General features: G+C 46.9%; 28 protein-coding genes, 2 long non-coding RNA genes and 1 pseudogene across 40 annotated transcripts in view; 18 read left to right on the top strand and 13 right to left on the bottom strand.

The window, feature by feature from the left end:
- Positions 1 to 3,221, top strand: part of LOC120671601 (protein REVEILLE 6-like) — a 5,617-nt gene extending 2,396 nt beyond the window's left edge. Inside the window, exons 4-9 of the mRNA XM_039951981.1 lie at positions 1 to 100; positions 182 to 286; positions 1,095 to 1,204; positions 1,805 to 1,864; positions 2,596 to 2,696; positions 2,777 to 3,221. The exon at positions 1 to 100 is cut by the window's left edge and continues 59 nt beyond it. Of these exons, the coding sequence (XP_039807915.1) occupies positions 1 to 100; positions 182 to 286; positions 1,095 to 1,204; positions 1,805 to 1,864; positions 2,596 to 2,696; positions 2,777 to 2,792 (492 nt within the window). The 3' untranslated portion in view covers positions 2,793 to 3,221. The remainder of the gene's footprint in view (positions 101 to 181; positions 287 to 1,094; positions 1,205 to 1,804; positions 1,865 to 2,595; positions 2,697 to 2,776) is intronic.
- Positions 3,222 to 4,673: 1,452 nt separating this feature from the next.
- LOC120671600 (conserved oligomeric Golgi complex subunit 7-like) lies at positions 4,674 to 9,755 on the top strand. Its single transcript, XM_039951980.1, has 10 exons — positions 4,674 to 5,096; positions 5,913 to 6,002; positions 6,112 to 6,231; positions 6,306 to 6,407; positions 6,491 to 6,741; positions 6,905 to 7,050; positions 7,201 to 7,399; positions 7,555 to 8,209; positions 8,737 to 9,069; positions 9,306 to 9,755. Exons 1-10 carry the CDS (start codon positions 4,809 to 4,811, stop codon positions 9,582 to 9,584), a joined length of 2,463 nt encoding a protein of 820 aa, XP_039807914.1. The 5' UTR covers positions 4,674 to 4,808; the 3' UTR covers positions 9,585 to 9,755.
- An 801-nt stretch (positions 9,756 to 10,556) lies between these two features.
- LOC120671599 (probable CDP-diacylglycerol--inositol 3-phosphatidyltransferase 2) lies at positions 10,557 to 14,141 on the top strand. Its single transcript, XM_039951979.1, has 11 exons — positions 10,557 to 10,775; positions 11,235 to 11,371; positions 11,678 to 11,762; positions 11,866 to 11,915; positions 12,162 to 12,201; positions 12,277 to 12,321; positions 12,404 to 12,469; positions 12,711 to 12,825; positions 13,042 to 13,098; positions 13,187 to 13,285; positions 13,609 to 14,141. Exons 2-11 carry the CDS (start codon positions 11,335 to 11,337, stop codon positions 13,660 to 13,662), a joined length of 648 nt encoding a protein of 215 aa, XP_039807913.1. The 5' UTR covers positions 10,557 to 10,775; positions 11,235 to 11,334; the 3' UTR covers positions 13,663 to 14,141.
- Positions 14,142 to 14,786: 645 nt separating this feature from the next.
- LOC120671597 (ATP-dependent zinc metalloprotease FTSH 2, chloroplastic-like) lies at positions 14,787 to 19,310 on the top strand. Of its 2 annotated transcripts, XM_039951978.1 has the most exons (6): positions 14,911 to 15,072; positions 15,406 to 15,453; positions 15,738 to 16,880; positions 17,271 to 17,584; positions 18,301 to 18,541; positions 18,792 to 19,310. In XM_039951978.1, exons 3-6 carry the CDS (start codon positions 15,747 to 15,749, stop codon positions 19,134 to 19,136), a joined length of 2,034 nt encoding a protein of 677 aa, XP_039807912.1. In that variant the 5' UTR covers positions 14,911 to 15,072; positions 15,406 to 15,453; positions 15,738 to 15,746; the 3' UTR covers positions 19,137 to 19,310. The 2 variants fall into 2 exon arrangements, with proteins under 2 accessions (XP_039807911.1, XP_039807912.1); XM_039951977.1 differs by lacking the exon at positions 15,406 to 15,453 and having other exon boundaries at positions 14,787 to 15,072.
- Positions 19,311 to 20,837: 1,527 nt separating this feature from the next.
- LOC120671596 lies at positions 20,838 to 30,094 on the top strand. 7 transcript variants are annotated; one of them, XM_039951972.1, is made up of 18 exons: positions 20,851 to 21,747; positions 23,028 to 23,516; positions 23,666 to 23,794; positions 23,879 to 24,724; positions 24,866 to 25,834; positions 25,921 to 26,037; positions 26,211 to 26,393; positions 26,489 to 26,551; positions 26,657 to 26,728; positions 26,795 to 27,064; positions 27,430 to 27,549; positions 28,070 to 28,129; positions 28,237 to 28,277; positions 28,443 to 28,520; positions 28,608 to 28,692; positions 28,795 to 29,032; positions 29,115 to 29,340; positions 29,497 to 30,094. In XM_039951972.1, the coding sequence occupies exons 1-16, from the start codon at positions 20,887 to 20,889 to the stop codon at positions 28,921 to 28,923; spliced, it is 4,512 nt and encodes a 1,503-aa protein (XP_039807906.1). In that variant the 5' UTR covers positions 20,851 to 20,886; the 3' UTR covers positions 28,924 to 29,032; positions 29,115 to 29,340; positions 29,497 to 30,094. The 7 variants fall into 7 exon arrangements, with proteins under 7 accessions (XP_039807904.1, XP_039807907.1, XP_039807906.1 ...); XM_039951970.1 differs by having other exon boundaries at positions 20,838 to 21,747; positions 23,879 to 25,834; positions 29,497 to 30,093; XM_039951971.1 differs by having other exon boundaries at positions 23,879 to 25,834; positions 29,530 to 30,094.
- Positions 30,095 to 30,725: 631 nt separating this feature from the next.
- LOC120671381 (BTB/POZ and MATH domain-containing protein 1-like) lies at positions 30,726 to 32,200 on the top strand. The gene is made up of 2 exons (XM_039951682.1): positions 30,726 to 31,600; positions 31,713 to 32,200. Exons 1-2 carry the CDS (start codon positions 30,813 to 30,815, stop codon positions 32,023 to 32,025), a joined length of 1,101 nt encoding a protein of 366 aa, XP_039807616.1. The 5' UTR covers positions 30,726 to 30,812; the 3' UTR covers positions 32,026 to 32,200.
- Positions 32,201 to 39,777: 7,577 nt separating this feature from the next.
- On the top strand, positions 39,778 to 40,954 carry LOC120671595. The gene has a single exon (XM_039951968.1). It carries the CDS (start codon positions 39,847 to 39,849, stop codon positions 40,807 to 40,809), a length of 963 nt encoding a protein of 320 aa, XP_039807902.1. The 5' UTR covers positions 39,778 to 39,846; the 3' UTR covers positions 40,810 to 40,954.
- A 9,573-nt stretch (positions 40,955 to 50,527) lies between these two features.
- On the bottom strand, positions 50,528 to 52,077 carry LOC120671592 (translation initiation factor IF-2-like). Its single transcript, XM_039951965.1, has 2 exons — positions 51,751 to 52,077; positions 50,528 to 51,667 (listed from the first exon to the last, which is right to left on the bottom strand). Exons 1-2 carry the CDS (start codon positions 51,902 to 51,904, stop codon positions 50,955 to 50,957), a joined length of 867 nt encoding a protein of 288 aa, XP_039807899.1. The 5' UTR covers positions 51,905 to 52,077; the 3' UTR covers positions 50,528 to 50,954.
- Positions 52,078 to 53,340: 1,263 nt separating this feature from the next.
- Positions 53,341 to 61,337, top strand: LOC120671591 (annotated as a pseudogene).
- A 24,883-nt stretch (positions 61,338 to 86,220) lies between these two features.
- LOC120671586 (BTB/POZ and MATH domain-containing protein 1-like) lies at positions 86,221 to 88,100 on the top strand. 2 transcript variants are annotated; one of them, XM_039951957.1, is made up of 3 exons: positions 86,223 to 86,437; positions 86,538 to 86,603; positions 86,711 to 88,100. In XM_039951957.1, exon 3 carries the CDS (start codon positions 86,727 to 86,729, stop codon positions 87,819 to 87,821), a length of 1,095 nt encoding a protein of 364 aa, XP_039807891.1. In that variant the 5' UTR covers positions 86,223 to 86,437; positions 86,538 to 86,603; positions 86,711 to 86,726; the 3' UTR covers positions 87,822 to 88,100. The 2 variants fall into 2 exon arrangements, with proteins under 2 accessions (XP_039807890.1, XP_039807891.1); XM_039951956.1 differs by lacking the exon at positions 86,538 to 86,603 and having other exon boundaries at positions 86,221 to 86,437.
- Positions 88,101 to 89,387: 1,287 nt separating this feature from the next.
- LOC120668624 lies at positions 89,388 to 91,061 on the bottom strand. The gene is made up of 2 exons (XR_005672502.1): positions 90,414 to 91,061; positions 89,388 to 89,679 (listed from the first exon to the last, which is right to left on the bottom strand). It is a non-coding gene; the product is annotated as an uncharacterized LOC120668624 (long non-coding RNA).
- Positions 91,062 to 93,379: 2,318 nt separating this feature from the next.
- LOC120669454 (BTB/POZ and MATH domain-containing protein 1-like) lies at positions 93,380 to 107,600 on the top strand. Its single transcript, XM_039949201.1, has 2 exons — positions 93,380 to 93,511; positions 106,812 to 107,600. The coding sequence occupies exons 1-2, from the start codon at positions 93,380 to 93,382 to the stop codon at positions 107,598 to 107,600; spliced, it is 921 nt and encodes a 306-aa protein (XP_039805135.1).
- Positions 107,601 to 120,540: 12,940 nt separating this feature from the next.
- On the top strand, positions 120,541 to 122,658 carry LOC120671581 (BTB/POZ and MATH domain-containing protein 1-like). Its single transcript, XM_039951953.1, has one exon. The coding sequence runs from the start codon at positions 121,208 to 121,210 to the stop codon at positions 122,279 to 122,281; it is 1,074 nt and encodes a 357-aa protein (XP_039807887.1). The 5' UTR covers positions 120,541 to 121,207; the 3' UTR covers positions 122,282 to 122,658.
- A 1,452-nt stretch (positions 122,659 to 124,110) lies between these two features.
- LOC120671580 (phosphoglycerate kinase, cytosolic-like) lies at positions 124,111 to 127,289 on the top strand. The gene is made up of 7 exons (XM_039951952.1): positions 124,111 to 124,271; positions 124,376 to 124,582; positions 125,444 to 125,521; positions 125,630 to 125,890; positions 126,051 to 126,368; positions 126,655 to 126,813; positions 126,896 to 127,289. The coding sequence occupies exons 2-7, from the start codon at positions 124,388 to 124,390 to the stop codon at positions 127,088 to 127,090; spliced, it is 1,206 nt and encodes a 401-aa protein (XP_039807886.1). The 5' UTR covers positions 124,111 to 124,271; positions 124,376 to 124,387; the 3' UTR covers positions 127,091 to 127,289.
- Positions 127,290 to 128,997: 1,708 nt separating this feature from the next.
- On the bottom strand, positions 128,998 to 131,010 carry LOC120671582 (14 kDa zinc-binding protein-like). The gene is made up of 6 exons (XM_039951954.1): positions 130,916 to 131,010; positions 130,761 to 130,820; positions 129,897 to 129,983; positions 129,667 to 129,814; positions 129,465 to 129,582; positions 128,998 to 129,357 (listed from the first exon to the last, which is right to left on the bottom strand). The coding sequence occupies exons 1-6, from the start codon at positions 130,969 to 130,971 to the stop codon at positions 129,290 to 129,292; spliced, it is 537 nt and encodes a 178-aa protein (XP_039807888.1). The 5' UTR covers positions 130,972 to 131,010; the 3' UTR covers positions 128,998 to 129,289.
- Positions 131,011 to 131,595: 585 nt separating this feature from the next.
- On the bottom strand, positions 131,596 to 135,590 carry LOC120671579. Its single transcript, XR_005673676.1, has 4 exons — positions 135,268 to 135,590; positions 135,022 to 135,195; positions 132,195 to 134,891; positions 131,596 to 131,928 (listed from the first exon to the last, which is right to left on the bottom strand). It is a non-coding gene; the product is annotated as an uncharacterized LOC120671579 (long non-coding RNA).
- Positions 135,591 to 135,927: 337 nt separating this feature from the next.
- On the bottom strand, positions 135,928 to 137,811 carry LOC120670446 (MADS-box transcription factor 30-like). Its single transcript, XM_039950542.1, has 5 exons — positions 137,684 to 137,811; positions 137,356 to 137,577; positions 136,956 to 137,040; positions 136,684 to 136,851; positions 135,928 to 136,586 (listed from the first exon to the last, which is right to left on the bottom strand). The coding sequence occupies exons 2-5, from the start codon at positions 137,541 to 137,543 to the stop codon at positions 136,344 to 136,346; spliced, it is 684 nt and encodes a 227-aa protein (XP_039806476.1). The 5' UTR covers positions 137,544 to 137,577; positions 137,684 to 137,811; the 3' UTR covers positions 135,928 to 136,343.
- A 2,159-nt stretch (positions 137,812 to 139,970) lies between these two features.
- On the bottom strand, positions 139,971 to 144,414 carry LOC120671577 (nuclear transcription factor Y subunit C-4-like). The gene is made up of 2 exons (XM_039951949.1): positions 144,217 to 144,414; positions 139,971 to 141,076 (listed from the first exon to the last, which is right to left on the bottom strand). Exon 2 carries the CDS (start codon positions 141,033 to 141,035, stop codon positions 140,295 to 140,297), a length of 741 nt encoding a protein of 246 aa, XP_039807883.1. The 5' UTR covers positions 141,036 to 141,076; positions 144,217 to 144,414; the 3' UTR covers positions 139,971 to 140,294.
- Positions 144,415 to 145,793: 1,379 nt separating this feature from the next.
- LOC120669453 (putative receptor-like protein kinase At3g47110) lies at positions 145,794 to 149,295 on the bottom strand. Its single transcript, XM_039949200.1, has 2 exons — positions 146,547 to 149,295; positions 145,794 to 146,466 (listed from the first exon to the last, which is right to left on the bottom strand). Exons 1-2 carry the CDS (start codon positions 149,293 to 149,295, stop codon positions 146,075 to 146,077), a joined length of 3,141 nt encoding a protein of 1,046 aa, XP_039805134.1. The 3' UTR covers positions 145,794 to 146,074.
- An 11,447-nt stretch (positions 149,296 to 160,742) lies between these two features.
- Positions 160,743 to 161,755, bottom strand: LOC120671572. The gene has a single exon (XM_039951946.1). It carries the CDS (start codon positions 161,416 to 161,418, stop codon positions 161,056 to 161,058), a length of 363 nt encoding a protein of 120 aa, XP_039807880.1. The 5' UTR covers positions 161,419 to 161,755; the 3' UTR covers positions 160,743 to 161,055.
- An 8,264-nt stretch (positions 161,756 to 170,019) lies between these two features.
- On the bottom strand, positions 170,020 to 173,130 carry LOC120669452 (receptor-like protein EIX2; the record flags this gene model as incomplete). Its single annotated transcript, XM_039949199.1, has 2 exons — positions 170,020 to 170,470; positions 172,053 to 173,130. Coding segments are annotated over 2 exons (1,242 nt in total), but the record flags the coding sequence as incomplete, so codon positions are not given.
- Positions 172,991 to 176,216, bottom strand: LOC120671571 (LRR receptor kinase SERK2-like). The gene is made up of 7 exons (XM_039951945.1): positions 175,905 to 176,216; positions 174,316 to 174,433; positions 174,067 to 174,199; positions 173,689 to 173,760; positions 173,411 to 173,554; positions 173,256 to 173,327; positions 172,991 to 173,143 (listed from the first exon to the last, which is right to left on the bottom strand). Exons 1-7 carry the CDS (start codon positions 176,199 to 176,201, stop codon positions 173,131 to 173,133), a joined length of 849 nt encoding a protein of 282 aa, XP_039807879.1. The 5' UTR covers positions 176,202 to 176,216; the 3' UTR covers positions 172,991 to 173,130.
- A 6,097-nt stretch (positions 176,217 to 182,313) lies between these two features.
- On the bottom strand, positions 182,314 to 183,813 carry LOC120671570 (RING-H2 finger protein ATL74-like). The gene has a single exon (XM_039951944.1). It carries the CDS (start codon positions 183,084 to 183,086, stop codon positions 182,571 to 182,573), a length of 516 nt encoding a protein of 171 aa, XP_039807878.1. The 5' UTR covers positions 183,087 to 183,813; the 3' UTR covers positions 182,314 to 182,570.
- Positions 183,814 to 184,802: 989 nt separating this feature from the next.
- Positions 184,803 to 185,807, bottom strand: LOC120671569 (VQ motif-containing protein 22-like). The gene has a single exon (XM_039951943.1). The coding sequence runs from the start codon at positions 185,737 to 185,739 to the stop codon at positions 185,071 to 185,073; it is 669 nt and encodes a 222-aa protein (XP_039807877.1). The 5' UTR covers positions 185,740 to 185,807; the 3' UTR covers positions 184,803 to 185,070.
- A 5,708-nt stretch (positions 185,808 to 191,515) lies between these two features.
- Positions 191,516 to 194,500, top strand: LOC120671568 (thioredoxin O, mitochondrial). Of its 2 annotated transcripts, XM_039951940.1 has the most exons (7): positions 191,516 to 191,621; positions 191,719 to 191,784; positions 191,922 to 191,972; positions 192,073 to 192,152; positions 193,600 to 193,644; positions 193,779 to 193,873; positions 194,166 to 194,500. In XM_039951940.1, exons 2-7 carry the CDS (start codon positions 191,730 to 191,732, stop codon positions 194,173 to 194,175), a joined length of 336 nt encoding a protein of 111 aa, XP_039807874.1. In that variant the 5' UTR covers positions 191,516 to 191,621; positions 191,719 to 191,729; the 3' UTR covers positions 194,176 to 194,500. The 2 variants fall into 2 exon arrangements, with proteins under 2 accessions (XP_039807874.1, XP_039807875.1); XM_039951941.1 differs by lacking the exon at positions 194,166 to 194,500 and having other exon boundaries at positions 193,779 to 193,877.
- Positions 194,501 to 201,323: 6,823 nt separating this feature from the next.
- LOC120671565 (protein RGF1 INDUCIBLE TRANSCRIPTION FACTOR 1-like) lies at positions 201,324 to 205,230 on the top strand. Its single transcript, XM_039951938.1, has 4 exons — positions 201,324 to 201,682; positions 203,887 to 203,961; positions 204,098 to 204,238; positions 204,369 to 205,230. Exons 1-4 carry the CDS (start codon positions 201,512 to 201,514, stop codon positions 204,726 to 204,728), a joined length of 747 nt encoding a protein of 248 aa, XP_039807872.1. The 5' UTR covers positions 201,324 to 201,511; the 3' UTR covers positions 204,729 to 205,230.
- Positions 205,231 to 241,147: 35,917 nt separating this feature from the next.
- On the bottom strand, positions 241,148 to 245,230 carry LOC120671559 (aluminum-activated malate transporter 12-like). 2 transcript variants are annotated; one of them, XM_039951933.1, is made up of 9 exons: positions 245,155 to 245,230; positions 244,797 to 244,881; positions 244,290 to 244,389; positions 243,125 to 244,209; positions 242,883 to 243,023; positions 242,529 to 242,801; positions 242,315 to 242,439; positions 242,056 to 242,199; positions 241,148 to 241,928 (listed from the first exon to the last, which is right to left on the bottom strand). In XM_039951933.1, the coding sequence occupies exons 4-9, from the start codon at positions 243,402 to 243,404 to the stop codon at positions 241,632 to 241,634; spliced, it is 1,260 nt and encodes a 419-aa protein (XP_039807867.1). In that variant the 5' UTR covers positions 243,405 to 244,209; positions 244,290 to 244,389; positions 244,797 to 244,881; positions 245,155 to 245,230; the 3' UTR covers positions 241,148 to 241,631. The 2 variants fall into 2 exon arrangements, with proteins under 2 accessions (XP_039807867.1, XP_039807868.1); XM_039951934.1 differs by having other exon boundaries at positions 242,318 to 242,439; positions 245,155 to 245,229.
- Positions 245,231 to 249,846: 4,616 nt separating this feature from the next.
- LOC120669450 lies at positions 249,847 to 251,453 on the top strand. The gene is made up of 3 exons (XM_039949198.1): positions 249,847 to 249,981; positions 250,071 to 250,404; positions 250,504 to 251,453. The coding sequence occupies exons 1-3, from the start codon at positions 249,847 to 249,849 to the stop codon at positions 251,451 to 251,453; spliced, it is 1,419 nt and encodes a 472-aa protein (XP_039805132.1).
- Positions 251,454 to 251,617: 164 nt separating this feature from the next.
- Positions 251,618 to 252,568, top strand: LOC120671555. The gene is made up of 3 exons (XM_039951929.1): positions 251,618 to 251,728; positions 251,866 to 251,984; positions 252,061 to 252,568. Exons 1-3 carry the CDS (start codon positions 251,692 to 251,694, stop codon positions 252,496 to 252,498), a joined length of 594 nt encoding a protein of 197 aa, XP_039807863.1. The 5' UTR covers positions 251,618 to 251,691; the 3' UTR covers positions 252,499 to 252,568.
- A 1,194-nt stretch (positions 252,569 to 253,762) lies between these two features.
- Positions 253,763 to 260,566, top strand: LOC120671558 (cation-transporting ATPase HMA5-like). The gene is made up of 9 exons (XM_039951931.1): positions 253,763 to 254,150; positions 255,519 to 256,133; positions 256,728 to 257,157; positions 257,254 to 257,579; positions 258,221 to 258,279; positions 258,357 to 258,699; positions 258,891 to 259,091; positions 259,447 to 259,704; positions 259,814 to 260,566. The coding sequence occupies exons 1-9, from the start codon at positions 253,842 to 253,844 to the stop codon at positions 260,288 to 260,290; spliced, it is 3,018 nt and encodes a 1,005-aa protein (XP_039807865.1). The 5' UTR covers positions 253,763 to 253,841; the 3' UTR covers positions 260,291 to 260,566.
- A 5,281-nt stretch (positions 260,567 to 265,847) lies between these two features.
- LOC120671557 (probable allantoate deiminase) lies at positions 265,848 to 270,398 on the top strand. Its single transcript, XM_039951930.1, has 12 exons — positions 265,848 to 266,037; positions 266,149 to 266,234; positions 266,741 to 266,844; positions 266,927 to 267,011; positions 267,088 to 267,204; positions 268,081 to 268,190; positions 268,274 to 268,379; positions 268,456 to 268,542; positions 269,059 to 269,298; positions 269,390 to 269,515; positions 269,606 to 269,767; positions 269,866 to 270,398. Exons 1-12 carry the CDS (start codon positions 265,923 to 265,925, stop codon positions 270,040 to 270,042), a joined length of 1,515 nt encoding a protein of 504 aa, XP_039807864.1. The 5' UTR covers positions 265,848 to 265,922; the 3' UTR covers positions 270,043 to 270,398.
- The last annotated feature ends 6,501 nt before the right edge of the window (positions 270,399 to 276,899 follow it).

Below are 276,899 nucleotides of genomic sequence, written 5' to 3'. Positions count from 1 at the left end.
ATGGATACATCTTCTGCTGTTAGAGATGCAAATGCAAATTCAGCAATGCCTTCCTGGGACAATACTCCTGTTCAACCTTTCAGTGCAAGTCATGTGCATGGTCAGTTGTTTGTTGCAACCAGCATGAAAAGATTAATAACTTGCGGGGCAAATTATAACTTCTCACATATTTGTGGTCCAGGTGCCATTGCAACAAATAACTGCTCTAGTAGCATAGAGAGCCCATCCGGAACGTGGCCAACTTCTGAAGCAGTTGAGCAAGAAAATGTGGTCCCACCACTCCGTGGTGAGCACTCCCTTCTGCAGTATACACTCTGTGAATCTACCTTGGCTATGGTTTTGTTAATGACCTAGTGCATGTCGTGCTAGATAGCATACTGGATCATTTGGGTTTATATTCTGATCCTTTATGGTCATCAAGTTTATTCTTTTGGGTGAGGCTATGATGTTAGAGAGAAAAAACATGTTTTTTTAAAGATGAAATCCTGGGGATCTGAGTTTCCATTGTTTGTATTTTGTATACTAAAGCAGCTGAGAGCATATCCCTCACAAGCATATGTTTGTCTTGTGTCATCTCATGAGCAACTCAAGAAACATTTCCAATTTAATAACCTCATTCTTCTCAGAGGGCTAGGTAGCTTGACCTTTTGGTGTCATACATGCCAAACATAAAAATTCATCCTATTTGTTGTTTAGGATTTCTACTGGTAAAACCTTTTTAGCTTTTGACCATCAATGTATTAAGAAAAGTTGATACTCTGCAAAAATGCAAGATAGATGTTGCTAGATTCATCATGACGTAATAATTAAGTATCTTTATTTGAAATGCAATATTTTAAAATTGCTAGTCAAAGTGTCTCCTTATATCCATGTAGATATCGGTAAATATAATAATGTTTTGAATCAGGAGGATTGATCTCTTGATATCTTCTAGAGGGGACGTGTATTTGGTTCCAAGAAGTACTACGAAATCTGATTTTTTTATGTCTTAATTATACATTGCGTCTTTAAAGTAGATATGTTAGTGTGAATAAAATATATTTTTTCACTGTGAATATATCCTTACTTATGCTGCTCCCCTGTAACACATGCAGCCATGCCAGATTTCGCCCGAGTATACAGCTTCCTGGGAAGCATATTTGATCCAGATACCAGTGGGCATTTGCAGAGGTTAAAAGCGATGGATCCAATTGATGTTGAAACGGTATGTCTTTTATAAACTCTACTTGATGGACCATTTCTTCACTACCCTCAGAAATAATGTCACATAGTTTTATGTTTCAATGAAATTCCACTTAAGTTTTGTTATCCTGAAAACTATAGCAAACTCCAAGCCTTTTAATTTCAGAGGTTAGAAACATCATTTATTGCTAACATTTTTCATCTCCAGTTGTTTTTACAAGAAATTCAGATATGACCCCTCTGGTAAAATATACTTGGCTTTTGGACACGTGCAGCCTCCAATAGGCACCATTGACTACTATTTTTGTACTAGAAAGTATTTTCAGGACAAATCTACACATGCGATGTTTCATGTTTTTTAAACTAGATATTTTTGAAATCATTGATAGTAAAAAAATAAAATCTAAAGTTTGACCATATCTTGTCCAAAACATTAAGTATTTGTGACCCTAGGGAATATGGTTCTTAATTTTGAATTACTCTACATGCATTCTTCTTTTTCTTCCATTCATATTTGAGAATTCATGAAGCATTGATTGTCCTTAGGGTTATTAATATTTGCCAATGCCAATGTGTTTTGTGATTTTAACAATGAACTCTGGTTTTCAATTGATATATGCAGGTACTACTGCTTATGAGAAATCTATCAACAAACCTTACTAGTCCTGACTTTGAAGAACATGTAAGTTATTTTGTTTGTCTCTTCCTCTGATCTACCCACATTTCTCTCAAAACTTTTGTAGCTTCTGGTCGTGTAAGCATATTATGAACCACATCCCAATTTTGTATTATTATTAATACTAATAGGTTCACCATAATTCTTGCCATTACAATTACACTGATGAATGCAGTGTTTCAAAAATCAGTTTCATAGCTTGCCTTGCCAATACAACATCGTGCTATCTGCCCAGCGTGTAGGACTTGTTAAAACTTTGCTGGTGATAATATCGATCGTGTTCCAGCAATTTTTATCACTATTATACCCTGGAACTCCTTGAAATTCCAGCATTTGCTTCATAACAATTATATCTGACACTAGATGGGCTTTTCAGATAGTGACATCATAATAAAATATGATAACCTGTATCTTTTCAAGCACAAATATGTTGGTGACTAGTTTCACTATTATTTCCTTGAGCTGAGGCTTCAGCTTAAAATAGTATCTCTTACCTGGCATGAGCTGAAAGCTTTACAGTGATGAGTTATTCATTCAGTGGGGTTGTGATCATACTACCATCTATGGAACTTTTTTTTCTGTAGTAAATTCAAAACATTTTTGTTGCGGTTCCTGTATATATCTTTGAATGCATGGCTATGTGGATAAGGGGCATGTCCTCTGGTTTATGACTTTCTACGTTAGTATTTAATTAGTTCTGCTCTTTTCTCAAATCCTGATTGATTCTCCTATTGCAGCTGAAGTTGCTATCATCATGTAGTTATGGTAGTGAGGGCTACATTAAATCTGAAGGCATGGAAAATCTTGGATCTCCTCAGAGTTGCCATCTCCCATTCATGTAAACCGTCACCCTCCCTGTTCATGTGTGCTTATACCTGATGTGCTGCCATCTTGACTAGGCTAATTTACAATTGCCAGGGTAACAAGTGAATGAGAGAACACTGCCCATTGGTGGTCGAAGCTTCAGTTGTTTCCACGAGGCGTTCTTGTGTGCTCTCTGTGCTGGAGTTGTGGACGGCTGATCTAGCAGTTTATGAATGCTAGAGACAGGTTATGGCAGTGACATCTGTATATCTTCGAATAATATGGTCTAACCCTAGGCTAGTTTTGCTCTTCATGTTCATGTAGATAGCCAGTTTTGTGCGCTCATGCAATTTTTTTCCTGGGTGGGGCCTAGATCGGTATGTTTTTTGTTATACACACCTGTGTGTGCATGTATGTAAATGTGTGATCATGTAATGTTTGAGGTACTCCTGGGAGTCGTTGATCAAGACAAGACATAACATACCGAATAATCATGGTCGGTGATTACCCTCGTTGACTCTATAATGAAAAGTTTTCAACTGTGGACCTGTGTAAAACTGTCCTAAGTCTTGGGAAAGCTTGTGGATGGCGATATTGATATCTTTTTATTTCTCCAGAAATGGTACTAATTGGTTTATATTTGATGAGAAATGATTGTTAGAGAAACTCTTCTCGCAAGTCTTGAGAAAGCGCATCAGTTGCAACATTGATATCTTTATATTTGTTGAGAAATGGTACTAGTTGGTTAATTACGTACGTGGCCTTCTTTTCTAGTTGCTTCTTGGTTGTTAAGTTATAAACAGTCGCACGTTGCTGGCATCCAATTTTCACCAGATCGAGGGGGACTCTGAATCTGCGCTCATTTTGGCTTACGCTTTGAGCCAAATATCAAAGAGGAACATAGATGATAGATGTTTGATATTTATTACTAGGTTATACTACGAGGAAAGACACGTGACGAAATACGAGCTTCTTGATACAGCCTGGATGGAGGAGAAAGCACCCCGAACAGCCTCAATTTTTACCCAAAAACATCTTAGTGTTAAGTGGACAACATAAGTTGACACGTACTCAATTTAGGGGGTGTTTGGATGTGCTAAAAAACTTGTGCTCAAAGTTTAGCTCTAGATGTGCTAATAGGGCTAAACATGCTAATGAGAGCTAATCAAGGGCTAATGGATTCATCTGACTAATTAGCCATCATCTATGTAATAGATCAATAGTCCATATTTAGTGCTAATATTTGGCATGTAAATAAGTGGGCTAAAGTTTAATCCATTGGATCCAAACACCCTCCTACTTTATCATAAAAAGTTCAGAAACGTCTGAATTCTTCGTGTCTTGTAGGGACAAAAATCAACAAAAATCATATTTAGACTTTAGTATTACTTCCAAAGAAGTTATGATCGGGATTCAGGTCACGGGGGCGGAGCTACGTTTTACCCGGCGCCAAGCTCACGTGAGTTCTCCATTAGGTCGTCGTACTAGCGCTGGTTGCCTTGCCGCGGCGACTCCGATAGAACGGGCTGAATTCAATGGGGCCTCTGCAGTTGTGTTCGACTGCTGGGCCTTCCTTCAGTAGCTCTTCAGGCAGTTAAGTCAAGTTTCAGCCCACTCAAGTTGACACTCCTTCATTCAGCTCTTCTTCCTTTTCTCCCGACACTGCTCCTTCATCCTCCTCCCCAGTCCTGGGCCCTCTTGGTTTGAAGTACTAGTTAAGTAGCATAAAATTTTTTGACTAATAAATAGGGATACTAAATAAAAACAATTTATAAAACTAACTCCATAACCCTACGCTACTTCGCGAGACGAAACTGATCTTTGACCGCACAATTAGAGGATGGTTACTGTAGCATCACTGTAGCCAACCATCAATTAATTACTGTCATTAGATTCGTCGTGAAAAATTACACTCATCTGTGAAATTTTTTTTACAAATAAACTCTGTTTATATTCATGTGAGATTTTTTTCTCGCGAATTATGTGCGCTAACAGTGCTACACAACCCAAACAGTACCTGGACGCCAGCGGCTGGATCTAGTTGCTGAGCTCGAAGATCGAGGTGGGTTTCTCGCTGCGGGGGGAGGTAGGGCGTCGCCCTATTGCTGGCTCCGGCACGGCCGCGCGGTCCCGGTGTGCGTAGGAAATGGTGGTGGTGGACGCGTCGGAGTTCGGGGCGGAGGGGTTCGACCCGAAGCAGTGGATCAACGCGGCGCTGGACGCGCGGCACCCGTCGGAGCCGCTCGACCGCTTCCTCGCCGACGCCGAGGAGCGCCTGCGCGCCGCGGCCGACGACGCCGCGGCCGCGCTCGAGCGTGACAGCGGCGACGCCCTCCGCCGCGTCCCGCTCGCGTGCCGCGACGCGCTCCGCCTCCGCGACGACGCCGTCGCCCTGCGCGCGCACCTCGCCTCCGTTCTCCAATCCCTCAACCTGGTACGCGCTTCCGTCCCTCCGGCTCGCTCCTTACTGGACCTGGATCTCATTGGCATTCCCGTGCGAGTATAACGCGAAATCGAGACGGATGACCTGGAGATTTGGAATAGCTTACCGGCTTAGTTGCTTTGCAATAGTTCAACTGGATCTGGATCTCACATTCCTTGCAGTCATGCCATTTTTTTTTAATCTAGTCTTGTCACGTATATGACCTGCATACAATTATAACATACAAGTAGAAGTAGTGCCAAGTTCACAACTGAGGCATTAGTTTGATGATCATTTTGGTTTCATGGTTTGTTGTCTCATTTTGCTACTAGTTTCTAGTTAAAAATTGGTCTCAAAATGTGCTAGGGTTTTTGAAACCAAGCTATATTCTGACACAGTTCCATTAGCAGACATGTGTGATAAGATTAGTCTGGGTGTAGCCATTTTATGTACTTGCGACATTAAGTTTATACAAAAGTTAACATTCAAAGCAATTCAGACATTTAGTTCCATAAAACTTTCTATATTTTTCTCTAAAAAGTAGACAATAAGCCCTGGAGTTCCCATAATGTGACATACTTTGGATGATAAAGTCCTGTAGAACGTGATGCAAAATCCTAAAAATATTTCTCTTTTTTTTTTAAAATAACCTAAAAATATTTCTCACCCTTCAGTTGTGTGAGCACAGTAGACCAAACTAATCTCTCGGGTGGTTCCAGCCTCTCCTTCTGCCCCAGCTCGCTCCATCTTGTTACACTGTATTCAGTTCCAGCTACAATTTGCCTAGGTGGCAGCTAACAAAGTATTAATTGTTATATTTCCAACCAGGCTGAGGGCTCATCTGCTGAGTCAATAGCTGCACTAGCGCAAATTGATACTGTGAAACAACGCATGGAAGCAGCATATACAACATTGCAGGTAATGTCTATGTAGAGTTATAGAATGTGATACCTTACTGGAGTAATGTTTTACTAACATGTTCAATTCATGTTTATTATTTATAATTGACTGTTTGATGGAATGGCAGGATGCAGCTGGGTTAGCTCAGTTGAGCCAGAGTGTTGAGGATGTGTTTTCTAGTGGCAATCTTCCAAAGGCTGCAGAAACCCTGGCAACGATGAGACATTGCTTGTCAGCAGTTGGAGAGGTGTTTTACCCTCTGTAAAAAATCAAACTGCATACATAACCTGTTCCTTTTTCTTATAAAGAAGTTTCTTTCAGGTTGCAGAGTTCGCAAATGTGAGAAAACAGCTTGAAGTATTGGAAGAAAGGTTAGATGAAATGGTGCAGCCTCGTTTAGTGGATGCACTTTCTAATCGCAAGGTATCTTCCCCCACAAAACAGTAGTTTATATTTGTTACATGAAGCATCCCTATTTTACTTGAAAAGTGTGTTTTTTTCAAAAGGTTGATGCTGTGCAAGATCTTCGTGGTATACTGATACGTATCGAAAGGTTCAAGTCACTGGAGGCGCAGTACACTAAAATCCATGTTAAACCTCTAAAGAAACTTTGGGAAGATTTTGACCTAAAGCAAAGAGCCAGCAGATTAGACATGGAGAAGCTTGGTGGTGAAAGCATTAATGGTCTCTCATTCTCAAGCTGGCTGCCTAATTTCTATGATGAGACACTGCTTTACCTTGAACAAGAATGGAAGTGGTATGCTCATTGTGATCCTCTCCCCTCTGCTCTGAGTTAACATTCTTGTTCTAAATTGGTTAAGCAGAAGTCAGTTTTGGAAGCAAGTCTTTAAGTAATATATTTGGCATAAGCCCCATCAGAACTGCAATGTAACCTGTGGATGCTACACTAATGCTCACAGGTGCTTGACTGCTTTCCCTGAAGAATACAAATCACTAGTACCAAAAGTACTTGTTGAGACCATGAGTGAGTTGAATTCAAGCTTTGTTTCTCGTGTCAACATAGCAACTGGGGATGTTGTCCCTGAAACTAGATCTGTTTCCAAAGGTAATGCATAAACTGCTCACTAATTTCATAGTTCTATACCATGATGGTATCACTATATTTTTCTGCTTTGACAAGATTTTAGTTTTTTCTTGCATAATCATGCTTGGTTTTTTTCTCACAATGAATTACATTTTTCTTCTTTGTACTCAGGTATACTGGACGTTCTATCAGGTGACTTACCAAAAAGCACCAAGTTGCAGAATAAGCATCTTCAAGCACTAATTGAACTGCACAATATGACTGGCACTTTTGCTAGGAACATTCAGCACTTATTTTCAGAATCAGATCTTGCAGTTGTGCTGAATACTCTGAAAGCTATTTATTCCCCATATGAAACCTTTAAAGCGAGGTAAACACTTAAACAGATTTGGCCAATGCAAACAACAACAGCATCATGTTGCATCTTGTTACCAGCTGCATTTATGACATTTCTTTGACACAACTGATGTTATGTATTAGTGCTAAGCCTTTAGTGCTGCATGCTATTTTTCGGGTGTCATGTAGGTATGGGCAGATGGAGCGTGCTATTCTTTCTGCTGAGATGGCAAGTATTGACATCCGTGGGGCCGTCCCTCGTGGTGTTGGTGCACAGGGTATAGAGCTGAGTGAAGCTGTCCGCAGAATGGAGGAATCCATCCCGCAAATGATAGTACTTCTTGAAGCAGCTGTAGAGAGATGCATTAGTCTTACTGGTGGTTCAGAGGCAGATGAACTGGTAATTGCTCTTGATGACATCATGCTTCAATACATATCTAATCTACAAGAAACATTGAAATCCCTGAGGATAGTCTGTGGGCTGGAGAGTGACACCTTGAAGAAAGATTCAGGTTTAGAGAAAAGGGAAGCACACCGATTGGTAGATGTTTCTGAAGAGGAAGAATGGTCTATTGTCCAAGGTGCTTTGCAGATTCTTACAGTGGCTGATTGCCTGACTAGCAGAACCTCAGTATTTGAAGCTTCTTTAAGAGCCACACTTGCCAGGATTGGAACAAACTTTTCTCTTTCTGGCTTTGGTTCAAGCCTGGATAAATCACCCGTAGCAATTGCTGATGAGAATGCAGACTTGCCTCTTGGAGGGCGGGCTGCACTTGATATTGCAGCTATTCGCCTAAGTGATCTGCCAGAAAAGTCTAAGAAGCTCTTAACTGTGCTAGAGCAGGTAAGTGTTATTGTTCTGAATTTCCGCATTTATTGTTATAACACAGGAGTCGTCACTTGTGTTTCTTGACTGTAGTTGACTAGCTGAATATTGATTGAACTTGCATAGTGATGCATGATCTGCAATCATCACCTGGTAGAACTTGATAGATGAATCTTACTCAAGTTTTGATAACACCAAATCCTGAGCTATCTTATCTTTGGTGTACCGTGTAAGGTCCAGATTGCATCGTTTCTTATTTCCTGAGTCACCTTGACAGATTAGTTGTATTAGATGAAAATTATGCATTCTAGACAAATGACAGATTCGGTTGCTTTTCTATATAAGGAGTACACTTTAGGCTTCATCTAGAATATCTGCTTTCATTTTAACTTGAGTTCTAATCATTTTAACTTGCCTTTTCTGCCGGTATTACTAGTTATTTAACCCTGTCATATGTTAGAACCTACTCGTGCCCTGCAGATTTTCCCAACCAAGTTCATTTGCCCTGATGTTCTACTACTAACGATTTATTTATTTTTCTACAGTCAAAAGATACAAGGTTCCATGCTCTTCCTCTCACATCACAGAGAGTTGCGGCCTTCTCAGACACCGTAAATGAACTCGTCTATGATGTGCTCATATCTAAAGTTCGGCAACGTCTCAGTGACGTTGCTCGCCTCCCAATCTGGTCATCGGTGGAGGAGCAGGGTGGTCTTCCTCTTCCAAGCTTCAGTGCCTACCCACAAGCTTATGTGACCAGTGTTGGAGAGTATCTCCTCACTTTACCACAGCAGTTGGAGCCACTTGCAGAAGGTATCTCAGGCAACGAGGCTGGCAATGACGAAGCCCAGTTCTTTGCCACTGAGTGGATTTTTAAGGTAATATATGGGAAATATTTCTACTTATGTGCCTTTGAAACGCAAAAACCTACTATCCTTCAGTGCATATTTGGACATTATATAGGAAGAGTAAATTATCTTTGAATATACTGATCACAATGGAATAGAAGTTTACTTCATATCTTCCCCACATTTTATCGTAATTCATAACACAGTTCCTGTATTGATGTTTGAACGATCCAGTTTTGATTCTCATATGTGCTTACATGTATCAGGTTGCCGAGGGTGCCACTGCTTTGTTCATGGAGCAGCTGCGTGGAATCCACTACATCACCGATCGAGGCGCGCAGCAGCTCGCTGCGGACATTGAGTACCTGAACAACGTCCTCTCTGCGCTCTCGATGCCGATCCCTCCGTTCCTGTCCACCTTCCACTCCTGCGTCTCGACCCCGAGGGACCAGGTCCGTGGTCTCATAAAATCAGACGGCGGAAGCCAGCTCGACCTCCCTACTACCCATTTGGCGTGCAAGATCCGGCGGATCTCACTAGATTAGTGAAGCGAAATTGTCGTAGCCTCCCCCATTCCGCAAGTTTTATCTCACTTCTATCCTTTTGTTTTTGACCTTCTGTTGTGACATTGAGTTTTGACTTGTATACGATGTAACTGTACTGCTTGCATATAGTGGGAATAATCATATATAGAAGACTTCATTGCAAAGTTGAAAGAAAGAAAGAAAGAGGAGCTGCGTGTACGTAGGAAGAGGACACACAACTCAAATGCACATCTCATGAGATTAGCACGTAGGAAGATGCTGCATGCAGCATGCTTGTCATAAGAAATGCTTGTCTCTTAGCCTCTTGTCCTCAGGCAGAGTTACGTTTTCCTTTAAATTTTTATATAAGCTTCTGCGGCCATCTGAAAGTTCATATTGGGGGGAAAAAACTAAGTTTAGGTTCTTTATAATGACGATGACGATAGGTTGAATTAAACTTTTGGGTTCATTTTTTTTATCGGAGGGATGAATTAAAGGTTTTTGAATTAAAGGTTTTGGGCCCATTTAGTTCCCAAAAATTTTCGTGCGCTACAATAACTTCGAACATTTAACCACTAATTAGGAGTGTTAAATGTGAATAACTGTTAAAACTCATTCCACAACCCCGGGCAAAATCACGAGACGAATCTAATGAACCTAATTATGCAATGATTAGACAATGCCGTGCTACAGTAATCAATCTGTAATGATGGATTAATTAGGCTTAATAGATTCGTCTCGTGATTTTCCATCCATCTGTGTAATTAGATTTACAATTAGATCATATTTAGTCCTTCTAATTTTCGGTTGAAAATTACCACAGTATTTTTTCCCAAAAATTTTGGAAACTAAACGCGCCCTAAAAAAGCCCTCCTATCTTCCGGCCCCAACTGTTCTGTTCCTTATTCTTTTCCGGCCTTATTCTTTTGCCTATTTTTTTCCTCCGGCGCTTGCCTTCGACTTTTTCGGTTTTTCCCCTCCACTCTCTCGCCCTTTCTTTCCTAGCCGCGACCGCGAGCCGGCGACGCCAGAACGAGCGCTTTGCCAGGTCATCTTTCCTCGCCTCACTCTCCTCCCTCTGTTTAACATTTTCCCTTCTCCCGGACTCTCTCCTCCCTTGCTCTTCCTTCCCTGGCGGCGACGACTGGGCGAGCGGCGGCGCCATTTGTCGCGTCTTCGCCCAGCCCTTTGCCGGCGACGAGCACCCACCAGGTATGCCCGCCCCTTCTCTTTCCTTCTGCTGTGCGAAACGGAGCACCCCAAACCCTAACAAAACTATTTGTATTCGGATCTGAATCCAGTTACAATATATTACCTACTAACTTCGATTTCATTTCCAAGGTGTACATGTGTACACCCATGTCCTATGCTGGGTCCGCCCCTAGTTAAATATGCCCTTTAGAGTTCTAGCAAAGAAGCAAATGCTTTAATTATGCGCTGTCCAAACTTTACTCGCCACAGTATTTCAATCACTTTGCCTTCAAGTTTCATAATAATCTTTTCAGAACCAATATACTGTGTTTCCTCAGATCACCTGGGGCCACCATACTCATCTGTACTACTATTTGCAAATAATGAATTATTATTTTATTGCATATGAGGTACTATCGATTCCTTGTAAAAAAATATATTATTTGGATCAATATGTGTAATGATATACTTATCTTACAGGAACCCCAATAAGTTTACTGCTTCCATCAAGGGAGGACCTGCCTGTCTCCGAGAACTTAATTACTCCTGATCTTCTGTGGCACAAGCATCATCTGAGAAAATGCCATCAGTTTATCTTTACATCCCTAATATTATCGGTATTTTTCTGTTCCCAAACCCATCTTTTATTGATTTGTATTCTTTTTGTCTTATTTATATCCCAAAGTAACTGGATAATACCATTAATGGCTTGTGCAACTGGGAACATTGCCTATTTTCTGTCATTGATTTCATACTTCATTCTTGTTCTAGTATCTATATTAGAAGCACCATCTGTATCGTAGTTTTGTTCCACTTTGTTGCCCTAGAATAGCAACACAAAAGAAACCAGAAATTTAATAGTGTATATACTTCAACCAACAAGGCAATCTGTGACTTAAAATTAAGGAATTGTCATTGTACAGGGTATTTCAGGATCATCATAAATTTTATAGCTTTTGCTGTTTGCTATTCCAACAAGACACTCTTTGCTATCCTTTACTTCATCAGGTGAGTCTTTTAGATTTATATGCAGACCACTTGTGTTCAATATGCTATGCAAATGATTTATGTATAATTGTATATGGTTCTGACATCCTTGCAAACATCTCAGTTTTGTCCTAGATGGCGTGGATGGTTGGTTTGCTCGGAAGTTTAATCAAGGTAACAGTTCATATTCCCCTTGTTTTGAAATCATGTAGCTTGTCCATGTGTAAAGAAGGTTAATTTCTGACTTCTTTGCTACGATGAAATCTCATTGCACGGTATGCTTAAGAACTTTCAAATGGTTATTATGCTGAAACAGTGGTCTCAGCTAAAATCTCCTTATTCCTGTTATTTTTCCTGGTGTATAAGCTATCTGGTAAGTTATGAAATTATCTGATTAGTTTATCTCATTGTATGAATCAGCATCAACATTTGGAGCTGTGTTGGACATGGTTACAGATAGGTACTTCTTGAATAAATCTTTGAACTCTGGATATGCAGTGTGAATAGTTTCACAACTCACATTGCTCTTCTTCAGGGTTAGCACTGCTTGCTTGTTGGCCCTTCTCTCCCAATTTTACAGGTATTGAAAGCAGAATTGCTTGTATTGATTTGTCTTGAATATCAATACCGGTTAAACATTCTAATTGCTAACATTTTTACAGGCCTGGCTTAGTCTTCTTGATACTGCTTGGGTTGGATATCACAAGCCACTGGTTTCAAATGTACAGGTCAGTTTTCCCTACCATTTTGTTCAGTTCTTGCAAGTTTCCAGTTTGTCTTTCCAGTCAGCACCTAATCCTGTTCTTAAGGTAATCGAGGGAACATAATAAATTTGACTACCAATTGCATCTTCAATAATTGTCCAATGCTTTTATGATGCATGTGTTATGTGCTGCTCATTTGTTCCTGAGTTTCTTATGTTCAACTTTGTTAGTTGCTAACTATGTAATGACATATTTTCTGTACTAGTTCTTTCTTGTCAGGTAAGACTAGCCACAAGGATGTAAAGCACACAGGCAATTGGCTTCTGAAATTATATTACGGGTACAGGCCGTTCATGGCCTTCTGTTGTGTTTCTTGTGAGGTATGTGGTTTTTCATACATCACGCTATCTGCAAGGTCTATGATCTTGCTATGCAGTTTCAGTTCATGCAAATGTTGAGAACTTGACAGTTGAATGTTGTGTTGTGGACTTGGCAATATCTGTACAGTCAGCACATCCAGCAAGTTTATACACAGCTAACAAAATGATCTTAGTATGTTTCACCCTCTAACCTATTTCTTTTGCCTAATTTTACAGGTTTTGTATATTATCCTCTTTCTCTTTGCTGATGTGAAGTCGACAAGCTTGCTTAGTGTAAGATGGCATCATTTCTATATTTGCCCTTTTCAGTTGACATCTGAACCGTATAGCATATGACATTTCTGTATCAACATTTTAACAGGTATGCAGAGGTATCCTGAATCAAAGCCCCCTCATTGTCTTGGTGTTTGTTTCCACTTTAATTGGCTGGGCAGTGAAACAACTTACCAATATCATTCAGGTACTCACACTTGAATTTTCCTGCAATCCCTTACTATTTGCACATTTGCATTAGCTGGAAAAACTGTGGCATTACAAGACAAGAGATGTATAGATAGATAATAGGTGAAAAAAGGGGTACTGATGATTCAGTATTTGTACCTACAGTGTAGTCAGGTGTTCCATGACTAATCTTTGCCATACTGTCACATGTCGTCATTCCAAATTTTAGGTCTGTATGGCGCTAGAACGGTTGCATATTCTACCTAGTTATAAAGTGCGATTGGTTAGTGAATTCAATAAGAAGCTCAAAATTCTGACATCCATGAATTTTCCTGTGTACAGATGAAAACTGCTGCAGACGCATGTGTCGTGTATGATCTGAAGCGCAGCAAGTAAAGCATGAAGGCACCGGTTTTGTTCAGTTTGTGTTGATATTATCCAAGGAAAATTCCCGTGAGGCTTGTACACCATTTCATACATACAGTGGCTACTTCTTGTGTGCCTTGACATCTTTCTGACTATGCCTATCTGTTGGGAAGAGACGGCAACTTGCTGTGGGAAGAACATGAAGAAAACAGAGGAGACAAACGTTTTACGGAGAAAGTATAGGCTGTTAAGTTGTTTGTCAGTGTTTGTTCACTATATAGTTGGATGCAGAGCATGACCTTTGTTAGCTGGAGTGGCCTATGAGTATCTGAACCATGTTTACAAGCTGCATTTTTCAGAGTCCAGGAATATATGAAGTTTTAGAATTGCAAAATTTATGGTTATCTTGGTTAGCATGCACTATCAGATAGGCACCTGATTTTTTTTTGGTTATCTTGCCTGTATTCCTTACAATTATCAGATTTTTTTGGTTATCTTGCCTTGCATTCCTTACAAGTATTGTTTCGTCAAGTTTTGCTGATAAAAATTCGCTTTTTTATGTGATCTTCTTAAGTTCATTCCAAAGGGTAAAACATCTATGGGAAGTCACATGACTGAATCTGACTGAGATTGCGAATACGAGTTTGTGGCAACGTTGTTGATTCGAAGGAGAACTCCATTTCTACGGTGCAGCGAGGCTGAGGGCGGTAAAGAGAAGAAAAAAAAACATTCACCAATTGTGCCTTTCAAAAAGAAAAAAAAACATTCACCGACTGTGGGCGCGGTAAAAACAGCTCGCGGCCCATGAAGAATTTTACCCCGATGTTTAACACTTCAAACGATACATGCGAGTGGCAGTGCTGAAACACTGGTGGTTGCAATGTGAAACCGTGAATTCCCCTGGGCGGCCGTGCAAAGAAATGGACGGCTGGGTTACGAACAGCTAATGCTACTTCCAGCCATTGGCGTTTCTGGTTCCAACGTGAGTTGAGTTCAGCTGCCACGAGACCTAAATGACGCCCCAAAAAAGCCGAGATTTTTCACTTGGACCAGGAAGAATTGCTGATATTTCTTCACTCGCCTCCAGGAGCTAGGAGCCAGGACTGGGCGGCTGGGCTTCTTGGCTACTGCAAGTCTCCCTGCAACTCCGTCTATGTGGGCTCATCTCTTCCTTATCGACCGACGCTGTGGCCGCCGAGCCGCCCACGTCGCTCGTCCCCCAACCCCACCCCCGACCTCTCTCCTTCGGCGAGACAATCCCCACGCAACCGCGCACCGGGAGCCTGAACAAGCGGAGGGGGAGAAAAATCTGCACCCCGTACGCCTCGCCAGTGTGCTCGCCTACTTATACACTCCGCTCGCTCCCCCCATCCCCTAGTTCCTCGGCTTCCCCTCTCCCCCCCCCCTTCTCCAGGCCCCGGCTCCGGTCCACACACACAGGTGCGCGCGCGTCTTCGATTCCGCGATTCCGTGTGCGTTTGCGTGATTGATTCTAGCACCGGGTTGGAGTTCTCAAGCTGCTTTTATCTTGCTTGATTTTTGGGTTGGGAGCGTACTCTGGAGCATCTTTTTTTGGCTAGAGGGAGAACCGGAGAAGTAGGAGTGTCAGTCTGTCGTGCTAAACTAGGATCCACCTGTAGGATACGTTTTTTTTTTCAAAGCTTGTTCTGTTGAGTTAGCTTGTCGACTTTCAAGGAGAAGGCCTGACGGTTTACTGTATATGGATGATCATACTTTAGTAGGCTCTAGGCTGATGATTGTACCTGCTTGCAGACTTGCAGTTGAGCAAGGGACAGAATGGTTCGGGCACTTGTAGTTCATGTAATTACTAGTCGCTCTTGAATAGAAACTCCTTTTATGAATAATATTCCGTGTTTACTTACTCCGAAGCATTCTACATCCTGAGATCTTCCATATACCCGTTTGCAATTCCATTGGGACTTAAAAAATTGTACCCGTGATTGTTTCAGTCAAATTGAATTAGAACTGATGATATAGAACAGTAAACTAAGCTCCTGAACACCCAATCCCCCACCCCTTTTATTCTTTTACTTTGCAGCAACTGTTATTTTCTCTTGTTGACGTGGTGTCCGTCCATTTTTCAGTGAGCAAAGATGGTGCCACCATCTCTGAGCCTTGCTGCAAAGGCGGTGGTTCCCTTCTCAGTACTTGCTTCAAGCGGCGTTACGCAAAGGCCGGTGTCAGTGACTGCTTCCTTGGAGCACAAGACCAGTGATGGCAGAAGGAAGTTCCTTAAACTTGCGCTTGGGAACCTTGGAGTTGGGCTGCCCACCCTGTTGGGTGCTAAGAAAGCTCTCGCTGATGAGCAGGGTGTCTCTTCCTCAAGGATGTCTTACTCGAGGTTCCTTGAGTATCTTGACAAGGACAGAGTGAAGAAGGTTGATTTGTTTGAGAATGGGACAATTGCTATCGTGGAGGCCATCTCTCCTGAGCTCGGCAATCGTGTGCAGAGAGTCCGTGTGCAGCTTCCAGGTCTAAGCCAGGAGCTTCTTCAGAAGTTGAGGGAAAAGAACATTGATTTTGCCGCACACAGCAACCAGGAGGACTCTGGTTCCCTTCTGTTTAACCTTATTGGAAATTTGGCATTCCCCCTTATCCTCATTGGTGGTCTATTTTTGCTATCAAGAAGGGCACAAGGTGGCCTTGGCGGACCAAATGGTCCTGGCTTTCCCCTTGGTTTTGGTCAATCTAGGGCCAAGTTTCAGATGGAACCCAACACTGGTGTTACATTTGATGATGTTGCTGGCGTCGATGAAGCAAAGCAAGACTTCATGGAAGTGGTCGAGTTCTTGAAGAAGCCTGAAAGGTTCACTGCTGTTGGTGCTCGCATTCCTAAAGGTGTTCTTCTTGTTGGTCCACCTGGAACTGGTAAAACTTTGCTTGCCAAGGCAATTGCTGGAGAGGCTGGTGTGCCATTTTTCTCAATTTCGGGCTCTGAGTTTGTGGAGATGTTTGTTGGTGTTGGTGCTTCCCGAGTTCGTGATCTTTTCAAGAAGGCCAAGGAGAATGCTCCTTGCATAGTGTTTGTTGATGAAATTGATGCTGTTGGTAGGCAAAGAGGTACAGGTATTGGTGGCGGAAATGATGAAAGGGAGCAGACACTCAACCAACTGTTGACTGAGATGGATGGTTTTGAGGGAAACACTGGAATTATTGTTATTGCTGCCACTAACCGAGCTGACATCTTGGATTCTGCTTTACTTAGGCCTGGACGCTTTGACAGACAGGTTAGTTTTTTATTATCTGGAATTTTGGCTGTTAACATTTGTTTGGATTCTATCTGTCAAAACATTCCAGTCCTAACACAGTTAAGTGAGTGCTTGTTCCTGTTAAAGTCGTTATGTTTGATCATGATTTATTTTTCTATCTTAGTGAAGTTGTCAACTGCATGCTTGCAAAAATTAAGTCTAACCATTTTATAGCCAAAAGTTCAACACCCATATTGTTTCCTTCATAGATTATTAAGCTGATCACCTCCACCTAGTTCCTCTTAGGTTCGTCTAGTTTTTTTTCTTTTTACTAAGCTGATCGCCTGGTCCATTTAGTTCAGAGCTTGAGTCATCTTTCATTCACTACCTGAAAACTATCTAGATCTTAACTTGAAATTTGTTACCCAGGTGTCTGTCGATGTTCCCGATGTGCGTGGAAGGACAGAGATTTTGAAAGTGCACGGTGGCAACAAGAAGTTTGATCCTGATGTTTCTCTTGATGTCATAGCAATGAGAACACCTGGGTTCAGTGGAGCAGACTTGGCAAACCTTCTGAATGAAGCAGCCATACTGGCAGGCCGACGTGGGAAAACAGCAATTTCTTCAAAAGAGATTGACGATTCAATTGACAGAATAGTGGCTGGCATGGAAGGAACTGTGATGACAGATGGGAAGAGCAAAAGTCTTGTTGCTTACCATGAAGTTGGGCATGCGATTTGCGGGTAAGAGATGCCATTTTCTTTGAATTTTTCTCTTTGCGGATCTTTTCTCCTTTATCTTAAGCATTGGATCGGAATTGAGTTACTTTAGGTTGGTGGGTTTCTTAGATAACCTGTTGTGCATTTGAAATATCTCAATTACTCTAGGTACTCCCTCTATATTGTAAAGGAAGTCGTTTTGAGTTTGTCTTGAGTCAAACATTTTAAACTTTGACTATAAATAAATTCTTTTGGGTTGAGTTTGAAAATATGAAAGCAATGTAAGTAGATTCATCTTGAAATGTAGTTTCGTAAAAGTATATATTGAATATATTTTATATTTTTTTAGCAAAAAGATAATTGTCAAAGTTGTTTTTGGATACCGAGTCGATGTCCAAAACGTCTTCCTTTACAATATGGAGGGAGTATATATGTGTTCTAATGTGGTTTGTAAAGCTGGCTAGCTAAATTTCTTGTCTTAAATGATCTAGTAATTAGATGGACGACAGGGCAGTTATTTTGGTGTTGGAATAGAGTACAACTTCTACTTGTTATATAACTCATGGCATGTCCCTTTGGTGTATGTACTAAGTGGTTCCTTTTCTGTTTCTGTTTTTGTCCTCTGAGAAGCATATGGTAGGTTTGAGTTATTTGTGTGCCTTTTTTCTGTTATTTTTTTGGTAAACGTTCCATGTCAAATTTCTCTGAAATCTCATTCATTTATGAAAATCTCTTTGCAGAACTTTGACACCTGGCCATGATCCTGTCCAAAAGGTTACCTTAGTTCCAAGGGGTCAAGCTCGTGGTCTTACATGGTTTATCCCGATGGATGACTCAACGCTGATCTCCAGGCAGCAACTCTTTGCCAGAATTGTTGGTGGCCTTGGTGGTAGAGCTGCTGAGGAGGTCATATTTGGAGAGCCTGAGGTGACAACGGGAGCTGCTGGTGACTTGCAGCAAATTACCGGTTTAGCCAAACAGGTATGCTCCCTTTATATTGCACTATTGCAGCCTTAGCAACATAAACTGGAAATAGTAAGCAAGAACTTTGCAATTCCTTCTGAAACTTTTGTAGATTCTGACTGATATCTGCAAATGAATTATAAGAAAACCACACTGCAAATTCACATGCTAGGGCCTACTAAAATTGACAGAAAACTGTGGACCACTTGTCTCAACTATTGACTTAATCTTTGTTGGTGACTGTACTGAGATCATAATGTTTACGCAGATGGTCGTAACTTTCGGTATGTCAGAGATCGGCCCATGGTCTCTGATGGAGGGTGGAGCACAGAGTGGGGATGTCATCATGAGAATGATGGCAAGGAACTCCATGTCGGAGAAGCTCGCGGAGGACATCGATGCGGCTGTGAAGAGGTTTTCCGATGAGGCCTATGAGATCGCTTTGAGCCACATTAGGAACAACAGGGAGGCAATTGACAAGATCGTTGAGGTGCTCATTGAGAAGGAGACATTGAACGGAGATGAGTTCCGGGCAATTCTTTCCGAGTTTGTGGAGATCCCTGTCAAGAACCGGGTTCCTCCAGCCACACCGGCGGCAGCTCTCCCTGCCTAAATTCTTAGTTTTGCAGGGGAAATTTGTTGTTATAAGATGTTCATATTTTGGATTCTTGGTGTACACTAACTCTACTTCACCAGCCGGATTTTTGGTACACTACATGTAACTTACACATGGTGAATTATAGTAACTGTAATTAGCTTAAGGCTCCTGGCAACATTTTAAATTCTACTAGCTTCTAGTCGTGCGAAATCGCTTGCTAACTTGCTCGTTGAACGAGACAATTCCATGGTTCGTGCTACATGAACATGTGATAAAACTATGCTTGAACTAAGAACTAGCTTCATTTTATTGATGAAACAGACTCAGCATTGGATCCGCAAATTGCCACGTTTTTTTAACAACAATTCTACCTAGCAGACTTGCAACTGCGCTTACAATGATTGCATTGCTAAATTTGCATCTGGTTTCGGTCATCCTAACTCCTAAAGCCTCACCGGCTGAACCCAAAATTGAGGCTGCTTTCTTCACAAGTTTCTATGGAATGATGCTTTCCAACAACATGCTTAGATCATGTTATGAAACTGACCTCACCAATAGCTCATTCTGGACAAAAAAAGCCAAGAAAGGGGAATAAAGCACACAAGTAAAACTAAAACGGTCTCCAACGCATCACAATTCAAAAAGATGACAGTCCGGCCACACCTGTCAGGCCCTGTTTAGTTCCCAAAATTTTTTCCTACAGTACCCGTCACATCAAATCTTCGGACATATGCATGGAGCATTAAATACAGTTGAAAAAAATAAATAACTACACAGTTCAATTGGAAATGACAGATAAATTTTTTAAGCCTAATTAGTCCATAATTGGACATTAATTACCTAATAACAACAAATGTGCTACGGTACCCGAACCCAAAAAATTTCATGAACTAAACACAGCCTCCTTAGTGTCTTTAGTACAAAAAATTGTAAAAAGCACAGGTGCGCCAGACCCAGAAGTACAAAAATGAGGGACCTATATGTATATCGGAGCAATAATACGTACTCCGGTCAGGGTTAACCGAACCGTCGGTAACCGGTCCGGTTTGACCGGTTACCGGTCAAACCGGTCCGGACCGGTTCCGGTTCGGTCCGGTATGAAACCGGTCCAAATTCAAAATTTAAATTTAAATTCAAAAAAATAAAAAATTCCCAAAAAATTCCTAAAAATATTTCAAGGTGCAAAGAATCTAATGGTGTCAAATTTTCTCAAAAATTCGTTTATTTAGTATGGTTTGCGGAATTTATAAGTTAAATAAAAAAAATGTGCATACGAAAGTATACAAATACAATGTAAAAGTAGTATAAAAAAGAGTTGGAGGGTTCATTTAGGCTAAAATATGTTGTACAAACATTTATTTAGTATACTTTGTGGGCATTTGAATTTAAACAAAAAAAGAAAAAATTTGAATTTGACCGGTTACCAGTCAAACCGGCCGGTTATCATCCAAACCGACCGGTATACCGGCCAAACCGGCCGGTATACCGGTCTAACCGACCGGTATACCGGTAGGAACCGGTTGAACGGGAAAGTTTGAATTCAAATTTGAATTCCACCGGTTCCGACCAGTAACCGGTCAAACCGGACCGGTATACCGGAACCGGAGGCCGGCGGTTACCGGTCACCGGTCGGATACGTTAACCCTGACTCCGGTACAAATATCCCCTCCTCGTTCCAAGACCAGACCGGAAGTCCGGAACAAGGCTCCAGGCCCCACCACAGCGGCCACTCCTCCCCATTCCCGACCAACCAGGCCGCTCCACCATGGCGTCCGCCTCCGCCTCGCCGCGCACCACGCGGGAGCTCATGGACGCCCTCACCGCGCACCTCTCCCTATACCACGCCGCCGCGAACCCTAGCCCCGCCTCCTCCTCCACCTCCTCGTCGCCGCGCGCCGCGATCCTCCGGTGGCTCGCGTCCCTCTCCCCCGCCGCGCGCGCCGCGGCCGCCACCTCCCTCCTCGGCCCCGCCGCGGCCGCAGCGCTGCTCTCCATGCTCCGCCGCCTCCGCCTTCGGGGACACTCCTCCTTCTTCGTCCTCCACTCGTCCCCGTCCTCCTCCGCGCGCGGGGCCGAGGAGCCCACCGTCCTCTCGCGGCTCTCGCGCGGCCTCCTCGCCCGCGCCGCCGCAGGCTCCCGGGCGCACGCGCTCCTCTTCGCCAACCTCCTAATCTTCCCCTCCTCCCCCGCGACTTCGCGGTGCCCCGACGCGATCACCGTCGCCGAGGCATTCCTCGCCGACCTCGACGGCTTTGTCGCAGCCATGGACGAGATCTCCGGCGGGAGGTTCCTATGCTCCGGGGAAGGGGAGGTGGACCTGACCGCGCTCGCGTGCCAGGATTTCCCGGAGCTGCCCTGGCTGAATGCGAAGGGGTACTACGTGACCGAGGAGTTTGTGGCCAACAGGTTGGAGATCGCGCTGCGGATGTCTTGGGCGGCGGCAGGGGGAGGTGGAGTTGGAGGCAGGAAGGCGGCGAGAGTTGGGAAGGGTGTGAAGGAGAAGGCTGGGCTCGCTGCAAACGCGTTCTGGAGGGAGAAGGGATATGTCGATTGGTGGATGAGGCTGGAGCCTCGGATGAGAGCAAGGATCATGGGGGCATTCTTTGGAAAAGGTGCAGTGGCCCTGGTAATGTGCTTTCTACTCTGCATTTTTGAAGTAATTTACAGTCATGGATTTCAAATACCACGGGGTTGGATTTCTTAGTTGCATGCCTTGTTCGCATTAGTGAACTCCAGATTTTACAAACATTTCTGCAATTTCCTTAGAATTTTTTTGGGTATGATTTTAATTCAAGTGAAATCATGGTTTGAGATAAAATATCTTGGTTATTACATGAATCTATTGTCGAACAGTGTTGTCTAATAAAAGGTTATTTAGTTATGATGTGCTTGAGGTAAATAAATGCGATTTAAGTTTATTACGGGTGGTAGATTCCATACTGATGCATTTTGGGTATCTATTGTTGACTTGTTATTGTAAGAAACGTAAAGTGGAAAGGCCGTGGATGGTGATGGAAGAATGGAAATGGTGACAGAAATAACATGGCATACACTAATTTCTAGCCATCTCGTTTCTAAAATCAGTTGAGGGAAAACAAGCCAGCATGCTTAATCATGTAATAGGTCCTTTGAAAGGAAGTGGCAGCAAAAAATATGTGAATAGTATGACAGTACCTGGCTCATAAATATGATGAAAAATAGATTTCACATATATACATTTAATCGTCTTGTTTTAGAAATTGCAAACAGGAGTTAGTTATTCTGTTATGTTTGTGCTGAGCAAAAAGCCCTCTTTTGCTGAAATAGCCACACTAACATGATCCATCTATTTGGCAAAGTTATGTTGCTTTCTGAAATATGCATGCTTTATCTAACTGAATTCTCAGCACAGTCCTAAACGATTAATGAATCCAGGACATCTGTTATATAGTGGAACCAGCACTATCATGCTTTTTCTAAGAAGTTTTAAAAAAAACTGAAGACCACATTGGAAAGTGTTCTTCTCTCTGGCATGTGGTCCAATAAATTCAATTTTGTGGCACTGTGCATGTTTCACTAGTATTTTTGGGAGTGCTTTTATGTAACAGTCACTACAACATGTTTAGCACAAGTTGTCCAATTTTAGTATGATTTTTTTTGTGTGGTACTGGAAATTATCCTCTATTTAGTGTGAATGCCCTCAAATTCCTCGAAGTGAGTTATGTCTTTGTTGAATCTTGATGTGTTTTATGTTAGCCCAACCATGTTGATAAGGAGTAACAAAAGGACAGATCTTTGTCACCACATACAGGGTTGCTTTAATACTGTGATTGGGAGGAGAATCACTACTAAACTTGGTGTGCAATCGTCCTGAGCATGTTGCTATGCCTCGAGCACATCTAATATGGTAATAGTTCAAGTTTGCAGGCTAATGAGATGGTTGAAGGATCAGATATTGCTTGGGACAATTTCTCCTTCTGCTTAGGTGAATCAGGATCATTTGTGGCAGATAAATCTTGTGAATGCACACGACAGTCTTTCTTCAGAAAGAATCGGGATTGTTCCATTGACATTGCAAACATTATGTCTTGTAGCAAGAAGCCTATATTTGCTAAAGAGTTGAAAAGACTGAAACTAGTTGAGGAGATAGTGTGTTTGAAGAACAACATTACTTGCTGTGGTGGTGATGCAATCTTTTTCACTTCATTATCTTTGGCTCCTACTGCTGCTGGTGATATACTTATGAAATTACGAGGGCTCCTTATGGTGGTGTCAACAGAAATCATAAATCTTGAACTTATTGGGGATGGAGATCCAAAAAAGAAAGATGTTGAGAAGATCAGTGGTGGTTCTCGGAAAGGAAAGAAGAAGTCTAACAGCTCAAAAAAGCTAACTGCAGCTGCTAAACCATCCAAGGTATAGTTGTTTTGATGCTCTGCGAGTCTGCTTTGCTATAGTTATGTTTTTGACCGAATCTGATTGCTATAGTATTGCGATAGGCATAGGATATATGCTTCACTGAGTATATGAAGTTGTTACTATTTGACATAAAGACCTTTTTCCAGGATAACGGGTGCAGTAGTTCAGAAAGTCGCAATTGTAGGCCTTTACCCAGCCAGTGCCCTGCATCTGCTGGAGGCACTGCTGATGGATCTGAAGAAACTCCTTGCAAGGAAATTATACCCACAATGAAGGTTGTAAGCTTTATTTCACACAATCTTTTTTTGTTTGCTTGTTAATTAATTCATGACTTATGAGGGACATCCTCTGTATTTTAGGAGCAAACTGCTGGGTTGGATGACTGCAAGAATCATTGTAACAGAAAGAAGAACAAGCGTAAAGGGAAAACAAAACTATCAAATCTGATGAGACCTGAGAGCCCAAGATCTACGAAATTGAAAACAGTAGTTCCCCATATTGGCACAGATGCCACACATAAACCTGGTGAAGAAGTCAATGTCTCACCTCATCACCCATCTTATGTCCATCCTTCCAAGAGTGAGACCTCTGAAGCAGTTAGCTGTTCTGATGCTTCCATTTTATCTAATGGAACAAATGTAATAGCCAGCAGAAAGGCCATGAAACTTGAAAACCCTCCTAAAGTTAGCTCATCAGTTACTATAGAACATTTTCAAAGTGCCAATGAATATGATGACTTCAATATGGATGAACAGGCCTCATCGTATATCAGTCGAAGTGAATCAATGGCTCAGAAATCGTCATGTTTACCTTCAGGAATTAACGTCTCTTCCAATAATCTGCACGGAAGCTCTGTTGTCTCCTTGGTAAGATCTGCTTGGGAAAAAACTGGCTGTGAGGAGAAACATGTAGAACATAAATCTGTAGCAACAAAGGACAAGCTTTTACCTTCTGTTATTCCTGCCAACATGCTTCAAAGTACTATAAGTGACAATGGTGCGGTAATGAAAAATAGTGGCGGTGAATATTATGTATACAACAGGAACCTACTGGGAGGAACATCGTATGAATGGCCCAGTGTAACACCACCTCATTTTGTATCTCCTGAAATGCAACAGCGTCCAGCTGCAGCAGACAGGTTGCATCTTGATGGTTACAAATGGCCAACTCAATTCAACCAACCCTTTCTTTCTGCTAACCATCAGGTGAGGAATCCGCCAATCGATGCTGGATGCAATCAAATGTTACCTTCTCTAGCGGTGCCACTAAGTTTTGATTGGCCTCCTGTTTTTAGAGGTTATGGTAAAAATGCGGCTGTAAGTTATGATCCATTGTATACCCCACAAATGCAATCTTCTGCTTGGTCAGGGTTCCCTGCTCAACTAATGCAAAGAGGGGGTATTTGCAGTGACAGTGACGTTGGGGATGATAATGAAAGCTACTGGTTTTCTGAAGAAGAATCAGATAGCCGTGCACATTCCGGAAGAGATATAAACCAATACTTTGGTGGAGGTGTGATGTATTGGAGTCCTGCAGAACATGCAGGAACGGGCTTTTCCAGGCCACCATCTCTTAGTTCAGATGATAGCGCTTGGGCTTGGCATGAGGCTGATGTTATACGAGTCGTTGATGATGTGGCTAATGGGATTCCATCTACATACGCAAATGGTGTATCATCACCACCCTCCACTCCGTCCTGTTCTCAAAATGAATCTTTTGATCCTGCTGCTCCCTCAATAACAGGGAATGACATCAATAATGAAGCTCTGATCTCTCCATCTTCTATGCAAGAGAGTCCTGAAGATAAATCAACTTCAGTTGCAAAGAGTGTGTCTTGTGGCAGTGAAATAGTTAAGGGAGATACATTGCCATATTCTATGCTGCGGCCAATAGTTGTTCCTATATCACGAAGGTCATCAAGATCTGACATTAAGGCAGGTCATGATCACAGGAGCCCATGTGTACCATCAACAAGGAGGGACATACCTCTTCCAAGAAGACCTCCATCACCAGTAGTACTTAGTGTTCCTCGCGTGCCTCGGCCACCACCTCCTTCACCTGCTGGGGAGTCAAGAAAAAGAGGATTCCCGATTGTTAGATCTGGCAGCTCAAGTCCTCGTCATTGGGGGATGAGAGGTTTATTTTCTGAAGACAAAATATTTCATAGGGCTCAGTTTTGCTTGGATGGTCCTGAAGTTGTATGGCCTTCATGGGGAAACAAGGGAACTTCTTCTGGTACATTGGTGCAATCAATTGAGGATACTGTTTTGCAGGACCACCTTGTTAAGATTTCACAGCTATCTCGTGATCAACATGTAAGGATGTAAATTTCAATCTTCCCTCAGTAGCGAGAATGATCATTTATTCGTCTTTACTTTATTTCTAAAATAAAATTTTGCAGCCAGATGTGGCATTGCCTGTACAGCCACCAGATATGCTAAACGGCTCATCTCACAAGGCATCCCTCTCTTTGATGCACAATGCTCTACATGAAGAAATAGATCAATTCTGTAAGCAGGTATATCCCTTTTTCTTGTGCCTCTGGCATCAATATTCATCTTTGTGTGGTATTGGATCTTTATCTTACTCTGATGCCTAATGAATTGTATGTCATGACTCATGCCTATATTTGTGTCAGTAAAAGCTCCCCTTTTCTAAGCATGTATTGATTCCATTTGTAAAACCTGCAAGGTTGCTGCTGGTAATCTGGTGAGGAGGCCCTATATAAACTGGGCTGTCAAAAGGGTCACACGGTGCTTGCAGGTTCTGTGGCCTCGCTCCCGTACAAATCTATTTGGCTCAAATGCCACTGGTTTGGCTCTTCCAACTAGTGACGTTGATCTTGTAGTTTCTCTTCCCCCTGTCCGAAACCTGGTGAGATGCATGACTGTTAACAGTGTATAACAAGTTAGTTCAAGTGCATCTGTTCTCCATATTATTGTGGATAATAAAGTTATTGTTGCGTTCAGGAACCTATTAAAGAAGCTGGAATTTTGGAAGGCCGGAATGGCATCAAGGAAACATGTCTACAGGTACTTTATTTGGCTTACATATGAACACACAACAGACATGCTTGCATGCTAAGAGGACAGAGAAATTTCCTTTTCTTTTCACATGAACCATCCTTTTCCTTTCAGCATGCAGCAAGGTGTCTTACAAACCAAGACTGGGTTAGGAGTGATTCCCTTAAAACAGTCGAAAACACAGCTGTAAGTGGCTTTCTTTTGCTAGTTTCATTATCTACTTTACTTTCCTCATGCTTACATTATTTGCAGATACCTGTGATCATGCTCGTAGCAGATGTACCTTGTGACACAAATATGTTCAATGAGTATTCTTCAGTACTGGATAGCTCACAAGAATATTCAGTTAATGTGCTTGGAGAACAAGGGAGTCCTCCTCGGTCTGATACCTCTAGTTCAGAAGGCAGCAACATGCTAGTGTCCTCAAAATTGAATAAGGATGATGGTGATATTGTGCAGTCAATTCGTCTTGATATAAGTTTCAAATCGCCATCCCACACAGGACTGCAGACTACTGAGTTGGTAAATCAGAATACTATTGTCTGAATATTCAAAGAAAATATGAGTTCCTCTCTATTATTGTTAGTTCTAACTTTAAGTTTCGTTCAAATATTTTGTTTGGACCTGTTTGATTAGAGTCTGGTAGCTGTCTTGTATTCTAAGAGAAATTTAACTTGTAGCAAACATTATTAGAATCATGTTACTTTTGGAGTTATTTTTGCTTTACAACAGTTAGGTTTTACGTTTTTAGCAGTATGAATGAGCAGCCAGCCAGCTGCTTAGTAGTTGTGGAACTTTTTACATGTTTGCAAGATGGAATTACGAAGCAGTAAGCAGGATTCTCCTGCCTATTTGCTTACCTTCTTATTCATTTATTTATTCTACAGGTACGCCAGTTGACACAGCAATTTCCTGCAGTTGTACCTCTTGCATTGATTCTCAAGAAGTTTTTGGCTGACCGGAGTTTAGACCACCCTTATTCAGGTGGTCTAAGCTCTTACTGTTTGGTATGTAGCTTTTCCAAATAGCTCTGTATTTGCTTCATTGGAAATTTATGGCTATTACAGTATTGCGCTACACAGCTTTTTTTTGTATACATGAATGAGGCTTTATACTTATGCAGACCTATGTAGTCTTTCAAGGTGCTATAAAAATCAAAATTACAAGTTAACGACTAAATACCTTTATGTTTAGTAGATTAATCGTGTTTCTTTTTTTTTACCATGAGTTTATCGATGGTTGGGTTAATTTGTCCGAAACTCTGGATTAACCCTTTTCTAGAGATGATGTTCCAGTTGTACAGATATGAATATTTGTATTGTTTTTAACAGTGGAACACAAGCAGATCACAGTCCAGCAAATTTTTATTTGCTTATATCATTTGATCTTTGGATAGTTCAGTTCAAATTTACTAGCCTGTATTAATTTCCATGTTAGCATACTCTGTTGATCTATGGCATTTTACCTGATCTGTTTTTCCTCTTAACTCATTCGTAATAACGCTTCAATTTTAAATATTATTTGCAGGTGCTATTAATTGTTCGTTTTCTCCAGCATGAGCATCATCTTGGTCGGCCTATCAACCAAGTAAGTTGCGAATCTTGAGCACCCTAGGTGTTTTTGAGTTGCTGCTCTATCTGGGGTCTAGTATTTATATCCTTGTAATCATTTCCATTATGTGTATAATTTGGCAGAATCTGGGCAGCCTTTTGATGGATTTCTTGTACTTTTTTGGGTAAGAACATACCCCTGAACGTTTTGTTTTTAGCAATTATATGGGGCCCAACAATTGCATCAATGTGCCTGAAGCCCTGAATGTTAATAGGGCCTTGTGTATGTTTTCCCTTTCAGAACAGCTACTGTTGTGTATTTTGCATATAATTCGTACTCTTAATGCCAGGAACATATTTGATCCACGCCATATGCGTATTTCCATCCAAGGAAGTGGAATTTATTTGAATCGAGAAAGAGGGCACAGGTTAAGTTCAATGTTACTATTTTACATCGTCTGCTCCTGTCATCTACAATGTTAGTTTTCTGTTTGTAAATATACTTCATTTTGCAGCATTGATCCAATTCACATTGATGATCCACTTTGCCCTGCTAACAATGTGGGCAGGAATTGTTTCCGCATTCACCAATGTATTAAGGTTAGTTATAATTCTCCCTTATTTTATATTCAGACATAAACATATATATGGGTAGGAAACTGCAGGTTGAGAACTGACACCATTTTATCATTTATATGACAGGCTTTTGCAGATGCTTTTGCTGTCCTAGAGAACGAGCTACTGCAGTTCAGTTCAGAATGTAGCATGCCTGCATCATCATTCAATATACTAAAGAAAATAATCCCAAGTATTGATTCTGATGAGTTGTAGCTATAAAAAGAGGTAGGATTCCGCACACTACATTTGGTGTCAGGTTGGAATGACCTGTGCTGCCTTTAGACAAACTGATGGTGGTGATGGCTATGCAGCTGCTTAGAAGGTGAGTGTAGATGGACACTCTATTTCAATCTTAATCATTACCACATATTGACTGATGCACTTTGACATTAAACATGCTACAGCCTCGGTCTGATGAGTTTGCTACCCCCAAATGACGAAGTAGATCTGCAAGATGGTCATATCCAAGTGTGTGAGCACTGGTGTGTTCATGTAACGATGCAAGAAGCCTTGCTCCCTGATCAGACCTCTGATGGAGGTGGATTTGTGTACTCAAGAGCTCGGTGGTGCTGCATACATGGATGGCTGCTCTTGTACCTTTTCTGGAAGAGCTCATTCATGTAACGCTGGGTAAGTGCATATCTCATGCTCATCCATTGATGCTATGATTGTTAGATCATTTCACCTCTCGCCAATGGTATGTTGGTATCTGTTGCCAAGGTACACTATAAGGGATTTTGCCTTTGGGTGACAAACTAAAATTGGGAAACCTCATTTGCTCCCTAGGCCCTCGGTGGTGACAAAAGTATTTTGTAGCAGAAATGAACTCTTCAAAGTATGCCCCGCTGGCCAGACCTGTAAGGTGACAACACACAAAAGGAGCGGAGCAGACCTTTCTGAACATATAAACCTGAATATCACTGGAGATTGCTGGAGCACCGCTTCTACAACCATGTGAAGGCCACATGAACGCTCTGAAGTAAACGGAGCAGCATCAGGGAGGTGCTGGCACGTCTCCAGATTTGCCGTGCCGAGCATTGGTGACTGGGGACGAGATGCTTGTAGGCGGAGGGATGACGAGCTCAGTGCTTTCGATTGTCATGTATTGCTGGTTGCAGCTAGTCTATCTCATGCTTTTGCAACGGCCCAAAATGTGAGCAGTTGCTCCTGTATTGCTGTCCTGGCTTGTAACTGAAGCAAAACACAGTTTTGCTGCATTGTAATGTTTTTTCTAGGGTTAGTAGCAATCGAAAGATTGTAGGACGCGATACGGCTGTAGCGTTGCATCCAGTTCGCACATTGTAAAAACACTGAACGAATGTTGCGAACGTTGTGGAACAATTACAAGAACGAGGGTACATCCAGTCAACTTTTTCAAGAAAAAGAATCGTGGTCAGCTGTTAGATTGTAACGCTACTAGTGCACCTTTGAAATTTGAAACGGGAACGTTTTTTTTAGGGCAACGGGAAAGATTTTGAAGCGAGTGATGAATGAATGGCACCCCAGCCGCTTGAGCTCCGCTGATTAAGAGCAACGGCAATAATTTCGCCCGCTTGCTGGTGAAATAAAGGCCAGCGTGGCACGGCAGCAGTCTCCAGCGTTGTGTAGCAGCACATGCAACCAACCAGCGGAAGCGCAGCCGTGCATGCAGCGAATAGAACCCCACAGTTCGCCCGCTTCAAGCCGGCGTTTCACGAAACGCCCGCCTGTTACTCTCTCTTCTTTTCTCTCTCCACCAACAGGGATTCAGCTGGTTTGCAGCTCATCATAATACTTGCTCTAATTGTTGCGGTTAACGGGCGAGTGCTAACGAATGGTATTCCATCTCCGCCGCATTGACTGATCACCTCTATTGGCCCGTTCGTTTCCAAGTTCCGAGGTCGAATGCTCCGCGTGCCTCTCGTCTCTTCACCCGAGCAGTCGCCGGCGTTAAGTGGAGCACTGTATAAATGATGATCGAGGAGGAGAGCTCGATGCCACTCAAACCCAAACCCAAAGCAGGAGTAGCAAAGCCATCTACCTAGTCCGCCGCTTCCACCACCCTTGCCCAGGCGGCTAGACGAAACGAAACCACTCCCTTGAGTCCTGCAGCCTGCTTCGCCATGGAACATGACCGCACCAACCTCACCGAGGCTCTGCGCTCGGTGCGGCTCCTCAAGATCGATGGCTATTCCGCGACCGCGGCCATGCGCAGTTCGGAATGCGTCAAGTCCAGATGGAACGTCGGCGGCCACGAGTGGGAGGTCCATTTCTATCCTGCGGACTACAAATGTTACTTGACCTGGGTAAGTGCAAAGCTCATCCTTGTCAGTGAACCGGGCGTGGTGATGGCGAACCTAAGCTGCCGGCTTGTAGATCCAAGCCGGAATCGTGATCCTTCTGAAGAGAAGAGTGTGTGCTACGCATTCGGCAGGAACGGGGGAGGACGAACCTCACCTGAAGTTCTCCTGGTGAGGAGAGATGAGGTTCCGTCATCGGGTTATCTCGTGAATGATTCTCTGACCGTGCAATGCACCCTCACCGTGCTCAAGGAACTGGCTACTGTAGTCATCCCGACTGTTACGGAGGCGCCCTTGCCAACCTCCGATTTGCACCGGCACCTTGCGGAGCTCTTGCAGAGCCGGAGGGGAGCAGACGTCACGTTTGTGCTTGACTCCGGCGAGCGCTTTCCTGCCCACAAGAACATCCTTTCTGCAAGGTCGCCTGTCTTCATGGCCGAGTTCTTCGGTCACATGAACGAGAGGAGATCCCAGTCTGTTCGGATCCAGGACATGGAGGCTGCCGTCTTCAAGGCCATGCTCCACTTCATCTACACCGACATGGTTCCGGAGCTTGACGAGGAGCCTGCGGTGGCGGCTATGGCTCAGCGCCTACTCGCAGCAGCTGACAGGTACGCGCGGTTTTACTTTCCAGGACTGGTTATCCCCAATTTCGTTTTAGACTGCAAGTCTGCAAGACTGCAACACCGCGTACGAAATCTAACTCCGAGCAAATTTTGACAGGTACGGGCTCGACAGGCTGAAGCTCATCTGCGAGGGCAAGATCTCCGGCGGCATCGACGTCGACACGGCGGCGACGACGCTGGCTCTGGCGGAGCTGCACAACTGCTCGTTGCTCAAGGCCAAGTGCATCGACTTCATCACCAGGTCGCCGGAAACTTTCGATGCGGTCTTGGTGACGGACGGGTACAGGCATCTAGTGGAGAGTGTTAGACTTAAAATCGGATCATTAGGAGCAGATCGAGGGGTTACTGTGTTTTCTTTGGATGAAGGAGTTGCCGGACACCGCTGGTTCCTCGATGAGGGTCGGTGCTAGGGCAGCGACGCGCAGTGCAGAGATGATGTGGTGACGGTGTCGGCGTGGTGCAGTGTTGGCGGTGTTGTAGTCGACCGCGAGCCAGTTGCGACGACAGCACGGCGCCGGTGGTGCTTCCCGTCGCTGACAACCCCCCTCTCTAGATCGGGTTAGGGTTTGGATAGTGGGAACTGTAGTGGCGGCGAACCCTATGACCTGAGCCTCTAATCCCCACCTTCACTTTATAGGGCTGCGCGACGGGGGCCCACCAGCCTTATCTTGGGCTGGCGTCCCCGATCAGGACGCGAGTCAAGGTTGGCCCGGTCGTTGGACTGGCCCGGTGGAGATCAATACTAACATTCTCCCCTTTGATCTCATCTTTGTACTTTAAAATTTCTCAATTTAAACTTAACTCTTTACTTTCTCTTTAGTTGCTTTGCTATTGGCCTCATCTCATTGCAGATCATTATGATGGTTATTAGTTACCATCAGACTTAACAGCCATAATGTACCTTTTTTTATTGAAATAAGATTTTGTTATCGCCATAAATTAACAGGTTAATTAATGGGCCGCGAGTGAGTTTGGCTTAATGAAGAAATTAAAGGAGGCTTACGAATCGGCTCCTGCGTGAGCGTTTGGGCCATGTGAGCCATGTATCTTTAGATTTAGTTGCATGGAATTAGTCGCGTAGAGATGGCACTCTGCTCCTTTTTTATCTAGTAGATCTAATCTGTTATGGTTAGTTTTTATACTTAAGAATTGGCGTAATATCTGCTAGTTTAGGACTTGCAAACGGGTTGGACGATTCGACGACGTATTAGATGCTTTGCCTTGATCTTAATAGGGATTGATCCGGGAATCGGCTTTTGTTTGTTCTTAGGCCTCTTTTCTGGTCAAGGTTCGGTTATCTTTTACGCTCGTTAGGCCTAACTACGTGTAGGATGTTCCGATCTAGCAGTGAAGCTTTTACCGACGTGGATTAGATTAGCTAGATTTAATTGAAGTAGTTTTTGCAGTTATTTGCTTTATCCATTACCATCTGGATATGCAGATCCAATCTGAAACCGGGATTCGATCGGCTCTTTAAAGCCGATGCAAGAGTTGTCCCGGGGAGCCGACCACGGCTCGGACTAATGTTTACACGTGTCTGTGTTTGTAGGCAAATCGTCAAAGACACGTTCGCACCCTCCTGATTGGGTATAGATCAGTTGGCACGCCCTGCATCTCCGGAAGCGACGGCGTGTGCCAGGATCTGGGCCGTTGACCGAGGGACCGGTGACAGCCAGCGCCCCGACAGCCTCCCGGCTCCTCGTGTTGCCTGCCACTCGGTGGGTTTTGACCGACAATAGATTTTAACCTTTCTTTGGACCCTTTAGTAATCCAGAAATCATAGGCCTCCCATAAAACCCATGTCGACTTGGGCGGTAGACCTTTAGTAAGCGGATCCGCAAGCACTTGCTTGATACTTTGGTGCTCAATGATTTCATATGATTCTGGATTTTCTCCTTTGCAACATATAACTCATTGTCAATGTGTTTGGCAGCACACTTGACATGTTGCCATAGGAGTGAAAACATTCGAATAGTATATTGCTGTTGTCTACCATTATCAATTCCGGGTATAGGTTTCCTCAACCATTTTGTCTATTCTGCAGCCTCATATCATGCTAAACTTTGGGTACACGACCCACGATATCACAACTATTTTGCTTTTGGAGTTTTTTCACAATAAACCTCCAAGCGCGAGTGTTAGCTACTACTGTGGGCTTCACTAAACAGTTCGCCAAAACTTAATTCTTTTTACTCATAACTTTTTGAGAGTACATGTTCCTTTCTTACTTAGTATGAGGCTGACAATATTTTGCAAAATTGCGAAACATTCTATAACTCCATTCCAGTGATCTATTGCTGGACTGGACTTCTGCCAAAATGTCCCGGATATTTGCGCTATGTCAGGATAAATTCTTTTGAGCACTAATTTTGCTTCCAACAGCTGAAGCACATGGAACCTTTTCTTTTGATCGATCATATAACGGTTCCTGGAATCCTGAAAATTCTAAAAATATTACCCTTGACAATAGGACAGGCGTAGGCTTACTCGCATGCATACTATATATCTTTAGAACTCTTTCCTAAGTATGCTCTCTGCGATAGTCCTGATACCCCCTTTTCTTTTATCCCGATGAATTTTCTTTCATAGAGCGAATGACTCTTCACCAAGATTATTCTTATCAAAACTAGAGGTCATAATAACCTTCTTTGAACTTTGTGGGAAAAGGAATTTCCCAACTTTGAACTTTGTATATTTGCAATTTGTCATCTTGAGCTTTACTTAAAACCCAAAACTTTCTTTGTTCTCATAAAACTTTAGATACCACTATTCTGTGATATGATTTCATCAGATAGTATCCCTATGTTCTTTCTTTCCACGACAAAAACTATTTGGTTATGTCATGTATATATACTTTTTTGTACAAATCTTCGTTAGGTATGACCAATGTCATTTTATGATTCTAAAAGAATCCTTTCATGAGACTCCATAAAAATGTCTCATTATAACTTATTCTTTTCTTTGCATAAATCTTTTGGCCACAAGTTGTGCTTACCGACTTTCCATGTTCTCTCTGGAGTCACATTTAATTTTGTAGACCCATTATAGCCTACTGTCTTGGCTCCGTTAGGAACTTATTCTAAGTTCCAAATACAAATTTAAACCTTCTAGGCCTCATGATATCTTCCATGACTTCTTGCCACTTTAATAAATGAGACACTCAATTTCTGTCATTCATACAACGTCAAAACATATGTTGAGACAATTGTAGTGCTTGAATTATAGGAGTGAACATACCATCCCACTTCTCTTCAAGCCTTACTTCTCGACATACTTTACTCCCCCGGATTATCCCATCTATTACAAAGATGGAATAGACACCTCAAGCTTTTGTTTGGGTTTGTTCTTCACAAGCCTCATAGGGTGCTTTAAGCACCACCTTTTCTTTCAGTTGCTTTGAGGCTCAACTTTTTTTTTGTTCTATTTGGAGCTGAAAAACTCCAGGAATTAACTTTGAGGGTATGATTGGGTATCATCGTTATGACCGTTGTACACCTTTTTCAGTCATCTTCACTTTAATAGATCATCCTTGCTTTGAGGAATTAACTTTGAGGGGAAATTCTTTCAAAATCTTTCTTATCTTTCTAATCTTTCTCCCCCTCGAAATATGGCAGAAACTTTGTTGCCATAATTTCGAAACTATTTTCAACACTTGTGAATGAGGAGCCTTTCATTACTTGAACTTTATTCATATGACCAAGTCATACAAAATAATGGGAGTACATTTCCTTATTCCTTTTCAAGAGCTCCTCAGAGTTCTTGATTTGTTGCACTTTAAAGAACTCATCAAGTTCTTCATTTTGCTATACTTTTACAAGCCATGCTTGCAATCTTGGTTCGCATATAACTTTCTTTTTGTCCTTCGATTCTTTTCAAGTCACTATCCAACATGCCACTATAGTAGTGCATGAGAATTGCTGGAATAACTTTAAAAGCTCCCCAAGACTTCTTTACTTTTATGTGATACTCAAGTAGCACATGAGCCATCACAACTTTTCCTGTCAAGCAGGATATAAGTGACACAGGTGCCAAAAACTTTTCCGACAGGCGGTATAAAACATCAAAGGCATTTGCAACGCATGTTTAATTCAATGTTGGTCAAATTAAACGTGCGTCAAACTCATTTCAACCATTATCTTTACTGTTGAAGGACAAGATAATACTTTATAGTGATAAAATTTCAGTCAAAATGACTAAAACATGCGCATATACTTTTTTTTCTGATTAAACCTTCCCGTTGGTTCCAATTTAATCAGAAAATCTAACGACCGTAAAACTTTAGTGAGAGAAACCAAAAACTTCTCGAAAACTGTTGCATCTCTTTCCATATCAACTAAAAGTCAAAATGGAACCAGCACTTTTCTTTCTTAACCTCAACTATACAGCTGAGTAACCTCAAAACTTTATCTGTGGCATTGATCGGAATCAACTTTTGTCTATTAATTTCTCTCTACTTGGGAAGAATTGTATGTCTTAATTTAACGTTGGTCAAAATTAAAACATACAACTTTACTTTTAATTCTATATCACCGTTGGGCAGAAATAGAACACATCACTAGAATAAAAATTTATAATATTGCCATCATAAACTTTGGTCAGAAAATGACAGCTTCATAATAAACTTTAAATTTCTTTTCTTTTAAGAGCAAACTAATGCTCAGCTTGACACTTACAATGGCAAAATGGTGCCAAAACATCCTTTCTTTGACATACAACAGCGGAAGTTTTTCTTAACCTTAAACTTAAAGGCACCTTTTTCCCACAGGGAAAAACTCATCTGAGTCTATCTTTCTTTATTGCAGCGGAGAACTTTTCTTTCTTTCACAAGCTTTTCTCTGTCTTTCTCTATTCTTTGAATAATTGATCACTTTGATAAAAAATGTCAGAGAATTAACATTGAACTTAAAATCACAATGAAATTATAATATTGTTATCATCAACATTGGTCAGAAAATAATAATATCATAATTAACTTTAAACTAATATCTTTCTTGTCCTCTATTTAAATTGTCCCGTTGGTTCTAATTTAAATAGAGGATGAAACTTTTATTTTGCAGCGAAAACTTGTAAAACATACTAATATTCAGAAGCAATATCATTGTAAAACTTTACTGTTCTCCAAAACAAATTATCCCGTTGGTTCAAATTTGAATAGAGATAAAAAAACTAGTCATATTCATTTGAAGAAATGCTTCTGAAAAAGAGAAACTATAATTCAAAACTTCACTGTGCATGTGGCCGGCTCAGCAGCATAGCAGCGGCCCAAAGAAAAAAAAAATCATCGTTTCGGCCCAGCCCAGCGGCACTCGGCGCTCAGCACCCTCCTGGGCCGGCGGCCCAGCTTCAACGCATTACGCTTATGGCCCAGTGAGCCCCCTTGGGCCTTAAGCCCAAATCGACCCAGCTCAGCTGGGTCCGAGTGCCCCTGGCCATCGGATGAATCCGACGGTCATCCGTTATTTCCGCTGGAACAAAAAAACCACGGCGTCGGCCGGCTCTCCCAAACCCTAGGCTCCCCCGTTTTCCTCAAGCCCGACCAGCGGCGCCGCCGGCGACGCTACTGCCGCCGCGCCGTTCGGTCTGGGTGGAGGCACCATGGCCGTGCTATGGTCGCGCGGCCCCGAGCCCAGTCTTTCTCTCCTCCGCTTCTTTCTCTTGCTTTTGTGCCAAGCCGCGGCGGCCATGGAAGCCGGAGGGTCGCGGCGCCGCCGCGGCTCCGCCCCTTTTTCCGCCGGCGCCGGTGAGGAGCGGCACAGCCGGCACGTGGCCGCGGTCCTCCCCTTCTCCTCTCTTTTCTCTGTGCAACGCGCAACGGCAGCTAGCCATGGCGGCCGGAGGAAGGCCGCGGCGCCCCACCGGTCCCCTCGCCGGTGTGCGCGCTCGCCTGTGCGTGGTCGCGCCACCGTCGAGCGGCCTCGCAGTGGTGCTCTAGAGCCCGTGCGCACGCGCGGCGTCAATCGGAGGCGGCGGAGCGCCGGCGAGCCGGCGAACTGCGGCCCGATCTGTTCATCCCTCGCAGCGTCGTGGACGGCCGGCGGTGGTGCGCGCAGGTAGGAAGCCTGCCACGTCTCTTTCTTGCTAGGGTTAGGGTCTCTTTCTCTCGATCCGATTTGGATCGAATCCATTCTTTCTTTTCCTCTTTTGATCCGAGATCGAAATTTCTTTCTTTTCTTTTCCCCCAATCTAGATCTACTCGCTAGAGTGGCTCTTGATACCATTGTTAGACTTAAAATCGGATCACTAGGAGCAGATCGAGGGGTTACTGTGTTTTCTCTGGATGAAGGAGTTGCCGGACACCGCTGGTTCCTCGATGAGGGTCTGCGCTAGGGCAGCGACGCGCAGTGCAGAGATGACGTGGAGGCGGTGTCGGCGTGGTGCAGTGTTGGCAGCGTTGTAGTCGACGGCGAGCCAGTTGCGGCGACGGTGCGGCGCCGGGTGGCGGTGTCGGCGTGGTGCAGTGTTGGCGGCGTTGTAGTCGACGGCGAGCCAATTGCGGCGACGGTGCGGCGCCGGTGGCGCTTCCCGTCGCTGACAGCCCCCTCTCTAGATCGGGTTAGGGTTTGGATAGTAGGAACTGTAGCGGCGGCGAACCCCATGACCTGAGCCTCTAATCCCCACCTCCATTTTATAGGGCTGCGCGACGGGGGCCCACCTGCCTCATCTTGGGCTGGGCGTCCCCGATCAGAACACGAGTCAAGGTTGGCCCGGTCGTTGGATTGGCCCGGTGGAGATCAATACTAACAGAGAGGTGCCCCTTGGTGCTGACCGAGCTCGTCAGAGCTGCGCATGGGAGGAGGAACTGATGAGGTTGGATACTTGGATCGATGGATCCCTGCAATGGTAGCCCAAGATTTACTTGGTGCATTATCTGCCTAGTACTATCAATTAGTTGCTTTTATATTATGATTCCCTAAGATGAGTGCGCCCATCTATCTATATTATGATGAACTAGTGCTTGCATTTGATTCCTCATTTTATATAAGTTTGCTTGAATTCTAGTAGCGCAAGATGTGGTGCTTGCATTTGATTTCTCATTTTGTTCTTGCATGAGGTGCAACTTGCTGCTTGCATTGCCGTCCTTATGTGGTGCAGTGTGCCCAATGCCATACTGTGTCTGTGTCGGTTAACTTTATCGACCGACCGTTGCTCATGCATGGGAACCTCTTATGAACTCACTACAGGATGCTCCTTGTTTGCCGTGTGCCTGATAGAAAGCACACGGTAAAGAGCCGGATTCCGGTAGTTCGGACTGTAAGATTATTAGGTAGTCGAGCAAGCAAAGGAGATAGCAGGGTGCTGCCGTAATCCTAACTAAATCAGTACCAATACCTATATACTAATGCTCCAAGTTTTGAGACAATTATAGATGCTATGGTACTACTGTTTATTGGTTCAATGCTAAACTATTCATGACCCACCGAGCCGTATTCTAAACCTAACCATGATGGGTTAAATTATCAGTTCCTCTCACTTGGTAGTTAATAGTACAAACAAAATGCTCTAGACCAGATTTTTAGTGTGTATTAGTAGATAGATGAATCTCCTATACACTAGAAGACTTGCTTATTGCTTGAGTGCATTAAATCAAGATTTACTCCTAGATAATGTTGACATCATCTTTGTTGGTGGTATAAATATAAATTGTTAGTGTTAATTGTATTAGGAAACTGTCGGGGATAAAAACTTCCATATATTTACCATCTCAAGCAAAATCCTTTCCGTTCCGCTTACCCCTTGTCTGATATTTTATCCATTTTATTAGATGTTCATATTGGATCTGAACGTGCATCACGTTATTACTTACCTTCTATAGAACCTTCTCTCTCTGAACTCATCTCTAAAAATAGAGGAAAAACTCAGCTTATATGAGTATATGACAAAACATTTCTTATCAGAATTTTGTCGATGGAGTGTGAGTGGCTCCTTGTTCATTGTGAAGTAGTAGTGGTCTACACGTAAGAAGCGTGTCCACTCGACTCAAGTTCACGCGCTCCCAAGACTGATTTCGTGGACTGTGGTGACCGGAGCGCCAGTGCGCCCATCAAAATTTTGATGGAGAGTGACCTCTGGACTTTACGCTCCTGCGGGGAACTTCGGCGAAATTGTGAGGCTGATCCGGGGCATGGCACTGCGGTTTCTTTTGTGTATAAATCACCCTCGTACCCGGAGGGAATGACTTGCCACTGAGCAGATCGAAAGCAGAAGCAACGAGCTCGCCAGAGTTGGCTGCAATGGCTAAGAGCCACCGCCGGCTGTTCCCCATGCTCCTGTTGCTCTGCATCTCGATCTCGTCCATTGTTGTGCCTAGCGTCGCCTCTTCGTCCCTCCTCTCCTTCGACGTCCACTTCTCACGGTGGGGCTACGACCCACAGGAAGTACTCTTCCACCAGACCAGCCCAAGAAACCTCAGCTCCCATGGAGCCCGCGAACGCGACGTGTACACAGGCCACCAGGAGAAGGTGGTGCTCCGCCGCAATAAGAAGAAGAACTTCGTGCCCAGCACCTGCGACTGCTCGAGGATCGACGGGCTCATGTACGCGCGGCCGGCGCTGCTCCGGGGCCCGGCCACCGGCGAGGTCGCCAGCTTCAAGATGACGCTGTGCGTCAGGATCAACCGTGGTGAGGCAGGTAGCTCCAATGGCGTCCGCACCGGTCTGTTCCTGTTCCTGGTGCCCTACCCCTGGAATCGCGATGACACGAGGAAGATAGAGGTTGGGCTCGACAGCAACTGCCCGGCGATGATGGACGGACCCAGCCTCGGCAGTGACCCGGTCGTGTGCGCCCACGTCCACTACGACAGCGAGGAGGAGCTGCTCAAGGCCAACATCCGGGTCGGCGACCGGTCCTGCCTGTGCGTGAGGAAAATTGACCGGGGACGCATGCCCAGGGAGGCGGCCGTCGGGTTCGCCTCGACGATCGCCGGCGACCCGATCAAGCTGGAAAACGTTCTCACCTGGGCGTTCCACTCCACGCTGGAACCGAAGAAGAAGCAGGATCCCCCGCGGTTGCCGCCTGGTGCGGCGACCGGTGCTGACGGGAGCTCCTCGGGGGAGCAGCAGGTCCGCTTGGATCCCTGGAATCGCAACGCCGAGCTGAATTTCCGGTACCGGCGGAATTGGCAGCAGAATTGGCAACTGACGTGCAGCATCAGCGTGTCTCTGAGCTATGGAAACGCCAATGAAGGCATGGACTAGATTGAATTCAGACCAAACTCTATTTTGTGTAATATATGGCTATATTTTGCCTTCGGGTTCGGGCGTTCGATCCCCTTCCTAGCTAGTAGTTGTTATCTATGTCTATATCTAATTTATGAACTTATTCTTGTCGTGACTCTGTTTATTTTCCATTATAATCAACTTATCAGTGAAAATAAACAATAATTCCACTAAACGCACCTCTTATTTTCGGTTGTGATAAGCCGTTTCAGATATTCGAACTAGGAGATGCGAAAAACGATAAGCGAGTAAATCTCTGCTTATAGTTTATAATGTAAACATAGCCGAGAGAAAGCGGATATAAACAGAACCTTCTAATTTCTCAGTTTAATCTGAAGCCCCAATTTGGTAATAATCTCAATTTAGAATGCCACCAAAACGCCGCCAAAGACGCTTGTATGTTTCATAGGATTAGCTTGTCAGCATGCCCGCACGTGCACCGTGCTCCGTTTGGCCGTGGCCACTATCAGGGCACGGCGTCAGAGTATATTAAGGATATCTTCATATTAGGTAGATTAGTAATAATATCTGCATGGCATGCGCGTGCTATATATTTATATGATAATATTAAACTTGTTAATATAATAGAATAATCTATTAACTATAGTAAAATACAAAAATCAATATCCTTAGATTTAAAGAAAACGGCAATGTGCATAGATTTGTATCTATATCTAAAGATTAATATTGTATCCGTATCCTACTATATTTGTAGGAGAGGCTCATTACCCTTCAAATCATGCACCTCTATATATTCTACCTCAACACTCAGGCTAATACAACTATCTTTTATACACCAATTCTATTATTGTACAACATGGTATCCTAGTATGCGAGGGAACTTCGCATATATACTTGTAGGATCATAACATATTTTGTAGAAAACTATGGTTAATATAATAGATTTACGTAATACCATCAAGTTTTTGTTCATTCACTTCATCAATAGGTTGTACCGTGATTGTGTGAGACATTGATTGTTCATGTTTCGATTGAGATTCCGATTGATTTATTGTTCAGGTTCCGATTAGAATTCGGATTGATTGTCAGGACTCCAATTAGGATTCTAATTGACGGACCAAGGAAATATTGTTTGTTTTACAAATAGTAGAGATACAGATACAGATACAGATTTATGGGCGAATGATAATAAAAAACCGTTGTGGAAATAACTTTTACCCTAAAAACATATTTTAGTTTTTCACGAATACATATGTCGCTCTAATAACTCCAAAAATAGTCAGAAGCTAACTTATGAAATTATGAAACTAACTAATGGAATCACATTAATAGGAGCTCTCGAAGGTGAGATACTCAATAAACATGTAGATTATGTCTGACGATGTTACAAATAGGTTTGATCCCTAGTTTCATGATTAAGTAAAATCTATGAACTCCATTGATGAAAACTACATTGGAAATATAATGTATTATAATTAACATTGGCATTTCCTTCAACAAGATTTAAAAAAAAATCAAAAGCAAAGTGAAACGATCACATGAGCATTTTCTACCGTGCCAAATTTTGTGCTAATTATGAACAGCTTACTTCTTGAGTTGGCAGTAAAAAACCTTGTTTCTGTTGTAAAGGAAAAGTGAAAGAGAGAATAGAATGAATGATTGATTCTTTGATTGATGGTTTAGACCACTCATTTTATATGTACAAGAGGGGAAAAGATGTCTTCTCCCGAAGAGACATGCCCCTTCGGGAGTGACCCTTTCATATGCTTAGTGACATCCTAATGATGTCATTAATCTAATTAATAAAGTAATTACAGAATTGATCACTAATCTATTTGCTTCATAACACTCCCCCTTGATCAATTTTTCCTTCTTATTGTCTTGTAATCAATTTGATTTTCTTGTGGTTTGTAATCAATCGAAAAACTCCTTGAAAAACCCTATGGGAAAAATCAGGAGATGTATGTATATGTCATGGGAAAAACTCTTTAAACCCTTTTGGGAAAATAGGAAAAAATATTGATCTGACATATATTTGTTGATATTCCATTAAAAATCTTTTAAAACCCAGTGGAAAAAAATATAAGGAGAAAATGATATGGAATATCATTGATTGCAAACTTATATGAGAAAAACCTTGTAAGGAAAACTCATAAATAAATTTGAATGTATTATGATCTGTGGATCATATCTGAACTAATTCTCCACCAAAACCCGTTGGAAAAATATGAGGAGAAATTATATTTTGAATATCTTCTTAAAAACTTCTAATGAGAAAATAGAAGATATGATATATCTAATATGTCTCGAATACCCCTTTAAAAACTCCGGTGGGAAAAATTGGAGATATGACATAAAATATTGCCTCATTAAAAACCTATATATGAGAAAAACGTTAATAGGAAAACTCATTTAGGAAAAGAGTACAATTATATAATCTGATGATTATGATGGGTTGAATTGGTTATAATTCAAAGAGAATCTCCCCCTGAGTCTTGCAAATCTCATGATTTGGTTTGCAAGGTTTCTATTTCCCCATAAAATAGTTAGGAGCAATCTATTTTGTGATATTGCCCTTTATATAGCTTGCATTCTTTTTATTCAAATGCAAGGCGAATTATCTTCATAGACAATTATTAGTTTCATGATTGAACCATTGCCACATTAATGTTGTATGTGGTTGATCATTCTGTGAAGCCATATGTATTCACGTGAAGCTTCATATAATGTAATTATTTCAGAATGATTTGTGGATATAACTACAAGAGTCAGTTTTGATGACTTTCAAGATGTAGTTGTTCCACCGTGTAAAATTGCAAACCTGTTCAAGGTCTAGTATTATGGGGATCAGACATCTAGCCATTGTCAGTGTAACCAACTTTGGTCTTGTCTTGGCTAAAGCCAACATCAATTGTGCCTTGGAAATATCTGAAGATATTCTTAATTCACGTCCAATGGCATTTCGTTGGAGCTATGCTATGTCTGAGCTAGTAAATTTACAAGCTTAATTATCATTTATAGATAATATTCAATGATTCGATGAATCTTAAATTAATCATTCGTAGAAGTCATATATTAATGTGATGCTTCATAATGATAAGCCAAAGTTTCATTATTAGAATCTATTTTGATGATTCATATGAAATTTTAGTATCCGGGTATCAGTTTATATTCTGGCAAAATAGGGATTAGTTAGCCAGCATCTCGATATCCCACTTTTCATGTGTTCTGATTTGATATAGATTTGATTGTGTGTTCTGGATAATATGCTCTTTAATTTGATAATTTGAGCAAATAATCATGCTTAGCATGATTTCTTGTGGATAACAATACATACGGGACCATCTAGTTGATGCATCAATAAGTATCATAAAGTACTAATTTGGTCCGACTAATGGATGAATGGACCACAAATATCTCCTTGAATGCGTTCAAGTAACTGTAGTGGTTTAGCCTTGATCTTAAGATAAGAGGTTGTTAAGATTAATTTTCCCATGGCACATGCGGTGCACACAAAATTTGAAGATTTTGGGAAAACTTAAATTATTTATATGGTGACCAATTGAATTGCCGGTAATTTTGAAATCATCCATATCCTAGGATGACTAAGGCGATGATGCCATATTTTGAGGATATCAAGATTCTAAAAATTATCTTGTACGCAACATTTCTACGGGTTTGATGTATGTGTAATACGATCCCATTGATGTTGAAGGAATTCTTTCAAGCATTTGCTTGATATATCCGTAATTTTTATGATGAATTGATATTCATTATTGTTGTCATTATATGTTTCCACATGAAAACCATTGTAACAGATATATTTTTGTAACTCAATAGGGTAAAAGTTGAATCGGGATATAGGAGTGTATCCTCAATTGCTAATTGGGTACCCATAGGGAAAATTAATGTGCCTCGACCAAAAATCAATTGATCACAATATCGCAGTATACGATTTGTGTGAAATTTCCTTTACTCCTTGTGAGAGTTTGGAAGTATTTAATTTCCCTAAGTATGAGTGTTAGTGGTACCATGTTGTGACAGAACGGTCTAAATTAAACCGGCTTAAGTGTGCTAACTATCATCTTAAGTGTTAATCAAGTCACCGCGTACTTAAAACGGTGTAATCCGGTAGCCTGTTGGGATTAAGGATCGAAAACACCGGAAGTCTCACCCGAAGGCGAGCACAGATGATTACAAGTAAATAGAAGTTTTTAAAATTTAATTTACAAAACAGAACTTAACAAAATGAGTTTATGTAAAATATCAGAGTTCAAAATACAGCGGAATTAAATGGAAGTTTGATTTAAAAACCATGATACTACGAAGACGTGATGATGTCACATCGAGCCCACCAGTGTGGATCCTGGTTAGCTCCAACCAGCAACAAATACCTGAAAATAGGGTAACAACAAACCCTGAGTATATTGATACTCAGCAATACTTACCCGACTAGTGGAATATACTTAGCCGACTCCTAAACATGCAAGGCTCTTTGGCTCTGTAGTTCTTTTGCTGGAAAGCCGCTAGTATTGGGTCCTTACTTTCAATATTTTAGCTCCCTTTAGTTTAATAAGTAACACTAGATTTGCCGGAATAGCTAGGACACACATGGTTGATCAACTTATCTTATCAGATAAACCACAGTCATATCCCATATGCTCATCATTCCATTCTCGTTCATTCTTTTACTACGATGTGACAAAGTGATCAAGGTTCTCATATCCGCGAGTCACGGCGAATCGAACCGATTTAACCTTGCAAGGTGGACCTAACTCACACGACAAGTGCAACCCCGTCGAGTCGCACCGAGCAACCGTTCCCATAATTACCTCGAAGTCTGACTCGCGGCCGCAAACACTTGGATGATGAGTCCCACACATGCGAACACCTTGTGAACCTGTAGACGACTACATCATCCGCCCCTCACCCCTACGCCAGAGTAGCGGGTAGAGTCAGATTTCGTTGCAATTAGGTAATTAGCTTACCGGTTTCGACTACCTCCTACTTCCGGCATGTGGTTAGTACTATTCAAACTCGATCAACACTGCCAACAACGGTACGGTCCTCAAGCAACACAGGCGGAGGCTTATTTTCCATCCAATCCCTATCCATAACCAACTTCATCTCCGCTCGGTCTCAATTTCCTTCCTTTTCCTCATTAACCACTTTCAATCCACTTTGTCGTAAGTAACAAGAACCTACAACTCACGAGTGACAGAAATCACTCGACTTCTACCGAATTCTAATTAAGCCTGACAATACAAACGACCTGCACACTAGTAGAGTAACTGAGGGGACCTATGGATCATGCATCTTGGGTTCCAATCAACTCCTTGCAACGTAAATGCACAATAAATATATATATATATATATATATATATATATATATATATATATATATATATATATAATATTGAATACTAAAATTAAGGTTATGCTCCGGGGCTTGTCTGAGGGTAACACTAAGTTAGTGTTAATGCTATCAAGGCCTTGGGCCCTTCCGATCTTGGGCCGGGTCTTCGGTTGCTTCAGCGGGTCCTTCCATCTTCTGGCGATATCCGTCGAACACCGTCTTGTGGGTTGACTCCACACCACGTGCTTCACGTTCACACGTGTACATCTAGTGTACATAAATGAGGTGCAATAATACATATGTAAAAATGCACGGATGATGCAACAAAAGGTGCAGCAATACATGCACAAAATTATTATTGCCTAAACATGAACAACTATATAAGTGGAGGTTAATTAAACTCTGCACGAATCTAAACAAAATTAGCTATAAAAACATTTTGGCTAGCATAATTAAAACTATATAGTAAAAATTGTTAAACAACATATTTTATAGTTCTAACCTACGGAGCATGAAAATACAAGACTAACAAATCTAGTTTTTACATTTTTATCGGGCGACTCTGAACCCCAAATCTGGAGTATCTGGATGAATTCTCGAAGTATCCGGACTCCCAAGTCCGGAATATCCAGATAAATGGCCGGACTATCCGGACCCCTACCGGTCAGACCAGTATCTGCGACCGGTCAGACCGGTCCTACCCGACCTGGCCACATTACCGGTCAGACCGGTCCATTCGACCGGTCAGACCGGTCCTACCAAAACTAATCTCCAGCTAAGTCATAGAACACTGGTATAGCTCTCTAATTTAATTTAACATGACTCTCCTTAATTGTAAACTATCCTTTAACTTCTAAATATACTAACACATAGATAAACCAACTAACACCTCAAACCATGTTTTCTAGACATGAAACTTTTACGGTAGACTACACATGCCTAGATCAAACTACTGCCTAAATTTCAAAATTTTCAAACTAATAGATTGCCACAAACAATTTAAATAAGCCTAAACCTCATTTAATTTCTAACATGGGTCAAAAAGGGCATTTCGCAAGAATAAATATTTTTCCCTTGCACATACAAATGCAACCAATCTAACAAAATTAATTTTGTATTTTTAAGATTTTTCTTAATTTGTTAGGCAACCTACAAATTTCGCTAAACGAATAAAAGGTCTCCACCGGTCAGACCAGTTATAACAACCGGTTAGACCGGTCTCACCTAGGGCCATGGCCGGCGGCAGTTTGAGGCCGAAATCCGGCGAGCGAGTAATCAAGTTTCTGGGTATCATGAAGATTAGGTTGTGTCTCCAAATATGTCATTGGATTGAAATTCCATAACCATGTATTCAGTGCTCAATAGGTAGTTCCATGTAATGGGATCTCCCCATTATCATGTTCTGTAGAACATCTTTGCTGTGTTTCGTAGGAACATCTTGGGCGCAACTGATATTTGTAGGTTGATTGTTGAAGTGAGCTTCAAACTTGTCCCCTTAAACTTGTTTTCCAACGGATTTCAGATATAAATTAACCAAATATTTGGCATTGTTGCATTTTTGGTGATTGTGACAATCACATCTTTGACAAACTTGAAAGTTGTCATATAGAATATTTTCTAAAGAATGCTTTTGCCTTTGTTAGGAATCTTGTTTTGTGATGTTCCTTAGTTTTCCCTTGAAATTCATTCAGAATTTCATGCCATCAAAATTTTATTTTGATATTCTGATTATTATAGTGATTTTCTGCTTGGAGTAGGTCAAGTATGAGATCAGAATATTTGGCGTAGTTGTACCAACGGTATTGCTATTGCAATAACCTACTTGAAAAAGGGAAAATATAGATAATGACATTTCGATCATTTTTGCATCATCTATAATGATCACAAAGCTGAAACTTGCAACAAATCTTTGATACTGCAGAATTGGATTCTGCGATAGATTTGAAATTCATAGGACAAAATAGCGATTACTCACGCTATGCTTCTGGCAAAATGATTGCCCTATGTTTATTTTGAGGGCAACTCAAAATTTACGTGGATCCTTTGCCAATATCTTGAGATATACGTGAATATGACGTCTCAAGAAGTAATGTATTATATTTGGTTGTATCTAAAAAATGGGCTTGTGGATTCGGTTCATTGATGTCATCAATAAAACTTTTTGTTGTTAGCATTATTCTGATATTCGTAACCCAAGTCAGATAGTTGTGACTATCTTCCGTAGTTTCAGTGAAATTCTTATTAAATAGATGAGCCATTTTGATACATGAGAAATCATGTTTGAATTAATTTACTGAGGTAAATTAAATAATATATGTGTAAAATTTGTGCAAAATAAAGAAATCAAGATGATTCTTGAATCATAATTTAAGGTATATTTATTGGGAAAATTGGTTGTGTAGCATTGAAAGATGACGATTTCCGTAAAATACCACTAAAATCATTCCATCCCGTGAAATACCATCGAAACATGCAGAGTTACCTTGAACTAGCATTCTGTCACGTTTTCCGTCGTGCTCGCCGTCAGCTCCGCTTGCCCGTTCGTGCGGCTGGCTTCTGCCTCCAGCTCGCCGCTTCGTGCTCACCTGCATCGTCGCGCTCCCCCGCCCGGCCGCTCAGCTGCGGCCTCGCCGTGCGCTTGCCGTTAGCCCGCCTCCTGGTCGGCGAAGACGACGGCGTCACGGCGGCGGTAGCCCTCCTCGTGCTAGCGTGTGCACGACTACTTCCATCGCTTGCCGTCAGCTCGCACCGGCGCTCGCATCGCCTCTGCTCAACTAGCGTGTATCAAATCACCCCCTGTGCTCGACTCGCTGGACTCGACTTGCCGGAGCTCGATTAGTTCGAACAGGACATCGATTCGACCGTGCAGGACCTCGAATCACCGGACCTCGAGGTCACGACGGCTCGGCGTGGCCGGGAGCAGAGCTCGCCAGCGCGGCCGGGGCGGCGGAGCTTCCTCGCGCCTCCGCCAACAGAGCTTCCCCGCGCGGGGTCGGGGTGGCGGACCTCGCGGCTCTTGCCCGCAGCGCCGGCCGCGGAGCACCCGCACGCTGCCCAAGATGGAGCATGCACCTCCCGCCCGTGCTGGAACGCTCGCACGCTGCCACCGACGGAGCTCGCGGGTCACAGCTCCCCTGCTTGCGTCGCCGACGTGCCCGCCTGCCCCCGTGCCGGTGCTCGCTGGGGTTGGCCGCGCCCGCCCCCTGCGTCACGGCTCACCAGGGCAGGCCACCCCCACGCTTGCCGCTCCAGCGCCAGCCTACCTCACCGCCCTTGGCCTAGCCATCTCCCGCGTCGCTGCCAGCCACCCCGCGCTCGCCACCTCCTGCGCCGGGGCCGGCTGCCCCGTACCCACTTTCTCCTGTGCTCGGGCCATCGGGCACCGGGGCCTGGCCACGCCATGGGCCCGCCAGATCCTGCGCCAAGGCCGGCCACCGCTGCATCCGACTGCCCCCGCGCTCGGCCTCGCCGAGGCTGGCGGCCCCCGCGCCGGGACTCGCCGATGCCGGCCACGGCCGCGCCCTACTGCCCCCCGCCGGGACTCGCCGAGGCTGGCGGCCGTCGCGCCCTTTAGCCCCCGTGCCCGGGCTCGTCGAGATGGGTGGTCCTCGCGCTCGGGCTCACCGAGGCCAGCCGCGGCCGCGCCCTACTGCCCTCGCGCCGGGGCTCTCCGAGGCCGGTGGCCGCAGCGTCTTTGCCCGCTAGCCCCGCGCCGGTGCTCGCCGCCCCTGTGCCGTCGTGGGGGAAGCCAGGGAGGAGAAGGGAGGAGCTGGAGGCGGCAGCGGCGGCTCGGGCGTCGCCTTCTTGCCCTGCTGCTGAGAGAGGAGGAAGGGAGGGGATGATGGGGGGCAGCGAGGAGGAAGAAGGAGCTCGCGACGGACGAGTTAGCGGAACACGCGACGGAATGGTAGTTCGGGGTAACGTGGACTCTTTCGATGCTATTTTACGGAACAGAGGTTTTTTAATGGTATTTTGCGGAAACGACGATCTTTTGATGTTCTGAGACCAATTTTCCCATATTTATTCCGTAGTGCAACTATATTTATAATATTTCTGCGGGAATAAATGACTTGATAGTCATATTTATACAAATTTAATTTGTATAGAATATTCTGGATATACACATTATAGGTAATCATCATGAGATGTAGACCTTTAGTAATGGGCAAGTAACTTGATGCCTAAAAGCATGGTCTCAGGGCAAATAAATTCTTAAAGAATTTATCGCAGCCAATGCCTAGGTCTCAATTACCTTGTGTTTTTCCAAAAATTTATTTTTATATACCTTAATTTTAATTTTACATTATTCTACTTGATGTAGAATATAAATCAAGTGCTATATTTATAATGATACAAATAAAATAAATTGCACATGAAAAATATTATTCTAAAATAATATTTGCATAACCAATGTGAAATTTGTGGATCAATAACATACAATTACTGCGGTAATCGTAGCATCCATATTACATAGGTGCTAATTTCTAAAGTTGATAGTCTAGATAGCAATTTACAGTAATTATGCAAATTCAGAATAGTATGAGGACCAAAATAGAACAATCAAAGGCTTCAAATATAAACATGTAGTATAGAATATACGAAAGCATGTAAATATATGTAAATTCGGGGGTCTATTTGTGAAATTGCGGGGTGCTCGGCTTTGGTTTGGCCTGTTGGCCTGTGGTTCGGCCCAGCCTGTTGGCGTGGCCTGTGAATGACCAGCCTGGAAGGGGCGCCGGCCTGCAGGCCGGTTGGCGGCCTGTCTCGGCCTGCCTGGCCTGATTCGGCCCGAGTGAAAGGGGGGCCATCAGTGAGCGCATGCGCCACCGCACCCCTTGGCCCCAATCTCGGCCTGCCTGGCCTGATTCGGCCCGAGTGAAAGGGGGCCATCAGTGGGCGCATGCGCCACCGCACCCCTTGGCCCCAACCGCCGCCACGCCCGAGCGGCGCCATGGCCTTGCGCCGCTGCCGGCCCCTTGGTGGGGCGCCGCCGCCTGCCGGCTTCGCCGGTGTGCACCGCCGCCGGTGGGGTGTGCCGCCGGATCCGCCTCAGAGCGTCCCCGTCCGCGGCTGAGGGCCGGCCGCCGCCCTTGCCGTGCGCCGTCGGTCCGCCCGCGATGTGCGCGCCGGCGTTGCCGGCCGAGCGGGTGCCGACCGCTGATGGTGGGGTTGCGGGTGCAGGCGCCGTTTGCCCGATGGGCCGCCGCTGCCTGCGCGCCGGAGGGCGCCGCGGACGAGGGCCGCCGCCTAACGCTGCAGCGCTGCGGCCGAGCGTCGCCGCCGCCATTGTTGGGCGCCGCCGCCGCCCCTGGATGCCGCCGGCCCTTGTGCCGCCCGCTGTCTTCGCCGGAGGGCGCGGCCGTCGCGGGGGCCGTGCGCCACTGGAGGGCGTCGCGCCGAACGCCGCCGATGCCGGAGGGCCGGCCGCGCCCAGCGCCCCTAGCGCCGCTGGCGCCATGGCCAGTGTTGAAGAGGCGACCGCGACCATCGTGGAAACGACGGCCATGGCGGTGATGGCGTCTGGCGAGGCATCGACCATGAAAAGCGACGAGAAATCCGTCCTCCAGTGCGAAGAATCGAAGGTTTGTCAAGTTCATTCTTACCTGTCGATTCAGGCGTCGTTTCTATTCTTGTCCATGGATGGGGACCGTGAATTCTCCAGTGATGTGTTCTTGGCGAGTTCCTGTTTGATTCTCGGCGAGATTTGAACGGCAAGAATTGAAGTCCTGATCCCGTCGAGTTCTCTGTCGGCCTCATCTTCTTGCGCTCTGTGGAGAAAGCGTGACTGATAACGTGTTGTAAAGGAAATGAGAAAGAGATAATAGAATAAATGATCGATTCTTTGATTGATGGTTTTCACCACTTTTTTTATATGTACAAGAGGAGAAAATGTGTGTTTTTTTTTTCAAATGGACATGCTTCTTCGGGAGTGATCCTTTCATGTGCTTAGTGACATTCTAATGATGTCATTAATTTAATTAATAAAATTATTACAGAATTGATCACTAATCTATTTGCTTCATAACAATTTCTTGGGGCGACTCTTTTCTACGGAGCCAAGATCTTCTGCTAACTACTACACCCTCTGTCCCACAAAAAGTGTAGTTTTAGAAAATTTCAAACACATTACCCATTCAAAAAAAATGACTTGTTGCCCCTAATTACTTCTACCAATTATGACTGAAAATCGTGTTATTTATTTGATTTTCTGGATCCTCAATGAATGCATATGCATTGGAACTAGAAAAATAATATCTACTAAATATTTGATTGGCTCTATGAGTTTTTCTATACAATACTTTCTTGGTACTTGTTATTACTTTAATTAAATAGATCTCATTAGAGCAAGTATTATGGAGGGTAAAGAGCTGACTGAGAATCTACGTGGACAAAAAAAAAAGAAAAGGGGGCGGACGTCTCACTATCCACCCACTGCAGCCGGCTGAGAGATCTTTTGCCCACTGTGATTGGGTGAGCCAGCAGGACCCACTACAATTATTGCCTGCATCCTAGCCGGCCGAGCCAGCGGGACCCACTACAATTATTGCCTGCATCCTAGCCGGCCATCGGCGTACCCATAAACCATGCTCTTACAAGCTAAAACTATATTTTTTGGGATAAAATTTAAATGTTAAAACTACATTTTTTTTACGAAGGGAGTATGCAACAAGGAACAATTCGAGTCTCACCAAAAAAAAATCATACTGAGCATCTCGATGCCAAATTGCTGTATGTAGCATATTATGGGTACATTAATTAGCATATTATTAGGTAGCATAAAACACATACTCCCTTCATACTCGAAAAGAATGTCGTTTTGGATAAGATTTGGGTCAAACATTGGAAATATAAATTATGAATAACTTTCAAGTCGTTGAGATTCAAAATACAAAAACTATATGAATAGATTTGTTTTGAAAAATACTTTCAAAAAAGTATAAATATATATTTTTGCGATAAATATTTTTATAAAAATAAGAAGTCAAAGTTAAATTTTAGAGAATGTGTCGCTGTCCAAAACAATGTATCGAGGGAATACTACGGGAAGTGGGGAAGTGGCGTTTTTTTAAGGCGAAGAACCAAACGCCGCGTAGCCGCGTTGGGAATCAGACGAATCAGGATCGTCGAAGATCGCAGAGCACAAGTGCTAACTCTGACGGTCAATCATCGGCCGAGCAGTCGTCGGTTTCAACTCTGAAGAGGCGCCGCAGCCCATGTATAAATTGCACAGTACTCTTTCATCGTTTCACCATCGCTCTCAGCCTCCCACCGTCTCACACTGTAGTATCTCCCTCGTCCCCTCCTGCCCTTCTACTACTAAGCGAGATGCCTTCTGCAGCGGAGACCCTCACTGAGCTTGTTCACTCGTCGAAACAGATCAAGATCCAAGGGTTTTCTGCGACAGCTGCCATGGCCGGACACGAGGTCCTCACGTCCGTGAGATGGAAGTTCGGCGGATATGATTGGGAGGTTCAAGTGCTTCAAACAAGAACTGTGGTAGTGTTGCGATTAATCTCCTCTTCTGTAGTGAAGTGCGCCCGGCCAGCGGTGTCAATGCCATCTTCAGCTGTCGGTTAATAGATCCTAGCGGGATGATCAAGCCATCGTCAGGGATTTCCTGGACAGGAAAGTTTAGGCGTTCAGGGATTCTTGCTATCTAGGAGCCCTCATGACCACTACCGGACTCGCGTATTTTGCCGAGTGTCACAGACACTCGGCAAAGGCCGAAAAACACTCGGCAACTTCTTTGCCGAGTGTAGCACTCGGCGAAGCGCACACGATCTTTCTTCTACCGATGAAGCCGGATTTGCCGAGTGTCTTTTCTCGGGCACTCGGCAAACCTTTGCCGTGTGCCAAGCCGCACTCGGTAAAAAAAAAAGTTGAAACGGAACGGACAACAGCAAACTGGCGAACGGAACAGGCGAACGGGACGAACGGGACGGCCAAACGGGACGGGGTCGAAAACTTTGCCGAGTGCCAACGCGTGGCACTCGGCAAAGATTCAAACTTCTCCGAGTGCCAAGCTGGCAGCACTCGGCGAAGTTTCGAGCTTTGCCGAGTGCTGCCAGGTCGGCACTCGGCGAAGTTTGGATATATGCCGAGTGCCACGCGTTCGGCACTTGGCAAAGTTTCAGACTTCGCCGAGTGTCAAAGTAATTGCACTTGTCGAATCCTTTTTCCAGGAAATAGAAAAATGGTTGCTTTGCCGAGTGTCAGGGTAATAACACTCGGCAAAGCTTGCTGTTTTTTTATTTTTTTCTGTTTTTTATGTAATAACCACATCCATCAGAAATAAAGCATATATACATTCCAAACATTTAATATAGCATATATACGGCACATCCATCACAAATATCGCATAATAGCACAAATATCTCACGATACATAGCACGAATATCACAAATAACACAAGTCCAATATCGATGCCATAAGTGTAACGTTCAACAAGCACAAGTCCAACAAATTAAACAAGCACAAGTCTAACAAGTACAAGTCTGTAGAACAAATACCATAAACTACTCTAAATCAGCTCGGTGGCCACTGTGACGCCGCCGGTGCCGGTGAATGCTCGTCCGGAGGCTCATTTGACCCCCCCCCAATCGATTGATTCTGCAAAAAATAAATAAAGGATTACATCTTGAGAAAATTGTAAGAGTTCATGTCCCTCTTCATAGTATGACATTCCTAAACTCAATTTGAAAAGAGAAAATATTAAATGAATAGCCGCTTTTCAACTTTCATATCTTTGACTTAGCTCATGTATATATCAGCTGTGATACCTTCTAATCATTCTTATTAAAGCATATGTCATTAATCAACCAACCACTAAGTGAGTCTAGATGTTCTTTCGGATATAGCACATGATATATTGACATAAAGTATCTCAAAATTTGAATATATATGTGCAAGCAAAGTAAATCTATATATCATACTCACAGGAGTGCCTGTAGCGCCAGATGGAGGAAAGATCGAAGGAAGGCCTAGCGGTGGCAGCGGTGGTGGAGGCCAGGGCATCGTTGGCGGCGGTTTATAGTTGATTGCGCCAAGGCCTTGGAGATATGAGAACATGGTCTGCATCTGTTGTTGCGCGGCCTCTCGCTCAGCAAGAAGCGCCTGCTCCATCCTCTGTCGTTCCTACATCCGCTCTTCCTGCCACCTGCGCTCTTGCTCCTACCTTAGCATCCGCTCCTCCTCCAGCCTCGCCTCGATCTCCTCCCGCCTCTTCGTCTCTTCGTCCATCCGGGCCTATAAGATTTCACCCAAATGTTACAATACGAACAAAAGATAACTAAAAGCAACGAACGACAAACGGAGCAGAAATAACCTGGATTGCATGCACGCTAGCCACTGAAGTCTCAGGCCGTGGGCATACTGGCTGTGTCGACAAGGCTGTTGGCGATCCAGTAACGGCTGTGCTTCTTCCCTCCTCCTGCCCTCATGATGGCTTCTCCAGAAAGGGGCTGGGTGGCCGGATCCCATGTGTCCCCATGGAGTGCCTTTCCCATCTCCGTGTACTCAGTGATACGCGTGTGGACGCTCGGGTTGCTGTATGCCTCGGGTGGATCCGCCGGGTTGTAGGAGACGTCGGACGTCACCCTGCCCTTGTGCGCCATACAGTATGCCTGGAAGTCATTGCATTCCTGATCTTCATGTGACTCCGACTGCAAGCAAAGCGAAAGAATACAATGATTAGTGAGAATGCAAAATTTAGAGTTTGAAAGTACCAAAAAGTGTAATGACTTACCCAAACATCCCTGTACTCGGGAAGGCCTCGGCTGTCTTGATGGTGTGGCGCACCTTGCATCAACAAGCGGCACTCCCGGCATAAGTTGTGCCGCTGAATCCACTCCTCGCTAAGCCACTTGTCCACCATCATTTCCCAGCACATGCCCTTGCCGGCGCACCAGTTCGGAGGCACCTACACGTAATGGAAGCAAAGTGGATGACATTTCCGAAAATGAAATTCAAAAGAAATGAGTAGTGATTTCATCATTTAACCTCAAGTATTGTTCCCGTGTGAGGAACATATTTCTTGCTACGTCCTTGCCTACCTTTCTTTTTTCCACATCGGCGCAGTAGGTAAATACGGCCTGAATACGCGCCTCGTAGTGCATGTCCTTCACTAGTTTGCGACATGCTGTGTCAGTCACCTGAGCCGCTATGGCCTCATATACTGGCTCGCACATGTAGAAATCCTGCATATAGACTCGATAATTGCAGTCAATATTCAAAGAGTTTCAAATATATGGTAACTATTCACCAATATAGTGCGACGACTTACCCAGAATTCTCCCACCACCCGTCTCGCCTTGTTGCCGAACGACCTCCCTTCCCGATCTTCTGCATCTGGGACGGCGATGTAGTGGTCCCACGTGTATGCTGGCTCTAGGATCCCGGCATGCATCACCAGCCCAGGGAAGAGCTCCCTGCATAGGGTTCCCAGGATGCCGTTGGGCTTCCTTTTGTGGGCACCCGCCTGCACGCGCATCCAATACCTGTAAAAGTGTATAACATAAAGTATTAGTGTCTTGTCATTTTGAACATATGAATTGAAAAATAAATGACATTGTGCATAACATAAAGTATTACCTGTCCGGTACCGGTTGAATCATCGGGCGTCTCGCAAGAGGTATCGGCCGCTGCGGCAGTTGCGACGGTCCTCGCAACCATACCGCCCTCGTATCTCCTGCTGCCTCCTCCTCCTCCTCCTGTCTCGGCTCCTCTTGCTCCTCCTGCTCCTGCTCCTGCTCCTCCTCCTCGTCCTCCTCCGCCGCCGCCGTCGTCGTCAAATCTGGAGGTGTCCTCTCCCTCCTGCTCCTTCTCATCCTCCCCTGGCCTCCACCACCTGTCTTACCTCCTCTCGTTCTCCCTGGCCCTCGTCCCCAACGCCTCCTGGACCCCTCTGAGGCATTGGACCCCCCTGCTGCACTGGACCCCTCAGGAGCCTCTTGCTCTCCACCACTACTCTTGTACAAGGCGCTCAGGAAACCAATTTTGCCCCCGCCTGGCATTTCGAATCAATAACCTGCAATGAATAATTGTAAACGAATCAGCAAAAATGAACAATATGTACTTAACAAATTATGCAAAATAAACAATAAATATATCTACAAATATGCAAAATCAGTTCATAGAATTAAACAATTCGGTTCATAGCAAATTAAGCAAAATAAAATAATATATATACATAGAATTAAATAATTCAGTTCATACATGTACTAGAAATAGTCATCATGATTGAGATTAGCTGGATCATAATCCTCATCATCACTATTAGGCTCCTCGACGTAATCAGCATTATTCGGAGGAGGAATGCCATCTTCATTGTCTCTGCCCAAACGCAGCCGCTTGAGTAATTCTAAGTCATGAGCATTTTCAACCTCGTCTCCAACTTCCTCGTCAGCAATCCTTTCATTGTCCACTTTCATTCCCATCACGTCACTTAAGTCTATCTCGAAACTCCCTTCTAGTCTTTCTTCTTGAAAGAACTCTCTGCCATTGTTGTAGTCTTCATTGTTTGGGACAGGAAGTTTGCCGTGTGGCGATACCTTATACACAACATCCCAACCCTGAAGACGTTTGTCGGTTTGGCATGGATATGAGAGATAATAAACTTGTGTGGCATGTTGAGCCACAATGTAGACATCGTCGCCTGGTAACTTTGAATCCAGACTAATTTCGACTAGGCCAACATTTGGGGTCCGTCTGGTTAATGTAGGATCAAACCAATGTCATTTGAAAATAACGGGAGTCGGTGGTACGGAACCTTGAAACTTGAGTTCGTATATTTCTTCAAGTCTTCCATAATACTCAACCCCATCTTGGCCTGGCGTAAAGACTCCAGTATTAGTGGTTTTTCGATTGGGCCGACTTTGCTTGTATCCTGTTGTGTGAAAGCGATATCCATTCACGTCATAAACATTAAATGACTTAACCCTATAGCTAAATCCATCAGCCACTTGTCTCAACTCGGCAATCATGGACGAATCGGTTTGCCCCTGAAAGCGAAAGGGACAAAGTTCGTCATATTGTTCGAAACGTTAAATGACTTGAACCTATAGCTACAGCAAAGATCCTGTGAATCGGAGTTTACCTTTTGTTGCAACCAATAAATGAAATCGGGCTGAGAATTTCCAGCGCCATTTTTAAGAAGAGACTCCGATTCGTTCTGGGTCGGAGACCTTGAGCGACACCAGAATTGATGAAGAAATTGCCTGTGTGAAATATGATCAAGGGGTTGGATGCTACTTAGTGCAAACGCAAGAAGATGTTAAATGAGATGCTGAATCGTGGAACATCGTGAACATGTTAAATGAGAACTTACCCTATGTACGGCTCCACCTCAGAAAGGTTGGTCAACAAATAAAGCATGATACGGCGCCACTCTTCATGGTTCAGGGTCTTGTACCTCGCATCACTTGCACTTCCAAGTTGCCCTCGGAAAATGCTGAGACTCGATTCATTATCGCCAGTATTGTAACGAGGAGGTGGATTATGCACGCTGGAAAGCTTCTTACCATAGTATTTAGTCGTGAAGTTTGACACCTCCTCCAAAATATATGCCTCAGCAATCGAAGCCTCAATTTTGCATTTATTCTTACATTTCGTTCGAAGAACCTTCTGGCATCTTTCAACTGGATAGCACCAACGGAGCTGCACAGTCCCTCCCATTCTTGCCTCATAAGGCAGATGCAGAAGCAAATGCTGCATTGGATTGAAGAAGGCTGGTGGAAAGATCTTCTCCAACTTACAGAGCAACACGGGAGCCATTTTTTCCATGTACGCAATAACAGCCCGAGATAACTCCTTAGCAAAAAGCTGACGGAAAAAAATTGCTCAACTCTGCTAGCACGAGCCATACATTATTAGGTAAGTAGCCTCGAACCATCACCGGAAGAAGCCGCTCAATCCATATATGGTAGTCATGACTCTTTAGCCCGTTGATTCGCATAGTAGTCAAGTTCACACCCCTCCTAAGATCCATCGGGAAATTGTAACTTTTGGATCCACTATAGTGCTTCTTTCTTCTGGGCCCTCGTGAGGACGAAGTCGGCCTGTGTCTTCTTCCATTTCCTCCCGGGTCCAGGAGTCCTCATTTCGTATCTTGGTCTATCGCACAACATTGTCAGATCCACTCTTGCCTTTACATTGTCCTTCGTCTTATCAGAATTGTCCATGACTGTTCCAAAAAATGCCTCCCCCAATTCTTTTCAGTATGCATCACATCAATGTTGTGTGGAAGCAGAATATCATCAATATAAGAGAGCCTCCACAGCCCAGACTTCTGAGTCCAAGCATGTTCCTCACCGTACCCAACAAAATCACCGCCATCGTTGACTTGGAGAGCGTCTATCTGAGCATGAATCGCAGCACCCGTCATTAAAAACCATTTTGTCCATCCAGTACTTTGTCCCGTTTCAGGACCAAGATGTTCAAATTTCCCTTTCAATTGTTTGAAAATGTCTCAAATTGGACTAAATAACATAAATATCATTTTTCCATTCATTATACTTCATTTATACTATATTTTGCAGTTCAAAATTGTATTATTCCCAAAATATCCTTTTAACCAAATAAATTAACTAAATATAGTAAACATAACGAAAAATATACCAAATTCTAATATGCAGTGTTTTGTATAGTATAGTAGCTAAGAAAAAAGTTTGGATTGCATTGGAGAAATTTTTTGTTATTTCGCCGAGAGCTAAAGTCGGCACTTGGCAAAAAGTTTCAATTCCGAGTGCCAGACCTATTGCACTAGGCATTCACAGAGCTTTGCCGAGTGCCGGACAGCTGGCACTCGGCACAGAAAGTTTTGCCGAGTGTCCCCAGCCTGGCACTCGGCAAATCATAACGGTAACGGTCTTCGTACAGTGTAACGTTCGTGGCAACAGGATGGCAACGGGGTAACGGTCGTGTGCGGCGCACGTGATTGTCTTTGCCAAGTGCACACTGTGAGCCACTCGGCAAAGAATAAAGGCGGCCCCGTTGTAACGGGCGTGTGGGGGCTTGTGTGGCGCACGTGACACTTGTTGCCGAGTGCTGCCCACGCAGCACTCGGCAAAGGTGCGTTCGCCGAGTGTCTTGAGTTAGGCACTCGGCAAAGATTTCTTCCGCCGAGTGTTGTCTGTTTGCTGAGTGTTTTTTCGTAGGCACTCGGCAAATAGTAATTTTGCCGAGTGCTCGATATTGTGCACTCGGCAAAGCCTTCGGCACTCAACATACGTCGGGTTTCCGGTAGAGGACAAGATATAACCTGCAAACATCAGTTTACCTCCAAGATGATGCGTTCACCGTGGAGTGTACGCTCAAGGTGCTCAGAGAACTCCGTGACAAAGCAACCTCCCATCGCCCGGCCGATCATCTACTACCGTCCTCCGGTCTGAACCATCACCTCGGCGAGCTCCTGCAGAAGGGCACGGGAGCCGACGTCACGCTCGCCTTGTCGACCGGCGAGTCCTTCAAAGCGCACAAGGGCTACTCGCTTCGAGATCCCCGGTCTTCGCGGCGGAGTTCTTCGGCCACATGAAGGAGACGCGGTCGCCGATCGTCGAGATCCAGGACATGGACGCGGCGGTGCTGGGAGCCATGCTCCGCTTCATCTACACCGACTCGGCGCCGGAGCTCGACCGGCCGGAGGATGGGGCGGCCGTCGCGCAGCACCTCCTCGTCGCCGCGGACAGGTACGGGATCGACAGGCTCAAGCTGTTCTGCGAGGACAGGCTCTACGATGGCGTCAACGTCGAGACCGCGGCGGCGACGCTGGCCTTGGCGGAGCAGCACGGGTGCTCGCATTCGCATCTCAAGGCCAAGTGCGTCGAGCTCATCGCTGCGAACCTTGAGGCCGCCATGGCAACCGAGGGGTACAGCCATCTCATGGCGAGCTGCCCGTCGGTTATGAACGACCTCCTCAAGGCTGTGCACGGAAGGAAGAACTGATGATGAAGAGTTAAGCACACAATGTTTCAAGGATCCATCATCTATGAGAGTAACACTCGGTTAAGTTAAGTGGCAACTTATTATCTGCTTTACATTATATAGAAAAAATCCTGCTTTACTGCGTCTATGTATGAGCAACTTACTTACTGCGTGCATTTAGCACGTGCTAGAGTTATATATATGGATGGTGTGATGGAACTCGTCTGTAATTTTCTCTTATCCAAAGTCTGAACATATGAGTGTTCATCCATATTATTAAGCGAGCCATTTTGACTATGATTTTTTTTATCTGAAAACTTGTCTTTGCAAGCATTTCATTAGAGCGGAATAGCCAAAATCGTCCCTCAACTATCACTCGTGACTCAGTTTCGTCCCTCAATTATAAAATGTCCACTTTGATCCTTGAACTATGCAAAGCAGTTTCGTCCCTCAACTATAAAAACATCCACTTTGATCCCTGAACTATGCAAAGCGGGTTAATTTCATCCATCTGTTGATGTGGCGTGCCACCGTGGACTGCCAAGTCAGCACCGAGTCAGCATATAATGAGAAATACCATTTGTACCCTCCATAGAACCAGTTAAACTCAGATTGGGAGATGTGACGGTGGCTGCGATCTGACTGGGAGCGCTTGGGTTTGGAGTATGGCTCGATGGCGTGTGTTCAGCACATGGACTAGGGGCAATTTGGACATTTCAATGTGAGTTGCAACCCTAATCTGACGGGGTGCTGGCTTGTGGTCCACAGTGGCACGCCACATCACCAGATCGATGAAATTGACCCGGTTTGCATAGTTCAGGGACCAAAATGGATGTTTTAATGGTTCAGGGACGAAATTGAGCCGTGAGCGGTAGTTGTGGACGATTTTGACTACTGCCTTTTTGACTCTGGTATTTGAATTCTTCAGAGATTGTCTGCTAGTGATAGATATTATTCCTGAATCCTGAGAGAGGTGATTGGAGCAGTGGGCCCGGTCGGATGTTGACGGATGCTGAGTGAGCAGTGGTGTTTTACAATCATTAAAAATTATGCTTTATTTTGGATTGATATTTCGGCCCCTATTCATTCCAACCGAGTTGCAGATAAACATCACACTAGCTGTTGGAGGAGTATGGCCGTGGAAGCATCAGATCAGTATGACCACGCGTATTATGTTCAGTTGTTCAAATACTAGTTCCTACGAATAACACAAAAGTGCTTCCAGTAATATTATTTTATATCATTAGACGTGGTATAGGATCGGAGACGACTGGTTTTGTATACGTAAGTGCATATCCAGCATACTACCTATTTCATCTACTAAAAAAATATTATTTTTAAAAATTTATGTATTCCAGCAGACTACCATCTCAATTCTCATCTCTAATACCTAATTTTTTTTATAGTTGCTGAAACAGCCCCCTACCCTATATAGGGGAGGATACTGTAACGAACATGGCCTCATTTAGACAATTTCGAGTGATTTTGGTGATCATATGACAACACAATCAACGGAACTAATGTGTTTGTCAAGTGTATCTGATCAGGTCCCTAGAATGAAGTAAAAAACCTAGCAAAGCAAAACACAAAGAAAGAACTCAAAGAAACGCTGAATTGGACGAGTTCTGCAAAACTCAATGGGGTCGGATTATCCGAATCAGCCAGGTTGTGTCGTGGGATTTCTAAGGTACCCACTGCCGGGTGGCGGAGCGCACCCGCCTATTCCCAGAGAGGGAGTACTCGGGGAGGTACTAGGCGATTGGGCTGATCTAGCTCTGAGGCGTGCACACAAGAACACACGATCTAAAGTGGTTCGGGCCGCCGGAGCGTAATACCCTACGTCCACTGGGAGAAAGTTTTGATCTCTGTTGTGTATGAATCTATCCTCTGCCGGGCCTTGGCTCCTACCCAGCCTGAGTCTTCCTTCTAGCGGGCGTCCCCTTTTTATAGACCAAGGGGACGGATACATAGGACGTTGGGGCCCCGACAGGTGGGCCCAACGTGACTGCGCAGCATACTACGCAGAGTATTCAGATGGGTACAGTGGTTACGGATCTTTCCTCCGATACGCTCTGCTAGTGCTACAGTGGTCTTCTCTTGTCCCGTCACCAAGGTGTCCGTTGGGGGAGCGTAGCTTGCGGCGTAGCCTGTGGAGGCTATTATGTAGGCGTCATAATGGGTGAAGCCGAGCCGTCGTATCCATCTGTTATGGCAGACTTGGCAGGCGCGGCGTGGGCGGCGCCTGCGGCTCCACTATCTTGGTAACACGCGATCAATAGTGCCTCCTGGTCAAAGAATCGCCTTGGCTTCCACCGCATCAATGCGGGTGTCCACCTTCCACAATAAATGCAGTGGTGGGTGTTGCTTAGTATGGAGACCAAGCGGGCTTGAAATGTCGTGCTTGTAGACACGTGTCGCTCCGGACCACCCCGAGGCAGGGCGTCGACTTCTTCCCTTAGCGAGTGGTCTGGTTACCATACAAGGGGTCCGGGACCCTATGAGGGGTCCGGGACTTCCGCGGGGGTCCGGACCCCTCGGGAGGTCCGGAGCCTCGGCTGTTCGGGCTGCCCGCCTCTTCCGGGACACGCGTCGTTCCCGGACCTTTCCCAGTCGTGAGGCAGGTCCGGAACCGTCGCCGAGAGATCAGGACTCCGGACCACTAGGGTCCGGCTGCTTGGACGTAGTCAAGGATAACTACAAAGCTCTTGCCTAGATACAGCAAGAAGGGGTACCCCAGTCCTGGGGTACCGACAGTGGCCCCCGGGCCTACCTCGGGAGAGGTACGAACCCGCGGGTGGGGCCACTATCGTGATGTGTTTCTTCGTAACCTGATTACATTGGTGTGCTCATACAAAGAGCGGGTGCTCCGGACCCCTGAGGCCGGTACACCGGTTGCCAGGTTCAGGCTCTAGAGTGCTCTTCGCAGGGCGATGAAGGTGTAGGCTTAGGGTACGGAACCAAGCTAAGCGGCTACACAGACCTCGGACCGCTCAGGAAGCAACACCACCTCCTGGACCTGGCTCTTGTCGACCGTGGCGAGCGGTCTCCGCCGGAGCGGGCCACCGGAGTGGACTTGAGGCGACCGTGGCGAGCGGTCTCCGCCGGAGCGGGCCACCGGAGTGGACTTGGATTATTGCTGACGAACCAAAGGAAAATGTCACCGGACCTCACAGTAAGGTGCAAGAAACCAAGCCTTATACTAGAAGGGAGCCTGGGACCTCTAAAGACAGCAGTCTCGGATACTAGAGTACTTGTAACAAGGTAGTGAAGTACGTAAGCTTAGGGTACATTACCAGGCTAAGCTACGCGGAGCTCCTCTACCCCAGGATACGAGTACCACTTCTCCAGAGCAGGTCCTTAGGGGTCCGGACTGCCTTCCAGCTAGAAGGGGCGTCCTCACCTGACTTCAAGCCGGCAACTTAATTTGGATCGCCAACAAAAGAAAAGACTCTGTTTGGGGGGAAGAGACGGTTAACCAAGAAATAGCCAATCAGAACGAATGAATGTAATTAGAGTGGTGGCGAGACAAGACTAAGAAAATAACTCTCCTTTATTAGTGTGGTTATCACGGTATACATCATAGGTCGGGATTACGAGGTCGGACCTCCACCGCTCCGGACCGCTTTTTGCCTGTTTGTGTGATAGGGCCAGAGGACGGGTTTACAAGGTCAGACCTTGACCGCTCTGGGCACACACATAGGCGCCACGTTATTACAAAGGAGGACTCTCTTAATATTTTCTTAGGAGTAACCTACGGCTGCATGCTATACAGCGTGTTCTTCTTCGGTTGGAAGTGGTACGGCCACTCCTAAATTCTTCATAGTCGTCGGAGGCGACGGCGCCCTAGATGTGCCTGAATTGCATCATCCAGTATCACCTCGGGAGCTCGGGGGGCCACTCCTTGCCTAAGAGCTGTCATATGCTTAGGTAGCATGAGACAAATTCTTTGGCTTTGAGTGGGAGAGGCCCCCCTACCGCCGTCGTCGTCTGCCGATGGAAACCAGACGCCCTTGCGCAGCAGATGGACCGGACGTGGAGCGCGGAGAGGTGCGGTCGTTCACCGGCTTGTCCTTGGTGCTAGCGCCAGGGGTCCCCGCGCCTGGCGGCGGGGCCTTGTCTGCAGCAGCACCGAGCTACGCTGAGGTGGATCTCCGGTGCTGGTGACGGCAGGACGACACGGCCAACTTCCTCCGGGATAGCCGTCGGCTCCGGGCTCCATGTTGAGAGGAAGCCTTGAGCCGACGTCATGCCGCCGGAGGGGAAGGATGGCCGTTGCTTGAGAGAAAACCTTGAGCCGACACCGGGATGGCGCGGGGCGGCATGCGACAGGCGTCGCCCCCGCGCACCACCGTGCCGGCTCTGAGGCGTCGCAGTGGCGACGCACAGCAGGCGCAGCTGCCGTGCACCGTCGCACCGAGGGCGCTGGTGCCCCAGTGCCACAGCATGCGGCGTGGGTGACGCCCTGCCTTCCTTCATCTTCTCGTTCATTGTTGCAGAGGATGAACACGGCCCCAGAAGCCTGAAGATCCAGCCAGCGCCTGATTCCTCCCCACGGACGGCGCCAAATGTCGTGGGATTTCTAGGGTACCCACTGCCGGGTGGCGGAGCGCACCCGCCTATTCCCAGAGAGGGAGTACTCGGGGAGGTACTAGGCGATTGGGCTGATCTAGCTCTGAGGCGTGCACACAAGAACACACGATCTAAAGTGGTTCGGGCCGCCGGAGCGTAATACCCTACGTCCACTGGGAGAAGTTTTGATCTCTATTGTGTATGAATCTATCCTCTGCCGGGCCTTGGCTCCTACCCAGCCTGAGTCTTCCTTCTAGCGGGTGCCCCCTTTTATAGACCAAGGGGGCGGATACATAGGATGTTGGGGCCCGACAGGTGGGCCCAACGTGACTGCGCAGCATACTACGCAGAGTATTCAGATGGGTACAGTGGTTACGGATCTTTCCTCCGATACGCTCTGCTAGTGCTACAGTGGTCTTCTCTTGTCCCGTCACCAAGGTGTCCGTTGGGGGAGCGTAGCTTGCGGCGTAGCCTGTGGAGGCTATTATGTAGGCGTCATAATGGGTGAAGCCGAGCCGTCGTATCCATCTGTTATGGCAGACTTGGCAGGCGCGGCGTGGGCGGCGCCTGCGGCTCCACTATCTTGGTAACACGCGATCAATAGTGCCTCCTTGTCAAAGAATCGCCTTGGCTTCCACCGCATCAATGCGGGTGTCCACCTTCCACAATAAATGCAGTGGTGGGTGTGGCTTAGTATGGAGACCAAGCGGGCTTGAAATGTCGTGCTTGTAGACATGTGTCGCTCCGGACCACCCCGAGGCAGGGCGTCGACTTCTTCCCTTAGCGAGTGGTCTGGTTACCATACAAGGGGTCCGGGACCCTATGAGGGGTCTGGGACTTCCGCGGGGGTCCGGACCCCTCGGGAGGTCCGGAGCCCCGGCTGTTCGGGCTACCCGCCTCTTCCGGGACACGCGTCGTTCCCGGACCTTTCCCAGTCGTGAGGCAGGTCCGGAACCGTCGCCGAGAGATCAGGACTCCGGCCACAAGGGTCCGGCTGCTTGGACGTAGTCAAGGATAACTACAAGGCTCTTGCCTAGATACAGCAAGAAGGGGTACCCCAGTCCTGGGGTACCGACAGGTTGGATAAACACACCAAAGAAGCCGGATGATCCGACGCCATAAAAGAAGGGTCGGACAAACCCTCGGATGATGTACCAGAGAGCATTACAAGGCGTATCAGAAAAAGTCTTCAAGATCGGATGATTCGACGCGTGACCCTTGAAGCATCGGAGTAATGGTCGGATAAATGATCAGAGAAGGTATTTGGAGCTCAGGGTTTGCCCTGTTACACCGGATGATCCGACGCCTTGTTACAAAAAGGTCGGAAAAAGGCATCGGACAAATGACGTCAGCGGACAAATGACGTCAGCAGTTGGTTTGAAAGTTAACGGCTACCAGGGGAATCTCAGTGGGGTCGGATGATCCGACGCCCTCCACAGAGCCACGTCGGATTATCCGACGTCCACGCAGAAAAAGCTGTAACGGCTCAAAACGGCTAGTTCGTTTTGGTGGCATATATATATGGGTTCCCCCGCTCATTTGAAACTTGCTGGAGTTCAGAGTGATCCTAGACACATTGAAGAACACCTCCAAGCCAACCCAAGTGCTTAGTGATAAAATTCTTTAGGTTTAGCACATTCTTGTAAGTGAGAGTGCTAGGATAGCTCATGTTTGAGTGTGATAGCAAGGTTGTGTGTCTTGTGTGCTGTACTTGAGAGCAGCTCAAGATAGTACTCGGTGAGCCGGCCATCTTTGGAGTCTTGGTGACTCGCCGGCACATCTTCGACCCTCCGGCTTGGTGTGGAGCGGCGACGACAAGCTTTGTGCGGGGGACATGGAGATCCCCTTTTTTGGTGGAGAAGCTCCTTAGTGGAAACCGGGATCAAGGTGACCGTGGGCTTGGTGTCCTCGGAAGAGACTTGATTGCCGAGAAGCAATACTCTTTGTGAGTGCTTCAACAACGTGGATGTAGGTGTGCCTTTGTGGCTAACCGAACCACGGGATAAATCCTCGTGTCACAAGAGTTTGCTTTCTCTCATCCCTCTTTAAGCTTCCGCATTTACTTATTGCAATCCTTGTGTGCCTTTACTTTCTAGAGTACAATCTTGATATGATTGGCTATATGTTGCATAACTCTTTTGGAATGAGGATTTTCACACTAGAAGAACACTAGTTGCACATTTAGGTAGTATGTCTTAGTTTAATTTATGTGCAAATAGTTGGAGCTTGAGGTTAAGGTTTTTAGTTTGCCTAATTCACCCCTCCCCCTCTTAGGCTACGAGCACCCGATTACCTTTCAATTGGTATCAGAGCCGGGACTCACACCTCTCACAAAGAAAACCAATTCCATTGGCAATTTGTGTTACCAGCTCATAGAATCGGTATTAGGCTTCACCACCTTGTGAGTTAGATTGCTCAGGAAGGCATGGGTTTCTTAGGACCTCCTCCACGGTCAAGATTAATTTTCTCGACCGGTCCGGTCAAACCGCCGGCCTCCGGTAGCGGTTTACCGGACCGATTTGACCAGAAACTGGTGGAAACCGGTTGAATTCAAATCCGAATTCAAAAACGCCCGTACAACCGGTTCCGACTGGTTTACCGGTTCGGTCTGACCGGTAACCGGTGTTTTAACAATAAATTCCGACGGTTTAAAAGTGGTTCCCCGGTGTAAAATTAAAGGAAATTTTGGCATGACCTATGGACATATTAATGTAAATGACCACACCAAAGCAACAATTTATAATCATGCATACAAATACAATAGTAATAAGCGTGCATACAAATACCGAGTCATAAGCGTGTATACACTTATACATATCAATAAAAGTTCAACGTAGGAATGAGAAGACCCCCATTTGGGACGCGGTTTGGTATTCGGCGGTGGACATCACAGCGATAATTCGCACTCTAAGCAGCTCAGCCTTGTAGTGTTGCCAAATTTGGCCCGTCCACGACGATGTTGTCTCCCATTCCTAAACTAACATAGTGTAAAAATAAGGGTCTTCCCATTCGTACACCCATCTCGTCGGTGGCTGCATGCTGATGTCAGGTATGGGGTAGTGAAAAGACTGCGAGGAATCGCTGTAGGAGGAAGAAGAGTATTGAGGAGTGTCGTAGTCTGTCGGTCCAACCGTTCCCCTCTGCGATTGCGGTGCTCCATGGTCGGTGTTCTGAGTAGCATGTGTGAACAGAGTCTCCCCTGCAATCAACCATATATCATAATTAGTACTCATAGTCAGAAACATGTGTGCATATGTAGGTGCAATGTATACCTGTGAAACGAACACCACGAGCACCACTATCATCACCATCATCGGCCGAGCTGCTATTCTTGGACTCCTGATACGGTGGACTACGCTCACCTTCACCATCATCAGTCTCGGTGTCGCTGCTCACTTGTTTTGCTGTTGCTTGGTCTTTTCCTTTTTGACGCTTCGAGTCACCCTTCGTAGGCCCCTGTCGGGTACCACGATTAGGGACACCCTAATTGGAGTACTAAGATCACTCTGGAAAATGCAAAACACATGTTGGACAACTGAGCCCACTAAGGCCCACGGCCTGCCTCCCATCCGGAAGAAAGGAAAGGACTCAAAGAAGCCCAGCGTGCGGCCCATCCGCATCTCCGCCTCGCTCGAGGGTAGCGAATCTACCCTCGAGCGGGTAAGCCATCTCCGCCTCGCTCGAGGGTCCCCGTCGAGACCCCTCGACTACGCTCCGCATCTCCGCCTCGCTCGAGGGTAGCGAACGCTCCGCATCTCCGCCTCGCTCGAGGGTAGCGAATCTACCCTCGAGCGGGTAAGCCATCTCCACCTCGCTCGAGGCCACCCCTCGGCGCAAAGGACAAACAGCCCTGCCGCCCAACCGCTCACCGTACGAAGACATTAAAGGCCAGCCACTCCGCCACGGCGCCCAGGACAGGCCGCGTCAGGCCGCCACTCCCACAGTGGATGTGACCGGGGTCCCATCCGCTGACTCCAATCACCGCTCCGCCATCCTGGATGCTGTAGCAGCACTGTTGGACCTGCGACGCGAGACAAGACAGGCTCTGCACTGCTCCCGTTACTATTCTGCCGACACCGACCATCCGGACTCGCCTCCCACTGGGGAAGGGGTCCGGCGATGTCACGTGTCCTTCCGAGAGGGGCGCTCAGCACGCACGGACGGAGTGCGGACCTCCCCCCTTGAGGAGTCCGGGACCTCCACGCGTCCCCCGGGCCTCCTAGGGTGCACGCCCGTACTCCGACCAGGGGGTCCAGGGCCGCCGAGCGCCCCACTGCCACTGGTGCATGCAGGACCCTAGTCTGCAGGGCCCACCGAACGCCACCGCGCCGTATATAGAAGACCATACATCAGCGACGACCACGCCGCCTGCAGGGACAATGCAGGACGACCGGCGCGATCTTCGCAGGACCAAGGACGATATGCAAGACGACTGCAACGCACGCCGCCTTCGCACAGTGTACTTCCTACAGTGTTCGATCACTGTACCCCGCGATTCGGGGGAATACGATGACTTCCACGCCCCACTCATGTGCACCGCCCCTCCTTGTAACTATAAAAGGAGGAGGCGGGCTTCCTTTGGCGGGGTCTGATCCCTCTCCCTCTAGGGCTCTCTGGTTTTCCTCTGGCTGGCTGGTTGACGCTCAGGCTCTCTCTCTCGGAGGACGCTCAGAGGCTCCTAGACGAGATCCATCATCACCCATGCTTCGGCATCCCTATCGCCACGTTCAACCCCTCTTCTAGTAGAGACTTGGGAGCCTCTCTCCCTCTCTCGCCTCGCTTGTATCCCCTACTACGAGCACATCGGGTGCGAGATAATATAGTGCACTCGCACACCCCCTTTGCTGGACGTACGGCCCCATGGCCGGAACCAGGATAAACCGTGTGTTACTGTGATTGCCTCTTGCATCATCATCTGGGACGAGAAAACATGCAGTATTTACTAGTTGGGATCCAGGCCCCCGGGTCGGAACACCAACAGCCCCTTCTGGAGCTTCCTCTTCCCTAGGTGAGTGTCACCCACATTTTTATGTGCCCAATCGCTGATGGAATCTTCCCCCGTAGCCTCACGTAGATCTGAGAGGTTTATTTGATCTCTGACAATATGGGACGGGAGAGAGACGTCGCCGTCATCATCATCCTCGTCCAGAACTAGAGCCCGGTTAGATCTACCATATTCCATCCATTCTCGCACCGGATTATTCTCATCATAGAAAGAAAGATGGGCCAGCTGGTCAATGAAATCACCTTCTTCACGCCTCGGTGGGCGGAGACCTCCTCAAGTCAGAGACGAAGGTTGTAGTTGACATAGACAAGCTGGTTAAGTTTCTTGTGCGACAACCGATTGCGAACCTTTGTATGCAGCAAGGCAAAAGTACTCCAGTTCCACTCGCATCCATTGGACGAACAACATTGTGAAACAAGCCGCATGGCAAGGTGCTGCAGCTTTGGAGTACTTGATCCGAACATCATCCACCAGGACGCTGCATGTGCAACCGAGTATGTAAGCAATATATTCGAATAGAGCAAAAAACAATGTTGTACGGAATAACTCTTACATGGGGATGTCCTTGGGTCCATCGCCATTTTCATTGCCATTTCACCGCCAAACTCGCCAACCTTCTGCCAAAACAGGTCAAGCTCCTGCAATGCCTGCACGGCGCTCGGGAGATCCGTCATGCGCTGAAATGTATCCTTGAGTCCACGAAATATTTCTTGAGTTGGATCCATCGTATATGCATACCTTGGATTTAGGACAACAGCTGCAAAATATAAATCACTTCAAATAAGCATAAAGTCAATAGAGATTAAAAATAGATGATTCGTATAGTCTCTTATCTAGACCGACATACGTGCCTATGAACACGTCACCCAACCTCTCATCCACCACCTTAAGATACTCCTTCAGAGTGGAAACATTTGTTCCAAAGAAAGACCGCAGCTCCCGTTTCATAGTCTGGTAGACCATCACGATTTCGCACATGTTGGGCCTCTTGTCCTGATCAGCAAAGTGAAGGAACTTGTATATTGGTTGAACTATGTCGATGATATACTTCAATCCATCCCACCACTCCAGAGTTGATAACCTGGCATGAGTAAATCTACCATCTTCGGTATCCACCCATTTGCCATGTAAAAACTCAGTAGATGTCATCCACTGCATGAAATGATAACGTTTCCGATAGATGCTATCTAGGAACATGTAGTTGGTTCCAAATCGAGTGGCATTCCACTTGACCAACTCACCACCGATTGCGTTCCTCATCATTGTATTCAACTGACCATGATTGTGTAACCAATTTGAAATTCGCTTGCACTGCTTGATCGTAATAGCATGTTCAGGCCTTCGAGCTATATCCTTCAACATCAAATTGACAGTGTGTGCTAGACAAGGTGTACAAGCAATGTGTTCATACACCGCTCTTAGTTCCTTGCATGCTTTTTTGTAGTTGGAGCCGTTGTCGGTGACTACGTGCACGATATTCTCCGGTCCAATCTCCTCGACCACCTTTCGAATCTCCTGCAAACAAAGACAGATTCTTTAGTAACTTGTCAAAACATACTCAATGTGAATGGAACATGTTTAGGGGCTACCTTGAGCAAATATGAGGCATCTTGAGTCCTTCCACTCGCATCAATAGACTTGTGGAACCACATGACCTCATTGCAATATATCAAAAAATTGATGACACTCATCCTCGTTGGGCCAGTTCCTGAATCACACATCAACGTGACGCCAAATAAGGGGCAGTCTTTTTGAAACTTTACGTACCTCGTCTTCAAGTCTTGCTCGTTCTGATCAAGGTACTTGCCATCAATATCCCGTCCAGTGGGTGATGCGATACCTTCACCTGCAACCATATGAAAAACATGAGATACAGGAACATAAGCTCAAAGGTGTCATTCCAAAGAAAGAAAACTTACCCCACTTCTGTGTCTCCCTGACCACGCTGACAAAGTATGGACTGTCAGCCTGTCTTCCAGGTACTCCTGCAATATGGAAAACCTTTAACCAAGCTTTACTAATAGGTTCCTTTGCATTCTTACCCTTCTGCGTCCAGGATCCTGTTGGTTGCGTCATTCTTCTTCTCCCACCGGCTGCCAAGTTATAGTCCTCCACCACAGGACTCTCCCTCTGTGAAGTGGCCCTTCGAAACATCCTCTGCATAGCATTCCCCCTCGTCGAACCACTACCCCCTCCACGCTCGTATGCACCTCCTCTCTGTTCCACCATCCGTCGGAACTCTGCTTCCGCTCTCGATGGATCGATGGCACGCTGCATCTGAGCCTCCTCATCTTCTTCATCACCGGGATAGTTTCTCTCCGCCGCAGACTTCTCCCGTCTCAACCTCTCTCGAGCCCGGTCAGCAATTGCCTTCTTTGCCCTATCAATGTCACACTGAAACAACTCCCGCACATCAGGTGGCACATTCCTGCAATGGACCACCTCCGTCCCGCGCCCAGCCAAATGTTGTTTCAATCTAGTCACACCACCTCCTCCTTTTTGCGTACGACAATAGTTGCATCGCCATCCGGGATAAAGATTTTCACCATGTTCCCATACAACATCTCTATCTCTGCCTGCCATTGTCTATCTGCATAAATAGACAACAAAAACATATCAATCACATAAATAAAATCCTAAATCCTACACCTAAATCTTACCTAAAACCTAAAACATATCAGCCATACACTTAACTCTTACCTAAATTCTAAAACAAATCATTTAATATTCTAAATCAAACACCTAACAAATTATTCTATTAAAAAAATTGGAGTTCATACCTTCTCTCCCGGTCGCACCGGCTTACCAGCCAGCTAGCCGCGCGCACCGGCCGGCTGGCCGCCTCTGCGCGCCGGTCGGCGACCAGATCCGCGACCGGGCCGGCTTACCGGACTAACCGGCCGGCTAGCCGCGCACGGCGGGCGGCTTTCAGGCTGCGGGCGCCGGTCGCCAACTAGGGGCGGCGGATAGGGAGCGAGGGGGGGAGGGGGTAGGGTTCTGGGGGTCGCGCGACCCCCCCCAGCTCTGTCCAGAACCGCTATGAAACTCGCCAGCGAGGTGGGCCTTAATGGGCTGGCCCATTTTTTTTTTCTTTTTCTTTTTTGATTTAACTTCAAATCCCTGCAAACTATACTAAATGAATGAATTTTTGAGAAAATGTGACACCATTAGATTCGTCGCACCTTGAAGTATTTTTAGGAATTTTTTGGGAATTTTTTATTTTTTTGAATTCAAATTTGAATTTTGAATTTGGGCCGGTTGGGTACCGGCCGAAACTGTAACCGGGCACAGTTCGATGGCACGGGCTTCCAACGATGGAAGATTTTAATGGAATTCCATCTCCAAGCTAAGGGCCTAAACGTTTGAACAGTAACTAGTGAGGGCATGAAAAACAAATGTCTACAAGAGAAACAATTTAATGCTATTGCAAAATGTGCTATTTTAACTTCTCTTGGTGACACCGTGTTCAACCGAGTGTTTGCTTGTGAAAATACTAAGGATCTATAGAAAACTATTAGTGAGAACCATGAAGGCACAAAAGATGTGGCAAATGAAAAATATCATGTTCTCATTGATAAACTTAATAGCTTCAAGCAACTTGATAATGAGAATGCCGAATCCATGTACTCACGGTTGAATGTTCTTGTGAATGAGATTAACTCTTTAGAGGTGAAGAAGATTGATGATTTAGAACTCATTCGCAAGATCCTTCACTCTCTCCGAAGGCCAGAATATGATTTGGTGACAACTATTCTCTATGAGAAAGAGCTCTCAACAATGACACCAAATGAAGTTCTCAACAAGATGATCGCCCATGAGCTTCGCAATGACATCAAGCCGAGAGCACCATCTTCTTCACCAACACATAGTGCTCTTACAAGCAAACAAGAAAGGTTGTTGAAGAAGATGGCAATCAAGAAAAGCTCAAGTGAAGAAGAAGAGGAGAATGAAAGCCAATGCTCCTCAAGTGATGAAGATGTCATGTCCCCCAACCTTTTCAAGCAAGTGAAGATCATGAACAAAAGCTTGAAGAAGATCAACTTGATGGGGTACATGGTTTTCCTCAAAGATGAGCCTCACCACCAACATATGAAGGTTGAGAGGAGATTCAAGAAGAAGAAGGAGAAGAAGCCCAAGGAAGAGGTCTTCGTTGTTCTTGGCGAATGGACAAGTGGTGGTGAAAAATCAAGCACAAACTCAAGTGATGAGTCAAACAATACCTTCACCACCTGCTTCAACATGGGCGCGGCCTCATCATCCAACATATGCCTTATGGCTAAAGGTATAGAAAGCGATGTAAGTGATGATAACTCTGACTCTCCTTCCTATGAAGAACTTCTTGACTTAGTACATGAGCACCAAAGAGCAATTAAGAAATAATCTAAAAAATGTGATGCTCTTAATGATCTTAATGCTACTCTTGCTACAAATTATGATAATTTGTTGTGCAAATTCTAAATACTTAGCAAGGAGCATGAAGAGCTCAAATTAAAAATTGAGAGCATCACTAAAGAAACAAATTATTCTTTGGAAACGGAGCAATCTACCCCTTGTGAAACTCTATTTTCTAAGGTAGATGTTTCTTGCATTGATTTAATTGATAAATCTTGCTCTAACCCTTGCAATGAGAAAGGCTCATGAAGAACTTGGCAAGATTGACGGGCAAGAGCATTGTCCAACCTTTTCAAGATAACCGTGAAGACATGGTGAAGAAACTTGAGAAGGAGTCCACCGTGATATACTTCAAGTGCCATCAAGAAGGCCACAAGTCCAACAAGTGCTCTCAAACAAATAACAAGCTTCCGGATGAGAAGAACGAGAAGAAGATCACAATCAAGAGTTCTCTCATCTACACCAAGCCCAACCGGAAGAACAAGAGTAAAAGCACCACATATATGATCAAGAAAAAGGACAATGACAAAATAGTTGCTCACAAGATTGGAGTTGGAACCGCTCCATTTGGGTGCCAAAGGAAGTCATCACCAACATGAAGGGGCCTCAAATGGTGTGGGTTCCAAAGGATACTTGAAGCCCAAGGATCGGCTATGGGAGATTTGGAGGCTTATCTTACAAGATGATGAGAAGGTTCAAGCCAAAGAAGCTAAGCTCACAACTTGGACATTTAGTGCCCAAGTCCTCCACAAGGTAATGGTAGCTAAATTTCAATTCAAGCATCATGTAGCTCCATTACTCTTGCTAGGTTGTTTCCATGCATTGCATCTCCTAGTGTTACATATGGTGGGTTGCTTGTGTCATGATCTAACCCATGAGCAACCTACATGGTTTGATAAGTGTGTAGAAAGCTACACAAGATCATTCTTCATGGTACTTGAATTTCATGAGGTATGTATTTCATTTTTGTACCATGAACACAAGCTATAGGATAAACTTCCCATTGTTGTTATAAATAATGTGCATATCTTTGTTCGGTGATTCAAACACTAAATGCACACATTTAGGGGGGAGTTCATCCTATGATTTGTGATTTTGGAGACTAACATGTTTGCAAGTTTATCTTTTGTAGTCTCTTTCAGGAGTTAACACTCTGAGAGACTATTGTTCATACTCAATGTGAATTAACAACACTATAAGAGTGATTAAATAGAATTTTGTGCTTTCATGCATATTGAGTCATGCTCTATCAAACTTAAATTTCCATATCTAAGTTCATAGGCTATGTGCTCATATATTTTTCCACCTTGGAGTACCCAAGTGCCTCTCACTCTTCTTCTTTCAAGTGGTACAACCAAGGTAACTAAGTGCTCCCGAAGGTATGCAAGGTTCAACTCTTTCAATTGGAATCATTGTCTTTTCTTAATCCTTTTAGAGCTACCTCCGTGTATGATATGATCTAAGCTTTCTTGGTCTAAATACCTAGTTGTGCACTTGATTTTCACATTATCACTTTGTGCACATACTTGTGGAAAGTTTAGCTCATATCATGCAAGTTTCATGTTTTGTGGTCCACCCTAGCAATCATTCAAGTGGTATCTTCATCGATATCATACACATGGATCATGACTCATGGATCTAACTTCCTAGGCTACTAACTTTTCCTTTGAGCTATATTGTGTTTTGCAAGGCCTTTTTAGATGATTTGACTCCAAAGGGAGAGAAATGTGACTCAAAGCAAGTATCTCCCGAAGGGGGAGTAATGTCTTCCAAATGGGGGAGAAATTATGGGGAGGAGCAAAGGGAGAATCATGGATTTAGGTGGAGGCCAAGCCGACATTGGATGGTGGTAAGCATCCAAGCAAGTGTAAGTGGTTCAATTTGTCAATTTTTGTAAATTTATGCTTGCTTTGATTGAGTTGTCATCAATCAACAAAAAGGGGGAGATTGTAACGAACATGACCCCATTTAGGCCATTTCGAGTGATTTTGGTGATCAAATGACAACGCAATCAACAGGACTAATGTGTTTGTCAAGTGTATCTCATTAAGTCCCTAGAATAAAGTAAAAAACCCTAGCAAAGCAAAACACAAAGAAAGAACTCAAAGAAACATTGAATTAGACGAGTTCTGCAAAACTCAGTGGGGTTGGATTATCCAAATCAGCCAGGTCGGATAAACACACCAAAAAAGCTGGATGATCCGACGCCATAAAAGAAGGGTCGAACAAACCCTCAGATGATGTACCAGAGAGCATGACAAGACGTATCAGAAAAAGTCTTCAAGATCGGATGATCCGACGTGTGACCCTTGAAGTGTCGGAGTAATGGTCGAATAAATGATCAGAGAAGGTGTTTGGAGCTCAGGGTTTGCCCTGTTGCACCGGATGATCCGACGTCTGGTTACAAGAAGGTTGGACAAAGGCGTCAGACAAATGACGTCAGCAGTTGGTTTGAAAGTTAATGGCTACCAGGGGAATCTTAGTGGAGTCGGATGATCCAACGCCCTCCACAGAGCCACGTCAGATTATCCGATGCCCACACAGAAAAAGTTGTAACGGCTCAAAAAGGCTAGTTTGTTTTGGTGGCCTATATATATGGGTTCCCCCGGTCATTTGAAGTTTGCTGGAGTTCAGAGAGACCCTAGACACATTGAAGAACACCTCCAAGCCAACCCAAATGCTTAGTGATAAAATCCTTTAGGTTTAGCACATTCTTGTAAGTGAGAGTGCTAGGATAGCTCATGTTTGAGTGTGATAGCAAGGTTGTGTGCCTTGTGTGCTGTACTTGAGAGCAGCTCAAGATAGTACTTGGTGAGCCGGCCATCCTTGGAGTCTTGGTGACTGTTGGCACTCCTTAAGTACCCATTTTATCCCTTGTTTATCCTTGATAATGGCATGAATCTAATATCAAAATCACTAACCATCCTAACCCCGGCCTAATTATTGGTCATTTTTACATTTGCACATATATTTTGGAGGAAGTTCATTTTTGCAGGTTTTTGGCCTATTTTGGAGCATGAAATGATGAAGCCCGTAATCGAGCGCTAACACGGAGAAAGACGAAGGCCAAAGCCCAAAGCAAGGACCAAAGCCCATGTTGATTCGAAGCCCATTCATGCACATCCATCCTCCAAGAGAGCCTAAAGGACCAAGCCCACGAAGATGAGATCAAGATACTTCGGGATTAGGCAAATCAAATGAAGATTTAAGGAAGAATTCCCTATCCTATCCTGTCGGTACACTCAGACAGGGGTACCCTCTCCTACAAGATAAGGACGAAGACGCTCAGGAGCGGCGATCACAGACCACGGGTCTGGACCCCTGCGGACAGGTCCCGAACCTCCTCGGGCCGGACCTGGGCCTCTAGAAGTAGAAGCCGGACCTCCAGCAGGCCTGAGCCTTCGGAGCCAGCCGAGGGGCCCGGACGGACCCTGCACCCTATTTGGGCAGGGGTCCGGAGCCCTCATAAGCCCATGTGGGCGCGGCTGCCGACCCCAGGGTCCGGCGCCGCCACGTGTCCCACAGGGCCAACCTCTGGACCTCCGCTCCCCGCTCGGGCAGGGGTCCGGAGTCGCCACGTCCCCCTGTGGGCGCGGCTGCCGACCCCTGGGTCCGGTGTCGCCACGTGCCCCACAGGCGCGAGTCTTCTGCCTGAAGCCAGCCCTCCTGCCGCATTAAATGCTGGTGGTTGAGGCGTGCGCTGCCAGATCAGGGCATCGGATGCCCTCTGACGGGTTGGACAGGCGTGACATGACAACACGGTAAGCTCGCCTGTTTCCAAGGCGGCTCGTCTGTTACTAAGGCACGCAGCAATGTCTCAGCGCCACGTGCGTGGGCGACGAGTTATGATGACCGGCTACTAACTGGGACAACAGTACACGTTGCTATAGCTGACTGAGTCAGTAGTTCGGCGCTTCATCATGACCTCGACGCGCGGCTGCAGAGGCTAGACTCAACTCCGACAGGACAGCTCAAGACCATCCCTGGTCAGAAGCTATGCACGAAGGCCGACGACAAGATCTCCGGATCTGGGGCATTGAAGGCCAAAGAGTAGTTTATAATACATCGCCGGGTCCACATGTCGGGGCCCCGCTCTGTGTACCTGCTCCCCTTAGGCATATAAAAGGGAGGGCACGCACGATAGATAGGCACGAGGTCACAAGCTCACGAAGCTCACATATCCTCCCTCTCGGGCTCAGAGAGCACACTCTAAGCTCTGGCAATACAACTCACAGTGGACGTAGGGTATTACGCTCCGGCGGCCCGAACCACTCTAAATCCTTGTGTACTTCTCGCATTCATTCGCCTCTAGATCGAGCACTCCTAGCTACTCTCCGAGTTCATTCTCCCTTAGGGCTTAGGCGGGTGCATTCTGTCACCCGGTTGTGGGTTTGCACACCACGACATTTGGTGTGCCAGGTAGGGGCTAGCTTGGTTTCTGCTTGATCGCCCATTTGGCATCACCATGGCTCGGATTGTCGAGTTCCAAGTCCACCCGATATGGGAGGACGCGAAGACACCCGCGCCACAGGCCTTTTGCCGTCCAACGCCGAGGGCTGCTGCCCACGGCGCGCAGCTGCGTGCAGCGGAGCACGCCCCCAGAGCCCCCGCGCAGGCCGCTCTGAGCGAGCCGTTAGCCGCGGCCAGGGAGCTGCTCCGCAACCCGCCAGATCTGGCGGCCTCGCCGAACGTAATGAGGCAATGGCGTGACGACATCGACCGCCTCATCATCCTGGCCCAGGCCACCCCCAGCTCCACGGGGACTGGGTCGGGACAGCGTCGATGACAGGGCGGCGCACCAACTTTTGCACGCTTTCCTACAGTGGGAAGCACGCAGACAGCTGATCTGCGGGCAGAACTCAACCACAGGCGTGCGGGAGAGGACGCCCGCGTCTCCATGGAGCGGGCACGTGAATGCCGGGCCGCCGTCTCAACATCGAGAAGCTGACTCCGGTCACACCTCCGACTCTACATCTCTGTAAGTCCTACCCTTAGAGGCCCAGCAGGGAATAAAATATTTTCTTTTGTAACTAGGTAGTACTTCCGTGCGGTCCAATCCGGTGAGCCTCCTCCGTGGAGGGGTCCGGATCTCTGCGAACCAGGTTCAGGGAAGCGTACTCACCCTCCGGGGAGGTCCGGAGCTGTGTAGCCGCTTAGCCTGGTTCCGTACCCTAAGCCTGCATGCTCTACCTCCCTAGGGCGAGTACCGTAGTACCTAAGACTGGGGGCCCGGAGGTCCGGACAGCTCCGGCCTCATAAACCCAAGCTCTGGCTTACATCGCACATCTCATGTATATCTAATTATAAAGGAAAAGTTTATTCTCAGTTCGCCTCTAAGGATGTTACATTCCAATTTCAATCTACGCATTCTGTTTGCGCTAACCCCCGCGCGGTTCCCACTCCTGTGTCTGAATTGAGTTGGCCGGCATGTGGTTCAGATTGGGACCCCCTCACTGCTAGAGGGGGGTCCGAGTCCTTAGGAACCTGATTCGGGGAAGAGGTACTTGTTCCCGGGGTTGTTCAGAGCCCTGTGCAGCCACTTAGCCTGGTTCCGTACACTAAGCCTGCGCACTCCACCACTCTGTAACAGGTGCCCTAGTACCCGGAACTGCGTACCTAGAAGTCCGGACCTCATTCTAGCTTGAGGGCTGGCCTCCTAAGCTCTATTCCACAGGTCCGGCTGCGTATCTCAAAAGACCTCTGCCAACGGGATCCGGGACCACGTGGGCAAGTTACTAAACGCCAGTCCTAAGTTGTGTACAGGACGGGGGCCAGAGTACCTGGAGGCCGACAGCGCCAGCTACTGGCATTGCAGGCGTTGAAGGGGACGAATTCCCCCGCGGAGAACACCGGCGCAGTCTGTCCGAGCAGGCGTCAACCACGACATGGATTTAGCCCCACCTGCGGGTTCATACCTCACCCGCAGGTGGGCCCGGGGGCCACTGTCGGTACACTCAGACAGGGGTACCCTCTCCTACAAGACAAGGACGAAGGCGCCCGGGAGCGGCGACCACGGACCATGGGTCCGGACCCCCGCAGACAGGTCCCGAACCTCCGCGGGCCGGACCTGGGCCTCTATAAGTGGAAGTCGGACCTCCAGCAGGCCTGAGCCTTCGGAGCCAGCCGAGGGGCACGAACCCTGCACCCTATTCGAACAGGGGTCCGGAGCCCTCACAAGCCCCTGTGGGCGCGGCTGCCGAGCCCAAGGTCCGGCGCCGCCACGTGTCCCACAGGGCCAACCTCCGGACCTCCGCTCCCCGCTCGGGCAGGAGTCCGGAGCCGCCACGTCCCCCTATGGGCGCGGCTGCCAACCCCTGGGTTCGGTGCCGCCACGTGTCCCACAGGCGCGAGTCTTCTGCCTAAAGCCAGCCCTCCTGCCGCATTAAATGCAGGTGGTTGAGGCGTACACTGTCAGATCAGGGCATCGGATGCCCTCTGACGGGTTGGACATGCGTGACATGACAACACGGTAAGCCCGCCTGTTTCCAAGGCGGCTCATCTGTTACCGAGACACGCAGCAGTGTCTCAGCGCCGCGCGCGTGGGCGACGAGTTATGATGACCGGCTACTTACTGGGGCAACAGTACACGCTACTACAACGGACTGAGTCAGTAGTTCGGCGCTTCATCATGACCTCGACGCGCGGCTGCAGAGGCTAGCTCTACTCCGACATGACAGCTCAAGACCATCCCTGGTCAGAAGCTACGCACGAAGGCCGACGACAAGATCTCCGGATCTGGGGCATTGAAGGCCAAAGTGTATTTTATAATACATCGCCGAGTCCACATGTCGGGGCCCCGCTCTGTGTACCTACTCCCCTTAGGCATATAAAAGGGAGGGCATGCACGATAGATAGGCACGAGGTCACAAGCTCACGAAGCTCACGAAGCTCACATATCCTCCCTCTCGTGCTCAGAGAGCACACTCTAAGCTCTGGCAATACAACTCACAGTGGACATAGGGTATTACGCTCCGGTGGCCCGAACCACTCTAAATCCTTGTGTACTTCTCGCATTCATTCGCCTCTAGATCGAGCACTCCTAGCTACTCCCCATTCTCCCTCAGGGATTAGGCGGGTGCATTCTGCCACCCGGCTGTGGGTTTGCACACCACGACATATCCTTTCCTCGAAGATATCTCCAATATAATGACGTCCAAAGGGGTGCAATCGTGAAGGACATAAACTCTAGAAGATGCGAAGAGTCTACACGCGAAAGATGAGATTGAGGCGGGCCCGAAAGAGGGTAGGCCGGTCGGCCTAGCCCGTTTCCGAGGCGGTTCGGCCTCCCCTTCGAGCGGTGGCTTCCTCGGATCATAAATAGCTCGCACCTTATTCAACTCACGGCATCCATCCACCCATAACTCGACGAAAACCTAGGGCCAAGACCGGAGGGAGACGACAGTTGCCGCAAGTCTTCGAAGTTGTCTAGGAGATGGCTTAGGCCGCCACTAGCCGCCATGGCCTCCCTACGTGGTTGTGCCATGGCGGAGTTCATGAGCTAGTTGGATTCATCGATGGTGTGCACACGGCGGTGATGATCCAAACACATCTATTATGTGAGTAATGATAATCATGTCTTCTGAATCTATTAGCGATCATGTCTCTCCTTTTTTATTTCGTTCTTGCCTTGGGTGCGCTTATTCCTAGATCTATTCTCGAGATAGATTGCATAGGGTGTTCTTGTAGCTATGGTGGCTAGGAGTTCATACCGGATCTACCCAAGGGGGTTCGACACGTCTAGCGTGCTTCGGGGTGCTTTTGTCCAAAGGGAGCGTCGTGACATGGCATGGCCTGAGTAGAGGGGTTCCCGAGGGGTTGGATTGGAGGTTTTGATTTAAGGATGCTATTGACTGAGATGCATGATTTATTTGCTCGTTAGCTTGAACTACAACTAGATGATGATAGGCCTAGTCATGTCTTTGGTCATGCTTTGGTTACGCCTATGTTCATAGATGATATCAACCTTTACACAACACTCATATCTATTAAAGGTTTACTCTATATGTGCAATTCATGCTTCATGTTAGAATAGATCCGTTAGATTAGACGAAAAACCTTAGGTAGTTATTTGTCGATCCATGGATTGATAAACCTTGGGGGAGTACTCTAAGGGAAAAGCTATCACGATCCGTGCGCTTGTGGTACATAAATTGGGGTGCTAAGGAGCGTCAACAGTGACTTGCCGGCACGTCTTCGACCCTCCGGCTTGATGTGGAGCGGCGAGGGCAAGCTTTTTGCGGGGGACGTGGAGACCCCCTTCCTTTGTGGAGAAGCTCCTTAGTGGAACCCGAAATCAAGGTGACCGTGGGCTTGGTGTCCTCGGAAGAGACTTGATTGCCGAGAAGCAATACTCTTTGTGAGTGCTTCAACAACGTGGATGTAGGTGTGTCTTTGTGGCTAACCGAACCACGGGATAAATCCTCGTGTCACAAGAGTTTGCTTTCTCTCATCTCTCTTTAAGCTTCCACAATATTTATTGCAATCCTTGTGTGCCTTTACTTTCTAGAGTAGAATCTTGATAGAATTGGCTATAGGTTGCATAACTCTTTTGGGATGAGAGTTTTCACACTTGAAGAACACTAGTTGCACATCTAGATAGTATGTCTTAGTTTAATTTATGTGCAAATAGTTGGAGTTTGAAGTTAAGATTTTTAATTTACCTAATTCACCTCCTTCCCCTCTTAGACTACGAGCACTCAATTACTCTTCAGATACAAATTCCCTCCCCTATTCACTGTTATTTTGCTGTGCGGACTTTTCTGGCGAGGTGCCCCGCGGCTTGATCACTCCACCCGCGGCGCTGCTGCGCCGCAGCATGGCCTTGCTCCACTCTGCCGACGCACCATGGATCCATATGAACCATCTTGCCTTCCTCCGCTGTTCCCCGTACCTCCTCCTTCTTTCGTCCTTCGTCTCCTCTCCGATATCACCAAGTCAACCTGGTAATGGTTTGGTGTAAAATCGGATTTCCTAGTTCGGTTTTTTTTTATTTAGGCCAACATGGTTTGGGTGGGAACAGGTTGGAAAGATTGGCCGTGTTTGGTTACGGTAGAAAATTTTTCGGCACATTTTTCGAGAAGAAAATCTCGTATGCATGGAGTACTAAATGAAGTCTATTTACAAAACCTTTTCAGGAACGGGTGTAACTTTTCGCGATGAATCTAATGACCGTAATTAATTAATGAGTTGCTAATGTGATGCTACAGTAACCAACCTCTAATCGCGCAGTCAAAGGCCTCATTAGATTCGTCTCGCGATTTACACGGGGGGTTGTGGAAGTGGTTTTGTAATTAGTCTTCATTTGATACTCTAAATTAGTAGTCAAAGGTGCTACAGTAATTTCATGGAATTTAACCAAACACGGCCATTAATGGGCTAGTCTGGTTTGGGGTAGCAGCTATATTGAATTGGTTGGGTTTCGAATCAATTTTAGATTTTTGGTGTCAAACGATTGCATACCATGGTTTAGCTAATGGGCTTGATCCAATGGAAATGATTGGCCTTTGACACCACGACAGCTACTACCGCTGCCACCATTCACCAAATCGAGACGCTGTTGCCTGTCAGGTCCGCCGGGCTCAGGAATTTACTGCGCCAGCTCCTCGCTCGCATGCAGCACGGTGCACAGCCGCACGGGCCAGGCCGACAGTGGGTGCGCGACGGGGCTGGATGGTTGGAAACCATGGTGACAATAGGGTGAAACCGTTTGGAGAAAATAATCTGGTTTAGTTTGGGCCGTGAGAAATTTTTAAGGTGGGTCGGTTTGGTTTTAAGAGGTGGATTAGTAGGGTGGGTTGAATCGAATCGCTGTTTTTTATGGAATGGTTTAATGTGGATATTGTTCAGATTTTGACCCATTAGCAGCAGTGCGCGGAGCTAGCATCCAAATCAAGGGGGGCCATTTCGCAGGAGAGGCAAACAAGCAATAAACCTTATGATTGTTAACAATTGTTGAGCTATATTGAGAAATGTAGCACACTAGTAGCTATGAGCACTTCGGGAAACAGCCTTGGTGACGAAGAAATTAAAACCAAGAAGTGCATCGAGAGTTGAGACTGACAAGGAGTGCATCGAGAGTTGATACTGAAATGCTTAGATGTGCTAGTGCCAAACTACTCAATTAAACTTTTAGGTGGGCTAGTGGTTGATGTCTCTAAAAATTTGCATAAATCAAGGGGGGCCATCGCCCAGGATGGCCGATACATAACTCCGCCAGTGATTAGCAGGTTGATCGCCAAGGACGGCAACCGGTTGCCGCCACGGCAGCCGATTTTCCTCCACTGCCCTACGCTCACCGAGCTCCGCATCTTGCTGCTCGTGGAGGTGCCATGGCTTCAGAGAGAGAGACAGAATTGTTTTGAAGTAAGGAAATTGAGATATAGGCTATTTTAGGTAGACTGTGTCCCAACTACAAGATATTAGTAATGAGATATAGTTAATATGCTAGAGAAGTTGACTAAAAAAGCAAATACCAATAGTAGTAGATTACCCTATATGAACTTTTGAGAGATTTGTTATCGGTAGTCTGTTGGAGATATTTTTATTAGTAATGAGATATAGGTACTAGAGGAGTTGAATAAAAAAGCATATACCAATAGTATGTGAGATTATCCTATATGTCCTTTTGATAAATTTGTTATCGGTAGTCAGTTGGAGATCTCTAATTATGAAAATCCAGTGCTACTGGCTAGCCATGTGCTATCCTTCAACATAAGCATGCATGTACATCCCTCCGTTCTAAAATTAAACTAAAATTAGAATATTTGCTATGTATGTACATACCATAGAGGGCGTGTTTAGTTGGTGATTTTTTAAGGTTTTACTGTACCACTTTCGTTTTTATTTAGTAACTTGTGTCCAATCATAGACTAATTATGCTCAAAAAATTCATCTCATTATTTACAGCTAAACTGTGTAACTAGTTATTTTTTTAAAATAATATTTAATGCTTTATATATGTGTCCAAAAATTCGATGTGACGGAGAATGTTGAAAATTTTTAGGAACTAAACAGCACCGGAGTACCAAGTATTTTTTGGCTGCATGCATTCTTTTTCGTCTCTACTATTTTTATATTTTTTTTATCCTTCGCTAGTACTAGTTAGGAGTAATATAAAATTGGAAATGAACTGTTTGCGGCAGACGCGCGACAGAATGAAATGGTATGGGACCCGCGTCCGAAGTAGAGCTGTAGAGGCGCACTCTTGACTATCCCTCTCCTCGACTCCTTGTCAGTCGTCTCCCCCTCCTTTCACTTTCCCCATTGACGACGAGTTGACGACCACGACCCAATCGAGACGTGAATCGTGTGCGCCGGCTTCCTCACCAGCCAAGCGCGCCTGCGAGGCCGCCCGCCCGCCAATCTCACCGCCGGTCCAGTCCTCGCCCCCGCCGGAGAGGGTGGAGGTAACGCCCAAGCCTCAGATTTTTCTACTTCAATTATGTTTTTGTTCCTTTTCTTAAACATTTTAGATTTTTCTACTTCAATTATGCTTTTTCCCTTCAGATTGTGCGGTTCAAGTTGAAAGCGATCAACTTGAAATCTTTTCAGATTGAACTACATTTTTTCTGGGTCTTTCTCCGTCATAGGAATAGGAAGCCTTCTTTCTTAGCCTGTGTTTATGTGAGCTTGACACTGTCGGAATTCCACACTGACATCTGATCGTCTCGCCCGCACAGTAGCAGCAGCCCATCCATGGGGGCGTCGTCCTCGAACCTCACCGACGCCGAGTGCGCCGTTCACCTGTTCAAGATCAACGGCTACTCGGCCACCAGATCCATGGGGAGGACGGACTCCCTGCCGTCCAAGCGGCTGGCCGTGGGCGGGTACGAGTGGGAGGTCCACTACACCCCGAACCTCGTCGTCGACGGCAACTACTGGGTCGCGTTCAAGGTCGTCCTCCTCGGCGCGCCGCGCCGGAACGACGTCAAGGCGGCGCTCAAATGCCGCCTGGTGGATGCTTCCAACTCCAGTCAGAGACGCGTCGCCGTTGCGTATGCCAGAGACGCGAACGGGGGGCTCGGTGCCGTCGAGTGTCACATGTCCCACGCGTTCAAGCGCGCCAAGGAGAGCTCCGGATGGCTTCAGCTCCGGAGGAGAAGTGCCCTGGAGGCGTCAGAAACTATCAAAGAAGACTCTTTCACCGTGGAGTGCACCATCACGGTGATCACAGATGAGTTACCTGTACCTGACACGGCAGCAGCTCACGTTCTGCCCAGGCACTCCGGCGCCTCGCAGTCCCTGGGCCATGACCTTGGTGAGCTCTTGCGCAAGGGGACGGGATCGGACGTCACGCTTGTGGTGTCCGGCGAGTCCTTCGCGGCGCACAAGGCCATACTGGCATCAAGGTCCCCGGTGTTCATGGCCCAATTCTTTGGCCACATGAAGGAGGCTCGCTTGCAGCGCGTCGAGATCAAGGACATGAAGGCAGCGGTTTTCAGAGCCATGCTTGGTTTCATCTACACTGACATGGTGCCTGAACTTGAGCAACAGGAGGGTGGCATCATCATCGCTCTGCATCTGCTTGCTGCTGCGGACATGTATGGACTTGACAGGCTCAAATCGATGTGCGAAGACAAGCTCTGCGATGGCACCAGCGTGGAGACAGCAGCAGCAGCTCTGGCTCTGGCAGAGCAGCACGGTTGTTCGAAGCTCAAGGCTCGGTGTATCGAGCTCATGGCTGCAAACATTGATAAAGTCATGGAGACTGAGGGTTACAAACATGTCATGGCAAGCTCCCCAATGGTTATGAATGACCTCCTCAGGGCGTTGCACGGAAGAAAGAACTGAAGCACTGATCATGTTTTTCACTAAGAGGAGAAGAGTTTAAAATGCAAATAAGGATTGGTTTCGGAGATGTGAAACCAACCCTCCCAAAGTGAAAAGGCTACACTGCAGCTAAAGCGCGACCTGGCAACCTACCTAGAAATGAAGGATCAATAGAATAGTCGCAATATTTTGTGTACTATATATTCAGCAATATTTTGTGGTGCTGTATATTCATTTGTATTGTATCTCCTCTGCATCAATATCTTAGCTACTTCCAGTAAAGCTACGAGTTTCTGCATTGAGGTTTCTCCTTTTTCCTATTGAGTTTTTAAAGTCTGTCTTGATATATAGAGGGTTCAACATAGTCTGAAACTCTGAATCAAGCCCCCCCCCCCCCCCCCCCCCCCCCCCCCCCCCGGGCCCATGCTTCTCAGTATCCTATGGAAGATCTGGGATGGTAGGAAACAGGAAATTTTCCAAGGGAAATAAACTGTTTCATCCCATGATCCTATCCGTCATATCTCAAGGATCTCAAGTACTCTGTCTTACCTTGATAAGTGCCAGCTCCTGATTCTTAGACAAAAATTAGCTAACAAAAGTAGCAATTTCTTGCTTTCAGTAAAGCAGGGCCAAATGGTCTACGGTCTAAAAAAAAGTAGCAATTTCTTTTCAAGAACTAGAGGGTGCTTACTAGAAGCCTAAGCGCGGCGTTGCTGCGCTGTCATGAGCCTGCCATCACATGAGGCGAACTCTTTATATCTATATTTTTATTATTGAAATTAAACATTGATCTTGCAGAGTATTTGAATCTTTCCATACTCTTTTCATCGTAAGAATATTATCATCTCTCTTATTTTTTTATCCTATTTCTTTTCTAGGTAGCAGAAGAAAATTGGTGTTAAGGCTTACATTTTGTAGGAAGATTGTGAAAGAAGAGGAAGCGAGGAAGATCTTTGCTATGACAATACCTCAAATTTGTATTCCATGGTGTATTCTTGGTGCAAATGCCTGTTTTTATGGCTACATAGTTGACTTGTTAGCGTTATTTGGCATTATGGTGTTTATTTGCGATTTGTTTTAGTTGTGAGACTGCTGCTGCTGGTTTTTTCTGTATACTTGTCAGAAGTATCCATTATTCATATCGCTCGTTGACGTTTTGTATGATAAGGCCTTTCCCGCCGGAGTCATAGCTAACGGTGAACTCTCTCTCTCAGTGTAGGGCTTCAGATGAGTGGCCTGTTGAACTTTCTTGTGTTGAGATTGTCCACATTTGAACAGGTACTCTTTCTTGTGAAGGATTGTATACTCATGCAGGATCATTGGCGGACCCAGCGCCCAGCCACCCGGGGCACTGGCCCGGTCTCACCTGGGAGCAGCATATGTGCACAACCTCTATGCAAATGAATACCATGAACATAAACTTAGGATAAATAGCTGGCTATGCATATAATAAGGACAAATTAATCAAAGTATAGACGGGCACCACTATTGTGGCCCGGGCTTCAAAAAATTTCTAGGTCCGCCACTGTGCAGGATCGACTGTTAGGTAGGGAACGTTCATACAATTTTATAGACCAATGGAGGAAATTAATCAACGTTCAGGTTTTATTTATTCCAAAGTATGTTAGAAACATATACATTCTTCAGAATCGATTACTGGTATATGAGGTAAACAATCATTCAAAATCCACCTGACTATCAGGACTCATAAACTCAGAGGTCATATAGTATTAGTTATGATATATAGTACAGATGCAGAGTCTTCGTCCTTACATATTTATCATAGATTGTGTTGGGAGCTTAAGAGGTCCTGTCTTTTGTATCCATGCTCTCTGAGCTGCGACAGAGTGACACCATGCATTGAGGAACAGCAACAGCTCTGCAAGTGAATTGCAAAATTAGTGAAAAAGTAGACATGAAAAATGGGCAAGATGTCTGCCGAGTGCTGAACCAAATTAACTCAGTGGCTTGCATTGACTATTTGTTGTGTTTAATAAACTAGCTAGAGAGGAAGCTATAGATTGCAGCAATATAAATTCTTTTTTTTGGTACCGTAGCTTAAATTATAATTTGAATCCAGGCTAGGCTCGTCAGTTTCAATTTTTCTGTAGTAGCATATATATATATATATATATATATATATATATATATATATATATATATATATATATATATATATATATATGACCTTTATAATAGTTGCCATGGTTCAGGAAATAAGTAATAATTTGTTTGTAGTTACCATTATCCATTAGCTCTTGGAGCTTGTATGTTGCATTCATCAGCCATTAGTAAAAATATGATTACGATTATGAGTATGCTAGTTCACGCTAGTGCATTTGATTTTCATCAAATACGTATACACCATGGGCATCTCAGCCTGCTTAAGATGGCAGCAAGATGGTTAGATACAATGGTTCGCAAACTGCTGCGCCTAAAGGTCCCCAGCCAGTAAGCGACCATGCTCTGTACGTAGCCTGGCTTGTCCATCACGCGTGCCCGCACATGCATGCATATGCACATTTGATTATTTCAACAGGCTGCGTGCGTCTGGATATTAAATATTAGGCAAGAAAAAGTTAAGAGAATTTCGTGGAACGACACACTACTTACAGAGAAGACGATTTGCAGCAGCAGTAATCTTCATCGAATGCGAGTAAGACATAGCCGAGGGATGTCTTGATCCAGCGTTGGTTCAATAAGCCAGCTTTCCTTGAAAGCATTTCGTCGAGCAGCTGCTGGGCATCGGCGGTGTTGACGCCCGCTCCGCCTGTAGGAGCAATGGTTGGCTGCGCTCTACGAAGCGGGTGGGCTCTGCTTGCCTGCTCCATCGCGTGTGCCTGCTTAGCGTTGGCGCGGACACCGTGGCTCCTCCAGAGCATCGAAAACGACCGGAGGGAGGAGCAGAGGTCAGCAACGACGAGGGTAATTACCCTTCCTCTGGCCACATGTGTGCACTCTCCTAGCGACGGGATCCTCCGGGACGGGCGGCCGCCACCCCTCGTTCCTCAGACGCGCGTCTCCGGCCGACTCACTCCTTGCCCGCGCGGAGCGCACGGCCCCCAAACTTGGAGCGCACAGCGGAGGACTGGAGGAGCTCCGGTGCTAGGGACTCCTAGCCACAACTGCCGGTTGGGCTTGGACGAGCGCCGCCGGCGAGCTCGTCAGGCCATCACATGGCGGTGCGGTGGTGCGGCTGCGAGTCGCGGGAGCGGCTACAGGTCGATCGGTCGAGGGAGCCGGAGCTCGAGGCGGCTCTCGAAACGCCTTTGTTAGGATTTCATGGAATTTTTTTTCATCTTTGACTACTAATTTAGAATATTAAATAAAGTCTAATTACAAAACTACCTGCACAACCTCCGTGTAAATCGCGAGACGAATTTAACAAGACCTTTGACTGCGTTATTAGAGGGTAATTACTGCAGCATCACTGTAGCAAATCATCAATTAATTACTGTCATTAGATTTGTCTCGAAAAGTTACACTTATCCCTAAAAAAGTTTTTCAAATAGACTTCATTTAGTACTCCATGCATACGAGATTCTTTTTTCGGGAAACGTGCGCGAAAAAAATCATGTAGTAACCAAACACGGCCATGCTAGATTTTTTATGGCCCCATCGAAATCCGATGGTAGAAAAAAAAACAGATGATGTGGTTCAATGAGGTGCTCGAGCTTGGTCCAAGTTTAGAGATTTAGAGATAGAGATTAGAGCCTGATGTTATTTCAGCTCTATGCTTTGTGGGTTGTTTTGCTTGTAGCTAGTTGGGTGTCAGTTTTAGGCATGGCGAATTTATTGTCCGCATGAGAAATTTGATTGCCGACTCAAACGACAGGCTTCCGATTAACTGAATAAATTCGACGGGGAGTTGTCCCATGGGCCATGAAGAAATCTAAACAACTTAACAACAATTGCATATTGGCCTAGCTTATTGTAGGCAAGCTCTTGTCGACGCCAGACACTGGCCTCTCACTCTCCATTAATTACTCGCTCAATCAATCTCTAATCACCATGTCTAGTTTTGGGAGATCAGTTTGTTTATTACTAGGACATGCATGCAGCATTGGATGCACGCCAAGGAGAGCAGACGACTTCTTACGGACCAGAACATCAATATAACAGGACACATTTATTGATTCATCCCAAAACAAAGCCAAACCACCACGAAGACCATCACTCCTAACAGGAGGATAATTACGAAAATCTAACCCTTATCTTAAATTACTCACTCTACTAACACGCATCCTTGTTTCCGACAAAAAAAACTAAGTTTAGGGTGAAGCAACTTTACAAGGCCGCACAATTCTTGAACTATCCGGGAGTTTCCCCACCACCTCTCGGCAGTTCCAAACTGAACACTCATTACTTCCGAGTTCTGACAGGGCTCGCCATGAGCTTCGTCAGGTCAGTCTCCGAAAGATAGGAAAGCCTGCACCTCTCTGCTTGGGAGTCACCTTCCTTCTTCATATGAATATCAGCCAACAATTCAAGAAGCATCATCCTGTTCCTTGGCAGATCTTTAATTGGATCAACAATGCCAGCGTTCAGCGATTTTTTATTCTTCTTCTGTTCATCAATATCCTTCGCAGCAGCACCCATCGACCTTCCTCCGGCGTCCATCACCACTAGCAGGCCAAGAGACAGTAATCTTTAGGGATCGCAAACCCTAAACGCACCACAATGCAAGATAGCTGCCAGCAATTAGGGATAAACCCTAGGCTTCGTCTTCTATTTATAGATTGGATTTCAGATCAATCTAGTAAGTCGTAGACGACTTGGATTCTTGTCAAACTCGTAGAATCGATCAGCACAAACTTACAGATCGGAATAGCAGACACCGCGTCTTCCAGCCGGAGAAAAACAGCAAGTCGATCTGCTCCCAGCAGCTGCCCGTCGATCGAGGAAGACGGCAGACAATTATCACAGCCCGTGCTGGGGGACGATCAGGACTCCGCGGCGGCGCACACTCGCCACGGATTCGCCTCTGTTGCGTCAGCTCCGTCATTTTGGAGTCAAACAAACGAACATCTTCTTGCACCTAGGGCGATATGCGGCATTCAATCTGACTGACCTAGCGAACGTCGAACGGTATAGAGCCGCCCTGCGTCTTGCACCTTAACCATGGTGAGCTCTTGCACGAGACTGGACAAATGACGACTGACTTTCGTAGAAACTCGGATCACCGACTGATGGTGCGACGTGCGCTTTTATCGACTGATAGTGTATCGGCGATAACTGACTTTTATCAACCCACGTGTTACGCTAATTTATCGATTAACAAATCATCCCATATTAACTTATTTCAGCAAGGCATCAGTTGCCCTGGAAACCGATCCTTCGTGTTGGTGATCTCTTTTTGCTCCACAATTTCAGGGGGGTTAAAACTGAAGATACGATAAAATGCTCCACGACTGATCTTATCGTGCGTTAATAAGTGGTGCACGAACGGTTGTTTCCCTGCAGGAGCCCATTCCGCAATCCGCAGTCCGTAGAAACCGCCGCCGCCGCCGCCGCCGCGCGACGTTCTGTTCCTCGCGCGATATCCGCCGTGCTCCAGAGTCGTCCAGCGCTGCTCCAGCATGCTTCCCACCTCCGTCGACCTCACGGGAGCCGCGCGCTCCGTGCAGCTGTTCAAGATCGGCGGCTTCGCAGCTACCAAGGAGAAGCCAGGGTACACCGCGTCGAGAGAGTGCGCCGTCGGTGGACTCATGGTTCACCTTATCACCCATAGATTTCCGATAATTCCGATATTTCTATTTTACCGGTGAGCCCCAATAAAATTAGTTTATCATCTAAAAATATTATTGTTTTAAATTTAACACTCCATTCGACTAACCCACAAGCTTGTGCACAAACTTTTTACCCACTATAATGAGTAAAAAGAGCATGTAACCATCTTTAGACCCTAATTCATTCATTTGCTTTTATTCCACCATCCAATCATTCATATTCTAGTGAGAAGCGACGTAGTAGTAGATATGTCTCCCTACCGGCTATTTTCTTTCATTTTTCTACGTTATTATGTATAGTTTTTTAGGCTATATGGTTTGAAAAAAATATATGTTCATTTCTACACAAAATGAGAGTTTTTTCTCTAAATTTTGTCCGAAAAAATTTCTCTGTCACCGATAGAATTCCGATATTTCCGTTTATCACCAACCTCCGATATATAAGATAAACCCTGGGTGGACTCAACTGGCGGATCGAATTCCATCGGATCGAATTCCATCCCAAGGCCTCCTACAACCCGAACCGCTCTTACAGCAGTGACTGGATCATGTTCAGCCTCCGATTGATCAGCAGAGGAGCCAGCGGGGTGGCGGCGTCGTTCAGCTGCCGCCTGCGGGATCCGAGCTCACAGGGCATGTAACAATCCAATTTTCAAATTCAAATCAAAATTACGAATTCCCCAAAGATTAAGGGAGTTTAGCCAAATTGGAGCTTACATGTGGACCCCACATGTCATGCTCTCATCTCCCTTCTCCCTGTTTCTCCCGGTGACGCACGGTTCGCAGTAATGGCACCGACGCTCCCGAAGCCGTGCGTGGCCGTCGAGGGCATCGCCGCGTTGCTTGGCCGTCGGTGACGCCGCCAAGTCGACCACGACGCCTTCCCGAGCCACCACCTGCCTCACTTTCCGTCTACGCCTCGCTCTCCTCTCCTTCTCCTCCCTGAGTTCGCCATGGACGGCGTTTGAAGCAACTCGTGCTCGTCGGCCCGATTCGCGAGCTCCGCTCCACGAATTCCAAATCCACTTCACCCGAAGCTCCTCCACCTCTCTAGCGACCTTCCCAACCCCTCCAATCCTAGCCACGACCCCTGCTTCGCCAGAAATCGGAGGTTCCCCGGCCGCCAGCCATTAAAGCCGCTCGGAGCTCTGGTCACCGTCGAACTCCCTCGTCCGATCATCGTTTTCTTCGCTTGACAGCTCAAATCGACCCTAGGTGATGCACTGAAGCTCATGCTCCCCTTACTTTTCCACGTTCACCAAGTTTCCGCGCCCGTTCCACACCGTGCCGCCGCCGTTTCACTGCGTCGCCGCCGCCGCACGGCGCGAGCTGCGCTCACGCCGCCCCACGCCACCCGTGCGCGCGCACCGGAGTCACCTAGCCGCGCTAGTGCTCACCCCGTGCCGCTCCGCCGCCGCCTGGCTCCGCCGCCGCCGGCACAAGCCACGCCGCCGCCTCTTTTGCCCCGCGCCGCCGCTAGGGCACCGCCGCCGCTAGCCATCCCGCTGCCTAGGGCTGCGCGCGTGGGCCCCACAGCGCCGCCGCTGTTGCGCTACTGCTCAGGCCGCCGTCGGCCGCCGCCGCCGCGGGCTTCGCCCCCTGCGCCGGCGAGCCGCGCCATGGCGTGCGCGCCTGGCCTGGCCGCCCCCCCCCCCCCCTCTCTGTTTTGTTTCAATGACCGCTGGGGCCCACGGGTCAGGGGTTAGGGGGGATTTTTATTTTATTTATCTTGTGTTTATTTCAGCTATAATTTGTAAAATCCATATAAATTCAAGGAAAAATGCGAAAAATATGAAATAAAATTTGTTGGATTTGTTAGAGTAAGATCTATAGAGGAAAAATATCCACAGTGGCAAAATGACCTTTTTACTCCTGCAAGAATTTAGATTGTGTTTAGTCTTGCTTAATTAGTTTCTATAGATTTGTTAATCTAAAAATTATGAAATTTTTGCAGTAATTTACTTTAAACATGAGTGATCCACCATAAAATTTTCATACTCATAGGACCTAGTTTAGTATATGAATATAATATGTAACCAAACTTAATTATGTGTATAGGTATAATAATATTTATTTTACATGTAGATTTTTATACAAATTATAAGAGGCAAATAATAATGTCCTTGCTAGTCATATTTTGTTTTGTAGTAAATCATGCTCTAATTGATAATTTGGCCTTTAATTGTTTCTAGCACTTAGGGTTAAAGTTAATTGTCACCATACTTGCATCATTTTGAGTAAAGTGTTAATTTGTTTAATGCTTATCATCTAATGGCAAAGTCATGTTGGCATTTACTCGTTGTATCATATGCATGACAGTTACTCATTGTTTCATATGCATACATATAGAATCCGCGACCGAGGAAGTCGTATACGAGGTGATCGCGGAGCCGCAGGAGCAGACGGAGCCAGCCCCGCAGGCGTTTCGTGACGACCCGGCCCAAGGCCCCGTGGACCCTAGCTCTGAGCAGCGGCCCGCAGGCAAGCCCCGGTGCATGTCCTAGTTTATGACATCTATATATGTTGCTATTACTTATGCATTACGTTTTAGGAGTTGATTTGAAACCTAGTTGCATGATCCGTAGTTCCTTGAGTTGTACTAGTATGTATAGGGTGATAGCAACGCTATGCTTAATAAGTATCGATAGAAGTCGAGTGACTGCTTGTCACTCGCGAGATATAGGATGTTTAGAAGACGAGTAATTTCCAGTTACTCGCGAGATATAAGTTGTATGTATAGTTATGTTACAGTATCTGAGTTATTGAAAGTGATATGGAATTGTGAGACCGGGCGGGGAGTGATGATGTTTAGGTATGGCAGCAGGACAGGGTTTCTTGTTGTCTTAGCCCCGCCTGTGTCGATTAAGGACCGGTCGTTGTGGCAGTGCTGATCGGGGATTGAATTGTACTAACTGCATGCCGGGAGTAGGAGGTAGTCGAAACCGGTAAGCCGAGTACTGCCTCATCTCGAAAGTACAGGACTCCTACTCACCTCCTAGGGTAGTCAAGTAGTCGCGGAGAAATGGGGTTGCATATGTTTACTTTTGGTGGTCTCACGTTGAGCTTGGCTGACCATATGATGGTGGGGCGGTCCTGTAGTTCGAGACGAGGAGGGGAATGGTTGGTCCGTATGGTCCGACGGGGCTAATACGTGCCGTGTTGGTTAGGTCCACCTTGCAAGGTTAAATCGGATCGATTCGCCGTGTCTCGCGGTTATGAGGGTCTTGGTCTCTTTGTCACACCGTAGCAAAGATATTAGAATGTGAGTTATGTATATTTATGTAAAATATTGAGCAAATGGAATTAATTTTTGCTTGCATCACCATGATTGCTATAGTGGGTCTATGCAAATATTAGATGAGAGTTAATTTATATAGAACCTGGAGCTAAAATAATGAAAGTAAGGAATTTCTTTAGTTGCTTTTCTGCAAAATAAACCACCAGCCAAATGCCTTGCATGTCTAGATATGTGGGCTAAGTTATACCACTGGTCGGATAAGTCTTGCTGAGTATTAGAATACTCAGGGTTTGTTGCCACCATTATTATTTCAGGACCCCAAGATGTAGACTTCTGCCCGTGTTGTGCTAAGTTTATACAGTTTGGCGCGGATGGTTGGGAGGTGGTCGGGCCAGATGCTTAGTCATTGCTAGTTTTCAAATCACACACCCGGGGGCTGAGTATGTGATTCGATACGGCACTTCGTGTATTATAGACGTCTGGTTTCTATATTGGTCTTTGTTTTAAAATAAAGTTGCTCTTGTACATTATGTATGTAATTAAACCCGGTTTGTAGAATTTAATGTACTCTACTCAGTATTGTAATCGTATTTATATGTACTCGTCATGTTTGTACTGCCTGCGCTCACCTTCGCGTGGGACTACTGGTGTTTGTTTCGATCGGAATGTCGGTTTCGAAAGGACTGTCAAGTTAAACCGTTAAGCCAAATGTGCCTGATGTGTTCAAATGATGGCCATTTAGCTTAATTTGAGTTTTAATTTGGCGGTTCTGTCACAGCTGGTATCAGAGCCGAAATACACCAGGGGTGGTACGAACGTGACTATTTTCTAGACTTTCAAAATTAAAAACAAATTTCTGGGGTATAAGGAAAATCGTTCAGTCGCGTTTTACGATTAAATCCGTATTACACCCTATATAGTACTTGGTTATTTATAAATTGGTGGCAATATTTATATTCACTAACTTCCAGCACATTCTTTCTGTTAAACCTTAATTTCTTGCACAACCCTTACTTAATATTGTAACGACGCACCTACGCTGAGGTAAGCAAGGTGAGCATTCTTGGTAGTCCTTAGAATAGCCCACGTGTTTCATACATGCGCGGGTCCCGTATGATGAGCATACGAGGAGGTGATAAGGCTCCATTCAAATGAGCCTATCGCTATCTGCCGCCTGATATGGAGCGCGGACTTCCCACCGTGTGATTGTGAGCACGGCCATCTCGTAAGGCAATGTTATGAGATGTAAATCTGTCAGGCGATTGGTCTTGACCGTGTACCTTGGGACACGTTTACCCTTGGGTGTCCCGTAAGGCGATTTGTACGGGAAGTGAATACATTGCCTCGGTAACGTATGCAACGCTGTCCATGCAGTGTTAAACGCATGGGCGCCATCTCTATAGTGGATGGTGATGTATGTGTGAATATGTGGGCAACTGCATATGCGTTACCCATGTGGCGTAGGACACATGGGGGCCGTTCGTGTGTGCTGGCACGAAGGGTCCAGTCGTGGATATATGCATATATCTGTATATCATGTGCTTTCTGCAGGTACACTAACAAACGAACTCGTAAGTTAAGGCGTGTAGAAATCGATTATATAATTGAGAGCGTATGTTGCCACCGAAAGACCACGTATATTGCCCTATATTTGTCGGCAATTTTTGTTGGAAGGGTGACGTAGGACGATCATGCATAATATCATTCATTGCATTGTAAGAGTGGGTTAGCGAGTTATACAAAAGTTGCAGAGTATTTTGATAGCCACTCGCTTGCAAAAGTTGTGAATTTTTGGATGTATAGTTTGGGAGTTATTGTCAAAGCTATACCGCGAAGATTTGTGATATTGAGATTTAGTGGGGCCTAGTTTGTATTCACTAGTTGGTGCAAAAATAGTTGTACCTCTCATGCATGATCCAGTTATTCTTGTTACAATTGTGGGCCATAAAAGTGGTGATACAAATATTGAGTTATTTAATCGGTGTTCTAAATTCAGCATTTTTCATGAATTGAATATTAGTTGCTATCATGATTATTTAATTTAATCAGATATTGGAACTAATCGATTCATGATTAATTGCAGAATGCCGAACACCGATAATGATTCCTCTGCGCCCAATGGTGCTAATGCGCTGCCACCGCCTCCCAATTTGGTTGAGGCAATCGCGGCCATGTTGACTGGGCGCGATGAACAGACGGAATTGCTCCGTCAGCTCGTTCATCAGGGTGCTGCACCACGGCATGGAAATCATAATCATCACCAGCCGCTTGTCCCTGGGTATCCGGAGTTCTTGGGTACTCAGCCACCGCTTTTCCATAAGGCGGATGAGCCATTGGAGGCTGACAGTTGGCTCCGGACGATTGAGTCCAAGTTCACTCTGTATCAATATAATGACAATGACAAGGCATCATTTGCAGCTCAGCAACTCAGAGGTCCTGCACGTACGTGGTGGGATAATCACGTAGCTATGTTCCCTGCTGGCACTCGGTTTTCTTGGGATGAGTTCAAGGAAGCTTTCAGGGCACATCATATCCCTGCAGGGGTGATTCGCAGGAAGCTCAATGAGTTCTTGGCTCTGAAACAGGGCAATAATACTGTGACACAATATGCTCAAGCTTTTAACACCTTGTCTCAATATGCTGGATATCATGTGGAAACAGATGAAAAGAAACAAGCGTGTTTCAGGCAGGGGCTTAGCAGCAAGCTCCAGGAACGCTTGGTTATGTTCAAATTCAACACTTTTAGTGAGCTGGTCAATGGGGCTATCACTCAAGAGGACGCCCGTATAGCTCACCAAGCAGAGAAAAAGAGGAAGGCACCAATGGGTGGATCTTCTAGTCAGGCTAATCAGAGGTTTCGTCTGATTCAAGCCGGACCCCCTCGTGCACCTTATCAGCATCGGCCGGTGTACCGACCAGTGCAGTATCAGAACACATATCGGCCTCCGCAACAGCAGTCAGGTTATAGGCCAACACAGTACCAGTCGGGATATAGACCACCTCAGTACTCACAACCTCAAGGGATAGCCAGATCTCCGGTGCCTCAGTAGATTGTGCAGAAGACGGGGTGGCAGTCACAAGGTGTACGCCCTAATTTTCCTCCTTGCTTCAACTGTGGTCAAGTTGGTCATTTTGCACGCGAATGCCCTATGCCACCTAAACAAGTTCAGGGTCCTAATCAGCACAATCAGAAGCCGAAAGTGGCTCATTTCAAGCCAGGACGTGCGCATTATACCACGCTAGAGGATGTTCCTGAGGGAGCTCAAGTGATGGCGGGTACGTTTTCAGTTCATACTCACCCTGTTACCATATTATTTGATTCTGGTGCATCACACACATTTATTAGTAAAGAGTGTGCTATGAGACTTGGGTTGGAGATAGAAAGCATGGCAATATCATACAATATTCAATCACCTGGGGGGCAAATAATTACCAATCAAGTTGCCAGACGAGTGCCTCTACAGTTGCAAGGAAAATTTTTTATCACGTCTCTTATAGTTATTCCAACCCAAAAGGTTGATATTATACTGGGTATGAACTGGATGGGAGGTCAAAGGGTTCTTTTAGACACTACTTCACAATATGTGCATATTGATTCTCCTCTGTATGGTTCTATGACTTTGAATCTGATGGACCATATATCTTCAACACCTACGGTAAATCAGGTTGAGGCCAAAAATCTGGCCGAAATACCAGTGGTGTGTGAATATCCAGATGTTTTTCCGGATGACTTACCAGGCATGCCACCTGACCGTAAGATAGAGTTTGCCATTGAATTGCAACCGGGAACGGCACCAATTGCCAGAAGACCTTATCGTATGCCACCCAATGAATTAGCAGAACTAAAGAAGCAATTGCAGGAGTTGCTTGATAAAGGTTATATCCGTCCTAGCACTTCACCTTGGGGCTGTCCAGCGCTCTTTGTTAAGAAGAAAGATCAAAGCCTCAGGTTGTGTGTGGACTATCGGCCTTTGAATGCCGTCACTATCAAAAACAAATATCCACTCCCCCGAATTGATATTTTGTTTGATCAGTTAGTCGGGGCCAAGGTATTCTCCAAAATTGATCTTCGATCGGGCTATCATCAGATAAAAATTAGGATCGAAGATATCCCAAAGACAGCTTTCTCCACACGATATGGGTTTTATGAATATCTTGTTATGTCATTTGGATTGACGAATGCCCCGGCTCATTTCATGTATCTCATGAACTCGGTGTTTATGCCCGAGTTGGATAAGTTTGTCGTGGTTTTCATTGACGAAATTCTTATATATTCCAAGAATGAAGAAGAACATGCTGAGCATCTTCGCATTGTTCTCCAGCGTCTTCGGGAACACAAGTTGTATGCCAAATTCACCAAGTGTGAGTTTTGGCTAAAGGAGGTTCCATTTCTGGGTCATGTCATATCAGAGAATGGAATTTCTGTTGACCCCAGTAAAATCCAAGATGTTTTGAATTGGGAAGCACCTACATCTGTTCCGGAAATTCGGAGTTTTCTTGGGCTAGCAGGATATTACCGGCGGTTTGTTCCGGATTTTTCAAAAATTGCTAAGCCCATGACTGAGTTGCTCAAGAAAGGGGTGAAATTTAATTGGAGTGATAAATGTGATCAGGCTTTTCTGACCCTGAGGAAACTTTTGACATCTGCCCCTGTTTTAGCTCAACCTGATATTACTCGACCCTTTGATGTATATTGTGATGCATCGGGTACGGGTTTAGGTTGTGTCCTCATGCAAGAACGTCGAGTAATTGCTTATGCTTCCAGGGCACTCCGACGACATGAGGAAAATTATGCCACTCATGATTTAGAACTAGCAGCAGTGGTTCATGCTTTGAAAATTTGGCGTCATTATCTTCTGGGCAATCCTGTTCACATATATACGGACCATAAAAGTCTCAAGTATATTTTCACCCAGAATAAGCTAAATCTACGCCAAAGGCGATGGTTGGAATTGATTAAAGATTATGATTTGGAGATTCACTATCACCCAGGTAAGGCCAATGTGGTTGCAGATGCTTTAAGCCGCAAGGCTCAGTGCAACTGCCTGTCTATTGTGCCTTTCAATGAGACCCTTTGTTATGAACTGGAAAAATTAAACTTGGGGATCATCACGCAAGGCAGTCTTGATAATTTGGTCCTTTCATCTACTCTTCGAGATCGGATTATTTCTGCTCAACAACATAATGACGGGATGAAAAAGATTCGCCAAAGACTTGCGGAAAATGACCCGGGGGTGAATTGTTTTCATTTAGATGAGGCTGGAATTCTATGGTTCAAGGATCGTTTGGTGGTACCTAAAGATTTAGAGCTCCGAAAGCAAATCTTTGATGAAGCTCATCTCTCTAGGTATTCTATCCACCCAGGCAGCAATAAAATGTATCAAGATTTGAAGCAACGATTCTGGTGGACAAGAATGAAGCGGGAGATTGCTAAATTTGTGTCTGAATGTGACACCTGCAGAAGGGTCAAAGCGAGCCATTTGAAAGCAGCAGGTCCTCTTCAGCCTTTGAGTATTCCATCTTGGAAGTGGGAGGACATCAGTATGGATTTCATAGTCGGCTTACCAAAAACTTCCAAGGGGTATGACTCGATATGGGTTATTGTGGATCGCCTCACCAAGTCGGCCCATTTTCTACCGGTAAAGACCACACATACGGCGAAGCAATACGCTCAACTGTATATGGACCGTATCGTGAGTCTTCATGGGATTCCAAAGACAATTATTTCGGACCGGGGCACTCAGTTCATTGCCCGGTTCTGGGAGCACTTTCACGCCGCTCTGGGCACTCAACTGATCCGTAGTTCGGCCTATCATCCTCAGACAGATTGTCAGACAGAGAGAATTAACCAGATTCTGGAGGATATGCTTAGAGCATGTGCACTCACCTACAGTCAGAAGTGGGATGAATCTCTACCCTTAGCTGAGCTCGCTTATAATAATAGCTATCAAGAGAGCATCAGGATGGCTCCTTTTGAGGCGTTATATGGGCGAAGGTGTAGAACTCCATTGAATTGGTCAGAAGCCGGTGAAAGAAATGTATTCGGCCCTGATATGGTCAGTGAGGCGGAAGAACAAGTCCGGGTTATACAAGAGAACTTGAAAATAGCTCAATCCCGGCAGAAAAGCTATGCGGACAAGAAACGTCAAGCGATCTCGTTCCAAGTGGGAGATCATGTTTATTTACGGGTATCTCCGATGAGAGGAGTCCAACGGTTCGGTGTGAAGGGAAAGCTCGCCCCTCGCTATGTTGGGCCTTTTCCTATCATCGAACAATGTGGGCCAGTAGCATATCGCCTGGAACTTCCTGCCCAATTATCCGCAGTTCATAATATATTCCATATCTCCCAGCTCAGGAAATGCCTCCGTGTTCCGAACAAGATAATGGACATAGAAAAGTTACAAGTGGAGCCCGATCTTGTCTATCCAGAGCATCCAGTAAAAATTATTGATCGCAAGACTCGGGTCACTCGAAATCAAACCAGCAATTTCTATAAGGTACAGTGGAGTAATCACTCAGAGCGAGAAGCTACCTGGGAAACGGAGGAATTTGTTCAATCCAAATGTCCTGAGTTGCTCCAATTATACCAAGGTATATGATTTTCCGACTTCCTTTCAATTCGCCACTTTTCTCCTAAATCTCGGGACGAGATTTCTTTTAGGGGGAAGGATTGTAACAATCCAATTTTCAAATTCAAATCAAAATTACGAATTCCCCAAAGATTAAGGGAGTTTAGCCAAATTGGAGCTTACATGTGGACCCCACATGTCATGCTCTCATCTCCCTTCTCCCTGTTTCTCCCGGTGACGCACGGTTCGCAGTAATGGCACCGACGCTCCCGAAGCCGTGCGTGGCCGTCGAGGGCATCGCCGCGTTGCTTGGCCGTCGGTGACGCCGCCAAGTCGACCACGACGCCTTCCCGAGCCACCACCTGCCTCACTTTCCGTCTACGCCTCGCTCTCCTCTCCTTCTCCTCCCTGAGTTCGCCATGGACGGCGTTTGAAGCAACTCGTGCTCGTCGGCCCGATTCGCGAGCTCCGCTCCACGAATTCCAAATCCACTTCACCCGAAGCTCCTCCACCTCTCTAGCGACCTTCCCAACCCCTCCAATCCTAGCCACGACCCCTGCTTCGCCGGAAATCGGAGGTTCCCCGGCCGCCAGCCATTAAAGCCGCTCGGAGCTCTGGTCACCGTCGAACTCCCTCGTCCGATCATCGTTTTCTTCGCTTGACAGCTCAAATCGACCCTAGGTGATGCACTGAAGCTCATGCTCCCCTTACTTTTCCACGTTCACCAAGTTTCCGCGCCCATTCCACACCGTGCCGCCGCCGTTTCACTGCGTCGCCGCCGCCGCACGGCGCGAGCTGCGCTCACGCCGCCCCACGCCACCCGTGCGCGCGCACCGGAGTCGCCTAGCCGCGCTAGTGCTCACCCCGCGCCGCTCCGCCGCCGCCTGGCTCCGCCGCCGCCGGCACAAGCCACGCCGCCGCCTCTTTTGCCCCGCGCCGCCGCTAGGGCACCGCCGCCGCTAGCCATCCCGCTGCCTAGGGCTGCGCGCGTGGGCCACACAGCGCCGCCGCTGTTGCGCTACTGCTCAGGCCGCCGTCGGCCGCCGCCACCGCGGGCTTCGCCCCCTGCGCCGGCGAGCCACGCCATGGCGTGCGCGCCTGGCCTGGCCGCCCCCCCCCTCTCTGTTTTGTTTCAATGACCGCTGGGGCCCACGGGTCAGGGGTTAGGGGGGATTTTTATTTTATTTATCTTGTGTTTATTTCGGCTATAATTTGTAAAATCCATATAAATTCAAGGAAAAATGCGAAAAATATGAAATAAAATTTGTTGGATTTGTTAGAGTAAGATCTATAGAGGAAAAATATCCACAGTGGCAAAATGACCTTTTTACTCCTGCAAGAATTTAGATTGTGTTTAGTCTTGCTTAATTAGTTTCTATAGATTTGTTAATCTAAAAATTATGAAATTTTTGCAGTAATTTACTTTAAACATGAGTGATCCACCATAAAATTTTCATTCTCATAGGACCTAGTTTAGTATATGAATATAATATGTAACCAAACTTAATTATGTGTATAGGTATAATAATATTTATTTTACATGTAGATTTTTATACAAATTATAAGAGGCAAATAATAATGTCCTTGCTAGTCATATTTTGTTTTGTAGTAAATCATGCTCTAATTGATAATTTGGCCTTTAATTGTTTCTAGCACTTAGGGTTAAAGTTAATTGTCACCATACTTGCATCATTTTGAGTAAAGTGTTAATTTGTTTAATGCTTATCATCTAATGGCAAAGTCATGTTGGCATTTACTCGTTGTATCATATGCATGACAGTTACTCATTGTTTCATATGCATACATATAGAATCCGCGACCGAGGAAGTCGTATACGAGGTGATCGCGGAGCCGCAGGAGCAGACGGAGCCAGCCCCGCAGGCGTTTCGTGACGACCCGGCCCAAGGCCCCGTGGACCCTAGCTCTGAGCAGCGGCCCGCAGGCAAGCCCCGGTGCATGTCCTAGTTTATGACATCTATATATGTTGCTATTACTTATGCATTACGTTTTAGGAGTTGATTTGAAACCTAGTTGCATGATCCGTAGTTCCTTGAGTTGTACTAGTATGTATAGGGTGATAGCAACGCTATGCTTAATAAGTATCGATAGAAGTCGAGTGATTGCTTGTCACTCGCGAGATATAGGATGTTTAGAAGACGAGTAATTTCCAGTTACTCGCGAGATATAAGTTGTATGTATAGTTATGTTACAGTATCTGAGTTATTGAAAGTGATATGGAATTGTGAGACCGGGCGGGGAGTGATGATGTTTAGGTATGGCAGCAGGACAGGGTTTCTTGTTGTCTTAGCCCCGCCTGTGTCGATTAAGGACCGGTCGTTGTGGCAGTGCTGATCGGGGATTGAATTGTACTAACTGCATGCCGGGAGTAGGAGGTAGTCGAAACCGGTAAGCCGAGTACTGCCTCATCTCGAAAGTACAGGACTCCTACTCACCTCCTGGGGTAGTCAAGTAGTCGCGGAGAAATGGGGTTGCATATGTTTACTTTTGGTGGTCTCACGTTGAGCTTGGCTGACCATATGATGGTGGGGCGGTCCTGTAGTTCGAGATGAGGAGGGGAATGGTTGGTCCGTATGGTCCGACGGGGCTAATACGTGCCGTGTTGGTTAGGTCCACCTTGCAAGGTTAAATTGGATCGATTCGCCGTGTCTCGCGGTTATGAGGGTCTTGGTCTCTTTGTCACACCGTAGCAAAGATATTAGAATGTGAGTTATGTATATTTATGTAAAATATTGAGCAAATGGAATTAATTTTTGCTTGCATCACCATGATTGCTATAGTGGGTCTATGCAAATATTAGATGAGAGTTAATTTATATAGAACCTGGAGCTAAAATAATAAAAGTAAGGAATTTCTTTAGTTGCTTTTCTGCAAAATAAACCACCAGCCAAATGCCTTGCATGTCTAGATATGTGGGCTAAGTTATACCACTGGTCGGATAAGTCTTGCTGAGTATTAGAATACTCAGGGTTTGTTGCCACCATTATTATTTCAGGACCCCAAGATGTAGACTTCTGCCCGTGTTGTGCTAAGTTTATACAGTTTGGCGCGGATGGTTGGGAGGTGGTCGGGCCAGATGCTTAGTCATTGCTAGTTTTCAAATCACACCCGGGGGCTGAGTATGTGATTCGATACGGCACTTCGTGTATTATAGACGTCTGGTTTCTATATTGGTCTTTGTTTTAAAATAAAGTTGCTCTTGTACATTATGTATGTAATTAAACCCGGTTTGTAGAATTTAATGTACTCTACTCAGTATTGTAATCGTATTTATATGTACTCGTCATGTTTGTACTGCCTGCGCTCACCTTCGCGTGGGACTACTGGTGTTTGTTTCGATCGGAATGTCGGTTTCGAAAGGACTGTCAAGTTAAACCGTTAAGCCAAATATGCCTGATGTGTTCAAATGATGGCCATTTAGCTTAATTTGAGTTTTAATTTGACGGTTCTGTCACAGGGCACTTCCCTCGATCTGGAGGAAATGACCGCGTCCTCCATGTTCTATGAGAACAAATCCCTGGATGTCTCTCTCATCAGGCGGAGCGACCTGGAGGGATCGCGACGTCGGTATGAGAGAGACGACTCCATACTTGTGCTATGCTCGATCAACGTCCTCGAACCTAGGGATGCGGTGGCGGCGGCGGCGGCGGCGGCCGTGGCCAGCATGCCATCCCCCGACCTGCACCAGCAATTCGGTGAGCTGCTGCGGAGCCAGAAGGGGGCGGACATCACGTTCCTCGTCGCCGGCGAGCCTGTCGCGGCCCACCGGTCAGTGCTCGCGGCGAGGTCGCCGGTTTTCATGGCCGAGTTCTTCGGCAACATGAAGGAGAAGGCGTCGCTGTGCGTCGAGATCAATGACATGGAGGTGGAGGTGTTCAGGACCTTGCTGTATTTCATCTACACCGACACGGCGCCCGAGCTGGACCAGGAGGGGGAGCAGGCGACATTGATGATGGCGCAGCATCTTCTTGAAGCGGCAGATCGGTATGGATTGGAGAGGCTCAAGAGGATCTGTGTGGAGAAGGTGTACACGGACATCAGCGTGGACACGGTTGCAACTACATTGGCTTTGGCGGAGCAGCACGGGTGCTCTGAGCTCAAATCCAGGTGCATGAAGTTCATCTTGGCTACCCCAGAAAATCTCCAAGCTGTCGCTGCAACTGAAGGGTACAAGCACCTCGAGGCAAGCTGCCCCTCCGTTTTGACTGAACTTCTGAAGCTCATCATGGTCAAGGGGAACAAGTAGCTTGGCGTTCTGCTGTTGAAGGCCGAACTGTTTGTCCTTAGAGCTTCACAGAAATGGTCGCCTGAAAACTTGCTACTCCATGCTCAAATCCCTGCAGCACCGAGATACGATGATATCGTGTATGAAAGGGCCAACAAAAACTTTTTTTTTCGTTTTGTACTTGTACCAGTCCTGCATTCTCTAATCAGAATTAAGTACAAGTGTCTTTATATTTGTACAGGTGAAACCTTTTAACTAAACTAGCTTAGACTGTTTCAACCATTTCACTACTAGAAAACTAATCATTCCTCCATGAGCTGATTATATTGAGGACAGGTACTGAATAGCCTCGGAAATGCATTTAGTACCGGGTCCAAATTTGAAAGCCCAGGAGCCATTTTAGTACCGGGCCAAGACACGGATAGGAACCAAATATCGCATTTTAGTACCGGTCAATTGTTGGAAATATGCCCTAGAGGCAATCATATTTCCTTGTATTCATGATTAACAAAGTGTTCCTTGAATATCCATGGATGACAACTTGTATTGATTAATGCTTATGTGAAGTATTTGTGAAACTCTTTACTTGTATGAATATTCTAAAATGTTCATAGTCGGAGTTCATGTGAGGACACACATGAATATTAGACTAGCACATATATTAGTTGATTGACTACGTTTCACAAGTCATGGACATGGGGATGTCAAACTAATAATGTGGGTTCATGTGAGACATGAGACAGAACTGACCCAACACGAGATGATGACTTCTCATTACACAATATATACGATGAGTCCTAAGACCTGAGATCGTCGTATGTACTCAAGATGTGAACCGACTTACTTAGGAGTCATTAAATGCTACACCGTAATATGGTAGTTATAAAGGTGGCTTTCGGGTCTGTTAAGAAGCTTGTTGTGAGACATAGTCGGTCAAGATGGGATTTGCCCCTCTCTATAAGAGAGAGATATCTCTAGGCCCCTCGAGTGATTCGGATCAAGAAATGCATGGCCATGCTAGGGTTAAGAGTTAACCAAGAATTCCGAATCACAGGATCGAGAAAGAGTGGTCGCCTTTAATCTAGACCAAATATCGTGAGGCAAAGGGAACAACATATATATGATATTGTGGCGGCTCGTCTGATATGATCTTTGTGTGCGTATAAGAGTTGACATGTCTTGCTAGAGGTCACTGTCTACTATTGGGCCGAGTAAGAGTACTCGGGCCATGTCTATTCGCATGTGAGCCCATAGGGTCACACACTTAAGGGAAAGAAGTATGATAAGGATGAGATCCGAATTAGACTGGACTTAGGTGCACTAATGTGCCTTTTAGGCCCAAAAGGGGGCGCCCATTGTGGGGCCCAAGGCAGCCCACCTAAGGGGCTATATAAACAGAAGGGGGCGCTCAAAAAATCCTAATTGGTGCTACAGTACTCGCACGAGAACAGTACCACACGGGTGAACAGTGCGCGCTATAGAAGTTTCGCAACCGCGCGCCTAGTGGTAACCTCGTAATCTATAACTGCAGTAATCCTGGTTTATGTGGTAGAAAATTTTTGTTTCTGCTACGCCATATTCCTACAACGGTATCAAGAGCCAGTGCTGTCTCGTTATAGATTCGGATATGTGCATATGGAGATATGCGTGTTTCAGATCGATCTATGACCTAGTTTCGTAAAGTAGCTGCGAAGGTTGTGCAACGACATACTCCTACCGGTCGGTTTTCCGCCATCGGAGTTAAGTGATGCACATAAACTCGGTCGCTGCGGTTGGAGATCAATTTGATTGGTCGAATCAAAACTTAGGGCATAAGTCAGATGCATGAGATGCATAGGGCAATAGTTTGGATCTAGTGCGAATTTCGTTTTGTTGCAAAAGCGTGTTTTACTGTAAAACAGTCATAACTTTTGCATACGAACTTAGATTGAGGCGAATTTTATATCGATTTGTATCTACAGAAAAAGTTAGAATTGGTTCAGAACAGCTATGCTGTTTTCGCGATATTTAGATTTGCGAAATTCGGCCCAGAAGATAGAGTTTTCAGTGATTTAAGTTCGAACATCGGAATCGCATAACTCTGTTTTGCAGGTTTTGTGATCGGTATGGCCCCTGTGTGTATGTGATGCATGTGTGTAATTATTTCATGACCTGCGTGTCGTGATTATGACAATTCGGCCGGAGCCATATGAATTGTTGCATTTGATGTAATGGCCTGCGTGCCAATCTGTGATGATCGAAGTCGTGAATGTAATTTTATTTACTATCTATTATGTGTAATAGCAAGTTCTAGTTCTTGGAGTTTTCATCACATGAAGAATGGTGAACATGTACATGGAGATGGAGATCAACATGATGAACAAGTTCCATGAAGATGGAGATCTACATGGCGAACAAGTTCTATGGAGATGGAGATCACCATGAGAACAAGAGCTATACTGATTCACAATTATGTGCTTGCCGTTCTTGACGTTTTACTACTACGTGCGTCATAGTAGAAGTAGAACGATCCCTCACAAATTTCGAGCTACCATGCCCTACCAACTAAACCTTGCACTGTCCCATATCTTGTACGATTGGTGGTGGGTCTATGAAATTAGGGCGCCACTGGTTTTCCTTGACTAGACAGGCTGTATCGAATACATCCACGCATAAGGGGTTGGTGAGCTTGACAAGGTCATCTTAACGGTTAAGTACCTTGGGGCATAAAGGTTGGGAGCGAGACATGGAGATGTCACCCAACAACAAGAGTCATATGAGATATGATTAGCAAGAGTTGCTTACCGATCTAACTCAGTCTTCTAGTGGTGATGCAAAAGCTCGCTAGTGAACGTGTTAGTTGTGTGTCTTGAATCACTAAGAATCAACAGAGGGATATTGATTTTAGTGGGAGTAAATTCTATTAAATTGTTTAATGTCGTTTACTCCATCATGAATACTTTTGTCTTAATATTTTGTATTATTATTTTGTTGTAGATCAATGGCCCAAAACCAGCCTTTTGCTTTACGTTCCGTACTTTAGAGCAACAAATTGAATGAGACAAACTATGCGGATTGGATCCGCAACCTGAGAATTGTTCTCAGGGCAGCTAACAAGGAAGATGTTCTAGATAACCCATCACCAGTAGGCCCGCATGTAATCAAGATGGTTGGTTACACACAGAGGTTGGAGAAGCTAGGCTTCCCACTTGGCTAAGAGTTGGCCACTGACTTCATTCTTGCCTCTTTGCCTCCGAGCTATGGAAATTTCGTCTCGAACTACCACATGCACGGGGCTGAGAAGGGCTTGAATGAGCTATGCGGCATGCTCAAAACGGTAGAGAGTGATATCAAGAAAAGCACAGGTGTCGGCCATGTGATGGCTGTCCAGAATAAGCCTACTTTCAAGAAGAAAGGTTCTTCTTGGAAGAAGAAGGGCAAGGCTAAGGTTGCGAACCCCAAGCCAAACCCTACACCCAAGGCTAAACCTGGACCAGCTGCAGACAAGGAGTACTTTCATTGTCACCAGCCAGGACACTGGAAAAGGAACTGTAAGCTGTATCTAGCCTCGTTGAAGAATCGTTCTTCCACTTCAGGTACACTTGTTGTTCATATTACAGAAATATTTCTCGCTGACTCTTATGTTAATTCTTGGGTATTTGATACCGAATCGGTTGCTCATATAAGCAATTCGATGCAGGGAATGACAAAGAGTAGAAGCGTTGAAAGAGGAGAAGTTGACTTCCGCGTCGGCAATAATGCAAGAGTTGCTGCTTTGGCCGTCGGGATGATGCAACTTCACCAACCGTCAGGATTTGTCTTGGAGCTTAATAATTGTTATTTTGTTCCTAGTTTAAGTCAAAACATTATGTCTCCTTCATGTTTGATGAAGGATGGTTATTCTTTTGCGAGTGAAAACAATGGTTGTACTATCTCTAAGAATAATATGTTTGTGGCTTTTGCGTCCATTGTGAATGGGGTATTTGTTTTAAATCTTGATGATTCACCTATCTATAATATTAATGCTAAAAGGCATCGGCTTGCTGATTTGAATTCTACCTACATGTGGCATTGTCGTCTCAGTCATATAAGCGAGAAACGCATGAAGAAGCTCCATTCGGATGGACTTCTAACTTCGTTTGATTTTGAGTCATACAAGACATGCGAAGCTTATTTGCTAGGCAAGATGACTAAGACGCCATTCACAGGTTTTCCAGAGAGAGCATCGGACTTACTGGAACTCATACATACTGATGTATGTGGACCAATGAGCTCGATTGCTAGAGGTGGATTCCAATACTTCATAACTTTCACTGATGACTTGAGTAGATATGGCTATATCTACTTGATGAAGCATAAGTCTGAAACTTTTGAAAAGTTCAAAGAATTTCAGAGTGAAGTTGAAAATCAGTGTGGCAAGAAAATTATAGCTTTACGATCTGATCGTGGAGGTGAATATCTGAGCCACGAGTTTAGCAATCATCTAAAGAGTTGCGGAATTGTTCCACAACTTACGCCGCCTAGAACACCTCAGAGAAATGGTGTGTCTGAGCGACGTAATCTAACTCTGTTGGATATGGTTCGATCAATGATGAGCCAGTCGGACCTACTGTTATCGTTTTGGGGTGACGCTCTAGAAACAACAGCTTTCACATTAAATAGGGTGCCGTCAAAATCCGTAGACAAAAAACCATATGAAATATGGACTGGCAAGTCTCCCAGTTTGTCTTTTCTAAAAATTTGGGGTTGTGAAACATTTGTCAAATGACTCCAGTCTGACAAGCTTGCACCCAAATCGGATAAGTGCATATTCGTGGGATACCCAAAGGAGACCTTAGGGTATTACTTCTACAATCGATCTGAGGGCAAAGTGTTTGTCACTCGGAACAGAGTTTTCCTAGAAAAAGAGTTTCTCAAAGGAGGGAAAAGTGGAAGAATGGTGCAACTCGAAGAAATTCGAGATGAGCTAATACGACAAGACTCTACAAGTGATGCTAATGTAGCTGAACAAGTTGAGATGCCTATGGCAAAAGAAGCACCTCCGCAACCACGAAGGTCAGCAAGGCTCCGCGCAGCACGGGAATTATTATTGTTAGACAATGATGAACCTGCAACATATGCAGAGGTGATGGCAGACCCTGACTCTAAGAAATGGCAAGATGCCATGAAATCCGAAATAGAATCCATGAAGGAAAATCAAGTTTGAAACTTGATAGACCCGCCTGATGGTGTGAGAACCATCGAGTGCAAATGGATCTATAAGAAGAAGAAAGATATAGATGGAAATGTTCACATCTATAAAGCTCGACTTGTCGCAAAAGGTTTTCGACAAGTTCAAGGAGTTGACTACGACGAGACTTTCTCGCCCGTGGCGATGTTTAAATCTGTTCAGATTATTCTAGCTATTGCTGCATATTTCGATTATGAAATATGGCAGATGGATGTCAAAACAGCTTTCATTAATGGAAATCTGACCGAGGACGTGTATATGATGCAGCCCGAGGGTTTTGTCGATCCGACCAATGCTGGAAAGATATGCAAGCTTCAAAAATCTATTTATGGATTAAAGCAAGCATCTCGGAGTTGGAATATTCATTTTGATGAAGTAGTCAAAGGGTTTGGCTTCATTGAAAACGAAGAAGAAGCTTGTGTTTATAAGAAGGAAAGTGGGAGCTATGTTGCATTTCTAATCTTGTATGTAGATGACATACTGTTGATTGGAAATAATATTTCTATGCTTGAGTCCGTAAAGACTTCATTGAAAAATAGTTTTTCGATGAAGGATTTAGGAGAAGCAGCATACATACTGGGCATCAAGATCTATAGAGATAGATCAAAGAGGCTTATAGGATTAAGCCAAGATACTTACATTGACAAAGTGTTGAAGCGGTTCAACATGGAAGAGGCAAAGAAAGGATTCTTGCCTGTCACATGGCATACATCTTAGCAAGACTCAGTGTCCTAGGACGACTAATGAGCGAGAGCGCATGAGCAAAGTTCCATAAGCCTTAACAATTGGATCTATCATGTATGCAATGATAAGTACACGCCCAGATGCTTCTTATGCTCTAAATGTTACGAGCAGGTACCAGTCAGATCTAGGTGAGAGTCACTGGACAGCTGTGAAAAACATCCTCAATTACTTGAGAAGAACTAAGGATGTGTTTCTAGTCTATGGAGGTGAGGAGGAGCTCGTTGTAACTGGTTACACTGATGCTAGCTTCCAAACCAACAAAGACGATTCAAAGTCTCAGTCCGGTTTCATGTTCAAAGTAAATGGTGGTGCGGTTAGCTGGAAGAGTTCCAAGCAAGAGACAGTGGCCGATTCTACAACAGAAGCCGAGTACATCGCAGCTTCGGAAGCTGCGAAGGAAGGTGTTTGGATAAGGAAGTTCCTTATTGAGCTTGGTGTGTTCCCTAATGCCTCTAGCCCGCTGGATCTCTACTGTGACAACAGTGGAGCCATTGCGCAAGCCAAGGAGCCAAGGAATCACCAGAAGAGTAAACACGTTATGCGGCGATTTCATCTCATTCGAGAGTTCATCGATCGGGGTGAGATCAAGATATGCAAAATACACACGGATCTGAACATTTCAGATCCGTTGACAAAACCCCTTCCACAGCCCAAGCATGAGAGGCACACAAGAGCAATAGGTATTAGATACATTCTGAATTGACTCTAGTGCAAGTGGGAGACTGTTGGAAATATGCCCTAGAGGCAATCATATTTCCTTGTATTCATGATTAACAAAGTGTTCCTTGAATATCCATGGATGACATCTTGTATTGATTAATGTTTATGTGAAGTATTTGTGAAACTCTTTACTTGTATGGATATTCTAAAATGTTCATAGTCGGAGTTCATGTGAGGACACACATGAATATTAGACTAGCACATGTATTAGTTGATTGACTACGTTTCACAAGTCATGGACATGGGGATGTCAAACTAATAATGTGGGTTCATGTGAGACATGAGACAGAACTGACCCAACACGAGATGATGACTTCTCATTACACAATATGTACGATGTGTCCTAAGACCTGAGATCGTCGTATGTACTCAAGATGTGAATCGACTTACTTAGGAGCCATTAAACGCTACACCGTAACAGGATAGTTATAAAGGTGGCTTTCGGGTCTGTCAAAAAGCGTGCTGTGAGACATAGTCGGTCAAGATAGGATTTGCCTCTCTCTGTAAGAGAGATATCTCTGAGCCCCTCGAGTGATTCAGATCAAGAAATGCATGGCCATGCTAGGGTTAAGAGTTAACCAAAGATTCCGAATCACAGGATCGAGAAAGTGGTCGCCTTTAAGCTGGACCAAATATCGTGAGGCAAAGGGAACAGCATGTATATGATATTGTGGCGGCTCGTCTGATGTGATCTTTGTGTGCGTATAGGAGTTGACATGTCTTGCTAGAGGCCACTGTCTACTATTGGGCCGAGTAAGAGTAATCGGGCCATGTCTATTCGCATGTGAGCCCATAGGGTCACACACTTAAGGGAAAGAAGCATGATAAGAATGATATCCGAATTAGACTGGGTTTAGGTGCACTAATGGGCCTTTTAGACCCAAAAGGGCCCAAGGTGGGGCCCAAGGCAGCCCACCTAAGGGACTATATATACAGAAGGGGGGTGCCCAAAAAACCCTATTTGGTGCTACAGTACCCGCGTGTGAACAATGCCACGCGGGTGAACAGTGCGCGCTACAGAAGTTCCGCAACCGCGCGTCTAGTGGTAATCCTGTGATCTATAACTACAGTAATCCTGGTTTATGTGGTAGAAAATTTTTGTTTCTGCTACCCCATATTCCTACATCAATGACTCTGACCGGTACTAAAGGATGACATTTAGTGCTGGTCGGTGTCTTAGCCAGGTACTAAATGGTCCACGGTTACTTCAAAAGTAATGCATCTCTTAGCTAGTCTTCACTAGTCACATGTGATGTATAGATTGGATGGTAAAAAAACTACACGCGAGATTAAAGGTTGTGGGTTCGAATCCTCATGATCGTGGGTTTGAATTTTTTTTTTGTTTTTTCTAGTTGGCACGTTAGTACCGATCGGCACGGCCGGTACTAAAGGGGCCAACCATTTAGATCCTGTACCATTTAGATCATGTTTGTTTCTAGGAGCTTTTTTTAGCCCCTGTTACATCGAAAAGAATTTTACTATTTAGAGGTATCAAATCTGCTTATAAAACTTTTTCTGACGGATAAGTGCTAATTCGCGAGACGAATCTAATGATTCTAATTAATCCACAATTTGCTACAGTGATGCTATAGTAACCATCCACTAATCATGAATTAATATACCTCATTAGATTCATCTCGCAGTTTAGCCCTATGATTCTGCAGTTAGTTTTGTAATTAGATTTCATTTAATACTTATAAATATCAAAATTCTTTTTGATGTGACATGGCCTAAAGATTAGCCTCTAAAACTAAACACATACAACCAGTACTAGTGCTACTTTTTCTAGAGGGAAATTTAGATTCATACCACTGGAAGATTCGGAGTTTAGAAAAATACTATTAAAAGATCCAACTTTAAAAAATAGCATTGAAAGTTGCTCCGTTACTGATTTGTACCATCTCCGTGAACTTGTCGTTAACTGCTGATAAAAAAAATGCGGAGAGCACTCGGCTGCAGCACGCCCAATTCTCTCACCCTTGCAGCACGGCCACCATGGCTAACTCCGCGCATCGTCGCCCACAGCCAAGGTGGGTCCCTCCTCTCGGCGAGCAAGCAGGCATCAAGCAGCACCAAACCCCCCCCCCCCCACCCCCCCCCCCCAAGCACCAATCTCTTTCTTCTCTCCTCCGATTCCTTTCTATTTTTTTCCCACCGAGATGCAAAAGCTGCAAGCCTTTTTCCCTTCCTCCCTGTTCAGTCCACCGTAACCCCATCTTCAATCGAAAGCCAGTAGAGAAAATCAGCAAATACCTCACAAAATCCAAGTCAATAGCTATTGATTTCTTTCTCTTTCCGTGAACACAAATTAGCAGGAAGCAGTTATATACGCTTACGCCACCTCCTGCTTCCTTCTCTTCATACGATGCACCTAAACTACCATGCCAAGAATCTCTGCTCCTCCTTGCTTGCTCCTGTTGGGAGGCGTCAAGTTCATGCCTCCATCAGTGCAAGCAGCCCCCTCCTTCCATGCTTGCTGGAGGTTAGGGATGACGAGTGGGACTAAGGTGTCATAGGGAGAGGGAGGTGCCAGGTAATTGGTGTTAATGTTGAACTCACGGAAATGGTAGAAATCAATAACGGAGCAACCTTTCAATGTTATTTTGCTAAAGCTGGATCTTTTGATGGTATTTTTCTAAACACTGGATCTTTCAATGGTATGGATCTAATTTTGCCCAGATGCTTCTTATGCTCTAAATGTTACGAGCAGGTACCAGTCAGATCTAGGTGAGAGTCACTGGACAGCTGTGAAAAACATCCTCAATTACTTGAGAAGAACTAAGGATGTGTTTCTAGTCTATGGAGGTGAGGAGGAGCTCGTTGTAACTGGTTACACTGATGCTAGCTTCCAAACCAACAAAGACGATTCAAAGTCTCAGTCCGGTTTCATGTTCAAAGTAAATAGTGGTGCGGTTAGCTGGAAGAGTTCCAAGCAAGAGACAGTGGCCGATTCTACAACAGAAGCCGAGTACATCGCAGCTTCGGAAGCTGCGAAGGAAGGTGTTTGGATAAGGAAGTCCCTTATTGAGCTTGGTGTGTTCCCTAATGCCTCTAGCCCGCTGGATCTCTACTGTGACAACAGTGGAGCCATTGCGCAAGCCAAGGAGCCAAGGAATCACCAGAAGAGTAAACACGTTATGCGGCGATTTCATCTCATTCGAGAGTTCATCGATCGGGGTGAGATCAAGATATGCAAAATACACACGGATCTGAACATTTCAGATCCGTTGACAAAACCCCTTCCACAGCCCAAGCATGAGAGGCACACAAGAGCAATAGGTATTAGATACATTCTGAATTGACTCTAGTGCAAGTGGGAGACTGTTGGAAATATGCCCTAGAGGCAATCATATTTCCTTGTATTCATGATTAACAAAGTGTTCCTTGAATATCCATGGATGACATCTTGTATTGATTAATGTTTATGTGAAGTATTTGTGAAACTCTTTACTTGTATGGATATTCTAAAATGTTCATAGTCGGAGTTCATGTGAGGACACACATGAATATTAGACTAGCACATGTATTAGTTGATTGACTACGTTTCACAAGTCATGGACATGGGGATGTCAAACTAATAATGTGGGTTCATGTGAGACATGAGACAGAACTGACCCAACACGAGATGATGACTTCTCATTACACAATATGTACGATGTGTCCTAAGACCTGAGATCGTCGTATGTACTCAAGATGTGAATCGACTTACTTAGGAGCCATTAAACGCTACACCGTAACAGGATAGTTATAAAGGTGGCTTTCGGGTCTGTCAAAAAGCGTGCTGTGAGACATAGTCGGTCAAGATAGGATTTGCCTCTCTCTGTAAGAGAGATATCTCTGAGCCCCTCGAGTGATTCAGATCAAGAAATGCATGGCCATGCTAGGGTTAAGAGTTAACCAAAGATTCCGAATCACAGGATCGAGAAAGTGGTCGCCTTTAAGCTGGACCAAATATCGTGAGGCAAAGGGAACAGCATGTATATGATATTGTGGCGGCTCGTCTGATGTGATCTTTGTGTGCGTATAGGAGTTGACATGTCTTGCTAGAGGCCACTGTCTACTATTGGGCCGAGTAAGAGTAATCGGGCCATGTCTATTCGCATGTGAGCCCATAGGGTCACACACTTAAGGGAAAGAAGCATGATAAGAATGATATCCGAATTAGACTGGGTTTAGGTGCACTAATGGGCCTTTTAGACCCAAAAGGGCCCAAGGTGGGGCCCAAGGCAGCCCACCTAAGGGACTATATATACAGAAGGGGGGTGCCCAAAAAACCCTATTTGGTGCTACAGTACCCGCGTGTGAACAATGCCACGCGGGTGAACAGTGCGCGCTACAGAAGTTCCGCAACCGCGCGTCTAGTGGTAATCCTGTGATCTATAACTACAGTAATCCTGGTTTATGTGGTAGAAAATTTTTGTTTCTGCTACCCCATATTCCTACATCAATGACTCTGACCGGTACTAAAGGATGACATTTAGTGCTGGTCGGTGTCTTAGCCAGGTACTAAATGGTCCACGGTTACTTCAAAAGTAATGCATCTCTTAGCTAGTCTTCACTAGTCACATGTGATGTATAGATTGGATGGTAAAAAAACTACACGCGAGATTAAAGGTTGTGGGTTCGAATCCTCATGATCGTGGGTTTGAATTTTTTTTTTGTTTTTTCTAGTTGGCACGTTAGTACCGATCGGCACGGCCGGTACTAAAGGGGCCAACCATTTAGATCCTGTACCATTTAGATCATGTTTGTTTCTAGGAGCTTTTTTTAGCCCCTGTTACATCGAAAAGAATTTTACTATTTAGAGGTATCAAATCTGCTTATAAAACTTTTTCTGACGGATAAGTGCTAATTCGCGAGACGAATCTAATGATTCTAATTAATCCACAATTTGCTACAGTGATGCTATAGTAACCATCCACTAATCATGAATTAATATACCTCATTAGATTCATCTCGCAGTTTAGCCCTATGATTCTGCAGTTAGTTTTGTAATTAGATTTCATTTAATACTTATAAATATCAAAATTCTTTTTGATGTGACATGGTCTAAAGGTTAGCCTCTAAAACTAAACACATACAACCAGTACTAGTGCTACTTTTTCTAGAGGGAAATTTAGATTCATACCACTGGAAGATTCGGAGTTTAGAAAAATACTATTAAAAGATCCAACTTTAAAAAATAGCATTGAAAGTTGCTCCGTTACTGATTTGTACCATCTCCGTGAACTTGTCGTTAACTGCTGATAAAAAAAATGCGGAGAGCACTCGGCTGCAGCACGCCCAATTCTCTCACCCTTGCAGCACGGCCACCATGGCTAACTCCGCGCATCGTCGCCCACAGCCAAGGTGGGTCCCTCCTCTCGGCGAGCAAGCAGGCATCAAGCAGCACCAAACCCCCCCCCCCCCCCCCCCCCCCCCCCCCCCCCAAGCACCAATCTCTTTCTTCTCTCCTCCGATTCCTTTCTATTTTTTTCCCACCGAGATGCAAAAGCTGCAAGCCTTTTTCCCTTCCTCCCTGTTCAGTCCACCGTAACCCCATCTTCAATCGAAAGCCAGTAGAGAAAATCAGCAAATACCTCACAAAATCCAAGTCAATAGCTATTGATTTCTTTCTCTTTCCGTGAACACAAATTAGCAGGAAGCAGTTATATACGCTTACGCCACCTCCTGCTTCCTTCTCTTCATACGATGCACCTAAACTACCATGCCAAGAATCTCTGCTCCTCCTTGCTTGCTCCTGTTGGGAGGCGTCAAGTTCATGCCTCCATCAGTGCAAGCAGCCCCCTCCTTCCATGCTTGCTGGAGGTTAGGGATGACGAGTGGGACTAAGGTGTCATAGGGAGAGGGAGGTGCCAGGTAATTGGTGTTAATGTTGAACTCACGGAAATGGTAGAAATCAATAACGGAGCAACCTTTCAATGTTATTTTGCTAAAGCTGGATCTTTTGATGGTATTTTTCTAAACACTGGATCTTTCAATGGTATGGATCTAATTTTTCCTTTTCTAGATGTGTTTAGAATTAAAATTTAGACTGGTCGGACTAAAAGATGGTTGACTAAAGTTAGTCCATATCATTTTTTTTAAATTAGTCCATATCATGTTGGAACCTTGGAATTAAAAGGTAAATGCAAGACATAGACACCGTGTTCGGCTGGTGCTCCAGCCCTATAGTATTTCTTTCTCACATCATTCCAGTTCTAGCTTCTGGCTCCAGCCAGGTAACAGTGTTTTTCTCTCACACCATTCCAGCTCCAGCCTCCAGCTCCAGCCTGCCGAACGCAGTGAGAAAGTCTATTTTATTATTTCTATTGATATATGCGTGGTGGGATAGGGTGAAAGGTACTCTAGCAATTCTTTGGATGCTTGGCTCTTTTTAACTAGATCAAATTAGGTGGGTTTGGAGAATAAATAGACTAATGGTCAGTTGGGATGTGACTCCACCTTTTAATCCCTCTATTTGAACAATCTAATCTAATGAACTAAAGTTTAGTTATAGGATCCAAATATAACCTTAGATCATAGGACAAGGCTTTTCAGATATAAAATATTAACAGTCATCCATATTTCCTTTAAGCGAAATCATCCATGTTTTTTTATAGGAAATCATCCATGTTTTTGGACAAGGGAAGGTGGCTTGCTGTTTTTTTTTTCAGGAAAGCAGTAGAAAGCAGGCGGGGCAATAGGATATCGATACATCATGATCTTCTCGGCCCGCTCTGAATTTTGGCCCATTATTCTCGGCGCTCCCCATTCCCTTGTCTGTCGCTCTCTAACCCTAACGGGAAACGGCGACGGCGACATCGGGAAGCGGAGGGAAGCGGCGGCGCCGCGGCGCCTTTGGCAAGGGTGCAGGGCAGCAGCCGGGCAGGCGGCCGGTGGCGCGCCAGCATCGATCCGCGCGACATCTCTGTTTCTCGCGTGATCTTCCGTCCTCCGGCGCAGCTGCTCCACCATGCCTCCCGCCTCAGGGAACCTCACGGAGGCCGCGCGCTCCGTGCAGCTGTTCAAGATCAACGGCTTCACCGCGACCAAGGAGAAGCCAGGCTACACCGCGTCGAGGGTGTGCGCCGTCGGTGGACACGACTGGCGAATCGAATTCCACCCAAAGGTAAAGGACCCGAATAATTGCTACAGCAACAGTGAGTGGATCATGTTCCGTGTTCGATTGATCAGCAAAGTAGCGAGCGGAGTGGCCGCGTCCTTCAGCTGCCGGCTGATGGATCCGAGCTCAACGGGTGGTTCTTATCATCTGGATGAAATGATCTCGTCCTCTATGTTCTGTGAGAACAAATCCCTCGATGTCCTCCTAATCAAAAGGAGGGAACTGGAGGAATCGAGACGTCTATATGTGAAAGATGACTGCATTCTTGTACAATGTGCAATCAACGTCCTGCTCGGCGAACCCAAGGATGCGGCGGCGGCGGGAGCAGCGTCTAACGCCGTGGCCAGCGTTCCATCCTCCGACCTGCACAAGCAATTCGGTGAGCTGCTGCGGAGCCAGATGGGAGCGGACATCACGTTCCTCGTCGCCGGCGAGCCTGTCGCGGCACACCGGACAGTGCTCGCAGCGAGGTCGCCGGTTTTCATGGCCGAGCTCTTCGGCGACATGAAGGAGAAGGCGTCGCTGTGCGTTGAGATCAATGACATGGAGGTGGAGGTGTTCAGGGCCATGCTCCATTTCGTGTACACCGACACGGTGCTGGTGCTGGACCAGAAGGGGGAGCAGGCGACATTGATGGCGCATCATCTTCTTGAAGCGGCAGATCGGTATGGATTGGAGAGGCTCAAGAGGATCTGTGTGGAGAAGGTGTACACGGACATCAGCGTGGACACGGTTGCGACCACATTGGCTTTGGCGGAGCAGCACGGGTGCTCTGAGCTCAAATCCAGGTGCATGAAGTTCATCTTGGCTGCCCCAGCAAATCTCCAAGCTGTCGCTGCAACTGAAGGGTACAAGCATCTCGAGGCAAGCTGCCCCTCAGTTTTGACTGAACTTCTGAAGCTCATGGTCAAGGGGAACAAGTAGCTGGGCATTGTGCTGTTGGAGGCAGAAAGAAGGCTTTTGTACTTGTGTTTTCTGTTTGTGGTTGGAGCTTAGCTGAAATGATCGCCTGAAAACTTTGATGTGCATTTGACCATTTTTCATCTACTACTCTATGCACAAAAGTCAAAACCCAGTAGCACCGAGATAAGGATTATCATGCATGATCCGGCAAATGAAACGAGTGACAAGTCCTTAAGATTACCATCCTGCCTGTGATTGGTTTCCAGCTCATTAATTTTCGTGATCCTACAATTGAAGCCACAATTCATTTTGGTTTCAGCCAACTGAGGATGTTTTATTACCACACTATTTCTTTAGCAGTCACTGAAACGAGGTTTGCAGCAATATGTTTTTCTGGAGTTCCAGGGATGACCCCCTGTCCACTGACTATTGCATTGCTTCAGGACAGACAACTTATAGAGTTACAGTTCCGATTACTCCAGTTTATTAGGAGACAGCCATCTTTGCCAAACGAAATGAAACATGCCTTTTGGCTTCAGTTGTCACCCAGCAAGCTGTATCATGGAAGTTCTTCACTGATTTATGCGCCTTTACATCCTGTGAGCTCTTTCTCTTAAGTCCGTTAATAGCGCATTAGCGCTTTGTCATCTGCAGTGACCAGAAGAGATACAAACAACACGTCAGCTTATCTCTTTCCTGAAGAACAACCTGTTAAAAATTACTAATGTGGTTGTAGAAAGTGCTCGAGCATAGCTTCAATCCTTTGGGAGTACACTGGCGTGCTGAATCTGCAACTTTTTCACGTCAAAACCACAAGCTAGTTTCAATCAGTCCACTGAATCTTTTACATGTTTCAGCGGACCTTACCTTATTAGTAGAATGCTACATGGACTGGTTCTTGTGGATCCACGCCCTCCTGCTTCTAAAACTCATTGTCTAATGTTGTGTTGTGATGGCTGGGGCACAAGCTGTGCAAGCACCAAAATTGGATTAGGAAACATCACACAAACGATCACCTACTTTCTGAATCAGCATAGAATTGATCGAGCTTCTCCTCCCATGAAACAAGCGACCTTATTGAACATCTTGGTCTGCCATGAAAGAAGCTTCTATTGAATTTCTGAACCAGCATATAGTTTACAGCAAAAGGAAAAAAAAAAGATTTGCAAGTGTTCAGTTTTCAATGTCCCTCATCATCCGTGTATGATCAATCTCAGGCATACATTTGCAGAAAAAAAAAACTGTTTGCTAGTGTGTTGTGTTCACTGTTCAGTCATCTTTAAACCAATTCACAACATAATTCAGATGGGATTCTCAGTTCACAAAATGGTTCATCAGTTAAAATCTTCAGGCGGATATTATGACATACTAGGAATAATGCTAACTGATGCTGCTGGTTAGGAAAGCAGTGCAAATGCAGTGAACATGAAGCGTCTCGGCCAACTGACTCTATCACTAATCAACTGACCTTTATGCTTCGAGTCTTCTATTGCTAATCAATTGACTCTTCAAGCATCTAGAAAGAGTTTCCAGGTCTCATAAAGGAAGTCCATTTCCACGCATCTTATTACAGAAGCTTCTCCTTATTCTCTCTTTTATTTATATATATGCTATATATAATAAATAAAAAATTGGGCCTGGGCGGGTTAACACGCGGGCACCTTTTCGAGCCAATCAACCTGGGCCGTCCATGTGCCTGCCAGGCCCAGGCCGCCACGTGTTAACCCGCGTGTACAAACCCGCGGCGCCGCACGCATAAAACCCTCGTGCGCTGGCCACACCCAAAACCGTTGAGGCCGCTGGCCAGTGGGGCCCACGTGCTAGAAGGATGACACCTGGGCCCATTCGTCGGCGAGCCTCTCCCGCAGGCCACAACGCCCTACAAAGAAAGCTGAGCACCTTCCCGTGCCTTCCTCGAATCCAAACTCCAAAGCGCTTCGGACCTTCGGTTCTTCTTCCCACCTCGCAACCAAATCATTCCTCCCCGAATAATCCGATCAGCTTCTTCCTGGTAGGCGCCTCTCTTCTTCCTCCCGATCACTGCAGTTCAGTCGGTGCCTGCCTGGTGTCGTGGGACGGTCGTTTTCGTGACCTGCGGAATCGGATTTGGCGCAGGGTGTAGGGAGGATGGCGACCAAGAGGAGCGTGGGCACCCTGTCGGAGGCGGATCTGAAGGGGAAGAAGGTTTTCCTCCGCGCCGACCTCAACGTGCCGCTGGACGACAGCCAGAAGATCACCGACGACACCCGCATCCGCGCGTCCGTGCCCACCATCAAGTTCCTGATGGAGAAGGGCGCCAAGGTCATCCTGGCCAGCCATCTGGTGAGCAGCGGTTTCTTCGATTTGTGTATCTTAATTCCTAAAGGTTGCTTTTGGCGAATTCGTGTTCGAGGGTGTGGGATTCGATGCTCCTTTTGGGCGATTGGGTATACTATAGCATTGCTGATCTAGTTCTGTGCAAGGTTGTATCAATACCAGTTATTCATGAAGTGAAAGGTTGGCTTGCTTGTACTGAACTTTATTTATGTGCCAAATTTGTCGCTACTCATCAGTGAAAAGGTGATAACTTGAAATTTATTTCTAATTTTGGTGGCAGTAGTAGTCAGGCAGGTTTCAGTGTTTCACTGAGAAAGGGGTAACTTCAGCTGATACTGACGCATGGTGCAAGACTTCATCTTTTGAATTGGATAAGCCCATTTGATTAATCATATATTTGTTTTATAAATTTCTTGGTAATTGTCTTAAACTAATCCAAATTTAAAGCCATCTATGTAACATTCTGGTTTGCGGTCTTCAGTTTGATTAGTGTCAACTGTAAAGCCTTTTATAGTGGACTTGCTTTTTTCATTCTGCCGTTGCCTATCTACAGTAACCAAGATATTACATATTTGAATCCTGGAAACCAACAATAAATCTACACTAACTGTACCAAATGGTACTTGAATCATGGTTGTAAGCCAAGACATGGATACCATACCATACCAGTGGACCAGACACCAGCTAGCAACATGATATAAATTTCAATTCTAGGATAATCCAGTTATAAACTAAAAAGGATATCAGATAAATATACTTCATGTTTTGGACAAATGTTTGCCCCTCCCTATTGGTTTTTAGTCTAAACATTGCTTAATTATCTCTCTTCATTAAACTCCATTCACTGATTCACTGTTGTTTTTTCAGGGACGTCCAAAAGGTGTCACTCCCAAGTACAGCTTGAAGCCTCTTGTCCCACGCTTGTCTGAGCTCCTTGGAGTTAATGTATGCCTTATAAAAAGATAACTCATGTTTATTTTTTTACATGTTATAACATGTTGGAATGATAACTCATCTTATATTCCCTATATTTGCTTATATACATTGATATAGGTTGTTATGGCCAATGACTGCATTGGTGAGGAAGTTCAGAAGTTGGCTGCTTCTTTACCAGATGGAGGTGTTCTGCTTTTAGAAAACATTAGGTTCTACAAGGAGGAAGAGAAGAACGACCCTGAGTTTGCCAAGAAGCTGGCATCTGTTGCTGATCTCTATGTAAATGATGCCTTTGGCACTGCACACAGAGCCCATGCTTCAACAGAGGGAGTTACCAAGTATTTGAAGCCTGCTGTTGCTGGCTTCCTCATGCAGAAGGTACGTGTTAAAGTTAAAATTAGTCCATGTCTTGTGTTTCTTGATACTAATTTACTCCATTGCAAGCTGCTGACGATGCCCAGTAATCTGACATTTAATTTTCTTGAAAGCTTTTGGCAATATAGTTTTTCGCTTTTAACTAAGAGCTCTCACTATCTAGGAACTTGACTATCTTGTTGGCGCTGTTGCCAACCCGAAGAAGCCGTTTGCTGCAATTGTTGGTGGATCAAAGGTGTCGACGAAGATTGGAGTGATCGAATCTCTATTGGCGAAGGTTGACATCCTCATCCTTGGTGGTGGCATGATCTTCACATTTTATAAGGCTCAGGGACATGCTGTAGGAAAATCTCTTGTTGAGGAAGACAAGCTTGAATTGGCAACCTCACTTATCGAAAAGGCTAAGTCAAAGGGCGTCTCCCTCTTGCTTCCCACTGATGTTGTAGTTGCTGACAAGTTTGAAGCAAATGCTGAGAGCAAGGTATGCTCCTAAAATATGTATGTTGATCTGTAGAATTTCACCTGAATCTGTCGTGTGTAGCAACTGATCTAAATAACGTATAAACTGCTACGACAAAAAAGTGATACATGCCTTTGCAACACTACATAGGCATGGTTCTTAAATTTGAGTGATTAAGTGGCAGTGTCGTAGTGTATGTCAAGTTGCCTGGTAGGTGCAAAAATTAGCAAAACATCATGTACAGAGATTAAAATTGTAATAGTTCTCCAGCCATTCTATACTAATGCCAACCTTGTGCCATCTGCAGATTGTTCCTGCATCTTCTATCCCTGACGGTTGGATGGGTCTCGATATTGGCCCTGATTCTATCAAGACTTTCAGTGAGACGTTGGACACCACCAAGACTGTCATCTGGAATGGTCCTATGGGAGTTTTTGAGTTTGAGAAGTTTGCTGCTGGCACTGATGTGTGTAATACCTGCATTTGTACTTAATTTGGCTCGCTGATTTTTGTTTTTGATTTCGCTAAATGTAGTGCTCTTTGTACAGGCTATTGCCAAGAAGTTGGCTGATATCACTGCGAAAGGTGCGACAACCATCATTGGAGGTGGGGACTCCGTTGCTGCCGTCGAGAAGGCCGGGTTAGCTGACAAGATGAGCCACATCTCCACAGGCGGTGGTGCGAGTCTGGAGCTGCTGGAAGGCAAGACCCTCCCAGGTGTCCTTGCTCTTGACGACGCGTAGGCTGATACTGCGGTGGTGTAAATGCAAGTCCTCGTTTGCCGTCTAGGACTTCGATATAGGCTTCTCTTTTTGAGTTTTTGCTAGATGATAAGCGAATAAATTTGACTTGCGCGGGCATGACACTATCAGAGTTGTGCCAGGAACAAACGTACATGCTATGGATGTGCTCTACTTTGCCGTGTGCCCCTTGCGATGGTTATCCTGTGTTTCTATTCTCATGCGGTGATTGTTGTTGGTTTGGACTCTGGATGTCAGCCATACTTGTGATTCCACTTAAGTTAATTTGCGAGTGGTTTAATTTTTGTGAGTGAAACGTTATCTGAAAGTGATCGGTGGTACAGTGGTACTAATTTAATAAGGTATCTTTGACCGAGGTGGAATAATTTCGGGTGACAATTATATTTGTGCACAAATTTTAAACACTAGAGATACTTAAATTGTGGATGAAAGAGGTCGAATTTTTTCGAGTGATGAGATTAGCTTGTATTTAAAAATATATCCAGAATAGCGAAGTTCGGTAGAAGTCTAATAATCAATTGAACAAAAAGAATCATAGTGCAAAGAACATAGGTGGTACACGTTTCTTGTTCCTTTTTCTGGTAGTTCTTTTTAAAGAACTTTTCTGGTAGTTTTGATCATATTAGAAATATGTAAGCTATAAGCTTTGTTTACTACAGTAGAAGTATGCAAACTTGTCAGCTAACTCTAACGCCTATCTGAAAAAGTAACAAATGCCCAAAATACTACCAGACAACTAGCTCAAAAACACAAACTGTGCATGAGAGGGAACATGAACTGAACATACTAGCATCTTGAAGATTGAACCATCACATGACAGACCGGTGAAGAAACTTAACTGACAGCTTCCACACGAGACGCTCCAACTTGCTGGTTGCGAGAGGGTGAAGCTACAACATGATCTGGTGAAGCATCTCCAGACACTTCATAGTTCAGGGCCCGGCGATTGAGCAGCCAGATCATGCTGGCAGCTTCAACCTCTCACACCAGCAAACAAAGTGTTCTTCTTCCCCACCCGGATTCCGGACGCCCATACGAGGAGGAGAGCAAGCGGAAGAGGAGAGCCGCCAGCAGCGATAGCTTTGGCGTGCGCGAAAGGCAAAGGAGAGCACGACCGCGCGAGCCGCGCACGGAGGTTTGTTGAGCGCCGGAGGATGTCTGCACGGTCCCTCGCGTGACCACCACCCCTCGTGACGCTGCCGTTTTGCCTTTTGCCCCCAAGCACTGTCGTCCTCGCTGCAACTCCGCGCGTACCCGTATGCGTCTCTGCTCTGTTGCGTCTCGGCACCATCTGTTATCGAGACCACTCATTGCAACTAACCGTCTCGTCAGAATTCAATCTTTCAACAGAAGTGCCTCCTCTCTCTTCCAGACGAACATGATGTCATGATCTGGGTAAATGTTAGCATCATCCAGCATGTGGAATGGTCAGGTGAGATGTACCTTGACACTGGAAACGGGCTGTGCTTGACTTGAAAATTTGGTGTTTAGTACGCGATAATTCCATTAGAGTGATGATGATGGCCTAACCACCCAATGACACTTTTGTTTTGCTTATTAAAAGAGCTGTCAAGAATTATGAGCAGTCACTGTTCTTGCCGGATTAGAGGTTGTTGCACTTCCGATCAATCATGACCTCATCATATGTGCCGGTCAAGTGTATGTCTGTTAGGTTTGTGAATCATATCAACAATTTTCTTGGACAGTAAAATTTTGGGATCAATTACATCACCTATTCGCCTTCTAAATATCACAAGGGACTGCAGCTAAATATGATGCTCTGAATGTGCATCTATGGGCGTAGGCTTATGGCTCTTCGGTTTAGTTGTATAAAATGGAGATTAAGCCCTTTATTTGGATTTTGGATCCAGCTCCTATCACACCAGACAGAAGAATGAACAATCTCGGTCCACACTTAGCTGTTGAGGAAGCTTTGTCCTATGCTTACATCCATAGAAATACGGGCAACTGATGGGGATCGCCACGATAATCCTAAAGCTGTTTAATGTTCTAACAGAATCTGCTGCTAAAGTTCAGAAACCACAAAGATGAGTTCTCAAACGGGGTCATCACAGGGGCAGATAGTTGTACATCCCTCGTTCTCTTTTTGCAACAACTGTGACAACCAGTAAATTCAGAAAGAGGGATACAAAATAAAGCAAATATGTCCCACTCTGTAATTTAACCAGCAGGCCACTTCATCTGCCTTCCACCGAGTACATGTAAGTGCAAATGATAGACAGATTGACCTGTGGACAGATAAATGATAGTACACCATTAGCAAGAAAATGGAAATATTTGGAGAGAAGAAACAGACAGAATTATACGGAATGAAGGTTGCCCATGGGGTGCTTACATCCTTCAGCTCCATTGTTTATGACGACACGATACCCATTTGCCAAACCTTCCTTCTCAGCGACTACTTTCGCTGCGTAAAAAAGCTGGCCCAGAATCTCAGCATGCCTTGGTTCAGCCTAAGAACACAGGATACTGCCATAAGATTTATGATGCAATGTTTTGCAGATTGAACCACCATTTGTTTCAACAAAATTGCATACCTTGGATAGTCCAGTTAGTCCATCTCTCACTTTTGGGATGATCAGAACGTGCACAGGGGCTTGTGGATTAATATCTCTAAATGCTAAGACTTTGTCATCTTCATAGACAACGCTTGCAGGAATCTCCTTAGAGATGATCTTGTCAAAACTGAGAAAAGTAAATAAAAGTGAATATTCAGTGCCACGAACATAATTTAAAATAGTAATGTGAGCAAGAGTATGATATCTACATGGTTGGTCCTCCAGTATCAGCAGTGGCAGCAGCTGCTCTGGCAGCAGCTTCCTCATTTGTTGATGAAGCAATGTGGCGCACAAATCTAGAGTAGCAGGGAGAAACATATCAGAAATGAAAGGATTTAAAATCAGTAGAAACTCAAGATGATCAAAGACTGAAATTATAACAGTTCGCAGCCATGCCAGGGACCTGGGTGAAACTTTAAACTCAATAAATTTGCACAAGAGTTTGTATTGCCACTATAACAAACTGGGATTCCACAATGACCATTGTTGAAGTTTATGTGGAAATGATAACACAGGTTATCAGCCCTTCCTTGCTATACTTGCAACGTATCCTAGAAACAAATCCCAACTCGTACTCGTTGATTAACCTCCTGGATGTTGGTCTAGCACTAAAGTTTATGAAAGGAATCCATTTCAAATATTGCATTGCGTAGGCCATACATAGATTTTAGTTCACTCTTCACTGCTTACTAAACCTGAAACTTTCAACGCATATATGGCAATGTTCAGTTGTTAACTTGCACTGTCCATGTCTAAGTATGCGTGAGTGTCTCTAGACACAAATCGAGTGTTTAAAGTGCCATCCAATGTTAATACTAAAAAAACTCTAACCACGGTTGTCCTAGAAATTATCGTAGAACCAAGCAAATCTTTCATCAGCAACCAAGCAGTGAAGGGAGATTATGATGAGACCCTAATAGCCAATAGGAAGTTATCAGCAAGCAGGTAGATGCAGGCTGCAGCAGCCGGTTGGCCATGACCACCCAAATCCAAAAGGAGCATCTCGCAGCACATGTCAAGAAGCTGAGCCTCGCAACACGAACAGCCCTAATTCCAAAACGAATTTACCTCACCTTCGGGGAGGCACGCGGCGGGGGACCCGGAGACCCTGCGGCCGCAGCGAGGCAGAGCGCCTGTAACAAGAGGGAGAAGAACCCGTTGGATCGGACCGGACCGGATGCGATTACTGCTCGAGAGTAGAGTAGGAGGGTCGAATCGGAGAGCTTACCTGAGGAGAGAGGACGTCGCTGCCGTGAGCGTGGCTGCCGCCGCCCTCGTCGCCATTGGAGGCAGAGCTGGGGAATGGTGGGGGCGCCCGTGCAGCTGCTCTCAGGCAGGCTCCGCGCTGAGCCGGTGACCGGTTGTGCTTGTGTGGGCCTGCTTTGGGCTCCAGCGCTGCTGGACCATTGGATTCATGAATCTCTCTCTCGAGCTGGGCCCAAAAGCCCAAACCACTTCGCAGCCCACCAATCATCATCCCTCTATCTATACCGGCAAGCCTCTTTCACGCGCACGGCTGCCGTTGCAGCACACTACGCCACCGCGCTGTCCTCGCCCACGGCCCACCAGGGTTAAGGGCACCTGCCTCTCGTCGCGCCGCCGTCATGGCGGTTACCCCACTCGCCATAAACCCATCAGCACAAAACGATACTTGTGGCTGCTTGAGCTGCAGCTACAGGCAGCAGCCGAACAGCTCTTGACTATCCATGGAACTGGCAGGTTCATCAGAAAAATAGACTCAAGAGAAACAAGGATGTTGTGCTTAGTCTGGTTGCCTTGAGAGGAGGCAGGAGCTTAATTCAGATGGAAAGAAGCGACCCCAATCGAAAGTATTGTAGACTTTCCACATGTCACTTCCAGCACTACCTAAAAGAGACTGCACATCACTTATGTGCTGCGTATCTCCGCTAGCTCAGGAACAACAGCTATTTCCCATTCTTAAATGCACAAACCAGATCGTCCAATCCATTGCTCTACTGCCTCATGGTTACATATAAAATTTTGAAGCGCACAAGGTAACACAATATCTGATTGAGTCAATCGAATGATATGAGTACGCTTTAGTATTTGAAAGCGCATCCTCACAACACCTATCAACATGATTGCGTAGCTATGCATGCCTCAGATTGCACACAACCATGACATTTCCCGCAATGTACTTTTTATATTCCAATAAGGATCTTGTAGACATGGAGCTAGGGAAATTGGAACATGTGTTCCATCTATTGCCCCCATATAATCCTGCAGAACATAGCTGTTGTTATTGAAATTGCAAACATAAAGAGATATATGGTAGTATATGAATGTCATCGATATTTGATAGTATTTTAAGAGTATGGCATAAACATTAAGTTGTTTGAAACTTTGAGTGGAGTATTCACGGGTGGCACTTGTATCAAGCTCCCAGTAAACTGGACAATTGCTTTTAGTATTCGCTATGTTGGAAGCAACATTGCAGATCTATGTTGCTTGCATTATTTGAGACAACATACATGAATATTATCTACCTGTAACTTGTTCTCTTGTGCCTCTACGGCGACTCCTCTTGCATCTTGCAGTTGGATCCTCTCTTGAAGGACATCCACCAGTTTATGAAAGATGGCAGTCTCACTTGCAGCATAACTCCTGACTCTTCGAAACTTTGGATACATATTTCTTCCCTGCAAGAATTGAATCATGGATTCTGTACGATATGTGGTGAAGATCTACCAAGATTATAGCCAGAAATGAGAGTGAATTCCTCATCATCTCTTTGCTTTCACTTCAAAAAAAAATCCCCACATTGTCGTGATTGATAGTCATTGTGAATTCTCTCTTCTATATATAGGTACAAATGTAGTTGCGATCACTTTGCATGGAGATAGCAAAGAAGACTGAAGATTCTATCAGAAAGGAAAATATGGTAGGACTTGTACACATAGAAGTTTGATCCAGTCAAGAAAAGGATAACGTCTGAGAAGCCATTTATAAATAATATAAAGCAGTTGATCTCCATAACCAAACCAGGAGAAGAACGGATAGGAAAAGGAATTAAGACACTTCCACCTAGGGAAACACAGGCTATCAGGGTTTTGTGGGACCAATCAAATGCTGCAGGCATATGCATTGTCTATACTAGAAAAGCAGTAAATGATCAGACTAAAATGCATGGCATCACTACAATCCTTTGCATTGAACTGCTTTTGTAAACATTGTACTTTTGCAGTCCCTATTTTTCAGGTAAAAATGATGTATTCTACACATGCACGAGTTCTTCAAACTGCAGAAAGTTTAGAATAGGTGATATAACAGCATCGTAACATTATTAACCAAGGGATGTAATGTAAGAGGTTGCACTGCATGGGAAGGGGTTGGGAATGTAGTTAAAAAACTGTAAGCAACATGCAGCAATAGGCCATGCAAGAGTTCACCACAAAGAGTCAAAGACCACGAAGAACTCAAACAAAAAGTATTCAAATGTACGAAATTAAGCGTCAAGTAGTAGATCAGTGTGATTCGGAGAAAATCATGGAGTGTGTGCTATAGACAGTGTGCTCAAGGTCCTTCTCAACCTTCCAAAACATGGGATATTTAGATTCTGTCTCTGATTTACCATAGGTCTAACATGGCCATTTCTTTAAGCACAGCACAAGCCCTATTTCACAATTGTGAACCACCAGATAAAGAAAGAAAATTCTTGTTCAGAACTGCAACATACAATGATGGTCATGCGGTGAATCAAGACAGATTTGGGAGGTTAATTTTAGTGTGCCAAACAAGTGAGTTCAAAGATTTCACCAATTGAACAAAACCAATATGAGGTTAAACCTCAACATATCCAGCATAATCTAAAATCACTGTTAATTTTCAAAATGTGGCTTTGGAAATGAGTATTAACTGATATGATAAAAAGAACAGAGATCAATGCACTCTGATACGCTCAACAAATATAACAAATAAGAAAAACAATATGCATTACAACTCATTTAGTTTGTAGGATCTTTCAAACTAACAATCAAGAATAACTAATTTGGTTATGAACACAAGATCAATAAGGGACAATTCTGTACTTGTGCCTTCCATTTTGTTATTTGAGATACCTAGCATGTTCGTTGATATTATTCCCAAACCAGTTGACAGCAAAAAGGTAGCATGTCACCAACAGAAATGAACCAACATGGGTCTATCATCTAAAAAATCAAACTCCTAGTCTAGTGTCCATCTTTTGCCTTACACTTTCCATTATTCACCCCCAGCTATAGATGGGCCTTACTAACAATAGCAAGATAGATAGGTCTTCCTAAACTAACAATTTAAAGTATGAACTTTTTGCCTCAATTATAAAGCAATTTCTCGTTTCATTCATCTTTTTTTTTTCTTTTTGCCATTTTTGTAAGAACATAGCAGATGCGCAGGCACGCACAATTTGCCCACTACAGAAAAAAAAAACATGACAGCAATGTATCAGAGTTGTGTGTTGCACGAGCCTTGGCATATGGTCAAATTTATGCTGAGTAAATAGATTCTTGCATTCTTAATTATAAAGTATACATCACCTGTGCAAAAGTTTAACCCACATGCTTGGGAATTGGCTTCAAAATTTTAATGCACAAGAGGCCTTTACTATTCTAACAGGGACAGCGGCTCTATGTTGGGCAATATGGCGTTGTCGAAATGATATTATCTTTGATAACGTTAAACATTCATCCTTTATGCAGGTTATTTTCAGGGGGGGCCTACTGGCTACGATTTTGGTCAGCATAAGGAGACGACAAAGGATCTGTTCATGAAGATCAGCACTTCTTTGGAGATAATAGCCTTAGAAATGTTTGCGAGTCATGGATGGAAGCATAATAATAGACTTTGTCAGGCTTAATTTTTTTGGTTCTCCTGCTATTCCAGCTTTTGAAGCTGGAAAAATTGTAATAATTGAATTGAAGGCTGTGTAAGTTAAACCGTAGAGGCCGGAAAATTCCATTATTTTAAAAAAAATCACCTGTGCAAAATGGGTTGCCACTTGAATGTGGCTTAATAACAAATTGAAGCAGCCAGTAAACCCAAATTCAGTATCGCATTAGAAAAAGGTCGGGCCTAGATAAGATATTCCCGCAAACAACCCCAATTCACGTTCATAACCAGAAAATCGCCCACAGACCACCGATTACCAAGTGGGTCGCACGTAAACGGTAAACCACATGCATCGTCACCAATTCACCATATGCAAACTGCAAAAGAAAAATACGTTTCAGAATCGCACAGGCGGAGACGCGATTTCGATCGCGACAAAAGTAAATACGCCCAAATTCCTCGCCAAGAGACAAAGAACGCCTAAATTTCGCAGAATCCTCACCTCACCTTTGGATCACGGCGCGCGCAAGGCCCGTCCCGGAGAAGGAGCTAATCAAGGTTCTAGTGTTCCGTTGCCTCGCGATCCAGAGTTCGAGCGCCCTCCACGCACCATCACCAAGCCCTAACGCGGGCACCGCGGCGAGGCGGCCGCAACGGCACGAAACACAACCAATTCCACACCTAGAATTGGGAGGGGTTAGACGAACGCCGACATTAGAGGCCCGAGGAAGGGAAGGCCGTCGCGGGACGTACACAATTGGGGGTGCGTCACTCCTCAGGAGGAAGCGGGGGATGACGACAAGGCCTGGCGGCGGCGGAGCTGCGGCCACGCAGACGCCGACCCGCCCCGCCCCGCCCCGACCCGCCAGCGGGCACTCGGTTCGAGCGCCTCGCGGGTGCTAGGGTTTGTGGCGTGGGAGAAGACGAGGCGACCGCCATGGAGGCCTGGAGACCGATCGAGATGCGTGCGCGGCAGAAGGGGAGCTCCTCTGAGAAGGAGGCTTCTCGTCGAGGGGAACGCGGCGGCGGAGAGGCCGAGCCGTACATCTCGCTTGGGTCTGGTTCGATTGCTTTGGCCGCCGCGTCTCTGCTGCCTCTACGGCTACGCGCTGCTGGTCTCCTGTTCACGTGCCGTGCGCCACTGCTACCGTGCTCCGACGTCTGGTTCGTGTGCCGCTGTGGCTAGAGCTTCCAGTGGGTTGGGTGGTGTCTGTTGGTAGGCGCCATCACTGACAAGTGGACCCACGGGACCATCTTTCCTCTCCTCCCCGGTTAAAAAAGAAAACTAGTATCGAACTGCGAGTTTGAAATGTCAAAACGACCGAACCACGAATTATAGAGGATCCATAAATCCATTGTTTTAAGTCTGATCGGCTGATCAGTAAAGGAAATGAAGCCTAATTTTATCTTTGCTATGTTATGCTATTTTCGTTGCATGAACTGCTCGAAGGCATGCAACCGCCATTAGATGTGACCAAAGCATCACAAAACTATGGTCACATGAACATTAGACAATCCACTAGTACTACTTCAACGAGGTCTTTTCACTCTCTAATTTCTTCGTTTTAGGCCTACTACTACTTCACTAAAATTACTAGTAGTAAATCTGTTATGTCCAGTCCAGTTGATCGACACGTCCGGCCGGCCAACCAGCAGTTACCAGTCTACCTTAGCTTCGATCTGCGAAGAAGAAATCACCATGCAACTGATCAGCACATCGCAATAACCAAAGAGGGTAAAGGTTAAAAAAAACAAAGAAAGACGAACAGTAGTAGCAGTAAAATCAGGTAACTTCTGACGTACGCGTCTTTTTTTGTTTTGACTTTTTGTTACCACAGCTGCAGACCGCGTGGTGGACCGGACCCGCCGCCGCTGCCAACGTCGTCGTCGTCCGCCTGCGGCCACAGCTGCAGCACCGTGCTCGCCGCCGACTTCTCGTTCACGTTCAGGAGGTACGCGAACGGCGGCGACGGCGGCGGCAGCGGCTCCGCGATCTCCTCCGTCTCCACGCCCACAGCAGTTACAGTAACCTTGAGCTGCAGTTCGTCGTTCAGGCTGGTTAGCAGTTCTTCCTGCCAGAAATTGACAACAAGCACGGTTAAAAAAATTCAGAGCCTCAAACACGCAGAGATGCAGTGTTTACTCGGATTGCTGGGAAAATGGCAGTACCTTTCTTGCACGGACTTTGCAGAGGGCCGCCTCGAGCTGCTGCTCGAGCTCGTCGAGTTCATCCACTGAGGTCAGAGACGACAGGTCTTCTCCCGTGTACGCCATCAGCCTAGCCTGCAGCTGCTCGTACTCACGCCGCAGCCTGCCGATCTCCGCGATCATTTGCTGCTGCAGTGCAAGAGTCAGATTCCGAAGATGCCGAAGCTGACATCCAAGAAGAGAGATGGCACACCAACAGACTGAAGATGCTGAAGCTGCATTTGGGCACGCACCTGATGATCAGTGCAGTGTGTCTCCTGGACCTGAAGGAGTTGCGTGTTGGTGACGGCCTCGTACCGCCGAATCAGATCGGTCAAGCTTAAGAGATGAATTCAAACATGGTTAGTAGACTGAAACAAAAGTTACCCAAGCGTGTGTATGATAAACTGTTAAGTGTTAATGATGTGCAACTTGAATCGTGCTGAATTTCTGATCATTCTGAATTTCTGTTCACCAAATCGAACCTTTAGTTCATCCCCTCCCTGGTTTTCTCATTCTGAATTTCTGATCACCAGCAGTCCAAGCATGTAGCAAACTAGCAATCCCAGCGAGATGAACCACAACGGCGTGGAAATGGCAGCAAAGTTGAGGAAAAAGTGCAAGAAGAAAGGCCGGAGAATGAATTGACCAGACCTGGCCGGCGGGTTGGGGTACTCGAACAGCTTGCCGCGCTCGGAGAAGACGCCGACGCCGACGTCCGCGTCGCAGAGCACGGCGAGCTCGTGGGCCTTCTTGATCAGGCCCTTGCGGCGCTTGGAGAAGGTCACCTGCCGGCTCACCCGGTTCTCGATCTTCTTCATCTCCACCCTCCCACGCCCCATTGCTCGCGATCAGCCTGAACCTGAACCTGATCGCCTGCCCATCAAAACCCCAAAACTGATGGAGGTTAGATTCATTCCCTTGGGGCTTTTGCTTTTCTACCCGAGATCAGCACGAGAGAACGAAGCACACGGCAGCTTACGGAGGAGAGATCAAGAACGGAAGACGCCGGCGGTCAAAGGGCTTTCCTTGCAGGCTAAGGAGAAGGGTCCGGCGAGCCGAGAGTAGCTGAAGCCTGAAGCGAACAGAGAACGACGGAGCAGAGCGCTGTGCCGGGGCTTCTCTTTTTATATCGCCAAAGGGTTGTGCTCGTAGATGCTGAAGACAAATGCCAGCAAGTTCAATCGAAGATGTGCATCGCGGATCAAGAATCCTTTGGCGCGTACCCTTCCCAAGCCTGGGATGACGTGGGTTGTTTAGAGATTGTGGTTCGTAACTTCAAATTCAAAATTGAACTTATAAAAGTTCTAGAATGATTTGCTAATTAAAGGCAAGACTCAAGAAGCCCCTACCAACATCTTTTTCAAAAAAAAAATTCCACCACTTTGTGAGAGTAAAGCATTAGAATCAATGGCACAAGCGCTGTCAAAATATAAATAATTCGGTCAAAATTGCACGTTACTTGAACTTGCTAAGAAAAAGAGGTGCTTTATTGCTAGGAAAGATAGGTGCTTGGATGCCAAGCCACCAAGCACCATCCCAGAAACTTCCAAGCCACACAGGAGCCATTAGCCCATGACCAATTGACCACTGTCCACTTGACCCAGACTTTTGTGACCCACCTCGACTCAAGTATGGATGACCAAAGTACCCTTCCCTTAGGCTTTACCTCTAGATTCAGGGATTTCCTCATGTTACTGTGCAGAGCCCCGCTGGCCTACCATTACGCAGGACTATTAACGGCACGGAAAAAAAGTTACTTGCAACTTTTCAAAAAAAAATTACTTGCTGGCCGTCCGTTCAGCGCACTGTTGACTGATGGTGCTCGTACAAGCGCCCAGCGCCCACGAGACGAGCAGAAAAACCAAAGCGGCAAGCAACAACCATTAACGGCAGGAATCTCCTATGATCCTATCCCTGGAGCCAAATTTGGGCAACGACATGGCTGACACATTAGGCCAGTCTCGATGCAGGGGTCATGAGAGCGCCATCAGCATTTAAAACGAGGATACATCAGCAAAAATGTTGATTTGGCATAAAAATTAAGAGGAGAGAGAGGGGAGCGGTGTCACGGAGACGACACGGTCGCGGCACAGTTCTCAAATCGATGACCCCGAGATGAAACTCGCACTGGGAGTGTTCATCGGTTCACCCGGGATCAGCTGCGCCCCGCTCCGCCACCAACATCGCTCCGTCGGCCAAACCCCCCCGCGCCCTGTTCCTCCAGCGCGCCAAATCCTCCTGCGCCACCAGCTCATCCACACCTGCGTCACGCAGGAGGAGGACGCCGCCGGCCGCGTCGGCGTCTCCCTCTCCAAGGACCTCGTGCTCGTCGCCGACGAGGCCCTGCGCACCAACATCACCACGCTGGGGCCGCTCGTCCACCCCATGTCCGAGCAGCTCCGCTTCCTCGCCACCGTCGTCCTCACCCACGTCTTCCGCGCCAACGTCCGTCCCCCAGGCGCTCGCGCGCCCAATTCGTCGCCGCGCCAAATCCACCCCCGTCACTCCCCCAGATCCTCCCCCACGCCTCTCCTCGCCGCGCCAATCCACCCGCCCAAGTCCCAGCCCCGCGGCCGGCCGTCATCCTTCCGCCCCCAGCCCCCAGCCCCGCGGCCGGCATCCGCTCGTCGACAAGGACGGGCGATGCATATCTGTCTAGCTCTCTAGAACTTGTGCAACTTGTCTCTAGTCAAATATAGGACGGTGGTATTCCAAATAAAAGTGTAAATCTATGTTTTTTTGATTTTTTTTTTTGTTCGTGCGCACATGCTATCTGGGCTGTACCACGGTTGATTTGGTACTTACATGTCTTCTGCCATCATCCGCAGAGATTGAAATATATTATATGTAATTATTTCCATATATGCGACTTTACTTTGATATTGTACGGACATTAAAATTAAATAAACCATATTCTAGCATGTTGTTACATGATTCATATGGCACATTTGATCACACCACCATTCACCAATTTAATGATGTAATCTGTCTATGAAATTGTGCAATGACACTGTGCACTGAGACTGGCCTAATGCCGTCGGAGCAGTTACCAGTTGCATTCAGACATCCTGCTAATGGTACCGAGATGTTCAAATGTGACCAGGAGCACCCAGCCTCTTGAGGAAATGTAGGCAATGACTGAATTGTTTTGGAGTGAATTAGCAGGGGTCACACCTACTTTGTCTCAGAACTTAGCTAGAAACAAATCTGGAAAAGAATTTCCATGAATCAACAACGCCTTTCAGGCAACAAATCAAGAGCAGCAGTTAAAGAAATCGAAGAGATCAGAATGAACTACATGGCACAACCACAGCATTCAAGCATTAACACCCAGCATTTCATATCAAAGGCCTCATGGGGGCAAACTTTTGGAATGGAAGGAAATGGTATGGTAACTTTAATCCTCTAGTCTCTAGTCATTATCCTTTCTACCGACGCGGCGACGCCACAGCAGGAATGAAACTACCATGATGCCGAACGCTACTTAGAATCACCTGTTTCAATTTGATAAGCGGCGATATTAGCTAAACGAAAACCTGATGTTTCGAGGACCTAAACATGAATCAGGTGATAGCTTCTGGGCAACCTTCTCAGCCACTTCCTGGCAGAGGTTGCTGCTCTTCAGGAGGCGGCTCCTGTTGTTCCTGAGGCTCCTGCCACAAATACGTCACCGGGTGACCCTGCTGGGTGCCATACACCATTCCTCCACCTGGCACCTGCTGCTGTGGCATGTAGTAGTACGGATGTGCGTCAGCTGGGGCTCCCATGGGTGGAAGCCCAGCCCTAGGAAGACCAACCCCCTCCTCCTTCATCTCATCCCTGGGAACAATGTCGACCAAGAAGTCGTAAATGTCAGTCCTGGTGATGGCTGCTGCAATGTCATTCTTCTGCAAGGTCCGGCGCTTGTTCTCCTCAGTGTGCATCCACGACCTCAGTGTCAGCTCAAGTATAAATATCTCGCAAGCTTTCGCAAAGACCACTGGAGCTTCTGCAGAGATCATTCGGACATCCTCATCGGCCTTCATGATCTTCTTTATCCTTGCAAGTGGCAAGGTGTGGTTCTTGAAGTCAGTGGTTTGCTCAATATCAGCCAGGCGTTCAGCCCAGAATTGCTGGAGCTGACGCTGCTGCTGCTGCTGGAGCTGTAGGTGGAATTGCTGGGCTTGCTGGTATACAACCTGGTGCTGAGCACTCATTTGAGCAGGGTTGGCTGCAAATGCTTGCCCTGGTTGTAAACCAGCAGCTGCGACTGCAGAAGGACTGATTATTGTTGCTGCAGGCGGATAGGCAACAACACCAATTGCGGGCTGAGGCTGAGAGGTTGGTTCCATGTCAGCTCTCACTTGTCCAAAATCCTACGATCTTTCCAGCACTACAAAATCAGAAACAGATTATCCGTAAGTTCAAATTTAAACTAGGGAAATTTGAGAAAGTCCTAACTTCTGAGTTATTTATATAAGTAAAATGAATAAGATTGTTTCAGAAAAGAAGAAGAGGCTGTTTCATCTACATGGACATGATTCTGTTGGATAGATGAACCTAACCTCCAGTGATTATATTCAATTTATTTTATCCTTGGTTCAAACAAAGACACAAGTAACAAAATAAGATAATTTTTAGTCTTCTAATTAAGCAACATAGCATAAGTTAAATGGTATTAAAAATATGAATAAATGTGAAAGCATGTATCAGGATTCAGGATATTAAAAACAAGGAGAGCTTGTAGTTCATAAATCTGAGAAAAACTAAGAATCAGAACATAATTTCAGATATCAGAAAACAATAGAATACAACTCACCAAACTTCATCTGTCATTGAACAATATTTTTCATCTTTCATTTAGGCAATACCCTAATGTGAGCAACTTACTCATTACATATCAAACAAAAATGGGCATGAGTACCTTTTAAATAGTAAAAATTAAAATATGCTAAGAATCATCTTGGGCATCTCAAAGCCTACGGTCTATGCTACAGTATATAAACTACTTAGGTTATCATTAGTACTAGCAGCTATTGGTCGCTACGATTACATTTATGCTTGCAAACAGGCCCCTTGATGGTCCACATCCCAACACAACTGTGTGTATTTTTCCATCCAAATGAGCCCCCGTTTAAATATCTCCAGTAAATAAAGACCATGAATGGAAAGGGACAACAAAATGCAGTCAGATAACGATAAACCATATTTCTTGTTCCTATGGCCATACTTGTGCTGATCTCAGAATCGCAATCTTGTTCCTATGGCCATATCACTGTCAGCTAAAACAACATACCTATCTAAGACTACAATCCTGACAAACTACCTTTGGCAGAATAAATAAAGATTTAAATTGGAAAACTGGAACATGGGATGCAATCTATAGGTAGTTCAATCCTAGTGGCCAGATCAGCACAAGTATGCCTTCTTTCTTAGAAAGGAGAGGAGAAAAAAAAATGCATGCTGTGATTTGTATCTAAATCAAACAAAATCTTGTGTCACATAACCAAAAATCAGATCTTAAATAGTTCATACTAACCAAATGAATAGACCTTGTGCTCACTAACACAAAAATCGATCCCTTGCAGCACTGAAGAACTTATCTTTTTCAATTTGCACAAGTGTCATGTAATGAAATGGCATATATACTGTTACGATAGAAAGGACACAGCTGTTGAGTAAGCATGACATGCTACTAATACAGCAAGCAGCGAAAAGCCATGCAATCACCTCTCTTTATTCCACTTTTGTCGCAAAAAGACGCACTAATTGGTGGACTCAAACTTTCAAAGTCGTCATCCATTTGGCATTTTGCTATGACGAAGAAAGCGTCCCGACTCCAGAGTTTCATGAACCAATCAAAATTGCTGGCTTGCGTGTGAGATTCGAACAATTGGTCCAATGTAAACTTAGGTATAAAAGAGTAGCCGAAAGCATGTGTGATTTAAGGCATCATGTGGGTACAGGACAGACCGATGGAGACAACAATGGAAAGCCTCCTTGGTTGGGGTAGTGGTAGTTCAAAAAGCCATCGTCCTCTCTGGCCTAGCCCTAACCACCTTCAAATTGAAACATAGCCAACAAGGAATTGTGTCGTTTGACTGAGGATCTATTGGGTGAAGGGACCACTTTTTACATGCTATTTAGATCTTTTGAGTTAACTCAGTTATATAGATGTATTATCTTCAATATTCATTTAGTTTTTCAACATATATCAAGGTTGCCACATTTCAGATCTTGAATTGAATCAGTGATGCTTGAATTGATGATGCAATATGTTGCATAACTTACAAACAGTACAATTTTATGATTTTATCTCATCACCACATTCTACAATGCTGGTGTTATAGTTGATTTAGCCATTCGACACATAACTATTAACATCACATAGATTGGACATATAACAATCAACATATAAGTTTTTTTGTAAAAAAAATCAACACAAAGAGGCTACATCATGTTGTATACAGATTATAAAAGGTATGACTAAAAATATACTGACATTTAGTATAAATAAATAAAGGATCATATACTCGATACAGACAATAATTATATATGAACAAATGTGAAGCGTCATAATACAGCATAATATGCCAAGAAGTTAATTACAATCCATACAGCTTGGTAGCATGTAAATCGTGATCATGGTCCTACAAATTGTTTTAGCTATACAGTAGTCATATCTAGATACTGTGCTAGGACCAATATGCGGTGCAAGCCTAGAAGCCTAGGACAGTAGAAGCTTAAGAATATAAGGCTCATGTCTCAGGATAAGATAATGAAACCTTTCTGTACATCAGAACTTTTTGAAATAAAGTACATCAAAATTTCTCCCTGATTGATTTATGCAAGGGATGACAGGACTTATGGACGGAATTGCTCTTGACAAAACTGGACACATCAAGTACTTGCTTTTACCTAAAAGAAGATCGACATGAGTTCCCAGAAATGGTGCCATACGTTCATGCAAACCAAAGGAGAAAGACTTCTTTTTAAGAGAATCTGACATCCCAATTTTCTTTCTTTATGCTCTTCGGTAGGACCGTGAACCTTTTGTGTTTCTGCCCATTTGTAGACGAAAAAATAGGCAAATTGTAGTTTGATTTGACGTAGGTATCCGAAGATAAACAAGCGATTCAACTATGGAGGTGTGACACCTGGCCAATTAGATTGCAGACGCACGTTTTTTTTTCCAGAAAAAGCACTATTTTTAGTAGTCAATCCACCAGTACAACACGCATAAAACTATGCCGGAGCTACTCAGACCAAGCAAAAGAGGTGAGGAAACTAGATCGAGGAAACCAAGCAAAAAAAAATCCCAACAACTTGGCAGAACCGAAATCTACCGCAACACGACAAGAACGCAGCTCAGGTCCGTTCTTTCCTCGGCCTAATTTTTGCAGCGGGCGCAGGTTCACGGCGATCACCGCCCCCGAATCCCCGATTCCACGCCGAGAACTCAACCGCGCAGCAGAAATCCCCAAGGAAAAACCCCGGATCATAGAAATCGAGAGCGGGAATTCGGGCACTCACTTGGAAGCTGGAACCGCGAGCGTCCGCGGCCGGGCGGGCGAGGAGAGACGCGGCTGGCGCCGAGCCCGAGCGCCCTAGCGTTGCTGTTGCGGCGCTGGATTGGGAGGGCTCGGCTTGAATGGGGAGAGAGGGAGAGCACGATGATGCCTCTTGGCCTTCTGAGAATTCTCCCCATCCTCCCTCTGTCCGTCTCCCCTCGGTTATTAAATTCTCCTCGGGAGCGAGACGGCGAGAGCTCGCAGCCCATTGGCAGTGGGCAGCAGCACCACCTGGCGGTCGCTGCCGGGCGGGTCCCGAGCCCTCCCGGGTCCGGACCCGCCGCCGCCGCCACCACCACCACTCCCCGCGCCCGCCCGCGCGCCCGCTACGCGCGGCTCTCGGCGGGTCCGCTTGGGCCTGGGGCCCGGCCGCCCATGCGGTCTCCCCCGGCCCACGTGTCGGCGGCGGCGGGCCGTCGTGCCGGAAGATGCTCGGCACGGTCGGAACCGCACGGTGGTTGCGATGATCCGATGGTGAGGTGGGTTTAGCTGGGAAAAATTGTTCGAATCGAAAGCTCCAAGCACTGTCACCTACGGAAAGGGCAGGAGGAACGATGATTAAACAAGTTCCGGTGCGAGCGACGGCCCTGACAGCGGCGTGTCTCTGTGTGTCCGGTGTTCCGGTCTTGTGCGCGCGTTGACGGCGAGATCCTGTTGGCCTCTTCCTCTCGTTGTCTTGGTTCTTGCTGGATTTTCTTGGTAGTTTCTGCATGGATCTTGCTGGAGTTTTCACCAGGATGAGGGTAACATTTCACGGTGGTTTGAGATAAGGGGAAGGCTGGCGAGACAGTGGAAGAAATGGTCTTGTCCTCAGTGTGCTCCTCCCCGGGGGACAGGAAAAACCAACCTGTCTGATGGAAAAGAAAAAAATCTCCAAAATCTAAATTTGGCGAACTTTTCGAGGATGAGGGTAGTTTTTCACGATGGTTTGATATAAGGCCAGTATCAATATTTGAATCATGAGAGTGTCATAAGTATTAAAGACTATAACACATTAGCACAATAGCTGATGTGGCAACAAAGTTAAGAAGAGAAAGATTATCCGGGTCATCACTATGATCCTCTCATGGCACGATTGCCAAGTTATGACACGGGGATGACACTCTCCACTGAAACTGTTCTTCATCAAATCATGGCATATTTGATCACACAATTGTTGCACTATTTAATGCTGTAACTTGTATATGAAACTGTGCTATGACATTGTGTACTGAGAGTGGCTATGTTATTTTAGTGTCAAAATGATGTGGCATTTTTGACAACTATGTAATGACATTTTTTTACTGAGACTGGCCTAAGGAGAGGGCTGGCGAGACAGTGGATGAAATGGTCTTGTTCTTGTCCTCAGTGTGCTCCTCCCCGGTGGACAGGAAAAACCCACCTGCCTGATGGAAAACTGAGAGAGGAGGTTCCTTGCTCCTCGTCCAGCTGCATCAAAAGCCCAACAGGACCAGAACATCCAGTGGGCTCTCCTTTCATCATTTGGCCCAACAAATGAGCTCAACTGCTACCACCAGCCATATGAACAGCCCACGTACTTGGTAGCATCCTGATGTACTTGGTACCAGTCGTTAAAAGAAAGTGTCCTGATGTAAATGTGCTCGAGTGCGTGAGAATAATTTGAGCTCTGAACCCATACCAATACACACACCCAGCTCACTATCTGTAGTTAAGGTAACTTCAGAAAAGTATAGAACGCATTTCTTGTCCATCCATACTCTGAAACTATTGAAGTATGACTGATAGAAACTCAAAACATGCAGTTCTGACAGTAGCCCTTCTGGTTAAACAGGGCGGCCTGAGCTTGGACTCCCTGAATCTCACTGACCATAGGCACGGACACAGGCATCTCTGATCAAGCACAGCTCCGCAGCTGCATCCCTCATGGCCATTCTCTGGCACGGCGCTTGCCTACAGCAGCTGAGCCCGACTCTTACGGCAGAAACCAGGCAATCATACGCCGTTACACGCAGCTCGCTTTCCTCTGAAGATGGCAGCACAACCCCACTGAACAATGCCTCGTCCAGCAGCAGAGCCGGATCAAGAATCTGCTCCATCTTATCCGGGAACGCCTCGCCGACAAACTCTGGTAGCGTCAGGCCATCCTTGAAAGCTTCGTCGGTCGGCGCCTTCCCGGCAAACATCTCAAGAAGCGTGATCCCAAAGCTGTATACATCGCCACCGGTGGAAACCTCCCCTGATGTGCCGTATTCTGAACAGTGCAAGAGAGGAGCACTACTAGTTAGACAGGTGACATTGGTGGCAATGCAAATGCAATGGTACCTGGAGTACCTGGCGCGACATAGCCGATTGTGCCTCTGATGCCGATAGTGCTTTCAGGATCTTCAGAGCCATGGCTTCCTGGATCGAGAAGAAGCTTGGCAAGGCCGAAGTCGCCGATGCAGGCCGTCATGTCGTCACCAAGGAGAACATTGCTTGGCTTGAGGTCGCAGTGGACGATCGGCGGTTCACAGCTGCTGTGGAGATAGTTGAGAGCATCGGCAATGTCCACAGCAATGTTGAACCTCTGGATTACGCTTAGAACACGTCGTCCTTCCGAGATGTCAACCGAACTCGGGTGCAGCCACCTGTCTAGGCTGGAATTAGGCATGAGATCGAACACTAGAGCCCTGAAGTCGTTACCCTTAGCGTCGATGCTGGAGCAGCAGGTGATGATGCTGTTCAGGTTGCGGTGCTTGACCCTTCGCAGAGCCTCGCATTCCGACAGGAAGGTCTTGGAGGCGCCGACTTGGTGGAGATGGAACACCTTCACTGCCACGGCGACATCCTGGAGCTCAAAGCTCCCCTTCGCCTTCAGTGACAGGGTCCCTCGGTAGACGGACCCATACTTCCCGGCGCCGATGAGGTTGCCATTGGAGAAGTCCCCGGTTGCTTTTGCCAGCTCGGCGTAAGAGACTCTTGGGTAATTGTTGCCGTTGAGCATGCTTCGAGCTGAGGTGTCTGCAATCCTTGACCTCCTCCGGCGGCACCGGAGCATAGCAAACAGCACGGCGAGGCAGAGAGCCAGCCCAACGATGGGCAACGTGATCTTGAGAAGCAGGTGACCAGGACGGTGGGTGGTCTTGGTCGGCCGGCAAGGCGGCAAGCGTTGCCGCGCAGCGCCGCCGCAGAGTGCCCCGTTGCCGGCCATCCTGAACGACCCGGTCGTGTTCGCGAACACGCCGAGCGTTGGAACCTGGCCCTCGAGGTGGTTGTAGGACACGTCGAGCTCGATCAGCGAGCTCACGTTCTCCAATCCTGCCGGTATGCCGCCGGACAAGTCGTTCCGTGACAGGTACAGCTCCTGGAGCCCTAGCATCTGGCTGAGCTGCGGCGGGATGCTTCCTGTCAATCTGTTGCTTGTCAGGTTCAGCCTCCTGAGCCCCTTCAACCTGCTCAGCGATGACGGGATGCTTCCGGTGAAGTGGTTGCTGTCCAAGTCTAGAAACTCCAGGCTCTGGCAGCTCCCGAGCTCGGCCGGCACCTCGCCGGAGAAGCGGTTTCCGGATAGTGCCATGATGGCAAGTTGCGCAAGCTGGCCGACTTGGTGAGGGAGGCGGCCATCGAGCTGGTTATCCGACAAGTCCATGGCGAACGACAAAGACCGCAGGCTGAACAGTTCTTTGGGGATGTGGCCGGTGAGCTTGTTGCCGGAGAGGTCAATCAGTGTAAGCTGCTGGAGGCCGCCGATGCTGGAAGGAATCGATCCGTTCAGCGAGTTGCGGCTCAGGTCCAGGCTTAGAAGCTGCGAGAGGCTGCCAATGGAGGATGGCACTGGGCCGGTTAGCCTGTTCTGCTGTAACCTCAATTCTTGGAGATTCTTCAGCTTCCCGATCCCTTCCGGGATCTCGCCGGCGACGAGGTTGTAGTGGACATCCAACGTCTGCAGCCCGACGAGATTCCCGATGCTTGGCGGCATCACGCCGGATATGCTGTTGCCGGCGAGGTTCAGCGTCTGGAGCTGCGCCGAGAGGCGGGAGATGGAGGCTGGCATCGCGCCGCCGAACTTGTTGCCGTCGAGATAGATGTCGACCAGGGCGCTGCAGTTGGTTAAGCCCTCCAAGAACTCCCAGCCGCCGGCGTCGCTGGCCGTGAGCTTGTTGTTGGACAGCTCGAGCAACTCCACGCAGAGGGTGCCGAGCTCGGGTGGCACGCGCCCGGTGAAGCTGTTGTTGGCGAGGCTGAGGGCCCGCAAGTTGGACGCCATGGCGAGCGACGCCGGGATCGGCCCGCTCAGGTTGTTCCCGCCGAGGAAGAGGAGCTGAAGATCCGGCCAGCGCGCGCCCGCGTCGGCGGGGAGTTCCCCGCGGAACATGTTGTTGGCGACGGAGAAGCCTTGCAGCGACGACATGTTGAAGAAGCCCGGCGGGATCTCCCCGGTGAGGCGGTTCTGGTAGACGTTGAAGAACCGGAGGTCGGGCAGGCGCGAGAGGCCGTCGGGGATGCCGCCCTCGAGGAGGTTCTGGTCGAGCTGGAGCTTCCGGATCCTCGTGAGGTTCCCGAACGACGGCGGGATGCGGCCGGAGAGCGAGTTGTGGCCGAGCCCGAGGACGGCGAGGTTCGGCAGCGCGTCGAGCCACTCCGGGACCCCGCCGGTGAAGTTGTTGTTGTTGAGGAACACGACGGCGAGGGCGCTGCAGTTGCGGAGCGCGCCGGGTATCTCGCCCGTGAACGCGTTGTTGCAGAGGCTGAGGTACGTGAGGCGCCGGAGCCGGCCGAGGCTCGCCGGGATGCTACCGGAGACGCCGTTGTCGGTGAGGTTGAGGACCCTGAGGTGCTCCAGGTCGCCGACGGCCGGGGAGAGTGTCCCGGTGAGGCCGTGCGCTGTCACGTCCAGCGACGTAACGCGCCCCGCGGTGCAGCTCACGCCCGGCCACCGGCAGAAGTGCACCGTGTCGTTCCACGATCGGAGCTTGCCGGACGGGTCCGACACGCCGGCTTTGAACGCCAGCAGCGCGTCCCGGTCGGTACCTGCCGCCGCCGCCCCGAATGCTGCCAGGTGCAGCAGCAGCAGCGCCATGAACATCCCTCCAGCTCCCATAGCAGTTTATCCGCTCTGCCCTTGTATCTCCACGCTCTGTTCTGTGGAACTAGCTGTAGGCAGCAGCTTGCAGCTTCGTTCCAAGGTTGTGAAGCTGCGCCACTTATAGAGGGGCTCGAGCACGGTCGTCCGCTTGGATTTCGGGAGGTGGCGACGTCGGCGGCGTTACTGCACTGCTAGTACCGCACATAGCGGTGCGCGTTTGGTCGGTTGTTGGGTACTTGGGTGGCTCGCAACGAGCAGCCAGCGAGGATGAACTGGGATAGGCTTAGACATGCAAGGATTCGATGTTTGGTTGACTGAATTGATTTGTATAGAGCGAGTACAACGGATGTTCGGTTGCCTGCGTTAGTACACTCATTTTCAATTGAGATAGAAAAGATAGATAATGTGATTGTATGTACTATCCTATCAAACCATGCTCCGCACCTGCTAATTAAAATTACTGACCTATCAACCTGTGTTCTCGCACAGGCTAATTAGAGTTATTTTAAAAATAAATCATGAAGCTAATAACTATAATTATCTATCTCACGCACTCGCATCTATTAAATATTCTAACACATATAAAATATATATTTATCATAATATAGTTGCAATAGATTTTATTTTATACCACACCTACATATTTATTTGATATATATAGTTAATTAAAGTATTTATTTATGAATTAGTGTTCTTATCTCTTCATCGTACATGAATACACTGTGAAACTTATCATGGGTAGTATTTTTATATAAATAATAATAAAATAATAATAGAAATAGTAATTTAGAATTTTATATTGATCTACTTTAATACTTTATTATAATTATATAATTTAGATTCAGATTTAGGTGTCTACTTTAACTTTTAATAATGACATATTTGGATAATATATATACAAATTTAGGGGTCATTTTGCATTATTATCTTAATGACATAGGTGGGCAATTTACACGAAGACTAGGGGGTACTTTAGATTTTTTTATAATGGAAGGTGGTAATTTAGATAATGTTTAGGTGGTTACTTTAGTCTATTTTTATAATGACAGATGTGGGTAATTTATTAGAAACGATAATGATCTAATGGCTATTATGATTAGAATAGTCAGATGGATAGCTAGATGTTTCTGATTTTTGTGAGAATTTTTAGAGTGTCCACCTAAGATCCTAGGTGGCTTCACGTGAAGGCTTCAAAGGAGCCTCCAATTGGTAATAGTAAGACCATAAAGAAATAAAATTTATAGCTAATAATTATAATTATCTATCTCACGCTCTTTTTCATAAATATTCTAACACATACTCTAAAGTACATATTTATCATTATCTAGTTGTAATAGATTTTATTTCATATGGCACAACCATACATGTTTAATATATATTTAATTAAACTATTTGTTTGTAATTTGTATTCTTATCTCTTCCATCATACATGAACATATGGTGACATATATCGTGGGTAGTGCTTTTATATAAATGATTACATGAATAATATAGCAATAATAGAAATAGTAATTTAGAATTTTATAGTGGTGCATTTTAATATTTTGTTATAATTATATAATTTAGATTCAGATTTGGGGTTACTTTAACTTTTAATAATAGTATAATTGAATAATTCATATAAAAATTTAAGGGGTAATTTACATTATTTTTATAATGACATGGGTGGGTAATTAATTTACATGAAGATTAGGGGGTTTACTTTAGTTTTTTTTATATAATATCAGAGGTGGAAAATTTAGATACATGTTTAGAGGTTACTTTGTTCTATTTTCATAATAGCGGAGGAGGGTAATATATTTAAAAAAACTAACAGATCCAATGATTAGAGCTGTTGAATTGATGACATGATGTTTCTGACTTTTGTGAGAATTTTTAGAATTTCTCTATTGTTTTTATAATGTCCAGCTAGAATTTTAGGTGGCTTCACGTGGAGACTTAAAAAGGAGCTTTGATTAATAATAATAAGATTTCTGTCTTAAATTGACTATGTAACACCTGTTTTAACGTTAAGTTCTAATCTATTATAAAATGTACTGATATACATTTAAATATACTAATTATTTGATCTCATTATTGACATGTTAATATGTTGCATCCCGCTAGCCTGGCTGTGGAGAAACGGATTCCATTTTCGCCCCGAGAGCCAGGCTCGCTGGCTCCTTTTGCATGCCGCCGATCGAGAGACAGGCTCGTACCTTCACCGAGGCAACCAAACGTCATGTTGTTGCATCACTAGAGTCTGAGCATGACATCTGCATGAAACCAGACCAAACGTCATGCTGTTGCACCAAGCCTAGTGTTGCTTTTTGGCCTTGTTGGGGTTGACTTTTTCTCGGAAGCTTCATAGCGGCGGCGTCTACTGAATGTTAAAAAAAGTGGCTAAGCTTGTTTATGGTAGTGACAAGGTGTTTGACATTATCATGTACACTTAATCATCTACTAGCAGTTAAGACCAGCACGGTGTTTAGAAACTAGCTTAATTCCCCCCATGCTTGGCCTTGCACTATCTGAAACTGCAAAGCAGGAGGTGTCCCCTCTGATGGGGGCTCAATTGCTTGGAATGTTTTTGCTTGCAATTATTGCACGCTGATCTAAATTCCTTTCCTTTTTTAAGGCGGCTTACTGTCGCTGACCGAGCTGTCACTTATTAGATGGGGATTTCGTGCTCGAGATCACATGGGAGATACAGTCACAGGAAAAATGAGCTGTTCTGTTGTTTTTTTTCAAAGGAAGCTGTTCTGTTTTTCTTTTAGGAAGAAAACATGAACATTTATTCATTTACAAAGATGGGTCGTCAGTTTTTGGTCGTTGCGAGAAAAAGGCCCACTTCTTACTGGGCCACCAGGACTAACCATATTTGCCCCAGTTGTAGCACTACTTTTAAAGGGCCTAGCACAGTAGCACTGATCCGAAGTGAGAGGAAGATCGAAGTCAGCTCGGACCAAAATCAGATCACTCGGCGTAGGCGACCGGGTGACGTGCCCTGAGCGGGCGGTTTTTTTATTTTTATATTTTTTATTTCCGTTTTTTACAAAAAAATATTTTCGATTTGGAAATTTACAGAAATATACCCCGGCCGCCTCGCTGCCGGGCGGCCGGGACCTGGCCGCCCGGCAGCCGGGCGGCAGGGGCTTAAACGCAAAAAAAAGAAGAAAAAAAAATTACAGACAGGTCGCTAGGGCCGGTCGCCCGGCAGTGGGGCGGCCGGCCCCCCGGGCCGCCCGGCAGCTGGGCGGCCGGCCCCGCAACCCTATATAAGGTGTTGGCAGCCCCTCACCCCCATTTGGCTTACTAAAGATCCAGAAAAAAAAGAAAAGAGAGGGAGGGAGGGAGAGGAGGGGTGAGGGAGAGGAAAAGCGGCGAAACCCTGTCGGATTTTCAAGGCGGCGACTTTAGGTAACTAAAATTTTCAAAAGCAGTCCGAGAACATATGACGTGCGTTGTGTGAGAAGCGAATGTCCTTTCAGAGTGTATGCTTCTATGGGCAAGTGGCAGGATTTCTGGGAGGTCAAAAAAATTGTCGGTAGGCCAGAGATGGACTTCGAGCCGTACGTCCAGCTGTCCGCAGACCACGACGACGTCGACAGACCTACGATGGATTCGTTGTGGTGCCTCAGGAGGGTACGTTACATCGTTTGTTTTACTTATTGTTACATGCGTGCACAAATGTACGATTTTGCGGTTAACTTATTTTTTCATTATGCAGCCTTCTTGGGTCGGCGTGCAGACGAGGAAGTCGTACCACGACTTCGTTGGACAGTTTGACGCTCTTGTGGACACGGACGTGAGGTGGACTCCGTACACTGCAGCCGACATTTACGCCCGGGCACCAAGCGGTCTTTCGTCATTATGCCTGCGAGATCACGAGTACTAGATGACGAGGAAACCGATTCTTTACGACATCCACATCGAGGAGTACCACGTTCACCGGGTTATGAGGCAGTTCGGTCTCTACCAGCAGACCTCGGTCCCGATTGTGCACTCAGTGGAGGCCAACGTCCACATGTACCGAATAAATAGTTATGTTAATAATTCATCATTTTTTATAACCTACCATTTAGCATTGAATCGCTCAAGCTTTCTATTATAGGTGGACACATCAGGGTCAGCCACCAGGCTCGCGGTGGGCCGACAAGGTCCGTCCTTACGTCGACTCTTGGGCCGCGGCCCTCGACGACGTCGTTTTCGAGGATCGGCCGCACAGCGACGAGGCGTTTGCGGACTACCTACGGTGGTACCTGCCGAGGACGCGCACACGTGTCGTGCACGTTCCACCAGAGGCTCCAATCGAGGCCGCAAGGGTGTCGGAGACGTACCCCGTAGTTCGAGACCAGAACTTCGCCATAGCGGTACGTTTCTCTGATTGATTTTGCAGTATAAAAAACTGGTTGTATATGATGTTACTACTTTCTCGGTACAGTACGATGTCATACGAGCGATTGAGTCCGAGGCTTCGTCGAGTATGGGCCACTACCATGACATGACGCCCGCCCAGCACCAGAGCACGCTGCAGAAGATCGTCGATATGTGCAAGCGATTCCGACGAGCCGTGACCTGTCGTGAGGACGACACCTTCCTCCCACCTCGCAGTTCGGGGCCGGTTCCTGTGACTGATCCATCGTCACGACGGTCTGCACCCGCGGCACAGTCAGGTCCACCGCCACCGCCACCTGACACGATGGCTACACCTTCGGGTTCTGCAGTTCGGCCCACGTACGTGCCGCGACCGGCACATTTGTACTTGGCAGGTAAATCGTACTCTAACCTCGTGTCACTTACAATACGGTATCATGTAAAACTTTATTCATTAACTTGTACTTCTTATTCGTGTAGCGCCCGGCTCGTCGCTGTTTCCGTCGATAGATCCCTACGGCGCCGGATCTTCGTCTCTTCGTCGTCCAATACACAATTTAGGTACGTCTAAGATCAGTTGTTAATTTGCGGTAACAAGTACATTTTTAATTGAATATTGATGGATGGAAGTTTGTGAATCAGAGTACCGGCAGGTGGGAGGGACAGACGATGATGAGGAGATTCAGGAGGTGGACGACCTCGTGCAGATGGAGTGGGTGAACACGTTCTTCTCTTCTACACCGACGCAGGAGGTCGTCGGCACTTTACAGCTGGGGGTGCCCCACTCGCGACGCAGGACTACAGTCAGGTGGAGCAGACGCCTGTTCCTGAGCAGGGTCGTCGGTCCACTCGTCAGACCATCCCGCCGGAGCCACTGACGTACTCGCAGCACCACACTAGGGCGGGCCAGGCTGCACAGCAACGTGGCAGGAGGAGAGGGGGCAAGCGCGGACGCATCTAGTTTACAGGTTGTAGCTTGTTAATTACTTTGTTCCGTCATACTATATTATGTATGCATGTGCAGACTATGATTCGATGTGTTCATTACGTACCATTATGATGAGTAGGCCGGCGCAGTGTTTCGGGCGATGGTATATGTCCGTGCAGTGAAATTATGACGATTAGGCCGGTGCCGTGCAGTGTTCCGGGCGATGGGATATGTCGGGGCAGTGCAATAATCACAAGTGAGCGCTGTGGAGCGTGCAAGTGCTGAAGTCATGAGCAGTGAGACGTCGTGTCGTTGTTTAAAGTGGGAGGAGTGAGCGGTGTTGAGCGTGCGAGGGTACAAATCAAGAGCAACGAGAGGTCGTGTCCGTGTTTAAAGTGGTAGGAGTGAGCGCTGTGGAGCGTGCGAACACTGTAGGCTTTTCATGTGCATTTACACTCCACACTCCGGGTATCAGACCTTTGTGCGCCTATAAATACTCACAAGCTTGTGAACTCCCAGCACCACTCAAACACCAAAGCTCATTGTATACCCAATGTCTGGAGGTGGGTCTAGCGGGAAGAATTACTACGTTTTTGGGAAAGGAAAAGGGGGAAGAAAGGGAGACCCCATAATATGGGAGGGGCCTCTTGGACCTGATTCCTTTCCGGAACCAGTGTTTGAGTTTCCGCCACAGCACAAGAGTGAATTTACCAATGAAACCCCTCTTCGACAATACGATAACCGTAGAGAAACGTGGCCAAAATGCAGACATGGTGAGGACTGCTTAGTGCAGATGTGCACCGACGGGATGGATGGCGGTCGGCGTTTCTTCAAATGCCCACACGCATGGGTAATGCTCGGTTGTTTTATTTCTTTATCTTCATTGAGACACCTTACATGAAATTTATTTTGCAGTCTTCAGATGCTCCAAAAAACTGTGGGTTTACCAGGTGGGTCGATCCTGCACCAATTGATTTAGTTCAGGAGTTCATCGAGTACCTCCAGATAAAGATCTTTGATCTGGAGTGCAAGGTGAACCATTACGAGGAAGTGAGCGAGGGTAACAAAGACGACGAAGATGATGATACCAGCAATGCTGCCGCTTCACAAGATGAACCATACACTATTCCTTACTGCAACTGCCCTTGTCACAAGAACAAGGGCCCTGCCCCTCCGGCACCACCGCCTGCGCAACCTGCAATGAGTGGATACTGCGGAGAAGACTCAACGCAGTTTGCTACGTGGGGGTACGGCTATTAGGACTACCTAGTCCTAGTGACATGCTGCATCGTTGTATTTGTTGGGTTTTTAAATTACCTAAGGCATGTTAGCTTAGATCAGAATATGTTTACCGTAGTTGCAACGGGTTCTGCCATGCCACTGCATTTCTGCTGTGTGTTTCATTAACGTTGTATTATGATGTAATTACTATGGTTTACATTGTGACGATTACGCCGGTACCGTGTAGTGTTCCGGGCGATGGGATGTGTCAGGGCAGTGCAACAATCACGAGTAGGTCGATGCAGTGACAGTACGACGAGTTTAAAGTGGGCGATGCGATGAGTAGGTCGATGCAATAATCAGTGTTTAAAGTGCTAGCAGTGAGCGCTGTGGAGCGTGCGAGTACTGATGGTACGAGCAGTGAGAGGTCCTGTTGTTGTTTAAAGTGGAATGAGTGCGCACTGTGGAGCGTGCGAGTGCAGAACCGTGGACGACTGTGTAGCAGTGAGAGGTAATATCTGTGTTCAAAGTGCTTGGACATGCAAGCAGCCCTGCGTGTATAAAAGAGCACCTTGTGGTTCCTGAGAGCACAGACTTGCAATTCAGTTTCCACTTTTTTTAATTAGCCCAAACAAACAGCTATGAGCTCCTCATTCTCCCGGGCAGCTTTCCGTCGGGAAATGGAGGCTAATTTAGGACCCTCTCCTAACGATCCCAATAGATGTATTACAGATTGCAAGGTATGGCCGAAAGGTGTAGAGCCACCCGATTGCTATTGCCAAATGCGTTGTGTTCCGAACATATCTCGTGATTACGAGACTTTTGGCCAGAGGTATTGGTGTTGCAAGAATATCGAGGAAGTCCAAAAAAAAGGTGCAACATCACATGTATAGATTAATTTGTAAATATGCTTTTATTATTTTTATTAATTTTGAATCATTTCTTGTTTGCAAAAGTACGCTGCTGATGACACGCATACTCATTGGTGTTATTTCCATGAGTGGATTGACACGTGGATCACTCATCGTGATCAGCAATATATGGAGTGGTTGAAGAAGGTGAATGAAGATTTACGCAAAGGCGAGCGTGCAAAACCAGACATCGCGGGACGTGATAAGGGTACTGCCCGTGAATGATTGATGTTGTACTGCTCCGTCTGAATAAATAATGTAATGTTTGTTCGAATTACCTAAGACATGTTAGGTTTAGTATTGTACCTCGTTACCGTAGCTTGCAACAGGTCCTTACATGCCATGTCATGTGTTCTGTGCGTTGAATTGTGTGGACCACTATTTAATTTGTGTTCAATGTTTGAACGGTGATTGTTTTCATTGTTTTTATTGTGTGTACTGGCCGATATATGCCCATGGAGTTGTCATCGCGTCGGTCTGAAAAGTTTATTTGTAAGGCAATGCTTCTGAAAAATCTAGTTGTAGCTAGTACAAATTACACAATGCAGATTAATTTGACATTGAAATTACAATAACAATTGCACTGGCATGTACATGGAACACGCTAACGTCGTGTTCCGTCTAGACCTAACATGCCTTAGGGAATATGAAATTCGAACATTACATGATAGTCATCTACTGAGTGCACCGATGATACTTCCCCTTCCTAATAGCCTCGGGTCCCGCCTCCTTCGCACGGCGGGCCCTCTCTCGCTTCCTCTCCCTATCAGCTTCACGCTCCTCCGCCTGCCGACGTTCCACTTCTGCGAACCTCTTCTGGATCTCTTCTTTATCTTTCTTGCGCTTCTCCTCCATTTTTTCCTCTTCCAGCATTCGCTGCCACCTTTCCGCAGCCCACCTTACTTCGCGCTCAATGTGTTCCTTAGCTTCGGTCGATTGCTCCGTGTCCAGCCACTGTATGAAATCACAAAGAGGTGGTGGACTCTATTTCCAAGCCGAGTTAAAATTAACATACTGAACTCCGAAGGCGCAAACTAGATAGTGCGAGGTGATACTTTCGCTTTGTCCTTGCCGTAGCGCTTTGGCGGATCGTACTCGTAGTTCTCACACATGAAGAACCTCCTGCCGAAGTCATCGCCCAAAACTTTGGACTACATCAGCTTGCACAACGAACCGCAGAAGCACATTGGAACCTGTACTCCTTGAGGCACATGTTCTCTAATCTTATTCCACGAAATGTAGGTAGAACCAGAGAAAGACATGGTGGTCGTGCGGGGATGGCTAAAGACTTCGTATGAGATGGCTACTGACTTCATATGAGATGGGGCGATGTTCTATTTATAGATGGAACTATTTGGTCTATAGGCATGGTTCACGCATGTCTATCGCCGTTTGAAACGGCGGTAGGCACTCCCACATTTTTAATTATAGTGGGGGTGCAGAAGAATCTGATGCAAGGTGACAGGACATCGAAATCGTAATTGAAACTCATAAATATCTCATGAAAATATATTTTCACAGACTATTATAGTTAAATCTAATTTGTAAAAATTTTAAAAAAATATTTCCCTAACCTCCGCTATCTCTATTATTTTCTGAAATATCTCTAAACATAAAAAAAATAATTATACAATTAATTACACCAGTGAGAGCATATAAAATAATTAAAAAAATTGTGGGAATACCTACCGCCGTTTGGCGCTGGCCGTCTACAAGGCAGCTACAGCCGGCTATAGCCGCGCTGTAGCCCGGCGGTAGCACTTACCGCCGGTTCGTTTGGCGGTAAGGAGCTACCGCCGGATCAAACGGCGGTAAGTTCCATGGGCCGTGGGCCACGGATCTTACCGCCGGTTCATCCGGCGGTAACTCCTTACCGCCAAACGAACCGGCGGCAGGGTGACATTTTTGCAAAAAAAAATTGAGACATATATTTTTGATAAATCGAATAAAAAATAATATAAAAATAAAAAAATCTCCTTCTCCAGTTCGCCAGACCCAAATACGGTCCAGTGAATACTAGGCTGCTCCATATCAGCCCATTATTGCTTGCTTTGTTAAAAAAAAAAAGATACGTCCCATTGGAGTCAGAAAGCCCATATAAGTACCAAAGTCCAGCCATTGAACAAAGGAGAGGTTGTTTTGGGCCTTTTGGGAGTTCTAAACTTCTCCATTTAAAAAGATGAAGGAAAACCCCTCAAAAAATGAAGGAAAAGAAAAGTTTTCTCGTACAAATTCCCTCTTCTGTTCGGAAATTATTATTTTTCGGGTTCATTATTTTTCCGGTCAGACTCTGCAGTTATATGATGTGTACACCAATTTACAAAACTTTTGATGTTCCCACTGCCCAGACCACAAGTGAAAGCCAGACGTGGGCCAACCGTTCAAATACTCCTTCCGTCCTCAAGTTCTAAAATATAAGGCATAGGAGAATTTAAAATTTGTACCCAAATATAAGGTATCTTAGAGTTCTTTGGACAAAAAGTCCTATGCTTTTTAGTGCTAGTTTTGTAAAAAATCAATTGTGATGGTCTAAGAGCAATTATTATAATAGTCTGCAACTAGACTAAATCTTACATGGAGGAGAGAAAAAGAGAAGATAGAGAAAAAAGCGGGCGCTCCGCTCCCTGCCGGCTGAAGCGGGCGTTCCATCTCTATTTGTGGGCTCAAATGCCAAATGCAAGCAACCGCTGGTACATCGCGTGCAGTGGGCGGAGAAGTCGGCGCATGGCTGCGCATCCCGCCAGCCCGCCCAGCCGGCCAGCTGAGTTACTAGCCTTGCTCTAAGGGAGTAAAAGAAGGCATGTTGGTATCCTTAATTTTAGTGTGGGCACAAAAATTAAATAATTGATTAACTAAATAATACACTAATAATTGGTACATGCATTATTTCTCTATCTCTCTAATCTGTCTTAAAAAAATCTAAAATGCCCTACATTACGGAGGGAATAGATCTGATCAAACCGGCCAACGTTTGGGCCAACATTTTAGCTGCCGCTCCAGTGAAGTGAATCAATGCGACCACACGGCCAATTTTAACTCTTTGCCGGCGCCTCGCCGTGGCCTGCCCGTCGGCCGCCGATCGGTGCTTCGATGCGAATAGTCACTGGCGCGCAGCGGCGGTGCCCGTGACGTGCAGCGGGCAATAATTGTACTGGCGCCAACCACTTCTCACTGGATGCAATCAAACCTTGCCATTGCTAGCCATCTTGCAGCTTCCGTCATCCCCGCCATTATCCTGTTTGCACTACTGTACTCCGTACTGTGCGCTGGCTTGTTTGGTTGCGCGTTGTAAAATTTTTGAAAAAATATTTTTTTATATTTGAAGTACTAAACATAGATTAATCACAAAAATAATTACAGAACTCGTCTGTAAATCGCGAGACGAATCTAATGAGCCTAATTAATCCGTCTTTAGAGGTTATTTACTGTAGCATTACTGTAGCAATTTAGTGTCTAATTACAGCATAATTAGGTTCGTTAGATTCGTCTCGCCATTTACAGACAGCAGTCACAATGCGTTTTTTATTTCGTGTATAGTTAAGTCTCCATACAGGTGCCGAGAAAAAATTTAGAATTTGAAATTTTACATCCAAACACGGGCTAACGGGTCACTGACGAGGGTAGTCAAGAGGCTGTCTGACACTCTGACCAGGCAGCTATATACCTTGTTTAGTTGTCTTCAAAATTTCAAAATTTTACAAGATTTTTCATCACATTGAATTTTTGAACACATGCATGAAGTATTAAATATAGCTAAATAAAATAACTAATTACACAATTTGTCTATAATTTACCAGACGAATCTTTTGAGCTTAATTAATTCATGATCGGATAATAATTACTAAATACAAATGAAAGTGCTACAATACTTTACACACTAAAATTTACGCAACTCACGAGGCCTAGTCTGGAAAAGGGCCAAGGATCAGACCCATGGCGCACGCCGCCTGGTAAAAATGTTCGTGTTCTCCGTGAGGTTTCTCGCGCCTGGTAAAGCCCAATTTGTTCTGCGAGACATTTGGGAATAAGACCTCAAGAAACAAGGCTGAGAAAAAAAGAAGTTGCAGATGAACCATTAAGGCATCTTGTTCAGTTTCACTGTGATCTTCAGAACATTTCCTCTTGGCTGATTCCTCCTCGGACTCCCTCCCTCCCCGAACCCAAGTGAAAGGAGAGTCAAGGATGCCTGCCGGGGAAACTCTTTTACAGCCGCCACCACATCTCCATCTCGTATAAACACATCCACGAGCTCCTACAAGGCCGTACAGAAGACACTGCACCTAACGAACTGAACCTCTAGCTAGCTACCAGCTAACGCCAATGGCAGGGCTAATGAGCTAGCAGTACTCGCGGCTCCAGCTACCAAGCCTCGATCTGGCCTCGCCGGCTTGTTTCTACTGCGGCCGCCGCGCGGGGGGCGGCGGCGAGCACGAACCGGGAGGCGAAGGAGTAGTAGCCCTCGCTGCCGTCCAGCGCCGTGCCCAGGTCGAAGTTGCGCGCGTAGCTGAGCGGGTCGTACTGGTGGCACCGCGCGGACGACGACGACGACGCGGCGTGGCCGTGGCCGTGGCGCGCCCCCGCCGTGCACACCAGCATCCGGCTCTGCCGCCGCAGCTTCCGCACCAGCCGCCCCAGCGCCAGCCCGCACCCGCGCCCGCCGCGGCACCCCGACGACGACGACGACGGGCCGCCTCTCGCGCCCGGAGCGGCGGCGTCTGCCATCACGACCTCCCGGTTCCGGCCGAATGAATGGAGTGGTGGTGGTCTTGTGGTGAGATGGAGTGGAGTGGTGGTGGCGTGGCCGTGGCCAGCCGTGTGATTTATAGGGAGCTGAGCTGAGCTCTGTGGACTTGTGGATCGGAGTGGGGGTGGTGCGAAACGGGGAGCGCGGCGGGTGGTTCGCGGGGAAGGTGGGCAGCGCGGTTTCCCGTTTCTGCCATGTGGTCCGTGGATAAAAATACAGTACGGCGAGTTGGGGGCAGTGTAGAGTAGGTGTGGCGTTTTCGATTCTTTTTGGGCAGGATAATGCACGATAAAGCTTGGAGGAGGAATGGTTCGAGCTCCATACACGACCTCTGCCTCCAAAGGGGGATGAACGAAAGGGACTCATGATTAGGGCTGGGCCGGGAGCAGCTCACTGGCTCGCCGGCAGGATGAGCTCCAGGAATCAAGGAAGCTTGCGAGCTACTCCTGCTCTTCTGCTTGACGAGAAAGAAAAGATTATCAAGCATGCCTTTTTTTTGTTTCTTTTTTTTTGGTGTTATTGTGTGCCACCTCACCTGCCAACTAGCGGATCGGGCGGCGAGAGAGACGCGGCGAGCCTCCCGACGAGGACCGCCGGCAACGAGGTTTTGGCAGTACCGAGGGCGGGGAGGGGGGAGGTAACCTCGGCAGCCGCAGCCGCCAGTGGGGCGGTGCACGCCCCGCCGGCGACCGCCCGGCTCGGAGCAAGGTGGACGCGCCGGCGCGCCCGTGTTCCGCGGGCCGCTGCGTCCGTAAATGGCAGCAGGGATTGCTGCGATCAGGTCACGCGCGACGTGCCGGGCGCGGCGCAACCCATGGCCGCGGCGCGCAAGCACATCGTGTGTCGCCGTCCACCGCAGCGCCCGACGCCGCTTTCACCGCGGCGCCGAGGTGACGCCAAGTTACCAAGTCCTCTCCTCCAGTCTCAAGTGTCAAGTCAACAGTTCCCTTACAGTTTTACAAACAAATGAGCTACAGAGCTAGCTGCTGGGTCAGCTGATGGCATTCCTCGTCGCTTGTGTTGTAGCCGGACACAAGACCATGTGCCTTTTGTGCTGAGGTTCGACACTGTACTTTTCATATATTTTAGCCTAGTATTTGTTCCTCTCAGAAAAAAAGATATCTTCAATTCCTCTCAAAAAAAAATCGACTTGGTGCCCCCACGCAGAGAATGAAAACGTTAGGACAGCCTGCAACGGTCGGAAAACAGCGTAGGGAGCGAGAGATGCTGCATCACTTTAGCTTTGTCGATCTGCTGGTTGTCCTTTTTTCAGGTAACCCCCAAAACATGGAGCATCAAGAGTCAAGCATCGCATACTTTTAAGCGCAACATCGTATAATCCGAGTATTTACGAGCGTTTTATAAATTGCACTAGGCATTACATTATTGTATATAAGATTTTCCGTGCGTATTTTTGTAATAGCCATCGACGAGGGTTAAATGGTCTTTTTTTTAAAAAAAAATGAACTTTTTTCTAGAATGCAGAAGGGTTATAGCCCATACTGATTATGTGTTTAAAGAGAGCTTACGAAGAAAATAAGGATAAGTTAAAATATTCTTATGAAGTGAGCGAGTCTAATTCGGAGGTCTCCAAGATGAAAAACAAATTAGCAACCATGAATCCACAACAAAGATTCTCTAAAAAAAAAGGCGAAGAACATCGGCCACTTGAATATTTGAAAGAAAATGTTACTAAAAAAAAGATCAATAACCGTCAGCCATTTGTCAAATTAAATGCACTTATAATTGTTGTGAATCTAAGTAGCGAGAATCCCTGCCAGCATCAGCCATGGATCCATGAGGGGAAGCCTGAAACAAAAACAACTCATGCCAAATTTAAATCGCCAACGTCATTGATCCGTCAGGTAAGATGCAGAGACAAAGCAGCAAGATTCCAGCAGACACTGACACGATTTAAACAAGAGCGTTTTGCAGCGTGCAAGCACGAGGCACCCACGCAGCTACGGGTGAACAGATTTCTACTTGGCCGTCGCACAATTTGACCGGGCAGCACGACGACATGCTGGAATGTGCATGCAGCCATGAGTGGTGTATCTATCTCCACACCAACACATTCCTTCTCATGATCCGGAGGGTGGTGGTGTGGTTCCCTTCAACTTGGGGGCCGCCATGTGGGAACAGTGGATGCACACATGGTCTTGGAGATTCCAAAGAGTCTCGCCACAGGCATCTACTATTCTACTGCTAGTCAACACAACAACATTCTCTCATCTGCTTCTGCACACTTTTATTCCGTTTCCTTTTTGTTTCAGTCTTTTTCCTATACATTTTCCTTTTTTATTTGGTTAAGGCCTCGTTTAATTGCCCGTGTAAAATTGTAAAAATAGAATATTTCCATATTTGAAGTATTAAACAAAACTAATTACATAACTCGTCTGTAAACTACGAGACGAATCTAATGAGCCTAATTAATCCATCATTAGAGCATGTGTACTGTAGCAATTTAGTGTCTAATCATCGCCTAACTATGCTCATTAGATTCGACTCGCAATTTACAAGCAAACTATACAATTTATTTTTTATTTTGTCTAGATTTAATACTCCATGCATATAAGATTCTCTTTCGATGTGATAGATTTGAAATTTTGAATTTCACAACTAAACAAGGGGTAAATCTACATAGCGTTGCGCGTAAAGCTAGTGAAAGTTTGTTAGGGTACTCGGTCATACAGTGAGACACAAATTTCATGCGCAACTAGGATCAGTGAGGACTTTGGAAGCTGGGCCTTGTTTAGATGCATAAACTTTTGGATGTAAAATACGGTAATATTTTCGTTTGTATTTGGTAATTATTGTTCCACCATGAGTTAATTAGGCTCAAAAAATTCGTCTCGCAAATTACAGACAAATTGTGTAATTAGTTATTTTATTTAGCTACATTTAATACTTCATGCATGCGTTCAAAGATTTAATGTGATGGAAAATTTTGTAAAATTTTAAAATTTTGAAGGCATCTAAACAATGGCCTGGTCGTTTTAAACAAAGGAATAAGGCTCTCTTTGGGAGGGCTCCGCTGGAGCGGCTCCAGCTCTGTGTACAATGTCGTAACACTGTGCAGAATTATGCTGCAGTGTAGCACGGAGCTCAAATGATTGAGGTTCACGCTACCGTCAACTGCGGAAGTGAGGAGCCGGTGGAGCTGGAAAACATGGCTCCTCCGACTCCGTGCTACAGGAATCTACCGTGCCACTACAGTAGCTGGAGCCGCTAGAGGCAAAAACTCTACTGCATACCTCGCAATACATACGGATGGGTGGAAAGTAAGGGGGTGTTTAGTTGTGTTCCGTAAATTTTTTTAAAAGACATCTTTCTACATTTGAAGTACTAAATATAGACTAATCACAAAAATAATTACAGAACTCGTCTGTAAATCGCGAGACGAATCTAATGAGCCTAATTAATTTGTCATTAGAGATTATTTACCGTAACATTACTGTAGCAATTTAGCATCTGATTACAGTCTAATTAGGTTCATTAGATTCGTCTCGCGATTTACGGGCAGCAGTCGCAATGCGTTTTTTATTTCGTCTAGATTTAAATCTCCATGCAGGTGCCGGAATTTTTTTTTAGAATTTTGATTTTTGCATCTAAACACGGACTAAATCCCTTTCTGGGCTAGTATTATTTTTTAGAGTGCAAGGTCAGATCAGATGTACCCTTTCGAACTGGATGATCAGATCTACCCTGTGACAAAGGAAACGACTAATGTCCTGGCCGATGCCCCACACCGCATTATGCTTCTGCAGGCTCCATCGACCCTGCATCTGCATTGATCTGGTTTTCGCAGGGTGGCGCCCCATGTTGCTCCCTCAGATCCTACACCACAGACAGCGACTTGATCGTCCCAATTCAACCACTGTTCATCTCCGTTTACTTCCGTGCATCTATCTCTGATCTCTCCATACCTTGATGTTGGGACTTGGACCAGTGTTCATCTCTGTCCACCACTGTACAAAAATCCGCATGTCTGATGAAATGGCTGATCCGTCTCTCCATACCCTGATGTTTTGCCAAGCTGCTTTCTGCTCGTCGCGGCCTTGCTGCTGTAGCTACGAGCGTCGTGGACGGGACTTCGGGTGGAATTGGGGATGAGATCAAGATCACTTGTCGTTGGCTCAGTAACTGGTCAAGGCTTCTGAAAAGAAAGCTCTTATTGACCCATGGGTGGAGTAGTTCAGCAAGTCTCTGGAAAAAGCAAGAGGTGATTGCAGCGCTGAAAGGCAAGCAGCAGTTTGCTCACTGCCGCGCCACATGGATGCGGACAAGGCGCATGTGAGTTGTACCAAGTGGCCAAAAGCTTAAACGGGTAAACAAAAAACTCGTAGACGCCTATAAGATTAGATATCAAACATCATCCCCCAAGGGAGAAAAGTATTGCTTAAAGGAAAGAAGGCTGCATCATTAGTAAATTAGTCAGGAAAGCCCATCTTTGATTTGAGACTATCGAATCTATACTATAAAAGTTGAAATAACTAAAACCATTTCTTACCAATACTGTACCTCTCACGGAGGTTTCATTTGTCAGATTCATATGTTTGATGAAAGGGAGTGTTGACCCAATTTTTTGATAGAAGAAAAATGATTCCACTGAAATGCTAATACTTTTTGCACCAATAATTTTCTTAGCCACCTCTTGTACTCATGTATTACTTTTCTTTGGCACACACTTTACTTTGCACATGCATTCACCCATAATTCATGTTATTATTTGTTTTGGAAGGATATAATTGACATTATTATTTTATGGAAGTAAAAGAAAGACACGTACTGGATGGAAAATAAATGACATTGTTGTTTGATGGAAGGAAAATTAAATATGTGTCTATGGCACATACATCTCCACTTGTCAATGGATACAACATAAGGGATTGATGATAAAAAAAAAGCTATTACTAAACCGGCCTGTCATTTTGCTATCTTGATCTATTGCAGGCTACGCATGTGGTGTAGCCAGGGTGCTTTACTGCCTTTAGTTCCTTGCAATTGCAGGGTCAGTGGCCCTCATACCACGCATGCATGTGACGCCCAAATGCTCTCACGAGTCACTGAGGCTGCCTTCACAAAGCACAAAAGTGTCAGCACTAGCCGGTGGTAATTTGGGTCGTTGTTGTACTTATGCGAGTAGAATATCTATATGTTCTTGTCGTCAAGGTATAGAAATGATTCATCACCGCGTCATGATCAGCGTCTCCAACTGTTTTTTTTTAATAAAAAAAATACAGCGTCTCCAACTGTGACGCACTGACGCAGAGATGCTCTGCTATGTTGGGTTTTTTTACTGTCGCATCAGGTCAAACGACTGGCTAACCTTTTGGACTTGTATCAGCAGCTTTGTCAGTTAGAATTGGTGTATTTGGCTTTGAAGTTGAAACTCATTGGAAGCCATAGCTAGAGCGGTAGAGCCCATGAGCTGCCGGCATCGCTGTGCTCGGAACCCTAGCCTCCGGTCACCGCATTCTGTTTCTTTTCCCCCGCGAGATGGAGATGAACTGAAAGCTCTCACGAAAAGTTCAGACTGTCAGGTATCAGGTTCAGGTTTTCATGTTGCATCGTTGCTTCAGCAAACAAAGCACCGGGCCACCGGCACAGCGCTGCAGGCATGCTGCAGAAGAGGAACAGCTATGGGCTTCCATGAATTTGGCGTGGATGGTCGAGCGTTTTGGTGACTGCTAACGTGGATGGGCTGGCACTGCATGCTTCTGCTGACTGACACGCAGGTTGCAAGGCCCATATTATGTGGCCCTGCCGCCTTTAGGCCTCCAAGTGTTTTGGTGCTTTCCTTTCTTCTATCTCGAGCTCAGAAAGCGGGGAAGAGGACGGCAGTCATGGCACCTATAGCAAAATTTGCAGCTACAGACAGCCCTCGCAGCCACGCGCGTACAAGTCATTTTCCTGGACAATAAACGATTAACAATATTTTGTAAATTTAATGGTTCTTGACTTATGATGTGCAGACGCAGGATGCGACGTGACGGTTGACGGATGTGGTGAAGATCAAGTGAAAGATTCATACCGATAAACCAAAAGCGGTGAAGGACGAATGTGAGTAGGCTTGGATTGAGGGACCCGACGAGTCCATAGGGAGTCACAGGCAAATCCGCGTGGTGCACTGAAGAACAAGAGTACATGGACAGATGAAGACGACATTTATCAAGTCAAGCGGGACGAAGGCTTGACGGAGATCGGACACACATCGACATCAAGAAGGTCGCGTGGCACCCAAGTGGATATGGGCGGTTTGAGTGGTTTGGGCCTCAAAGCCACTAGCAGGCAAGTTTTCCGGTTTGGACCTCAAAACCGAGGGTGCGTCTGGTGTGGCCAGATTGCGGATATGGAGGGCACGTGGCGCCATCACGAAGACGAAGCAAAGTCGTTAGATTGTGTGTCCGTCCAATGCTTCTACAAAAGTTGGATTGTATTATCTTATGTGGCGAGTGGAGGGGTATTTTTGTCTTTCGCCAATAGCCTTATATAGATACTAATGGCTAGTTGATGGGAGACCTCTCCAACCCTAATTTCATTTTCCTCTCTATTTTTTTATTTTTGAATTAGAGTTTGTGCTAAGATTTTTTGGGAATATAGTCCTTAACCTTCTCGCGTCCTTCGGACTTAAAGATCGAAGTCTTTTTGCTACGTGATTTTTGTGTTCGCCCTTTCCCATTCACGTGTGTTTTTTCTTTTACATATTTTAAGGTATTTTTTGTGCGATTTTCAATTCGTAAGTTTTACTCTATCTTCTCACGAAATACTTCATGGATCTGTTAGTTCTTGACATCGGCATCTATAGGTCAAGTTTCGTTTCCAATAGTTACGATAGTTATGATTTGAGGGAGCAGGGGTGGATTTGGGCCACGCCTAGTGACCAGTTGTCCGTGGCCTAAATTCCCTTTATTTTTTTTTGACTAAATCCCCTTTATACTTCATATGTTCAATGCGTAGATCTCTTATGTGGAGTTCAAAAAAATTGGATTTTCTCTTTTATGATTTTTTGTGATTTACTGTGATTTTTTTAAAGATTTAGTCAAAATAAAAAATAGAAAAACCACTGCCACCTCACCCTCAAACCGCTCAGGGAGATTATGTAAACGGTTTTGTGAGTCTGAGGAGGCTGGATGAATGGTTTTGTGATCAGGAAGAAAAAGCAGATTCGGCTCAAAGTTGAGGGAGGAAAAAAAAGAATTTTTTTCCTTTTATGAATTGGCACTACTTGTGGCCCATCACTCCATCAAAGAAGGCCCGCGTTCGCATCCCAGTAGCTGCGCGTCCACTCAATCGGCCTGCGTCGTTGCTCGCCTTCTCCTAAGGACATGACTAATAACAGAGCAAGTGCTTGGTTTATATCTAAGAAACAAGAGCCAAACTATACAATAATTAGACTTTTATTTGGCTCTAAATATTTTTTTATTATTATATGATTTCATTCTCTTTCCTCTTCTCCTCACAAAGATTTCTATTGGGATCCACTATTGCCTATGCATCCGTGTCCAGTTTGGTGTTTAACTTAGAGTTAAACTCTCTTCTCTCTCCTCCCTTCTCTCCTTCACGTTATCAAAATTGCTGACTAGTTTGGCTATAAGTTCATTATTGTACCTGCTCTAATGCACGATCCCGACTCTTCTCATCTTCTCTTGCTCACCATTAACACCAAAACTTAAGCTTAGCGATGCTCGCGCAAGCACCAAGCCACCAAGCGGGCAGGCTGCGGCGGCGCGAGCGAATCGAGGAAGCAGGTGGGTGGTGGCGTGTAGATCTAGGGCGGGTTTGGTTAGAGGTCACATTAAAATTATATAAAAAAATAAATATTTGTATGGAGTATTAAATAAAGTTTATTTGTAAAATTTTTTTAAGGATTAGTGTAACTTTTCGAGACGAATTTAATGAACTAAATCATCATGATTGACGACAGTGATGCTACAGTAACCGTCCCTAATCATTTCCTAATCATACGGTTAAAGATCTTATTAGCTACAATACATGCTACAGTACTATAATTATAGAAATTGTTTTATAATTAGACTTCATTTAATATATCTAATTAGTGGTCAAAAAAGCAAAAAAATTTCATGAAATTTTTTTCACCCCTAACCAAACACGGCGCTAGCAGCTCACACGAACGGCCAGCCACTCCTGCAGAGCTGCAACAGAAGCAGAGGAGCACGGCAGATTTGTTTATGGCTCTCCGTCCAAATTAGTAGTACTAGTAGCACATTAGCATTAGCAACTAGCAGGTAGCCAAGCAGAGGATCGTCGATTGTGAAAATTAGTCTGTAGTCAACTTAGGTGTTTTACTTTATTGTCTTACTTAATTCCTTAGTGCTCTTTTTGCCGTGAAGGCCTAAATATGTAACTGTAATATAGATAGTAGAAAAGCAACAAGTTTTAGGGAAGCTACTTTTTCAGTCACTTCCTTTCTTCGCCCTTTTCTGGCTGTGCATGACGAGTTTTCTCTGATTTTTTATACATGAATGGAAGTGCAGCTCAAAGCCTATATTTTCCTGAATGGATGAAGGGTACGCCGCCTTCTGAAATAGTTTCATGTACGTGTTCTTTTCAGAACATATCTACGAAATGAACAGTACATTAAAAATGAAAAGGACCAGTTCTTTTCTGCTATAAACATATCAGAAAGGAGCATAGCGTTTTATTGCAATTGCTCCATAGGAATTGCCTAGAATCCTTTTAGGCTTCTCTAGTATACAAAGGCAGCATCTTCTGCCATACATCAGAGAAGAGAATGGCTTGCAAAGCTTGTAGATACTTTCATTCTTCAATCCTGTACCACAAATAGAAGCACACTTGTAGATACTTTCATTCTTCAGCCTGTATCACTTGTAGACACACGTAGCTACAGAAATTCACCACTATTTTCTTTTGAAAGAAATCGATTGATAGGTTGTAGCTTTTGCATAACCCTGTACTCCAAGCGATCAACATATAAGAAAACACAATACCTCAACTTTGGAATGAAAAAGAATATCCCATACCATATCCAAAATCCAAAAACAATTCTGAAGGACCGAAGCCGGCGACCAGAGGGGGGTGAATGGGAGCCGATCAAAATTTCTTCCGAAATTCAAACCGTCGGCCTATATCCCGAAAAATCACCCAAGCCCTCGAGCGTTCTGGCCAAAATTTGGAATAGCTATGGAAAAGCTAAACCAACACAAAAGGCCTCGAACGAGCGAGCGAAACCACGAAGCAAAACGGAAGCGACTCGGGAAAACTACAGAACAGATCAGCCTGGACCGGTCTGACCGGTGCGCTGGACCGGTCTGACCGGTCTTGCCTACCGATCTGACCGGTGGCACCCAGAAAACCTCCGAAAACTTAGATTCAAACGGTGAATCTCGACCAAACGACCACGAAAACCGATGAAACATGGGGGATTGCTTCGCCCCTACCCCGTGAACATATTCCCAAAAGATCTCGTCCTAAAGATCAACGAATCATGAGAATTATGGGGGAGATCAAAAGGGATTGGGGTTTTCTCAAGAACTCAAGAAATAGAATTCGAACACGCCAGTGATTCCAGAGGGTTTAGGACAGAGTTAGAAGCACGGGAATCACAGCAAAGAACTCATGGACTCCTCGCAATCAAGTGCACCAAAAACGAAATCGAAATTTCATCAAACAAGGCACAAAACAAGGAGATGGATTGATTCAAACCGCCCAGAGGGCACGAGGAGGTTAGTGCCTCCTTTCCCAATCAAATCAACAAGGGTTCTCACACAAACAACATTCAAATCTACCCTAAAAAGATGAACTGAGGAAGAGGAACACAGGGGCGGCGGCCTGGGGAAACAGAGAATTCACGGACACAATACAAAAGCCGCACTTGACCTAACACAAGTGAAGGGGTATTTATACCCGCGGAACCGGTCAGACCGGTACGCTGGACCGGTCAGACCGGTGCCAGGGACCGGTCAGACCGGTTGGCCTGCAGCACCCCCTGTACAACGATCTCATCCGACGGCCGAGATTCTTTTTTCGAAACTAAGTCTTCTCCGCGATGCCGCCGTCTTGATGAAGATCCAGTCCGCGGTTTTGGAGGGTCCGCGAAACCCGGATAGGTGGCCGGTTTTGAGAAAACCGCCAAAACCTCACGCGCGGGGAGATTCCCGCCTCCGCGCCGTGGCCCTAGACGCCGTTCCCGCCTCGGCCTTCTGACGGCCCTAGACGCCGCCTGACGCCCGTCACCTCCTCGCCCGCAGCGAGGCCGTAGACGCCGTCGACGCCCGTCGCCTCCGTCAGTCCCGAGACCGACACCCGTGCCTCCACGACTTGGCGTCTTCGACCGCCGTCCGCCTCCTTGGTTTTGTGGCGCAAACCAAGAAACCCGCTTTCCGTCGCCACTTGCGCCCTCGATCCAGGAGTGGACGCCACAGCTGCCGCCCGGTCCGAGCTCCGGTCCCGGCTGTCCTTCACCGCCGTCCACCGCACGGTCCATCGGCCACAGCACCTCCACGGCAGCTCCCCGTCGACACTCGACGCCCGTGTACCTGCAATCCAAAAGACCAAGCACACGATCACACCGCACGGTTGACAATTCACTCATCACAAGCAGGATAGAGTACTCTTGTTCCTCAAATTCCAGCGATCACACAATAGGACAGCCATTGGTCCTGGCATTCTTCACCATTTTTCTGATCAAATGCAAGAGAGGGATCTGTGCAAGGAATGTCCAAAGGAGGTCCACAGAGTCCAGAATTGTTGCTGTAAATCGATGCATCATTCAGGGTCTGAAGTTGATTCCCAGTGGGTATCTTGCCTGAAAAATGGTTGTTCGAGAGATTCAACGTATTGAGGGATTGCAAATTGCTCATGCTTTGAGGAATGGCTCCTGAAAGTTCATTCAAGGAGAGGTCAAGGGACTCGAGATATCTGAAACTACCAATGTTCTCAGGAATGCTGCATGAAAGATGATTCCTTGACAAGTTGAGAAATCGAAGACCTTTGAGATCGGTTAGCTCTTCAGGGATGCATCGAGATAGTGAATTGCTTGACAAATCGATGCCTGTCACCAGCTCAAGTACTTTGACGAAAATCAGCTCATGTCCCTTCCAGATAAGATCAATTCTATCCTGATAATTGGACCCATGTAGCGATCCTGGATTGAATTTGATTTTCAAATCCTTCATGGAAGTTAAGTTGCCAAACTCCCTTGGTATTACTCCGGTCAAGCTATTGTTGGACAAGTCTAACAACTGAAGTTGCGAAAGCTGCGATAACTCCGATGGAATTTCACCAGTGAAATTGTTTGACCTAAGGCTAAGAATTTTCAGGGTCCGAACACCGCTCCCAATCCACAGAGGAATACCACCAAAGAAACTGTTGCTACCAATATCCAGAGTGACAAGCTTCTGGCACCCCCCAACGACTGATGGAAAGCCTCCGACAAAGCTGTTGCTGGCAAGATGGAGCGACTCAAGGGAGCAGTTGTGGCCGGCCGGGGCTTTGGGGATCTCACCTGAGTAGTTGTTGGACAGGTCCATGAACTGCAAGGCCTGCATCTGCCACCAGCAGTTCGGCAGCTCCCCGGTGAGCTTGTTATTGGACAGGTCCAGTTTCTGCAGCGACAGCAGCCTGCAGAAGGCCGAGCCAGACCTGTTGGAGGAGGCGTAGCGTGCAACTTGAAATAGTTGAGGAGGAAATTGACCAGAGAGTTTATTTTAAGCCAGCCGACTGCCATCGTTTAGGTAAAAGAAAGGGTTAGTCAATATAAGGAAAGAATGCGTCTGTATGGGCTCTTGTGAGCAAAATTCACTAATTTTAATGTTAGATCTCAGTATCTCACATGTCTGTCAAGCTTGAGATGTTTGCTAGGGTATCAGGAATAGATCCATTGAGATTGTTTTGACTCAGTATCCTTGTTAGGAAACAGAGAGTGAAAACATTAATGCGAAGTCATTGAATGTTCATAAAACAAAGGAATAAAGATTCAATACATACAAAAGCTGAAGTTTTGAAAGCCTGCCAAGAGAAGCTGGTATTGGCCCAATCAACAGATTGTCTTCCAAATCTAAGCTGGTAAGACGAGACAGGTTGCCAAACTGCTCTGGTATGACGCCGGTGATGTTGTTACCAGCCAATGACCTACAATATCATTGATTGAAGCACTTAACAAAACCTGGACTGTATGTCAGCATGACATAATAACAATACCATCATTACTTCGAGCAAACAGAAAAAAGGCTTTTTGTCAGAATTTTCATAATCAGTTAACTTACAGAACATTCAAGTACTCGAGCTCTCCAATTCTTGGTGACAGAACTCCAGTAAATCCCCTAGAAGCCAATGTTCTGCGGGAGGGTATCAAGTAAGGTAGAAGAAACTGTATGTCCTATAATAGTATAATATAGCTAAATGATTTGAATATCAACGTATTGCAGATAGCACATGCAAGCGCATCAAAGCTGATAAGTTACATGATCAAGCAAATGCCCCTTGAATCATACTTAGTGATCTCAGAAACATTTAGAGCTTATCGAAATAAATTAAGAAAGAAAATCAATCCCAACTCCTAGTGGAAGGTGATCTATAGTAACTATGTAGAAGTAAACTAAAAAAAGAGTGAAGAGAAACATCTATCAATCACTGCAACTTACACTTGCACAACATTGTTATTATTGTCACAAATAACAGAATTCCAAGTGCATGGGCTAACTTGATTTTGGTTCCAGTCAGAGAGCTGATCGCCAGAAGCATTTAGTTTCAGCTTCATATCATACAAGGCATCACCTAAACAAACAAAAGATATTTCTTTGTTACTTGTTAAAAACTTGCAAATTATGCAGTAACATTGAAAGTGATCTAAAAAAGGTGGAAGTACATAAATAATAGGCAGGTAGGTAAACCTTGACGATTAGATGCTGAGAATGGTAGCATAGAGGCTATAAATAGAATGATGCTGAGCAGCTCCATCTTTCTTCTATTATTTCTTATAGCATCAGAGGAGTTCCTTGCAAAACTTGCCTGGTGACAAGAATACAAGATAATAAGCAAACAAATAATGTTATAAGTTATAACCTTGATGTTCCCTGGCTAACCCAATTAACAAATAAATCAGTATAGTGCGGAGCATAAAGTAAACAAAGATGGAAGGCCCAGGTATGTCAAGTTGTGAAGTACAAAGTGTCAGAGAAGAAAGAGATAAGAGTAGAAGCATTCCCAGCGCACTTGTTTCAACTTAATGTTTCTAGAATTATTGTCCATATATGAGCAGCAAATCATGGAATTATGTTAGGAACCGTCCAATTTAGCCCAAATTATCCAAGACACCATCTAGTCGGCCATCTCGAATAATTTGAATTAAATCCAATAGTCCCTGGAATATGGCTCCTCCCCATATTCCACTAGCACAAACCAGGAACATCACATATGAGCATACATAAGCATTGCTCCGCATCGTTCGTCCATCCACGCGCGAGCCGCGGCCGGCCGTCAGTCCGTCTGCACGGGTGGAGGAGCAGCTATTGGCCCTCGATCTGCTGCTGCCATGAGCCTCAGCGGTGATATTTTCCCTCTCCTCTGCTCGTCTCTTCTCTTCAAATCATTCACATCCTTTTCTGTAGTTTCGTGCTGCTTATTTGGGAGAGAACAGAGGAAGGGATCATCTATCAGATTTGCTACTGCTTTGCTCTCCTGTTCCCCTAATTCAGTAGCAGCATTGGTTCAAATTGGTGGCATATGCCATTACGGCATCATCTCCAAGCTGCTCGTTTCCTAGTAATTACTTCATGATTCCACCATGATATCATCCTTTAATGCCCTTTGTCCTGCTTAGCAGCTATCTGCCCATCATCTCCTATGTCTATCTGCCGGTGGTTATTCGTCCCACCACCATCATTATTTTGTTTCCAAATTGCTGCAGGCTGCTACTTAAATTGGGAGAATTTCTTCATATCCTTGTTCTTTGGGCCTTTCTCCAGGATAGCAGAAACTTGTGCTGGAATGCAGTTTTGTCTTGAACTCAGACAGCAGCATCCATTTGGCCAGGAACAGGAAGTTCAAATGGAGAAGCAACGAGCGACGCGAGAAGACTGTTGCTTTCTGAAACTATTAGTACAGGATACAAGCACATACATCACAAGGGAAACTGCCACCCCTGCAGTAGTTCAGTTCTCCAAGTCCAAGCTAACCCTGAGTTGATCCCAAGATTCTGGACATGAAACCGATGAATTCCCAATTCCCGATATATTAAAGCCCTAATTTTGGTAACCACGAAGCAAGAAATTGGGAAGATATCGAGTAAATAATTAACGAACTAACGGGGTTAATCACTATCGAATTGAACTTACAGAGTGGTTAGTTACGGAGCGTCACGAACGCACACCCAGGCACCGAGAGAGAGAGAGAGAGAGAGAGAGAGAGAGAGAGAGAGAGAGAGAGAGAGAGAGAGAGAGAGAGAGAGAGAGAGAGAGAGAGAGAGAGGCGCATCACTCACCTCCTTCCGGCTGTAGGAATCACCCCGCCTTCCGGCTGTAGGAATCACGACGCGCTGCGGGATTTGCAGCAGGTTCACGACCACCCCGCCTCCCGCATCACCAACCTCCTCCGCCGCCGCGCGTGTGAAGGCGAAGGTGGACTGTGCAGTTGACCTGAGGCGCCGCCCGGGCACCAGCAAGCGCACAGCGGCACGGTGGCACCGCAACGTGGCGGGCGACTCTCCAGTCTCCACTCTCCGGTAAACCGGTGGCTGGGCGGAAGCGGAACCGGGGACCTTGCCGCCCAGACCCCGCATTGAAAGCCATCTCTCTCTCTCTCCACTTCCTACGTGCTACAGGCAATAGATTTATTGGTTCTCCTTTTGCTGTGAAAAAAAGTCGAGCAAGCCCAACCTACTTTTACAAAAGCACCTACTTTCACGTAGTTTATTTTCGGCAGAATAGCCAAAATATTCCTTCAACTACCACTCACGGCTCAATTTCATCACTGAACTATCAAAACATCCACTTTGGTCTTTGAATTATGTAAAACGGATCAATTTCATCCATCTTGTGATGCAGCGGCGGATCTCGCGCATCGGCCATGGAGGAGGGCCCGACGCTACGAAGGACCTTACATAAGTTTGGGTGGGGGTGGGCGGGGGTCGGCCGCTATCGCGAGCTCCGTCGCAGCCGTGTAAGGCACACGCGAGGGAAGAGAGAAGAGATTGGCCGCTGAGAGGAAGAAAATGAGGCTAACAAGTGGGGTCTGCTCGTTAGTGAGAGGGAGAGAGTTGAGTGGGGTCTATTTGTAAGTGTTTAAAAAAGGCACAACCATTTCACAGCACGGGCGGGGAGCTAGTGCGGCGGGCGGGCGGGGAGCTCCTCGGTGGAGACGCGGGCGGAGGCGCGAGCGCGGCAGGTGGAGTCGCGGGCGAACACACTGTGGGACCGAGTGCAGCGTAGCGGAGGCCCGCTATTCCGCTGGATTTGGTGGACACAAGCCCGTAGCGGATGCTGTACCGGACGCTGGTACATCATCCAAAACGCTATTCGCGTCCTGCTGGTAGCATGTCCTCGTGCGGACAGTGTCAGACCCGGGGCAGCGGGACTGCTTATAGGTATTGAATGATCTAGAGTAAGGGATAGTGCATGGATGTATCTTATCTCTCTTGTAACTACCCGAATAGGCCTAGAACTAGCTGCAATACAAGAGAACTATTCGACCATGTTGTAGTAGGACTCCAATGCACCAAGTGCCCAACTACTTAAACGGGCAAAAACTTGTAGACGCCTACTCTTTCGGTCCTACAAAGACTATTTATATAGAAAAGTTCAGATATATTACTAGTACTGAAAAATGATCATATTACCTCTAATTAGTTGTAGTAGTTGTGATTGAAAACCACGCTGTTTATTTGGTTCCCTAGATTTTCAATAAATACAAATGCATTGGAACCAGAAAATTAAACTTGATTAAGCATTTGATTGCCTCCATAGCTTTCCCTACGCAATTATTTCTTAGTATTTGATATCACTTTAATTAGATAGACTTTACTACAATATAAATAAACAGTCTATGTGAGATAAAATTTGAAGGCTAACGAACCGTTTTTTTGTAGGACGGAGGGAGTATGAGATTAGAGATCAAACACCAATCCTACGGACACGAGGGAGAGAAGTGACCCTCAAAGGGAAAGAAGGCTGCATCATTAGTAAATTAGTCGGGAAAGCCAATCATTGGTACGCTGATAAGTTTATCAAATCAACTGACAAGTTTAGCATATTAAGCATCAAAATTATGGCCTACAGGATACAAACACTATAACTGTAAAGCAAAAACATCCTACCCGCCACCAAAATATTTAGGATTCATCAAAATAAAAAGGGAAGGAGAAGGGATATAAATTTATAAAATAAAATGATAATTGCACTAGATTGGATCTAGTTTAAAAAATCCACGAGTTTACAGGTTCGGATATTGTAGGAACAAACTCATACTCATAAATCCAACGGAGAGGATTGTATGTCTATTAATAAATCCACGGATCTAAAAATTGACTCAAACCCGTACATTAATAGAGTAAAAATCTATTAAATTTCGAGTACTCGTTGTCATCCCTACTAGTTTCTGCCTTTCAGAGCCTCGGCTCACCGCTTTCTGTTTTTTTTTTTCCCCTTCCCGAGATGGAGTTGAAGGAGTTGAACTTGAAAGCTCTCACGGAAAGTTCAGACTGTCAGGTATCATGTTCATGTTGCATCGTTGCTTCAGCCTTCAGCAAACAAAGCACCGGGCCACGGGCACAGCGCTGCAGGCAGGCTGCAGAAGAGTAACAGCTATGGGCTTCCGTGAATTTGGCGTGGTGCTCTGCTGGGCTGTGGAAAACGTAGGCCGAGCGTATTTTGGATGGGCTGGCGCTTGCTGCTGCTGAGTGCAGGTTGGAGGGGCCCCATATTCTGTGGCCCTACCGCCCCCTTTTAGGCCTCCAAGCCCATATTGTTTTGGTGCCTTCTTTTCTTCCATCTCGAGCCCAGAAGAGCGCGGAGGCGAGGACGGCATCTAGCAAAATTTGCAGCAAAAGTCAGTTCGTTGGTAGTTGGGCTGGGCCTCTTCCCGTGCGTGTATATAATAATTACGGTATTTAGGTATATATATTTATTAAAAACAATGTAGGTAAGACAAATTTATTGCTTCATTATTTTTGCATAGATGTCATGGTTTGCAGCCAGTTGTTACCCTTGGTATATATTTTTAATATTCTATTATCATGACGCTATCATTTAAGTAGTATATTTTTTATATATTGAAATGTGTTTATGATTTTTTTTGCTATATTTATTATGGTAAAGGAGGGGTAAAATTATTTATTAGAGAGGACAGAGCATAATTAGCCAGAAGCTTAAAGTATTTGCAAAATAAGGAGATTTGGACTTTTAATTATGTGGCAATTAATAGACGTGATGGTATTTCTAAGAAAGTAGTGGTTATACTAAAATATGTCGTGTTACTGTGGAGGTAGTACGAGAATCCATAAAAGGTGGTAAGATATTATATTTTTTTAGCAAAATAGGATCGTATGCTGAACGAATTATGGAAACATTTTGAATTTACAATTTTGTTGTGTAGCTAAGTTTTAGATTTTGATATTTTAAGCATTTTTGTAGAAGTGCCTTGATTTTCAAATTGTACTATATAAAGAAGCTGTATATTTGAAATTCTGAACAACTTTTGTATTGAATATTTTTTTAACTTGAAGATATTTTTGTGTCCAAAATGTGGGTAAAACAAAACATATGTAAGCATTTGTGCAAACTAATTGTGAAAGCGTTATGAATTTTAAAATTTGATCTACACTAAAGTTGTAGTTTCCAATTTTTTTGATTAATTTATATTGAAGAACTTTTGATATTAACGTGTTTTGGTGTTCAAATTGTACATATAATGTTGCTCGTGAAGAAGTAACGAATGATGACTTGAAGACGTGTTAGTTTGGGTTCACTGTTGCCGAACCAGAAAAACTTTGGGTGCAAGCTAGCTTCTCCTCAACTTATTGGCGGCCAGACGGCCGAATTGGGTGTATGTCGCAGTGCTAATAGGGACGGCAGCAACATTTTGGTAAGGATCAAATACTCTGATGATGAAGATAAAAAAAAAGTTTCATGCTCCTTGAAGAAGATTATATATTAGGTTGATGTGGAACCAATATAGCGAATTCAGATGAGGCAATGCGGATTTTTGACCTGGTGCTTCCGTTGTGGAGGAATCGTTGAGAGTTGATGGAGAGCTGATCAGTAAGCAACTCCCTATATTATGGTCTTTCTAGTACATAATTTCTGCTATGCACGCAGATATAAACTATGTGTAGATTCGTAATAAAAACTATATCTAAAAAGCTAAAACGACCTATATAATTTTGAAAGAATAGAGTAGAAAAAAATGCAGGACACAAACTCAAAGTGGTGAAGCCAACCTAAGGCAAACGATAAATGAACAAGAAAAATATTTTTTTTCTAGTCATTGTTACCGTGAAAATGTGCCCTTTGTTTGACAAGCTAAACAGGCGAATAACTACCTTGTGCACTATTGTATTAACATATAGTAATAGCTGACCATATCATATAGTCATTGAGACCATGTTGTGCTTGAGAAAGCCACATTGATCAATCATAAAGTGGTTAATAATGTATTGATAATTATAAAGCTTGCTAAAATGAAAAACCATAGTCACACTGCAAAGGATAAACTAAGTAGTTTTGTAGCTCAAATGCATTCTGTGATGAATGCATGGGATAGGTCCAAAAGGGATTTCGGTTGGAATACAAAGATCTATACAATTTAAAGTAAATATTGGTAAATATTGCCATTACTTTCCCAACATTGACTATTGATTGTGATTTAAGAAGCAAACATATGCACTACAGGTTAGTCTAATATTTGCGTGATAATAAGAAGAGACCGTGACTAGCATCAATATCTCAGACGTGAATCCTACCTTGTCCTCATCTGGGGCACCCTGCACTTGCCACAGCTCCGAGACATGACCGGGCATCAATATCTCCGGAAAGGTATTCCAATCCTGATGATGAAGATGATGGTATCCTTCCTTTATTCCCCATCCTCTCTCCGACTCTCCGGTAGGGCAACGCCCGCAGCGGCGAGCCGTGACACCTACCGGCGGCGTCGCGTCGCCTTCCTCATCACATCCCATTCCCGCCCGGCCATCAAGTGGCTCATTAGTGGAGGACCATCGCGTTCACGCCCCATCCCAAGCAGGGCCGGCTCATAATAGCTGTGAAGGGCCCAGGGCGAACTAGACACTATGGGTTCTTTAGGCTAACTAATTTTCATATGTAATTCATGTCAATAGTACAATCTAAAATGACACAATCATAAAATTAGAATTAACTGCATCCTGCTAAAGCGCTAGTGCTAGCATCAAGGTAGCAGATGCTCGCGCGGACTACACTGCCGCCGCGCCAGCCGGGCTGCGTGTGCGTGTGCGTGAGTGCATCGACTCCGGTCTCCGGTGTCGATGTCTGGTCATCTAAAGAAGGAGAACACCCGGCGTTGGTTCCGAACGAATGCAGATGAAAACGAAACGTCAAACCCCGAGTCGCGATTGCGGTGTGGAAGTCTGGAAGACCGAGCGCTACTCGGACCCCGAATGGATGTTAGGCATGATGACTAATTTCTTCTTAGATAGGCCCCAAGTAAGAAGTTAGGTTAGCCTAATCTATCAGTTTGCGGTAAATATAAAAAAATTAGAATATTTTTTAAAATGAAATAATTTTTTATTGCCGGAACAAATTGTTCCAGCAATAAAAAATTATTCCATTATCTGTGATAGTTTGATTGTCAGTTACAAATGTAACTCCAAATATTTACCGGAAGATCTACGTTCCTGACTACGTGTCTAGCTGCTCGTATACCCAAATTATGCTAAATACTATTACCTACGACATACTAGATGTTGGACCCCTTCTCCGTGAGCCCCGGGGCCGTCACCCCGGCTGCCCTCCCCCTTAAGCCGGCCCTGATCCCAAGATAACCCCGGGAATAGCCTCCAAATTTGCACTCCTTTCTTGTGCCGTCTCTTGCCTCTTGGTCCAACGTTTTTTATTTTATTACAAGACCACACAGATGCACAAAGACAACTTAGGGTAATCCCAACCCAAAACACTACTAGTAGTTTTTATACTTGTCATGTCATATAGATACTACTCATAGAAACTACATCCTCAATGGATGGTTTCTTTAAAATAAATTGCTATCCAATCATATTTCTTTTCTCTCTTTTCTCCCTCCAATCACCTCTTCTTTTGTCTTGGTTTTCGCGTAGACATGGTTATTTGTATGAGACCCGGTTTCTTCATATTTTTTCTTCTCTCCTCATTAACTCACCTGCCAACTCAGTTTTTTGCTTATGTGGCACCATATTTAATGCTATGGAAACTAGCTGAGTTGGAGGGTTGGGACTGGCCTTATCTGCTTTTTTTTTATTAAAAAAAAGGATAACTATATCCGTACACTGTTGGTATACTAGGAATTAGGAAAAGAAATCATTTTGGGCTTCCAGCTTCTCTAAGGCCGGAGCCCAGCAATGGAGCTAGTATATATGCATCACAAAACGAGTTGCGCTGCGTCGGTCAACATTTGAAATTTTTGAGTTCAAAATGATGTAATTAAATATAGTTTCAGACTATCACAAAATTTTCATATTTAGTTTTGCGCCTAAGCAAATTGGTGACTGTTGAAAATGACACGCTGGAAACAGGGGGAAAGGAGTACATGGCAAGTATGTCGGCCTTGAGGTTTGATCACAAAAGCTAAACACTCTGCTAGCATCAGAAATGAACTGGTTGTTGAACTTGAACCGATGACTAGAATGTTTTTTTAATCTTATCTGTTGGCTCATATGATAAGAGTTCCATATGTGATCTTGTCACAATAATTCAGTAATAAAGGAGCAATAAACATCTCATAACTCATGGTGGTAAGGTGTACACGTACATGCAGGATGGCAAAGTGAACCACATCAAACAAGCTATACCGGATGAGGCGATGAGCATGCCACCGTCAAGCTCAGGATCTAAGATCTTTACGTTACATACACACATACTATGCCGGAAGCAATGATCTCGAGAACAAAAAAAAAGGAAAACAGTATAGCTATCCGATTGATCGGTTAAACAGCCGTCAAAACTTGCAGGTGGCGGTGGCCACCGCCGGACTCGGAGAGGCGGCGCCGGCACGTCGGGCAGGAGCCGTGCGAGGCGAGCCACCTGTCGATGCACACGACGTGGAACCGGTGCCCGCACACGGGGAGCACCCGCATCCTCTCCCCGTCGGCGAAGTCCGACAGGCAGATGGCGCACCCCGCCGCCGCGGCCGCCGGCGGCGAGGCGGAGTAGGTGACCACGGGCAGCGCGACGACGTCCTCGCGCTTGAGCCCGGCGCTGGCGCGGCGGTGCGCGACCCAGCCGACGGGGTCGGCCACGGCGCGGCGGGTGCACCGCACCACGCACTGGAGCATCGAGTTGAGCCCCAGCGCGCACACCAGCGCGCACAGCATCGCCGCCAGGATCACCACCACGTCGTAGTCCAGCGGCGACGACGGCGGCGCGCGCGGCGCCTCGGGCGCGGGAGCGGGCGCGACGTTGCTACAGGTGGACATGTGGGGCATCCGTAGCGGCGTGCCCATGGATGGGACGAAAGAAATCAAGGCCGGAGGCGGTCACTGGTGAGACCGGCCGGCGGCGGCGGCGGCGGTGAGAAGCTGCAAAAGAGAAGCGGACAAGGGGAGTGGAGCGGCCACAGCATCGGAGGACGGGACGGCATGGGCATGGACAGAAAGCGCCCTCAGGCCTCAGCCAAGTGATGAAGCCTTGAAGGGCACTGACCAAAGCAGATAAAAGCATGAGATGAGACCATGAGTGCTAGCTCCTCTCATCAGTCGTGATCAGGACCAGTGGAGTGTCTTTCACTACAGGAACTCACTAGCAGTGAGTGTACTCTATATACTTGTACACTACTCTGCTGTACCGGAAAATGAAGACCTGAATGCAGATAAAGAAATTCAGCAAGGACTGAACTTGTGATGTGCATGTTGTACAGGCAATTTGAGTCGTGTAGTCAGAAGTAAGGAAGGGAGGAGAATTCGAGCAACAGAGCAGCTTGCAGGGCAGGAATCTGTTCTTTCTATTCCCTGGCAAAGAGGAGAATTGGCTGATAACGAGATCAGCAGATGATCGACGCAGCCGTGAGAACAATTCCTTCAAGTTGAGCAGAACATATGCAGAACTGGAAAACGTCTGAAGATAATTAATGGTGCCAGGCCACAGGGAAACGGAACAGGGAGAGGATGAAAAGCAGGAAAGCAACATGAACCCAGTGCTCGGGAGTAGGGACCCAAAACGGGCACCGGCAAAAAAAAATATAAAAGATCTAGGTAGGCTTTAGCCATCATTCAGCAGCTCCATATCTTCACCCTGCACCCAACACCAAATACCATGGGCAGGCCCGAAACCATGGAGCATTCTCAACCTGATGCCCAAACATGTAACGGGCCTGCCGGCCTGGAGTTGTGCTGCTTCATCCACTGCAAACACTCGAAAACCACACGCTTTTTCTTTTTCTCAGGACATGTCCATGAACCAGAAATATTTTTTTTTGAAACGCATGAACCAGAATTTCAGATGGCTAGCGACGTGAAAAATAGCACCAACTTTTTTTTTTGCGCCGACGTGTCCTCACGGTATCAGCAAACAATACGCAACGAACCAAATGTTGTAGGACCGAGGATGCACGATCAGTTACGAATGGGTTCAGATTCCGATCCGTTTCCGATTTACATTCGCTCGCCAGAGATTCAGAAACCATCAAGAATGCCTGTCACAGTTTTTTTTTGGATAATAAAATGCCTGTCACAGTTCAATGCTTGTTACGGCAGTGGATCAAGTGCAACATGGCCAAATCTTTTGTGCTTCTGAAATACCCCCAAGTGCTAACCCTACTGCTAGATGATCAAGATCTTGAGACCCTGAACCGACCGTGCTCGTATCACAGAGCTCAGACTTGAGACCCTGCAGAATCCAGCTAGAACTGCTAGACTGCTAGTGGTGTGCAAGCTCAAGCTCTCAGGCCTCAGCATGACATCGCTGACCTTGACCTCGCCGCGGTCACGGACACGTCACGCCGGCCAGGTGCATGCACCTCCACTCACGCCGGGCCCCACCGGGCACCACGACGAGGCTGCGGCGCGGCGGCGCATTTAACCGGCGAGAACAACATGTGATGTGATCGCCGTGGCCGCCGCCCACCTGGCCCCGCCGGCCGGCGGGCAGCCCGCCACCGCCACGCCACAGACCTTTGCTTCCAACACCGGGCAACCCCAAGGCAATCAGGATTCAGGAACAGGAACAGGATAAATCTTGGATGAGAACTAATCACCATGAGAGTGACCAAGACTGAGTACAGGTCATCAAAATTAACAAGATATTTACAACCTCCGCGGCCGACAAACCGAGCTTCTGCATGAACTAATTGAACAAGCGGAGGAGGAAAAGGAAACTAAGCATCACATGCCAAGAGGAAACTAAGCATCACAATTTGATCGATCCTGACTGAACTTTTTTTCATGTTAATCCTTCACTTCAGCTCTCCGGCATCTCGATCGGTTTGCTTGCTCAGGCGAAGAAGCCATTAGCGGTGGCGTTAGCGGCGGACGCCGGCGGCGGCATGTGGTGGTGGGCCGTCGTCGCCTGCTGGATGCTCTGCAGGAGCATCCGGTCCTCGGCCGCCGACGCGAGCCCGTGGGAGGAGGCGAACATGTCGCCGCCGCCGCCGTGCAGGAGGCTGCTGTTGCTGTAGCCGAAGGCCCCGCCGGTGTACTGCGGCTGCGTGCGGATCAGCTGGTCCTGGAGCGGCGCCGCCGGGGGCGGGTGGCTCCGGTGGAGGTGGTCGAAGGACATGACGCCTGAGGGCGGCGGGAAACCGTAGTCGCCGGCGAAGCTGATGACCGGGGCCCCGAACGCGCCGGCGGGGGGCGCGGGGATGCCCGTGAACTGCTGCACCATGGCGCGGAAGTTGGTCGCGTCCGTGTTGAGCAGCGTCACGGGCGCGCGCCGCGACGCGCGGGACCGCCGCCGCGCCGGCTTGCCGACCCGGGGCCCGTCGACGCCCAGCTGCTGCTGCTGCTGCTGGCGGGCCGCCTTGGTCAGGCTCCCGCCGGACCCGCCCGAGGTCGGCGGGCTCGCCGCGACGGCGTCATCGGCGACGGGCAGGCCCGGGGTGGGGTCGCGGTGGAAGAGCTCGGCCCATGGCGCGAAGCTCGAGCCGGTGTCGCTCATCGCCATGGCCGCCGGAAGCCGGTCGGAGCGCGAGGCGAGCTACTCCTCGTGTGGTGTCGGAAGAGGAGTTCGGCACGGCCGCGGGCACGGGCATTTATAGTGGCCCGGCGAGGGGTCAACCAGACGTCGCCGCCCGCCGGATCACCGCGCTCTTCGAATTAACGCCCGGGATCCGCCGCCGCGTCGCGGTCGGGGGAGCTGACGGCTGCCGCGCCTCGTGGGGGCTTTCCCACCTTCCAAGAAGCGTCGCTGACCCGCCCGCCCGCCCCCGCCTGCTGCGGAACAGGTGGCGGCCCACCCACCAGCGGCACGTGGCCGCGCGTGCCGCGGCCTACCGGGGCCGCCGCGTCGCCGTCGCTGGCAGCCGGCTGGCCGCCTGCCTGCCTGCCTGCCCGGCTCGGAGCGGCGGAGCGGTCACGTCGCGGCCGCACGGCGATGCGGCCCGATTACGGATGGGGATGCGGGATTCCGGCTGGCACACACGTACCGTGCCAGACGAGGCGGCGGCTGGGTGACCCAGCACTAGCTCGCAGCAGGGAAGCTTCGGCGGAAGCTGCGGAGGAGAAGAGGGAACGGGGTGGATGGAGGCGGAAGCGCGCTGCGGAGGAGAAGAGGGAACGGGGTGGATGGAGGCGGAAGCGCCGGCGATTCGACGACGGCCGGGTGTGGGTGGACGGAAGAATCCACGACGGCGACGAATTCAGCACATGTTATTTTTGGAGGGGAACCGGCCGGGCGGCCGGGGAGACCGATCGGCATGTCACGTCGGGCTCAGGATCCATTTCGAAGATCGTGTTTAGATTGCCCCGCTCGCCGACGTTCCCGGCTCGTATCTTTTTCTCGTCCTGCTCTTGCTGGCTGCCGTGCACCCGTCGTGCTGCCTCTCCCTGATCGACGCTGTCGACTCGTGGCGTTGAGTTGAAACGTTCTCATTCGAGCCTGCCCGGTGATCCGTCGTCGTAACAGTAGGTGCCGGAGGAGAAGAACGGTAGGGCTTTCCATTGCCGGTTGACCTGCACTGGACATGTGTGCAACGATGCTTGTTTTGATCTGAAAGGTTGTCGTCGACATGGAGAACGTAGCGCTAGCGTGCACAAGGGAAATCACCTTTTTTTCCATGATGACATGATCAGGATCGTAGAAGCAATGCGAGTATCATAATATGTTTAGCACGTAGCACCGTTTAATGAAGGGAAAAATCCGGATTACACCTTCAAACTATTACAAAATTCTAATTTTCAATATTTAACTATAAAATCGGATACATAGACCATCCAACTGTCGAAATCAAACAAATTCGGCCCTTGGGTGGTTCCCAAGATGGTTTTATATTTGTGAAAAAAATAAAAAAATCTAATCAGATCTAAAAATCAAATCTAATTCATCTTGAATCAAAAAATATGAAACTTGTACCAATTTTTTTTAAAATATAACCTATCTATTATTGCTCTATTTGAAGCCTAGTTCTTCAAAAATAATAAACATAACTAAAGCAACCAAATATTATGAAAATAAAAAAATGGATCTGAATAACTGAAAAGTATCATACCAATAGATATGTTACATTTTAGCAATTTTTTTATGCCCCTTTGATATTTTTTGATCTAAAATGAATTAATTATGATTTTTTATTTTAAATTTAAATATTTTTAATTCTTACAAAATAAAAAACCACTTTTGAAACCACCTAATTGGTCAAATTTGTCTGGTTTCAACAGTTAGATGGCCTTTAGTATCCGATTTTGTAGTTTAAGGTTGAAAATCAGATTTTTATGACAATCTGAGTGTGTAAACTAGACTTTTTCCGTTAATGGATCACCTTTTTTTTGCTAGACTTATGCTTGAGCTTATGCCTTCGGCTGACTATTAGGGGTATATACTATAGCTAGAAGACTAGATCGCTGGAGAGGTCATGGTCATCTATTTTACATCATGACTCTTTTTAGTTTTTCTCGGATACGCAGGAGAACCGCACATTTTTGTATTAAGAAGAAGAAAAGAAGTTTACAAACCATTCACGTGGCCACCCCCCGTATAAGCCAACACGGAAACCTCTGGTTCGGACAGACAACAGCCAAAGTTCTTACGTATTAGAGAAATTTACATGGATCTTAAACAACCTAATCTGACCGCGCTGGCCTGAATCCAAAGATGTACTTCGGAGTAGACACATTCCACTCCCTCCACAGCTAGCAAAGCTAATTTATTGTGGAGAGTTGCAATGTTATCAGGAGAATCTATCTATTATGGAGAGACAATCTATTCTATTTCATGTGTAAAGTTGTGTCAAAATATGAACCCTCGCTTCGGATGCGCAGAGGAGGTGAAACTGAGCTCCAGCCCCTGCTTGCCCTTAAAAAATTTCTGAAGATGAGACTAGCATTTGACCACCAACTGGCATTTGGGCCTCCCTTGATTTTACCTCGTGTTCCGCCACTGCCTCGCTCTATCCACAACGGCACACACCCACAGCACGCGCAGACGACTACCGCAAAGAAAAGACTTTTCTTGTCAAGACGCCAAACAATTGGAGTAAATTGCTAGACTGCAGTAGCCTAGCTAGGGTCTTGCACCATGCGTGTTCCACCTCCACCTACAAAAGCTACGACATCTAGTATAGTAGTATCTGCTTGAAGAATTGAAGAAGAACTAGAAGCACGCCTCCGTGCTTGACCAGCTACAAGTCAAGCTGACATCGACGTACCTGGCCGATGGAAAAAGACATGGGCGCCGGCCGGCCTCGACGGCGGCGATGACCACCACCAGCTGGAGTGATGAATCAAATAAACTCGGCAGCGATGACCACCACCAGCTCAGCTGGAGTGAATCAAATAAACTCAGAATGTTATCATCTCCCGCATGATTTGCTCTAGAATAATTATATTTCTTACAACGGAATGATCAACGACTCTGGCTTATTAGCTACTCCTACACGCTCTACACCGAGATTATATGCGCAGGCTCTGATTTCTGAAAACAGCATTCACCTCGCATTGGTTGGGCGTGCCTCTCTGCTGCGCTGTCAGTTAGGCTAATCTCAGTGAAGCTAAGTTTCATCGATATTAAATTTTGTATCAGCAAATTATCATGTGAAGAGAGGAGGGTAGACGGGAGATGTTTCATCCTCGTGATACTAAGACCCTGTTTGAGATTTCCTTTACTAAAATTTAGTTGCGAAAGTTTGAATCTAAACATGTCATGCTGAAATCTTGCTAAACATCCAAAAACTATATTTAGTCATTAGCCAGCCAAGAGTTGCTAAGACTTGCTAAAATTGAGCAATGTCCAAAATACCGCGCAACAACTCTGCCCGCCAGCCTTCCGGGAAACAAAGCACAGGGGAGATTGGTGTAGAGAATTAAATGAAGGGTAGCATGGTCACTTAGAAAGAGTTTTGCAAGGGGTTCAAACAGCCCTGAGTTTTAGTTTGCAAGCTTTGTTACAATGATTGTAAGTACCAATAGGTACTTTCAGGTACATTTGCCTTGAAATTTTTTCTAGTCGTTGATTAATAGAAGGTATTTACAAAAATTAAATTAAATTAAATTAAATTAGTATTCGGTCCCATTTTTTTACTTAATCCCACATTTTTGTACCATCAGGTACATTTACTTAGTCACAAAGATTACACATATATAGCGACAAAACGACGTCTCTATCCGAAGACGACACGTACGTTTGGAGAGGTTATTACTCTATGTCAGTATTACCACTAGTAGTGTAATTTACTACTCTCCTCAATAGGAAAGTAATATACTTTACTCCAATTACCACACATGGCATATAGATCACTGGTTGATTCACGGCGGTAGGACAAAGCAAGAAGCTAAGGATAGACAAAGCTCGCCGTTGAATTGAACAAAGCCGTGGACGGGGGGACCCACCGAGAAGTTGACCTTTAGACCCTCTTGATTGGTGGCGAGGGAGCAGGGAACTGGTCAATCCATCGGCTCCCTCTACAGCCTCCCAGCTTGGCGCCGAAGGCAAGAACGAGCTGCAGCTGGTCGCCGTGACGCCATCGGCATGGCATTGGTAGATTGGAGTAGGGGTAGGGTAAATTATAGCGTTAAATCAGCCCGTCCAACGCCGTAGATTGTTGACGCTAACAATTGCATTACTGCTCCATTAAGGGTGTTTTAGTTTTAGGTTCCGTTTGGTATAGCTTAGCTTCTTTTAAAACTGTTGGTGAAGTAGCTTATCTAATGAAGCAATTTCACTCTGTGAAGCTGAAGCTGTTTTGAAAAACGTTGGTAAAAGAGCTTCTTTCTGGTAAAGCTAGGTGAAACCATATTTTGGTAACTTCATCCCGCTAGTGGAAATACACGGATGGCTTCAAACTTGAAGCTAGTGTAAAAAAAAAAACTCGTTTGGCATAGCTTCATGTGAAACTGTCTACTAAGCCTCCTAAGAAACCATGCCAAAAGGCTCTTAACCTTCCACGGCTGCTGCTGTTGAACAAAGACTGGTGTGTAGTAGACGAGCACCGAATCCGGCACAAATCGTCCCCGCTGGGGCTAGGAAAGAGCCGAGTAATTGGCGTTGCATTACACCAGCTGGTAAATGGAGCTCCTACTATATAACATTATCATGCATGATGTGGGTAACCGTTGTCCAAGGTTGAGACGACTAATCAGCCCAGGGATCGCCGCCGCACGGCCCGGAACGCATTCGTCCAGCTTCCACGGCAGCTGCACACGGCGCCGACGACGACCGAGCAGAACGCCACCACGTGGTCCCGGCTGGGCGATATCTCGCTCAGCCCTGCCCCCGCCGCCGCCGCCGCCGCCGCGCCGCCGGCGGCTACGGCTCGAGGCGGCGACCTCGCGGTGGTGGCGCACCATGATCGGAGGGAGCGCACCGCGCGACTGCACACTTGCGCAGCCGGGGTGGCGTGCCGCCGCCTCCGTTTCGGCTGCTACTTCTGTCTATACAAATCCTGGCGGGTCGAGCTGGTCGATTGGGCCGGAAGGCGTGTCGCCCTCGACGAGCGCGGAGCTTGGGCGTGGGCCGCGTGGCTGAGCAGGCCGACAGTATAATGGCCGTGATGGGGAGCCAGTACAAATGTACAATTGCTCAGCCCAGATATCTATCGGTTTCGTGCCCGAGGTCCTACTCGCTTTTCATCCAAGAAAACCAACGAGGCCCAGTATATTTCTCCTCAACGAGGCCCAGCCCAACTTCCTCGAAGACTCGCCTGCTTTAGCCCCCCACCCAAGAAGAGCCGTGTATGGCTCGTCGACTCTGCCGTCTCGCTCGCCTCTTTCCCCTCGCCTCCCTCGCCCCGACGCCGCCGCCCCGAAGCTCCCCCACCCAGTGTTTTTTTTACCGACCGGACACTCCAAACCGCCGGGCACCGGTTCCGGTTTACCGGACTGGTTTGACCGGTAACCGGTAGAAACCGGTCAAATTTAAATTTGAATTCAAAAAACTCAGTTCAACCGGAACCGGTATACCGACGGTTTAGACCAGTTTACCGGTCGGTTTGACCGGTTTATCGGCCGGTTTGAATTCAAATTCAAATTTAAAATCGCATGTGTAACCGGTATATCGGCCGGTTAGACCGGTTTACCAAGTGAGCCTTAATGGGCCGTCTCATTTTTTTCTTTTTCTTTTTTGTTTTAACTTTAAATGCCCGAAAAGTATGTTAAACGAACGAATTTTTGAGAAAATTTGACACCATTAAATTCATCGCACCTTAAAGTATTTTTAGGAATTTTTAAATTTTTTTTCATTTTTTTGAATTCAAATTTAAATTTTGAATTTTGGCGGGTTGGGTGAACCCTGCCCCCACCTCCCCGTCGCCGTAAACCCTAGCCCCGCGCCCGTGCTCCCCTCCTCCTCCGCGTCGCCGTCTCCCGCGCTCCCCCGCCTCTTCTCCTCCTCCGCGGGTACTCCCCTCGTTTCGCCCACGCCCCCCCCCCCCCCCCCCACCTCCCTTTCGCGTGGCTCTCTTGGATTGACGGCTGTTTCGGTTGGCTCTTGCAGGCGGGTCAAGTATGGTCGTGGTGGCCTCCGCGGACTCCTTCGCCACCATCCTGTCCAAAGTCAGAGGTACGCCGCCGATTTTCCTCTCCGCCCTGTCCGAACCCCCGCTAGATGCCTACTCCTTGGCGTGTGTGGGTGCTGAATTGGATCCCTGTGGTGACTGTGTTCTAATGTTGCCCCTGCAATGGCTGTGGTTTCTGCAGATGATAAGCAGTCGGCTGTGTTCTACTACACGGCGGTGTGGTGCGGACCCTGTGAGTGCTGACTCGCCCTGATGGGTGATGCCTGTGTTGCCAATTGGGGCGTAATTGACCTTGTAATCACGATTTTTTGTGTGACTGTGCTGCATTGCAGGTAGGGCGATTGCGCCTTTCGTATCAAAGCTGAGTGACAAGTATCCGCAGATACCGGTGTATAAAGTTGACATCGACATGGTATGTGCGCGAATTTAGATTTCTCTGCTACGGTGATGTGCTAGAAATTGGCTGCTAAGGTTCCAATGTTCGGGTTTATACGGAAAGTCACTCAGGAATGTGATTGTTCTTAATCACAGTTTGCTGCTTCGTCTTGAACTGTTGCATCTCCACCCTTGTACACTGGCACCATGTTCCAAGGTTTTCTTCAGTTATTAGTACCCATGTTTCACCACATGTGCACCATCCTTGCCCTAGAATGTTCATCAGGCCTACCTGCAAGTAGCCCGACAAGGCATGCAACGCAGCCAAACTTGGTGCATGACCCAGCACACGGCCCTTGTATGCGTTGAAGCGATTCCTAGTCCATGCCGCTTTCTACCTTGGGTCCTTGCATTCTCCTCTTTGCTCAAAAGGCCACAGTAACGGCAGCTCTTGCTCTTTTGCTGCATTTTCTTCGATCCCCCTTATGTTCTCTTCCTCCACTTGTGTTTGTCTTTGGACAAGATTACTTTGACCTTTATGTTCGCGGTAGACAACAAATCTCGAATAATCGTGTTGACTTAACATGAAAGACAAGAATTTGTTTCAATTTCATTTTTTCAGTTTGGCTTTTAAGTTGTCAGCTGCTTAAAGGATGATAGCAAACTAAGATGTTCATTTAAGCAAAGATGGTTAGATGCATGCATCATGTTGTACAACTTATTCCCTCCTGTCGAATTGTAGGAACACTGCCTTGTCCAAATTTCCCTAAATCTTCACTTGCTTCAACATTAGAGAATTGTGTTTGGTTTAGTTTATGCTATTATTTAGATCACAGTACTTTTTGGTGTGTGGATTCAATTTAAGGTGATCTGAATTAATCCTCATCAAATATGCCTCTCGAATGTGCCACAAAGTATTATTCACGCCTTTGCTTGCCAATTCAAATTTTGTTTTTACTAATATTGATAATTTTTTCATATTTTCCTTGCATGGTTCATGTCTACTCCCTCCGTCCGGAAATGATCTACGTATTTTGACTAGGAAAAGTCAAACTTTATAAACTTTGACTAATAATTAGTTAAATTATATGTATAATTAGTTTATAAAATTTATGTCAATACATATGTATTCAAAGAGGTTTTGAGATGACATTGAGTTATTCGTAATTGACATTATATTCTAAGAGTGATTAATAAGTCAAACTTTACTTCGAATGACTTTCTCTAGTCAAAATATGTAGATCATTTCCGAACGGAGGGAGTATATGCCAAGCATGTATGGCAGTAATATATGAGGAGCTGAAAATTGACCTGTGATGGTTGTATGTGTAATGGTGTACCCGTATTTCGTATCAGGCTAGTGTAGTGTTTAGTAGTGTACCACAGTCGTGTTCGCTCTTGCTTTGCCTCTTGCACACTGATATGGATATTGCTTTCCTAACTATAATTTGTTGCTAATGTTTTCTTCTTTGTTGGATTTGCAGGAAGGCATTGGAACCAAGCTTGGTGACCTCCGAGTGTACTCAGTTGTATGTTTTAGTTCTTCGAACTATGATCAGCATTCACTTTTTGCCAGCATGTCTGTGTATCTTATCTGGAATTGTTTCTTGAGTCCTCAATCTAAATTCATATCGTAAATATTTGATTTCCGCTTCTTCCACAGCCTACTTTCCATTTCTATCATAAGGGGGAGAAGACAACTGAAGTGGTGGGTGCTGACACTAAAAAACTTGAAGCAGCTATGGAGAGTCTGCACAAGTAATTTTTTACTCTGTACCCTCATTTTGTTGGGTTTTCCTCGAATAATCTCATATGTGGAACATCAAAGCAAATAAACCTGGACATGCTGAATTAAGTTTTGCAGCTGCAAACAAATAAAAACAGACTTTTCTCTACATCTTGAGATTGTGATCAACAGTTGACTAGTTGTGTTTGAGCTCTTAGCTGTTTCCCTTTTGCAATGCTCCCTAAAACTGTTCCCTTTTGCAGTGGACCTGACATTGTTTCGGTTTGATGCTCCTGAAACTGAAATCATACGTTGTTTCTGCAGGGCGCAGTAGAAGTTCCAGAGAAGACGGTGTTGAGCCAGTGCCTATGATTCGCGCCTATGTGGTTTGACTAATGAGTTTTCGGTCTTCAGCTTTTAGGAAAAATTGTCCAGAACTCCAGGTGCTTCTCGTGTTTGGATAGAGTGAAATGCAATGTCCTATGGGCTTTTATTTAGTAGTGTGAATTTCCGTGCATATGTAACGTGGGCGGAAGCTCGTGGTGTTGGTCGAATTGGGCTATACTTGCCCGAACCATGCATGGGCTTTTCTTTTCCACGAAATATCACGCGTGGGCTCTTGTCACACTGCGAGAGTCCGAGTACAGCTCTTTCGGTTCCCCAGTATTTAAAGTCTACTCCGACAGTAGTTGCGGATGCCTGATCATACGACACGCTCGTTGCATAGAGCAAAGTTAATAATACAGGCTGTAGGATCTTGTAGCTTATTTTTTAGTCCACTCGTAAAGGAGTTAGCTCTTCACTGTTATTAAATAGCCTACTTGTCTCATAAATTTCTTGTTTTTTTGTTAAAAGCCTGTTGTAAGCTTAGAATCCGTTTTTTCTTTTTTTTTCTTTACCTCAGCATTTAGTCTACTTATAGTCTGTTATAATACTTATTCTACACATCCATACTGGTAGCTAGGACCGGCTTGTATTGTAGGTTGATTATGGGTGAATCATCTGTGTGAGAATTGGCAGCTCCTAAGTTTACAATTTGTGCCCTTATTTTGGCTAATACATTGTGTAAAATAGTGCTTACGCATATAGTAGGCTGGAATAGAATTTTGCAACATTCTGTAACTCAGGGGTTCTGCAAAATGGCCAAAATTAGTCCCTAAAGGAACGCGAGCTCCCTTTCTTCCTATGTGGCTTGTTCTTGTTCTTTGATGTGGAGAAAGGGCTAAAGTTTGAGAGGAGACGGTGAAGCTTCGATGTACCGAATTCATCTAAGAGAGGAGTGAAATTTGCGGGGATTTCAAACCTTGCCAACTTTATTTTGGTCCCATCTCTTTGTATGCTTTGTCTTCATCATCTATGAATTGCTTCCCTGTCGGCGCCTGTGGTTTTTTTTCACGGACCACGGTCCACAGCAGCAGCAAGGTGCAGGGGTTGGTGTCCTCGTGACGTGGTAGTTGCGCAGGAACATAGGCCGTTGCCAAATTAACCCATCCGGTCGCTCCTGTGCTCTGTGCTCCGGGACGACCAGAGCCAGGCCCTGCTGCTGCACTCCTACCTGCAACTCCTGCCACGGCCACGAGCAGCGCGGGCACCCTTGCCTCCCCGTCCCCGTCCCCGCCCCCACCACTGGCGCCGGACCGGGGCAGCTGCTGGCTGGCTGCGCGCACCACCCATCCACTCATGGAGTGATGGAGCGACTCACCTGGCTGATTGCCTAGATCACGAGGTGGCCGGCCAGGCGCGCGCGCGCGGGCTGACGGGCAGTCCCCCGAGCGTTGGCAGCCCGCGGCGTGTCTCCCGCCGAAGCGGCAGCGGCAGCGGCAGCGCGCGCACCGTTGTTAAAGCCGGCCGGCGGTGGTGGCCGTGCCGTGCCGGGCCTCCATGAGCATGATGGGCGCTCTGATCTGATCATTGGGCGACGACCCATTGATCCGGCTCCGGCGCGGGGCACGAGGCGCGCGCGCGGGGGGGCGGGGCCCCAGCAACAGTCTCGGAGCCGCTGGACCCGACGTGTTGCTGCGCTGGAGCCCAGCGGCGTACGGACGGCAGGGGTGGGCGGCGGTGGGGAGCGGTGCGGAGGCCCGCGCTGCCGCGACCGCACAAGTCACGTCCTGGACCCGCCACGGGCGCTCACATGGCGACGGCCGGCGGCAATGGCACGTTGGCCCGCCGCCCGGCGCTCAGCAGGGGGATGTGTGCGGTGGCGGACGCGACGGCTCGCGTTCCCCCCGGCGGCCCGGCCGGCGAGACTGCCTGTTGCCTGACGAGCAAGACTGCAAGATGCTTTGCCGACTTCATGAAAACACAAGAAGATTTGTGACTGCAAAACAAAGCACTTGTAACCTTTGTAGGTAAGACTGTCTTCAATGGTACCCTCTAAAATCCACCCCCTAAAAAGAATATTCTTCTCCCTCTAAACAGATTCCGCACTCCATATCAAAATCCTCTCCAACAATACACTCCATACCACACCCCCTATACCCCACCATCCAATATTTTATATTCCCCTCTCCAACTAACTTCAACTACCTATTCCCCTCTAATTACCCCTCCCCCCTCAAATTACGGTCTGCTGGCTCCTGCTCCCCCTCTGCTTGGGCCCCACGGGCGGTTGGAGTGCGTCCGTATGCCCCCCATCTATGGAGGGTCCTGCCATCGCGCTCCATTTTGGGGGTCCTTTTACCGTGCTCCGTTGGAGCGGTTGGAGGAGGAGATGACCCCCTAAAGGACGGTGCCGGGCGTGTTACCGGCCGCCGTTGGGGACAGTCTAAGAGGGAGAGGCGAGCCGAGCCGACAGCAAGTTGCTGCGCCTACAGGGTCCGGCCCTTGCTATCCTGTTCGGCGTCCGGAACCGGTCAAAGGGGAGCCGGACTGACTGAGCCAGCAGCCCCAGTGCCGGAAGCTTTCAAGCAGCCGGAAAAAGGGATCGCCGTGCCGAGCGACGCGACGGGGCTGATGGGCGGTGGATGTGATGACCGGTAGCCGATGCGATCGCCGGCCTGTGCAGCTTGGTTAGTTCTCAGGCAACTGCGTGGCGATTTCGATACCGTCGTGGCACTATGCCGTGGACGTCATGACCAACACCAACTGGCAACCGCCCAGCACGGCCATGCTGTGTTCGTTTGGCTGTGGCTAATGATTGGTGCTGATTTATTATGAGATAACAGTACTGCTGACTGGTTGATAACGGGTGGTTGGTGTTGATTTAGTATGAGAGAATAATATTACTGGTTGGTTGACTAACAAGTCAAGTAAACACAGCGATGCCGTGGCATTCCTGCTCCCGGCCCAAACATGCAACGTGGGCACTAGTACCGCCTCTGGAGCAACCCAACCAGGCCTCTCTCCTTGTGGACTTGTCTCCGGTTTCAAAAATTGGGCGTGTAGCCAGCCAGGTTGCCGCAAATACCACTGACGGCAGCAGCACCCACTCTCTCTGTCGTCTTCTACTTTTTTTTTGATCAATGTCGTCTTCTACTTTGTGGCCTTCGGAGAGAGAGAGAGAGGCTGCTACACGTGTTACAATGTTCGCCATTCCATCCTGGTCCCGGCCGAACGCTGAAGCCCTCGAGTACGATCTAGTGTGGATCTTTTTGCGACTAAAGTTAGATCACTATGCCCCGTTTAGTTTCCAAATTTTTTTCTACGGTACCCGTTACATCAAATTTTTAGACACATGCATGAAACATTAAATATATTAAAAAAATTAATTACACAGTCTGACTGATTCCCACTATATAAATCTAACAACATTAATTATTCCATAATTAGACATTAATTATCAAATAACAACGAAACGTGCTACGGCACCCAAATCCAAACTTTTTAACCAACTAAGCACACGCTATATAAGCCCACGCTAGCTGTGCCTGACACACTAGTGATTAGTGAGGTAACTGTGTATTGGGGGTGCACTTTTGCACACTGTTAGTGGCAGCCAATGATACGAGCGCAGTGCTCATCAGCCGGTCAGTGGTGCGTGAAAGAGCATGTGCATCTACTCCACCAACTGTGCCGGCTCATGGTCCGTGATGTCACTACCTTGCCCTGTCTCAGCAGGCACGTGCCGGACAAATTTCTTGTGCTTTTCTTTCAAAAAAAATTCTCGTTCTTGCTTATAAAAAGAAAAGAAGTCTTTTTTTGTACGAAACACAAGGTGGCACAGTGGGTCGATCTGATCATGCCCACCAAATCTTTGTTCTGATCAGCTCACGCTCTAGGCTAGCTGCAGCTAGGACTAGTAGTAGTGCTCCCAGGTAAACGGCACTGCCCAGATGCAGCACGGGACCCCTCTATGAAGACTATGAGACTGACGACCCGGGTCGGCCGGGGAATGAATTGCCTTGGCTGGAGTACGGCGCGTGCCTGCCTCAGCTTCTCAACGCATGCATGTTCATGTTCAGGCAGCGTGATCGCCATCACTCCTTTTCTCCTTCTTCAGGTGCAGGTGCCGTGTGTACGCAGGGGGAGTGCGTCGAGATCGCAACCAGCTGAGCTAAACTCGTGCCTGAATCTGCCATGCATGCAAGTATGCAACCAACCATGCAAGTAAAACATGACCCGGCCGGCCGGCTTGCCGGCCATCCACACACAATTCGGAGCAACGGAGCTTGCAGGGAAGTTTCCCTTTTCACCGGCGTCACTTCCGCAAGCGTGCTACTCCCGGTGTGGATGAGGTTGTTGTAGCTAGCAGGTCAGGTCAGGTCAGGGCGAGCGAGCTGCTGCAGGCCAGGGCCAGCCACATGCCCGCGCGCCCGAGACGTTCGCCAGTCGCGAGCAGGGGCGCGCGCTGGGCGTGCCAAAAGCGGGCGTCGCGCCAAGAAGCCATAAACGCCGGCCGCCCGGGCCGGCGTCACGTCGCGTCGCGATCGGCATGCATGCGCTAGCTGCTCGCACTCGGCCACGGCCGTCGCCGTCGCCGCCATGTCCGGCCTCCGGAGCTAATCCTGGTACGCGTCGCCGTCTTGCTGGGCGATCGCAGGGCACGCGTCGCGGATCGGCCGCCGCTTCCACCGCGCGCGTGCTTGGTTTCTCCGTCAGGCGTTTGGCTAGCTTGCATCGTGTCGCGTTGGCATGGAGGATCGATGGCCGGTCAAGCCTGTTGTGCCGGACGGGGGGGCTCCGTCAGGCGACGGATCGAGCACGTACGCTCGCCGCACGGCCCAATCATTGGAGGGGCTTCCGACGATCCGGCGCCACCGTTGCCAAGTCGTTTCCGGCCGGTGGCATCGCGTCGACTCGTCGTGGGGAGGCAATGATGAGTGGGCGTAGCCAAGTACTGCCTCCGTTTCGCACGCACAGGAGTCCTACCCCTAGCACACGCCGCAGCGCGGCCAGGACAAGCGGAGCGGAGTGATTGCGGCGTGCTTGCATGCATGTATCTTGTCCTGGGGTCTGTCGGCCTCTACTCCCTACTGCTACTACTATCTTCACCTGTTCAGTTCAGGCTGGCGTGAGTTGAAAACTGCCGAAGTGCCAAGCTCTGTTACTTCATAGGAATACTGGTAAGACTGCTAGCGTGGTAACGGATCATGATTTTAGCGATCTCTTCACAATTCAATTTGAATTTTATATATTTTTAGCTCGAAATTAAGATAAAAGTTCGATCTTTTTTAGATCTGCTTCATAAATCATGTAGACCTAATTTTTGCCATCTCTACTGCTCCTAGCTAGTTTGATTTGATCGGGAGAAAATCCCTATAATGATTTAGTACAGGTACGTCAAGTAAAGTCAACGAAGTGGTAGGTTCTCAACATCTCCTGAAGCAAATCTGCATTGATCTGCTTCTTGTTGGAAAAAAAAAGTAACATTCATCTGCTTTGGTAATCTTGTCCTCACGTGGTGTCCGTCCTCTCCACTGTAATCAGTATGCGCAACCACGATCACCACTCACTTGTCCTGTCCACCGGAACTCTGAAGAAGCGCGGTGGTCGTCGTACGGAGGAAAGGTTCCAGTTCCACTGCTTCCAGCCTTCCACGGATCAAGGAGGAGCAGTGATGTAAATGGTACGGATATTTTTCGACTGTATTTGAATTCAACCCGATCTGGAAGAATTTTTATCTGTCCGTATTCGTTTTTAAATATTTAATATCAGTAACCGATCCGTATCCGAATATTCAAAAATTACATTTTTATGATGTCGACATCTATTACAATTTTTTTCGGCAAAAATTAATACTATCCGTATTCGACTCTATATTTGAATAAAAATATAAAAATAAATACGATATCAATAATATCCGTCCGTATCACATCCATTTAGATCGTAAGCAGAAGCGAACAGAGTGCCGCACAGCTGTGAATTAAAATCTGCTTGGCTTGCAGGGTAGTGGTACGCAGCAGGGAGGGAGGGTAGGGTACTAGGCCGAGGCTAGTGCGTGCAGGACGATGTCCCTGGACACGAGGCCTAGGAAGAGGCACACGAAGCTCCACTCCAAGCTCCAGTAGCGTCCAAGCGGCTTGACCCCGGGACAGTGGGAAAAGGGGCATCGAGTCTAGCGGGCGGCGCGCCGGGAACGGGTCGCCGGGGCCGAAAAGGGTGCCGGCAGGCACCAACAGGGGGGCGTCTATACATGGCAGCTGCGCTCCACTCTTTGCTCCTCTGCCGCCCCCGCCTCCCTCGGCTCCGCCGCCACTCGCGGTGCCTCCGCCGCCGTCTTACATTGTCACCAACGCCAACCGAGCTCGTCATCGCGCCGTCCAGCTGCCGCGCCGCCTCTTCTCGCCCCCGCCGCCGGCACAGCCCAACGGGGTCCGGCCCCGCCCGACCGGCGGCGCCCCGGCGCCGCCTTGCCCTCCGCCGGCCAAACCGCTGCCGCCGCCGAGCCCTCCTCTAGGTCCAGTGAGCCCCCACCCCCAGCAACCCGGATCTATAAGCTCCGCCGCCTCCCGCCACCACCCCGGCCGCCGGCGGCCGCTCCGCCCACCTACCACCCCTCCCCGGCCAACCCTCCCCTTACCTAGCTCGCAACCCTTGCCGGCGGCCGTCCCCCCACCCCCTGCTCGAGGAGGAAGACGAACAGGGGCGCCGCCTGCCGCTTCTGCGATGCGTCGCGGATTTATCGCGCGTGCGATAAATAGACTTTGCGCACCAACAGGCACCCATAGTGGCAGCAGCGATGAAGCCCATCTTGCCGAGGAACGGCTGCCGACGGCGGCGGGCGACACTGCCGGGCAAGCCGTCGAAACATGCCGGTGAGCTCGCCGAGCGGGCGCGCGCGTGGTGCCGGTCGCCGCCCTGCCCCTGGCGGCAGGCCACACGTACGAGAAGGGAGGGGGCCGCGGTGAAAACGACGGGGCCGTCCGTCCCCGGCGGCACTCTACTTGGACCGCGAGTGTCCCGTTCGCTTTGACCAGCCGGGCCCACATGGCTGTCCCCCACCCCTCGACGCCCGATCACTAGCGGCGGTAGCCGCACGCAGCTCCCCCTGATCTTTATCGCTAGATCACCACCCCCACCCCGCACCCCCGCCCCGGCCTCTATATATAGCCGCGCGCTCGCCTCGCCTCGCCTCGCCTGCCACCACTCCGCTTCCAGTTCCAGTTCTTCGAGCTAGCTGCTACCCGGCCGTCCACGTAGACACACACACCCCACTCCGTGTCCGTGCGGAGAGGGAGGGCGAGAATTGGCGAGGGGGAGCGAGGGAATTGCCGGCGGCGAGGACGGAGATGGGGATGCGGCCGGGGTGGGTGGGCGGCCTGGTGGAGGAGAGCTTCTTCGTGGGGTGCGCGGCGCACGAGAACCGCAAGAAGAACGAGAAGAACATCTTCTGCCTCGGCTGCTGCGCCAGCATCTGCCCGCACTGCGCCCCCGCGCACCGCCACCACCCGCTCCTCCAGGTGACCACCGTTGATCTCCACTCCAATTCTTCCCTTCCTTGCTCTGCCCGCGCGCGTCCTGTGCAAAAATTCTCTCTCTCTCTCTCTCTCTCTCTCTCTCTCTCTCTCTCTCTCTCTCTCTCTCTCTCTCTCAATTGAGCGGGTTTTCGTGGTCAGGCGCCGGCGCTGGCTGCCGGCAGCAGTGCTAGACGAAGCACTCTACTGTAGCCGGCCGGGCTAAAAGCTTAGCTGAGCAGACTTCTTTTCTCTTTCCTTAAAAAATTACGGCGCTGGTGGCTTCGGTTGGGCTTAATTGCGGCGGGCCGGAGTTAGCGCAGTCCCAAGGCCATTAAACCTCATAGAACCCCGTGCATGCCGTGGCGCCCTCCTCTCTTCTTCATCTGCCCTTGTCGGTTCCTGTGCCCAATTACCTCTGCTAATCACTCTCGCCCAATTCTGAAGAAAAAAACTTGGTCTCCCGGGAAAATTCACTGCATGCGTGACGCCTTCACTCGACTGATGATGGGAGTCTGGAGGAGGGAGAAAAAAAGTGGCGAGCAAGGCCCGCCTGATGCGCCATGGCCACACGCCCCGAACAAGCATGGTCGCACGATTAGCCCGAAATCCCCATCCGTCGCCTGCTGCTGGTGCCCTGGCAACTGCGTGGCCATGACCTTTCCACTCGCCACCCCAAACCCAAAGCCGTGCCTTCCCAACAGCGATCTCCACTGTAGCTGCGGCTAGCCGTCCCCTCTGATGAGTCTTGATCCCAGCAGTCAGCAGCGGCTCGCTCGAGTGAATTCTTCCCAGGTGCGAGCGTCCCTGGCACAAATGGGATGGGGTTATCCGGATTGCTTTGCCGTTCATAGCAAAGCGAGCGCGCCCGGCCTCCCTGGCTGCCTGCCTTCGTCCTCGCCGCTGGGTGCCCCTCTGTGCGCGGAGGGGAAGACGACGCTGGTTGGCTGCAGGGAAATGGGTGGGCGTCCTGCTCCTGCCACGGTGGTGCGAGTAGCAGGAGAGTGGCTGGTTGTTGCCGCGCCCAACCACGGGAAAAGTTACCAACGGTGCGTGCATGCACGGTAAAAAGAAAAAAAAATGTTACGAGCCGGGTGGAAGTGGAACCATGGCCGCCGCGCCTCCCGACACTGTTGCTCCGCCTCGTGCACATAGTGTAATCCCTGCTCGACCCGCCGCCTTGCTACCGTCCAAGGCGCGCTGCCTTGATGGCGCGCCACTGTTCACCCATTCAGGCAGGCCGCCGTGGCTTCGCCTGCCCCGAGCGAGCGGCCGGCGAGCCACCAGCCAGCCACGCCGTCGCGGCGGTGCGGTGCGGTGCCTCCAGCCTGCTTTCGCTCACTTTGGTCTTGTTAGATTTATAAATGCAAAATGTAACATTTTTTAAATCGTTTGTATGGTGTATAAAATGTAGTCGAAAAATAAATCGCATTACACAAATAGATTTTAAATCGCGAGACGAATCTAATGAATCTAATTAGGGCGTGATTAGATACTAAATTACTACAATAATACTACAGTGAACATATTCTAATGATAAATTAATTAGGCTCATTAGATTCATCTCGTAGTTTACCGACGATATCTATAATTAATTTTGTAATTAATCTATATTTAATATTTTAAATATTAAAAATTTTCTTCCAAAAACACAAAATGCAAACTCATCTAAACATGCCCTTTTTCACCGCGGGGGTAAAATTGGCGGGCTCGGTCTGGACGGGCTCTGGCGAGGAAGGACGAGCCTGCCTGACCGTTGCGCTCTCCGGGGCCACGGTGGCTCTCTGACGAGCGGCCAGCCCGGCCAATGCGAACGCGAGCCGGTGGCTGGCTTTTCACATTTACCGCGCGGGGTAGAATCCGGCGCGGGGTAATTGACCATTCTGCCCTCTGCGAGCCACCTGGATTTTCCCGGGGGGCGGGGCGTTCCCGTCGTTGCGCCTCGCCTGCGGCGGCTACAGTTGGCAGTGGACGGGAGCACCGCCCGTGGTCTCCCGCGATAAGGATGGCGACGAGCCGGCGGTCAAAGCGCCCGCAATTATTACCGGCGACTCGCCAGGCCCTTTTCCCTTTTTGCCCCCCGCGTTCGAAATTATTACTCCTGGTCCTGACTCCTCAGTTACGTGCCTACGTCTACAAGCACGAGCGTGGTGTGGTGTACGGAGATGAACGTTTTCTGATGACGTGTACGCTGGGTTTGGGTCTCGCAGGTGCGGAGGTACGTGTACAACGACGTGGTGCGGCTCGGCGACCTGGAGAGGCTCATCGACTGCTCCTTCGTCCAGGTGATCGATCACGTAGAGTACTGGCAGGCATCCGTGCATGCATGTCTAGATCGTTGGCTGCCATGCACGCATCAGATTCCTGCATGCATGCGTGCCTGGATGTGTATAATCCTGACCGATCAAATCGTCGATGCAGCCCTACACGATCAACAGCGCCAAGGTCATCTTCCTGAAGCCGCGGCCGCAGTCCAGGCCCTTCAAGGGCTCCGGCAACGTCTGCCTCACCTGCGACAGGATCCTCCAGGAGCCCTTCCACTTCTGCTGCCTCTCCTGCAAGGTACGGAAACATGTACACGTACGTACGTCTACTATACCATACATATACTAGTATACGTACATGCATGCATGGCTGCTTCCAGTTCCAGAAGAAAAAAAAACTTATAATCTCTTAACACGCACGCTTGCAGGTGGACCACGTGATGGTGCAGGGCGGGGACCTGTCCAACATCCTGTGCGTGCCGGGCGGGGCGGCGCCGCCGCCGCCGCCGGACCTGGGCTGCGGCTTCCCGCGCTTCGAGAACCTCCGCGTCGACGGCGGCTGCGGCGACGACGACCCCGGCCAGGTCACTCCCGACTCCACCCTCGAGGGCCCCGGCACGCAGCAGGCCGGCCTCTACGGGGGCAGCGCCAGCTCCAGCACCGGCGCCGTCATTGCCCCGAGGAAGAAGAAGAGCGGCAGCGGCGGCGGCGGCGGGTTCTTCCCCCAGATCGTCCTCTCGCTCGGCAACCGGCGGAAGGGCGCGCCCCACAGGGCGCCGCTCGCCTGACCGGCCGCCCGCCGGCGACGGCGAGCACAGATGGCACGCACTCGCCACATAATTAGTGTGCTGTTGACTATGCTGTCCATTACCGTTAGGTAAGCCGTGTTTAGTAGCCGTGCTTAAGTGTAATCCCGTGATTAGCCGCGTAGAGACAGGGAGTGCGTGGGTTGGTTGGGTGGGTGCTGCGTCCGGGAGCGATGGATGGCCTCTTCTTGTCCTCTAGCTAGGGCCCCCATGCATGCCATCTAGCTAGCTCGGTGCAGTGTTTTGACGAGACCTGAGAGAGGGAGGAGGCAAAGGCAAAAGCTCCAGCTGCTGCCGGTGGCATGGCAGCTGCCCCCCGTTGCAAGCCAGGTAGCCACAGGACGCCCCCGCCGCCGGCCGCCGGTGGCTGCCAATTTTGTACTCGATGCGACGGGGGGTCGCGCGCGCTGGCGCGCGTGCGCGACGCCATTGTTAAGTTTGTCCATGACCAATATATATAATACTAGATGTTGTCCATGATGCATCGATCGAGCTAATCGTCAAGATTTTGCATGTGGTTTGAGAACGACGAAGCATCGTGATCCATGCGTGGGTCGGGTGCGCGGTGGGCAACTGTACTCGCGCTGCCGCTGCGTCGCCGTCGATTTCGTACTCGGTGTCCGTGCCCGTGCCGTCCTTGGCTCGTCGTCTTGCCGGCGTGCATAGAGAGAGAGGCCCGGCTGGCAGCAGTTCACGCACGGTCGTGTTCATGGAACGGATCGGATCTAGATAGTGGGAGCTATCTAGATGCAGCGACCTGATCGGAGAAAAGGCGAATGGTGTTTCGATTTTGTCGTGGATTTGCTTGCAGCTCACGCGCCGGCCTAGATAGATTGCTGCCTGGTGTCGACGACTGCTGCTAACCCTAGTGGCGAGTTTATGTTCAAAAAAAAAAACTCTAGGGGCGAGTTGAAGCTCTCTCTGGCAGGTAGAGGGGCAGCGGCGCCTCCAAGGCGAGCGAGCTGCACTGCACTGCACTGCACGCGCCCATCTCGCTCGCTAGCTTTTCGAGTGGCCGAAAGCAGCGCGTTTCGGGACTAGGGAAGTGTCGGCTTCCCTCCATTAGCAGCAACGCACCGCACGGCCAGCTCAGACGACGACCCGTCCTCTGCTGCTGTTGTTGGATGGAAACGGTAAGAAAACAGGAAAACGGATATCCAAAAATATTCGAGATATTCGAATTCGTATCCGTGGGAATACAATTTGTTTTCATCATAAAGGGGAAGGAAACACAAATATAATTATTCGAGATATCCGAATTCGTATCCGTACGAATCCGATCCGTTTCCATCCCGATGTTGCTGCTGCTTGGTCTACTGCTGTCTGCTGGCTTCCAAGTTGAAGCGACAGCTTCTGTTAACCTCGTGGAAAACGACGTTAACGTCTAACTCGTGATCAGTCGAGATTAATCTCCGTGTAAATCGCTGGAAACCAAATATTAACGAGGAGGCAACAGGACAATTCAACTGTTGTGTTTTAATTTGACGCGCCACCTCGGCAGACATGCACCATGCAGCAGCACCCATGCCAGCACAAGCTGCTTCTGTTTGTCACCTTGAACATCTGCTCGTAGTTGGCACAGGAGGAAAGGAGCTAGCGCCTCAGCTCGGAGTCCGAGAAGGGATTCGACAAGTTGGTGTTCTGTTCTCCACAACCCCACGTGATGACCCATGGCTTGGTGTTCTGTTCTCCACAACCCCACGTGATGACCCATGGCTTCTGTCGGTACATCTGGACTAGGGTACCCCTCTTGCTGTGTCTAGCTAAGAGCCTCGTAGTTATCATTGACTACGCGCTGACGGCCTGAGCAGCTGGACCCCGCGGTCCGAAGCCCTTCTCACCCGGTCAGCGGCTCCAGACCCATTTCTTGCTAGACAAGGGTCCGGTAACGCCGCGTGTTCCGGAGAAGGGGCCGCTCAGCAAAAACAGCCGGGAGGCCCGGACCTCCCACAGGGTCCCGGACCTCTCAGCGGGGAGGGAACAGACACCCCGCCTGGGGCAGGTCCGGAGCCACCACGTGTTCGCAGGGGCAGCCACGCGCGCGGCCGCGAAGCTTCCTCGGGAAGACTCGCCCACCTACCGCATTCAATATGGGAGACGTAAGTGCGCTCTGCCACAGCAGAGCCCGAGGCGACTTTTGCCAGGCTGCACTGTTGATCGCGCGTTACCAAGACACACAGTGCAGCCGCTGGCGCCGCCCACGCCACGCATGTCAGTCTGCTACGCCAGTTGGACGCGACGGCTCGCCTTCGCCCATCATGACGCCTACGCGGTAGACCCAACAGTCTACGCCGCAACCTACACTACCTCAACGGGCGCCTCGCCGACGGGACAGGTGAATCCACTCCTCGGTCAGAGAGTCCGCAGGGCGATGAAGCGTATCTAGGGAGAGACTCTCAACCACTGTAGCACCATTAATGCCTTCTGCGCAGTATGCTATACATCCGCGTTGGACCCACCTGTCGGGGTCTCAACGCCTGTGTACGCGTCCCCTTGGGCTATAAAAGGGAGACGCCCGTTAGAGAAAGGTCAGGCCGAAGAAGTCCCGGCAGAGGTCAGTACCCAGCCTGGGCAGAGGATAGATTCATTCATATGCAAGAGCAGTACAACTCACAGTGGATGTAGGGTATTACGCTACGGCGGCCCGAACCACTCTAAATCCTCGAGTGTTCTTGTGTTCTTGCTCCCAAGGTAGACCTGCCGAATCGCTTAGCGCTTCCCCGAGTACTCACCCTCTGCGATTAGGCGGGTGCACTACGCCACCCGGCTGTGGGTCTCCACAAACCACAACATTTGGCGCCGTCCGTGGGGATCGCGCAGGCGTAGGCCAGATCTCCGCTCACCTCTAGGATTTTGAGGTTGAGCTCATCCTCTGCAACGACGACGAGAAGATGAAGAAAGGCATGGCGTCACCTACGCCGCATGCCCCGGCACCGAGGCGGCGCCTGCTGTGCGTCGCCACTACGACACCTCAGAGCCGGCGCGGTGGCGCGCAGCGGCGACGCCAGCTGTGCGTCCCCCTACGACACCCCAACGTCGGCTCAAAGTTTTCTCTCAAGCAACCACCGGGGTTCCCCTTCGGCGGCACGACGTCGGCTTAAGGTTTCCTCTCAAGATGGAGCCTGGAGCCGACGACTGTGACTCGGGAAAGATGACGGTCGCCTTCTCCCTCGCCTGGCTCAACCCTCTGTCGGTGCTGCTGCAGACAGGCCTCGACCTCTGCCACGAGGTGCGGGGGCCCTGTGTCAGCGCCGGGGGGAAGCCGGCGAACGACCGCCCTTCTCCACGCTCCACGCTCGTCCAAACGAGCACCCATCCTTCCGCTGCGTCAGGGTGTCAAGCCGGCTTCAGCTCACTGTGAGCGGCCACCGGGCTGGCTTCCGACGGCAGCCGGCGACGGCTAGGCCACTCCCATTCAAAGCCAAAGAATTTGTTCCCAAGCTATCTGAGCATGGGACAGTTCTTGTGCTAGGAAGAGCCCTGCAAGCTCCCGAGGTGATGCTGAATGATACTGTACAGGCACGTCCAGGTCGCCTTTGCCTCCGACGACTGAGTGGAACCCCCAAGGTGGCGATTCCACTCTGGTCCGGATCGTATATGCCTTACGGGACGGCGGCTGTAGGTTGCCCCTAGATAAGATTAAGAGTGCTCCTCCTTTGTAATGACGTGGTGCCTACGTGCGGTCTAGAGCGGTAAAGGTCCGCCCTTGTAAACCCGATCTCTGTCTTCGTCGCGCAAACAGGCGACACCAGCGAGTGGTCCAGAGCGGTAGAGGTCCGTCCTCGTAATCGCGACCTCTGATGTACACCACGCTAACCATATGAATCAAGTAATTAAGGAGATTTACTTTCTCAGTCTTATCTTTACATTAGCTTAATTGCACTCATCTGTTTCGGCTTGACTGTTTCCTTCTCCCGTGCGGAGTCTTTCCTTTGTTGCTAACGATCCACATTGAGTTGCTGGCTTGTGGTCAGGCTGGGATACCCCTTCTAGCTGGAAGGCGGCCCGAACTCTTAGGGACCTGCTCCAGGGAAGTGGTGCTTGTATCCTGGGGTGGAGAAGTTCTGCGTAGCCGCTTAGCCTGGTAATGTACCCTAAGCCTATGCACTTCACTGCCCTGTTACGAGTCCCCTAGTATCCGAGGCTGCCGTGCCTAGAGGTCCGGACTCCTTTCTAGTATAAGGCGTGGTTTCCTATGCCCTACCACAAGGTCCGGTGACGTATCTCGTTGGATCAATGGCGACAGCCCAAGTCCACTCCGGTGGCCCGCTCCGGCGGAGACCGCTCACCACGGTCGCCCAAGTCCACTCCGGTGGCCCGCTCCGGCGGAGACCGCTCGCCACGGTCGCCCAAGTCCACTCCGGTGGCCCGCTCCGGCGGAGACCGCTCGCTACGGTCGCCAGGAGCCGGGTCCGGGGAAGTGGTGCTCGCACCCTGGGCGATCCGAGGTCCGTGTAGCCATTTAGCTTGGTTCCGTACCCTAAGCCTACACCCTTACCGCCCTGTGGAGAGTGCTCTAGTACCTGAACCTGGCAACAGGTGCTCTGGCCTCCAATGGGTCCGGAGCACCCGCTCTCGACATGACCACGCCAACGCAACCAGGTTGCGTCGGAAAACGTCACGATAATGGCCCCACCTGCTGGTTCGTACCTCCCCCGAGGTGGGCCCGGGGTCCACTTTCGGTACCTCTGGACTAGGATACCCCCTCTTGCTGTGTCTAGGCGAGAGCCTCGTAGTTATCCTTGACTACGCGCTGACGGCCTGAGCAGCCGGACCCCCACGGTTCGAAGCCCTTCTCACCCGGTCAGCGGCCCCAGACCCATTCCTTGCTAGGGAAGGGTCCGGTGACGCCGCGTGTTACGGAGAAGGGGGCGCTCAGCCAAAACAGCCGGGGGCCCCGGACCTCCCACGGGTCCCGGACCCCCATATACTATCCGGACCCCTCAGCGGGGAGGGAACAGACACCCCGCCTGGGGCAGGTCCGGAGCCGCCACGTGTCCGCAGGCGCAGCCACGCGCGCGGCCGCAAAGCTTCCTCGGGAAGACTCGCCCACCTACCGCATTCAATACGGGAGACGTAAGTGCACTCTGCCACAGTAGAGCCCGAGGCGACTTTTGCCAAGCTGCACTGTTGATCGTGTGTTACCAAGACACACAGTGTAGCCGCTGGCGCCGCTGGCGCCGCCCACGCCACGCATGTCAGTCTGCTACGCCAGTTGGACGCGACGGCTCACCTTCGCCCATCATGACGCCTACGCGGTAGACCCAACAGTCTACGCTGCAACCTACACTACCTCAACGGGCGCCTCGCCGACGGGACAGGTGATTCCACTCCTCGGTCAGAGAGTCCACAGGGCGATGAAGCGTATCCAGGGAGAGATTCTCAACCACTGTAGCACCATTAATGCCTTCTGCGCAGTATGCTATACATCCGCGTTGGACCCACCTGTCGGGGTCTCAATGCCTGTGTACGCGTCCCCTAGGGCTATAAAAGGGAGACGCCCGTTGGAGAAAGGTCAGGCCGAAGAAGTCTCGGCAGAGGCCTGTACCCAGCCTGGGCAGAGGATAGATTCATCTATATGCAAGAGCAATACAACTCACAGTGGATGTAGGGTATTACGCTCCAGCGGCCCGAACCACTCTAAATCCTCGAGTGTTCTTGTGTTCTTGCTCCCTAGGTAGACCTGCCGAATCGCTTAGCGCTTCCCTGAGTACTCACCCTCTGGGATTAGGCGGGTTCACTACGCACCCGGCTGTGGGTCTGCACAAACCACAACAGCTTCCAGGGGCAAGGCTTATTTTGCCTTGTTGGATAGAGGTCAGGGCTCCGGTAGGTATTCGGTTCTTCAGTTCGGTTTGGGGAAAAATTCATTATCTTACTATTACTAATCGAAGGCTCTTTTGGAGCCTTCTCATGAAGCCACATAGGATCCTAGGTGGACACTCCGAAAAAAATAAAAAAATGCTATAAATTCTCACAAAAATCAGAAACATCGAGCCATTAATCCAACAACACTAATTATAATAATCATCGGATCTGTTATATTTTCTAATAAATTACCCATCTTTGTCATTATGAAAATAGACTAAAGTAATCCCCTAAATATGTATCTAAATTACCCACTTCTGTCATTATAAAAAAATCTAAAGTAACCTCCTAATCTTTGTGTAAATTACCCACCTATGCCATTATAAAAATAATATAAATACCCCCCTAAATTTGCATATAAATTTTCCAATTATGTCATTATTATTACAAGTTAAATTAGTCATAAATCTGAATCTAAATTATATAATTACAATAATATATTAAAGTGTACCAATATAAAATTCTAAAATTACTATTTCTATCATTATTAATATATTATTTATATAAAAATACTACCCACGATATATGTCACCATATATTCATATATAATGTAAGAGATAAGAACACCAATTCACAGACAAATAGTTCAACTAAACATATATTGAATACATATGGAGCTGCACAAAATAAAATCTATTGTAACTAAATAATAAAAAATATTTTAGAATATTTAATAGATGAAAAGGGAGTGAGATGGATAATTATAATTATTGATCTTATTTTTATATTAATTCTAATTAGCCCGTGCGGGAGTACGGGTTGACAGACTAGTATTCCTAACCAGTGTACTTTTTTTTTTGGCAAAATAACCATTTAAATCCTCGAACTATCTACTGAGGCTCAGTTTGGTTCTTGAAAAAAAAATGGCTGTTTTAGTCCTCCAACTTTTTCAATTATGTTATTTCCATCCTTCTGATGACGTAGCTCGCCATGTTGACGCACCTCATCAGCTAGCCTCATAAATTAACCATTGTACCCCTCTCCAATCCGCCAGCGCATCTGTTAGCGGCTTCGTTCAAATAGCTCGACGTGGATTCTCACCCCAATTCAACTGCATCTGCCCATTCCCCATCCACGGCCTCCACCCTGAACGACTGGCCTACCACAGCAGGATCCACGATCATTGCTTGCTGCTGCCGCACCATGGATCTTCATCCCGCTGTACGTCGCGGCTGTTGCCGCATCCTTTCCTAATGCTTTGCTGCACTGCTCTCAAAATTTCCTATCCTTTCCTAGCTGCTTGATCGATTGATGGATTAGCTTGTTGCTTAATTGGACGGTATGTATCACGAGAGAAGGAATTGACGTAAGAAGCTAATTATTTCTTCAGCGATGGATATGGACTATGTATTGAGAACGAAGCTCGCCAGTTTCAAGCTGAGGAAGATTTCCTAACCCGATAGATGCAGGAGTTGGAAGAAGCTATGAGAAGATGAAAGGAATTAAGGACAGCCGAGACACGTCATGCCATGCATGGTGGGGAAGGCAGTTCATGATCTTTCCTCCTCCATCGGATGGAATCCAATCCAAATCCATGCTGAAGGACAACGCTAGCATCGTCCACGCCATGCGCCGATTCTCTCGTCACCTGCGTTGGGCCGCTCAATCGCCCTTCAGCAGATTTTCCGTTGATGGGCCCTGTCGGCGTGAACAAAGGATAAAACCTTTTCTCCCTTCCTAATATAAGAGGAGAGAGAAAGAGAGCCAACACTAAGCAGATAACCTAAGAGTAGAGAGCTTTTGAGGCTTTGTTTAGATGCGTAAACTTTTGGATGTAAAACAGTGTAGTACTTTCGTTTGTATTCGGTAATTATTATTCCACCATGAATTAACTAGATTCAAATGATTCGTCTCGCAAATTACAAATAAATTGTGTAATTAGTTATTTTGTTTAGCTACATTTAATATTTCATGTATGTGTTTAAATATTCGATGTGATGGGAAATATTGTAAAGTTTTGAAATTTTGAAGGCATCCAAACAAGGACTTAGATTGTGCTGCATGCATGCTGTTTGGTGGACCTTTTTTCATGGGAAAGTAGCTAGGGCCACGTGCCACTAGCATCGTACTACTATAACGACACTGATCTCGTCTGCAAATCTTATATTCATTCGGTCTTATCCTAGGACCTCTTGTCTTGTCAAGTGCTTAATTAAGCTGAATTTTGTATTTGTGTCTTGTGTAGTTGTGTGCAGGAGAGAGAGAGAGAGCAGCAACACAGCACATGATCATGTCTAGCCTTTTCATAGCTTGGTGTGTGCTAGCCTACTTCCATGCTTAAGTGATCATTTATTCCCAGCCAGACAATCAAAGTGGGGCCATTTCGGTAATATAATGGCCTAATAGCCTAATACATGCGGGTGAAGATTAGGATAATGACCATAAAAAAGATTCATGAAACGTGTGCTCCATTGGTCAATAATTGTGGGAAAGGAAACCCTAGCTAGAAACTAAGGCCGTGTTTTGATGGTGTAAACGTAAAACGTAAATTTTTTGATAAATTATTTGCATGGTGTACTAAATGTAGTCGAAAAATAAATCGCATTATACAAATAGACTGTAAATCACAAGACGAATCTAATGAGCCTTATTAGGACGTGATTGGACACTAAATTGCTACAGTAAACATGCTATAGTGATGGATTAGTTAGGTTCATTAGATTCGTCTCGTAGTTTATAGACGAGATCTGTAATTAGTTTTGTGATTAGGCTATATTTAATATTTCAAATATTAAAAATTCTCTTTCAAAAACGCAAAATGCTAAACACACCCTAAATGGTTTACTGACACATGTCCAATCAAGCGCGCAATTATTCCGTTTTATATTTGTGAATCGGAGCAGATGAGGTCCGAGCATGCCTCACAGCAGCCGCGTGAAAGCTTGCAATATTTCGGGGGGGGGGGGGGTGATGACAGGAGCTTTGCCATTCAATTAAGAAGAAAATTGAGTAGTGCGTGTAAAGCAGTGCAGCTAACACAAACTGTTTTTCTTTTCCTCACAGCTTCTAATTAAGCTTCGATCACCTCAACTTGGTGTCCCTCTGAGTCGATGGACGTGGACGATGGAGCACCGGATAGCGTTTTTACTCGGCGAAGAGAGAAGATCAGATCAGCGATGGTGGAAAATTCTAGAGGATTTTTTTTGTTCCTCCTAGCAGATGAACTATACTGTTTGCAAGTATGCGCTATGTTTATCCATGAACTATTCCGGAAAAAATAAACAAACATCCTATACACTGCGTGCGTGCCATGCTGGTCCTCCAGTCCTCCCTAGTCCCTCCGATCGAATCTCTGCAGGAGCTGGGCAATGGGCTCACGGGGTCTGAAACTCTGAACCTGATACAAACTCACCAGCCACCACCAGTGTAGATAAGGAATCCGCCCTCGTCCGTACCGCGTGGTTCAATGTGCGCCGTACGCCGCCTGTCCATCGCCGCTGCATTGAACGTTTGAACCGGCCGGCCTGCGTCGTGCCCATGTGCCGCGCCACTGCTCCCTGGTCCTCTCCTCCCCGGGGAAAACGCCACCGCCCTTGCACACTCAGCACTTTGAATCTGAATCCCAACGTGAAGTTAGAGTTCATCCGTTGTGGATCGATTTGCAGGAACTGGAAACCTTACCTGCCTGCCTTGATCCAAGTTCTTCTTCGTTCAGGCATGCTACTGGACACAGTATACAGTATACCTGACGATGGATGCCTGAAAATTCAGAGATAAAACTGCGCCAGTAAACTACATGGTACGTAATCTGTACTAGTCAACGTGATTCACCATCACGCCCGCGTGCCAAAAGCTCGCCGCATTTTGTCGCGTCTCTGAACTCCGCAGGAGGAAACTCGTGGCAGGCATGCTAGCCCTGCTGCTGCTTTGGCGCCGCCGCCCACTCGGCCATGCCGGATCGAGCGTCGTCGTCGTCCCGGCGGGGCCGGCATCCCGGCATGGAGAAGAGCGGCATAAACCCTCAACTCCCATCGGGAGACTGTTCCCATGATCCCATCTCCGCAGCAGCAGCAGCTGCTGCAGGGAGGGATGGAACCGTGGCCGCCTCTGGTTGCGGTTGCAGGCTTCCACGCCGCGATGGAGGCTGCTGGCGCCACCGTGCCACGCACCAACCAGCAGGATCAGGTCGATGGATCGGGCGCTGACAAAGGCAAGGCTAGTAGCTAGGCTACGGTGATGGAGGCTGTCCGGGCGGGAGGAGCAGATGGTTTGGTGTGCGCTGCAGATGCAACAGCTGCAGCTGCAGCTGCAACGGGGTTATGGGCCGGCGCATGGGGATAACGACTTCCCTGGGGCAGGGGCCTCCACATGCTCTTTGTCATGCGCCCCTGTCTGCCCATGGAAAAAAAGCTGCACCACCATGTACAATACAAGGATGTGTGCACTTCTAGCTCTACAAGTGTGTAGCACTACTACTACTACTACTGCATCCTGTACGTTGCACTGCATGGTCGAGATGTTTGTGTTGAAGTTGAAGTCGTCGACCTAGGAACGAACGAAGCTGCTGCAATACAATTTGCCTTAGTTTACTGAGGATCTGTGAATGAAACAGAGAGGTAAAAAAGTTTAGGGTGTCAAGCAGGGCGAAAATTTGCAGTCCATGGCTGAGGCCTGAGGAGACAAGGAGGCCGGGATCGGTCCACTGCTGAAAGAATGAATGATGAGCTAGCTAGGTAACGAATCTGAAGTGACGGGTTGACGAGACGAATGCCTGCCGCGACCTGCGAACTCTGATCAGTGATCACCCCATCACGCACCAAGCGAGCACGACGCCGGCCAGCGTGCTCGTCCATGCAGCCCATCCACCACTGCAGGGCCACCGCATACGCCGATCGGATCAGCTACAAGACGGGGGAGGAGCGAGGAACGAGGAAAGAGACGGTACCAATACCATGCACCCCACCCGCCCGGCGACGGGATCGGCGACCGCGGGCGCAGCGGCGGGCTAGCCTAGCTACATGCAGTGCATGCATGGCGCGCGCGGCGAGCACGCAGCAGCTAGCTCCTCTGCCGGCCCGGGCGGGACACTGTTCCGCCCGCCGCCGCATGTCAAGTCCCGTCACGGCGGGCACCGCCCCAGCTCCGACTCCCGAGAGGGAAGGGAAAGCGACGGCGGCGGGGGCCCGCGCCCGGCCCCCGCCGGGTTAGTTAGCGGCACGGCCGTCGCGAACGGCCAAAAACAGAATCTTTACACATTTTAGTACTAGCAAAGATGCACATGTGACACGCACATGACACGCGACATATAGATACTCAAATAGCTCATAATATGATAAGAGTACTAAAAATATGTTTATTTAAAATTTAAATAATATTCTATCTTTTTATTAATTTAATAGGTGTCTTGATCAACTTGCATTTTTTTTACTCGGGCTGGATTGAAAGCTTGTAATAATTCTAGAAGGTTTTACATGAATCAGCCAAGGCACAAAAGACTAGTGAAAAGTTACATGCTAGTCTCGGAGCTTTAGTGCAAAAGCTCCGAGAGTTGCTACGACCTCATCTGCTCTCCACGCCAGTGGGTTATTTAACTATTTTTCATCTTTATTGATGTATGTTCATTTGCTATCTTTATTTTGGCAATTATATTTTTGCGACCTCTACACGCGAAGCTAATTATTCGTCATTTTTACCGATGTGGAAAGCCATGTCACTTGGCTAACACGGAGAGAGCACCTGAAAAAAGACCATTGCACCTATTACCTTTCTCCTAACGCCACACTGAAGAAAGCAAGCCACAAGCCCACAACCATGGTGTCTGCTTCTCCCTACTCTTCTCTCTCTGCACTAAGGCCGTGTTTGGTTGCATAAACCAAAATTCCAAAAAAAAATTCCGGCACCTGCATGGAGACTTAAATCTAGATGAAATAAAAAATGCATTGCGACTGCTGTCTGTAAATGGCGAGATGAATCTAATGAACCTAATTAGGCTGTAATTAAATGCTAAATCGCTACAGTAATGCTACAGTAAATAACCTCTAATGACAGATTAATTAGGCTTATTAGATTCGTCTCGCGATTTACAGACGAATTCTGTACTTATTTTTGTGATTAGTCTATGATTAGTACTTCAAATGTAGAAAAATGACTTTTCAAAAATTTTACAGGAGGCAACCAAACACGGGCTAAAGCAAGCAAGTCACGCTCATCAAATCCAAGCTCTCTCTAAGCCATGGATCTCTGCTTCTCTATCCTCTGTTCCAAAGCTGTCCGCCAGTTTGCTATCTACCTCCTTTCCTTTCCAAACCTGCAACCTCGAATGATTACACCACCACAACAACAAATCCATCAATCCAAGCATCAGACTACCTCTTCCAATTTCCCCCACGAGCATGACCGAAGCAACGATTAGGGCGGCCGGTTCTCATCACGGGACAGCGCTGCGACGAGGGAAGGTGGAGGACACGCGGACCCGGTGTTGCAGGATGCCGGGGGTCTGGGGTGCGCCTGCAAACATAAACTAATTACAAAACTAATTACATAATTTGTTTGTAAATTACGAGACGAATTTAATGAGTCTAATTAATTCATCATTAGAGCATGTATACTGTAGCAATTACTGTAGTAATTTAGTGTCTAATCATATCATAATTAGACTTATTTAGATTTGTCTCGTAATTTACAAGCAAACTATACAATTTATTTTTTATTTTACCTAGATTTAATACTCCATGCATATAATTTTTTTTTGATGTGATAGATTTGGAATTTGGAATTTTACATTTTTTTTTGATATGATAGATTTGGAATTTTGAATTTTACATCTAAACCGGGCTAGATTTGGCGCCTCTGCCTCTGCCACCAGGCGTCGACAAAAGACAACCGAGCCCTGCTCGTCGCCCGCGCCGTCGCCGTAGTAGCTCGCCTGCAGTGGAGCAGTAGACCGGTAGACCGGGTAGGGGGGCAGCTGCAACTACATGCGGCTACTACCATGATTTGTCTTGTCACGTCGGCGGCAGGCCGGGCCGTAGCTGCATGCACTGCGTAGGGCGCCGCGGGAGGAGGGATTCGATCTTGTACCTGGGATCTAGCAAGCCGATCCTCCCAGTGCGTGTGCGGTCGCCCGGCGCGACCGCGAGGTCGGCCCGGCCCGCGGCGAGAGGGGACCCGGCCCTGCCGTCGGTTTGACCGTGGTCGCGGCGCGCAGCTGGCTGGGGCGCCGCGCGGGGCAGCTCGTGTCCCCGCCGGCGGGTGCGCCGCGCCGCGCGCGGGGGGACCGCGCGCGAACGCCGGCCCGCTCGCGCGCACGTACGCGAGCTCGGTCCATCCGGCCGCGCCAACGGCCGACGAGGGGGGGGGGGGGGGGGGGATCGACCGGGTGGTCTCGAGCAGGTGGGCCTGCACGTACATACGCCGCCGATGGTCCCCGGAAGGACGCGTCGTGCCGATCAGCTAGCCAGCAAGCCGCCCCACGCGCACGCTCGCTGGTCGCCGCCGCTGCCGGTCACACATGCGCGCGCTTCCGGAGCCACCAGCACTGCTGGACGAGAGGTGTACGCGTGGACAGACACGCCGTACAAAAACTTTGCCTGGCCCCCCTGGCGCCGTGACTATTTGCCCCGTCCCGGCCGGGCTCACCTTTCCTCTCCTTTTCTTCGCGGTCCGATCCTGCCGCCGGATACGTGGCCCAGCTGCAAGGTCTGCGAGCGAGCTGCTGGCCCTGGCCGACGGACCGCGACCAGACTACCAGAGCTAGTAGTAGCACGCACTCGCCGTTGCTCCAGGGGACCACGTTTTCGATGGCTGTGGCACAGTTTTGTTACCGGCCTGTTGAATCTGCTGTTCCAGTGTCCGGTCCAGGCCGGGCGGACCCCGTTCGGTTGGTGCACGGCGATACCCGTTAACACTGCAGCACGTGTGGCATCAGTAGTAGTGATGAGGTTTATTTTAGGTGAGGACCGGAGCACGTACGCGTGGCTTGTCAGATTAGGAATTAGCTAGGTCAGCGCCGCCATCAAGGACCCGCGAGCAATGTGTAAGCACAGCGTCGTCAGTGTGTTTGCGTTGCTGCTGTGGTAAGCATCACATCACATGGTAGGTAGCACGCCTATTTTTCGCGTTGCAGTTCTCGTATATACCAGTTGGCCATTTTAGGAACCTTAAATAGGCCTACACCTTTTTTGTAAAAAAAAAATCTAAGATGTTATTCTTCCGCTGGCTTTCTCTATCTACTACTACTCTGCACCGCAAGGAAGGATCAAGGTGAGATGTCTTGGGCTTGAGACCATGGTTTACCAAACCGTCGGTAACCGGACCAGTACCGGTTTGGTCCGGTTTGAAACCGGCCAAATTTTAAAATTTGAATTTGAATTAATAAAAATGAAAAATTCTCAAAAAATTTCTAAAAATATTTCAAGGTACGACGAATCTAATGGTGTAAAATTTTCTCAAATATTTGATCATTTAGTATGATTTGCGGAATTTAGAAGTTAAATCAAAAAAGAAAAAGAAAAAAAACGACGGCCCATTAAGGCCAATCGCGCGGCACAGCGTATTTAACCTATCCCCAACCGTCCCGCAGCCTCACCCGCCCCCCGTCCGCTCCTCTCGCCCCCTAGGAACCCCTGTCCGCCGCCAGCACCCGCCGTCCGCCGCCCTGACCCGGCCATCCGGCCCCTGAGAGCGGCTAACTGGTCCCCCACACCGGTAAGCCGGGCCGGTACCAGATCTACCGGTTAGCCGCCCTTGGAGGCCGGTTTACCGGCCCGGTTAGGCGGTAAACCGCCACGAGCGGCGGTAAGCCGCCGGCAGGTGAGGTTTTTTTTCCCTAGATGATTTTAGATGATTTTTTTAGGATTTAGGTGTATGACTTAGGTATATTTAGAATGTAGGTAAGATTTAGGATTTAGAATGTTTTAGGATTTAGGATGTTTTAGGATTTAGAATGTTTTAGGATTTAGGTGTATTTAGATGATTTTTGACACTATGACTTAGGAGTTAGAATATTAGATGATATATTTTTGTTGTCCATGTATGCAGATAGACAATGACAAGCAGAGATGTTGTATGGGAACACGGGGAAAATCTTTATCCCGGATGGCGATGCAACTATTGTCGTACGCAGAAAGGAGGAGGTGGTGCGACTAGATTGAAACAACATTTGGCTGGGCGCGGGGCGGAGGTGGTCCATTGCAGGAATGTGCCACCTGATGTGCGGGACTTCTTTCAGCGTGAGTTGGATAAGGCAAAGAAGGCAACTGCTGACCGGGCTCGAGAGAGGTTGAGACGGGAGAAGGCTGCAGCGGAGGGAAACTATCCCGGTGATGAAGAAGATGAGGAAGCTCAGGTGCAGCGTGCCATGGATCTATCAAGAGCGGAAGCAGAGTTCCGACGGGGGGTGGAACAGAGAGGAGGTGCATATGAGCGTGGAGGAGGTAGTGGTTCAACGAGGGGGAATGTTATGCAGAGGATGTTTCGAAGGTCCACTTCGCAGAGGGAAAGTCCTGTGGTGGAGGACTATAACTTGGCAGCTGGTGGGAGAAAAGGAATGATGCAACCAAGGATTGATACAGGCTCCTGGACGCAGAAGGAGCTGAAGTCTTTCTTTGGAACAAATGTTTCCACACTGAAAGAGTATATGGAGGTGGTGGACGAGAGGTTGGGTGACGTGTTCATAGGCACGTATGTGGGTCCAGGTAAGCACACATCAGTCGTCTATTTTTAAACTCTATTGAAATAATGCTTATTTGAAGTGATTTATATTTTGCAGCTGCTGTCCTAAATCCGAGGTATGCATATACGATGGATCCAACTCAACAAATGTTTCGTGGACTTAAGGATACATTTCAGCGCATGACGGATCTCCAGAGCGCCGTCCAGGCATTGCAGGAGTTTGACGTGTTTCGGTAGAAAATTGGCGAGTATAGCAGTGATATGGCAATGCGGATGGCGATGGACCCAAAGACATCCCCATGTAAGAGTTATTCCGTATGAAATCGTTATTTTCTCTATTCGAAAATATTGCTTACATACTCGGTTGCACATGCAGCGTCCTGGTGGATGATGTTCGGATCAAGTACTCCAAAACTGCAGTACCTTGCCATGAGGCTTGTTTCACAATGTTGTTCGTCCAGTGGATGCGAGCGGAACTGGAGTACTTTTGCCTTGCTGCATACAAAGGTTCGCAATCGGTTGTCGCACAAGAAACTTAATAAGCTTGTCTATGTCAACTACAATCTTTGTCTCCGACTTGAGGAGGTCTCCGGCCCACTGATGCGTGAAGAAGGTGATTTCATTGACCAGCTAGCCCATCTTTCTTTCTATGATGAGAAAAATCCGGTGCGGGAATGGATGGAATATGGTAGATCTAACCGGGCTCCAGTTCTGGACGAGGATGATGACGACGACGACATCCCTCTCCCGTCCCATATTGTCAGAGATCAAATAAACGAGTCAGATCTACGTGAGGCTACGGGGAATGATTCCATCAGCGATTGGGCATGTACAAATACTGGTGACACTCACCTAGGGAAGAGAAAGTTGCAGAAGGGACCTAAGAAGGGTGACCCGAAGCGTCGAAAAGGCAAAGGAACAGCAAAACTAGTGAGCAGCGACACCGAGACTGATGATGGCAAAGGTGAGCGTAGTCCTCCATATCAGGAGTCCGAGGATAGCAGCTCGGCCGATGATGGTGATGATGGTGATGATGGTGACAGTGCTGAGCCTGATGCTGCTGCTGCTGGTAGTGGTGCCGGTGCTGCTTCTGGTGGTAGTGGTCGTGCTCGTGGTGTTCGTTTCACAGGTATACATTGCACATACAAATAAACACATATTTCTGACTATTGAATACTAATTACGAAATATGGTTGATTGCAGGGGAGACTCAGTTCACACATGCTACTCAGGACACCGACCATGGAGCACCGCAATCGCAGAGGAGAACAGGTGGACCAACGGACTATGATAGTCCACAGCACTCTTCTTCCTCCTACAACGATTCAAGGCACTCTTTTCACTATCCCATTCCTAACATTAGCATGCAGCCGTCGACGAGATGGGTGTACGAATGGGAAGACCCCCATTTTTACACTATGTTAGTTCAGGAATGGCAGACAACATCGGCGTGGACGGGCCAAACTTGGCAACACTACAAGGCTGAGCTGCTTAGAGTGCGAGGTATCGCTTTGATGTCCAACGCCGAATACCAAACCACGTCCCAAATGGGCGTCTTCCCATTTCTACGTTGAACTTTCGTTTCATGTGTCTAGATGTATGACTCTGTATTTGTATGCACGCTTATTACTATTGTATTTGTATGTATGATTATAACTTGTTGCTTTGGTATGATTATTTACATTAAAATGTGCATAGCTCATGCCGAAATTTTCTTTTATTTTACACCGGGATCTATTTTTGAAGCGGCGGAAAACTAACCGGTATACCGCGTCAACCGGCCGGTATACCGGTATAACCGCCCGGTATACCGGTATAACCGGCCGGTTTACCAGTTCGCGCTGCCCCTCCCACATCACCGGTATACCGGCCAAACTGGCCGGTAAACCGGCCCGGCCGGCCGGTATACCGGTCCGTACCGTTTGAACGCCGAGATTTTAATTCAAACAAATTCAAACGGGGTTTTGTCCGGTTCCGACCGGTAACCGGCCTAACCGGACCGGTAAACCGGTACCGGAGCCCGGCGGTTTGGCCGGTCCGGTCGGAAATTAAAACCCTGCTTGAGACTGAGTCTGACCCCAACAGCATTGGCATCACGAAAGGCAAACCAGATATGCCCCTTCAATCTATACTGTGCACGGCCAAATTGTCTCCAACAGATTAGCCATAAGGAGCAGGCACTTTGCCTTCTAAGAGAGACGAAGTAAAAATACATACCCTTTCACCTGCAACGCATTTGAGGAGTGGAGAACGATCGAGAGTTGGAAGAGGAGCCGGGGGCGAGTAGGCGGCACCACGTGCCTCTTCAGTTCCGGGAGAGCGGGAAATGCTATTGCTGTCGGAGACATGACCGAACACATGTCTGTTGCATTACTGTAAATACGAGGCAATCTTCAATTTGTCTCTCAAAATTACCTCTCATTGTTGGAGTCAGTATGAGACTCGTTTTTGCCAATCCCAGGCGGGCAGGCGCAACGGTCAGCAACCAGCCTACCCCGCACCAAGCCACCAACTCTACTAGCGATCGAGCACCATTGTTTCCGCCAATGATTGTTGACGGTGTTGCTGCGCCTGCGCGCACTCGCGACGCCTGGTTCTCCCTGACCTGACCTGAAAACCTGCGGAATCCATTGAAGCGCCCCGACCCGAAGATCAAGGCTAAACCATGTATTAATTACCGAATAAAGTCTCCGGCATAATACATGTTACATCAAGTGGAGTCCAGAGTCATACAGAGCTTTATTTAACACGTACATGAGGAGTAAAGTGACAACACAAAGCTACACAGAACAACCATAGGATAACAACTAGCATAGCGACATGCAGGACTAGCTCTTCATCCATCACGGCTCCACTCGATCAGCTTGGGTGCGGACACGATCTACTCGTAGTCTTCTGGCACAAAGTCAGGATCCTCTGGAGAAAAATCAACAGGGGTGAGTACAAAAGTACTCAGCAAGCTCCACCTCACCCTACGGGAGGGGACTGACATGCACGACACATAATAAGCACATTCTACTAACAATGCAACTAATGGTATGCAACTCTTCCCGACACAACCCACAATAGGTAGCTCACTAGTTGTCAGGACCACACCGTAGCCTGTCCATACCGTGGACACGGACCATTCGAATGGATTATACACTCTGCAGAGGTCGTACACTGTACCCACACGCTCGGCTGTCCGAACGGACAACCGACATAGCCGACACCCAGCCGTGGTCACGCCCCAGCCCGGCCGCACAAACCCTCGGGCCCTGACCCCAATGGTCTATACCCGTAAACCATCCCTGCGACCGCCAGGCTAACCAGTGGGATTAGGCTAAGTCCGGCCCATACCGGAACCTGTGGTCGTACTAAAGTAAGCTATGTGAGATGTCAAAACAACTCGGTCCTTATGGTTCACCAGGGCAGCAACCATCCCTCAACATGTCAACTCGAGCCTACCACCACGGTAGCACTCACCTGCCAGTCTACCACCACGGTAGCGCCAGCTCCAGCATACCCAGCTGCCCTGGTCTCAGTCAGATCCCTTCGTATCCTATTCTCAGTTCTGGATATGCATGACTACTCAGATGCATGCATGAGCACACTCAATCACTCAAGTACTGGTATATGTAATCGATCCTAGACCCAGGCTACAGCTAACCGTCCTCACATGGATGCAACCGCTCACGTAGGGGTCGATGAAACTTGCCTTCGCTTGCGTACGCGTCGGCGGCGGCGGCTTCCTGCTCGTGGTATGGGTCTTCTGGCTCCTTGGCGGGCTCCTCCTCGGTCACTCCGTGATCTACGGGCGAGAACGGCACAACCGGCAAACAAACACAAGCAAGCAATAAGCTCAAATGGAGATGAAAATAGGAGGAAAAAGAGTTACGTGAAAAGGAGTTGATATGAAGGAGATTTTGAGTTTACAGTATTGATTGGTAGAATGTTTTGGATTAAGTGCTCACGGCCTGGTGGGTGTTTTGGGCCTTTGTTGTGGAGTTAATGGTCGGGGAAGCTGCCTGCCATCTCACCTTGGCGCGGAACAGCTCGAGGGAGAGGATCAATTGTTGGAGCTTCGTTTCGTGAGTGAGCTGGGCTCGGGAGGAATGGTTCAGCTAGCGGAGCGAAGTGGCTCGGTGTGCTTGGGCTGGTGACGGGGCTCGTCACGGCCTTGCTCCTTTTATAGGCGAGGAGAGCAGCAGCGGCATCGCGCAGGGACGGCGACGGCGTGGGCTGTGGCAGCTCGTCATCAACGCAAATAGTGGCAGCACTGAAGGCGCGAGCGCCGAGGCGGCAAAGCCGGCGAGGACGCTGCAGCGACGTGGGCGAGGTGGGGATGAGGGAGTGGGCGGCACGGCGTGGTGCCGGTGGCAGTGCGCGGTCCCGTTGTTGGGCCGGCGTGTCGCGCGTGCGCGAGCGAGAGCGAGCGGGTGAGGCGGTTCGGCGGAAAAAATCTCGGCCGTCACTGTGCGTGGCGACCCCGATTTTTAGCGAGGTGAGTGCTGCCATGACGGGTCTTTTCAAGGTCAATGGTGTGGGTACTCTGTGGCTTCCAGGGAATGATGAAGTTATGGCAAAGGAGGTAGGCGCTGTCATGATTGTCTGGGAATCATGACATGGTACGGTGACTTGGGAGGCTTTTATGGAAAGAGACGAGATGATTTTTGTCGTAGGTGCAAGCATATGTATGCTGGTTACTGGAGGGAACGAATGCACTAATGCAAGACAAGAGTAAAAATAGTTTACCTAGTAGTTATGTAATACCTCGTATAACGTTAGTATTATTTTACGTTACTAGTTTAATTGCAACATAAGTTTTATTTTAGTGATTGTTGGAAATTGAGGCAGCCCTACTAAGTTGAGGATCTACACCAACTCACTTCAGAGTCGGTCAGCATCTAGTTACTTAGTGTACCGGGCCCTTTTGACGGCAGAGCCGCCTTTTGCTTCCGGGAGGCAGAGCCTACCAACAGATGAAGCTGGCTTCCGGGTGGCAGAGCCAACCTTCGATGAAGCCCAGACCCTTTTGTGATCCCGGGTGGCAGAGCCAACCTTCGATGGATCACAACTTATACACTAAGTACTTAAATTTAACCGGGAGACTAACACTTATAAAGACGCTTACCTTATTGAAGCAACAAAGGAACACACACCTAGCACACTCTACCTATGCTTACTTCTACCATGCCCTTGGATGTGTGTGGGATGGAGTGGAGTAGTATGGCATGGCAAGGGGTGGCACCCTCCTTATATAGGCACCCATACCCTCTTGGATGAGTGACACTTGTCACACTCTAGGAAGTTCCCTACAAATATCTAAGTTCCCTATAAATATCTAATTCTAGAAAATTCTAAAGTTTACCATGACAAGAAAATATCCAAGCTTCTTGTCTTCTTATGATTCTTGTGGAACATTCTAGAATCTTGTCATGGTGAACAAAATTGCGCCATGGTTTATCCTTATTTTTATAGAACCTTCTAGAAATTTGCATTATAAATTTCAACACTCCCCCTTAATCATGATGAAAACTGGGATGTTACAAACCTACCCCACTTAGGTTGAATCTCGTCCCCGAGATTCAGCTTCACCACTAAAGAGACTGGGAAAGTCGGCTCGGAGCGCGTCTTCTCTCTCCCAAGTTGCTTCTGCTTCCGAATGCCTGCTCCACTGAACTCGGCAAATCCTGACTTCTGAGTTGCGGGTTCTTCGCGTCACAGTGTCCAGAATTTTTACTGGTACCTCTTGATATCTGAGATCATCCTGCAGGTCGATTGTCTCTGGGGCCACTTGTTCTTCTGGTACTCGCAGGCACTTTCTGAGTTGGGACACATGGAATACATCGTGTACATCTGACATCTCTGCTGGCAACTGAAGCTTATAGGCTACCGCTCCCACTTTCTTGATAATTGGGAAAGGTCCAATGTAACGTGGAGCCAACTTTCCTCGTACCTGGAATCTGCGTGTGCCGCGAATTGGGGAAACTTTAAGGTACACATAGTCTCCAACTTCGAAGCTGAGAGTACGTCTTCTTTTATCGGCATAACTTTTCTGGCGGGATTGAGCTGCCTTTAGATTCTCTTTGATTTCTGCTATCTTGTCTTCTGTTTCTTTAATAAAATCTGGGCCCTCAATAATGCGGTCTCCGACTTCGGTCCATATGAGAGGTGTGCGACACTTCCTCCCGTAGAGGGCTTCAAACGGCGACATCTTTAAGCTTGACTGGTAGCTGTTGTTGTAAGAGAACTCTGCATATGGCAAACTGTCTTCCCAATTTTTGCCATAAGTAAGAACACAGGCTCTTAGCATGTCTTCAAGGATCTGATTAACTCTTTCGGTCTGGCCATCAGTCTGAGGATGATAGACTGAACTGAAGTCCAACTTTGTACCAAGTGCTTCATGTAACCTGCTCCAGAATCTCGAAGTGAACTGGGTGCCTCTATCTGACACAATCCTCTTAGGTACTCCATGCAGCTTCACAATACGCTCAATATATAATTTGGCTAATCTATCACCTCCATAAGTGGTACGCACTGGGATGAAGTGTGCCACTTTAGTGAGTCGGTCAACAATCACCCAAACTGAGTCATGACCGCTCTGGGTTCTTGGTAGACCGGTGATAAAATCCATACTAACTTCATCCCACTTCCATACTGGGATCGGCAACGGCTGGAGTAATCCACTAGGCTTCTGATGCTCTGCCTTGACTCTTTTGCACACATCACAATGAGCGACGAATCGAGCGATATCTCCCTTCATACCATTCCACCAATACTTCTCCTTAAGGTCCAGGTACATTTTCGTAGTGCCAGGGTGAATGGAATAGGCTGAATTATGGGCTTCATCCAAGATGGTCCTGCGAAAATGACCTTGCTTAGGCACACATAATCTCTTCTTGAACCACAAGACTCCATCTTTATCTACTCTGAAATCTGGGGCTTTGCCTTCACTGTTGCGACCTTTAATCCATACCAATCTTTTATCCTCCATTTGAGCTTCCTTTATCTGATCATCCAGGATGGGATGGACACTAAGGTTATAGTTGCAAGAGCGGCGTACAACCCTTAGGTTCAACTTCCTCATTTTTTCACTCAGCTCTGGGGCTTGTGTGACTAAGTGATGGCAATATGCTTTACGACTGAGCGCATCAGCCACCACATTAGCCTTTCCAGGTTGGTAATGAATTTCCAAATCATAGTCTTTGATCAACTCCAACCATCTTCTCTGTCTAAGGTTGAGGTCTGACTGGGTGAAAATGTACTTTAGGCTGTTGTGATCCGTGTAGATTTCACACTTATTCCCAATCAGATAATGTCTCCAAATCTTGACGGCATGCACCACTGCAGCTAACTCCAAGTCATGGGTGGGGTAGTTCTGCTCATGTGCTCTCAACTGTCTTGAGGCATAAGCTACAACTCTTCCTTCTTGCATAAGCACACAACCCAATCCTTGTCGGGATGCATCGCAATAAACGATAAAGCTCTTCTGATTATCTGGCAAGACTAGCACTGGGGCAGAAGTTAGTCGCCTCTTCAACTCTTGAAAGCTTCTCTCGCAAGCTTCAGACCAAACAAACTTTGTGTCCTTCCGGAGTAACTCCGTCATAGGCTGGGCTATCTTAGAGAAACCTTCGATGAATCTCCGGTAATAGCCGGCTAATCCCAAGAAACTCCTGATCTCCGAGGCTGAAGTTGGTTGCTTCCATTCTGATACTGCCTTGACCTTTTCTGGGTCCACTTCAACACCTTCAGCTGTTAAGACATGACCCAGAAAACTGACTCTCTGCAACCAAAATTCACACTTACTAAACTTGGCATACAACTGGTGTTTTCTGAGCTTTCCCAGCACAATTCTGAGATGTTGTCCATGCTCCTCAGCACTCTTAGAGTAGACCAGTATGTCATCTATGAATACCACGACAAACCGATCTAACTCTTCCATAAACACCTTATTCATGAGGGTCATGAAAAAGGCAGGGGCATTAGTCAGACCAAAAGGCATCACTGTGAACTCATATTGGCCATAACGGGTCCTGAAGGCTGTCTTGGAGATGTCCTCTTGTCGCACTCTGAGCTGATGATAACCTGACCTTAGATCTATCTTGGAGAAGAACTTAGCTCCCTTCAGCGGATCAAACAGGTCATCAATCCGAGGCAGAGGGTACTTGTTCTTGATGGTGACTGCATTCAGATCACGGTAGTCCACACAAAGTCTCATGCTTCCATCTTTCTTCTTCACAAAGAGCACTGGGGCTCCCCAAGGAGAAGCAGTGGGTCTAATAAATCCCTTTTGTTGAAGCTCTTCAAGCTGCTTCTTCAACTCGGCAAGCTCTGGGGCTGCTAACCGATAGGCATTCTTTGCTATAGGCTTGGTTCCAGAGACTAAGTCAATAGTGAACTCTGCATCTCTTTCTGGAGGCATACCGGGTAATTCATCTGAGAACACATCTGCGAACTCCCGAACTACTGGCACCTCTTCTGGGGATTCTGCTTGGATGTGATTTACCATGGAGTCTGACAGGCTAGGCTGGATTTGGCATGTGACTGTTAACCCTTGGCGGTTGGTGACTTTCACTGCTCTCTCAGCACAGGCTATGTTTCCGCGGTGTTTGGTGAGCCAGTCCATACCGAGTATGACATCTATCCCTTTGGAAGTAAGGACTACTAGGTCGGCAAGGAATACTACCCCACTTAGATTTATAGGGATATCTAAGACACCTAAGTGGCAAGGTATATGACCTCCAGGGGAACAGGTTATTAGTGGCCTCTTAAGGGCTATAGTAGGTATATCATGCTTTTCCACAAAGTGGGAGGATATAAAGGAATGCGATGCTCTAGAATCAAAAAGCACTGAGGCTAGAGCTGATTGGACCAGAAACTCACCGAGAATCACTCCTGGTGCATCCTCTGCTTCTTCAGCATTCACATGATTCACTTTTGCCTTGCCGAAGGACTGTTGCTGGCTCTTAGCTGGTGTTGCATGGTTGGCTCCAGTCGGCTGCTTTGGTCCTTGAACAGAGTTGGAGAAAATAGAAGGGGTGGGCTGATTGAGATACGGACAGTTTGCCTTGTAGTGTCCGGCTTCGCGGCAGTGGAAACAGGTCTTCACATTGGTTACTTGACTTCCGCCAGTCTGTTGGGTGCGGAAGGTATTCTGGGTCTTCATAGCAGGAGCTGACTGAGTGGGCTTCTGGAAAGAACCGGGCTGCGCTTTGAATGAAAAGGCACCCTGGCTCCTTGGGCCTGATTGAGCCGGATACTGGGTCCTCTGGAACTTCTCCAACTGCTGGGGCTTCTTGCTTTCAAACCGACGTTTGCGCTCACTGAGCTCTGCCTTCCTGTTTCTCTCAATGGTGATGGCCCTGTTGACCATAGCATTAAAGTCACTGTGGGTGGTGACTTCAACCAAGGTCCTGATTTCAGGGTTAAGCCCACCAAGAAAGGCTTCTTGCTTCTTCCCATCATCATTGATATCCTCTGGTGCATAACGAGACAACTCTGTGAACTTATGAAGATACTCTGTCACAGTCATACCACCTTGGCGAAGCTTTCTGAACTCATCCCTCTTGAGCTTCATAACACTGCTGGGAATGTGATGTTCTCTGAAGATCTTGACAAAGTCAGCCCATACCATCTCATTAGCGTTTTCATTTATTTCCCGGTAACTCTGCCACCAAGCAAGGGCTGGTCCCTTTAACTGCTGTACTGCGAGCAAAACCTTGTCTCTATCATCTGCATGGACCACTTCAAGCTTCATTTCAATTTCTCGCAGCCAATCATCTGCCTCAATAGGGTTATCAGATCCTCCAAACTTAGGTGGCTGCAAGCGGTTGAAATCTGCAATTCTGCTGCCATTGCCATTATGATGCATTGCAGGTCTATTGTTGACAGGATTGCCTTGAGCTTGGGCTGTGAGAGTGGTCACAAGAACTTAGAGGAGTTGGTTCTGCTGCTGCAGTATGGCTGCCAAGTCAATGGGTGCTGGGGCACGGGGAGGTAGCGGCGGTAGTTGCCCATTTTCTGGTGCTTCTGGGGCTACATTCATAGGGGCTTGGTTTCTCGAGTTGACCTCGTCACCGTCTTCCTGAGCATGGAGTCCCTAGACTCGGCTCGAGCGACGAGACATCTACGGTCAAGGAGGGCAAGATTAGGTGACTCCCCTAGTATAATGCTGGGGTATATTTGTATATAAAATATTTTGTACCGCACAATGCACACAAACAAATCATTCAAGCACCAAACAAACATTCATTCAAACAAGCAGGGATACATGACACGACGGATTACAATAACGCGGCTCGACTTTTAAGGGTCAGCCGGGATGACTCGACTACTGAAACCTACAACACGGTCTTCGGGGTCACTGTTTCCGGGATCTCGGGGAGATGCGGGAGGCGTGGGCGGCACTGATTCACAAATCCTCCTGCGTGGTTGGGACGAGGAACATAGCAGAATTCCCTCTAGGATTGGCAGCTCCGCGGCAGTCCTGGGATGGCGTTCCTTGCGCTTGGCACGGTCCACTAGGTAGACACCCCTAAGGAGCTGACTGTGGCGATCTGCCTGCTCCCTAAGGTTCTCTTCGGCCATGGCAAGGCGCCTTCAGCTTCGGCTGATCGGGCTTCTGCCTGGGCTACGGCCAGTTTAGCCCTACGCCAACGGGACTCCGCTTCCTCAGCACGCTGGATTAAATCTCTCACACGCTGATGAGTTGGTCGCACAAATCGTCGAGGCTAAGCAAATAGCCAGACATAGCGACAACTGTGGAGTTCTTCTCTATCCCTGCGGGGCTCTCCAGGTTGCGGATCCTCGCCGCCCAAGCAGGACGGCTACGGTCCAGCGGTGGAAAGTACTTCATGGGAGTGGAACCCAAGTGCCATTCAAACATCTGGCACAGGTACCGCAGCGCCTTGCGAGCTGCAAGTTGAATGGTGTCAGGCATACGGGCTCCAGTGGCGGTGACGCTCCAGGGTTGCATCTCCAAGTACTTATCACTGGCACCAATATGGGTAGTGACCTCACAACTTTCGGTGCCATGCTCCACGAACTTGCGACCCACGTACTCCGGTCGCTCCGGAATACCAAGTCGCACCGTGGCAGCATAAAGCACCCTGGGGAATCCATCTTCGTTGATGCAGTAGGTGGTGGTCCAGTCATCCGCCATCTGATTTTCAAGGGTAGGGTTAGCATAACAAGGATAAAGTTCAAGGAGTAATATATTTTCAAGGATTGACCATCCTAGGGCTCCTACGGTTATCGTTTACTACCGGTTCGCGTCCTACGGCCAAGCATGGCTCTGATACCACCTGAAGCGCCCCGACCCGAAGATCAAGGCTAAACCATGTATTAATTACCGAATAAGGTCTCCGGCATAATACATGTTACATCAAGTGGAGTCCAGAGTCATACAGAACTTTATTTAACACGTACATGAGGAGTAAAGTGACAACACAAAGCTACACAGAACAACCATAGGATAACAACTAGCATAGCGACATGCAGGACTAGCTCTTCATCTATCACGGCTCCACTCGATCAGCTTGGGTGCGGACACGATCTACTCGTAGTCTTCTGGCACAAAGTCAGGATCCTCTGGAGAAAAATCAACAGGGGTGAGTACAAAAGTACTCAGCAAGCTCCACCTCACCCTACGGGAGGGGACTGACATGCACAACACATAATAACCACATTCTACTAACAATGCAACTAATGGTATGCAACTCTTCCCGACACAACCCACAATAGGTAGCTCACTAGTTGTCAGGACCACACCGTAGCCTGTCCATACCGTGGACACGGACCATTCGAATGGATTATACACTCTGCAGAGGTCGTACACTGTACCCACACGCTCGGCTGTCCGAACGGACAACCGACATAGCCGACACCCAACCATGGTCACGCCCCAGCCCGGCCGCACAAACCCTCGGGCCCTGACCCCAATAGTCTATACCCGTAAACCATCCCTGCGACCGCCAGGCTAACCAGTGGGATTAGGCTAAGTCCGGCCCATACCGGAACCTGTGGTCGTACTAAAGTAAGCTAGGTGAGATGTCAAAACAACTCGGTCCTTATGGTTCACCAGGGCAGCAACCATCCCTCAACATGTCAACTCGAGCCTACCACCACGGTAGCACTCACCTGCCAGTCTACCACCACGGTAGCGCCGGCTCCAGCATACCCAGCTGCCCTGGTCTCAGTCAGATCCCTTCGTATCCTATTCTCAGTTCTGGATATGCATGACTACTCAGATACATGCATGAGCACACTCAATCACTCAAGTACTGGTATATGTAATCGATCCTAGACCCAGGCTACAGCTAACCGTCCTCACATGGATGCAACCGCTCACGTAGGGGTCGATGAAACTTGCCTTCGCTTGCGTACGCGTCGGCGGCGGCGGCTTCCTGCTCGTGGTACGGGTCTTCTGGCTCCTTGGCGGGCTCCTCCTCGGTCACTCCGTGATCTACGGGCGAGAACGGCACAACCGGCAAACAAACACAAGCAAGCAATAAGCTCAAATGGAGATGAAAATAGGAGGAAAAAGAGTTACGTGAAAAGGAGTTGATATGAAGGAGATTTTGAGTTTACAGTATTGATTGGTAGAATGTTTTGGATTAAGTGCTCACGGCCTGGTGGGTGTTTTGGGCCTTTGTTGTGGAGTTAATGGTCGGGGAAGCTGCCTGCCATCTCACCTTGGCGCGGAACAGCTCGAGGGAGAGGATCAATCAGTTGGAGCTTCGTCTCGTGAGTGAGCTGGGCTCGGGAGGAATGGTTCAGCTAGCGGAGCGAAGTGGCTCGGTGTGCTTGGGCTGGTGACGGGGCTCGTCACGGCCTTGCTCCTTTTATAGGCGAGGAGAGCAGCAGCGGCGTCGCGCAGGGACGGCGACGGCGTGGGCTGTGGCAGCTCGTCGTCAACGCAAATAGTGGCAGCACTGAAGGCGCGAGCGCCGAGGCGGCAAAGCCGGCGAGGACGCTGCAGCGACGTGGGCGAGGTGGGGATGAGGGAGTGGGCGGCACAGCGTGGTGCCGGTGGCAGTGCGCGGTCCCGTTGTGGGGCCGGCGTGTCGCGCGTGCGCGAGCGAGAGCGAGCGGGTGAGGCGGTTCGGCGGAAAAAATCTCGGCCGGCACTGTGCGTGGCGACCCCGATTTTTAGCGAGGTGAGTGCTGCCATGACGGGTCTTTTCAAGGTCAATGGTGTGGGTACTCTATGGCTTCCAGGGAATGATGAAGTTATGGCAAAGGAGGTAGGCGCTGTCATGATTGTCTGGGAATCATGACATGGTACGGTGACTTGAGAGGCTTTTATGGAAAGAGACGAGATGATTTTTGTCGTAGGTGCAAGCATATGTATGCTGGTTACTGGAGGGAACGAATGCACTAATGCAAGACAAGAGTAAAAATAGTTTACCTAGTAGTTATGTAATACCTCGTATAACGTTAGTATTATTTTACGTTACTAGTTTAATTGCAACATAAGTTTTATTTTAGTGATTGTTGGAAATTGAGGCAGTCCTACTAAGTTGAGGATCTACACCAACTCACTTCAGAGTCGGTCAGCATCTAGTTACTTAGTGTACCGGGCCCTTTTGACGGCAGAGCCGCCTTTTGCTTCCGGGAGGCAGAGCCTACCAACAGATGAAGCTGGCTTCCGGGTGGCAGAGCCAACCTTCGATGAAGCCCAGACCCTTTTGTGATCCCGGGTGGCAGAGCCAACCTTCGATGGATCACAACTTATACACTAAGTACTTAAATTTAACCGGGAGACTAACACTTATAAAGACGCTTACCTTATTGAAGAAACAAAGGAACACACACCTAGCACACTCTACCTATGCTTACTTCTACCATGCCCGTGGATGTGTGTGGGATGGAGTGGAGTAGTATGGCATGGCAAGGGGTGGCACCCTCCTTATATAGGCACCCATACTCTCTTGGATGAGTGACACTTGTCACACTCTAGGAAGTTCTCTATAAATATCTAAGTTCCCTATAAATATCTAATTCTAGAAAATTCTAAAGTTTACCGTGACAAGAAAATATCCAAGCTTCTTGTCTTCTTATGATTCTTGTGGAACATTCTAGAATCTTGTCATGGTGAATAAAATTACGCCATGGTTTATCCTTATTTTTATAGAACCTTCAAGAAATTTGCATTATAAATTTCAACACTCCCCCTTAATCATGATGAAAACTGGGATGTTACATCCATCCATCCATCCGTCCATCCATTAGTTCATGTCTGTCGCCCCCGGACTCTGCCTGCCCTGGCCTTGGCCGTCGTGCGCCAGGCCGGCCCTCTGCCGATGGTCGCGTCCCGGCCAGGGTTTTTTTACCGACCGGTGGGCTCAAACCGCCGCCGACCAGTAGCGGTTTACCAGACCGGTTTGATCGGTTACCGGTTAAAACCGGTCAAATTCAAAATCGCATGTTCAACCGGTTCCGATCGGCTTACCGACTGGTTTGACCGGGTACCGGTCGGTTTGAGTGGTAACCGGCCAAATTCAATTTTTTTTCTTTTTTGGTTTAAATTCAAATGCCCGCAAAGTATACTAAATGAACCATCCAACCCTCTTTTGTACTACTTTTACATTGTATTTGTATACTTTTGTATGCACGTTTTTTTGTTTAACTTCAAATGCTCACCAAGTATACTAAATGAATCAATATTTGAAAAAATTTGACGCCATTAGATTCGTCACAACTTGAAGTATTTTTAGATTTTTTTTTAAAAAAAATCATTTTTTATAATTTAAATTTAAATTTTGAATTTTGGCCGGTTCGAAACCGGCCGGAACCGGAACCGGTCCGGAGTTACTGGTCAAACCAGACCGGTTCCCACTGGTATTTTTAACCCTGGTCCCGGCCCAGCTTTCCTTAGTCTCCCTACAGCTCCTCCCTGTCAGCTTTGCCTTGCCACATCACATGCAAACCTAACCAAACCAACCAGGGTTGGGAACTTGGGATAGCGTTAACATGCGCCGCGCTCGTTTCTTGCTAGCTCATGAGGTCTTCCGTCTTGGTGCTCTGGCCAGGGCCCCGGCGTCCCACGTGCTAGCTGCTTGATGAAGGGATGCCGGAGCGCACGACCAAACTCCTCCTATAAGCAGCTGCTGCCGTGCGCACCGGTCGGTCTTGGTGGCGGCCGGCGGGGGCCGGCCAGCGGCGCAGGCTTTGCCGCCGGGCCGACGAGGACCACGGCATGCCCTGGAGTCGTGCGTGCACCATGGGTGCTGGCGGTTTCTGCCCGGTGCCGGTGTCATGTCTCCCCGCGCGCGCCAATCGACCGCGCGCTTGACCGAGCCTCATTGGCAGCCGCCGGAGAAACGGAGAGAGAGAGTCTAGAGAGAGAGCAGGGCCGTAGCGGCAAATCCGGAGGTCCTGTGCAAATCTATAAATTGGGCTCTAGTACCGCCACTGCGGCCTGTTAGTGCCTAGTGAAGTACGAAAGGTGGAAGTGCAGATGTCACGACTCGTGTCGTGCTTGGCGAGCGGTGACGGTGAAAGCAAAAAAGATTGCACCGCGGTCTGCGGATTCGATCGAAAAATAATAATCGAGCGATATATTTTCTCTTCTATGATATATTTGAGCTACAATTTGCTTTGTATTGGGCCAAAAGATAACTAAAACAAAGACTAATATATAATTATAACTAGTATACTTATTATATTTTGAGATCCTGAAATTTGGGGCCTGTGCGGTCGCACGGGGTTAGAAATCCAAATTCAAATAAATTCAAATTTTCCCGTGCAACCGGTTCCGACCGGTTTACCGGCCGGTTTGACCGGTTTACCGGCCGGTTTTACCGGTTTACCGGTCGGTTTGACCGGTTTGAAATTCAAACACTCCCGTGCAACCGGTTTACCGGCCGGTTTTACCGGTTTACCGACCGGTTTGACCGGTTTACCGGCCGGTTTGACCGGTTTAATCGGTGGGCCTTCATGGGCTGGCCCATTTTTTTCTTTTTCTTTTTTGATTTAACTTTAAATTCTCACAAACTATACTAAATGAATGAATTTTTGAGAAAATTTGACACCATTAGATTCATCACACCTTGAAGTATTTTTAGGATTTTTTTGGGAATTTTTTATTTTTTGAATTCAAATTTAAAATTTGAATTTTGGCCGGTTGGGTACCGGCCGGAACCGGAACCGGACCGGACCGGTTTGACCGGTAACCGGTCAAACCGGAACCGGACCGGACCGGTTTGACCGGACCGGCCCTGGTTAGATACGGCCCTGGAGAGAGAGAGACGTGGGCGTGTAGTAGGTGGAGCTGTCACTGTGTCCGTGTGTCGCTGTCGCTGCATGCAGACTCGGCTGGTGCTCTGTTCAGTCCAGGCGAGCAAGCTCACGAAGAGCCTCCAAGCCACCGGCTGTCGCCCTCCCGGCACGTACTGCAGGCGGCAGACACCAGCGAGTTCCCGGATCATGAGCTCATACCATTTGAGCTAACACGCCGGAGGCCGGCAGGCACATGAGCTGCTCACCCCCACCTCAATAATGGCGAAATGTGGAGACGGCCGGCATGCAGAACTCGGTGGTCCAGCAGCTCCAGCGGCTTGCCTCGCGTCGCGTTCGCTGGCGCCGCTGCGCCCCCACGGGTCGCTTGGTCTTTCCTGCGGCTGCGGGCGAAAGGGAGGCAGCGCCCCTGCCGGAGCACTCGCGCTCAGGCCGATCGATCTCTCCGTATCCCGGCGGCCCCCTCATCGCCACCCATCATTGTCCACCCGGTTTGACCGTTGGTCCCTCCCATCGGACCATCCCATGCGATTGCTGCGGCGCATGTCATCTCTTGCATTGCATGCAGACGCTGGCCGCCGGGACCAGGAGCTACCCCGGCGGCGGCCACGGGTGCTCGCCGGCGGCCACATCGCGGATCCCCGTCTGCACGTGCTGCGCCAACGCAGTGGCCTTGTCCAGTTGGGCAGCCCAATTAGCCCAACTAGTTCTCCGCTCCCCCCACGCTGGGCCTGAGAGGAGGACCCGGATGAGTCGAGTCGGACGCCGAGGCAAACAAAATGCAGGGCCGTGCCGGAGGCTTACACGCCCGCACGACTATACATCGCGCGTGCTACAAATCAGTTTTCCATCGTCTGAAGTGGTATGTGGAAAGTTATTTTATCCATTTGAATTTTCGAATTGGGTCATTTATGTCTCTCACGCTAAACACAAGCCCCATGCACTAGCATGCATGCGCTCTGTGTTCTTTTCTTACTTTTTTTTCTCTCTGTAGCTATTCTGACACCGCATGTATCTAGGGCTGGGTAAAAAAACCCGAGAACCGAACCGAAGTTACCGAGAACCGATACCGAAGGAACCGGAACCGAAGAAGTTCGGTTCTTGTTCAGTTCCAGGATCTAAGGAACCGAAGTTCCTCGGTATATTCGGTTCTTGGGCTCGGTTCTCCGAGGAACCGAAATTCTATGTTGGTGCTGTACTGGTGCTTGCTGAGCTACTGAGTTGGTGCTTGGTGAGCTACTGAGTTCGGTTCCTGTCTTGGTGCTTGCTGAGCTACTGAGTTGGTGCTGTACTGAATTCTATGTAATGCTTGCTGAGTTGTTGTAATGCGTGCTGCTACTATGTGTTGTGGTGACTTGAAGTTGGTCATTTGAATTTGAGACAACAAAAACATCTATGTGTTGTACTGTAATGCTTGCTGCTACTATAATGCTACCATTGCTTGTTTGAATTGAATGAACTGTTTTTATACATCTTGAAACTTCGGTTCCTTCGGTAAGTACCGGAACCGAACCGAACTACCCGAAACCGAAGTTACTCGTTCCTGCCTCTAAAAAGAACCGATCGGTACCTATTATCTAGGAACCGAAGTTCTGTAGGAACCGAGGAACCGAACCGATCGGTTCGGTTCCTCCCGAATGCCCAGCCCGACATGTATCTACAACATACTTTTCTTTTCAACATGCGTACATGTTTGTATCTTATTTCTTTCCTTTACATATGTGTGTGCTGTTTTTTTCCTCTCTGCACATCCATGCTTACTGCAACACTACAATTGACACCTCCCCATTCTCTTTGTCCCTTCTTTTCCCAACTCTCGTTGATGTATTCTGTTCTCCGTTCTTTTTCTTTTCTATTTTTTTATTTTAAGCCTGTACATACAAATTTAATTCAATGTATAAACAAGATGTTATATTCTTTTTTTATATTTAAGAGCCAGTCATATTCAATGTACACTAATTTATTTGTATTGTAGCTCATAAATTGGTGTTTAAAAGGATTTATTTTTTATATGCTAACTTGTTTGGCATGTGTATATATGCTTATAAAAATAACTTTTTACAATGTAGATACATTTATCTTCATATAAATTATGTTTCTACGTATAACTAATTTGTTCGTAATATCATGTTATTTATTCACTTTGGAGATTAAATTGTTCCGTGGTGTTGATCCATTTGTTTGTGATATTTATTTTTTTATTTATCCTATACAATCAAATGTTTGCGATATGTAATATTTTGTTCGTTGTACATTATTATTTGTTCGTCATGTTTAATTTTTATTCACAAAAATAATCATTTATTTGTGTTGTTAAAATATTTATTCCCAGTAGCTGAAATTAATTATTTAGTATTAACAAAATATTTTAAAAAAAATATCGTGCAAACACAGGCAAGTGTGGTCTTATTTTGAAGATCTTGTCATGAGAAAAAGACAATAGTGTAATTGGAATTTAATTTGCATGCATAGTTTAAGATTTATAGTTTTTTTTAGTATGAACACCTCTTGCATATGAGTGATATCATCAATTTTATCTTCAGCTGCATGCATACATGTGGGGAAGCACGGAAACAACAGGCCCAAAATTCAGCCCAATAGAGGGGGAATTAATCCAACTTCAAGTGGTGGTTGGCGCTAACGTCGCCAGTGACGTTTAACCGCGCCCTGCACGTACACGCCCCTCCTCCCGCTCTCCGAAGATTTCGTCCAGAGAAATCCCCGCCTCCGAGAGCCCCTGCTAGCCGCCGCTGCCGCGGTCCTATCGAGCATCGAGAAGAGCGAGAACATCCTGCTGCAGTTCTTCCGGAAGGGGTTCGCCGTCATGGAGGTTGGAGGTTGATATGCAGCTGCTGAATCACCACTGTAAATAGATATCAGGAATTCCTAGGTTTATTGCAGAAATTGCCGTGTCAGCTAAATGTGTCCAGTTTATGTTCAGTCAAATGCGTAGTTGATGATGCTTCGATTTTTACTAAAACTGATTGCTAAGAACATGTTTGATTTTTACAGCAACTGATTGCTAAATGCGTAGTCCAAAGCAAGGTCTGCCAGGGAAATTAAGCAAGAGCTCCTATGTGTGAAGGACAATTCGATGCATCGGCATACTTCACTTGATCCATAAAAGTAGCTCTCGGGGAACTCTGCAACGACTCTTCTGAGAAACGCCACTCCTCAACTCTCACCTGGTTGGATTGGGGCATCAACACGGGTAAACACTCAAAACTATAGAGACACGGCAGCCGAGCAAGCCAAGTTGCCACAACAGTCAACATCCTCCTACCTAGGAAGTCGTCGTCGAAACACGATCCTGCATCGATAAGAAGTCGACGAAAACAGACCGCACCACGTCAAGGAGGCCACCGCTATGCAGGACCTGTCGCCGTAGTGCCGCTGCCCCACCAAACACCATCTGGCAGAGTGAAAACCACCGAATCCGGATCTCTCGCAGGCTGTCTCGCCGTCACACCGCGAAGACACAACGTGCGGGGGCCTCGCCTCACCCGCCGTTGGACCTCCTCCTCGCTCTCGTCGCCATGCAGAAGACACCGCACGCAGGGGCCTCGCCACGTCTGCCACAATACTCCGTGACGCAGATCCGTTCCTTGTTTTTTGAAAGTTAAAGCAATCCAGATTGACATGGCACATCTTGGGAGAATGTCTCGTGTCTGCAGTTGGCTCAAGACAGTCAGCGTTGAAATTTGAGTTTTTGACTTCTCTCTCCCACCGCGGTATAATGGTTGGCAAGAACGCTTTCATGCATGACCTTTTTGTTCATCACGGACCGCCAAAAGACAACGCCCTTGCCTGCCGGCCACCTCCAAGCAGATCTAGACGATGGCCAGTACAAATGTTCATGAAATTGCAGTACAGATGGTATCTGGTGGCCATTGCTGACTTGGTGAAGCTGAACACTACTGCTAAGCTCACGGTTGTACTGCACTGATGCGGGCAATGCTTGGGGGTGCATAACATCCATCCATTTGGAACTGACAGGTGACCTGCTGGATTGCAATGACCCTGTGTTATTTCTCTGTGTATTGCAAAAGTCTGAAACCACCAACCTTGAGTGATATACCAGCACTGGAAATGAACTCTGGTGGGTCTAACGTTCTTACACCTGAACTTTCCATGTTACTCCGTTTGGCTTGGTCTTGTGGGTTAAAGCAGTGCATAAACAATCGCTTTAGTTTTCTGAAAAACAAAAAAAAAACAAGACGCATTATTAAACTGAACACTCGGCAGTGTATTATTAGGCTCTCTTTAATTTGTTTCATTCTTCCGGTTCCCGAGTTCTTGGCCGTTGCTTTTTCCACTTTTTTTTTAATAATGCCTTTTCCACTTTCTAGCTGTGGGTTTTGTAGCCAAGGACAATATGACATGTTCAGTTCAGGTTCTCCACCTGCCAGATCTGGCTACCTACCAGGCTACCACATCATGGAGGAGTACTAGAATACCATTGATCCGCTGAATCTCCCGCTGATTATCAGTGATGAGTGTGTGCACTTTATTAGTACTAAAATCCAACAATGAATCTGTCTTAAAATCAAAAAGAGGTAGTAGCGTTGGTAGATGACTAACTGACGCGGCATTAGCACCAACCCAAACATGAATCTAGCACATCACCAGGATTTTGATTTGAAGAAAGGCAATGCTTAATTATTGAGTTCAGGAGAAAAAAAAAAGTTAGCACACTATTCATGTGAAGATATTTGACACCAACTCCAATTATTCAGATGTTGATAAATAATTCATGGGTAGGTGGATTAGATTACACGGAAAGCTTTCTTCTCAAACAACCAGTACTGGGAGTTCAAGATTCATGATTACTGAAAAAAAAAGAATATGCCTCTCTTCTCAGAATGCATGCATGGCTGATACATTTCTGATCGGATCCATTACTCACTCAGCTGCAGCAGAAACTGGGTTCAATGCCGCGGCATTACTGTTCCTCGTTTTCTCCTTGCTACTGAGATCAATGATCAGATGATCATGTCCAGGGAACTCTCTGAAATTTGCAGCTCGCTCCAGGTTCTTCACTTCCTCTATCACCATCTCCAGCCGCACCACCATCTCCACCAGCAACGACGCGAAAGCGGCAAACGGGAGCGCCTGAGAGAACTCGAGGCTCGTGATGGTTGGTCTGTTCCAGTGTTCTTCCTTTCTGACAGTGCTGTCGCATCAGTCATTGAATGAATGAAGGGTAGCTCTCGATGCCGTGTGATTTCCAGAGTTGAGTTCCATGAGCATATGCTTATTGGTGGCACACGCGCGTTTGGAGCCAAGGAAGAGCCGCGGCTGCGATCTGATTGCCGAGTTCAGATCCTGCAGCGCTTCGTGAAGATGATCAGAGAGCACGTCAGGGGCACAGCGCCGGTGACGCCTTATGCTCACCGCAAGCTCCTGCAGAACCTTGACGACTTCTTGAGCAACTCTTGTGCATGGATCTCGGAACAGTAATCTCACGGATGGAGGAGTCTTGAACAGCAATGGAAATAACCAATGTGAGCACAGTTTATTCAGAGAGAAATTAGGTGAAAGGAGATGTATAGAAAATTAATTTAAAATGAACTATTTCACAAGAAAAGTTGGGCTTTTACAGTACCTGTATCTCAGATTCCAAACATCCATGAAGTGCAGCAACTGTGTATGCAAAGTGCCTAAGCACGGATCCGAGCTTCACATACTTTTGCCATGGGTAACTGTAACAGTGCATTGAGTGTCTTGGCTCCCAGCTTGCATAGTGTGCCTGGACATTTTGTTAACAATGCTGAACTATCATTATACATTTCATTTATCGAATAGCAGAAGTTCATATCATCAAGCAGAAAATATCAAGAGGAAAATGGAAAACAAAGAGTTACTACTAGGGTCTCATCACTGGATTCTGAGTCCAAGACCGCTCTATAGCCTATTTGAATTGAAGCTCTTGCTTCCTGCTTATCGTTGTCGTCTTTATCCTGGTCTCGGAAATACTCATTCACACAAGCTGCAACCTTTCTTTTGTCAGAATTTTTTTTGGTGAGTTTTGATAATTGTTACAAGCTTTAATATGGACTAGTAGTAACGGGTACCCACCTTCAATTGATGTTGCCAATCCTTCGAATTTGTTAACAGTGCTATTGTGGAGGTCTTGCCCAGACCAGTTTGGCAAAACCAAGAGACTCATGAATAGACATATTGCGCAGCCGATGGCAATAGTACTTAAACGATCTCTCGTTAATGGGAGCACATCGTTTTGGCGGTAGCTTGACACCGTTATCAGATTGAAGGTTAAGAGAAAAATCAGCACACCGTAATCGTAGCTCTTCTTGATTGTTGAGAAGAATCTAACATATGTGGCAGCAAATCCTACAAATAAAACCAATAATAAGCACTATAATCCACTGATCAAATTGCTTATGGCATGACCAATTCATTTTATGTGCACATCTATTATAAACACTGAAGCTCCCACGATGAAAGCACGGAAAACCTTCCCGGTTCCAGCAGCAACAAGCTCAATGAGAAGTGCAAGAGAGCCTGCCAGCACTGTTCCCAACCCTCTATTCAGCCCTTTGCATATAGTGGCTCCTGTTGATCAGTAAAAGTTTATTGTTAGGTGCAAGAAGACTACATATATATGGAAAAGAAAATAAAGTGTTTCTAGCTTACAGTCGATAGATATGGGTTACCTGCAGTGAATTCAAGCACAACAACTACAGTCATGACTGCCCACATTGCATTCTTCCCAATTCCTTTGAAGAAAGGTTCGAGTATGTACAAGAGCGAGACCAGCGTGAGAGCTGTCCCAGCCTTGAGAGCATGGACAGCTCTTCTTGGATCTTCTCTCCCAATACTCCATGCATGTCTCCCCCACGAAGCTGGAATCCTGCCTATTGTCTTCACCGGTGCGGTAAGCATCAGCAAAGTGCTTTTCTTGTTGATGGAATTCAGAGTACAAGCCATTACCATGGCCTGAACCTCAGTGAAGATGAAGATGCCAGTACAAGAAAAATGTGGCACCTAAGGCTGTGAAACAAAGTGATGTCTCTCCCTGTACATAGGGTACTTCTTTTATAAAAAATCTGGCCTGCAACATTTCAGGTAATAATATCATTGCTTTGTTAATTCACTGGTGCTGCAAAAGACTGCTCGTGTGCTTTCTGGAACGTTGCAATCGTGTATCCCTTTTGAAGTCATAGTTGCTCCTTTGCATGTGATGTTCTCATTGTGTTCATCAGCTCACAACTCGAAAGACCACACATTTCCAGCTTTTTCTGACGCCAATATGTGGTGATGGCAAAGGTGGCCTTGACCTTGTGCTGGACAATTGCATGGGCTCACGTGGTGAGGAAGTTGGCAAAAGGACCTGAACTTGGCAAGCCACCCGTGTGCTACAATGGCAACAAATGTTGGTTGCTCACTCTTTCTTGCTTGGCTTGATGATGACTTGTGCGGAGGCTGAGCACATGAAGGTTGCAGAGCGGGCGGTTCCTTTGCCAGCTATAGTTTGATATCTTGCCAAATGAGACAAATTATGATCCACACATTTGGGAACTACTGTCAAAGTTCCCATTCCCGTTCACATAAGATTTAAGTGCCACTGGCTTCATCAGATACAGTCATGATGTATTTGATTAATATGATTTCATTCATGAACATCACTCTAGTAAATCAATGACCACATAAATCGGTTTAAGCGAGAATTCAGAGACTATAATGCCTTCTAAAAAAAAGGTAAAACAGGCTAATGCTACTACCACCTCTTGTACCAGAACTGCACAGCAAGTCGATAATCACAAATTATGCCAATTCTAAGGCAAACTGTGTATTACAATTCAAAGAAGAACAGCTTACATTTAAATGAGTCGACATTCTGAAGTCTTTAATGGTACATATGCTGTTGCTTTATTCAATAGAGTGCACCTTGCCTGACTTCACTACCTTATTTCATCTCCTGCAACAGTGTGAAATAATAATATAAATGTATTCTTCAAATAGGCATCACATAATGATAATAAACCATGTAATGTTCAGTCAATAGTAACAGTCCAGAGGAAAGTATGCACTTCCATTAGTTTTACAAGAATAGAAAATTAGAGACCCAATTGTGATTCCCTAGATCAAATTCACATTATGTCAAACACAAGGGCATATATCACCTCTGAAAAACTACTACCAAGCTGGGGTTACAGCATCTCAACCACATGCGTCCTACACTCCTACCTTGTTCCCAAAAATAAAGAGATCAGGCACACATATTGAGCAACAAAATACACCTTTAATTGAGTTATTAGGGATGCAAGTCGACAAGAAAAATCATATGTCAGAACAAAAATTACTATTACTGCAATAGTACGTTACCTTGTAGTGATCTAGAGATCCAACTTCCGAAGGTGCTCACCCAGCCACCCAGGTAATACAACAAGCACCCTGTGTGCACAATAACCTGGAAAGGTAATTTAATCAAAGCACGTGTACCAATTTTCACAAATTAAACTGAAGCAACACTTGCAGTTGCAGCGATTCGTGGAGATCAAAATACAAGCACACCACGGTAAAAATTTTCAACAAGTCCAAGCACAAGCGAAATCAAGAACACATGTGCATTGGATGGATTAGGATGGATACAGGGAGCAGGGTTGCTAGGGTTAGGGGAGGAGTTGGGTACAAGCTGGCCGAAGAGACGGGTAGTGAATTGACGCGCATGGATGGGATTTACCATGCTGTGACGAAGCTCGGCGCTGCGGCCGTCCTCCGCGCTCCGCCTCGCACCGGAGGCGCCTGCTCTGCTTGCTGACAAACAAGGCCGAAAAAATTGCAATATTAGGACTGCAAACACTGATCACTCGTGAATTTGCCACTCCCAGTAAATGACACGGTGGGACCATCTGTGCCTATGAAATGTGGGACCAATGACAAAACTGCAAAGGCCAATGTTTGCCATACTATTTTTGCAAATTTCTCAACAAGGCCGCCGTCGCGCGCCGTGCAATCAGATTCGTTGCTCGTCCCCGCATTGCCGCGCCGCGGGCTCGTGGGCCATCGATGTCCTCGCGCCTCTCGTCTCCGGCGACGTCCACCGAGTGCGGTGAGGAACTGGAGGATCCGAACGATTTCTTGCGCGGGACCTCGGCGCCTGTCGGTGTCAGAAACTCAGAACCCCTCGTCGCCGCCGGGTTCCGCCCGCCGGCGGGAGGAGGAAGACGACATATCCAAATTAGAATGTTTCATGAAAAAAAATACCGAGTGAAATATTTATATAAAATCTCTAAGTTCTCATAAAACATCCTAATTTAGATCGTATTACTCACGATTAGAGGATTTTATATAAAACTGGTAACATTAATTTTTAAAAATCATCTTAGTTTGAATTGCAACTATTAATCGAGATCCGATACTTTTTAAAATACCCCCTAATTTGGATGACTGTGTACTGTTGGCTCCCTGTTTTTTCTATCCCTTTAGACACTACATACACGTACGAATCACAGTCGTATAGACGCGCAACTACGCTTGTACACCCTGCGTACATGACCATCTCCAAGAGATTGTGATGATGTATCTTTGAGTTACCGGAATTGCTAACAGTGCTGCACGGGGAATGTTGCTCCAATTTAGTGCACGCTGAGGAGTTGCACATGATTAATCTGCTCGTCCTTTTCCTTTTCGTGGTAGTGGCAATTGATGGGGTTGCAAGAAATTAAGTAGGACCTACCAAGCTATCCTGGCTTTATTTGTCCATCATGGCAAAAGGGGGAGAGAGACGGGGGATGAAAGGAAGTCGTTGCTGGTCCATAATCGACAGGCGATAAATAAACCAATGCAGAGCAAACCAAAGAATCTAGTGTCTGATGATGAACCACTGAGAACTAGCAGTAGCATGAGCCGTGCTAGTCCCTTTGCATGCCCTGCGTCCCACTCGGCAAGTCGGCGTTGCTTCATTGCTGCGGAGTCGCGTCCCTTGGTTCAGAACCTCTCACTGCAAATGCTGCGCTAAAATGGGCAAAATGCAATGATCTTTCAAATTTCAACAGCCTGAGAGAAGAGAGATCAACCTCCCAGTTGACCAGCGAAAAAGCCCACACATGTGTGCGCGCGCCAAGCCGCCAACACATCTTTTGACCCATGGCATGCCACCCCTCTGCCGGTTTTTCTCGTCAGAGACATGATGGTTACTCGAGAACGCTTCAACTCGTCGTCCCTTTTCCCGAGCATCACACGGACCACCGGGAAAGACAACGCCAGCCCGTGCCCGCCGGCTGCCGGTCTGCACGACGATGGCAATCCAGTCCAGAAAAACGTCATGGATTTCCATGGGATGCAGTACAGATAGCTGCTGCTGGCCGTTGTACTGCGCTGGCAAGCACGAACGCGTCCATTCGGAACCCAAACTCCCCCAGCAAGCTTGTTAGGTGGACGGACACACCAACCCCACCGTCAGCGACAACGAAACGCCGCCGGTGGCCGGCCGGGCCCCGCCGCAGTTCGAGCCTTGCACGCCACGTCGACGTGCACGTACAAGCGCTTGAACTAACCGAATCAGAAACCAAAGGATGCGCGGAGGATAGCTAGGCGCATCCAAGTCAGCCGTCACTCGGCCGTGCCTCTCCGGGTAGTGGAGGTCAGGTCGCCGGGGGCTCGGCCGGCCGGGCGATCTCCATCCGCCGCTTTCGCGCCGGAGCAGCGCGGGGCGACGACGACGCGCGGCGGTGCTGGTGCGCGCTGAGGCGATCCGCGGTACTCCTGGGTAGGAAAGGGCGAGGCGAGGGCGTGCATGCCGCGACGTCGCGGCGAGGGGTGAGGTGAGGTGCGGCGCGACGCGGCCGGCACTAGTTCGTCGGCCGGGCAAAAGGCTCCTCGTCTCTTCTTGCCTTTTGGGGATCGCGAGAGGATCGGCGTCTCCCTGCGGATTCCGGCTGGGCGTGAATTTACCAGAAGTCACCATTGAAGTTTGAGGCCGGCAGGTAGCGTTGGTAGCTGGGATGCGTGACGGATGCAGTATCTACCCATGGACGTGGACTAGTGGCGCCTGACGCCGGCAGTGGCACCTGTCTCTCTGCCGATCTGCGTGCTTGCTCTGCTGCTAGCTTGTGCCGGACGCGACTGCGCAGCCGGTCGTCCGCGTCTCGTCGTCGTCCGCGGAGACGGTTCCCGCGTCTCGTCGTCGAACCAACGCGCGCACGCCCTGGGCTTTGGCTTTGGCTTGGCTTGCAAACCACACCACGTACGCCGGGCCCCCCGCGCGCCCACGACCAGACGCAACCAAACCAACCCACGGCCCACCCTCCCACGACTCCCACCGGTGACGCACGCGCGGCCCCCGCCGCCGCCTTCCTTCCGAGCTCGGCAACCGGCCTGAACCACCCGGCCGGAGACGGCGCTCGACCCGATCGGGCAAACGCCGCCGGCTGCCTGCGTCTCCTACGGGCTACGCATCGCGCCCGCTCGCGTCGATGCACGCGCACACCGTTGGGGTAAAAGATGTCCCGGCGGCAGATGGCAGTTGGCAAGGCAAGCGGAAGTTGGGGGCGCGCGGACTGGGCTGCCGGGGCACGCAATAGGGGCTGTGTTTAGATTCAAAATTTCTCTCTCCATACTTCACTATTCACCTATCACATCAAATTTTTTACCTCATGCATGAAGCATTAAATGTAGATAAATAAAAAAAACTAATTGTATAGTTTTGATGTACACGACGAGAAGAATCTTTTGAGGCTAGTTAGGTCAAGATAGGACAATAATTACCACAAACAAACGAAAAATGCTACAGTATGCTACAGTGTCCGATGTGACTCTTTTTCCCACCATTTTACGAATCTAAACACAGCCAGCAAAGCGTGGCCGTGTGGTGGCCGGCAGCGGCGTATAGCCGGATACTCTTCAGGCGGGGCCCACGTCAAGAATTGACGCAACCTCATGAGCTTTGGCCCCACGTGGGCCCCTTGTACTGTTCATGAGGGACCCATGTACTCTTTAGGCGGGGCCCACATGGGACCCACATACTTTTAGGTGGGACCCACGTACTATTTAGGTGGGGTCCATGTGGGACCCACGCATTATTCAATTGGGACCCGCACACATTATTCGGTGGGACCCACAGTTTTATTGGATGGGTCTCTTTATCTTTTAAAAATATTCTTTCCATTACTTGAAAATATAAAATATATTTATTTACTTTTGATAGATAAAAAATATTTTGTATACTATGTTCACATGTGGCAACCCTACTGCTTTTTGGAATTCGCTTTCACTTCGTAAACTCGCAAAATATAATTGAACCATTCATTCATTGCTAATCTTATCATTTTTTCCTACCAAAACCAATAATTACTGTAAGCCAATCTATCAACTATACTACTAACATAAACCAATTGAATTCCTACACATACTGTTCATGCAGGATCCATATGGGATCGTACTATTTAGGTAGGACCCATATGGGGCCCACGTGCTATTCAGATTGCACCAACATAGTATTCAGATAGGACCCACAAATAAAATATATTTAATTAGTTTTTATCAAGGTTCAAAAAACATAATTAAACGTCGTTTAATCAAGATTAAACACTGAACGGTGGGGTAGCGTTGCGTTTATGGGGTAAACGTTGAAAAAAACGTTGGGCGCGTTTAGACGCTCGTTTAAACTCGCGGCAGCGTTTAAACCACGTGGAATCAGTCAAAAAACGCTATGCACGGTGGAAACGCGAGCGCGGGAAAACGCGAGCGCGGGACAGCGGGTGGCGCGTGAGCGGGAGGAAGGAAAGAATGGCGCGGGAAAGGAGTTGCCGGCGCAGGAATTAGAAGGCGGGCCCAAGATAGTCTGAGCGACACAATCAGTCGCGCATCTGCCTCCAAGGTTCCGCGACTCGCGTCGCGCCTCCGCCTCCGGCGTCGCCAGCCACCGCGCCTCCCGCTGCTCCTCCCTACGGCCTGCAGGGCCCCTGTCCGCCGCCGACTCTGCAGCTCCGCCTCCCTGCAGGGGACCCGTCGCGCGTCCGCCTCCTGTAGGGGACCCGTCGGCTTCCCGTCAGCCTCCCTGCAGGGACCCGTCTGCCTCCCTGCAGGGACCCGTCCGCCTCCCGTCACTGCTCCTCCCTGCAGCCGCCCCAAGCCCCCAAGGTCAGTGCCCTCCCCTGCTCACTGCTCCTTCCTCCCGCTCACTTCTCCGCCCCCTGCTTCTCTCCCCTGCTCCTCTCCCCTGCTCTGGATGACAGGATAAGTGAATATTGAATAATGAATCTGCATGTATGTGTATGTGTTTGCCTTAGCCCTGCCTTGAATAAGTCTCTAAATGCCTGATTTGTGATTGCTTTGATGTGATTGCTCTGATATATGTATCTGTATGCCTGAATGTTGTCTGAATTTATGTGATTGTTCTAAATGTTACTCTTGTTCTTGGGTTGGGATTAGGATGTCGACGTCCGATGCTGCACCTGCTGCTGGTGGTGGTACTGAAGCCACTGAGGTTGTCAACCATCTGAAGAGAAAGTCCTCTGATATAGGCTGGGAGTGGGCGCGTCTCTGTGATCCCAATGACAAGAACAAAGTAAGTGTCTTTTTTGTGGACAAGAGACCTCAGCAAGAATTAATCGGCTTAAGCAACATCTTGCTCATAAGGGCACATCTATTGTGAAGTGTCCAAAAGTTCCTGAGGAAGTTAAGGAGAAGTGCATTAAGAATCTTGATGAAATAGCAAAGAAGAAGAAAGATCAGCAGCAACATGATAGAGAAGTTAGGGAGAATGTGCAGATTGCTACCGGTGAAGAGGAAGAAGTGGTCGAAGTTGAGTCAATTGTTGGAAGCTCAAGCACGCCCAAGAAGCTAGGGCCCATGGACAAATTTACACGTCCCATTGATCCCAAGTTAAGCAGTGCTGAAGCTAAGAGGCAACAAAACATAAATGAAGCACTTTGGAAAGAGAGAACACACCAAGTGCAGCAATATGTTGCTAAATGGGTCTATACACATGGTATGTTCTGCACTTAAGAAATCATTATTGCTGCAGCCTTCATATTTACTCGATTATTAGCTGCTGGAATTTTAATTTTCTGCACCAATTTTTTTGCAGCTATTCCATTCAATGCTTGTGACAATGATGAGTTCAAAGAAATGGTTGAAGCTATTGGTCAATTTGGTCCTGGTTTCCAACCTCCAACTCAATATGATCTTCGAGGCAGATTGTTGGAAGAGGAGCACGCAAGAACCAAGAGCTTGCTACAAGACCGTGAAGATGAGAAGATTAAGCATGGCTGCTCCATCATGACTGATGTTTGGACAGATATGAAGAGAAGGAGTATTATGAACCTGTGCACAAATACAAGTGAGGGCACAACTTTTATCAAATCAAAGAAGATGTCAGATGTGTCACACACTAGTGGAGTTATATATGAGCTCGTTGACAAGGCAATTGAGGATGTAGCTGCTGAAAATGTGGTGCAAATTGTGACAGACAATGCCTCTAACAACATGGGAGCTAAGGCTTTGCTACAAGCTAAGAGGCCAAACATATTTTGGAGTTCTTGTGCAACTCATACCATCAATCTTATGCTGCAAGGTATTGGCAACCTTGCAAAATTCAAGAAGACGATTGATCAAGTAAAATCATTCACTATCTTTGTGTATGGTCACCACCGAACTTTAGCATGTTTGAGGTCCTTCACCTTGAAGAGAGAAATCATAAGGCCAGGGGTAACCAGATTTGCTACAGCCTATCTGACAATGCAAAGTATGATGGAGAAGAAGGATTGTCTAAGGAAGATGGTGGTTGATTCCAAGTGGGAAGACATACCTGAAGTGAAGACCAAAAAAGGCAAGGATGCTACAGCCACGGTGTTGAACATACAATTTTGGAGAAATGTGTCCCTTTGTTTGAAGATCTTTGAGCCCTTGGTGAAAGTTTTACGTTTGGTGGATGGGGATGTGAAACTATCTATGGGTATGTCTACGGAGAACTTCTCAAGGCAAAGAAAGAGATCATGGAATTATTTGGAAATGTGGAAAAGAACTACAGAGATGTGATGGCCATTGTTGACAAGAAAATGAAAAATAGGCTTGATTGACCATTGCATGTGGCTGCATATTTGCTGAATCCATACTATAGTTACAACAATCCAGCAATCTTCTCTGATTCAACTGTAGTGGAAAAATTCATGAAATGTGTGGAGACCTTTTATCATGACGATGGTGATAAACAACATGGGGCTGTTAATGTGGACTTGAAATATTCCAAAAGAGACAAGGAAACTTCTCAAAGAAGATGGCAAAGACCTGCGAACGCTTCGATTTCAATCCGGGTAAGCTAATGCATCAATTCTGTCCAGATTTGTCTTTGCAATTAATTCTGTCCAGATTTGTCTCTGCAATTAATTCTGTCCAAAATTTTCTGCAATCAATTTTGCACATGTTTGAGACATTTCACTTCATTTTGTAGCATCTTGGTGGAGGCTTTATGGAGGTGGAGCACCAAATTTGCAATATATGGCCATTAGAATCCTCTCACTGACCTCTAGTGCATCTGGATGTGAAAGGAATTGGTGTACATTTGAACAGGTCAGTTTGCACTCTATTTCCAATGTAATGTACATGTGTTGATGTTGGAATTCTAATTTATAATGTACTTGTACAGCATCATACAAAGAGAAGGAATAGGCTGACAACAGAGCGTCTCAACTCTCTAGTCTTCATCCAATTCAATAATAAATTGATGTTCAAGAAGGAGAAAATTAAAAGAAAGAGTAACTATGAAGTGCTCCTAAGTAGTGATGCTTCCGAAGCTCAAGGATTTTTCTTTGAGGGAGGGGATGCTCATGCATTGGCTGTCTTTAGGGATGAGGAAGATGAGGGAGAAATGCCAGAGACAAGGATACCATGGAGTGTCATTGGAGTTGCAATGGGAACTAATGAACAGCTTCAACCTCGAAGGAGTGCAAGAGTGGCTAGAGAGGTGTATGAAGAAGAGTGGGAATCTGAATCCGAAGATCTTGATTATCAAGATGATGACATTGCCTATGAGGATGATCATGATGAAAAAGCAATTCTGAATTGCACTACATTTGCGGACTGAGCAGATTTCATGATGGCAGCATGCTGCCAAGTTATCTAAATATCATTATCTACTTGTCTACTTATGTTTAATTTGTGTATGAACCATAAGATAAGACCATTATTGTGTGTTGTACTGCTATGTGCTATTTGTGGGCCATTAAGGCATGTGAACTGTGACTATTGTGCGTATATTTTTCTTGTCATATTTTGCCTTGTGCAGTTGTGCTGCTGCTCTGTTGTTTGGAAGCTTGGCTGTACATGTAGTTATTTGATTTTTCTGTTTACAGATTATTAACTTGTCTCCTTTTGATTGTTAGCTGTTGTTGAATGCAAGAAACCCAGGAGGAAAGGAAGGGATGTCAAAATTAATTTGTCTCCTTTTGATTGTTAGCTGTTGTTGAATGCAAGAAACCCAGGAGGAAAAGAAGGGATATCAAAAACAAGTGTGCAGCAAGAGGTATGGTCACTATTATTACTTCAAGTTGTGTTATTAGTATTACTACTGATTTTGCTCTCAGTATCACAAAAATAAAAAAAAATAAAAAAAAGTTTAATCGGGTTTAATCTCGTTTAAACTACTAAAACTCTAAACCATCGGCTAGCGTTCGCTCAGCATTTAGCGTTTTTTTAACCTTAGTTTTTATATGTAAAAGTAATAACAAGATTTCTTATACTACTTTTACATGCGATAGCCCTACTACTTATTGGATTTTGCTTTCACTAATTCAATAATCCATTCATTGCTAATTTTATCTTTTTTTTTCTACCAAAACCAATCCATTAAATTTTTTTATAAATCCATTTAATATACTTACTAACACACAAAAAAAACTAAAAAATGTCTATACCTCGATGCTGTTTTGGATTGGTACGCTCTTAGACTCTGAACTACTATGTTGATTTACTGTAATTTTTAGATTTGATTCAATACGATATCACATTTCTTTGAGCATAGTAACAAATAATATTTTTCTACTATTATTTAATCAACATTTTGGTATAGGCGCGCATGGCGTGCCAACCAAACTAGTTTCTATAAGGGAAAAATCGATTCATGCCACCACAACTCCGTGAAATTGGGTTTCACGTTGAAAATCATGCCACTCAATGGCATCGATTTCAATATAAAATCCAACTTCGTGAAATTGTAGTGGCATAGATCCAACTGACCCTTTCTATAAACACCCCGTACTTTCCAAACCACCCCGATCTGCCCCTCCGCCGCCGCCGCCTGATTTCCCCGTTTATAAACTAACCCCACCACCGGGGACTCCCAAGTCCCAATTCGCCTCCCACCAAATATTCCCACTCCCCTGGCCCTGCCTGACTGGCTGACTGACTGACTCCGCGCGCCTGCCAGGCATGGCCCACCTGCAGCTCTCGGCCGTCGCCGGCCGGCCGGCGGCGGCGGGCGGGCGCGGCGACGAGATGGAGGACGTCGCGCTTCTGGACTCCTACGACGAGGAGATGGGCATGCCCGCGCCGGGCGGGGCGGCCGCGGGGGAGGAGGAGGCCGCGGCGGAGGCGCACGTGCGCGTCACGGGCATGACGTGCTCCGCCTGCACCAGCGCCGTCGAGGCCGCCGTCTCCGCGCGCCGCGGCGTGCGGCGCGTCGCCGTGTCGCTGCTCCAGAACCGCGCCCGCGTCGTGTTCGACCCCGCGCTCGCCAAGGTGACGGTGACGCCTCCTCCTCACACGCGTTGGTGTGGCCTGGTCTGACGTGACGATGCGATCCCTGCGTGCGCGCGCCATCAGCCATGGAGGGCGAGGCCTCGTGTGCGGCTCCGGGGGCAGTTGGGACTTGGGAGCTCGCGGAGGGTTGCGGGTGGTGCCTTTTTTGAATTGTCTGCGGTTTTTCCGGGTGACTTGCTGCGTCTGGGGCTGTTGGTTGGACTGCGTTTTGCGTGTCAGGATAGGAACCTGGGTCAGGGAGCTTAACAGTTTTTCGGTAGCGCTTGGGGATTCGGCGCATTTGCATCGTCGACAATTTTCTGCGTATGATCAAGTTGATTTTTGCCTGGAGTTGTGGGGTGCGGAATTTTGATCTTGACACCTTGGGCGGGACTGACTGTTTCAGCGGCTTCTGATTTTGGTTGGTGGAGTAAATGCTGTGTCAACTCTATGAAATCTGGAGTTCTAAGATTGGCTATTCCGGTTCTCAAAGTTGTTGCTCTTTCTTCCTTTCGTGATTGGTGAGCTGTAACTTCGTTGGAAGCTCGTGGTTGCTGATCGGCTGTGCATCGTGGGATTCGGGGCCCAAGGCTGGCACGTGGCTGCAATCAGCTGATGCTGCCGCCAGAGATGGGGTTTCAGGTGTACTACGATAGCTTTGGATTGGTAGTTGAGCTGCGAGCTGCTGAATAATGTTTTCAGGGGGAAGACAAGTGCTGAACTCAACGTTAGGTTGGGGAAAGTTGCAAAACAATATGGTGTGATTTTACTTTACTACGATAACAGTGAAGCTGCGTGCCTACCGTGCATTACTCTTTAGTGGCGCTCTAAATTTGGTATTGTTGACTGTCAAGACGAGTACCTATTAATCCATGGATCTAGCGATTTTGTATACCATTGAACTACTCATGGCGTGGTTATTAAATTCTTCAGATTACACCATTACTTAGGAACTGGAAGCTGATGTATTAGCATTTAATCTTCTATTCAGTCCAATTACATACATCAGCTTGCACATTGTTACTTGCACCTTTTTTTTTGTTTTTTCACAATGTCAACTGGATACCTACAGAGATGTACATTATCTGTAAATTATGCTGCTATTCTAGTTTTACTTTAATCATGATAGTCAACACAGCTTTTGACTTGTGAGCCACGTTTAAGCAAAAATGCCAAGGCACCTAACGATGCATGTGGTGTGATCTGCACGCATGTGTTTTGGCTTGATTCTGTCCATTAACGTATACTAAAGCCAACTCCAGTTTAGATGAATGATTCCTGTGAGGTGTTTGATTTTCTACCCGATTAGTTGGCTTGTTTGAGTCACTTCCATAACTGCATCTTTATTTTGGCAACTCATTTTTTCAGGTAGAGGATATAGTTGAAGCTATAGAAGATGCTGGATTCGAAGCAGAAATTATCCCTGATTCTGCTGTCTCTCAGCCTAAATCACAGAAGACTTTATCAGCGCAGTTCAGGATAGGAGGAATGACATGTGCCAATTGTGTGAACTCGGTTGAGGGTATCTTAAAAAAGCTACCTGGTGTTAAAGGAGCAGTTGTTGCCTTGGCAACCTCATTGGGGGAAGTCGAGTATGTCCCTTCTGCCATTAGCAAGGATGAAATTGTTCAGGCCATCGAGGATGCCGGTTTTGAAGCAGCATTTTTGCAGAGTAGCGAGCAAGATAAGATCTTGCTGGGAGTGATTGGCTTGCACACAGAGAGGGATGTGGAAGTATTACATGACATTCTTAAGAAAATGGATGGTTTGCGACAGTTTGATGTAAATACTGTCCTCTCAGAAGTTGAGATTGTATTTGATCCAGAAGCTGTTGGTCTGAGATCAATTGTAGATACAATTGAGATGGGAAGCAACGGGAGGTTGAAAGCACACGTTCAGAATCCGTACACTCGAGGAGCTTCAAATGATGCACAGGAGGCCTCCAAAATGCTAAATCTTCTCTGCTCTAGCTTGTTCCTTAGTGTAAGTTTTAATCTTACCTCTTTATTTTTTTCTCCTAAGATAAAGTGCAGTTTAGGCCAATGGAGTAAGCAGAATGTATGTTTAGTGATGATATCCTCGCCACTGATATCACTAGGGAAGACATCATGCACGGCACACCCTTTAATATTCTTCATTCTTATTTTTAATCATCGGCTCCTAGCCGAATGGCCGTCATGTGGCATCCAACTCTATGGGTCCTATCTGATCACTGCCATTTTAAATAATATCTTACTGCTTCGTTTTGCTTGCATGTGAGGCCCAGCAGATCAAGATGCCTTAGAGAAATAAATGCTACTCTAATCCAATATTTGGGCAAAGTAGTAAAGGGGGATACTCACATAGAATTTCACAATTAACTAGGAACTAAGGAACAATGCAAAAAGGAAGGAAAGTGCATTGTTCATTTTCTAAAAGGAATATATGTTGGATTGTTGGGTGTTAAAAATATGGTTAAAATGTACGTATGTTAGATGTTTCGCTATTTATTTTTAACTTGCTTCTCACAGAATATTTTTAACTTGTTGTATGATGCTGCTTGCCCCTGACTCTTGTCTAATTGTTTCATTGCACCAGATTCCTGTATTTTTCATCCGTATGGTTTGCCCCAGTATACCTTTCCTTAGTACATTACTAAGCATGCATTGTGGACCGTTTCTTATGGGGGATTTGCTGAAGTGGATATTGGTAAGCATTGTACAGTTTGTTGTTGGGAAACGGTTCTATGTTGCGGCTTATAGGGCCCTGAAGCATGGCTCTACAAACATGGATGTGCTAGTGGTTCTTGGCACCACTGCATCATACTTATACTCTGTTTGTGCACTACTTTACGGAGCATTTACTGGATTTCGACCTCCCGTGTATTTTGAAACAAGTGCAATGATAATTACATTTGTGTTGTTTGGGAAGTATCTTGAGGTGCTTGCAAAAGGGAAGACATCAGATGCTATTAAGAAGCTTGTAGAACTGGTCCCTTCTACTGCTCTTTTGGTTCTGAAGGACAAAGGTCCCAGTAAAATTTTATTCCCATTTTAACTGTTCTATATAAATGCATCTTATCTTATAGTTATGTACAAACTCACACCTTTTGTTTTAAATACAGAAGGAAAACATGTTGGGGAGAGGGAGATTGATGCACTGTTGGTCCAACCTGGTGATGTCTTAAAAGTGCTTCCTGGATCAAAGGTTCCGGCTGATGGTGTTGTCGTTTGGGGAACAAGTCATGTGAATGAAAGTATGATAACTGGTGAATCAGCACCCGTCCCTAAAGAAGTATCTAGCGTGGTAATTGGGGGGACAATAAACTTACATGGCATCCTTCATATACAAGCAACCAAAGTGGGATCCGGGACAGTTTTGAGTCAGATAATCTCTCTTGTTGAAACTGCTCAGATGTCCAAAGCACCTATTCAGAAATTTGCCGATTATGTGAGTATGATATTTTTTCTATCCAATATTCTACTTTTATTTTGTTATAGTAGATATCACATAGTCACATGTTTCTGCTGACCATGCAGTTTTCCTAGTTTGACTTTGAAACCTTGAAGCATTGTTGATAATCTATGTGTTGTTTCCCTTAGTTGACAGGATGTGCATGTAACACTCTATGTATGCCCATTTGTGTATTTCTCTGTCTTAGTTATCCTAAGAGCAGAGGCTAGTGATTCAGCTCAAGCTTAGTCACCGTCATGGCTAGACAATTTTGTGTAATCTTCAGCGTGTTCGGTTTGCTGGGCTGATCGCGGCTGGGGCTGGGGCTGGCGCTGGACTGGCTGCAAAGCATGCGGCTGCGGCTGGGCCCCAGCAGCTCCAGCCCAGCGGATCCAGCCCAGCCGAACGGCGCCCTTCTATGTTTCTTTTTCGTGTTTTCCTTTGTAGTGATCTTATCTCAACATATATGCAGTGCGAGCCTCTCCTGTAAATTTGCCTTAAAGAATACATATTTAATTTTAATGGATATCCTGGAAGACTAGTTTAGTTGCTAGAAAACCTTATGCTACCAAAGGTTTCGCATCATATTTGAGATGCCTACTATGATTATTGCTGAAATTATCTCTATTGTTTTTCAGGTGGCTAGCATTTTTGTTCCAATTGTCATCACATTGTCTATAGTAACATTTTCTGTGTGGTAAGTTCAATGACTATCATCAAATTTGGAGTGATGCTATGTTCAAGCTTCTCACCTGTGCACTTCTGCTTCTGTAGGTTCTTGTGTGGATGGTTGGGTGCATATCCAAATTCATGGGTTTCTGAAAATAGCAATTGCTTTGTTTTCTCTCTCATGTTTGCCATATCTGTTGTGGTGATTGCTTGTCCTTGTGCCCTTGGTTTGGCAACACCAACTGCTGTGATGGTGGCAACTGGAATTGGGGCTAATCATGGAGTTCTTGTAAAAGGTGGAGATGCGTTGGAGAGGGTTCAAAATGTAAATTATGTGGTTTTTGATAAAACAGGGACACTAACACAAGGAAAGGCTGTTGTAACAACTGCAAAGGTTTTCTCAGGAATGGACCTAGGAGATTTCCTCACTCTGGTTGCATCCGCAGAGGTGAGGTAGATTTTATATTAAACTATTTTGATTAATATCGATGTGTTTTGGAAATAACTTGCTGATTTTCATTCTTTTGTACTCCCTTTTGGAATCAGTATGTTGTGACTTGTGAGAACATGCTTTGTATTTCTCATGTTTTTGGCTCTTTGGTGACGTGCATACTATTTTGTGTTTTGCTCTGTACTCAGGCAAGCAGTGAGCATCCTCTTGCCAAAGCTGTTTCGGACTATGCATTTCATTTCCATTTCTTTGGCAAGCTTCCTTCATCAAAAGATGGTATTGAGCAACGAAAAGATGAGGTATTGTCTCAGTGGTTGCATGAAGCTGAAGACTTCTCTGCCGTACCTGGCAAAGGAGTTCAATGTTCAATCAATGGGAAACATGTTTTGGTGAGTCATAAGCTAACGTCATACTTCCAGTCATTTTAACATATAGATTGTATGGTCTGTTCTATAAGGCACATTACCTTTCGATTTTCCTCCAAAATTTATGCCATGCTGCATGCAGACTTGTGCTAATTTCTCCTTTCTGCCCTACATTCTGTCCTAAACAATTATGCATGACCACCCACTAAAATTATCTTCTCTCATATCTCCAAAGCACTTGTATACTCATTTGTAATACATGGTCTTAAGTTCCTTGTCAAAATGTGGATTATAAAATGGACCAGAGGGACAGCAGTGTTATATATTGATATGCTTCTCTGGACATCCTTGCTTATTGTGAAAAGAAATATTTTGACAGGTCGGAAACCGTACTTTGATTACTGAAAATGGCGTAACCATTCCTCCAGAAGCCGAAAATTTCTTGGTCGACCTGGAATCGAATGCAAAAACAGGCATTCTTGTGGCATATGATGGTGATTTTGTGGGGTTGATGGGTATTACTGATCCACTGAAAAGGGAGGCTGCTGTTGTAGTGGAAGGACTGAAAAAGTTGGGTGTTCATCCAGTGATGCTCACAGGGGATAACTGGAGAACCGCCCAAGCTGTTGCAAAAGAGGTGAGACTCATCTACTTCTTGCTTTTCTCCCCTCTTTGGCTTTAATTCGTCCATAGGGTTCACTTGCGAACTTGCATTTTGATTTGCTTGCGTTATTGTGCTTTGGCAGGTTGGTATCGAGGACGTGCGAGCAGAGGTCATGCCAGCCGGAAAAGCCGACGTCGTTCGCTCCCTTCAAAAGGACGGGAGCATCGTCGCCATGGTCGGGGACGGCATCAACGACTCCCCGGCCCTGGCGGCAGCCGACGTCGGTATGGCCATCGGCGGGGGCACGGACATCGCCATCGAGGCGGCGGACTACGTGCTGGTGCGGAACAACCTGGAGGACGTGATCACCGCGATCGACCTCTCCAGGAAGACGTTCAGCCGGATCCGGTGGAACTACTTCTTCGCGATGGCCTACAACGTGGTCGCCATCCCGGTCGCCGCGGGCGCGCTGTTCCCGTTCACCGGGCTCCAGATGCCGCCGTGGCTGGCCGGCGCCTGCATGGCCTTCTCGTCCGTGAGCGTCGTGTGCTCGTCGCTGCTGCTGAGGAGGTACCGAAAACCCAGGCTGACCACCGTGCTGCAGATAACTGTAGAGTGATTTGATGATGTGAGTTGTGAATACTATAGTAGCTCCCTTAACCGTATTACGGAAATGGAATGCAAGTCGCGGCGGAAGTGGCGCACTTTGTAGATTGTAGATTTTTGGTGGGTTCTGCTGGTTGTCATAGCCTTGTCAGGTTTTGTTACCATCCTGTCGGTAATTTTGGGCTATTATTAGAGAGGGACCCCGGTAAATTCTCATTCGTAATTGTAAATTGGTTTTTGCCCAAAAGCAATTGTAAATCAGTCTGCCCCGTTTTGCTATAATACGGAATTCCCGGGAAATTGATTGATGATGGCGTACTAGAGAAGATCCCGTAGCGCAATGGGTTTGGAGCGTGCCTGACGGCCCCGGTGCAGGCGGCTCACGGGTGACGGCCGCGGTGCAGTGGCTCCCGTTGGCCGTTGCCGCGCGGAAGAAGTCGAAGGCGCAGGCCGCTGCGCGACGGCACGAGGGTGGAACGGAGGAGGAAGGAAGCTCGCTCGTGCGTCCCCAGCGCCCGCGCCCCTGCCATTGGCGCGATCCGGCGCTGGAGCGTTGCTGCCTCAGGCGCGTGGTTGGAGCCGTCGGCATTCCCGATGCTCCCACTCTCGACGAGTGTGGGCTCGCCACTATACCCAACTCCACCCAAAATTAACATATTTAGATACCCAACTCCATCCAACCCAATTAGTTAATTTCTCAATTCTAACCAACCCGCCCCATTATACACGGGTAACCCATAAAAACTTATGGAGTTCTACTATGCAGAGGAATTTAGTGGTTCTACACTTAATGTGGGGATCACATATATGTCTAGCCACACTACTTTGCACAGAGTATCTGTCAGTCATATTGACTCATCTCTAAAAATTTCAGTCAATTTCGATAAAATTTTATAGTGTGAACGCGAGGTTTTAATTCCAGGGTCCGAGTCTTGATGTGGAGCTCACGTGTAGTTCTGGCCACGCTATTTTGCACAGAGTAGCTGCCAGTCGTACTGAGTCATCTTCAACAAATTTCAGTCAATTTCGATAAAATTTTATAGTGTGAACGCGAGATTTTAATTCTAGGGTCCGGCTCTTGATGTGGAGCCCACGTGTAGTTCTAGCCACGCTGCTTTGCACAGAGTAGCTGCCAGTCGTACTGAGTCATCTCCAACAAATTTCAGTCAATTTCGATAAAATTTTATAGTGTGAACACGAGGTTTTAATTCTAGGGCCCGGCTCTTGATGTGGAGCCCACGTGTAGTTCTAGTCACGCTGCTTTGCACAGAGTAGCTGCCAGTCGTACTGAGTCATCTCCAACAAATTTCAGTCAATTTCGATAAAATTTTATAGTGTGAACGCGAGGTTTTAATTCCAGGGTCCGGCTCTTCATGTGGGGCCCATAGGTAGTTCTAGCCACACTGCTTTGCACAAAATAGCTGTCAGTCGTACTGAGTCATCTCCAACAAAATTCAGTCAATTTCGATAAAATTTTCTGATATAAACACATGGTTTTAATTTCAGAGTCCAGCTCTCACGTGGGACCTATATTTATATATAGTTATACTATTTTGTAAAAAGTATCCATTTCAACCCACCCCAACCCGCCTCAACCCGCATTTATATAGAACCCGCCCCGACGCACCCCATTAACTAATACAACCCATTTTAAATCATCCAAACACACTCCATTTCAAAACTCACCCCATAAAACCCATTTCAACCCAACCCATTAGCAGACCTAGTGTGGGCTCACGGCCCGTAACATATTGTGCCAGAATTCGAAGCCCGTAGAGGGAGAAGAAAGAAGGAGCACGGCCCACCCTGGCGATTTCCTTGGTCCTGCGCGGCGGGCCGGCTGCGTCACCATTCCACCATCTAATCAAGGTGAAACCGGGCTGAATCTGGAATCATGGCTCTGTTTGGATGGCTAGCTCAATTTGCGCTAAAAAAGAATCTGACATGCATAAAATATTAAATGAAATTTATTTGTAAATTTTTTTCACAGATGGAGATAACTTTCTGAGACAAATCTAATGAGCTAAGTTTTACCATGATTGGCTACAGTAATTCTACAATAAACATCCTCTAATTATGCGGTCAAAGATCTCATTAAATTAGTCTTGCGAAGTAGCATATGGGCTGTGAAGTTAATTTCATAAACTGTCTTTATTTAATACTACAAATTAATGGTCAAAGTTGTCTACAGTAGTTTGTGCTACTAAACCAAACAAGACCATGTGTCGTCCAAGTAGGTACACCAAACTCGGTTAAACCGATGCGGACACGCACCAGTAGATGTGGATCTCGCGGTGCCTGCCACGGTGGCGCATGGACACGGAACCGCCGGGGAGCGAGCAAGCGGAACGAACGAACGACACAGCAACTGCTCCCACTGAATTGAGACCGAGCGAGCTATGGCTACTCGGCTAGTGCGTGGGGGCGGCGCCCCGTCCTCCTCCACGGCTCCACGCCGCCAGACCGCGAGTGCCATCCTTGCGCGGAATCACACTAGGCTACCTTTTCCCTGGAATTATAAATCGACCAGATTGCCAAGCGAAATATTCCCGGGAAGGAAACGGACGGATTCGTCTGGCGCTGACGTGCCCGCAGAACCATTAATCAATTATGCTAAAAAGAATAAAGAATTGATTAATTAATTAATTGCTTGATTAGTGAAGCGCCGGCGCGATCGAGCAGAGGGGTCAGTAGTGCGCGTTTGGTGTGCGATCCACACCGATCCGAGTGAGTGAGTGAGGCGTGATGAGGTCTCTCAGGTGGCCACCGCACCACCATCGCGCAGGTCAGGTCAGGGTTAACCAAACCGACCGGTCGGGTTAAACCGCCGCCCTCCGGTAACGGTTTACCGGACTGGTTTAACCGGTAACCGGTGTAAACCGGTTGAATTCAAATTCAAATTCAAATAAATTCAAAAACTCCCGTGCAACCGGTTTGAATTCAAATCCGAATTCAAAAGCTCCCGTGCAACCGGTTTACCGACCGGTTTGACCAGTTTACCGGCCGGTTTGACCGGTGGGCCTTAATGGACCGGCCCATTTTTTTTCTTTTTCTTTTTTGATTTAACTTTAAATCCCCGCAAATTATACTAAATGAACGAATTTTTGAGAAAATTTAAGACCATTAGATTCATCGCACCTTGAAGTATTTTTAGGATTTTTTTTGAAATTTTTCATTTTTTGAATTTAAATTTAAATTTTGAATTTTGGCCGGTTGGGTACCGGCCGAAACCGGAACCGGTTCGGACCGGTTTGACCGGTAACCGCTTCCCACCGGTTTGGTGAACCCTGAGTCAGGTAGCCTACGCCTACGTACGTCCAGCAGCGCGCGCGTGTCGTCCAGGACTCCAGGCCATATTTTTGCCTGCCACGTTATCGAGCGAGCGAGCGAGCCCGCAGTTGGTATCCGGCCGGGAAGGGAGGACTTGCCTGGCGGCCCCGCCCCGCCCCCAGAAGATACACCACCAGGATCAGGATCGGGTCCTGCCTGCGCGCTTTGTCCGTTGCCAGCGGGCAGCGGCGGAATCCAACTCCATCTCCTCCATCCACCGCCGCCAGCCACCTCGGGCCCACTCGCTAGCAAGTCCCACCGGAGCCGCCCGGGCCCAGCCGCCTACCTTTCTGCTCTGCGGATTCCGCGTCGGCGAGCACGGAGAGACTCTTCTTTTGCTGGCTGCGGGCGCCGCCGGTGTTTGCTTTTTTTTTTCTTCTTCTTTCTTCTCCTGTGTGCCACTCCTTTTTCTAGGCTCGATCCGCACCGACGAGCCAGTCGTCAGCCACTTGCCTCGCCCTCGCCTGCTTCCTTTTGTCCTTTTGTCTCGCGAGTGCCGTGCGTGCATGCACCCGCCCGCAGCTCCCACTCATGACTCACCGCACCGCGCGTCCTGCCCGCGCGCGTCGCGGGCGGACGTACACGTGTCCGGCACGGCGCATCCACGGCTCGGGGCGGGCGAGCGGTTCGGAAATAAAGGTGCGATTTCTTTGCTTGGGGCACCGCCGCACCGCGATCCAGGAGTTCCGTTCCGTTGCCAGACGGAAGCGGTGCAGGCTTAGAGCAAGGTAGTCAGCAGGCTAAATAGTTTGTCCATATCATGAGAATCCTTTAGCTGGAAGAGAGAGAGAAAAGGACAGAAGACTCTTCAATCGCCGGCGTAGAGTAGCAAACCCAAGAAAAGGACGGGTGGCTGTCGAAGCGGACCGCATGCATCCAAATAGCCAACAACGTACGGTCTCTTTTATTATATGAGCATTAGTTGTTTTGGCACGGCTCATGTGCTGATAGCCGGCGTTTTTATTATCCTTGCTCTCACCGTGCTACAATTTCCTCCACGCTACTACTTGTGTAGGGTTGTTGGCAGTGGATGAGAGTGATGCCGACTCGACAGCCGTCTCCGCCTCCGCCTCCGCGGACCTCCCACCTATCCTGCTCACCCTGCGCTGCTGTCCGCCTCCACCTCCGAGGGCGACTGCTGCCTCCGACCCTGCTCTCCCCCGCGCCGCCGGCTGCAACCACGGGAAGCTCGTTGTGACTCCACCGCAAACAAGGGCCATCGATTGTCCTCCACAACCCGTGGCCTGCGGCTCCCGCCTCGCCCACAACCCGTCACCTCTTCCCACTTCCCTGCTACTGCCGACTTCTCTCTACAGCTAGACATGCTGGAGATAACCCACCCCAGCAACCCAGGACCCCGACCCTCCAACACTAGACCTCCTGAACCCCAATCCTGGGAAGAAGCCAACATCGGCGGCGAGCAGCAACGACGCAAGTACGAAGAGAAAGAAGCTTACCTGGACCGATTTCATTAATAGGCTGAAATAATCAATTATAGCTCCTCAGGTGATAGATCCAGATTCTGTAACATAGGTGATGTATAGCACACGATGTAGGGAAGTAGGAAACAATGGTAAGTGAAGGTTAGAGTGTAATAAGGAACAAACGCTATGGTGCCACGAAATCAGGGACGGATTTAAAGGGGGCTTGAGGGGGATTAAGCCCTCTATACCTCCCCAAGATCCATGTATACCCCTCTAAGCTCCCGCTTCAATTTTTTTTGAGATGAAACAACGAAGAGAAAAAGAGGAGGAAGAAGAAGAGAGTGGACAGCCCCTCTACATTTAACGGGTTAGATTCGCTACTGCACGAAACCAACCTACGTTGAGTCCGGCGAAGACCTTCACCGCCACTAAGTTTCTTGTTCTGCAATGGGCATAGATCTTGTTTAACGAAAATTTAAAGTTACACATACTAAGCAGCAGTAGGTCGTCACTCCTCTTTTTAGTTCCATATATACTAACGTACGGGCTCTCTGATGATCACGGAGAAATAGCTGACTGCAACTAGAGCAACGGTAGGGAGCTAGGTACTCCCTCCGTTCAATTTTCAACTTTTTTTAAAAAAAACACATATGATTTCAAACTTGTGACAGTACTTAAATTATCGCGACAATTTTAGGGGGAAGGTTTAGCAATGTCAGCCAATGTTGTTACGTGCCCACCATTGGCGGCACCGGCACACGACGGCACGAGGCAAAACCCGGGCGGCGCGCTTATAAAAGCAGCCAGCTCGCGCCTCGTCCGCACCCCCTGTGGGAAGGGAGGAGCCAGCCAGCCAGCCACCCACAGCGGCCACACATCCTCGGCGGCTCCATGGCTCCTTCCTCCTCCCGCCCCCCGCGCCACCACCTGCCTCTCCTCCTAACCCTCGCCGTCGTCTTCGTCTCCCTCTCCGGCCTCCTCGCCTCGGTCCCAACGTCGGCCGCCGGTGGGTGCCTGCCCCATCTCGTCAGCCGGTCCACCACGCTTTGTCCGTTTTATCCTCTCGCGATTTTTCTGGACCTTTCCTGACCCCCTGCTTATACTGGGAACTCATCAGATGGCCTGCCGGAGCTGGGAGGAGACGGCCTGCACGGGGAGATTCTCAGGGACGAGGCCGTGCTGAGGATCAAGGAGCTGGGCAAGGTCAGGCCGATTCCATTTCCCCGGGTCCTCGAAATATTCAGTTCGCGATCCGCTTTTCCAGCTCGAGATGCGGGGGATCTCGTTAGATTGCTGGGGGGCTGTGTTGCTTGCCTAATCGGATGAGATGCAGTTCAGTCGTGTTCTATTTCGCAGCTGCTTGCTCTAGTAAGATTTGTGGGGTCGTGTGGAAGAACCAAAACAAATGGAAATACTGAAGATTTGTGGTTCTCTGCTGTAGACTTGCACCGGCCTCTCTCTGCTTTTTTCGGAATCCTAAGATTCTGCAGCACAGTAAAGATCACTTTATAAGAACAGGAACATTAGCTGAAACTAATACTTGTGCACCCTCCAGAGAAGATGGGTATTATTTCATCTTGTAATCAATGATTCATGTTCCAGGCCCCATCGTGCAAGGACCACACACTTTTTCTTTTTGTTATCAGACCGAACATTTCAGCTGCGCAGCTACAAGTTTTTGACACGCGGCGTTGATTTGTATGAATCAGATATCTGATGGGGAAGGTTACCTCGAAAGGACGTTCCTGAGTCCAGCTTCTATCAGAGCCACTGCTGTCATCATCAGCTGGATGAAAGATGCCGGGCTCACGACGTACGTGTGTTTATTTGTTTATGCTCTGCAGTCGTTTTCTCACACTTTGATCTTGACTTACCTATCTCTGTTCAACGTGAAGGTGGGTTGATCAAATCGGGAATATTCATGGGCGGTTTGAGCCGGAAAATTCTACCAAAGAGGCCTTATTGATTGGATCTCATATGGTGAGGACATTTTTTTTTCTTGTGATTCCATCAGTATTTAAGTGGCAATCCTAACTTTTTTCCTTTGCAAAAACAGTACACTGTTATTGATGCTGGAATGTATGACGGATCATTGGGTATTATTAGTGCAATCTCTGCCTTGAAGGTTTTGAAAATTACTGGGAAACTGCAAAGGCTAACTAGACCAGTCGAGGTTAGAGAACTCTCTAGTATCTCCAGTACAGTAGTGTTGTTACTATTTTATCATATCTTAATATGTTTGCTTGCTCCACTACTACCTGTGAGCGGGTTTATATTATATTATTCCCACTCTTTACAAGTAGCATTAGGGCCACATGGGTCTTGTAGATACGACATTTATCTTCATTGATCTTGGTTTTGTCTTGCCCCTGGTTTTGTCTTGCGCCTATATACTATTTAAATGTTTGAGCGGAGTATTTCGCATTCTTTAATAGCCACTAGAAGACATGGGGTCACTATTACCATATTTTACTCATTTTAACTGTATATTACACTTTAAGATGCTGATTGGATAGGTCTACTTAGGATGTTATAATTATAACATAATCATTTAAGAGTATAAGAAGCCAGTAGGAATCCATTTTTTTATAATGTCCCTTTAATCAGTCGGCGCTCCAATGATCTTGAAAAGATTCTATACTCTGCTCACCTTTTGCTATTCTATCAATCCTGATAATAAAAAAGCACAAGCTGTCAGGCGTCATCTGTGTGATGGTGCAAATCAAATGCTTTACCAATTTACCACCATTTATAGATCAAGGCTGCATGTTTTAGTGTGAATCACAGCACCAATTATTCTGTTACTGCCTGACTTCAATGCTTTATTCTAAAATGGCTTAAGTGGTATATCAAATTATGAAACAGCATTATTTGGTTTGAATCATTGCTGCATTTTTTTGTATTAAGAAGATGAATGACAATGTTTTTACGACAACGCGGAGCGACTTGCTCTCATGCAAAGACTAAAAACACGTGCATCATTATCATCATCACCTGAAAATATCACCAAAACAGAGCCTAGCACTCACTTCTCCTTGTGAATGCTCAGGTCATTGCATTCAGCGACGAGGAGGGTGTTAGGTTCCAGACAACTTTTCTGGGAAGCGCCGCTGTAGCTGGTACACTACCTGAATCAATTTTACAAGTATCAGACAAGAGGTTGTCTTTTTCGCGTAAACCAACCGAACTATTTTACAAATAGTCCACTGATGCAGTCTATATGTTGTATTCGATTTCCTCAGTGGCACTACAGTCCAAGATGTTCTGAAAATAAATTCTTTTGAGGCTACTGCTGCTGCTATTACTCAAACCAGGTACAAGCCAGAGTCAGTGGGGAGCTATGTTGAGGTATGAAGCATTTGAATGTCTTTCATGTGTTGCCTGGTAAATACAAAACAAAGTACCTGTAACTTTTTACTTGTAGGTACACATGGAGCAAGGCCCTGTCCTAGAAGCTCTCCGTTATCCGCTTGGTGTTGTAAAAGGAATTGCAGGCCAGACGCGATTAAAGGTGCATCAGAGTTCTTTGTATTCATGTGAAAGCAACAGATCAGAACTAAAATATGACCTATTTGAATTGCATGGTATCCTATCTTAAGGTCAACTTTAGCAAATAAATAAATATAATAACAAACAACATCAGTGGCAGCTATTGCTATAGTATAAGGTAGGAACACACTAGTAAAACAATTTAATAAACGACTGTGTAGTAGAAGTCTTTTCTTACCAAATAGTATTAGTAGTCAACATGAATTGAGAGGCACCTGGGGCATAACAGCAGTCAACATCCATCCCATAAAGTATATGAATGTCTTGTGCTATCTTGACGAAAGAATCACTAATATTAACATTCAGAAAACTGGTACTGCTATGACCAATATTATTCTCTTTACCGTTGACTCTCAAACATTCAAGTTGTCAGCCTCAACAGTGATTGCTAATTCTGGCTTGCATCGAGTCGGTATACTGAACTTTCAAATGAAAGTGGAAGTAGTTGCAATGCTTAGTATTTTTTTTCTCTTTCTAGGTAATAGTAGATGGTTCACAAGGGCATGCTGGCACGGTTCCAATGAAATTGCGGCGTGATCCGATGGTTGCAGCTGCAGAGCTGGTTGTGACTCTGGAGCGCCTCTGCAAAGAGCCCAACAAGCTGCTGACCTACGACGAGGAGTGCGGCTGCTTCACGGAGGAGTCCCTCGCCGGGCTGGTGTGCACCGTGGGGGAGCTGCTGACGTGGCCCAGCGCCAGCAACGTGATACCGGGGCAGGCAAGCTTGCCGAGCATACCTCTCTCGATCTTGGCCGTACTGATCAACTGGTGCTTCAGTATCTGAAACTGGGGATTTTTGCGTTCGACAGGTGAACTTCACGGTGGACATCCGCGCCATGGACGACCAGGTGAGGGAGACGATCGTGACCAGCTTCTCGAGGCTGGTCCTCCAGCGATGCGACGACAGGCTGGTCGACTGCAGAGTCGAGCACAAGGTGAGCACAGGAGTGCAGCAGAAACGGCGCCGATTTTGTGCCAACTGACCGATGGAGCTGACAATCCTGTTTGATGGTTTCTCCGGCCAGCACTCGGCACCGGCGACGCCCTGTGACCCGGAGCTGACCTCCCAGCTGAAGCTTGCGGCGCGGTCGGGCGTGTCGGCGATGCCGGGGCGCTCCGTGGCGGAGACGCCCGTGCTGATGAGCGGCGCGGGGCACGACGCGATGGCGATGGCCAGGCTCACCAAGGTAAGAGCGAGCACGACGTAGCTCAGTTGATGGCTCGTGCCCTGTACAGCGAAAGCTCACGCTCCGTTGGGGGTGCCGCCGCCTCTCTCCCGTCGCAGGTCGGGATGCTGTTCGTGCGGTGCCGCGGCGGCGTGAGCCACTCGCCGGAGGAGTCGGTGATGGACGACGACGTGTGGGCCGCGGGGCTCGCGCTGGCCAGCTTCATCGAGCAGGCGGCGGTGTCGGTGCTGGCGGAGGTCGACGTCGAGCGGAACGCGGTGGTGGCCGAGTCGTGATCGTGACGATTCTTTCGGTGGTAGGCCGGTAGCCGGCAACTGTAAATAGACAGGAATAATAATAATTAAAAAAACACTTCTCTTCGTTGAGACCGTAAGGAGGCCGGTGTTCTCAGGCCCACGTGCCCCTCATCCAGGGAGCCGGGCCGCGGATAGAACAGATGGGCCATGGGCGGGGACCACTCGACACGATCAGGCGGCCCGGTGGTGACTGGGCCGTCCCGATCGTGCAAGCGTAGGAGGTGGTGGGCTGGTGGCCTGTCTGATTGTGTGTAACAACTATCATGCAAATGGGCTGGAATCCACACTGTACCCACCCTCCCATGTGCAGCATTAGATGATTAATAATTAAGCCACCTCTGCCTGTTTATTAACGTGCAAAATTTAAATCACACCAAACCGTGACTTCCTTTCACCCTACACCTAACCAAACCAATGCTTTATCCATGGGTTCCACCCATTAAAAAACAATTCCAAACTAACAGATTCACTTCTGGAAGTCACGCCAACCCGGCCACATGCCCAGCACCCATCACTGGTCCTAAGGCGGCTAGTTCCTTAGTGCTTAAATGGAGTTGACAATACTTGCACATAGCTTTGAAACCATCATCAGCTTCAACTAAATTCTGCTCAAAATACTCCCAAACCATGGATCTTCTAACACGCGTTTGAGTTGAGTGAGAATCATCGGAGCTTACGGATGTGTCTGTAGACATGTTGAGATAACAGTCTAAATAACAAGCTCCATAGGTAACAACAACATATAAGAAACAACGAAAATTTAGAATCTAAAATGCCTTCTGGAGTGATTACCGCTCACTAGAAACTATTACTGCTAGTAAGTAAAACGAAGCCAGTATATGAGCCCATCCCTGCCAAGAATACGCGGAAGGCACACGCAACACTGTCACCTCCAAACAAGATCCAGATCTAGAGCTTGGGTGGGAATCAGGAGAGGTATGGTCATGGGGTGCAAGGATTGCCTGCAGGACTCGCACAGGTCCGTCCAAATCATGGGGCCGTGCGACCAAAAATGCCCTGCCAAGATTCTCCCTCTTTTGTAGCCAAACAAAAAGGTTCCCTTCCTTCTCGCCTTCCTGCATGCAGCTCGCTCTGTGCGTACGTGCAAGTGCAACGCTGCAACGGGGAGAAAGGAGAGGCCCCAAGCAAAAGATCATGGGTGCTCCGCACTTTTTGCTTTTTAGCCTTTTTCATGAAAGAATTTTACATATAGGCTCTTTTTGAAACGATTTGCAGAAATAGACCCTGTGGGTCGGCGCCGTCGATCACGGCGCCGAGCTAACACGTCTCGGCGCCATAGTATACGGCGCCGAGCCCTGGGGAGCCGTCCACGGTTGCTGCTCGCATGGCGTCGACGTGGCAGCCTGGTCGGCGCCATAGACCTTGGCGCCGAGCTGGCAAACATACCCCGCGGCCGGTTTTCTTTCGCTCAGTTTCCTCTCTCGCGCGCACAGCCGCCCGCCGTCCGCTCCGCCGTGCCGGCCTGCCGCCGCCGCCATGCGTGCTCCGCCCTGCGTCCCCTACGGTCGTCCTCCTCGCGGGGCCCGACTCGGCGCCCGCGCTCGGGCTCGTCGTCGGCACGCTGCCCGCCACCCGTGCACCCTGCCCCATGCCCACACCCCCCTGCCGGCCTGCCACAGGGGTCGCGGCGGGCACCGCCGGCGCGGGCGGCCGGCTGAGCGGAGCCGCAGCCGCCCGGGGGCGGGAGGCGTGCCGCGCCCCCACCTCTCCAGCGAACCTCCCCAGTAGAGGTAGGTCTATTTTTTTTTGCAAACTAGTTAATTTAGTATAGTTAGATAATTAGTAATAATTAGTAATGAACTTATTTAGAGATTTAGGTGGTTAATTTTAGTTTGTATGTAATATAGTTAGATAATTTAGTATATTTGGATAATTTGGTATATAGTTACATAATTAGTAATGAACTTGTTTAGAGATTTAGTTAGATAATTATAGTTGTTATATAATTTAGTTAGATAATTTAGTATAGTTAGAGAATTTAGTATAGTTAGAGAATTTGTAGGAAGACATATTAGTTGGACATAGTCCATTTAGACTCCATTACCATTAATTGGCATACTAAGTTTCGTGTTTTGCGTACCAACTAGATGGGCAAATTAGTGACCGTGTATCATGGAGGAATTATGGAGAAAGATCACTTATCGAATGTCAGATTTGTTGAAATGGAAAGTGTTTCTTTGATGTTTGATGCTCGGCCGCTGTTTAGTGAGGTCATTGCTAAGGCTTGTGAGGAGTTGCAATGGAATTCAAATGAGGATGCCCGATACTTATCAGTTGAAGGGGTTGTTCACTATGATAAATTTGGGAGAGTTTTTAGCCGGCTAGTCAAAATTACATGTGAGGCTGCGTGGGAGAGGTATGTGAATATTGTCATGGGCAATGAGATCCAATGTTTGGATTTGGTTATTTGGAAAATGTCAAATGATCCGGCCCCTCAAGTGTCTCCACCCCGTTATGAGCATCCAACCCCTCTTGTGCTATCGCCAGGAGAGGGTAATCCGGGAGCCTCTGATCCCCCATTACCAAACATTGAGGTGGATGTTGAAGATGTTGTTCGGGTTCTTGATGCTCAATCCGGCCCGAATCAAGTTGGAATTAGTCTTGATATTCCTACATTTCCTCAGGAGATTCCTTTGAGCCAAGAACACCCAAGTAAGTGGCTATCTAACACTTTCGTTTCCATTTTGACCCCAACTATAAATCCAATGATTCATACCAATCTTTTTTTGTTTATGTGCCTAAATTGCAGGGGAGATCCCGGATAATATTGGTTTTCCTCCAGTCCTTGAATCAGGCAATACTGTTCGAGCCTCTAACAATGTTGAGGCCCCGATTGATGATGAAGACGAGCCTTATGAGACTGCAAGAGCTGTTGATTCAGATGATGATCGTCCGGTGCCTCCATTGAGTGAAGAGGATATAGAGCTCATTAGACGGTTTTGCACCGATCGTGATCCACTAGTTCCTGAATTCAACGATGTCAGGAATCTTGACAGTGCTTATGCAGAAGGGAGAGAAGATGAGTTGCTAGAGTGCTGTGAGCACGAGGATGGGGATGTCGTTGAGATTATGAAGGGTCTTGTGTTTAGGGACCTTCCTACATTGAGGAGGTGGTTGCAGGAGTATTCAGTGAAACAAAAAAGGCCTTTCAAGGTTAGGCATTCTTATGTTCAGCATCGTTACACAATGGTGTGTGACAAGGCAGATTGCAATTGGTGGGTATATGCTCGGAAACAGAAGGTCACGGGAAAGTTTAAGATCACAAAGGTTGTAGGACCACACACTTGTGCCGTGGAAGAGCTAGAACAAAGGCACCGACAGTTGACATCTACCCTCATTGCCTCAAGGTTGTGTTCAGTATTGAAGGAGCAGCCCAATATGAAGGTTAAGTCAATTATTGCAATGACTGAGAGGATATTTCAATACAAGATAAAGTTCGGAAAAGCGTGAAGGGCAAAGCAACAAGCTTGGAAGATGATATATGGGGACTGGGAGGAGGCTTATGAGAAGTTGCCAGCACTGTTCAATGCAATGAAAGCAGCAAATCCAGACATGCATTATGAGTACATTCCAAAACCGGATGTATAGATCAATGGGAGACAGGTATTCTTCCGTGCTTTCTGGTGCTTTCCCCAGTGCGTGGAGGCCTTTAGGCATTGTCGTCCGGTTTTTTTTCCATTGATGGTACCTTTCTCCTTGGCAAGTATATGGGCACTCTATTGATAGCCATTGGATGTGATTCTAACAATGCATTGGTTCCTCTGGCGTTTGCTTTGGTGGAGAAGGAGAACAAAGATAGTTGGGGATGGTTCTTGCTGCTTGTTCGCATACATGTTGTAGGCCTTGGCAGGACTGTTTGTGTCATTTCAGATAGGCACCAGGGTATACTCAATGCTGTACAGGAGCAGGTCCCGGGGTATGCACTGTTGCACCATCGTTGGTGTACTCGACACCTTGCCGAGAATTTGTTTAAGAAAGACAATGACAAGGATAGCTTCAGTCTATTTGAAGAAGTATGCCGGCAGCTTGAGGTGCAGTTCTTTGAGGAGAAGTTGGAGCAGCTCAAAACGGCAACAAACCATCGTGGCAGACAATGGTTAGCCGGATTGATGAGGTACCGTGAGAAATGGACAAGGGCTTATGATGGTGGTTGGAGGTATTCATTTCAGACTAGCAACATGGCCGAGTCTTTTAACAGTGTCCTTAAGGGTATACGTGGCATGCCGGTCAATGCTATTGTGGCGTTCACTTTCACCAAGTTGGTAGCAATGTTCAACAAAAAACATGAAGACGCAATGAAACTTCAGGAAAAAGGTGAGCATTGCCATCTAAACCTAAACGTCATCTTGATGATGCTAAGGGATGGGCTCGCACACACGAAGTTCGCTTGTTTGACCTAAACACGGGAAAAATATGAGGTCACATAAAGGGGTGGTATAACATCCGATGGAGAGGAGCGGCCTTCAAGGTGCTATGTTGTCGTACTGGTGAATTTCTCATGCACCTGTGGGAGACCGCAACAATACCACTTCCCATGTTCTCATTACATTGCAGCAGCTCGGCATAGAAACTTTTCCTTCATGAGACAAATACCCCCTGAGTTTACAGTTGACAGACTTGTGCAGACATGGTCCCCACGGTTCGAGCCTTTTCTGGAGGTGGGACAGTGGCCACCGTACAACGGTCCAGTATACATTGCCGATCGTGCGTGTCATTGGGACAAGCGTGGAAGTAGGAAGAGATCCAGACACGACATGGCCATGGATCAGGTTTCCGGCAGGACTAGGAGGGGCAGAGCGAGGCTGTTTGTGGAAGAGCCCGAGCAGAACGAGTGTGGCCGATGCGGCAGAATTGGGCACAACTCACGCACATGCTTCTAGACGCTTAGTCAGGTCAAGACAATCTGTATTATTAATTATCCAAAATTTTTGCAATTTTGTTAATTGTCTTTATTTATATGCTTCATTTATATTCTTGAATAATTTGTAATCTTATTGGATTTCCAGACTGTGCACTAAATTTGTTAGTTGTATTTTAGGATGGCGCTACCCCACCTGCTGGAGCACTACTACGAGGAGGACCATCGAGGACGACGGATCGCGGCGGGGGAGGTAATTACTTGAAAATGTTATTATTTTCATTCATGCTTGCTTAACAAATAAACTCAATATAGTTTTGTGGCCGCCACCACCACCACCGCATGCCACGGAAGCATACTATGGAGAAGGTGCAACACAATATGCTAGGTGGTCGCACTACTAGACTGCTCTAGTAGCATTCCTATGCTACATGCAATATTTCTCCTCCCGTTTAGTGGAATAAAGCATGTTAGGTTTAGTCCAAAACTTTATCATCCTACTATTCTACACCATCAGACATGCCACTTCCTCTGTTGTCTCTGTCTAATTGTGTAATGTCCTCTGTTGCATGTTTTTAATTCCATCTGATTATGTCCCCTGATTATTCCTGACATTCCACTAATAATTATATTATGTGCCATAAGAACACAAAAGTTACTCAAACAAGTAATGATGACAACATATTCAAATTAGAGTACATGATAGCTCACCGAATAGTTTAGTACATGACAATAACAGAACATACGACAACATAATTAAAACTAAAGTAAAAGACAACACACCTAATAGTTCATTACATGATAACACGACATCAGTCGACCAGAATAGTTCAATACTCGCTAGACTTGCCCAAGCTAAACTCGCATACTACTGCGTGCAACGAGGCCACTTCCCCTTCCTCAAAGCATCTGGATTCTCCTCCATTGCTGCTTTAGCACACCGAGCACGCTCAAGCTTCCGCTCCCTCTCCTCCCTACGCTCAGCTGCCAGCCTCCTTTGTTGTTCTTCCTGCCGCTCCTTTTTTACTGCCTCCTCCTGGCGTCTCTTCTCCACCCTCTCCAGCCGCTCTGCTTCCCACTTCTTGCATATCTCCTTATACCTCTTGTCCTCCTCCTTGATCTCAGTGTCAATCCACTGCTCAAAATCACATAGCGGTGGAAGGGTCTACAAAACAATCCATTGTTACACAATATTCACACACGATTTCAAATAATATCAAAGTAAATGAAGACTAAACATAAATTCTAACCAGCAAACCAATGCGGATCTGACGAGGTGTTGGATCAAAGGCATAGTTGACACACATCCAATATCTCTGTCTATATGTGTTCTCTTCAATGGACACATCTACCTTGCAAGGATCACCGTAAAAGCACATCCATACAGGAACTCCACTAGGCAGCGGCAAACGGACATAAGCATCACCAGTCCGCACCGGCAGTTTCTTAGATTTACCACGCCTAGACATCCTAGTTGCATAATACATGGTAAATCAATTAAACCCTAAACCCTAAGTAATAGAGTTGCTACATTCAAAAAACCATGTAAACTAGACCTAATCAAAACGTACAAATTCAGAAGGGTAGAGAGGATATCTTGCTCTTGAAGATGTATGTATTGATTCGAAGTTTCCAAGGTCCAATATGTTGATTCAAATGGTAGGGCGAGTGGGGAGGGAGATAAAAACAGAGAAGGGTGAAGAAGAATGAACGCAAGCTCGGGAAAGAAAACCGGCCGCGGGGGTATGTTTGCCAGCTCGGCGCCAAGGTCTACGGCGCCGACCAGGCTGCCACGTCGACGCCACGCGAGCAGCAACCGTGGACGGCTCCCTATGGCACCGAGACGTGTTATCTTGGCGCCGACTCCCAGAGTCCATTTCTGCAAATCGTAAGATATGAAATCTCCCAGACTCCCAGACTTACCATTAGCATCTATCGGCCTAGATGCACTTCAATC

This window comes from Panicum virgatum, chromosome 4N (assembly GCF_016808335.1).
Source record: "Panicum virgatum strain AP13 chromosome 4N, P.virgatum_v5, whole genome shotgun sequence".
NCBI classification, from domain to species: domain Eukaryota; kingdom Viridiplantae; phylum Streptophyta; class Magnoliopsida; order Poales; family Poaceae; genus Panicum; species Panicum virgatum.
The sequence above is the reverse complement of the archived record's forward strand: the minus strand, read 5'-3'. Positions and strand labels throughout refer to the sequence as shown.

What these genes read in the sequence shown, in the direction of transcription:
- LOC120671600 (XM_039951980.1), top strand. Translation starts at nt 4,809, where the DNA reads ATGGTGGTGGTGGACGCGTCGGAGTTCGGGGCGGAGGGGTTCGACCCG. An exon ending in CTTGAACAAGAATGGAAGTG is followed by an intron (nt 6,742 to 6,904) that starts GTATGCTCATTG and finishes TAATGCTCACAG; the next exon opens with GTGCTTGACTGCTTTCCCTG. An exon ending in CCACTGAGTGGATTTTTAAG is followed by an intron (nt 9,070 to 9,305) that starts GTAATATATGGG and finishes TACATGTATCAG; the next exon opens with GTTGCCGAGGGTGCCACTGC.
- LOC120671599 (XM_039951979.1), top strand. Translation starts at nt 11,335, where the DNA reads ATGCCATCAGTTTATCTTTACATCCCTAATATTATCG. An exon ending in TGCTCGGAAGTTTAATCAAG is followed by an intron (nt 11,916 to 12,161) that starts GTAACAGTTCAT and finishes TGTATGAATCAG; the next exon opens with CATCAACATTTGGAGCTGTG. An exon ending in AGTCGACAAGCTTGCTTAGT is followed by an intron (nt 13,099 to 13,186) that starts GTAAGATGGCAT and finishes ACATTTTAACAG; the next exon opens with GTATGCAGAGGTATCCTGAA.
- LOC120671597 (XM_039951977.1), top strand. Translation starts at nt 15,747, where the DNA reads ATGGTGCCACCATCTCTGAGCCTTGCTGCAAAGGCGGTGGTTCCCTTC. An exon ending in CTGGACGCTTTGACAGACAG is followed by an intron (nt 16,881 to 17,270) that starts GTTAGTTTTTTA and finishes TTTGTTACCCAG; the next exon opens with GTGTCTGTCGATGTTCCCGA. An exon ending in TTACCGGTTTAGCCAAACAG is followed by an intron (nt 18,542 to 18,791) that starts GTATGCTCCCTT and finishes ATGTTTACGCAG; the next exon opens with ATGGTCGTAACTTTCGGTAT.
- LOC120671596 (XM_039951971.1), top strand. Translation starts at nt 20,887, where the DNA reads ATGGCGTCCGCCTCCGCCTCGCCGCGCACCACGCGGGAGCTCATGGAC. An exon ending in TTCCCCCTGTCCGAAACCTG is followed by an intron (nt 26,394 to 26,488) that starts GTGAGATGCATG and finishes TGTTGCGTTCAG; the next exon opens with GAACCTATTAAAGAAGCTGG. An exon ending in AATCGAGAAAGAGGGCACAG is followed by an intron (nt 28,521 to 28,607) that starts GTTAAGTTCAAT and finishes TTCATTTTGCAG; the next exon opens with CATTGATCCAATTCACATTG.
- LOC120671381 (XM_039951682.1), top strand. Translation starts at nt 30,813, where the DNA reads ATGGAACATGACCGCACCAACCTCACCGAGGCTCTGCGCTCGGTGCGG. An exon ending in CTACTCGCAGCAGCTGACAG is followed by an intron (nt 31,601 to 31,712) that starts GTACGCGCGGTT and finishes AAATTTTGACAG; the next exon opens with GTACGGGCTCGACAGGCTGA.
- LOC120671595 (XM_039951968.1), top strand. Translation starts at nt 39,847, where the DNA reads ATGGCTAAGAGCCACCGCCGGCTGTTCCCCATGCTCCTGTTGCTCTGC.
- LOC120671592 (XM_039951965.1), bottom strand. Translation starts at nt 51,904, where the DNA reads ATGAGGCCGACAGAGAACTCGACGGGATCAGGACTTCAATTCTTGCCG. An exon ending in AACGACGCCTGAATCGACAG is followed by an intron (nt 51,668 to 51,750) that starts GTAAGAATGAAC and finishes ATGCCTCGCCAG; the next exon opens with ACGCCATCACCGCCATGGCC.
- LOC120671586 (XM_039951956.1), top strand. Translation starts at nt 86,727, where the DNA reads ATGGGGGCGTCGTCCTCGAACCTCACCGACGCCGAGTGCGCCGTTCAC.
- LOC120669454 (XM_039949201.1), top strand. Translation starts at nt 93,380, where the DNA reads ATGCTTCCCACCTCCGTCGACCTCACGGGAGCCGCGCGCTCCGTGCAG. An exon ending in GCGCCGTCGGTGGACTCATG is followed by an intron (nt 93,512 to 106,811) that starts GTTCACCTTATC and finishes GTTCTGTCACAG; the next exon opens with GGCACTTCCCTCGATCTGGA.
- LOC120671581 (XM_039951953.1), top strand. Translation starts at nt 121,208, where the DNA reads ATGCCTCCCGCCTCAGGGAACCTCACGGAGGCCGCGCGCTCCGTGCAG.
- LOC120671580 (XM_039951952.1), top strand. Translation starts at nt 124,388, where the DNA reads ATGGCGACCAAGAGGAGCGTGGGCACCCTGTCGGAGGCGGATCTGAAG. An exon ending in CTGAGCTCCTTGGAGTTAAT is followed by an intron (nt 125,522 to 125,629) that starts GTATGCCTTATA and finishes ACATTGATATAG; the next exon opens with GTTGTTATGGCCAATGACTG. An exon ending in AAGCAAATGCTGAGAGCAAG is followed by an intron (nt 126,369 to 126,654) that starts GTATGCTCCTAA and finishes TGCCATCTGCAG; the next exon opens with ATTGTTCCTGCATCTTCTAT.
- LOC120671582 (XM_039951954.1), bottom strand. Translation starts at nt 130,971, where the DNA reads ATGGCGACGAGGGCGGCGGCAGCCACGCTCACGGCAGCGACGTCCTCT. An exon ending in GCGACGTCCTCTCTCCTCAG is followed by an intron (nt 130,821 to 130,915) that starts GTAAGCTCTCCG and finishes CTCTTGTTACAG; the next exon opens with GCGCTCTGCCTCGCTGCGGC. An exon ending in CGCCGCGTGCCTCCCCGAAG is followed by an intron (nt 129,984 to 130,760) that starts GTGAGGTAAATT and finishes CTGCTACTCTAG; the next exon opens with ATTTGTGCGCCACATTGCTT.
- LOC120670446 (XM_039950542.1), bottom strand. Translation starts at nt 137,543, where the DNA reads ATGGGGCGTGGGAGGGTGGAGATGAAGAAGATCGAGAACCGGGTGAGC. An exon ending in TACCCCAACCCGCCGGCCAG is followed by an intron (nt 137,041 to 137,355) that starts GTCTGGTCAATT and finishes TCATCTCTTAAG; the next exon opens with CTTGACCGATCTGATTCGGC. An exon ending in CACACTGCACTGATCATCAG is followed by an intron (nt 136,852 to 136,955) that starts GTGCGTGCCCAA and finishes CTTGCACTGCAG; the next exon opens with CAGCAAATGATCGCGGAGAT.
- LOC120671577 (XM_039951949.1), bottom strand. Translation starts at nt 141,035, where the DNA reads ATGGAACCAACCTCTCAGCCTCAGCCCGCAATTGGTGTTGTTGCCTAT.
- LOC120669453 (XM_039949200.1), bottom strand. Translation starts at nt 149,295, where the DNA reads ATGGGAGCTGGAGGGATGTTCATGGCGCTGCTGCTGCTGCACCTGGCA. An exon ending in AATCGGCTATGTCGCGCCAG is followed by an intron (nt 146,467 to 146,546) that starts GTACTCCAGGTA and finishes TGCACTGTTCAG; the next exon opens with AATACGGCACATCAGGGGAG.
- LOC120671572 (XM_039951946.1), bottom strand. Translation starts at nt 161,418, where the DNA reads ATGGCAGACGCCGCCGCTCCGGGCGCGAGAGGCGGCCCGTCGTCGTCG.
- LOC120671571 (XM_039951945.1), bottom strand. Translation starts at nt 176,201, where the DNA reads ATGCGGGGTCTGGGCGGCAAGGTCCCCGGTTCCGCTTCCGCCCAGCCA. An exon ending in CTCGAGTACTTGAATGTTCT is followed by an intron (nt 173,555 to 173,688) that starts GTAAGTTAACTG and finishes ATGATATTGTAG; the next exon opens with GTCATTGGCTGGTAACAACA. An exon ending in CTTTCAAAACTTCAGCTTTT is followed by an intron (nt 173,328 to 173,410) that starts GTATGTATTGAA and finishes TTTCCTAACAAG; the next exon opens with GATACTGAGTCAAAACAATC.
- LOC120671570 (XM_039951944.1), bottom strand. Translation starts at nt 183,086, where the DNA reads ATGGGCACGCCGCTACGGATGCCCCACATGTCCACCTGTAGCAACGTC.
- LOC120671569 (XM_039951943.1), bottom strand. Translation starts at nt 185,739, where the DNA reads ATGGCGATGAGCGACACCGGCTCGAGCTTCGCGCCATGGGCCGAGCTC.
- LOC120671568 (XM_039951940.1), top strand. Translation starts at nt 191,730, where the DNA reads ATGGTCGTGGTGGCCTCCGCGGACTCCTTCGCCACCATCCTGTCCAAA. An exon ending in ATAAAGTTGACATCGACATG is followed by an intron (nt 192,153 to 193,599) that starts GTATGTGCGCGA and finishes TTGGATTTGCAG; the next exon opens with GAAGGCATTGGAACCAAGCT. An exon ending in ACCTCCGAGTGTACTCAGTT is followed by an intron (nt 193,645 to 193,778) that starts GTATGTTTTAGT and finishes CTTCTTCCACAG; the next exon opens with CCTACTTTCCATTTCTATCA.
- LOC120671565 (XM_039951938.1), top strand. Translation starts at nt 201,512, where the DNA reads ATGGGGATGCGGCCGGGGTGGGTGGGCGGCCTGGTGGAGGAGAGCTTC. An exon ending in TCGACTGCTCCTTCGTCCAG is followed by an intron (nt 203,962 to 204,097) that starts GTGATCGATCAC and finishes TCGTCGATGCAG; the next exon opens with CCCTACACGATCAACAGCGC. An exon ending in TCTGCTGCCTCTCCTGCAAG is followed by an intron (nt 204,239 to 204,368) that starts GTACGGAAACAT and finishes GCACGCTTGCAG; the next exon opens with GTGGACCACGTGATGGTGCA.
- LOC120671559 (XM_039951933.1), bottom strand. Translation starts at nt 243,404, where the DNA reads ATGGTAATGGCTTGTACTCTGAATTCCATCAACAAGAAAAGCACTTTG. An exon ending in TGTGCTTGAATTCACTGCAG is followed by an intron (nt 243,024 to 243,124) that starts GTAACCCATATC and finishes ACTGATCAACAG; the next exon opens with GAGCCACTATATGCAAAGGG. An exon ending in CCAGTGATGAGACCCTAGTA is followed by an intron (nt 242,200 to 242,314) that starts GTAACTCTTTGT and finishes CAAAATGTCCAG; the next exon opens with GCACACTATGCAAGCTGGGA.
- LOC120669450 (XM_039949198.1), top strand. Translation starts at nt 249,847, where the DNA reads ATGTCGACGTCCGATGCTGCACCTGCTGCTGGTGGTGGTACTGAAGCC. An exon ending in ATCCCAATGACAAGAACAAA is followed by an intron (nt 249,982 to 250,070) that starts GTAAGTGTCTTT and finishes TCTATTGTGAAG; the next exon opens with TGTCCAAAAGTTCCTGAGGA. An exon ending in TAAATGGGTCTATACACATG is followed by an intron (nt 250,405 to 250,503) that starts GTATGTTCTGCA and finishes ATTTTTTTGCAG; the next exon opens with CTATTCCATTCAATGCTTGT.
- LOC120671555 (XM_039951929.1), top strand. Translation starts at nt 251,692, where the DNA reads ATGGCAAAGACCTGCGAACGCTTCGATTTCAATCCGG. An exon ending in ACGCTTCGATTTCAATCCGG is followed by an intron (nt 251,729 to 251,865) that starts GTAAGCTAATGC and finishes TTCATTTTGTAG; the next exon opens with CATCTTGGTGGAGGCTTTAT. An exon ending in ATTGGTGTACATTTGAACAG is followed by an intron (nt 251,985 to 252,060) that starts GTCAGTTTGCAC and finishes GTACTTGTACAG; the next exon opens with CATCATACAAAGAGAAGGAA.
- LOC120671558 (XM_039951931.1), top strand. Translation starts at nt 253,842, where the DNA reads ATGGCCCACCTGCAGCTCTCGGCCGTCGCCGGCCGGCCGGCGGCGGCG. An exon ending in TTTGGTTCTGAAGGACAAAG is followed by an intron (nt 257,158 to 257,253) that starts GTCCCAGTAAAA and finishes TTTTAAATACAG; the next exon opens with AAGGAAAACATGTTGGGGAG. An exon ending in TCAATGGGAAACATGTTTTG is followed by an intron (nt 259,092 to 259,446) that starts GTGAGTCATAAG and finishes ATATTTTGACAG; the next exon opens with GTCGGAAACCGTACTTTGAT.
- LOC120671557 (XM_039951930.1), top strand. Translation starts at nt 265,923, where the DNA reads ATGGCTCCTTCCTCCTCCCGCCCCCCGCGCCACCACCTGCCTCTCCTC. An exon ending in GGATCAAGGAGCTGGGCAAG is followed by an intron (nt 266,235 to 266,740) that starts GTCAGGCCGATT and finishes TGTATGAATCAG; the next exon opens with ATATCTGATGGGGAAGGTTA. An exon ending in GCAACGTGATACCGGGGCAG is followed by an intron (nt 269,299 to 269,389) that starts GCAAGCTTGCCG and finishes TGCGTTCGACAG; the next exon opens with GTGAACTTCACGGTGGACAT.